This window comes from Carassius auratus, chromosome 8, assembly GCF_003368295.1.
Source record: "Carassius auratus strain Wakin chromosome 8, ASM336829v1, whole genome shotgun sequence".
Lineage (NCBI taxonomy): Eukaryota > Metazoa > Chordata > Actinopteri > Cypriniformes > Cyprinidae > Carassius > Carassius auratus.
Genome location: NC_039250.1, coordinates 27,191,643 through 27,480,000, shown reverse-complemented (window position 1 = coordinate 27,480,000; position 288,358 = coordinate 27,191,643). Strand labels below are relative to the sequence as shown.

At 37.4% G+C, this 288,358-nt stretch overlaps 4 protein-coding genes and 1 long non-coding RNA gene across 13 annotated transcripts in view; 1 reads left to right on the top strand and 4 right to left on the bottom strand.

Annotated features, from left to right (window-relative positions):
* Window positions 1-922, bottom strand: part of nppb (natriuretic peptide B) — a 1,286-nt gene extending 364 nt beyond the window's left edge. Inside the window, exons 1-2 of the mRNA XM_026268821.1 lie at window positions 618-922; window positions 1-131 (exon numbers count right to left, since the gene is read on the bottom strand). The exon at window positions 1-131 is cut by the window's left edge and continues 128 nt beyond it. Coding sequence (XP_026124606.1) covers window positions 1-131; window positions 618-734 — 248 coding nt within the window. The 5' untranslated portion in view covers window positions 735-922. The remainder of the gene's footprint in view (window positions 132-617) is intronic.
* Window positions 923-2,895: 1,973 nt separating this feature from the next.
* On the bottom strand, window positions 2,896-4,083 carry LOC113106796 (C-type natriuretic peptide 3-like). 2 transcript variants are annotated; one of them, XM_026268820.1, is made up of 2 exons: window positions 3,624-4,083; window positions 2,896-3,543 (listed from the first exon to the last, which is right to left on the bottom strand). In XM_026268820.1, the coding sequence occupies exons 1-2, from the start codon at window positions 3,708-3,710 to the stop codon at window positions 3,250-3,252; spliced, it is 381 nt and encodes a 126-aa protein (XP_026124605.1). In that variant the 5' UTR covers window positions 3,711-4,083; the 3' UTR covers window positions 2,896-3,249. The 2 variants fall into 2 exon arrangements, with proteins under 2 accessions (XP_026124605.1, XP_026124604.1); XM_026268819.1 differs by having other exon boundaries at window positions 2,896-3,546; window positions 3,624-4,079.
* A 21,398-nt stretch (window positions 4,084-25,481) lies between these two features.
* On the bottom strand, window positions 25,482-30,925 carry LOC113106852 (adenylate cyclase type 7; the record flags this gene model as incomplete). The annotated part of the gene is made up of 8 exons (XM_026268864.1): window positions 30,759-30,925; window positions 29,563-29,688; window positions 28,587-29,370; window positions 27,522-27,656; window positions 26,566-26,740; window positions 26,062-26,160; window positions 25,700-25,791; window positions 25,482-25,511 (listed from the first exon to the last, which is right to left on the bottom strand). Coding segments are annotated over exons 1-8 (1,608 nt in total), but the record flags the coding sequence as incomplete, so codon positions are not given.
* A 21,014-nt stretch (window positions 30,926-51,939) lies between these two features.
* Window positions 51,940-261,345, bottom strand: LOC113107828 (PR domain zinc finger protein 16-like). 8 transcript variants are annotated; one of them, XM_026270582.1, is made up of 17 exons: window positions 261,233-261,345; window positions 197,478-197,827; window positions 156,679-156,729; window positions 82,612-82,749; window positions 75,876-75,978; window positions 73,539-73,740; window positions 72,745-72,892; window positions 72,033-72,288; window positions 69,680-71,201; window positions 69,480-69,567; window positions 67,795-67,964; window positions 66,753-66,830; window positions 63,609-63,778; window positions 62,929-63,100; window positions 59,218-59,436; window positions 57,004-57,175; window positions 51,940-55,197 (listed from the first exon to the last, which is right to left on the bottom strand). In XM_026270582.1, the coding sequence occupies exons 1-17, from the start codon at window positions 261,267-261,269 to the stop codon at window positions 55,063-55,065; spliced, it is 4,011 nt and encodes a 1,336-aa protein (XP_026126367.1). In that variant the 5' UTR covers window positions 261,270-261,345; the 3' UTR covers window positions 51,940-55,062. The 8 variants fall into 8 exon arrangements, with proteins under 8 accessions (XP_026126367.1, XP_026126368.1, XP_026126369.1 ...); XM_026270583.1 differs by having other exon boundaries at window positions 69,692-71,201; XM_026270584.1 differs by having other exon boundaries at window positions 69,480-69,564; window positions 69,692-71,201.
* LOC113107829 (uncharacterized) lies at window positions 261,242-266,956 on the top strand. Its single transcript, XR_003292714.1, has 3 exons — window positions 261,242-261,346; window positions 261,469-264,232; window positions 266,672-266,956. It is a non-coding gene; the product is annotated as an uncharacterized LOC113107829 (long non-coding RNA).
* The last annotated feature ends 21,402 nt before the right edge of the window (window positions 266,957-288,358 follow it).

Here is a 288,358-nt window from a genome sequence, read left to right as displayed (position 1 = left end):
TCGCTCGTGTCAGTCTTGGGTTGAGGTTCAAAGCGCGTTTGTTCAGGATTATCCTCCTCTTCTTCCACTCTCATCAGTGTTTGTTCTTGAGAAGAAGCGGGAATGGACTCCTCCAGTCGCTGTAGAAGAAGCTATAAAGGGCCACATGTGGCTCATTAGTTTGCCCTGGGTGAGCATTAAGCAAGTTTTTCTGTCTCATTCCAACCCGATCAATAGCATGACTTTATGTTTCGATTTGGCATACTGTGTATATACGCAGAAACTGATCAAATTGCATATGGCACGCAATGGGTAGGATTAGCGTTGTCAAGCGTATCATATGCACGCCAGAGTCAATGTTTGCGTATCAATGCCAATATCATTTTTTTTTTTTTTTTTTTTTTTTTGACCCTGGAACAACATTTTAATCCAAAAATGTAGTCTTTACCATATCCCTGCACCTTAACCATTAGTATTCCCTAAAATCAGAGGAACTGATAGATGAATGACACTTTTGTACAAACACAAAACACTGACTGTAAGCCTAAACTTCACAGAAACTATAAACTGGTTCTTCACTGGTTAAACATGTCACACTTGGTCAAATCACGCATTATATCATGAGATGTTGGTCTTACCTTTAAGACATCCCTGTCCTCGGTGATTAAGGCTGTGTTTTGCAGCGGGAACGCGCTCATGAGCTGAACGCTGAAGAGCAAGAGAAGGCCGACTAGAAGAATGTCAATCGATTTCATGTTTCCTGATGTTTTAGCTGCTCCTCTGTCTCGTTTGTCGTTGTCTGTATAGGCCTGCTCTCTTAGGAGCCTCGAGCTCTTTTTCTACTTCAAAGTTTGACGCGCCAGTAATGTGAAGAATGACGGTGCATTCCGACACCTCAGTCTGATAAAGGGAGCTGTCGGAAATCAGTCCTTTAAAGCTTACAGACGAGTCCAAATGGGCCAGACAGAGACGGGAACACCTTAATGATTTGATTATACCCCTGTTCCCTGAAATCATTCACATCACGTGTCTAACATGGCACTTTAAAGCAAGTTACAGTAGGCTACATAGGTTTATCTAACTGAATAATAATTAACAATGCCACTGACAATGTTAGAGTGAGCGGTTTATAGGCTGAAAATATATTAAAACACATTAATAAGATTTAACTGTGAGCATAAATCAATGGTCTCAAGATCCAGTCACATTTTATTTTAATGTCCTTAATACTTATGCTAGTATGCTACCAATTAACTATTACTTTTGTCTTAATAAACCCATATTTTGCTGCTTATTAATAGTTAGTAAGGTACAGTAGGCTAGTTGTTAAGTTTAGATATGATTAGGGATGTAGATTGTCATGCAGAATGCACTTCATATAAGCACTAATAAACCATTAACTAATAAAACATTTGGACCATCTGTTGCTATGCTGACGTACTGTCAACTAGAGAGATCTAATTGAGAACTGAGACATCGGTAAACATGAAAGGAGGAAAGGGACCATGTTTGCGATATATGTTCCAAATATATTTGTATAATTTTAGAGTAATGATTTAGTTATAGAAAATGATTAGATGCAGGCTTCACTCTTTTAAAAAAAAATAAAGGTTCTTTACTGGCATCAGTGGTTTCGTGAACAACCTTTAACGTGATTGTAACATTTTCAATTGTGCAAAAGGTTCTTTATAGTGAAAAAAATTTAAAAAATAAAATAAAATAAAAAATACCCCGGTTATTCAAATATTCTTCCCAATAAGAGTAAAACAGCTCTTTTAAGACCTCCTCACTGAAAAGTTATTTGGGGAGTCCAAAACGGTCCCGTTTAAACCTTGTCTGTCTATGGATTACCTATACATCGCAGAGCTGATTTAAAGTGCTGGAATCACATTACTGATTTAATTTCTAGTTCATGGAGAAACAGGTCAACAGAGTTACGGTCAGTTTTTATTACGTATTAAGATGGCTTGCATTGTTAGTGGGAATTACCATACCTAGTTTAACAGTCCCAGTTACAGTCTTTTAATGATTGTTTTCATATAAATCAATAAATCTTAAGAACACAATGCCTGAATTATTTTGTCTTTATTGCGTATTCCCAATACCATTTTAGTGTATATATATATATATAGATTTTATTCATTTTTTTATTTATTTTGTGCTTAAATCGTCTGTTGCTTTACAAGTTGTTGTGTAGTCTCTCCAACACGTTCTCACTCCCAACTCGTGAAATATTTTCAATAATTTTTACTTTTACAAACCCGTTTAAATAATCGCATACGACTGGACATGACGCACAGAGCAAACATCGGAGAGCAGTGGGGTTCCCTACATGTTGAAATGACGCTGAAGGGACACCCAGTGCGCAAACCCTGACGCCACCGGGTCCATATGTGACGAGATTAGAGAGAGAACGTGTTAGAGCCTATTTACAAACACACTATGCTGGACTATATAACACCTAAGATTGAATAACAAAGGAAACCTTCATTAGAAAGTCTGAATCTGAATCTGAATAAAAGTTTCATTCGTCAAAAATTGACTTACATTATGTTAGCTCAGATAGAAATAGACCCTTTTTGCCATCTTGGCACTTTTGAACGATTGATTCGTGGTAAAAGTTAATACTAAAAACTCTAATGAAACTACTTACTTTTGCAAATAGCTAAACTATCTTTTAAATTATTATTATTATTATTGTGGTTGTTATTATTATTATTATTATTAATAATCCATTATCCATTTAAATGGAAAAAAAACTAAGATATGAACATATGCATCATGTTAATATATTAAATATGCATTCATTTACCTTGTAAGTTCATCGCCAAATTTACTCACTTTAGGTTTAAACAACATTGACACACATGTTATGCAAAATATTTATTTTGCAACAATATACATGATCTATAACACGATTGGATTTATAGAGGACAATACATAAATACATAATTAAATAAATAGATCCAACGGTACAAAGCAGCAGTCATGGAATCTTCAAATACAAACTATTAACATGTCAAAATTTTAAATAAATAATGACCAAAACATACAGCATCACCGGAACACAAATCTACTGTAAACCTTCAATCAACACTTTTCTTTTTTTCACTTTTTAATTTTTTTTTAGTGTGTCGAGTATTTCAAAGACCGAACCTGCAAGAAGTGACATGACATGAAGTAATAAGACATGACTTATTTTATTTCTAGTACGCGTTTGAGCAATGTTCCATGTTTATATTTGGCCAACATCTCCTAACATACCTCCACTTAACACCCGAGTCCGCTAAAAGACCCGATTCTTTCGAGTCTGACCCCAAAGCAGCTCCTCAGCCCGCCTTTCTTGAATCGACTCCAGGAGCGCTTGGAAGTGGACAGCAAGTCGCCTAGAAGACGCTCGATGGCGCTATCTTTTCCAGCCAGCGCTGAGTTGCGCGCATCTGATTCCCACATTTGCTCATCCAGCGCGCTCTTCTCGGATCTCGCATCTTTCTGCTCCATCACCGACTCCCCCGACTCCACAAACGGCGTGTTCACTTCTTCATCTAACAACTGCTTAAGACTCTGCTATAAAATATGCATACATGTATGATTAGTCGGATTCTAACAAACGTTTAAGAGTGAGCTAAGACTGAAAAACTCACCTGTAAACTGGTGACTGGTTTGGCACCGACCAAGTTTAAAAGTAGAAGTGATGACACGCAGAAAATAGAGATGTTGTTGGAGATCATCGTTGCTGAAGCTGGTGGTGGCTGTGCGCGGTTGCCTGGAATCTACGCTCGTACACAAGCACCGTGTCCAGGTGCGCGCTTTTATTTCGCCAGGAAAATCCCGCAAACCCTACGGGGAGGGCTCTTCATTTTCATCAGGATCGACCACCACAATGGTGACGTACAGGAGGCTCCTTCCAATTGTCAAAGCATTAGATGCCAAGTGCGCAGAACATCATGTGGTGTTATGTCATGGAGGTGCAGTCCATAGCCTCAGTGCACACTTACACTCGTCTCATCCCAGTGTTTTTTTATTTATTTATTTATTTTTAGAGAAAGCAATATCCAAATGAGTGTACAGCATTTTATCCAACCCTTTTTACATTTAATCTTACACACTTTGCTAAAGCAAGTTACCTTTGGATTAAGAAATATGTTTTTCTTTTTTCTTTTTTTTTTTTTATTAGTAAACTTTTAGCTATGATTTTTGATAAAGTGTGCAGCCTTATTTGTTTAGTATTTTACTTTCTGGGAAACTTTTGTTGATCTACACATCTCAGTTGGATTATTTTGAAGCAGGTCAGTTTCTGGCTGTTTTCTTGGTCTTAAAATGAGGCAAGAAGCTCTGACTAGCTAGAACCTCATTTTGACTTAAGAAGAGACGTTTCATTAACTATGAAAAACACTGCTTCCCCCAGGCAGCATACAAAGGTTTTGAGGGCAGCATATGTGTATCTTTCATGTACAAATGACATCCTACAGTCCTGCAATTTTTATTTTCCCCCCAAATTGTTTCATTTCTACAGACAAATACTCTTTGTAGTTGAATTTATTCTAGATCATTGGAAGTGACACGATGACACCTTGGAAGCCTGAGTTTCTGTAGGAGGTAAAGCCACTGTCTGTCAGTTCAGTTTGCTGGATTTCATGCTTAACTCAGTCTTGGTGAGTCTTCTCAAAAGAGATCCCTCACTTGTTTTCAAGGTGATTTTTATGTAGTGATGCAAAATTTTCTTTAAACACAAAGATGACCCAACAAAACAGAATAAATGTCTCTTCAGAAAGCTTCAAACAATAGAAAGAACCACAGAATCCAAGTTTTAAGCTGATGTTCTCATATGTATGACAGGCTTTGTGGCCACCTTTATTTGGTAAATGTTTGAAACACAGTGATATGCCAATCACAAAAATGTACAACACAAATCTCACTACTATGGAAATCAATCAATTTTTTCAGCCAATGAGAAAATGCTCTCTAATTTCCTCAAAAAGTGTAAACAACACCATGACTTTGTGGCTCTATCAAAACATTGTCTTTGATCCTGGGACTCGCATAGCAACATTGTCTCAGCCAATAGTGAGAGTTTGTTGTGAGACCATGCGACCAATGGCAGACCATTTGGGAAACCTGTTTGAAAACAAGCATTGTTTTCACATTTGATTTGGTGATTAGTGGCTCAGAAATGACACACTTCAGCTTTAACCCATCGTTGTCCCTCATTACGTTCACATTGTCTGCCGGCTGCGTTTATTATATTCTCTCATATTTCATTCAGGCAGCTCTTAACTTCAAGCACAGTTCACTGAGCACTGCACTTTCCCTGATGAGAAGCCAATGGGGCTAATTAAGATTTTAATGGCAGGCTGCACTGCAGTCTGTTCCAAATGTCATTTATTTGCTAAAAGAGATCATATTCACAATGTATAACAACTGTGTTACAAAGAAAATGATCAGAAAAAAAAGTTATTCAGTATTTAGAATTTATTTTATTTTTTCATACTTTTAAAAATGTCTAATTCAACATAAAACATTTCAACATCACAATTAGTCTTTAAAATGTTTACAGCCACTTATCATTAGACTTGCAGAGGGAAGGTTATCTTCCAGATGGCCTATGACCTGTTTTCCTAATAACTGCGCTAGATGCCGATGGCAGCTAAAATGCTAATCAGTCCCTATTTGCCTCCATACTGTGCTCCAGTGGAAAGCAAGCAAGAGATCATTAGTCAAGCCCGGGCCACCTGTCTTCCTCATGCTGAGTGGAAACCAGCCTCAGCCCTTTATTGGTTAGATAAAACCTCTTGTGATGTTCCAAACCTGAGTATAACCAGCAGCCATGTTAGAAGGAGGAGATGCATTCATCTTAAACTTTCTACCCCTCCCTCCCTTGATTTTGCCGCGAGTCTCAAATGTTTGAAGGCTTTAGCTGCTCACATACGGCATGTTTGACACCACTATTCACAAAAGCAGCTTAGCTAAAGAATCAAAACGAGTAAAAAATTAGTTTTTTTTTTTTTTTGAGACAAAGTTTCTTCTTTTTTTTGTTGTTGTTTCTCCTGTGAAGTATTATTAGTGGAGTTTGCTGGGAGCATTAATAGTTTTTTCATAGGGTTATTGATTTCAGCAAACTCCTAACATTTAATCTAGCTATTATTAATTTGCAACATGCTAAGAACATGAATGATGCAAGTTGTCATGTACAGATAGTACTTGTCATGGTGACCTGACCTAGGTTTTGAACCCTGGGGGATAATAAAACAGTATTATCAAATTCTGATAGATAGATCTCGAATCTCCCTTTTCTGTCCAAGATACTATAAAAGGTAGTATCCTTACAATTATATTCCTTATTAAAGAAAAATTGTATCTGTGAGGATTTACAGTCAGGATTTATACCATATCATAGTACTGAGACTGCTCTCCTTAGAGTTACACCTGCTCTTATTATCTGATCGTGGTTGCATCTCTCTGTTAGTGCTATTGGATCTTAGTGCTGCATTCGACACTATTGACCACAAAATTCTCTTGATAGACTAGAAAACTTTGCTGGCATCAATGGAAATGCAACATGGTTCAAATCATACTTATCTGATTGCCATCAATTCATAGCAGTGAATGAAAAGGTATCATATTGATCACAAGTGCAGTATTGAGTACCTCAAGGCTCAGTACTAGGGCCGTTACTTTTCACATTTTACATGTTACTCTTGGGAGATATGATCAGGACACACTGTTAGCTTTCACTGTTATGCTGATGATACTCAGCTCTATATTTCTTCGAGGCCTGGAGAAACGTACCAATTTGAAAAAAAATTTTGGAATGAATAGTCGATATAAAAACTTGGATGAGGAGCAATTTCCTACAGCTAAATTCTGAAAAAAAAAAAAAAAAAAAAAAAAAAAAAAGAGGTGTTAATTATAGGGTATAAAATATCTGCATGTAATAACCTAATGCTGTCTAAGATTTGATGGCTGTTCTGTCAATTCTTCGTCATCAGTTAGGTACCTAGGCGTGTTATTTGACAGAAATCTTTCCTTTGAAAGCCACATTTCATTTTTCCATCTCAAAAATATATCTAAATTATGACCTATGCTCTCAATGTGAAATGCAGATATGTTACTTCATGCGTTCATGAGCTCAATTTTAGATTATTGTAATGCTTTATTGGATGGTTGTTTTTCACACACTTAATAAATAAACTCCAGCTACTAGAGTTTAAAGTTTTTACTAGAACCAGGAAGTATGCTTTGGTATTATATGGATGGACCATATTAGCCTGGTTCTGTTAACACTGCACTGGCTCCCTATCAAACATCATATAGATTTTAAAATCTTGCTTATTACTAAGCAATTAAAGCCCTGAATTGTTTAGCACTTTGGTATTTGAACAAGCTCTATTTGCACTATTGCAACATGGATAACTACCACGTCCTCTGCGTTCTCAACACTCCTTTTTGATTACCTATAATATCAAAGAGGCAGATCCCTTTCCTATTTAGTACATAAACTCTAGAATAACCTACAAACCAGATTCCAAAAAAGTTGGGACACTGTACAAATTGTGAATAAAAAAGGAATGGAATAATTTACAAATCTCATAAACTTATATTTTATTCACAATAGAATATAGATAACATATCAAATGTTGAAAGTGAGACATTTTGAAATGTCATGCCAAATATTGGCTCATTTTGGATTTCATGAGAGCTACACATTCCAAGTTGGAAGAGGGTAGCAATAAGAGACAAGTTAAATCTACCAATTTGCAACTTATTAGGTAGATTAGCAACATGATTGGGTATAAAAAGAGCCTCTCAGAGTGGCAGTGTCTCTCAGAAGTCAAGATGGGCAGAGGATCACCAATTCCCCCAAGGCTGCGGTGAAAAATAGTGGAGCAATATCAGAAAGGAGTTTCTCAGAGAAAAATTGCAAAGAGTTTGAAGTTATCATCATCTACAGTGCATAAGAGCATATAAAGTTTGAAAGAATCTGGAAAAATCTCTGTGCGTAAGGGTTAAGGCCAGAAAACCATACTGGATGCCCATGATCTTCGGGCCCTTAGATGGCACTGCATCACATACAAGAATGCTACTGTAATGGAAATAACAACATAGGCTCAGGAATGATTCCAGAAAACATTATCGGTGAACACAATCCACCGTGCCATTCGCCATTGCCGGCTAAAACTCTATAGGTGAAAAAAGAATCCATATCTAAACATGATCCAGTAGTGTAGGCGTTTTCTCTGGACCAAGGCTCATTTAAAATGGACTGTGGCAAAGTGGAAAACTGTTCCATGGTCAGACGAATCAAAATTTGAATTTCTTTTTTGAAAACTGGGATGCCATGTCTTCTGGACTAAAGAGGACAAGGACAACCCAAGTTGTTATCAGCGCTCAGTTCAGAAGCCTGCATCTCTCATGGTATGGGGTTGCATGAGTGCATGTGGCATGGACAGCTTACACATCTGGAAAGACACCATCAATGCTGAAAGGTATATTCAAGTTCAAAATATGCTACCATCCAGATGTCGTCTCTTTCAGGGAAGACCTTGCATTTTCCAACATGACAATGCCAGACCACATACTGCATCAATTACAACATCATGGCTGCATAGAAGAAGGACCCGGGTACTGAAATGGAAATTTTTATATTACGTGATCCCGGGGAATCGAACCCCCAACATTGCGCTTGATAACAATGCAGCATTTACAATGATTTCTGTTCATATAGTTAATTATCACGTGTTGACGTGCTGATGGCCAGATATGGTGATGATACAAATGCGCCATAAAGCCAATAAATCACACTCTATTCCTATAGATGGCATTCATATCGATAGCTGTGATTACACAGTAATAACAAGATTATTTGCGTTTAAACAGATGGAAATCATGCAGATACAGTCAAATTCAACATAAAACACACTCACACATATGTGAAAACTGTTGAAAAAAACGGCGATCGCTAAGTTCCGCCTCCATCAGAATTTAAATAAACAATCTTCCTCTTATCTTTCACTTTTTTTGTGGATCATTTCATTCTGTTTGTGACACTGTATGCTACAAAACCATGTCATTTTTTTATTACCTAGACACAGTTTCTGAGCATGAGTTATTACATAACAGACACAAACAATACTGTCCCCGAGGAACTGAATCGTAAACAAATGAATTATCATCCATATTACGTTATTGCTTCCCTGGACTAAATGTGCTCCATGAGATTTCGTTCAGTGGACCCTTACCTTAACTAAACCAGGATTTTCAGCTGTGGATGTGTTTATGACTCGTTATTATGACGAATCTGGTATGTACTGTGTTTTCATTCTTCATGTTTTGATGTGTACTGCTTACACAAATTAAGCAAATACATTCTTTATAAGCTTTCCAAAACAGAGATTTGTCGTCAATGCTTGAGGCTTAAATCTTTATATAATGATATATAGTTTGTCAAGATTAACGGGAACCTGACTCGACTCTGGAAGGTCAACGGGAACCTGACTCGACTCTGGAAGGTCAACGGGAACCTGACTCGACTCTGGAGGGCCAATGGGAACCTGACCTGACTCTGGAGTATCAACGGGAACCTGACTCGACTCTGGAGGGTCAACGGGAACCTGACTCGACTCTGGAGGGTCAACTGTGGCTGTCATCTTGTGCAGAGGCACTGGACAAGCAGCCATTTTGTGCCATGACTCTGGACCGGCGTCCATCTTGGGCAGTGGTGCTGGGCCGGTGGCCACCTTGTGCTGTGGCGCTGGGCTAGCAGTCCTTCTGTTTGTAGACCCCGGTCTAGAATCGGCCATCCCACCAGGAGAGACAGGTGTGGCTGGGGTATTCCATGGAGACTGATGTTGTAGGTAGAACACAAACTCCCAGAAATTAAAAGCATCCAACTGGTCCATTTCCCTTTGAGGCACCGGGTCATCCAGACCGTTGTTGAAAATGTCCTTTAGGGCCACATCATTGTATCCCATACCATCCGCCAAGGTCCAGAACACATGTTCCCCTCTTGGCGGAGGGTGGTTAATCTTATAAATTTCGCCCTCTGCTCCACCATACTGGCTGGGGAATGGGAATGAAGTCCGACACTGCTGAATCTCAACATGATGGAGTCCTTCTGTTACGATCGGAACCCAGGGAAACACAGGAGACGAGAGATCCAAATGCAGTGTGGTTTTAATCGGTAATCCAAATCAGAATCCAACAAGCAGGGGTCAAAACCAGAAATCAATCCAAAACAACAACAGGGATAGGAACAGGAATAAGAACTGGAACAGGAAACTCGGAAGACGAGGAAACTCAGAAGGCAAGGAAACTGGGTGACGGAATGAAAGGACTCCATGAAGACAAACAGAAAAAGACCGGTTAAAATAGGCAGGGCAAAATGACTATCAAGTGAAGACACCTGAGTGCAATTAACAGGAGTGCAATTACTGTGATGAAGGGACAAAGCTTTGTGGGAATTATAGTGCCTACAGTGAGGTGCCTATGGGGAAGTGAGACCACTAGTGGACACCCAGGGAAACAGAGACCAGACAGCGTGACACTAATATTAGCGTAGATGCCATTCTTCTAATGATGAATGCAAGTACATAGGGTGTTATGGGATGCGTTGCCGGTTCCGATTTACCTAATTAATGCAGCCTAAAAAACCTTTAACGGATTTTGATATTAGAAGCATGTTAGTGTGTTATGTGTAAGCCAGGTTAAAGAGGAGGTCCTTTAATCTAGATTTAAACTGCAAGAGTGTGCCTGCTGAACAATTTAAGATAGGTTATTCCAGAGTTTTGGAGCTAAGTAGGGAAAGGATCTACCGCCCGCAGTTGATTTTGATTTTCAAGGTATTATCAAATTGCCAGAGTTTTGAGAATGCAGTGGACGTGGAGGACCTTAGTGCAATAAGAGCTCTTTCAAATATATATCTGATGTGCTAAACCATTCAGGGCTTTATAAGTAATAAGCACGATTTTAAAATCTATACGATGTTTGATAGGGAGCCAGTGCAGTGTGGACAGGACCGGGATAATATGGCCACACTTCCTTGTTCTAGTAATAACTCTTGCTGCTGCATTTCGGACTAGCTGTAGTTTGTTTATTAAGCATGCAGAACAACCACCAAATAAAGCATTACAATAATCTAAACTTGAGGTCATGAACGCATAAATTAACATTTCTGCATTTGACATAGGTCGTAATTTAGATATATTTTTAAGATACAGTTTTACAAATGCTAGAAATACGGCTTTCAAAGAAAATTGCTATCAAATAACACACCTAGGTTCCTAACTGATGACGAATAATTGACAGAGCAGCCATCAAGTCTTAGACAGCATTCTAGGTTATTATAAAAAGAGTTTTTAGGTCCTATAATTAACACCTCAGATTTTTTTCAGAATTTAGCTGTAAGAAATTACTCCTCATCCAGGTTTTTATATTGACTATGCATTCCATTAGTTTTTCAAAATGGTATGTTTCTCCGGGCCTCGAAGAAATATAGAGTTGAGTATCATCAGTATAACAGTGAGAGCTAACACCGTGCTTCCTGATGATATCTCCCAAGGGTAACATGTAAAGTGTGAAAATCAATGGCCCTAGTGCCTTGAGGTACTCCATACTGCACTTGTGATCGATATGATACCTCTTCATTCACTGCTACGAATTGATGGCGGTCAGATAAATACGATTTGAACCGTGCTAATACACTTCCATTAATACCAACTAAGTTTTCTAGTAAACACTGAAATGTATGGAAATGTATTTCAAGTTCTGTGAGTCTACTCCGAGTCTTTATGTATGGAAGGAACTTGGATTATCAGTCCATTTACTTTCAAGTTCATTAACACCTAACAATCGTACGTTTTACCTGGATTGTTGCCTCGTTCCCAGCATTCCTCCCACGTTCCGTAAATGACATCACAGTTTACCCGTTGTCCTGTGTTTGTCCAGCCCAGCGCATTGCAGACGACTGACAGCACTACATCATTAGCTACGGTGCTATTTTAGTAAAGATAAGACCAAGCTTGGACCCAAGTTGATAAATTTAGACTTGTCCTCTGCTATATTTAACTTCTCATGCAAATAGGACCAAAGTTTTGCTTGACAACATTATCAATTCAAAGCAAGCAGAAAACATATTTTCACCCTTCCCATTATCTGTTCAGACAGGATATTTAGTGTGGTTGCTGGGACATAGGGTATTATTGGGGTTGCCAGGTTTTTGCTTACTATGCCAAATCAAAAGAGTTCACCACATGTTTCTATAACATTTTCTAGTCCCACACTCTTAAAAAAATAAAGGTAATTTCTTGACAAGAAAGTTTTACATCCATGGATTCTTTCCATTTCACCAAATTGTTTAGTGAATAAAGTTTTTTTTTTTTAATGTGTAAAATGTTCTAAACACTAAAGGTTCTTTTAAGAACTGTATTCCAAAATGTTCTTTTCTGGAACTCAAAATGGTTCTTCTGTGAAAATATTATTTTGGAATCATTATTTATTACTCACGTCCTTCATTTAATGTACAGTTAGTGATAACCCACCTCTGTTTAAATCACATGATTTGAAGCAGAATCCACAAATGGTGAAGGAACAGGTTAAGTGCTGAATTCAAGTGCTTAGGTTTAAGCTGAGCAATACTAATAGTGAATTGTGCTTTAGAAACACAACAAACAAATCTGTAAGACACACATCCTATATCTCTCTCTTACCTTGCTTTAGCTTACTATAATGAATTCCAATGGGAACCAACTGTTTCCATTTTCACACAGACTACCACAGTAATGTGGGAAATATTCTGCCCTGGAGCTGGAACAAACATGTTACTTATTTGCCTTTAATGGGTAATAGTCTCTGAGCGTGTTTTGGAAAATTTCACCAAGGATAATAGAGATTCATTCACATAACAATACACTTTGTTTTAGTTTGACACTGTTTATTAGAGTAACATTCTTATTTGTTTTACCTCTTAGAATTTTTTTTTTTTTTTTATCATTTCAATTATTGTATGTAATTTAAAAAAAATGTGTATATTAATGGGCAAATGATGCTTAATTTAATTTAATTTAATTTAATTTAATTTAATTTAATTTAATTTAATTTAATTTAATTTAATTTAATTTAATTTAATTTACATTTTGTATTTTATTTAATTTTATTTAATGAAATGAAACTATGTAGGCTCACCACTTAAATCCACACTATGTAACTTTTCAATGTGTTATGTGTAAAAAATTTGCAAAATGTATATAATGTGCGAGGACATCATAAATTCATCTACCATAGAGCCTTTTGTCTTACCCCAAATCACTACGGTACATTTTTAATAAGTGCTTATATTTGGACTATTGTAGCCTGGTTGGTTCGTCACCGCTGCGAAGTAACACATACCTTCGTGAATTGCCCTAGACTTAAACTTGGAGAAGTAGCTCTGGTTAGAATGTTCTTCCGCGGGATGTGTGCAGTTTTGTTTACTAACTGCAAGAGCGCCAAAATTTACATAGTGTACCTTTAATGTCCAAAGTCCCAAAGCAAAACCAGAACTACAGCTGTAATTACCTTTATTTAAATACAGGATAAATTTAGATACAATTGGTCTTCAGTAAAAGATGTAGTAAAAGTAAGTTTCCTTTTTGTTTTCCTTTATATATATATATATATATATATATATATATATATATATATATATATATATATATATATATATATATATATATATATATATATATATATATATATATATATATATGTGTGTGTCACATTAGCTCTTCCAGACACAGATTCTATCCCAACGTGCTTCCATTAGCTGTCCTTTCAGCTTCATTGAACTGTTTTTGCTACAGTACTGACAGATATCAATGACTGTCTGTAGGGCTTGGGTTCCCTGCAGAGGCTGCTGTTGGCCAAACAACAAGAGAAAAAAAAAATTAAGCAGTTATAGCCAGGGTAAGAGATACATTGACATTTTTAAAGGTTGTTCTTTGGATGATTATATCTCAGGGACAGATGGGAGAAATTTAGCTGGTCTGAGACTGTTCTTTATTTTCTGTTTCACTCGTTACTCTTTTGCCTAGTTGATAACCAGCAGCTACATTATAGCCTTGTGTAATTAGTCTTATAATTAATTCTTTTTTTAATGAACAGATTTGAAGGATTTCATAAAGCAACACGCTGGTGGAACCCTAATCAACCACAGCTCCACTGTTATTCAGTGAATGTATGAGGTATGACTCCCTTTGAAAGCCAACCAAATACCCAAAAGCACTGGCTGTGCCATTCAGATCTGGAAAGCCACCGAATCTCATTAACACGAGTCAGAGTTGTAAGAAGTGATCTGCATATTTGCTTGTTGTGTTGTCAACTCACGCTGGAGCTGCCGGCTTTATCTGCACCACAGCACTGCCCTTTTTTGGGGAGGAATGTGTCAGGCCCCTCTGCAGCCACGACCCCCAGATACCTGTGAAAGCCAATGATATAAAGAACTAAATTATGGGCCATGGACTTAATATGAAATCTGATCCGAGGTTGTTTTTCTGACAGATCTGCATTTATCTGTCTGGTTTTGAATATCAGATATACTGGAAACATATAATATAATATTGTAGAAAAAAATGATCCCTCCTTTTAAACTTTTTAATTTTTATCAGGCCTAAATGTAAGATATTATATTGTATTATGTTGCCCATCTTTGACACCTTAGGACATGGTAATAATGACATGGTAAAAAAAAAAAAACAGTACAGACCAAAAGTTTGGAGACACCTTCTCATTCAAAGAGTTTTCTTTATTTTCATGACTATGAATGTAGAGTCACACTGAAGGCATCAAGGGCTATTTGAGCAAGAAGGAGAGTGATGGGGTGCTGCACCAGATGACCTGGCCTCCACAGTCACCGGACCTGAACCCAATCCAGATGGTTTAAGGATTATTTTAATTTTTATAATGGTATATTCCTACACTATAAATATTATGATAAGCAAGTCATGACAAGTTTTGATGTAATAAAATATTATAGAAATAATATATATATATATATATATATATATATATATATATATATATATATATATATATATATATATATATATATATATATATATATTAAATATATATCTTTTTTATATCCTTATATCTTTTTTATAAAACTAACTAAAGGTTGAAACTGGTGGATATGTATATATATATTTTATTTTATTTTTTATTTTTATTCTTTTTTTCTCAATGCATGCACTTTAAGACTGCTTTGGTTATGTTCTTAAAAAGTAGAGCAGTGCTTATAATCTTTCTGTAGCAGAACAATTAAATGGTTATGAGGTTATGGCCTATTGACCAACCAAAGATAAATGGCTAAAGTATAATTTGAAATAACTCCCCCAGTGGATCGAAGGTACACTCGGACAGATGACCTGATATTTACTAAAACGTTCTTTTGCTTCCAAAGCATTATTTGGACAGAGGTACTAAACAGCACCGTCTCTGAGCGGTTTCCATGGTGACACTGCTTCATATACCTAGAAAAAGGTTTCCTGGTTTATTGCACTGGTCTGAGTAGGGCTTAACTTTTTGTGCTCAGGCTGGTAACCAAACAGCACTGCAATGCCTGACTGTATATTACATACAAATAGTTACCAATGTGAAGTTCTACAAATGGGATTTACATTCAGTTGCCAAACTATATGTGCAGATTCCACACAGCATTCTTCAATGTTCCACCAGCGCTCACACGTCTTCATAACGTTAGCTCATAAGAGGCGATGCAGCTGCTCGGTGTAGGCTGTGGATCATAATGTGAGCGTGCAGGGGAGAGAAGAGGCTCTGTCTGCCATCTGAGAGGTGGCAGGTCTGCCCCCGTGACCAGCACATTATCTGCTGGAATGTGAGCCCAGTCATTTCTAATAATGATTCTTCCAGCTTCCACACCTCCAGACAAGTGAGTGTGGGTGACATGAGGCTGTCGAGGGAGGGAGCTTGAGATGCTTGTCAGCTTGACTTCCAAGCCCCTCGTTCACTGTAATGTGATGCTGAGGTTAAATGTGGAGCTGTGTAATAAGTGTTAATGCCTGACGTCAGTAACTAAGAGCGGGGAGCATTTGATGAATCCCTTCCCCTCTGTGCTGGTGAATAATCATTTCTTTTATCTGTAGACAACAAATATGTTTTACTAACCATCTCATTGGTGAGACGTGTGCTTAATTCTACTGAATGTGCACTTGTAGTGTACTTCAGATTTTGTTCTTGCAGATGATATTGAAATAATTAAATAATAGACCACTATAGAGTTTACTTTCATGACTTTCTTTCTTTAATGGCCCTTACACGTTTCTTAACACTTAAGTAGGCTTACTTAAATATAATAAATGTAAAGTGCATTTTACTGTACATCATTTTGTTTTAATATCCTTTTATTGTGCTTTAAATTTGTACACTTATTTTGATGTGTTGAACAGCATACTAAAGCACATGTAAAGTACTTGACTATAATTTTAAATGTAGGGTGTCATTTCATATTATATTTGAAGTTAGTATATTTTTAAATTAGGTAAATTGCAACTTCATCATGACTAATGTGTAATTACTAAAATACTACATACAAGTTTCAATAGAAATTATATTAAAATATAGATTAGTTTACGATAAATGCTTGTCCATACATTCATAAATGCATTATATTTTAAAGATAGATGAATTTTAAATATAAAGATGTACTGAAGTCCTACTTAAGTGGGTCAAAAAACTCTCTTATTCAACTAGTTGCATTTAATATAAATGTAAACTATAATACACTTATAAACTATAATACAGTATTATACATAAAGCCTTCATGTTTAATGCATTATACAGAGTTATTAAAGGGTGTAATGCATTACAATTATTCATAATGTGTGTTGCAATACATTATTTCTTGTCATAAACAATTATAACCAAATTTAAAATGCACAGTGTAACAATTCATTGATGAAGTGTTATAATGTAATAACTGTGGCTACAATTATTCATGAGATCATCCAAGGCAAAATGAATGCATTGAAATTACTTTTATAATACATTATACATAAAGGCTGGGTGTAACATGCAGTTAGGTGTCCAAAAGCATTACATTTAGTTCAAACTGAAATGAACACATTTTACATAAAGCTGACTTAAAAATGTGTGGTAGCCATTACTTTAATCTAAGATTATAAATCTAAGGCACTCATGGGTGATGGGGTTATGTGAAAACAACATATTTATTATTGTATTATTAAAAAGTTTACCATAATGTAAGGTCCACTTTTAAGACAGCAGTATGTACTATATACTATTTGGTATATATATATATATATATATATATATATATATATATATATATATATACCAAATATATACCAAATATATATATATATTGTATCCATTCTGACATAACATAACCAAAAGCAACATAAACACAATGCAATGTTTCCTTCCCTTACCGTCCTGTTTGTAACATATGTGTGTTCTTGTGCTATATAAAGTAGCAAACAGACTTCTTTCTCCAAAATGCATTTCACTCTCATTTTCAAGGTCTTGTCCTCAATATTGATTCAGTCCAAACTTATTAACTGTATAGTGCTTGAAATACTTGACAAACACCACGTTTGTGTGAAGAGTCAAGTGTAATGAAGAAGCAGGTTCAACTGGCTGCTTCATCTGCTGAAGTTTCCATATGGGGCTTTTCAATTAATCACCAAAGATTTGTATTTTTACAGTTGCGAATGAAATGCCAGCTAATGTAGTAACATGTTTGCCCATTCAAAAGCATAACAAACGTTTCCTGCTGTCGAGATGCAGCAGATCCAGACTGAGATTACGTAACACCGTGCCACTAGAGTACAGAAATAGAGTCCGAATGGTTGCTTGAGGAACGCACCTGTTGGCACATTTGCATTGCTTTCCGAGGTCTGGTGTTGACTGGATTGATCTGGTTAAGGATGAGAACATCAGTCACAACCATGAGCTCTCAGCGTCTGAGGCATTTTCTTCTTTGTTCTCCACTTGTTTATTTTATTTTTTCTTTTTCTCTTACAGAATCATATTTAATTGTCATGACAATTTCAGCTTCATTTTTTAAGTTATAGAAAATTCAACTTGGCAGAGTATACATTTGACTTGTAATCAAACTTATACTTAACAATTATAAACTACAGTTTTATTACCAGCTTGTTTTGTTTTTTCCAAGTGTAAATCAAAGTAAAAAAGTTAAAGCTTTCAAAATCGCTGTTTTAAATTGTAGTTCTATTTACAGTAAGCTACAGTCTACTAAGCTTCCAGTTAATTTTATATTTGATATTTTTATTAGGTATACTGTATTTCTGAGGTAAAACCTTTATGTATATTTGAAGCTTTAAAAAAAATGAATTAAAAAATTTGAAATGACTTGCATTTGAATTTGTTTTTTTTTTTTTTTTTTTTTTTTTTTTTTTGAGACGGGTTGGTCTGTTTTCTGAACAGAATACTTAACAGCATACTGCTATGTACTGTAAATAAATAAATAAATCTGAGAGACCATTAACTGCATATAGTTTATTTTTTATTTTTATTTTTTCTAAAATATTAATCACAGCTTAAATTACTTCTGGTTTATTTTCCACACTGGATGTGGCTGGTCAAAACTGCATTGCATTATGGGATATAGTATATATGTGCAGTATATTCTGCTCATTCTGAAAGGTGTGAAAGATACGAATGTCCTATTCACAGTGTGTTCGTGTGTGTGAAATATGGTATAATGTCTCCACCCAGTGGTCAGACACTTAATGAAACTGAGTCTGATGTTGGTTGCATTTGACTGATTAAAAACTGTTAAATTAAAGTCTAAAAGTGGAATAATTTATTTTATTTTTTTATTTTATTTTACATATTATATATGTTAAGCTTATAGACATACAGTCGTTCTTTGTACAGTTGAGATACATTTCACAAGCTGACCTCATAGTAAAATGTGTGAGTAATAAATAAATAATTCATATAGCATGAATTTAGATTGTTTTTTTCTTTGCTGTCTTGGCATTGCTTTTGCTTTGGGCCTTGTGTGTGTGTGTGTGTGTGTGTGTGTGTTTGTGTTTGTTATATATTGTACCTTGAGTGGCTTGTCTCTCAGCCAAAGTAATTACCTGCAACCTTCATTTAACTGGAACACAATAGCTCTGGGTGCAGGCCTTTGTCATTTAAAGTCTCCGAATAAGAGCTTTTCCGTCCCTAATCATTCATCATGTGCGCTGGATTTCTCTCTCATTATCTGCCACTTCTGCTAATGGAGATGATTTGCTCAGTGCTCTTTGAGGATCTGGCCGAGGACCGTCAGATACTATAGGCTCAAATTAAAGGGGAATCACCTCACGGCTGTAGGTTATTGTATTTCACCTACAGTTATTTCCAGCTGCAGTATAAAGCTGATACTGAGGCTCTGATTAGGACATTTTGCTCTGCAGAATTGAGTCATAGACCAATACGGGGCTTTCAGGGGCCTACTATCTACTGTAGATGGTGTATGGTGATGGCCACTATAATGCTGATAAAAATACATTCAGTTTAATGATAATTTCATTTCAATTTAAACTTTACATTTTAATTGCTGAAATGAACTTATTTCATCCAGTACTCATTCTAAATTCATAAAATAATATTTGTAAAATATATTAATTTTATAATTGATTGAGAATTTTTTCTTTTTAGAATGTTTATTAAAAAAAAAATTTTCTCACAGCAACAACACCTTATTTCTATATAGTTCCCTAATATAGAAAATGTAGAATTTAGTAAAATGCACAAATAAACTGACAGCTGTTTATTTGTAGTATTTGAAACCAGTTCAATTCACTTTAAATTGATGGCATTGTCAAAAAAAGAAAAAAACATTCCAAATATATACTGTACATATAAAGAAAAATCCATGAAAACAAAACAAAACATTATATGAAATTCTGTAAAATGGAAAAACTGGGGCAAGATAACAAAATGGCAAGGTTTCAAAGAAAGAAGAAGAAGAAAAAAAAAACTGAACAGTGGCAAAATTAAATGTATAACTATAACTGAAATAGAGTTGAGACGGGTCACTTTGAACATACTTGATAACTATCCTCACTTTACAAACAAAATATTGAAAGAAAAGCTCACCTAAACATTTAATAAATGATGTGAGGTTTCATAATAAGCAGCATTATTTTGACAGTAGGAGAAGGTGAAATATAATGGCAAATTGTAACAGCGAAACCACACAGATTTTTCCTCCAAACTGAAACATTTCAGTTTCAAAACATTTTTAAAAAATATCTGTGGTTTGTGGTTTGAAAACAAGTAGCTACAAATATGGCTACTAGTAAATGCCTAAAACAATACTTTTAGATAAACATATATTAAAATGTGTAATTTCCTTATTGATACACATGTATTAAAACAAGGAACATAAGGGGAAACATAAAATAAAGTATATTTGAAATAAACAATGAAGGGCCACATAGCACGCTGCAGCACTCCACACTCATACACCTTCATACGAAATCACTAAAAACATATTGTGCGCATTGTTTCGTTTTCTTGGCCAGTGCAGTTCAGCTGTGTGACACTGCTCCAGGAAGCAGAGAAGTTTTATCGTTGTGTTGGTCGTGTGGACGTTCCTCCGTCTCCTGCTCCCCCTGCAGTGCCCCCACCATCGATCCCAGTGTCCCGAAGCTGCTTGTGCAGTTCTCCACCTGTGCAGAAACGCACAGTGTGACCTCTGACCCCTCCAATCTGGGCAGGACATCAGGTTGAGAGGCTGGTGTGATACTGTCAGCTATACTCTGGACAGTGATGCTGGACTGAAAAATGTGGTGCAGATATGTTAATGTAAAGTCTAATCACAGTGCAGTTTCTGCAGTAAAGTAGAGATAAATGTAAATATGTATTATGAAGGGGAAGAAAAGTTGCATTGTGACCAAACCAGGCTTGATATAACAAATTTTTGACAAGCTACGCTCTTATAAGTAAAGGTTGAAATCTATGATTGCATGAGGATTGTCTCGCTTGCGTTATGTAATCCTCGTTCAAAGGAGATGTTACGTTGACACTGACATTAGGAGAGCCCCAAACACCTCTGAGCATTACAGGAAAATACCCAGTGACTAATGGTGAGTACAATTTGCATGGCAAGCCACTCCCCTTACATACGGGTGTATCAGATGGAGGCAGGGATGGACTGGGAGTATGTCCCTGGATTTTCTCCCAAATAGGCCCTCCACAACTACAAACAGTGGCTACTATCTCAAAACATTACAGCAATCAATGTATTGCATTTATGGCAAATAACATCAAAAGACCCAGGGTGACCCTGCCAACAAAAAAATAATAGAAACCTTCACAGATATTCTAATGATTTCCACTACAAAGACCATTACAAACATTACCAACCGTCAACTTGTTTCCATTAAAACCAGTAAATAATGGTTTCCAACAGAAGGTGACCAAGTAGAGGGGTCACTTCATCTACAGCGATATCATTGACTTGATTGCAAATTAAAACAGACACTATTTCAACTGAACAGAGATGACATCACTGAATTCAATGATGAACTGCCTTTAACTATCATTTTGCATTATTGAGACTCTGTTTTCCAAATGAATGTTGTTCAGTGCTTTGGCGCAATGTATTTTGTTTAAAGCACTATATAAATAAAGGTGATTGATAGAGACCAACAGGTCCATAACAGTTTTCATTAAAACCATACAATTTCCATTATAACCAGTAAAACCATTACAAATGATTTGATGTTTTTTTTTTTTCTTTTTTTTTCAGCAGGGGATTGAATAAATGTATTATTGTATGAATTTAAATACTTTAAATCTACATAAAAAGAGCAGAACGCAAAATGTATAATATGACAATGATGAACCAACCTGGAATCTAGAAACCTGAAACAACAGGATTCTTTATTTTGAGTATTCATATGTTTCTAAAGTACTCTAATGTACTCTCTCTCTCTCTACTGTGTGTGTGTGTGTGTGTGTCATGTTAATCAGATTAATCATATTATATGCTACTTCATTTACTTTATTTTCTAGCTCAATTGCTCTCAAATGTAACCCGCTGTAGAATCGTTGATGTCTCTTTATGATGAAAGGAGTATTCATGTCAGACAATGTGAAGTAATAAACAGCAGTGAACATTCGGACTAGGGATGTCCTGTGATTTTACTGTAGTGCTATAGGTCACATGCTCTGTAGTGTAATTGGCGGGCAAAGGTAACCTGATGTAACTTCACTTTTTTTTAGCAATCATATGGGGGGTCTCTCCTCAAACACCACCAGAGTGCAGCATCCAACTTTTTATAATGCAACGGGAGCTACAGTGCAACGGCACCAGTGCACTCACCACATCAGCTACAGGTGGAGAGGATATCGCAGATACCAGATATCGTAAGTGATTTAATATAAGCCAGATGTCGAGATAGGTGAGGACATGGATGCCCTTTTTCTCGTAGTAAAGACAAGGCACCTTCCATGACCTTTGTGAAGATGCGGAGAGACAGGGAGAGCCCAAAGAGGAGGACGTTGTACTGTCTTCTTGGGTTTAATAAAAAATGGGCTGTAAAACCCTGATTTCATCTCAGCTGGAGGGACAGGCTCTATCGCATTCTTTACCAAGAGGACTGCGATCTCTGTCTGTTACCAATGTAAAGAGGATGCCCCTAAACTTGGGAGGGCGTCTGGTGAATTCAATCGCATAGCCAAATAGAACTGTCCAAATGAGCCAGCGAGACGGGTTGAGGAGCACTGGCCAGGCCCCCAAACTCTGTGCAAGCGGCAAAACCAAGGATTATCTGAAACCTGCAACCTCCTGCATGTCAAAATATTATGTCGATATTGACAGCAAAGAAGCAGAGTGTCTGAAGCCAACACGTCTGGCCCATAGATGAAGGAAAATGCTCTTTTATTGGGAATGTGGATAGCGAGTGGCCAGCGGCAGAATGGTCATTCTTGGTGACTTTAAGGAGTGTCATGCTAAGGCAAGATGTGCTTAATGGCCTCGTCTGCTGGGCAAGGTCCTCTTCAGGTGTTTCCAAAGAAGCCCAGACTAGAAAACGGTGGCCTCGAGCAATCAAACTTTGTCAGCATCATGCATCTCTACCAGGTTCAGCCAGAGTTGGAGCTTATAGACTACCATGGTAGATATCACCTGCCCATGAGACTGAGCCATGACATTTGTCAGCTGTAGGAAGAAGTCAGTCACCAAGCTCTTCCAGAACTACCCTTGCATAGCATTTTCAGTGCCTTGGAATTGCCTCTGGAATGTACATATGCTTGATAGATTATACATATGCTTGATTTTGGCAGATGTGATATGCTTTGCTGCTGCTAAACAAAAAAGAAGGATTTGACTTAGTTAAAACACACGCACACACACACAATAAGGAAAAAATATTGTTTTAGAAAAATTTGAAAAGAGCCATAGCAGATAGTTAAAGGTGGAGCTGTAGAGGAGCAATGAAATAAATGGTTACATGAATTAGGAAATATGTCTGTGACAGAAGAACCATTGGGCTCTTGGATAGAGTTTCATGACTGAACTTAATACAGTTGAATGTGAATGGAGATTTCAAAACTGTGAGTGTTATATAGTGTCACAGAAATTAAAAGCAAATGATTAACATAATGTCTTTGCGGGTGTGACTGGTAAGGACAAAAATCTAGAATTACATTGCTACACATGGATTAGGACATTAGCAAACTCGGCGGCATCAGCTGCATCCATGTCAGCACGTCATGCTTGATGTAGTAATTTCACAGTAGGCATACACACAGGTTCGAAGACTCGTTCTCGCCCCCTACAGTGCAATTCGGTAAGGCATTTATCCGCACTAAAATATCAATCAAAGTTATCATAGCTCGCCTAGTATAGACCCAGCTCTCAACCCAACTTTTAGAATAGATTATCGGCTATATTTTTTTTAACCCCCGATAAGAGTCTCCCGTTAACGCAGCATGTTAACGCCGATAACGGCCCACCGCTAATATATATATGTATATATTACCGCCGACCATTGGGGGCTGAATTAAAATCCTAGAACCACCCCTGGTCAGCAAACCTCTTGGAAGTGGTTTTGGCACAGTGGGCAGGTGCTAAGTCCTGCTAGAAAAGAAAATCAGCATCTCCATAAAGCTTGACAGCAGATGGAAGCATAAAGTGCTCCAAAATCTCCTGGTAGACAGCTGCATTTATTTTGGACTTGATAAAACACAGTGGACCAACACCAGCAGACGTCACAGCTCTCCAAATCATCTCTGACAGCAGAAACCTCACGCTGGACTTCAAGCAGCTTGGATTCTGTGCCTCTCCAGTCTTCCTCCAGACTCCAGACCTTGATTTTCAAATGAAACGCAAAATTTACTTTTGTCTGAAAAGAGGACTTTGGACCAATGAGCAACAGTCCAAATTTTTTTTTCTCCTTAGCCCAGGTGAGATGCTTCTGATGTTGTTTCTGCTTCAGAAGTGGCTTGTTAAGCCTTTTTCCTGAAGACGTCGGAGTGTGGTGACTCTTGATGCACTGACTCCAGCTTCAGTCCACTCCATGTGAAGCTCTCCCAAGTGTTTGAACCGGCTTTGCTTGTCAGTATTCTCAAGCTTGAGGTCATCCCTGTTGCTTGTGCACATTTTCTTACCCAATTTATTCCTTCCAGTCAACTTTGCATTTGATACAGCAATCTGTGAACAGGCAGCCCTTTCAGTAATGACCTTCTGTTACTTACCCTCTTTGTAAGGGGGTCAGTGATTGTCTTCTGGACCATTGAAAAGTTAAAAAAGTGAAAAGTGAAAGTCGTGACATTTGCCAAGTATGGTGACCCATACTCGGAATTGGTGCTCTGCATTTAACCCATCCAAGTGCACACACACAGTGAGAAGTGAACACACCGTGAACACACACGCGGAGCAGTGGTCAGCTATAGATCCAGCGCCCGGGGAGCCATGGGTACTGAGAGTGGAAGAGAGCACTGTTCATTTGCTCCCTCTCGCCTACAACTCCTGACAGCACGAGACTCGAACCAGCGACCTTCTGGCTCTCAAATGTTTGATCTTTTATGAGCTGTAAGCTCAAAGCATCAAAAAAAAAAAAAAAAAAAAAAAAAAAAAAAAAAACCTTTTGAAATGTATAACTTTACGTGTAATGAATGTAGAATATATGAAAGTTTCACTTTATGAAATAAGTAAAAAAGAAAATAACTTTTTCTCAATCTTATTTCTAGATGAAATTATATACAGTATATGTATACATACAGTATAGTGAAAATAAAAGTCTTTACCACCAGTTGATGTTTCCTTGCTATTAAGTTCTTTTTAGAAAATCTCACTGACCACTTTGAACAGAAGTACGCGTTTCAAAAACAAGTAGTGGAAGTTGAACACTTACATTCTCCATGGACACGTTGCTCCCTACAGGGGCCTTTTTCTTTCGTGAGATATTGGGGTTCCAGTGACAAACCAAACTGTCATTCTGAACACTGTAGTTTTTGTGACCAATCAACCAGTAAGTGTCCATTTTTCCTTTTCCCTGAAAACCACAATAATGTCACATTAAGTTGTTGCATTTTTTATGAAATATGATGAAGACAAACCTTTTTCTTAATCTCCTGATGTCATAACTTCAACTCACGATGCAAGAACATACAGATAATCCAACAGGAACATGGTTGTGGTTTCAACGGCTTAGCATAGTACTTTTATAGATCTGATTCTCACCTTTACTTCAATCTCACCGCGTAACTGCAGTTCATACGCATTGTCCTTCATGAGTGCCAGGTATGTAGCAGAGCTTGCATGAACCTTCTGTGCTAAAGACCAGATCAAAGAAACGTTAATGTTCTCCTGTTATGCAAAAGCCACATTGGTGCCGAGGTGAAACTCAGACACTGATATTAGCTTAGCTGCATGCTAATGCTAAGCTCAGTTTATAACATACATGTATGAAAAAATAAGATGAGGTATCTATGGTGATGTTGTGAATGAAAATATTCATGACCTCTGCATTGGAGGAACAAAAAAGATCAAGATTAAAGATCAAGATTAAAGACGGCACATGTTAACCAGACAGATGAACGTACGCAGGCTAGTGGACTCCATCCGAGAGGCCGTATTAACTGTGTCTCCAAACAAACAGTACCGCGGCATCTTGTACCCAACAATGCCAGCTACACAAGGACCTTAAGAGGAATGAGACACATGAAAGACAACACTGTGAATTACTATAAACATATTTATATGTCATTTATCAATTATTTTCTTATTTATTATAAGTCATAGTGTTTATTACATTAATGCTAATTAATCATTAATAAAACATTGCCAACATTTTTAGAAAGGATGCATTATATCTGTAGCTAATGAACTGACAAATAAGATCAGGGACGTTAATTTGGAAAGCAAATATGGTTGATTTTTTTAAATTCATGTTGACTTTAAGTTACAGGTCATGTAACATAACAAAACTATTAATGTATTCATGTTTCAGTCCTTTTATGTGTGGCCCCTTTATTATTAATAAATCTTTTTTTTTTTTGTAAACACAGGATACACACACACACACACACACTCACACACACACAGACCTGTGTGTATTCCGGCTCGGAGCTGAAGGCGTTTGTTAGGCATGTGAGGTATTGGCACCTGTCTGACCGCAGCCACCAGATCCAGAGACATTTTAGCGATCTCATCTGCATGTCTGTCTCCGTTTCTCTCTGGCAGTCCACTGACCACCATGTATGCATCTCCTATAGTCTCCACCTGTTTCATTCAAACACAGAAGCTCAGTAAAGACAAACTGTACGTGTTTACATCTAGCTGTATAATTCTTCATTACAGTACATCAGCATCTTGTAAACTTACTTGCTGAAAAAAAAAAAGAAAAGAAAAAGAAGATGGTTTCCATTACTGTTAAACTGTTAAAACATTAAAGGCAAAAAAATAAAATAAAATAATAATAATAAAATAATTGATTTGTTGGTTTAAACAAGCCACCAATAGAATTAAATTTAAATTAAATTTAAAATTAAATTAAATGTATGCATTTAGCAGACGCTTTTATCCAAAGTGACTTACAGTCCATTCAGGCTATAAATTTTTACATATCATAATAAAAGGCGACCAATTACCAGAAGAGACCAATAGGTCCATTGCAGTTTCCATTAAAACCAATACAATTCCCATTATAACCTGTAAAAGTATCTACTGTCACTTCTGATTAATTTAATCCTTGCAGAATAAATAAGTATTAATTTCTTTTTAAAAATTTAAAAAATTTTCGTCCAAAATATTTATTTGGAATTTTTGTAATGCACCATTGCACCAATCAGTTATATATATATATATATAATTGTTACAATGTCACCATGAAATACTATTACTAATAAAAAGGTTTTTAAAAAGAATTAATGTAAAAATGTCTGGGGAAAAAATGTTCCTTTGAGCACTGTAAGCATAACCTTAGCATAAGCCAGATATGCTGTGATTATTTCCTGTATGGTTATTCATAGAGATATGTGTGATTGTCAGAGTATGTTGATACCTTGTAGACGTCATAGGAGTCGATGCGTGTGTCGAAGCACATGTAGAGGTTATTTAACATCTCAACAACTTGTAGTGGAGTGCAAGAGGCTGATATTGCAGTAAAACCCACAATGTCTGAGAAAAAAATAGTAACCTGAAAAAAAATATGTGTGTTAGTTACTTCCTAAACAACATTCAAAGAACACCAGAATATGTTTCACAGATTCCTACATTTTCTTGGCAATCTTCTTTGTAGTTTCATTGGCATTGCTAGGGGATAAAAAGAGACTGACCACTCCCTAAATGATATTCATCCACAGGTGAAACTCTGCTCAACTTCATAACAAACTGCAGGATTTGCAGCAGCATTTATTTTTAGATTGCATTAGGTACAAGTTTAATGCTAACCACTAGGGATTTATTCAAATCACTACCCCCTAAGTGCAAGAAATAATCAAAATAGTAAGTAATACGTGTAATAAACATGTAATAACCTGCTAATAATGTAAATCTGCTATGAATCTGTCGTAAGTTATGTTTATTGACCTAACACATACTTCAAAACATGGTAGCCTGCAGTTATTAGAGCTATTTCTACCTAATTTAATGCATACAAATGAGTTTGTTGTTATAAATTAATATATTCAGTGAATTGACTCAAATAAAACCAGTTATTTTAGATGTTACCGTTTTTTTTTTTTTTTCAGTGTAGATATTGTGCTGCTATTATGAAATGACTACTCGTTCTGCTACATATGTCTATTTCTTCAAAATATGTAGTTTCAAGTGCTGTAAATCTAAGGGGACAGGCTTCAGGTGCACAGATTGCTCTTACAGACATGTGTCATTTACCCCACTCCCTCATGAGCTGTTTTATCTCCTGATGAATATGGAATACCATAATTACAGGCAATTACTACAACAAAAAGAACAAACAGAATGGCAGCATGTGCGCTTTCCTGACACTGCCATCTTGCCAGCATCCCTAATGAATATGCTTGTATTTTCAGACTTGAGTTTGATTTGTTAAAAGGGAATGTTGGAAGATGATATATGCAGAAATAGAGAGCTTACAACCATGTACCTTCTCATAACTCTCAGCCTCTACGTGTTTCTGTTGGCGTAGCTGCTTGGCCACAGATTTGGGCAGCATCTGATGAAGGAGATCTTCTGCAAGACGTCGTTCTCTCTTCAGGTCTTCTGTCTTCTCCCTGAGGCTCTGAGCGTAGTCCTGGATCCATTCTGTCATTTGTTTGAAGGAGAGCAGCACTATGGGGTAAATGAGACAGGCGATGGCGAGCAGGCAGATCTTCAGACTGATGCTGGACGAGATGTCTCTGGATTTCAGTTTCAGAGCCCATCCAGCTCGGGTGTGAAAACATCTCAGCGTGTTCTTCAAGGCCAGCATCAACTCTGTGGATCCACTGGAAGTTGTGGCAGTAGAGAAGATTAAATATCTTATATTACTCCCGTTTAGCTCTAAATCAGTATTTTCCATCCAACAGTTATAGAGGTTTTCAGACATGTCTTTTATGACTGACATGAGTGCTGTTGCATGCCATATTTCATCTCTTTTCTTTTCACCTGTTATCCAGCGATAGTTCAACTCCTGGACAGTTAAAAGCAGTTTCAGAGCAAGGACATCTGTCCAGTCTGTGTTGTGTTTGAGGAAGCCAATATCAACATCTCTGACGCCCCATGTGTTTAATATCTTCTCAATTGCTAGAGTAAAAACTGTGGTTTCATTAGCATCCATTGACTCAGCTCTCCATGTAGCATTGAGAAACTCTTCAAGGTTGGATTGAAGATGCTCACAAAACTCAAGAAACTCAACATCACAGGGCTGACCCAAACTGTCCATATCAGTACTAGCACAACAACGGTTAACGGTGAGCATTACCAAGGACCAAGAGCTGGGAAACCTTTCTTGCTTGACATTATAAACTGTATTCTCCCTTGTTGAACTGAGGTTTCTTAATGTTTGGAGCTCCATCACGAGTCTGAGTGTAATGTTTGTCCTACATGATGTTAGCTCTTTAAGTGAAGCTTCAGTGGCTTGCCATTGAGCCAAAGATGAGTTGAAGTCCATGGTCACAGCAGAGAGAAGAGCCAGGAAAGAGATGACACAAGCCACCAGGATTCTGCGGACAGTACGGCTGCGACTGCCACAACTGAGTAAAGACAGCCTGTGAAAAGAGCACAAACAAAACTCAGTCATGTGTGGTGAGTATTTAAGAATTTTCTTCATGGTTGTGAAACCTCAGTGGAATATGTTTATATTTTGATGAACCACACCAAGTTCTTCAGTTTTGCATTTTAAATGTAACTTAGGTTTCTAATACTCAACCACAACTTGAAATAAAATTAAGCAGACAATTTGGAGTCCTGCTTGTTAATATGAGTTAACATTAGACACAACTTAAAACCAGAGCTGGGTGATGACTAAATTTGCCTCTGAATTTGGTGGGAAATTAGACCATGTTTGAAACTATCTTCAATCAATTCACAAACCTGCTGGAGTTTGGAAAACCCATGGGAAGCCCTTGTTTTATGTTCGATTTCTGGGTATGATTTGACTGAGCAGGTCAAATTGACCCTAATTGCCTTCAATGCAATTCCCTAAATCACATTATTAAAAACAAGAAGAATCAGGTATTTAAAGAAACATTTTTATATCGGTATTTGTCACACAGTGCAATAAATAAATAAATAAAATAAAAAGTATGATTTTTAAAAATGTGTTTAACCACATTTTTTTTAACCCCTTAAAGTAATCTTAAAGTAGGCTGGTCATTATACATGGGGTAACAGATTGTTAATATTGTGTTACTCATTTGTTCCTTTGTAGTTATTGATTAATGACGGAAAAGTATTCTAAAGTGTTACCATACATGGCTACATTACTTAAAATGAGCACGTTAGCAAGAGTACGTTACAGTTTTCATCATGTAACCTCAGTAATGGACACAATTTGTAAGAAAGCTCTGGTTAAAACGCATGATAATGAGTCATCATATAAATAATTCCCTTTGTTGCTTTAAATTCAGAGAGTATCAGATTAAAAAAAAAAAAAAAACTCGGCAGACTGTCACACCATATAAACAAATATTAAAGCCATTAAAAGGAAATATAAACATTAAACAAGTTTTCAGCATTTAGCGAAATGTCTGTTTGTTACTAAAAATATCATTATTGTTATTATTATTATTGTTATTATTATTATTATAAATAAATAAACACTGTAACTGTTTGTTACCTGCAAACGTCACATTCTGCTTGTTGCTCCTCTTTGTTTTGGGGTGAGGTCTTCTTTCGAGCTTTATGTCTCCGGCTGTTGATTTTAGTTAAAGTGTCTTTCAGAGAGGCCGATGACAGGGTCCCAGACGCGACACAATCCTTTTTCATGTACTCCAGCGATGACATGAGATTACCCTTCTAAGTCTCTTAATTAAGTGAATAGATTGAATATCATATCAAACTGTCTTCTTTACCCCAGGAATAAGCTCATCGTGTGTGTGTGTGTGTGTCTGTGTGTGTGTGTGTTTCTGCTTCTCTTTGATGTGCAGTTTGATGCAATATGTGACGTAGTTTTAATTGCAGGGTTAAAGAAAGATGGTTGCTACAGACACAGACTATTTGATTAATAAAATAATAATAATAATAATAATAATAATAATAATAATAATAATAATAATAATAATAATAATATAATAATAATAATAATAATAATAATAATAATAATAATAATAATAATAATAATAATAATAATAATTCTTGCTGACGTGTAGGGTACATTTCGTTTCTATAATGAACATTTAAATAATGTTATTCGTCTCTTTTATTCATCTTTGTTCACACTTTTTTCCCTCGCGCTCGTTACGAAATTATTCATCACTATTCGTTTAAATATCTGCAATATACCTATTTAAATAGCCTATCTATATCTATCTATCTATCTATCTATCTATCTATCTATCTATCTATCTATCTATCTATCTATCTATCTATCTATCTATCTATCTATCTATCTATCTATCTATCTATCTATCTATCTATCTATCTATCTATCTATCTGTTTTAAGTGTCGTGCATCTTTCTGGACTACAATCAAAGTCTATTATGTGTTAATGACATGTAGCGCTTAACTGCAAACGCGTAGTCTATAGTCCGATATATTAAACAGGGTATGCTATTCATATTAGTAAAAGTTTAACATTTATAGTTAGCAGATTTTATGGTTTAAGTAAATTACTTTTATTTTCTTAAGTAGGCTGAAATAGTCGCTTAACGAGGGCGACTTTTGCACCTGCAATATATTAGAATGAACTGGTTCTGGAAAATATTAATTCTCCTGTTCACTTGAATGGCCTTACTATAAATGTAAATACGAAAGAGAACAGGTTTTTATTGAAAACCGAAATTAAGTAGCCTAATATATTGATTCAATTGATTTCATCAACCAAGAGAATCCTTTAAGGCTAAGCACAAACATGAAAATAAATATAAATGAATAATTTATTAATTGTATTAAAATGCAATTTTATGCTTATTACACGTTATACCTTATTATTTATTTATTTTTTCTGTATATATTATATATTTATTTGCACTAAGAAAAGCAGTCTAAAGGCTACTTGCAGAACCTTTGACACAAACAAGAGTAACTTTAAAGGTTCTTAGACGTGAGCTCAATCAAAATCCAACAAGCTGAACGAGAAACTGTAAAAGTGAAAAATTCAGTATAGCGCCACCTAGTGACAGACAGCGCTCAGTGCAGACACCGATACTACATTACTATGCATGCTTTTAAATGATGTGCTTGGATTTCACACAAATCCATTCAAAACAGATTGAAATTTAATGACGATATTTTCCTCTTTTATCTCTTTAATTTAATTCAATATAAGTTTATTTGTGTACCGCTTTTTATGGTACAAATCATTGCAAAGCAACTTTACAGACAATTTAGTTTCTGCAATATTTAGTAGTAGCTTATAAGTGGTGAATTTTCTGGAAAAAAAAAAAAAAAAACACAAGACATAGTCAACAGCAATTATTATGTGATTGCATAGTAAGTAGCAATATTTGTTAGTTCTATGTTTCAGGGTTAGCATCATCTGAGGTCCTCTGATGGGTTGGCATCATCTCTTCTCAGGTGTTCTGGATCCAGACTGAATCTTGTGTAAATCCTAGTTACCATGGAATGTAAATCCAGAAACAAATAGAGACATATTTAGCGTAGCTGCTGTTCCAACCAAGTAAAATTAATTAGTTTAACCCAAGCGAAAGAATAAGAATGCACATTTGATCAGATACAACCACAATCACAAATTATGAGATGCATTATTTGAATGCTTGGCGAAAGAGATGCGTTCTTAATCTAGATTTAAACAGAGAGAGTGTGTCTGAACCTTAGGGAGCATGATGGATTGTAACGTAGTAGAAGGCTAGTTAGGTACGCATGAGCTAAACCATTTAGTGCCTTATAGGTAAGTAATGATAATTTGTTACTGATACGGAACTCAATTGGTAGCCAGTGCAGCTACTGTAAAATTGGGGTAATGTGATCATATTTTCTTGACCTGGTAAGGACTCTAGCTGCTGCATTTTGGACTACCTGTAGCTTGTTTATTGAAGAAGCAGGACAAGCACCTAGAAGTGCATTATAATAGTCCAGTCTAGAGGTCATGAATGCATGAACTAGCTTTTCTGCATCAGAAACAGGTAACATGTTTCATAGCATGGCAATGTTTCTAAGATGGAAGAATGCTGTTATTGTAACATGGGAAATATGGTCTTTCAAAAGACAAGTTGCTGTCTAATATAACACCCAGATTTTTGACTGTAGAGGAAGTAAAAGTACATCCATCTAGTTGCAAACTGTAGTCTACTGCATTCTGTGTACAGTTTTTTTTGTCCAATAAGTAATATCTCTGTCTTATCTGAATTTAATAGGAGAAAATTATTGGTCATCCAATCTTTTACATTTTTAACACACTCTGTTAGCTTAGATAATTTAGAAGTTTCATCTGGTCTCGTTGAGATATATAGTTGAATGTAATCAGCATAACAGTGGAAACTAACCCCATATGTTCTAATAATATTACCAAGGGGCAACATGTATACTGAAAATAGAAGAGGACCTAGGACAGATCATTGTGGCACTATTTATACCCATTTAAATAAACAAAATAATTAGCGAGTTAATAACGAGTTAATAATGTTGAGAAGTGGTTCATGTACATGTGTACATGTAACATCTCTTTCAGTAATTTAGTGGGTACAGGATCTAATAAACATGTTGTTGGTTTAGATACAGTGATACATTTATTTAGCTCATCCTGTGCGATGGATGGAACTGAAGTATTAGATGCTGTAGAATCTAAATTTGTTATTGTTATTTGTAATGTTATCTATTTTATCAGTGAAGAAATTCATAAAGTCATTACTATTAAATGTTGATGGACTATTTGAATCAGGAGGCGTCTGGTTATTTGTTAATCTAGCCACTGTGCTAACATGGCTGTAGCCAGGCTTTGAAAATGATTGAGGTCCAGGGGGTTTCCATAACAATCCCCTTATTATAGAATTGTGCTATAATAACCCCTATAGATACAACTAATTATATACACTAACACTTGAAAAAAGACAGAAATGTAGATGTTTTTGGAGGGATACTCATTTTTAACTCAATAAGTTAATCAGTGCCCAGAACTTTACTACGGAGGTGCACCATCCTGACATGGTCATCACCTCCACATGCAACAGCTCAGTCGACTACAAGTGCTAGAACAGTTTTCACTGGTCCATCACCTACCGTCACAGTACAGCCAACTTCTCCTGTCACTACAGTAACGCACGCACTCACACATTCACACAAGTTGGAGGAAGATCCAAAGTCAGGGATATATGAGTTTAAGAGAATGGAAATATGGAATCCCAAGTTTACAGAAATACGTTAAATTGCATAGACATGAACAACCATCAATCACTTAATTAACCCTCGCATTGAGTTCCTCAATGAGGTTAAAATTATATTAGATACACCAGTAAAGGTCACAGTCTGGAAGTTACTTGCGTCTCCTGTGAAAAGGGAGTCCCGTTGAAAGGGGTATCCCAATGTCGCTGATTGGCTGGAAGTTCAGTAGTCGCTGAAGTGACATCTTGGGAAGGCACATGGTGGGGCATTGGTAAAAGCTAGTAAAGCTAGGTACCAAAGCTAAACGTAGATATGACTAATAGCAGAAGCATAGCTAGAGACTAAAAAGCCAACATGACTAATAGCAGAAGCATAGCTAGAGACTAAAAGCAAGATTTTATGGTGTCCTGAGTATTTAAGCTGGCCTGTTGGCCACACCTCAAATGTTGTCTTGACCAATCAAATATTGTCTTGGCTCGGGGGTATCATAAATCATATGTTTATCTTACCAAGCATGTTGTCCGAATTTCTCCGCTCTTGCAGGGTCTAATTTTGGACATGATTCCTATAACACAAATATGATACATTTGACAAATAATTTATTGTGGGATACAGCCACACTACCACTTGTGACCAACAATATCTGAACATTACTGTAGACTGCTCTCACCCTATTCCAAACTCACACTATTAGGGTAGAGGTTGATGGCACTGTTATGCAACGCCTTTGCTCATACTACCAAATTCTGTCACCCTTAAAATCCCAAAGGAAGCAGTACTGGCATCCCTACGCAGCACTGAATGGAGACTTGCAAAAGACCCAAACCTGTCTGAGGCATAATGCACGGGGATAGAATAACTAGAAAAGGCTGGCTATGTGGCAGAAATCTCCCCTCAGGAAGCTGAGAATTCAGCTGAATCCTGGTACATTCCACACCATATGGTGAGACACAATGGCAAAAACAGGATTGTGTTTAACTGTTCTTTCCAGTATCAAGGTCAGTCATTAAATGAACACCTCATTCCTGGTCCCATACTTGGTCCATCTTTACTTGGAGTCTTGCTTCGGTTCAGGCAGCACTCAGTGGCCATAAGTGCAGATGTAAAAGGTATGTTTCACCAAGTGCACTTCCTGTGGAGAGACATGCATCGGACTGAGCAGCCAGAGATCTATGAGTGGCAGGTCTTGCCTTTTGGCACAAAGTGTAGTCCTTGTTGTGCTATATATGCACTGCAACGAGTAGCCCATGACAACAGTGAAACTGACCCCACTCTAGCTGAATCAGTCTTGCAATCATTCTATGTAGACAATTGTCTTCAGAGTGCACAATCAACAGAAAAAGCCAGAGCTCTTGTAGATGGCCTAAGGCAATTGCTGCTTACTGGAGGGATCAATCTTTGCCAGTGGGCCAGTAACAAACCTGAAGCAATTGAACACCTTCCAACAGAAGCAAGGACACAAAGCAGTGCGTTATGGTTATCCCAATAGAGCCCAGATCATCTGGAGGGCACACTTGGATTGCGATGGAACTGTCTCCGTGATTCTTTAGGATACAGACCTCACCAAGCAGAATGTCTCAAGCCAACTTTGAGAAATATCTACAAAGTATTAGCTTCACAGTATGACCCTCTTGGGTACATAATTCCATTTACCACCATGGCCAAGATACTTGTTCAAGACCTGTGGAAAATTCACCTAGGATGGGATGACCCCATTGAGTCTGACAGCCTAAAGAAGAGATGGCAAACTTGGGTACAGGAATTGCCCAATTTGGAACAACTAGAGCTTCCTATATGATATACTCCATTTCAAGGGCATGAGGAAACGTGCACCAGAGACCTGCACATCTTCTGTGATGTATGACCCGCTGGCCTTGCTGCAGCTGACTGTAGCAAAGTGTAGCTGTTTTTTCTCTAGAATATTTATCTTACTATAACTCTCTGTTGTTTAAAGTGATAAAATATTACTTAATTCACACCATATTTCTGATATTATTGTTCAGTCTTATCAGATTCATTTTGATCGTTCAATTTTATTTTATATCCGTGAGTGCAGTGCACCTGCATTGCGGTAGCACTTGTTAGCTTGTCATTAGCGCTTTCATTTGAACCTATCAGTGTTTTCTTTTCTACTCTCCTCTCTCTAGCTCCAATTGTTCACAAGTTTATCAAACAACTGTGGTAAGAATATTTTCATCAAGCATGGTGAGTAATGGCTTCTCCTGCTATTGTTATTTGCACCTCTTGCCACATGTACAGTTTATCTATCTCTGTTGCTGATGAAGGATTCACATGTGATAAATGCAGGGAAATAGTTTACTGGGAGCCAGAGTACCTGACATCTTGGCAAATTTAAAAGTGCTGGCTAATGTTAAACGTCAATACAGTAAGATTGTTATTCATGCCGGCGCTAATGATGTTCGAATTTGCCAGTCGGAGATCACTAAAAATAACATTAAAGAGGTGTGTGAACTTGCAAGCACGATGTCAGACACTGTAATTTGCTCTAGTCCCTTCCGTGCTTACCATGGTGATGAGATGCATAGCAGATTGTCATCACTCAATGGCTGGATGTCTAAGTGGTGCCCACAGAATAACATATGTTTCATAGACAATTGGACGAGCTTTTGGAGCAGACCTGACCTGTTGAAAAGAGATGGTCTTCATCCCTCCTGGGGTGGCGCCGCTATTCTCTCTAGAAATATGGCAAATAGTCTTAGAGTTTATACTTGACTAACTGGGGCTCAGGTCAGGAAGCAGACAAACTGGCTAAACTGACCGTCTGCTAGCTGCCTCACATTAACCTTCACGTTGCCTTCAGTTAATTCTCATAGAAAGCACATAGAAACTCTTTCACCTATATATCACACTTTAGAGACTGTGTCTGTTCCCCGAACTAGAAAATGCAAAAAACATCCAAACCAAGTTAAGAGTAACAATTTAATTGAGGTTCAACAAACAAAAAACAGATGCGATACAGATAAACAAATGATAAAGCTTGGCTTATTGAATATCAGATCCCTTTCTACGAAACACTTTTTGTAAATAATATCTGTTTGACAGAAACCTGGCTAAAACCTGATGATTACATTATTTTAAACGAGTCCACCCCCCAAGATTACTGTTATAAATATGAGCCGCGTCTAAAAGGGGGAGGTGTTGCTTCAATTTATAACAACTGTGATGGAAGGAGCACAAGACAGACACAGTGGGCGTGGTGTCAGGCCTCGGAGAAGCTTTTATTAACATAAAATAAAATAAAACAGGGGATAAAGGTGGCCAAAGGGGAATAGTGTCTAAAATAAACAGGGGATCTGGTGTCCTCGTCGTGCTGCGGGGTTTGTGTAGGTCGGGCAGTGTTAATGGAGGAAGGGTCCAGGTAAGGGGCGGAGTCCGGCGGCCCCACGCGCTCCCCTCTTTGGTCCGGGGCGCGAGGGGCGGTGGCTTCCTCTAGCGGCCGCATCACTCTCATTGGCCGCGGCGCTGGCAAGGGATGGACGGCCCGGCATCCTGGCTCGTCGGCCTTGTAAACGAGACCTGTCTCCCGAGGAGAGGCATGTTGGGCTTTTAAACAGCGCCGTTGATGAGGCTCCATTTCCTTCAGGTGTGCCCCATCACACGCCGCCAGCCCTGACTCGTCCAGCGCCCCTCCTCTCACACACCCACTCCAGTCGGAAGCCTGGTGAAGGGCGGTGATTTAGGACGGGGTGCCGGTGAGGAGGCAGCTGACTCGTCACATTTTCCCCCCCAAGCGACATCCCCGTCTTCAGGGCGCCGCCCACACGATCAATCAATCAATCACCTTTATTTATATAGTGCTTTAAACAAAATACATTGCGCCAAAGCACTGAACAACATTCATTTGGAAAACAGTGTCTCAATAATGCAAAATGATAGTTAAAGGCAGTTCATCATTGAATTCAGTTATGTCATCTCTGTTCAGTTGAAATAGTGTCTGTTTTTATTTGCAATCAAATCAATGATATCGCTGTAGATGAAGTGACCCCAACTAAGCAAGCCAGAGGCGACAGCGGCAAGGAACCGAAACTCCATCGGTGACAGAATGGAGAAAAAAACCTTGGGAGAAACCAGGCTCAGTTGGGGGGCCAGTTCTCCTCTGACCAGACGAAACCAGCAGTTCAATTCCAGGCTGCAGCAAAGTCAGATTGTGCAGAAGAATGATCTGTTTCCTGTGGTCTTGTCCTGGTGCTCCTCTGAGACAAGGTCTTTACAGGGGATCTGTATCTGGGGCTCTAGTTGTCCTGGTCTCCGCTGTCTTTCAGGGCAGTAGAGGTCCTTTCTAGGTGCTGATCCACCATCTGGTCTGGATACGTACTGGATCCGGGTGACTGCAGTGACCCTCTGATCTGGACACCGACTGGATCTGGTGGCCACGGTGACCTCGGAACAAGAGAGAAACAGACAAATATTAGCGTAGATGCCATTCTTCTAATGATGTAGAAAGTACGGTGTTATGTGAAGTGTTCCGGTTCCAGTTTACCTAATTAATGCAGCCTAAAAATCCTTTAACGGATTTGGATATTAAAAGCATATTAGTATGTTATGTGTATGCCAGGTTAAAGAAATGGGTCTTTAATCTAGATTTAAACTGCAAGAGTGTGTCTGCCTCCCGAACAATGTTAGGTAGGTTATTCCAGAGTTTAGGCGCCAAATAGGAAAAGGATCTGCCGCCCGCAGTTGATTTTGATATTCTAGGTATTATCAAATTGCCAGAGTTTTGAGAACGTAGCGGACGTAGAGGAGTATAATGTAAAAGGAGCTCATTCAAATACTGAGGTGCTAAACCATTCAGGGCTTTATAAGTAATAAGCAATATTTTAAAATCTATACGATGTTTGATAGGGAGCCAGTGTAGTGTGGACAGGACCGGGCTAATATGGTCATACTTCCTGGTTCTAGTAAGAACTCTTGCTGCTGCATTTTGGACTAGCTGTAGTTTGTTTACCAAGCGTGCAGAACAACCACCCAATAAAGCATTACAATAGTCTAACCTTGAAGTCATAAATGCATGGATTAACATTTCTGCATTTGACATTGAGAGCATAGGCCGTAATTTAGATATATTTTTGAGATGGAAAAATGCAGTTTTACAAATGCTAGAAACGTGGCTTTCTAAGGAAAGATTGCGATCAAATAGCACACCTAGGTTCCTAACTGATGACGAAGAATTGACAGAGCAACCATCAAGTCTTAGACAGTGTTCTAGGTTATTACAAGTAGAGTTTTTAGGCCCTATGATTAACACCTCTGTTTTTTCTGAATTTAGCAGTAAGAAATTACTCGTCATCCAATATTTTATATCGACTATGCATTCCATTAGTTTTTCAAATTGGTGTGTTTCACCGGGCTGCGAGGAAATATAGAGCTGCGTATCATCAGCATAACAGTGAAAGCTAACACCATGTTTCCTGATGATATCTCCCAAGGGTAACATATAAAGCGTGAAGAGTAGCGGCCCTAGAACTGAGCCTTGAGGTACTCCATACTGCACTTGTGATCGATATGATACATCTTCATTCACTGCTACGAACTGATGGCGGTCATATAAGTACGATTTAAACCATGCTAATGCACTTCCACTGATGCCAACAAAGTGTTCAAGTCTATGCAAAAGAATGTTGTGGTCAATTGTGTCAAACGCAGCACTAAGATCCAATAAAACTAATAGAGAGATACACCCACGATCAGATGATAAGAGCAGATCATTTGTAACTCTAAGGAGAGCAGTTTCAGTACTATGATACGGTCTAAATCCTGACTGGAAATCCTCACATATACCATTTTTCTCTAAGAAAGAATATAATTGTGAGGATAGGCCTACTATAGGTGTACTACACGAGAGTGCTACCATCCTCAACCAGTGGATGGGAATTCCTCTCCGGGCAGTCCTCCCTCTCGCAGCACAGGGACAGAGAAACCGGGTTTTAGTGACAGCCTCAACCAACCACAGGGTAAAATGACAATAACAGAGAAGTCACTTACCCCTTTTGTGGCTGGGAGGCTGTCCCCGGTTTTCCTCCATCCCAGTCCGGGTTCTCACAAACGTTTGGAAGCGAGAGGGAATGACGTCACCAGATGTTTCCCAACTGCGCTGTCTAGGCTCTGCCTTTCCCGCATTCTCCACCACTGTGACGTCACACCCACTGTGTCTGTCTTGTGCTCCTCCCATCACACAACGTATTCAGGATTTCTCAGAGGGCAGACTTCAAGTATAACTCGTTTGAAGTAATGGTGCTTCATATAACATTATCCAAATAAAAAAAATGTTAATGATAAATCCCCTGGGATGTTTGTACTGGCTACTGTATACAGGCCACCAGGGCACCATACAGACTTTATTAAAGAGTGTGGTGATTTTACATCCAAGTTAGTTCTGGCTGCAGATAATGTTTTAATTGTTGGTGATTTTAATATCCATGTTGATAATGAAAAAGATGCACTGGTATCTGCATTTATGGACATTCTGCAGTCTACTGGGATTAGACAACATGTTTCAGGACCTACTAATTTACTAGTCGAAATCATAGTCTAGATTTAATACCGTCACATGGAATTTATGTTGATAGTGTTGAAATTATGCAGCCAAGTGATGATATCTCAGATCATTATTTAGTTTTGTGCAAACTTCATATAGCCAAATTTTTTTATTCAACTTCTTGTAGACACATCACTTCTACCACAAAAGACTGCATTTTAAGTTATCTTCCTGATGTATCCGAATTCCTTAGTATATTCAAAACCTCAGAAGAAATTGATGATGTAACAGAAACTATGGACTCTCTCTTTTCTAACATTTCAAATACAGTTGCTCCTTTTCGCTTAAGGAAGGTTAAGGAAACCAGTCTGACACCATGGTACAATGAGCATACTCGCACCCTAAAGAGAGCAGCCCGAAAAATGGAGCGCAGCTGGAGGAAAACAAAACTAGAGGTATTTCGTGCATTAGCATGGTTTAAATCGTACTTATATGACCGTCATCAATTCGTAGCAGTGAATGAAGAGGTATCATCGATGACAAGTGCAGTATGGAGTACCTCAAGGCTCAGTACTAAGCCCACTACTCTTCACGCTTTATATGTAGGGATGTAACGATATTGACGATATTGCGCTATCGCGGTGGTAAACGTGTCTCGATATCGTCGTGGTTGGGTTACAATATTAAAAGGACAGGTCTCCGCCAAAAAGCAAGAGGACAAAACACAGTCCCGCGGAACAAATCATTGTTAACTAATAATTGTTAACATATACCATGACCCTTGCGCTGCGTCGTCACAGCAACCGTTGTTAAGCCAATAGGATTGCACGCTGTCCACACGCTCACAGCAAGCCAGCATGGCCGACAGCGATACTGGATGAAAACAACAAAACCGAAGTTGAGATTGTGCCAACTCCTGCAGCTTTTAAATCAGATGTCTGGAAACATTTTGGTTTCGCCGTGTCAAAAAATGCAAAAGGAGAGAATGTGGTGTACAGAAAATGGACTATGTGCAAGCACTGCCACAGTAAACTGCGATACAACACAGGAAACACAAAGCAACATGAGTCAGTTTGGGGATCACGAATCATTTGAATCAGTTCGGGAGTTCGTAGCAGGTTCGCGAATCATTTGAGTCAGTTCAGGAGTTCAAAGCGGGTTCGGGAATCATTTGAGTCAGTTTGGGGATCGCAAATCATTTGAATCAGTTTGGGAGTTCGGAGCGGGATCGCAAATCATTTGAATCCGTTCGGGAGTTCAAAGCGGGTTCGCGAATCATTTTAATCAGTTCGGGAGTTCGTAGTGGAAAAGAAAGTTTCTAAAGAAAAACTTGAACATTAGCTAAAGGATAGTTCAGTGTTTTTCTGAAGGCTTTTTGCCAGATTGTTAAGGATTTTATTTACTGTTTTTTTTTTCTTCTCCCTTGCAATGTAGATATTTTGATCTTTCTGATGAAAAACGTGAACATAAGCTAAATGATAGGTCAGTGTTTTTAAAAAAAAAAGTCTTTTTGACTATTTTATTTAAGTTTAAGTTATGTTCCTAAATACCAGTTTTAAAAGGCTGCTTTTATTTGCCTTGCACATTAAACCTGACTTAACTTGATCTTTGTTTGCACTTTAAGGGAATTCCCTATTGTTTACAATTGTTCTAGTTGCTTCTTAACTTGAACATTGCACAGAAGAATCAGTTAAGCAACCAAATATTACTATACAGAATATTGATGTTCCTGACTACAACTTGAACTTTAAAAGCACTATGTGATCAGCGTTTTATGTTGTCACGGATCCATAAATACAACAATAATTTACCTGTTGAATGGCAAAAGCAGAATAAATGTCAGTATTTTTTCGCTATTACCATCACAAACACTATCGTGAGCTATTTAACAATACCGTGAGCTTTTACACAATATCGCAATAAATATTGTACCGTGAGGTCAATATCGAAATTGTATCGTACCGTGAGATTTGGATATCGTTACATCCCTATTTATATGTTACCCTTGGGAGATATCATCAGGAAACATACTGTAGTGTTAGCTTTCACTGTTATGCTGATGATACTCAGCTCTATATTTCTTCGCTGCCCGGTGAAACACACCAATTTAAAAAACTAATGGAATGCATAGTCGATATAAAAAAACTGCATGACGAGTAATTTCTTACTGCTAAATTCTGAAAAAAAATGTAATAACGTAGAACGCTGTCTAAGACTTGATGGCTGCTCTGTCAATTCTTCGTCATCAGTTATGAACCTAGGTGTGATATTTGATAGCAATCTTTCCTTAGAAAGCCACGTTTCTAGTATTTGTAAAACTGCATTTTTCCATCTCAAAAATATATCTAAATTACGGCGTATGCTCTCAATGTCAAATGCAGAAATGTTAATCCATGCATTTATGACCTCAAGGTTAGATTATTGTAATGCTTTATTGGGTGGTTGTTCTGCACGCTTAGTAAACAAACTACAGTTAGTCCAAAATGCAGCAGCAAGAGTTCTTACTAGAGCAAGGAAGTATGACCATATTAGCCCAGTCCTGTCAACACTGCACTGGCTCCCATTCAAACATTGTATAGATTTTAAAATATTGCTCATTACTTATAAAGCCCTGAATGGTTTAGCACCTCAGTATTTGAATGAGGTCCTGTTACATTATAATACTCCTCGTCCGCTATGTTCTCAAAACTCTGGCAATTTGATAATACCTAGAATATCAAAATCAACTGCGGGCTGCAGATCCTTTTCCTATTTGGTGCCTAAACTCTGGAATAATCTACCTAACATTGTTCGGGAGGCAGACATACTCTGGCAATTTAAATCTAGATTAAAGACCCATCTATTTAACCTGGCTTACACATAACATACTAATGTGCTTTTAATATCCAAATCCGTTAAAGGATTTTTAGGCTGCATTAATTAGGTAAACAGGAACTGGTAACACTTCTGATAACACCCAATGTACTTGCTACATCATTAGAAGAATGGCATCTACGCAAATATTAGTCTGTTTCTCTCTTATTCCGAGGTCACCTTAGCCACCAGATCCAGTCTGTGTCCAGATCAGATGGTCACTGCAGTCACCCGGATCCAGTACGTATCCAGACCAGATGGTGGATCAGCACCTAGAAAGGACCTCTACTGCCCTGAAAGACAGCGGAGACCTGGACAACTGGAGCCCCAGATACAGATCCCCTGTAAAGACCTTATCTCAGAAGACAACCAGGTCAAGACCACAGGAAACAGATGATTCTTCTGCACAATCTGACTTGCTGCAGCCTGGAATTGAACTGCTGGTTTCGTCTGTTCAGAGGAGAACTGGCCCCCAACTGAGCCTGGTTTCTCCCAACGTTTTTCTCTCCATTCTGTCACCGATGGAGTTTCGGTTCCTTGCCACTGTCGCCTCTGGCTTGCTTAGTTGGGGTCACTTCATCTACAGCGATATCGTTGACTTGATTGCAAATAAATGCACAGACACTATTTAAAATTAACAGAGATGACATCACTGAATTCACTGATGAACTGTCATTTTGCATTATTGACAAACTGTTTCCTAATGAATGTTGTTCAGTTGCTTTGACGCAATGTATTTTGTATAAAGTGCTTATATAAATAAAGGTGACTTGACTTGACTTGATGCATCTGAAAGAGCATACAGTATGGCTCAGTATCATATCTACGCACAGAAGACAAGAATGGTCATATACACATTTCATTTAAGTTTGCTCGTTCACATGTAGCACCCAGGAAACAAATGTCCATGCCACAGCTTGAAATGAGTGCAGCACTTACTGGGGCGCAGATGGCCAAAGTCCTCCAAAGGGATCTTACAGTCACCATCAGGCAAGTTATCCTCTGGTCAGATTCTACAACGGTCCTTGACTGGCTAATCCTGAACCAGATATTGAATTAAAGAAATCCACACTCTGCCTGCACCAATGTATTGGTCTTGATGTCCAACTCCCAGATGCAAATAAGTTTAACACATGGAAGGACATTGTAAAGGCCACAGTGGTGAACCTACACGGGGCAGCTCAGCCTTTAACCCAGACAGATGAATCCTAGCATTATTTTGAAGCAGAGAGTCTCCTCCTCCAACAAGCCCAAAAAAATTCATTTCCAGAGGAGTTCAAGGCTCTCATCACACAGACCCTTACCATCCAATAGCCGATTAATGTCCCTGTCTCCTGAATATGATGAAGATGCTTGGCTAATTAGGGTCGGAGGGAAACTACATCATGCTGAACACATAGACCTTAATGCTCTACATCCCATAGTTCTTGACTCTCATCAACAAATAACCAAACTTGTATTATTCCTTATTGTGGTGGCCCAAGCCACACAGGATGACCAATTGGCAAGGAAGGGTAATACCTGCACCCAAGTTATGTTTTAGGCTCATAGGTTAAGTAATTTTTTGCAATAGCCACACCCCAAACAATTCATGATTTAGAAACATTGATAATATAGTTTATTTCAGTTATCATATAATAGTATTTTTCTTAGCAACGCACTGTTTAAATGGAGTGCACACATTTTCACATTGTAGGGCTATGTAAATATTTTCTGTTTATTAATCATTGTTTCTTTGTTACCATGTTGGAGAGAGCTCTGTCCTGGGGGGGAAGAAAGGTGTGACCAAGGGTTGAGGACTGTGACATCCTGTGACCTGCCAATTAAGCCATACCATGTGCTGCCATGTTGGAGTGGGGTTTGGGTTTAGTTTGTTGGCTTTGTGATTGTTTGTGCTTGTCTTCCATTTTTTATTTTCCCCTTTTTGTGTAAATTGGTTTGGTCAAGCCACTATATATGTTCCCTGGTGTCTCATTCTGTTAGGTGAGGTTGTTAAGTTCATATTCTGTTTTGTTGTATGCTGTTTTGAGTATAGTTATATTTTGTTGACCTCTTTTATAGGCCTAGTTGTTAATTTTTTGGTTACTATTGTTCAGTATTTTTTCGAGTGTAATAAAATCACCCATTTTCTAAAGAAACTTCTGTTTTCCTCATTGCTGGACTGTTTGGTCTGTGACACTTATCAAGGGATATGATGCCAATCTCCTTCAGCCTGGGCCAGAACGAGTAGTTGCAGAGCTCAGACGTCACTATTGGATTTTGAGAGGCAGAGCAGCTATCAAAACCCATCAACAATTGGCTTGCCCAACCCAAGATCCCTATGATGGCAGATCTCCCACCAGCTTGTCTTAGTCTTTACAAGCGCCCCTTCTATTCCACTGGAATGGACTGTTTTGGACGTTAAAATCGCTAAAATCGTAGACCTGTTTATGGTACATATTTAAATGATAAACACTTTGCCAAGCAATGCAGCTATTTAAATGCAACTTGAATAACTTTACCTAATATTTAAAACTTGTATTTACTGTCACTGCTGCTGTGTGTAATATTCATTTGTTTATGCTAGATGTAACAATTCAAGCATGCACAGATAATTCAAATAGACCTCGGTGACCTCATAGCTGGCTACGGCCATGTGTTCTAAATAAAAACCTTGGATTGTTTTGGTTATTTTCAATGAGTTCGTGGATATGCTCGACCCTGGCAGTTTTTAGGGCCTGTCTATAGCTGGACATACTGTTTTTCCATGCAATTCTAAAAACTTACAAGTTAGTTTTTCTCTATTTTTGTTCAAGACCACGAGTTTCTTTCTTGAGAGAGTAAGTATAACTGTTATACCATGGCACAGTACATTTTTCTCTAACCTTTTTCAATTTGATGGGGACAACAGCTTCTAATGTACTATAGAAAATAGTGTCCAAGTTGCTAGTCATTTCGTCTAGTTCATGTGTATTTATGGGTACAAATGGCAGTTGAGATAAATCAGGCAAGTTATTTGCTAATCTGTCTTTGGTGGCTGGAACAATAGTTCTGCCCAGATGGTAACGATGAGACATATAGTTAATATCAGTGATACGCAGCATGCAAGATACAAGGAAATTGTCTATAACATCATCACTTTGAGGTACGAAATCTATATCCGTAAAATTGATTCCATGCGATATAATTAATTCTATGATTAAAACGATGAGTGGCCTGAGTGACATTTTGTTTGACTCCAAAAGAGTTTATTAGGTCAGTAAACGCAAGTCCTAATGCACCATTTGTATTATCAAAGTGAATATTAAAATCTCAGACGATTAGCACTTTAATCTTTCTATTGAAGCTTGTATATCATGGATATGTTAGTCGTCACATCAAAATAGGTGTACTTTGAAGGAATAGTTCACCACAAAATGGAAATTCTGTCATTATTTACTCATTTACATCACTTAGGCTACTCATATTCAAATTCTTCTGTTGTATTCAGAAGAAAGAAACTCAAAGGCCACAGGATGAAACATCTTGAAGGTAAATAAATGATGACAATTTGGGTGAACTATACCTTTAAAGAATGGCAAAATATCATTAAAACAATAATTTAATGCACTTTAAACTAAATCTTTTAATCTGATGGTAATAAAAATTAAGTTTTTTTTGTGTTAAAACTTAGTCATGCAAGTATAAGTAGACTTTTATTATTTAATGTACAAGTAAGGGTTTTTAAAATCACAAAATTGAATGATATTAAAACAATTATAAAATTATAGTTTACAGTTACACACAGTCAACTGCGGAAGAACATTGTTTATATATATATATATATATATATATATATATATATATATATATATATATGGAAAGATGGAAAAAGATCATTTTGAGACACAAGGCCATTATTGAAGGCCATAATTTTATTTCTGAATTTCATATTTATAACTTATGCTGTTAGTTATGTATTATTTAATTAATGAATCTCATAAAATATATAAAACATTCCAAAGGAATTTCTTTGGGTTTCTGTTACTTGATTGATGTCATTATCTAGTTATTCTACATCACTGTCAAATTAATAAAATTGACAAAGAATTTTTGATTTAGTATTTTACATTAATGACACCCATTACAAGATAATTAAAATTATGTCAGACATACTTTATAAGTATTCTGCAAAAATCAGATGATATCTGGCATAAGTTAACCTCAAGGAGCTTCTTGCCCCATTTTCATGTCTTTGTTGGTTTCGTTTATTTATTTGATCGATATTATTAAGGGCTAAACTTATATGTAAATGTTACAATTCAGCAGTAAATTAAAAGCTCACTGTTCTTCATGCAGCCATTAGTAAACAACAGACTGCTCACCCGGAGGCTGCTTTTATTGTCGCGGGTGATTTTAATCACTGCAAATTAAAAACAGTACTCCCCAAATTTCACCAGCATGTTTCCTGCCACACCAGAGGAGACAAAACTTTGGATCATGTTTATACAAACATTAATGGAGCTTACATCGCGAGCCCCCTCCCCCACCTCGGACAATCTGATCACCTTTCTTTGTTTCTCACCCCTAAGTATTCACCCCTCATCAACCGTGTGAAGCCATCAGTAAGGACCATCAAAGTGTGGCCAACTGGAGCAGACTCTTTACTTCAAGACAGGTTTCAACACACTGACTGGAGTATGTTTGCTTCACAGGCTGCCTGTGGCTCTCACACGGACATTGATATCTACACCTCCTCTGTACTGGATCACATCAACTCCACCATTGACAGTGTAACAACAGAAAAACAGATAACAACATACCCTAATCAGAAGCCATGGATGAACAAGGAGGTTCGACTTCTGCTGAAAGCCCGCAACACTGCCTTCAGGTCAGACGACGCTCAGGCCTACAGTAAATCCAGGGCTAACCTGAAAAGGGGCATCAAAAAGGCAAAGTACTGCTACAAGCTGAAGGTAGAGGAACACTTTTCCAACTCTGACCCCCGATGCATGTGGCAGGGCATCCAGATCATCAGTGACTACAAGTCAAGCAACTCCACACCAACGGTCACGGAGGTCTCCTTTCTTAACGAGCTAAATGACTTTTATGCTCGCTTCAACAGCGACAGCAAGGAGAGGGCCACCAAAATATCATCCTCTTCAGACCACCAACCTCTCAAACTCACCTCCACAGATGTCCACACTGCACTGAGCCGGATCAACGCACGCAAGGCTGCTAGCCCTGATGGCATTCCTGGACGTGTGCTTAGGGCATGTGCAGAGCAGCTTGCAGGGGTCTTCACAGACATTTTCAACCTGTCCCTCACCCAAGCAACTGTGCCAACATGTTTTAAGTCCACATCCATTGTGCCAGTAATGAAACACTCCTCCCCAACGTGCCTCAATGACTATCGCCCCGTAGCTCTCACACCCATCATTATGAAGTGCTTCGAGCGACTGGTCCTAGCACATCTCAAAGACTGCCTCTCACCCACACTGGACCCACACCAATTTGCCTACCGCAGAAATAGGAGCACAGAGGATGCAGTATGCACAGTGCTGCACTCTGCACTCACACACCTGGACCATAACAACACGTATGTTAGGATGTTGTTTGTTGACTTCAGTTCAGCATTTAACACGTCATTCCCTCCAAGCTGACCACAAAACTTGGAGACCTGGACATTAACACCGCCCTAAGCAACTGGATTATGGACTTTCTGACCAACAGGTCTCAGCATGTTCGGTCAGGCCACACCCACTCCACCACCATCACACTTAACACTGGCGTACCACAGGGTTGTGTGCTGAGCCCATTCCTCTACTCCCTTTACACCCACGACTGCAAGCCTGTGCATGGATCCAACTCCATCATTAAGTTTGCAGATGACACCACGGTGATTGGCCTCATCACAGGCAACGATGAGACCGCCTACAGGGAAGAGAAACAGCACCTGGCCAAATGGTACGCTGACAATAACCTGCTCCTTAACACTAATAAGACCAAGGAGCTCATTGTGTACTTCAGGAAGAAGAAAGGAAGCACGCATGACCCCATCCACATTAACGGGATGGTTGTTGAACATGTCTCCTGTTCCTGGGAACAACCATCTCGGAGGAACTGTCCTGGGCCACAAACACCTCCAGCCTGGTCAAGAAGGCTCACCAGCGCCTTTTCTTCCTCAGGACACTGAAGAAGAACCAGCTGTCTTCAACCATCCTGGTGAACCTTTACCAGTGTGCGATTGAGAGCATCCTGACCAGTTGCATCACAGTCTGGTATGGGAACTGCTCAGTGGCTGACCGCAAGGCACTGCAGAGGGTGGTGAAAGCTGCCCAATGCATCACAGGGACACCACTTCCTACTCTTGAGGACATCCAGAGGAAACGCTGTCTACGTCGAGCTCGCAGCATTCTCAAGGACTCCTCTCACCCTGACCACGAACTGTTTAACCTCCTCCCCTCCGGGAGGCGTTTCAGGAGCCTCCGGACAAGGACCACAAGATTCAGGAACAGCTTTTCCCTAAAGCTGTCTCCTTGCTGAAATCTGCCCTCTGACACCCCTAAACACCCCCCACACCACACATAGACTCCTCCCCCTCTTCAACACTCTGATTTATTTATTTATTCACAACAAGCAAAAAACAGTAACTTATTACTTGCACTACTGCCTGTTCATCCAGGAACACTGTATAATCCATTTGCACACTGAAATATATTCTATGCACTTTACTGTCCATTGCAATACTGTAAATTATGTTCATAGTTCTGCCTATAGTGTACATACACTTTTACATAGCCCATCTGTATAGTATGTTCATAGTACACCTATCTGTATATCATGCTTATAGTATTTAATATCTGTAATTTATGTCCATAATACTTACCTTTATAGTTATTGTACATATTATAGACCTTTATTCTGTACTTACTGCTTATTGCACTTCTGGTTAGATGCTAACTGCATTACGTTGCCTTGTACCTACATGTGCAGTGACAATAAAGTTTAATCTAATCTAATCTAATCTAATCTAATCTAATCTAATCTAATCTTTAGGGGAGCAGGTTTATTTTATTTTATTTTATTTTATTGTATCACTCGTTTTTATCCAAAGCGACTTACAAATGAGGACAACAGAGGCAATCAATTGTAGTATTTAAATAACTAAAAACAGATCCAAAACTAAAAGCTAAAACTTTATAAATACTACCTATAAATATTTTTAAAATAAAGAAATTAGATAAAAATGACAAATGCATACAGCATTTCAAAACATTAAAAAAAAATAAATACAGCTAAAAACATTTAAAAAGAGCAAAGAACAATATAATAATGTATAATAATGATTCTAACATAATATTATTTAATTTCCATTTAGTTTGTTGAAGTATTAAAATAACTCAAATGAAATAAATTTAAAACTTAATAAAAACCTATACAGACATAAAAAATTCTAACATAATTTAACTAAAATTCAAATAAATAATAAATACAAATAATACAAATCAAACGACAGTATAGTTTATTAGTAATCCTAAAAATAACACTGCCAACCACACACAATAATATATATATATATATATATATATTATTTTTTTTATTTTTTTTTTTTATTGCAAAACACTAAATTAATTCAGATGGACACAGTTTCCTTATTTTCTCCACAACAAATGAGCAAACAAGCACAGAAACTGACAAGATACTTGTGATGAATTATTATTTTATTAAATTTTTAAAATTATCTTATTTTATTTTATTAAGATAATACATAGTTCAGTAAACCTTTACTTTTCTTGTGACTGATTTAATGTGTTAAAAAAAAAAAAAAAAATAAAAAAAAAAATTGAAAAGTAACAGTCCTAGTACTGAGCCTTGAGGTATGAATAATCCAATCATACAATATTGTCATACAATAATATGTATGAATTTACTTTTATTGAACTTTATTTTATTTACTTCCACACCAACACATCATTTTACAACCTTGGGGTTTAAGAATCAATATTAATTTGTTAAAATTAAGATATTAAGCAAGAAGTAACAAAAAAAAAAAAAAAAAAAAAAAAAAAAAAAACTACTTCAAAATTTTTATTGTTTGCCTAGATATCACCTCTGCAAATTTGGAACATTTCCACAAACAACTGGTACCCTCATTAACACATACACCTACAGTACATTATTCTAATGAATAAAAAAACAGCATTCATATAAAAAGCACACAGGTTTTTTTTTATTGCATATCAATTTCATGTATAAATTCTTCATAGCATTGGAAAGATTACATTTGGTTTACATATCTATTCTACAGAATTAACATCAGAATCATGTGTTTTCCATGAAATTGCTCTAAAGTACATCCTCAGTAATCACAAGCATCAAAAAGAACTTCAGAATTTTCTCAGTATTATTCTACAATCCTTAAATTTTGTCATTATTTCTCTCCCACAAGCATATTGTTCAGTTCAATAACCATCTGCCCATAGTATTTAAGGCAGTGACAGGACTTAAAGTCAAACCTACTAACCTAACCACATGTACAATAAGTGCATCTACAAGTTCATTTTTTTTTTCTTTTTAATTTAAGATACACATTTCACAAATGGACACCATTATGACCTCTAAAACACAAGTCATGCACAATATTTTTAATAAACATAACAGAAGCAATATACAACTCATATCCAAATGAAACAAGCACCATCTATTTTCAAACCCATGTTTAAAATGAATTTTCAGACATATCAATGTCTTTTTTTCTTTTTTGAAATACTATACACTTTTCTTTACTTTTTTTTTATAGAAACCACATTATCTATGGTTTTTGAAATGGTACGTTTGTTTGCAATGTAACAGTGGGCCAAGGATATCTTTTTTTTGACCATTTTCCATGATTTGAACAGTGTGGGTCAATTTCTTCGCCTACAGCGCTTGCTAAGTACAGTAGTATGTGACATGACTTCTCCATACTCGTAATCCCATTACATCCCCAGCAATCCTATGCATCAAACAGGCCTTTTACTCAAGGGTTTGAGTAAATTATATAGTGAGGAGATACAGAATGAAATAGGTAAGATTACACCGTGATAGTATAATGAAATACGACACTGCCTAAAGTTTTTACACAGCATTATCAAGCAGAAGGATTCCCCGTGAAAGGCCAGTCAAGTCCATGGTGCCTGGTTTGTGTTTGCAGTGGAAACACAATATTCCTTATGTTCAAAACCAACAAGTTCTTCTAACAACGCTTGAATTTATTTTCATGTTTTTATTTGAAAGCATCTGATAAAAACGCCTGTTTGACCAAAGAGTTAAAGTGCTTGTTAAAACCAGCCTTGCTTAGAAAATTTCATTAAAATCAGTATTAAGGTGTAAAAGAAAGTATGAACTAGCCAGACAGGGGTATGTGTTCGATTTAAGTGCTGATTTCAGAGAGTTATTAAACATCCAGAAAGATGTGAGGAGAGTAAGAGTTCCTGACCAAAAAGACATTCAATCCAGAGAAGGTAAGTCTGACTCCTAACCTACGTATTAAATCTACTCTACACATTCATGATATGCATTCAGCTGTTTATGATTCATTCGCTGGCTTCACAGTTCAGGAGTTAGAAGAGGACTCATGGATTTGGGCACCTCTCTATGCTCTTGTGAATGAATGAATGAATAAATTGCTTATGGTGTCTCTTATGGGATGCAAATATTAAGTACTTGAATAACATAGAATTAGATATGATATTTAGGACTGGCTGATGTATATGGCTCTTCCCAAACAAATTGGAACATTGAAAACATGCGATTTGAACCCAGAGATACACTGTCGACCCATTTCCTTTATGAAGATGCTTAAAATGTGTAACAATGTCAACATATAATGCCCCCTCTACTGAGTTACCTGATATTGTAGTCAAAAAGTGTTTTCTTAAATCACACAGTGCCTACTTTTTTAAATGGTTAAACTTATGCATCATAAAGCAGACTTCATGATTATGTGCTCATAATATAAACGCATTTTGTAACTCAGATTTTGGCAACTTGCTTCTTTACGAAGAGCTTGAACAATTCAGAATTTCCATGATATTTCAGTAATTTCATTCCTTCAAACAAGTGGGTATTTTTTTCTTCATTTTTCATTAATTAAAAAAAAAAAAAAAAAAAAAAAAAAACTAAATAAATAAAAAATAAACAATCATCAAAGTAAGTAGCAACAGCAGAAAAAAAAAAAAAATACCAACAGCGGAGGCGACCACTTGGGAAAATGATTGTCAAAAAAAAAAGAAAGAAAAGGGGCTTATTTGGCACACAACGCTCTCTGCTACCAATGGTTAACTTAGTTTGTACATCATACAACAATATTGTACAAATTTGGTCCTTCACTAAGAATTATATTAACATTTAAGCACAGATGGCTTAAAAAGAAACAATACTGTTTACTGAAGAACAATTCCCATAGAAAACACTCAATGCAAGAAAAAGACAAAAGTTTTCCAATTGCCCCACTGGAGAATAATTTAACTCTTAAAAAAAAAAAAAAAAATCCGTTGGGACTAAAGAGCTAAGATATTTACCATAACAACAATAATTACAATGACCGTGATGCGTGATTTATCGTATGATGATCCGGCTGGGGACGAGACAAGATCGGACAGCCCAACACAAATCTCAGAGGTTTCCCAGTGACTTCCAGCATTTGCTTTTTGAGACAGTGGCTTAGAAACGGCATTGAGCCTTCAGGGGAAAGTTAGCATGCTAGTTGTGGGCTAGACTTAAGTGCTTCTATTGCCATTGGAAATCAATGTTGATGTCTACCGTAATGATCTACTGTAAGACTTCGGCTGTGAGTTAATAGAAAAGGAAACCTTGGTACAGTGCTGTAGAAAATCAACGTGAGAATGGAATGCTGTGTTCAAATCTCCAGTTGAAGAAACACTCAACTACACTGTCCACTCAAGCCTTCTTGGGCTCCTCAGAGAAGACCCTCGAGAGCAGTCTCTATGAAATGCATGTCATTGAAAATGAGGTGGAGAGGTGATTTGAGAGTCATTCGAATGCATGGCTGCCTCTTGAATCAGCGGATGAGGAGGGAACTTCATTATAGTGGCTAGTTGCAGACAGGAAAGATGCTGTATGGCTGGGATTTGCTGATTTCCTTCACTGTTTTAAAACTCTCCCGTCTGTGTTTCACTCAACAGTACGTTCTCCTCCTTGCGCGCATAGTGGTGGTTCGTCTACTGTGGCATTGCTAGCCTTCACAAGCTCTTTTTGACGCATCTTCGTGTTGGTCTCTCGCCCTCTCCTCCTTTCTCCCTCCATCTCTCTTTTGTCTTGTTGGTGTTCTCAGATGTTGTTGAGGGGGTGAAAGGAGCTCGTCTCCGACGGCCCTCCTCCCATGTTGAGCCAGGCATCCAAGGAGTTCTGGGAGGATGAATGCAGATTGGTGTTCTCAGACAGAGAGAGCATCATTGCATAAGCCTGGATGGAGAAAAGGAGGACAGTTCAATCGCAAAGCCAAAACAATCATCATCTGTTATCAAGGGCTTGTGCACTTCAGAAGTTAGCATGTGCTGTACTCATAAATAGACAATTTATCAGTCATTATTTACTCTTTCCGCATCCGCATGCATGTTATTTTGAGCTCCTGAATGCTCAACAGAAAACAAGATAACAGCATTTGGATTCGGAAACAATGCACAATAAACTAGAAATTGAAATTATTTCATACATGAATTCAAAAGCTGACCTTTTCCTGTCAATGCACAATAATAAAAGGACCACCATTAACTGGTATGTAAGATACACACATAAGACATGTAACATGAGGACAGGATAAAGTTATAAAAGCAAGAAAATGAAATATAAAGATAAGTGTTAGTTATGTTAATGCCATTCAGTTAATGTTTTTTTTATTTATTTTATTTTTTTTTATCAATGTTGAACATTGAACATATTATTTCTAAAACAAAAGAAAAAAATGACAATGATTAGGAAGAGCAAAATCTGCATGTAGTTTCATTATAATCAACCCCCCCCCATTGCATATTTTACATCTACAATCTAAGTTTCAAAGATTTATATATATATATATATATATATATATATATATATATATATATATATATATATATATATATATATATATATATATATATATATATATATATATATATATATAAACACATTAAATATTAGTAGTCAATTTGAGTATAATACTAGCATATGCATATACTATAATGAATAACATATTTACTTGAAACATCCCTCATATTTCTAAATTAATATATTCATAATTAAGTATCACATTTGCATGTTTAAAGTACTCTGACATTGGTTAATGGTCATATCACATGCAATCAATTTAACTGAAATAATTTTATGATTTAATTACTTACTAGCTTTTCATTAATTCACAAACCCCAGTTTAAGAAACCTTGCTGCAATGAAAAGTTTAATTTTGCCAATAACAATGAGTGGGATATATTTTCTTTCTCTTTGTATTTTTATATCAACATGGTATAAAATTATCCTATTTAAATCAATGCGATAAATGAGTAAACTAAAAGAAATCAAAAAGTAGTCTGATCATCTAAAAGGTGTACCGTATTTTCCGGACTATAGGTCACACTTTTGTTCATAGTTTGGCTGGTCCTGCGACTTATAGTCAGGTGTGACTTATTTATCAAAATTAATTTGACATGGACCGAGAGAAATGAACCAAGAGGAAACATTACCGTCTCCAGCCGCCAGAGGGGGCTCTATGCTGCTCATTGCTCCTGTAGTCTACACTGAAAACATAGAGCGCCCTCTCGCGGCTACAGACGGTAATGTTTTCTCTTGGTTCTAAATAAATGCAACTTATAGTCCGGTGCGACTTATATATGTTTTTTTTCCTCATCATGACCTATTTTTGGACTGATGTGACTTATACTCAGGTGCAACTTATAGTCCGAAAAATACGGTAATTACAATACAATACTTACTACACTTTTTGTCCTAACCTAAAACCTAAATCTATTATTATTCATTATAGTGTACATATGCATTTATATATATATATATATATATATATATATATATATATATATATATATATATATATATATATATGCATATATAGTCTACCACAAAACCCCTGGTTGGGAAGCTCAAAAAAAAACATTTTTTTGTCCATATTCATAATATGCTCTTTGACTCTCTTTCTTTGTCTTGACTCTTGCATGACGGGGCAGATATGGGCTCATGGCGTGGTAGCAGCTCTCTGGAGCAGGTACGGTCACATACCTGTGTTTTAGCCTGCCTGAAAAGTGTTGCTTTCAGTGCCTCCGACTCTACCGAGGTGCTAAAAATGTCTTTAATGTCATAGGGCTCCTCGCCAGGCTTATGGAACTCCAGGCCTTTGGGGAAACCAGCCAGAGGTTCCAGATCTAATAGGCCTGCTTCCTCCTCAATACACCTGTACCGGGATAGGGAGGGGAGGGACCCTCAGTTAGCCCAACATCCGCAATCTAAATGTCGGAACTGGATGCATTTGAGGAGCATGCAGTGGATGAGATGGTGGCAGAACATGGAAATTATAAGTGGTCATCACACTAGTGGACGGAAGCACAAAACGAATGGACATTCAAGTACAAGAACTCTATCCATCTCTCTCTCCATGCAAAATTGAACGAGATGCTGGGGAAAACGGAATAAGCCTCCACTGCATTTGGATAAAACATCCCTTGAAATACCGATCATTGAAACATTCCAGCAGAAATTCTATTTAGGATGAGGACAGCGAAGGAGAGAACAGCAATGCAGTTTTTTTTAAAATCTATTGAATTGTATGGGTGCAAAACTGATTGTTTCCTTTGTTTTGGCAAGCCAGAGTTTCAATGATTAAGCAGACAGATGACTAGATGCTGATTAGTTGCGTTAGATTAAGATGACTGACAGACAATGAAGGATCACAGCAGCAAACATTGTGTGAAACAATGTCGATTCAACAACATTTGTGTTGATTTAGAACATGCAACATACAGTGAGCAGACACTCAGCATTCTGAGATTACCTGCTTTATCAAAGATATGTATAGTTATGCCTTCGGGAACAGGCTTATTTATTTTACTTTTTTTCTTCAATGTAAGTGCACCTGTGCAGCTCACTGGGTTTTGGAACGGATCTGTTGTGTTGAATGCCCATTGTACTTCTGATGTTATATACGACCAGTTTTATTCTCTACAAATTCTGATCTTAAATAAACACTCAACCAAAACTGAATCCAGTTCACTTTATAAAATGTAACTTTAATTATTCCAAACTTTTGGCTGACTTATAATCTTGTTAATTTTTTTTTTTTCTCTCATGCTCACAAATGCTGCATTAATTGAATCACAAATACAGCAAAAACTATATATATATATATATATATATATATATATATATATATATATATATATATATATATATATATATATAAAATACAGTTTTAAATAATGTGGTCAAACGATTAATCGCAATTAATCGCATCTAAAATAAAAGCTTTGTTTACATAATATTAGAGTGTGTACTGTGCATATTTATTTTGAATATATAAATACAAATACATGCATGTATATATTTAAGAAACATATGCCATGTATATATATTAAATATATTTTTATAATGTAAAATATAATAAATATGTTTTATGTTTTACTTTATGTGTGTGTATTTATATATACATAATAAATAAACTCATAAATAAACACATGCATACAACATGTAAACAAAAACGTTTATTTTGGATGCAATGAATGTTTTGACAGCACTCATTTTAATATATTTTACAGTTACATTATCCTTTAGAAATCATTGTAATATGCTGATTTGCTTCTCAAGACATTTATTATTATTATTATTTTTATTATCAGTGTTGCTGCATACTTTTGTGGAAATCATGATACTTTAGTATTTTGATGATGCATTTTGTATTGCATTTTGAGCTTTCACTAAATTTATTTGAGACAGAAATCTTCTGTATCATTGTAAATGCCTTTACTGTCTTTACTGGTTACTGATCAATTTCATGCAACCTTGTAGAACAAAATCTATCACCGGAATACCTTTTCATTATACATTACATTTTATATCAATTCTAAATAATATGAATAAATTAAAAGTTCTTTTAAATGGTAATAATTCATAATATTTTTGTTTTACTGTATTTTTGATTTAATAAATGCAGCCTTGAAAGCATAAGAGACCATTTTCAGCAACATATTTTTTATTATTTCAAATTTTTGATTAGTAGTGTACATACAGTTTATACACGTATTATTAAAAAGCCAGATTGCTAATTTAATTAATGATAAATACACTACTCATACAACTTTCTTAAAGTCAACATGAGATCAACATGAATGTTTCTGTTTATTGTTTTATTGCTTGATTATATTGGTTCTTCTTTCTTTTTTCTTTTTATTTTATTTCACGTTGCTGAAAAATGTATTGAAAAACATGATGTGTTTGGCTGACCTGCGCGTGTGTTCGTAAGACATCGGGAGAGCGGTCGGCTCCTCGTCCTCGTCGTAGGTGCCCTGCACCATAGTGGCGGGAGAGACCGTCTCGTCCTGTGACTTTTCTGTCAACGAGCCTTCCTCGTCTTCATCATCTCCCTCCATCTCCTCATCTTCCTCCAGTTTTGAGGTGGTGTGAGCGTGACTCTGAGGCTCCTCCTCCTCCGTCAACTCTGATCTGTAATGCAAACAGTCGTCATTTAGTTTTACATATGACCATTTTCATCATCATTTTGATGCTTTGAATTCAACAGGCTGATTTTACTACTGCACTTTTAACATCTCTATATGTAAACAACTTCTGTTAATACTGGAGAAGCTCTTTGCAAACAAAATGAGTAAAAATACCAATTTGAATACTTGGATTTTGAATACTAAAGATTTGCTGAAAGGTCACGGCAAAAATCTTTTTTCTTAATCAGCATTTTTGTTATGACAAATCACCCAATTAATATTATAATTGTTATTTTTGTAAAAAAAAATAAATAAATTTGTAAATGTAAATTTATCTCATTATAATGATCCTTAGAAGTTGCACTGAATGATTTTTTTTGCGGTGTAATTTCTGCATGAATTCCATAAACTGTGCAGGTGGATTGTTCATATGACTACATCATACTGTTTTATATACAACGAAAAATACTTTTCTCCCATGATGTGTCCCCTTTAAAATACTCTTCTTATTAGGTTTTTTTTTTTTTTTCTAAGGGAAACGATATCCATTGAAGAAGGAACACTCTTAAAAATAAAGATGCTTACAAGTTTCTTCACAGAGATGCCAAGTGAAGAACCATTTTTGGTTCCACAAAGAACCATTCAGTCCAAGGTTCTTCAAAGAACAATCTCTTTCTTACCTTTTTATAATCTGAAGAACCTTCTTTCGCCGCAAATAATCTTTTGTGAAACAGAAATGTTAAAGGTTCTTTAAGGAACCATTTAGACAAATGAGTTTCTCCCATGGCATTGTGAAGCACCTTTATTTTTAAGAGTGTAGGCTCCTGTTATCATCATCCCATCAGAGTTTCAACCAACTTTCAACAAACCTTTCACTTTTAATACCTTTATACCTAAATGTGGTTGCACATTTGAGAAATTCCTTTAGCAAATTTCGAATGGCCACTGGCGATTGAGTTTAATGTCCTTGGGCAATGGAGACAACTATGACATCTAACTACACCTCCCAAAATACCAGATAAAATAATAAGCTATTTTTACCCAGAGAGTCCATTGTGGTTATTCTCTCATCATAATCTGACTGCCAAATATCAGTGCTGCTATGCTGCTCTCTGGGTTGCCATCCATCATTTTGGACTGGGCAGTAATTCCCCTGCCTGGCCGGAGCTCGAAAACACAGATCCACGAATGACAAACCCACACCCATTTTGCAATTAATGACAGACGTGTCTTGCGAGCGTGGCGATGATGAATTGGCTAATTTCAGAGGAGCGGGACAGAGCGAGCTAGACAGGTCACGAGCAATCATCATGGTTTGTCTCACTGCCACCGGGTTCCAGAGAAAACGGCTGTTCTGCAAAGCAGCTATCAGCACCGCGCCGTTCCACTACCTCTCTTTTTCCAAATGTTTCAGCTTATGATGTCATTGCACGCACCCCTCCAAAGTCGCTTTCACTGCTGCGCTCTGAAACGAACTTCTATTGAGGCAGATGAATGTCAAGCGAGAGGAGGAGGGGGTTGTAAGGTGGGTGGTTAAGCTACGTGAGGTGTAGACTTACCAAAAACAAGAAGAACTGCTTGTTTCCCATTTTCCATCATGCTCAAATATCCCATAATCAAATTTGCCCTGGCCTGAGAGAAAGTCCATGCCACGTGGGAGACAGCAGCGCTCCTGCCACAGACCTGCGCTTTGTCTCTCAGTCTAAACATGTCAGAGCGCTGTTTGCGTTTGCTGCGAGGAAGGGGGGCTCCGTCAATGCAGCGCACAGATAAATGTCTCAGTCTGAGGGTCCCCTGATAGGGCGAAACCTGCAGCCCCCTACAGACTGACAGTCAAAATCAGTCAGAGAGACCAGACGCACGCACTCCGAAACACCGTTAACCCAGCTGCAGGGAAATCATGCTTCTCTATAGAGTGAAGTCTGGGAGAGCAGCTCTCATCTTTTCCAACTTTTTTCCATTCACGGAGGAAAAGAAAGGAATAGTACTTGAATTTCTCATTCATAGCTCATTAGATTTAACGAAGTTCTTCATTTAAGGATCAACTTCGTCTCCGATTTAAACATTCCTTGGGAGTAAAAAGTGTTGACGTGCAGTGTTTTTAGAGCACACATTTTCTCAGTTTGAGCATCAACTATGTGTTAAATGCTCCTCTGAAAATGCATTATACAGGAGAAATACGAATAAGATTCAATGAGACAATTGTTGTCGTCAGTGTTGGGGGAGTTACGTAATCAGATTACTTTTCTAGTAAAGTAATGCATTACTTTTAAAGTTACTTTTCCACAAGTTACTTGGTTTTCCCATTTATTCCCTGACATGTCTCCTGTCCTGTGTTGAGAGAAATCTGGAGTGAGATGCAAAGGTTCTTCCTCCAACGCTTTTGCTGTGAAGTGGGCTTTACAGTTGCCAAAAATATAAGTTTTGGATTTTTGTTAAAAATAAATAAGCAAGCCCAGCTTAGGTCACAAAGAGTAATGCAAAAGTAACAATACATTGCTTTCTATAAAAAGAAACGCAGTAAGTTACTAATCTCATTGCTTTATAGGAGAAACAAACGAGATATGACTTTTGTATTATTTCCTACAGAGTAAGAAAGACAGAAGAAGAAATTAGTTCCACCGTGAATGCAGACTGGATGCCCAAGAGTGACAGAGAGCAAGAGAGAAACGGGCAAACGTCATGAAATAAGACGCATGAGCGCATAGGGGAACGTCGCAGCTGCCTGTCCATTTGAAGCGAGTGTTTCTCAGACGCTGATTTGCAGGGAGACAAAACACAGCACTTATTTGAATTACAGATATTAAAATGCCAGGCCTGCTTGTACGAGTCAAGACAGGACTATTGATCCCAGATGGGAGTGTGAGGTTTCGGCCCTAGCCAGACCCTCCGAGCGACGAGGCTGAGGCATCGGGTCTCTGCTGGAGTGTGGAGGAACAGCTAAATTGAGGAGGACCAATTACGCGTCTAAACAAGAATGCATGTGTTCGGCCATGGATCTGTTCATACTGCATGCATTTGTCTGTGTGAATCACCTAAACCAAACTCTGAGCAACGTGAACCTGGCCACACACGGAAAGTCATGCATGCTAACGGTTCATGAATCTGGCAGTAATGAGCTTTTGTTTGGTGTTTTCATAAGCCGATGGAATGTGCTCCCTGATGTGTATCTGGCTGTGCTTAATGCAGAACAGAACTCAACAAGGTGAAATGACTCATTGAGATGTCCCGTCCTTCGGCTGACTGAAGGCGAAGCCTGTAATGGGTGCCGCCACACACACACACACACACACACACACACGCGCACGGCTGGCTGAGCAGTACCACAGTCCTCCACTAGAGGACAGACTGTAACTTCAGGACTGAGCATTTCTGACTCTGACAGGTTATGCTGTTTGTTGCCATAGCTTCAAAATAGATCCTGTGCATGTATGTGCTGTGTGTGTGTGTGTGTGTGTGTATGTGTGTGTGTGTGTGTGTGTGTGCGAGCTCGTACCTTTTCTCCGAGGAGCTACAGGCCTGGTTCAGCTCACTATTGGAGATGAAGTTCCTAATCTCTGAGAAATATGAGTCCTCCTTCTCATCCAAAAGTGCATGATTGTCAGACTCAGAGTTCGGTGAGGAAATATTTGTTCCTAAATTTGAGAGGATCCCAGACTGCTGACTCACTACAACAAATAAGTAGAAAAACATATAGGTTAATAAATTATTTACTAAACATATTAAACAAGAAAGAGTTAGGGAGATATCTAAACAAATCCAACTGTAGGTTATACGTTTTTTTTTTTTTTTTTTTTTTCATTTATTCACATTTTATATTTATTATGGTCACACTTTATCTTAAGGTTAAATTCTCACCATTAGCTTTGACTTTTGCCTCAAAAATATGCATGCTAATAAGCCACTAAATAGTCAGAATTGTTCCCTACTAAAGTATTAACTTTATTATTTAATAACATCTGCACATTTATTTATTTTAAGATATTTTTAGCATTAATAATTTTCAAGTAAATAAAAATATTACAGTCATGTGAAATGTAGGTCAAATGTGTAATTTATCTTAAGCAAGTAAATAAATAAATAAAGGCTTCTTAGAGTTGCGTTCCAAATGAAAACATATTTAAATGATTATAAATTATTTAAAATAAAAATAAAATAAAAAATTATATATTTTACCTGGAATATTCTCATGTTCATGTTTCTTTAAATGGCGGTCCAGATTGGTCTGTTGACCGAAGCAGCGATTGCAAAGGTGGCACTTGAAAGGCTTTTCCTTGTTGTGAATGTTACGAACATGTCGCTGGAGGTTGGAGGAGATGCTGAATGAACGGTCACAGTATTTGCATCTATGCGGGAGAAAAGCACAAGTCAAATCAATCTTATACGAGGTCTCTTCTGGGCCTAAACAATAATCAAAAGCTGTAAAATATCAGTGTGCAAACTGACAACATTTTGGGGCTTGTATGCATGCTTTAAACATTCAGAAAAATTGGCCATGAGCCACAGTTTTAGTATAATGAATCCTGTATTGTTCTGTCATAATGCTTGGCGACAATGACGTGTTTTGTGGGAAAAAGCACATATTTTGGAAGATTTAAAAGTGGAAGTTTTTTGAAAACTGTCTCCGTTTAAACACCCAATACAGGAATCTCTGAAAACCGGTACATCATGCATGTGTGTAGTACGTGTAGGTATGTAGACGTGCAGTACGTGATTTTACAGGCAAGCGCGAACAAACATACACAACAATGGCTGAATACATGGTACTGTTGTTGCAGCAAAGTGTGGATTTACTTCACGCATCATAAAAGACATATAATCAAAATTTCCCGACAGATAGTGTTTACTAACAATGAGACAGCGCCATCTACTGGCCTGCCAGACTTAATACATCATTTTTGGCCGTGTTTGCGGATATGTGTAAACGAGAATAGTTTGAAAATGTTGTCATGTATACTTGAAACTTTTAAAAAATGCAAGGGAAAAACTTTTCCATTTTTGCCTACATCCTTGTTGTGTAAACGTAGCCTAATTTAACTTTTTTATTTTTCACAGAAAGCTCTTATTTCAATTTTTGCATGAAAACAAACACCCCCTTGTGTCCTTTCATGACTCGTTGTTTTGTCATCATGATTTTCCTTCACGTAAGCCAAAGAAATGTTCTTTGTGGTTTTCTAAACAAGATAGATGATGAAATAAAGTACACTTCCCTGTTTTGATATTCCTCATTTTAATATATATATGATATGTCCTCAGTGTGTTAGCATGTCTCAACAGTCAGGTTCGGCTCTCTGTAGCTCACTTGTTCTCAATGTCAGATCAGCCAGAATAGGCAGGGGAACATCAATTTAATGTGCTGATAAACAAACATCACAGCGAGGCAGTGTCAGGAGTTCGCCGGACAGTGCCTCCTTTGTTGGGTGGCCGGCATAGCTTAGACTCCCTCGGTCGCTGCAAAGTTGACTTTCAGGGCTAATTGCTTTGGGAAAATCGCTCGTCATCAAGTGCTCAGAATCAAGATGCAGGCCCCTTTTTATGTTTCAGTTTATTTTGCGAGCAAATGTGTGTGCGCTTCTGCACGACCCCGATTTTCCAGACTTGGCACATCATGGTTCATAGAGAATGGTAAAACGCCAAGACAACGTTCCTTTTTTTTTTTTAAGTCAGTCTTTTCTACCCCCCATTTTGTTTATTTTCATTACTTGGTCTAGAGGGACTTTAAATTACTTCATCATCTTTGTTCTTTTTTTTCTCTGTTACAATGACTGTACATGAAGCGTTACAATCCGAATGGGGTCTTTCAATGGTCAGACCTAGTGGGCCAATTTCACTGCATAGAGTAGCTGATAGCATCTACAGCAGGCAAATAACCTTCTACAATGAAGCCTGAAGCCGGCCTACTCTGAAATTGGCCTGACTCGGCCCTTTTTTGCTGAAAGTAAGATGGGGAGATGCTGATGATGTCTGCTATTTGTTAGGGTAAATTGTTTCTAAATGAGCTAATCAGGGGTTTGTTGTGAAGGAGCCAAGCATGTAGCACTCATGTCCCACAGGAGGCTCTCTATCTCACTGAGTGTGTTCACAGGGCTCTATGGTAGATTTGTAGAACTCAAAGAGGGGTTTGATTCCGCCTGACCCTTTTTGTATGCTAAGAAAAACTAGTGCGAAACTGATATACATGTTACAGAACTACCAAATGTTTTTTTTACGATGAACGGTACGATGAAATAAACTACATTTGTAGAATGTGAGGTAAAATTCATGTCTGATGCACGTCACATTATATTATTATGGTCAAAGATTTGCTGAAATCCCTAACTCTGAAGCACCACTATTAAGAGTTTTTCCCTCGTAAATGACTGATTTCACTTAAATGTGTTCAGAAAGTGGACTGTTATGAAGACTTTGGCAGTAAAGGTGTTTCTGGTCTTACATCTTAGTCATGCCTGGGTCAAAATATCACTTAAAACTGAAAGCCCCTCGATTCCAAAGTGCCCTCATCACCCTCATAGAGGACTTTCCACAGCTGGTTAGAAGCCAAATCAATGATAATTAAGCCGTTCTGTAAACAGAGCATGGATGTCTCCAGGGTGCTATTACCAGCCAACATTGTCCAGAGCTTGCTCTACCTCCAAAACATCTGCGCAGACAGAATCAATCTTCTTTCTTTTTTGACTGCGCTGCCTCTAATGTCTCATGTCTTTCATTGTTTCTATGTTATATTTCTCAGAATCAGCAACGTTTACAGTATATAGCAAAGCAATATGCAAAGCATCTCATGTACTGATCGCATAACCTAAAAATTGTCAGTGTCAGTTTTTGTATCTACTTGTATATCGGTCTGGGAATATCAAGCATGAGTACAATCTATTTCTCATGTTTTTTTTTTTTTTTTTAAATCAGGTAAGATTCAAGTGGGAATAAACCTTTGGATTAAGAAGTTATGTGGAATGGTTGGATTTTCAGCTATATTGTTTGTGTTGGATGAATATCTGGCCCTGCACCAAAAGCTATGTAAAGTTACTTGAATGTATGCATATGTGATAAAAAAAAGTAAAGTTCTGTTCCCAAAACCTAAAACATAGCCACATTTCCAATACAAGTGCAATTCTAATTCTAATAATAATTAGCAAATCATTTGCGGTCTACTTTTTTATGCAGTAAATTATCATGTCATTAGCTTAGCAACATGCTAATGCCAAACTACTGCATTAAATTGTGAGGTAAATCTCAACGTACAAAGCTTGAGAATTTCAATATTGCATTAGTGTGTGTGTGTGTGTGTGTGTGAGAAAGAGTGAAGATCTAAGAGTGGCTTACCTGTAGGGTTGTTCTCCTGTGTGTGTTCGTAAGTGCCTTGTAAGATTAGCTGACCTGGGAAAGATTTTCCCACAGTACCTGCAAAGAATGAAAACTAGACTTTGATACAGTTGTCCAGCATCGTTACAACTCCCATATTCAGAGGGTTTTAACTCATTGTCTGGGCATTTTCAATGTCAGTTTTAGATGAATAATAAAGCAAAACCAGAGAATTGATAACTTTTTCTATGCATTTTATTTATTGGTTAAGGTCATCAGAAATTTTTGCACGTAAAAAAATTAATTCGACCTCACGTTATGTCAATCACATTTACACACTGCCTCCAAAATGTAACGTCCGTCATAAAAATATTCTGATCGGGTTCGATTTTTTCAATTTCAATCATCCGTAGCAAGCATTTTGTAAGGTGTTTTGACAGTTCACAGCCACCGTTCAAGCGAACGCCAAAGTCGCGCTAAATGGCGAATGTCAAATTCATCCATTCTGCTCGCAGCACAAACCACCATAAAGATCCTTGCACACAGAGTTCACAGAAATTGGTAGTCTTCTTTTTAATTTGTGGCTCTAGTATCACTGAAAAACATAGCATCAAACTGAGCCACTTGCATTAAGAACTAAACTCTGAATCGCCCTGAATCTGAGGGGGAACTCTCCTTCCTCTCTATATCTCAGTATTGGATGGACCCGATATTGCAACTCCTTTTCTCTTTTTAAAAAGCGAGAAGACAACAGAATCATCCTCACTGCTTGAAGACTCTATGTAATGCTGTTTTGTGAATTGTATCGCAACTGATTAATTAATACGCATCGGACTCAGTGTGCAATGTTTCTGTGCATGACAATTTTTGTTTAGATTTTGTATACGAAAAAAAAAAGCAGACAAACTTTTGGATTCAGTGTGTTAAGCAACCTTTAGGTGTGTATTAATGTGTTGATGTATAACTTTAAATACGATGATATGTTAGAAATTATTTAAATACAGCTGCAGATTTAAAGGAATCCTGTAAGGATGTTTTCTCTTGTTTCATGAGTGGCGCTCACCTGCAGGTGTATCGCTCCTTGCCTTTGCGTAAGATGGCATCGGAGAGAGAGGGAGGCGGGGAGCGGAAGTTAAAAAGGTGGTGTGAGGAGTGCTGGAGAGAATTGGGAGCATCCAGTTTCAGAGCGCTGAAGCTTTCCAATTTCTCAGTCATGTTTTCCATCGCAGACACCTGAGGAGAGAACATGAGGCGAGTTCAGAGAGGAATACTCTGTGTTTGATGCACAGCTCAGGGGCTCATTTAATCAGAAACTTCTCTTGAATTGATTTTGTGTGAGATTAGAAGCCATCTGGGAGTAAGAAACTTTTTTTTTTTTTTTGATTGTTTAGGGCAGATGCACAAAGAACAAAATAATAGAAGTGGTGAGGAACTCTGACAGAGATCCTAGGAGTTTGCATCATAACCAGACAGGATGGAAAGCTGGAGGAAGTTATATATCAGTAGGTCGAGTCTTGATTGTGCTGTTCAAGAGTGACCTCCCTAACCTATGGCACGTTGGCAGCCACTCGAGCAGCCCCTTGGGAGCCCCCGGCTCCTACTTTGTTCCCAACAAATCTCTGAGAGAAGCGTCTGAATGAGCCATTCACTTCCATGAGCGGTAACCATACAATGCAGTTTAAGATACCCCTCGCTGATAGTACTTCCCCTGCTGCATAACAAAGGGTTTGCTATGCAGGTCTATGGCCAAAAACAGCTTATATCCTTCCTAAATTTTGGATATGGAGAAACACAGAGACGGACAGTTTTATTTCTTATTATTATTTACACTTCTCAATATCACCTTGATTCTCTTAGTTTTTTAAGTCTAAAATATTACCAGGCAATGGTGCTAATCATAATGTGTATACCTTTAAATAACCATGGTCACATATTTGATCTTTCTTTTGCTTTAAGACAAATATATAGTCAACATAATATACATTTAAAAAATGACTCTAAAATAAACTGTATGAAGATGGATGGGTGGATGGATAGATAGATAGATCTTTATACCACTCGCAGAAGTCATAATAGAGACATTTGATTAAATAGGGGATTGCTCAAAGGAGAAAAGTAAAAAGCGATAAATTTGGGGGGAGGTAGGCCAGCATTGATGGAGGCCAGATTTACAGGTCAGATAAGACAGTTCCCAACAAGAGAGGCCATTCTATTACACACAAACACAGGAAGTCCCTGATCGACATGCAGACATTATCTAGGCAGCCAGAGCAAGAAAGAAATGCTAGGAAGTTATTAGCGGTGGGACTCAATGGACAACTACCCAGAGACAATGGTCTACTCCGAAAGTATGTGGCATAATTTGTTTCAATTCAAAAGGCCATTATTAATAATATTTTCTTTATTGTTGTCACCGTTCAAAGGTGGGAACGGTTTAAAATACTAACTCAAACAATGGGGGTTGTTTTTCTAAGCAAAAGATAAAGAATTTTGAATGCACAGCATGACAGAAAACAGGCAATACCTCTTTAGACATTATCCTCATGATGAAAATAATCTAATGAAAATAAATACCATCAGATGTCAGAAGTTTTTTAAACATCAAGGCTCCCCTTGAACCAAAACAAACCTGAGGTGGAGGACGCTGGGAATGTGCTTTCAGTGTCTTGCCATGCTCTGCTGTGCTTGAACAAAACGACAAGCACAACCTTTACCGATGTAAGTAAACAAAATGTATGTAAAGAATACCTGAGGATGGAAGAGTAGTGGTGCCGGCCTCAGGTATTTCTCCTTTAAAGCTCCTACTGGGTCTATTAGCTTCCTCTTCTCCACCCTGCTGGACAACAACACCAAGGGTTACGTACGAACGAAGGTTGGTTGTAAACCTACTGGGTACCAACACTTTTCCAATAACTTGTCTAATTTCAACATATCACAATAGGACCTACTTATTGAAATACCTGTAGATGGGGTCCATGAAGAATGGCGAGGGCTTGGCGTAGTGGAGCGATGGCTGCTGCTGGGGAGGAGGTGGCTGGGAAAGGGATGCTTGCGGCTGAGGCATCTGGGGCTGGTGCAAGTTCTGGGACTGGGTTAGTGCTGGGTGTTCATCTTTAGCTGCTTTGCAGTTTGCGCCATAGGCGTGATTCTTGCGCTGTTCGTGTGTGCCACCATTCTGGTTGGCTCGGCTTCGACTGCCTATGCTGAGGTCCAGAGGTTGTTCCTCGCCAGGGGCCAAGGGGGTATTGGATGGCAAGGCTGGTTTGCTGGGGGGAGGAGGAAGAGGTTTGACCTCCTTGGGTTTGGTGGTTAGGTCAAAGGGTGAATCCGCACCAGTTGCCGTAGGTATTTTCTGTATGTGCTCACGAGGGGATTTAGGCTCAGGTTTGAAGAACATGCCAGGATTGAGTGCTCTGTCTGTGAATGGGTACAAGGAATGTGCAAAGTTGGGCAGAAATTGGAAAGGGAACATGGAATGGTAGTTTAAGGAGCCCATCTTCTTCTCCTGCAAGCCCATGAAGCCTGGGCCAAAATACTTTTCTGCAATGGAGGCAATGGCTTTAATGGAGTCAGTGGTGGCCCCGGAGGGTGGAAGTGCTTGCTCCTCTGGCGGTGGGAAAAAGGAATGCTGGGAGGAGAGGAAAGGACGCTCGCAAGGGAGGTTCCCTGAACTAGAGACAGATACTGAACTGCTGCTCACTTCGTCCTGCTTGCTCTCCTGCACTGGTTTCCTCCTGCTCTTCTCCCGTTCGCTTTCCGCCTCACTCTCTAGATCTGAGCCAGACACCGTGCCAGTGGTGGTGTCTAGATCTGTGCCGCTAGACGTGTTAACATCTTCCAAGTCACTACCATCTGACATTTCATTCACCTTCACTTTATTCTTGTTGTCGTGGAACGACAAGTCCAGTTTGGACTCTCGATTATCCTCTGACTGGCTGCTGAGACAGCTCCCTACATTGCCATTGCTGTTGTTCATGGATGGGACGGCAGAAAGAGTCGGAGCATCAAAAGGGGTCAGCTTCCCATCTTGACTATTACTAATTGGGCTCTTGAGCAAAGGACTAGGAGGTAACAATGGCGGTCTAGGATATAGCGATGGGGGAAAGATCCCTGGGAAGCCATGGGAAAGGGCTGGGAATGCAGGGGGTGTTGGGGAAAAGGGCAAACCTGGATGATGCGGCCTGGATGGGAAGTAATCTCCGAAACCAAGTCCACTATGGTTCAAGCCAGGATGAGACTTGGACTTGCCTAAAATATGACTGGATGTCATAGGTATGCCCGGTGTAAATATGCCTCCGGGATTATAATGGTTCTTGCCCTCGCAAAATCGCCGATGCTTGTTGAGGGAGGAGGTAGTGCTGAACATTTGCCCGCAGTCTTTACACTTGATCTGGGTGCGGCAGTCAGCATGCATCCGTTTGTGACGGCACAGGTTAGAGAACTGGGTATACGATTTGTGACACACCTCACCTGGGAGAACACACATGACTGGTTAATTCTATTAACATACTGTTTTTATTTGGTGTTCATCCATTCAATAGCAGTGACAATCCGGCAGCTGATTAGATCAACCAATAAATTGTGCATGCTGTTTATTATGTTCAGAAAACATGGCACTGTCTACATCAGGGGGTAGCCAACCGTGCTCCTAGAGGGCTACCTTCCTGCAGAGTTGAACTCCCGCCCTAATCAGACACACGTGAAGCAACTAATCAAGGTGTTTGAATTATTTGAAAATTACAGGCAGGTGTGTTGGAGAAGGGCTGAAACTGAAGACTGCAGGAAGGTGAACCTCCAGAGGCATAGCTGAACTCTGCTCTGTTTGGAAGGTGAGATAAAAATGCTACACATGGCAATGATATATGGTACAATATGATCAATTAGCATATGAATAACTCGTTGATGAGATTCTTCATTAATAGTAGAGCCATTTCAGCTCATTTTGTACAAACACATGTACACCGTTACAGCATACATGGATTTGGACATTGGATGGTAACACACAGAACATTGTGAAGGCAAGCAAAAAGAAGATGGTGTGTTCTCTCAGTGTTGGTAAGAGGGCAGCTAAGACACTGCAGAGACATCTACCTCTAAACATTAAATCTGCCTTGGCAATATACAAGCCTAACCGGCCCTCAAAAGAAAAAGCATAGTTACAAAAAAATAAAATAAATAAAAACATCAGAAGAAGGGCAAAATGGAGTAATTAAGAGAGCGAAAAGAAAGCACTAAAGAAAAGTGCAACAAATGTAGAACAAAACAAAGAATGGCTCTAGAATTTCATTTAGTTTCTCTGACCTATAAAACAACAGCTGTCACAATCTTGGGGTGGAGCTAGCCGGGAGGTCTTTGGACACTGGTAATTGTATCTGAGGCTTAGACAAGACTGCTCAGACTTACAGATGAAAGGCTTGACACTGCTGTGTATGTGCTTGTGCTGCTTGAGGCCCGAGGAGGTGGCAAAGGTCTTGCCACACTCAGGGCAGGTGTGGGCTCGGGCACCGACGTGCTGAGAGCGGATGTGGCGCTGGAGGTTGCTGGGGTCTGTGAACACCTGAAGAACACACAGAAATATGACAACTTAGTGCAAATGTGTAAACATAGCATGGTGGAAAGGCAATTACTTGGAGATTAAAATTAATTGTAGTGTTATATTATTAAATTTGCAGTACATATAGTTGACATGAAACACTTTTGGAAAGTTGGCACGTCCTGTGGTGTAACATCCATCAAACAGTATTTTAAGCAAAATCTGGCTAATTCTCCTGATACTCCTTCTGCAGTTTTCATGACCTCATATTAATCAAGAGACTACATGATTGTTTGTACTTTTTAAAAATTCACGTGTCACACTGCAGGACATTTTAAAACAAACTCCTGAATGTAAAAGGTATTACATTTTCATCAGCTAAATATTTGTCCTGGGGCACTTTATGTTTCACCTTTCCACATGTATTCTGATTAATGCTTTTGAACATATAATTGGTTGCAGTAATTCACCATAACCTACCTTATCACAGTTTTCACACTCGAAGCGCTTGCCATTGTCATGTGACATCTGATGGCGAATGAGGTTGGATTTCCAGTTGAAAGCTTTGGGGCACTGGTCACACTTATACTCTCTCTCATCTGTGTGCACGATCATATGCTGCCCGAGACTAAGAATACATAAGAACACCATAAATATTTTCTGTGTGACCACGATGCAGGGCAGTGTTTCTACACTGCTCTGTTGTGGCAAGGCTATATACTGTGTCACAGGGGAAACAAAAAACAATGCTAAATGCAAATTGTATAATGCATCCTATAGCCATATACTATTAGAATACCAAAAAAAAAAAAGGCTGCACGACAACTTTTTTCAAAATCATCTGTCACTTTGTAGCCAAATTAGGCAGATGCCAAATGTGGGTTTCCTTTGCATTCTGCATCATGCTAATAATTTTTCATAATGTTTAACTATGTGGCTCATTGTAGTTTTAGCAAATTTCAATGTTTGATTGTAAAGGCATTTTTGTTTAGATAAACATATTTATCATGCATATGATTATTGTACACACACACATTTAACATACGCATGTGCAATAAACAATTCTGGTTCTCTGCTGAGTTTACTGGCACAATGTAAAATATGGGTCTTAAAGCAAAACCAGATCAAAACCAAGACAAATAAATATGAACAAACATAATATTTAAAAAAAAATGTTCATTGATTTTTGTTTCTTTTTCATTTAACTTTTAGTTTTCCATTATAACAGCTCGGCGGGTCATTAGAAGTTGTGCGTTGTGGTGGAGTGTGCTGACCTGTACTCGCTAGGGAAGATCTTTTCACAGTCCTTGCACTCGTGCACCGGCTCATCGCTGTCTTCGCGCTCCTGTTTGAAGTCTTCACTGAGCGAGTCAAAGATAGAGTTGCTGCTACTGCAGGAGTATTTCTGATGCCGCCGTAGCTCCAGCTTTGATGTGAAGAGCTCATCACAGTGTTCACAGCGGTACATCGGCTCATCTGTGGGGACGGCATCACACAGTTGCTCAACCGTAATAATTACAAGGTCATTTTCAATTATAAAAGATTCGGTCTTCAGAATAAGACATCAAATTGCATATGGACACTTTTTTTTTAAATGTCTGAATGGCATTAAATCGGATTACAAATTAAAGTGTGGCCACTTTAAAAAAGAAAACACACTTTTCCATCTTGAGATTTAATAAAAAGAGGTTTTAAATGATAAAACAATAGATATACTGTTCAAAATGAAAACAAAATATTTTGTCACTTTCTGGTTGTAAAATGTTAGTGGAGCATGTCCATAGTTAATGTGATGAATTGCACCTGCGGTTATTCTATAGGACACCTATGTGAACTGTGAGAAATGACTTCATACATCCACTAAAAATCACAGTAGAAACACAGCTGCTTTCAAATATGCATAACTTAAAAAAAAAATAAAAAAACATTTTGGTAGCAAGATTGTTTTTGTTGCGCATAAGCCAGCAATTGAGCATAAAGAAGAATCTGAAACAAATATTTTATAACAAATAAAAATATTTAAGATTAATATAAAAACTTGAAAACATATGAACATTAACCTAACAAGATTAAAGCTAAAATATGTCATTGTTTTTGACTTGCTTTAGACTGAAAAATCAGTCTTTGGAGTAATTGTTCAAATGACTAAAAATGTGGCTGTTTTATCCTTACTGATATTCTGACACAAAAGCCAAGTTCACAGATAACCTTAGAGTCATGTAATGGCAAGGAAACTCTAAGGTCTGATGCATTAGCTATCATCATCCTCAAATGAAACTCATTGATTTGCTCCATGCACTGCCCGGATCAGGCCAAGGCGGATGAGTTTCATTATTCTTTGACTCAGTGTTTTGAAAGCAAAGGCCATGAAATGCTTGCACCGGTGCTGTGTCATCTAGGATTACACCTTATATTCTGTTTTATTTCTCAATTCATTACCGTGACACATATTGACAGAACACACTCCACGGCAATGCTCATACTTCCCTCAAAATAAACGAGTATTTGGAATACAATGCCCTTGTGACCTCAAAGAGGCCTTCATGGGGAAAACCAAAGTCAAGAAAAAAGTTGCTGTGCTGCTTTTTTGAATTCGAGACATTATCTCTCCGTCCCATCGGTGGCACTAACGACAAAGACAGGAATGTTGGGAAAAACGAGTGGGAATGGGAAACTAATAGCTCTTGGAGAGACGTAGAAGAAACACAATTATGTGCAGTTTAGCGGCTAATCTGTGAGCATGGGTGAGGTCCCTCAGGACTCCTCCAGCTCCACTCCAAATTCCACCACCGATAAGCCACGGGACGGAGGTAGATGTAGAGAGCCCTCACTCTCAGCCTCTCGTCTGGCCGACTGTCTTCGCTGACCATGTTCATTCTACTCTGTTTCTTTTCTTTTGTTCTCTGAGTTGATCTGTCTGAGCGGAGCCTGGCTTGCATCTTTTGGCGTCCCTGTCTCCCTTTTCTCTCGGAGAGCTTTCTTCTTGGCTTTTTGGCAGGGAGATCTGAGACACATCTCTATCAGATAAAACCTTTTGCATGTGTTGGAGAGCGACTGCTGCGGTGTGACACACTTCAGTGCTTTTGCAATTTTCTAGTCTGTATCAACTACTCTGAGCTTCAGTTCCAAAATTACCAGATCACTTAGAAACAACAAAAGATTTGGAAGATTGCGAGTGATGTGTTTTAATAAGGAAACTACAAGTGACCGCTGATGCTTTTAAAGAATATGTTACAAATTATTTAGGAATTAAAAAGACAAAAGCACAGTGTACAGTATATTTTATATTATTATTTTGCATTATATATATATATATATATATATATATATATATATATATATATATATATATATATATATATATATATATACGAATCACACAAAAACTCAAATTTGCAGAAAAATCTATTTCATTCTTAAATTCGCAAATACTAGTTCATTTGCCTCTGGGTTGAAATGTACTTTAATATTTTCTTTATCGTCCGACCTAACAAGACGAAAAGCACAGGCCACATCTAGGCTGGCATCTTACTAGCTGCTGGCAGAGGTGAAGGAGTGTGGTCTGTGTGAGTTTGTTTAAAAGAGTGCCTAATGACTTGCATTAATCTCACCTTCCAGGTTCGGTGCCATTGAGCCCTCGGGGAAAACTCCGTCCTTCATGTAAACCAGTAACTCCTCCCCTATTTCAATATCTCTAATAGCTTTATAGTAGATCTGCAAAAAGAGAAGAAAAAACGTTTAGAATTTTAAAACCATACATGAAATGGCCTTACATTATTATTTATTATTATTATTGTTGTTGTTGTTGTTGTTGTTATCATCATCCGTGGTTTTCAGAGACGTGAAGCTTTATTTTGAACATAGAAAATGTAAAAGCAAAAATATTATTCTTATTTTTGTTGTAATACGGATTAAAAAAAATTATAAAAAACACACACACAGACACACAGCAAACAAATCACAATTAAACAGAAAATGCAATAATTATTAATCCCAAAGCGCCTGTTTCATTCGATCATTTGCTTACCGAAGGCCAGCAAGAAATACATGAAAACACACAAACAAACAAAATAAACGAGCGCATCACGTGCAATAAAAACACGTCAAATTAAAGACAACAATAATAAAGTAATATAAATAGAATGTGTATTTTTTTGTTAGATATATTAAACACAATATAGGCTAATCGTAATCCGATGTGTTTGATATGTCTTGATGTGTTTTTTGTTTTTAAATTTAATACATCAAATATTGTCTAACACACGCACGCAAACAAAGTGCTGGTTGTTTTTAAAATACAAAATAACAACTACTAATTAGTACTGTGTTACTGAGACATGCGACATTTTTACAATTCGGTGTATTTTAAATTATTTGACCAATGCAAGCGATTATCATTTTATTATCATTTTATCCGTTTCACGCGCATTCTAAATACCGTTTGTTTATATTATTCTCGCGGTGTAGATAGGTTTTTGTCGTTTATTTTAAAGCCTGATGATTTGCTGCAAAGTTTCCTCAATTAAAACACAATTAAAATCCTTCCAGAACGCATTGTGATGGCAAACCGCATATGTTATGTTCTTACATAGCCCAAATACAATCCAAAAAGCCTGCATTTGTTTTGAAAATGAATATATATATATATATATACTTTAAGCTAACGAAATCGACTTAAACAATAATCATAATAAAACAAAACGGAACAGTCGGCTTGAAAAGCTCTCGCGAGTAAAGCCGCGCGCTGCACGCGCAGTACCGCGCGCTCCCTCATGAGGGCGCTCAGCGCTAGGAGACAGCAGCAGGTCTGGGCCGCTCTCCGAAATCAAGACACACAGCTAAAAAGCTGCACAAACTTCATCTCAGAGCTCTAATGTTGTGACAGCTCCGATGTGTGTTACAAAAGTAGGCCAAGGCATCAAGAGTAACACAGCTATCATTATTCTTAACATTAACAATTGCATTTGCAGTTAAACGAAGGCAAGAGCGTTTCTGACCTTTTTCTTTTCCGAGAGTTGATAAAGTTGGGCTAGTTGCTGAGCGGTGGATCTCAAAGCCTCCAGTTGTAATAGCAGCTCTGGTCCCGTAGAGTTCAGCACGCAACCCATAGTATCATGACACTGCGCCACAGCAGCGCGAGACAGAGGAGCACGCGCGTCTTTGATGAGGTGAGTCGCGCTCATTAGTGATTCTCTCTGTCGGCCACTCCTCCTCTCTTATCTCCAACCAAAAGGACTGAACCCCTCCCCATGTCCTCTCCTCCTCTGACCACCGCGTGAATCTATTATTGATGGAAAATGTATCTTTGCCAGCTTATGAAAATCTACAAAAATTCACTGAACGCGAGCCACGCAGTTTTCCACGGGGCTTTAAACACAGACACCTGTTTTTACTCGCTGTCTTTTTCATGGAGCACATGTTTAAACGAATTGTGTTTGCGCTTCGAGGGACTAAAGTCGATATCTGACGCTGTCCGAGACACCTATCTGTCATATTCAGATTCATAAATGAGAGTTTATTAAAACCTAGATTGTGGGAAATTTATGTTACGTCTATTAAAAAGGATATTGAAATTATCCAATTATTATTTTATAGTAATATCAATGTTCTACATATGTCAACAGCAAACATTGTATATTACATCATATAGGCTATTATAATATTTTCATAGGCATAATTACAATTAATATAGGCTACTATTATTTATAATCGAATTATTATTTGTTTTATTAAGATCTAGTTGCTTCCCGTTTTAAAAATACTAACAAAATGTAAAGTTTGAATCGAGAGTTTGCTAATTATACATTGAGGAAATTGAACGAGTGATTACATTTCATCTGAAAATTATGATTTGTGCAACGGAGATCATGATCTAAGTGTAATGTTTCAAGGTTTGTTATTGACAGTTGTTTTTAGGTCAACTCAAATATTATACTGTAAAATAATCATTACAGAACAGAATCAGCAAATAAGCATATAAGTACAAATCCTTTCAATCGCTGGAATTGCATATTAAAACGTATTTACAGCACATTAATTTTTAAATAAATAAGTAAATACAATGCAGGTGCCAAACTCTTCATCTTTAATCACTAAGGAATCAATAACTTACATGATCTATTTCTGATTTGGATGTCAGATTGTGCTGTGGTCTTTGGCTAGTTCTCGTTTGCTCTGGGTGCGTGGAAATGCCTTCCTTTCACCCCTGAAGCAATCTATTATGATGGGGCTGAGCTGTCTCTACAGTAAATCTTTTCAGGATCTGACAGCACTGAGAGGGCCATCTTGACCCCCTCACAATGCTTTCAAGTGCTGGGGGGCGATGCATCATCCATCACTTAGGTGACAATTATCCCCTGTCTGTCACACACACGCACGCATCCATAGAAGTGCGAGCAGACACAGAGACTGATGGGAATATCCCAGAAAATGCTTTTATTTGGGTGCGCCTGTTTGTCTGACATTCAAAATGCACATCTAAGACAAGATCAGGACAAAGTCAATAAGAACAACTCTTTGATCAAATGCCAAAACCATATAAAAACTCAACTTCACGAGTAGACGTCAGGGATTTTTTACAAGTTCCTCTCTAGCAAACATGCATATACCTTAAATAGTGTTTTATCAGTCAGTGGCTAATAAGTAATTGAATGCATGAGTTTCAGTTTGTTTGTTATGAAAGTGTAACATACAGTACATTGCAGGGGTTTCTTTTTAAATATAAAATGAGTTACCATCATAATTATTGATAACAATCTCATAATTGATAACAATTTGAATTCTGACTGAAAGAAATTACTTCATAATCATGGGCAAATATATGTATACGTATAATGAAATGTATTTGCAAAAACAGATTCACACTCTTTTTTATGTTCATAATGTTTTTATTATGTTATCATGTTTTAATTGAGTTTTATTGTATTTTTAGTTCTTTGTCTACCTAATCAAAATAATCCAACAGTGTGTGTGTGTGTGTGTGTGTGTGTGTAGATTTGGATCATTCAAAAAATGTGATTCCTAATGAAATTTGACCTGTAATGTAGAATTAAATAAAGTATACAAAATGTGTGTGTGCATGTCCTCAGCCCTTCAGAAACAGACGGCTGTGGCATGGCAGATCTGGCTGTGCACTTCAGTTGCTCTGACAAACAGTTAAAGTGCATCTTGAGAGATGAGGGAGGGAGGTCAGAGGTCAACAGTCTTGCTGAATGGGCCGTGCCATTGTGCGAGAGCCAGAATACGTCCACCAGCTCTATGCCTATTGTCTCAGAGCGCATAGCCTGCTCTTAGTTTGGCCCAAAAACCGGATTACGCTTTCTCAGCGCAAGCAGATAACATCAGATCAGCGAATTACGTGCTCCGCGGCATTTCAAAAATATACTTTTACACAAGCGCACATAAGCCCAAACCGTTTGTAAGTTAATTTTGCACCCACTGCAATAACACAACAAAATAATCTTTTGTTAATGCAAAGCGTGGTAACAAACACCCTCGCCCTGCTAACTGCTATTTAGAAGCATTCACACCTCGAACGACAGCCGTAACATAAAACACACATTAAAACATAAGGCCAGAAACAGTGAAACGCAGCACTACACACTTGAGTCGTGTTTTCAGGGGCCCGAATGCCAACGATGAATGCGCAAACAAGTAAATAAATGATCCCGGTTGATTTTAAAAGGTTACAGGCACATCAGAATTTGCTGGGCGTGTGCATATTTCCATACGGCTCATGCATTGTGCATGCGCAAACAGAACAAAGTACAAAGTACAATGAATTATGCATTTTTGCATTGTGCCGCCGTTCTGAATAAATAATAGGCTGTTGTCCGTAAGACCGGCTAAAACGCGTACAGAAGATAAGAAAAGGGTAAGAAAGGAGTGAAAGAAAAAAAAAACGGTAGAAGAAGGGTGAAAGTAAATAGAAATGTATTTAGTTGGGGGGGGGGGGGATTTAGCAGGAGATATTATTCTCCTGTGGCCCCAGCGGTGGCCGCTCATTGAACTGAAACGACTTTAATGATTGGGTTGTGTAGTTGAAGTCAATTGGTGGTTGTCAGTCTGCGAGGTTGTCCCTCCTCTCCTCCTGTCCTCCTCTGTTTGTTAGGCTTGTGTTTTATGTGTCAGCCTCTAAAACTGCGGTGGCCACACTAGTTGCCCCCGTTAGCCTCGAGACAAAAGCTAAGACTTTGGCTTGTTCCACGAGTCAATCAGCTTGTTTTTAAGTGAGACAAACAGCTTAAATGTGGCACAATAATAACAAGGAAAGGGATCCACTTATGCATATAATCTAACCCCCCGAAATGGCACACTTATAGAAGCAATTCACCCAAAAATTACAATTCTGTCATTATTTACTCACCCTCATGGTGCTCCGACCCTTAAGACTGACTTTCTTCAGTGAAACCCAAAAAAAATTGCAGCAGAATGTCCTGACTTTGAAATCTCGTGTTCTTATTCAAATATATGGTGTGTTTTGTGTATTACAAATTGGTAACACGTTACGATAAGGTCCCATTAGTTAACAGTATTTCATGGATTAACATTATTTGGTAACATTTTTTTTTTTTTAAGATGTCTTTGTTACACATCTTACATGTACTTACTATTTATAACAATAAATTATACATAATTACGTGCAATGAACCCTAAGCCTAACACAAATCCTAACCCTAACCATAAAGGACATGTAGTTAATTAATATTACTCCATACATAAATGTATAATTAGACTTTTACAAGGACACCTTAAAATCAATTTTAATTGATTATTTAACTTAAACTACAAGGCTAGTTTAAAAAAAAATACTAATAATATTTTATTTAATAATGTAGTAAAGGTTAAGGGGAACTGAGATAAATAAATGCTTACTAAGAATTTATCATTCTTGTTTCATGTTAACTGATGTAGTTAACTAAAGGAAGTTATGGCAGACATTAGTCTTAGTTAGGCAAATGTTTGAGGAAAAATAACGTGAACCTTTATTTTGGATTGTCTGCAACTAAAACATTTCAGAAAAGAAACTCTCCAAGAACAATGTGTAAATAAATCGAGAGAATCTCAGAACATTTTGAACAAACATTCTATTAACATTTCTAAAGGAACGTTAAAGTAGACCTCGTTCTCACATGAAGCTAACACATGACTTTAGAAAATCTGAAGTATAGCGCACAACTGCTTTAGACAACATTTATTCACTTTTTTGGTCATTTCTGAAGCTTTGCAGTCTCTTTTATTTTGTATGGAAAGTTTCTAATGACAATACACTCCCAAAAATAAAGGTTCTTTGTTGGCATCAATGAAGAACCTTTAACATCCAAGGAACATTTTGATGGCACTTTTTTTTTTTTATTATTAAATTTCCTTTTCACTTCGAAAAACCATTGACTAAATGCTTGACCACAAATGTTATTCTATGGCATCATGAGGAAAGCAACTATTTGGAATTTAACTGACAGAATTTTGGGGTGAACTGTCCCTTTAAATAAGAAAGTGAGCAGAAGCTAGATAAGTCAACCACCAAGGACCCCTCAATCAGTTATATATCATATAAGCAAAAAATTACTACACGAGAGCTTCACGAGTTCATGAATCAGATCTAGACCGCCATCAACACAATTCCTCAACAAACAGTTCATCCTGTTATGAGATCCCCAGCTTTATGAGAGATCAGATATCTTATCTTAAAGACACAACTGCTCGTCCTTTCAAAGGAAGCAACTCATTGAAGACAGCGGATTACAAGATTCAGGAGTGTCCGAACTGGCTTTGTATACGTGACTCTTGTAAATGACTTCTGAGTCACTTCCACTGACAAAGGCAGGGAGCAGCCTTCATCAAACAATGGGCTGTTTTTATCTATTGTGTAAGCGGTGACATCTTGACATCTTCCTGACTGTAACATGTGCTCACTGTCTCTTCAAGTTTCTCACAGTTTGTCCGCTGACCTTCTCATAGTACTTTTCAAACCAGCTCCAGCTGATACTATACTGAAGCGCTGACATCCTATTATACTGCGCTTCAATAACAACTAGCAAAATAAGTATGATAAACTTTGCTCTCGCAATACAAATGAACAACCTGTGTACATTTTGTGACTGCAGTAAACACTCTGATGCAAGTGTAGAACTGATGCTTTCAGTGTAGGAGCACTGTAGTCGTTTACATCATGAACTGTTCCGGCATGTGGTCAATAAAAAGCATTTTAAATCTATTGTGACCCCAGATATGCCAGACACACTAGAATCTCAGCAGGGACAGTCAGAACAACAGATCGAGGGCGCAGGCGACCAATCAGAGAGCGAGAAGCACAGGAAAGGGAAGTGACAGAACAACGGAGCTCACCTGATCTTCGCTGATGTGGCATATGGCCAGGTTGTGCTCTTCATGGGACGGGGCAGTGCGCACGTATTTGAGCCAGCTCCCGCTGGCCTCCAGAGCCCCGTCCAGACAAAACTTCACGTTACCCATGTTGTCCATAACCTGGAGACAGAGAAGCACAATATAGGATGCTATTATAAAACATATCCACAGACAGTGACGCTGAACTTTGATGATAGAGATCAGAGATTTAAGATACATGCACAACTGATCAAAAGTAAAGAAATCATTAAGATTTTTTTATTTATTATTATTTAAATTACTTTTATTTAGTTTTTCAGCATTACTCCAGTCCTTAGTGTCACATGATCCTTCAGAAATCATTCTAATATGATTTGCTGAGCAATTATCCATTATTTTTAGTGCACATTTCAGATTTTTTGATGAATAAAAGCACCATTTATGATTTCTGAAGGATCATGTGACACTGAAGATTGGAGTACTGATGCTAAAAATGCAGCTTTGATCACAGCAATAAATAAATAAATAAATAAATAAATAATAATAATAATATATATATATATATATATATATATATATATATATATATATATATATATATATATATATATAACTATAACATATTTCACAATATGACTGTATTTTTCAAATGCAGCCTTAGTGAGCATAAGAGACTTCTTTCAAAAACATTATAAAATAAAATGAATAATTCAAAATCTTTGACTGGTAGGCACTTAATGTCACGAGATATGAAACGAAAAAGAAAAAGTTAATAGAGTGGGGGGCAGAGGAGCTGTATCAAACCGATCAACATTGTTATATACTGAAAGAGGGGATTTAAAGATTGAAGACGTCTTGAGTGCTGTGTGAAGTCTCAGAGACTCTCGTTGATTAACTTTGGTCAACCTGACACTGCTAGCGAAGTGTCTGGTTACTTGTCAAGGGAAACGGAGAGAGAGAGAGATGGAGGGACTGAGAGAGGCAAAGTGAGACAGGATGTCAGGAAATGACCGGAAGCAGAGAGTGGACGCTGCTCTCTCGTGAGATTTACGACGCTCTTTTCTTGATCTATTACCCAGCAGAAGTGAGAAATGCCACTGAAAACTGTGGAGTCTCGCTTTGAAAACAGAAACTCTGTGTAAATGTTTGAAATGTTGAAACCCAATATCAAGTGTGCTGTGAGCGATTAAGACAGAAATGAAATCTCCACACAAGTAGCGTGAATTCATGCTAATAAATCTGTCTGTGGGCTCATGTTAGACCTGAACTCCAGACTGATTATATTCCAGCACATTAACAGTCAAAGTTTAAACACATATAAAGATATAAATCAACTGAGTCGCAAAATATCACATCATCCCCCCAAAAAAAAGAGTGGATTGAAAAAGTTGATTATTTCATAGTAATTTCAAATCATGTTTTGTCAATTATTTTTGTGGTCATTATTATAAAATTGCATTGTTACGGTAGAATGTGTTTACAAGAAGTTTATGCAAACTTTCCAGTTAGGAATGCTTCTTTAAACTTTGATTGTGTCTGAAAATGAGTAATAAAAACTTTTATTTATTTGTCAAAAATGTTGCATGAAATAATGCACAACTGCTGCATTTATTTGTTTTAAATACAGTAAAAACAGCAATATTGTGAAATATGATTCTAATTTCAAATAAATTATGAAAGCTGTACGCATAATTATATTAACTGAAATTGTAAAAATTTACAAAACCTTGATCTATTCAAACGGATGAAACTTATTTGTTAAAACAATGCAATCTTTACATAGCTATCATGGGGAAGTACTGTAATATCTTATAATAAGATGTATTATGAGATTATGCATTATACTCCTACTAATGATGCTGATTTGTAATGCATTACATAAGTAGGCTTCGGTTACATTATCATTTCGATTTCTTGTAACGTAGTGAGAAACCACTATGAAGCATATGCCGAGAAATAACAATAGCAGTGTAAAAACAGCTCTTGTGAAGTGACTTTCTTTCAGCTATTTCAGAAGCGGCGTTGGCTGTGAGGGCACAACACACACGTGTGAAGATTATTACGACACGTTCACATCTACTGCGACCTCCCGGCTCGAACACAGAAAACTGAACAACACTTTAAGAATAATTCACCCATCTACATATTTCAAGGACCACAAGTGAAAATGTGTGAGGATGTCAATCAAGATAAATGAGTTGCAAAAAAATGTTCCCCCCAAAAATTTGCATTTTCATATATATAAATGAATTATATATATAATATATAAAAATAAGGCAAAAAATGCAATGGTTTTAAAGTAATTTTCCCCCTCATTTTATTCAATATTTTCCCCATTTCTTTGCATTGCACTCTATATATATATATATATGCAAAATCTATGTGTGTGTTTCTGTATGTTGTTGTGCAGCGCTGACATCATGTTTTAACGTCACACTCAGAAACACCGACGACCTGCGGACGCTCCTGATGATGTGATGCAAATATCCGGCTCTCATTGAAATCTAATGAAACGTTGCAGGGAACAATGCAGTGCACTGAACACAAGCTCATTCATTCACAAATACACACAAGTGCAAGCGCGCTCCTCTGTCTAAACAGACTGACTAAAGGTATCACTCGAGCTTGAGAAACGACCAGAAACAGATTACTCTGAAGAGGAGTGCAGCTGTCGGACAATGAAAAGCAGTAGAAACACGACCTATTTATTTATTATTAATAACAGCGCTACACTTATTATGGGATTTGAACAAACTATTAACCCTAAGTATTCAGCTTTGGCGTGTTGCTCGATCAAGCATTAATGCAATGCAACCAAACTAGATTTCTCCCATTCAGATCAACACGAGCATGCAGATTAGCCAAGATACGCTTAAGGTTTTCCCTCTTATCTCGCGCTCCCTTCTAAGTTTCAGGCCCATTTTCTCTCTCTTTCTCCGCTCTCCCAAAAGTTTGAAGGGTCAAATACCAGGGGGACGGCTCTGGAGTCTGCTTTGGGGTTAAGGAGCCCCTCAGTGCCGCTTTAAGAGCCCAATTACTCCCATCAGGTGTGAGGAACTGCCTTCGCAGAGGGGCTGATACAAACACACACACACACACCTGTGCCCCGGGAGTGTTTGTGTCACAAGGTGAAGAAGAAGTGTGCTAAACAGCTTGAGCCGAGCCGTATTTCTAAATTGTCGACTCCTCCATGGGCGTAAATGAGCACTATAACGTGATATCAGTCTTGTAGCTGAAGAAGAAGAACAGAAAGAGGGAAAGCGAGGTAAGGTTGGGAGAGTGAGGTGACCTCTGACCTCTATATGGAGCTAATCAGAGACTGAAAGGAGGAGGCCAGGACAAAGAAACTTAACTAAGCTGGTTTCAGACACACATACACACCCAGAATACACATACAGTTCTGTTGATTATAATGGGAGTGATTTCGTTTTGATGTCATTCTTTATAGTTGTTTATGGCTGCCAAGCAACGTTTCAACTAGCCGCATTATTATAAAAAAAAAAAAAAAACAGTTGTGTGGTCAAAGATGGGCGTATGTTTTATAGGGGTTAGAATGTTGCTCATCCGAACATATTTGGAATGAATAAACATGACAAAAATGGCATATTGTAAAGCTGCACTGCTTCATTCATCGGTTACATTTCAGCTTGTGTCCATCAAGTAAAAAAAAAATACAATAAAATAAAATAAAAAGCGATAGAAGTTGGAATGCTCCACCCAAAAAATGAAAATTCTGTAATCATTTAATTCTCTCCTCACAATAGAATATATTTTGAAGAACGTTGGGAATAATAATAATCATCATCTTAATAATAATCATAATCATAATAATGAACTATAAAAACATCTTGAAACTTTAAAAAATTTAAAATAATTTTTTAACTTAACTTTTTTTTCATGACATTTTTTTAATTTAATTTATTTTTAAATGTGTCACAGAAGAATGAAAGTCATACACCCATGCATGTGGGTGAGTAAGAGGATTACACACACACAGACACACACACACACACACACACACACACACACACACACACACACACACACACACACACATATATATATATATATATATATATATATATATATATATATATATTATAATTTTTAATGTAAAGCCCAGCCTTTCTTCTATAGCATTCTTCTTTCTTCTATCCATCTTAACTAGGTGCTAAATTTACTAAAATATCACTTTGTTGTTTATTTCCATTAAGTCATGTTGTGTGCAAATATGGCTTCTTTCTTTGCAGATGGGGCCTATTGAATATTGTGTCTATATTCAGCACTGTTTCCCTGTAATTAATTAGAAAAATAAATGTGTATTGATCACACTGGCAGCTATTCATCACATGATGGGGAAGATTGTTATTACCACTGATGATGCAGATGTGAGATGTAGTTCAACACATTTTGTCTTTCTAAAGTTCAGATTCATGTATCTGTACTGGACTGGTGAAGAGATGCTGTGCTATCCCTGCGAAGCACCACATATTGCAATAATTCATGAGGAATTGTGTGTTCAGCAGGTATTTTTGTGTGTTTGTTGTGTCACCTGATTTGCATAATTCATTTAGTAAATCAAGGGGAACACAATGCGATCAGTGGCTGAATTGATTCTTCCCTGTTTTACTGTGATTTCCTCCCTTCGAACAGAAGCCCGGCAGGATATATGATAAGACGGACCCTGAACTGACCACTTTTGTTTCTCACAAAGGAAAAAGAGGGAAATTCCCCTGCAAACTCTTTTAAAGCGGCAGCTGCACACACACACACACACACACACACACACATGCGCTCCACCTTTCCAGCGATCAGCTCCTCAAGCTGCATGACTGATGTAGTGCGCAAAGTGAACATCTCATAAAACGTCACCTGCAGTCAGGCCTACATGTACCTGTAACATGTCAATATTTTACAACGCCAGCAAACGCTATTTCTGCAGTCATATATAACTGGGGCCTGCAAGAGGCTGAGATGCTAAGTATTCATTCACACATTATTCATGGTGACAAAGGCCTGGAAACACGTCGTGGTGCTAAAGGAAAGTTGAAAAACTGTCAAAGCGGGTCAAAAAAGATTTGGGTGTGAGTGTTCGCAGGGTTTGTGTTTCATTGATTGGGTGTTGTGTGCTCTGGAGAGAATGAAAAACAGATTGTGCTTATCTCTCACCTGTGAGTGTATTTATGTGAAGCAGGGTGTGTGTGTGTGTGTGTGTGTGTGTGTGTGTGTGTGTGTGTGTGTGTGGATGAACTGCCCTGCTTTACCCTGAGCTGAAGGATTACTATTTTCAGATACAAGATTGATATGGAAGGACGACATTAGACTATTATAACTGTAACAACTGACCTGTTATTTGTGTGTGTGTGTGTGTAAAATGAGTGTTGTTTGGCAAACCAACCAAACCATGGGAAAATCACTGTAAACATTACTTTTCTAACATCTTAAAAAATAAATTATTATACAAAACAAATAAACAAAAACATTTTCAATAAAAATTACATATAAAACACTGATATATATATATATATATATATATATATATATATATATATATATATATATATATATATATATATATATATAATTTATTTATTTATTTATTTATTTTTTCACCATTTTATAAAAGTAATTTTTTTGGCCTAGAGGGTCAGAATGTTTATTTGTTGAAAGAAATATATGCTTTTATTCAGCAAAGATGCATTATATATATATATATATATATATATATATATATATATATATATATATATATATATATATATATATATATATATATATATATATATATATATAATGTTACAAAATATGGTTTCCTCAAAAACACTACTGTTTTCAACATTGATAATAATCATTATATTCAAACAGAAAACATTTATTTTCAATGGTAATAATATTTTAAATATCACTGTTTTTTCCTGCATTTTTGATCAAGTACATGCATAAATGACTTCTCATAAAGTCTTATTGAGCCCAAAATGTATGTATACCTACATGCATAATGAACAGTTCAACAATAATAAATAAGTTTAAATACTCTATACAACATTTACTCAAATAAACTAAGACATATTTCCATAATAATAATAAAAAAATGCTACTTTGCTTCTTCTTATATTATATTATTTTGTTTTTCACTGTAAGACTTTTTCCAATCAGGAATAGTAATGAACCATGGCATATTATTCTAATAGTAGATATATTATTATATCTAATAATTAATCATCCTAACTGTAGATGATATTGTACACATGTTGTTGCATTTTTAACCTGCTCTCCTGTTCTCTTCTACTCAACTCTGAGCTGATATCAGGCCTTGTGTGTGAGGCGTCTCAGGCGGTGCTGTCCTGATTCAGACGGGAGCGCTCGAGCAGAAACAGAGGACGCCTCATTGTGTAAAACAGGAAGACTTAGCTGACACCTCTGCAGAGAGCGGCCCGACACACACACACACACACACACACTCTCCTGCTCATATCCTGGGGAAGTGTGTGTGTGTGTGTGAGAGAGTGTGTGTATCTCTGAAGTTCGAAGAGGGGCAGGGAAAACGTCTCCGTTATTAAAAATACTACTGGTATTTTTGGGGGTTGTGTGCCATGTGTGATAAAACCTTCCGACAGTAAAAACATATTTATTATTATATATTATTATATTTCAAATAAATGTTCTCTTTAATTTTCTATTCAGTCAAAAAAAAAAAAAAAAAAAAAAAAAAAAAAAAGGATGTTTTAGTGTTTTAGAAAGTATTCAGAAAGTATATTCTTCTACATTGGTGATTCAAAATCATATTTTGTTACGTCAAAATTTGCTTATTAGAGTGATTTCTGAAGATCATGTGACACTGAAGACTGGAGTAATGATGCTGAAAATACAGCTTTGCAATCTGAGATATATATATATATATATATATATATATATATATATATATATATATATATATATATATATATATATATATATATATATATATATAAATAATATATATATATATATATATATATATATATATATATATAAAGCTGTTATATTGTATTGTGATAATATTTTAAAATACTACTGTTTTTACTGTATTTCTGATCAAATATCTGATCAGCCTTGGTGAACATAAGACTTTTTTAACGTTAATAAACCTACTGTTTCATATTTGATTAGCAATTTAGGTTTATTTGATTATCAGTATGTATATATTTATTTATATTTCCTTTAAGAAAAATCTAGTTAAAATGGGAGAAATTTGTTCATCATGTATTATTATATTGTATTATACTGAATATTTTGCCCCTACAATAAAATATAAAGAGCTTTGATCATAAAACTAAATATTCAAAATTAATCTAACTAAGACATATTCTAGGAGTTATTGTGTCCAGTATCCAATATAATTGTATAATATTTTATGCAGTATGTAAATAATTGTATGTAATATATTATTAGTATGTAAATTGTCCAATATACTGTTATAAGGCTCTCAATTACATTGTAAGATAATATAATATCATACTTTTTAGCCGTATACATATTAGCAACTGCAACGAATTTCACATTTATTTTGCTCAGTTTGGGCTTCTGAATAAATTTGCATTAGCTCCATATTCTCCCATAATACTAAATGAAGGATAAAATCCTGATGTTTCAAATATGAAATACAACAAAAACAGTATGGTTGTGCAGTATGTGTTTCCCAGAATGCTGAGCGCTATGCTGTTGTGTGATCTGATGTTTGAGTGTCTGCAGCTAGAGGGCAGTGCTCCTCTCACACACAAGAGTCTCCTCGCTGTAATTAACTGCTCTGCCTAGAGTTCATTACAGTCCCATCCTGGATCAGTTTCCCATAATCACATTCTATCACATAGTGATGCATTCATAATCACATAGATCTATCTATCTATCTATCTATCTATCTATCTATCTATCTATCTATCTATCTATCTATCTATCTATCTATCTATCTATCTATCTATCTATCTATCTATCTATCTATCTATCTATCTATTTATCGAACATTTTAACTGATGTAATGCGATGCAAATAGCAATTCTGATCCATCTTTAAATCCTCTTCCTCCCCATTTATAACTTTACAGCTGTTTTGAAACAATCTGTATTATATTGCTATATAAATAAAGTTGGCTTGTATTTAATTTAAATGTAATCTGACCAGTTACAGAACTGTTTTAGCATTATTTACTATTATTTTGAATTGTAACTTTTTAAAATTTTCAGTTTTTATCTTTTTATATTTTGATATAGCTTTAATTATATTTTTGTTTTATATTTAGTATATATATATATATATATATATATATATATATATATATATATATATATATATATATATATATTAGTACACAAACTGTATTTTATAATAAATAATTATAAAATTATAATATCAATAGTATACAAAAGTGTATGTTTTCTATATTTAACACAATCCCTGATTAACCATGAGCAATAAGACCAGGTGCATGTGTAAAAACACATATTTTGTCTTTAAAGTTCTGCCTGAGGCTAGATAATTTGCACTTTTCTGCCATTTCAGAGGGCAGTGGGTTATATTTATACATATGGCAGTTTCTTGAGATTATGGTGGCCCCTCCAGCCCTCGTCCAGACAGACAGACACATATACACACACTCATGTCCATTCATTATACCTTATCTAGCCAGGGCTAACCTGCAACCCTGACACAGGATATCCTGCTGCCTTCATTACAGTGCCAGAAGTCATTACTCCACGTCACACACACACACACTCACACAGACACACACACACCTCCTAACTCTTTCAAGCTGCCTCCAGCCCAGACACGCGCCACACACACCACTGGCGAAGCTAGCATCAAAGTGAACAGAGCAGTCTGTGCTGCCAGTGAGGTGAGACAGAACAACAGCCATCTCCAGACTGACAGACGCTATTAGAGAGCGAGTCTCACTCAGATACGCTTATCAAATCAAGATGTGTGTTTGTGTGTTTCCTGATGGACAAAGCATGTTTCTAGATGAAATATGTCACATTTGTGATGTATATTGGTTCCTGTGATTATCATGATGTGGAAAACACAGATGGAGTAGTGGAATAAGTCATAAAATTCACAGCATAACATGTGATGTCACAGAATTTAGATAATTTTGGATGAATAAATCAGCAGTAGGGCTCTTCTGTTAATCAAATAATGATATGGAATTGTGTTTGAGATTATTATAGCATTTTCAGCATTTTGTTTGATGAAATGTGTGTCATATCACATACACACAGAAACTCAAAGGTCTTCACGGCAACCTGTCAAAATAAAAGTTCAGCAGAACTTGAGAAATTGTGACACAAAAATATTACTATTGTACAGCTGAACATACTTCTCCAAGAAGTAATAATAATAATATTAAATAACAATATTAACAACTATTTTTGTAAGGAATATCACATAAAATTTCATTTGTGTTTAATTGTTAACAGTAAACCTGTTAAATAAATAAATACATTCGTTAATTACGTAATGGTTGTCATCGGAGTATATTTGAAAATAATATTTATGTTGTTTTGTGCCTTCATCTGATTGGCACCACATTTGAATTTGTATTCAATCAAACATAAATCAGAAATCAAATAAACATAAATTGTTAATCATATGGCAAGTCTCAAGATTTCATGGCTTCAATTATTAGACTTGCTTTTTTATTACATTTTATTATGTAATTTAATTCAACGTTAAAACGACAAAACAAAACAGAATTCGGATTAATAATAATAATAATAATAATAATAATAATAATAATAATAATAATAAATGCATGAATTAATAAATAAACAAACAGAGCAATTCAGAGGGACAGAAAGAGAAGAGAACCATTAACTATGTTTTATTAACTCTCTTGACGCTGATGGATGTGTGTCTAAATGTTTTTGTGTTGCCGCGTCTCTCCCATCCTTCTGCGCCTCTCTTTCCAAAATCAATCCCAGACATGTATCAGTAAAAGTCAGACTACTGCTCTTCAGTTTGAGCTCTGTGACTATCACAACGCCCGGTGAGTAATGACTTCACTTCACTGGCTCGGCCCAAAACATGTATGCAATAAGAGTGTTTGCAGCCAGAGCAATGCTGATCCAAACCCACACAGCCAGACAGCTTCTCTCGTGTAAATGCAATGTCATGGAAAGCCTAATACAACTTCCCTCCATCGAACAAGCCTATGCTATTCCTCCAGTGTGCCCAGCATTGTTTAAAGAGAGGTTTTCCAAACAGTTTTCATTTTGGAGAATAATTACAGTGAAAAAAATAATTATGTTTCCTCTATGTTATTTGAAAATGTATTTCAAGATAATTTTTTATACATTGGAGAATTGCAAAGCAAAAAAAAAAAAAAAAAAAAAACACACCAGGAACAACACCCCAATGAACTATAATACATAGTCTTGACACAGCACAAGGATGCTACAAATCAAATAAACAACACAACAAAAATAAACCCCAATGCAAAAATTTGCTAAAAAAAGGATGAAAGTATTTATAAAAACTGTACAACCAGAAGACTTCTGCAATGTATTAATTTGTTTGTTTGTTTACCTGCTTATTTAAAATACAAATATAAAAAATGGTGACAATATGTATATGTAAATACATTAAATTGAAAAAAAAATATTTACATTATATAATCAATGGAAGATATTAATACGTTTATTCAGCAAATATAAAAAAAATGTAAATAAATGAACAGTAGTGGATTTTATTTAATTCATCAGTTGTTTTCATCGCTTTCTGACATGTTAATTCTAATGTGTTTTCATCTTTTTAATTTATTTAATTCTGCTACAGTTTAATGCTAGAAACTCATGTGCTAAAGGTGTCCATTAAACACAAAATGTAGGAACACGGAACAACCAAACAAAATTACATACATGTACGGTATTCATATTGCTCATCTTAAATCATTAATCATTTATATTCAAAATATCCATGAGCAAAAAGGGCATGCATTCAGTTCTGTGTTGTTCTGGTTACACCTAACAACAGCATCTGGAGAACTGCGTCCTTCACACACACTAAAATGTTTGTGGTTTAATCAGGTGTTTGTAGATGGTGTGTGGGAAAGCCTGGGTGACGGGGGTACAGGGGTGCATCGACAGTCCGTCCTCTTCACACACACCCAACACCCCAGTGACTGGCTCAGTGTTTGGGCACGCAGGGCAAAACTTCCAGAATTTACTACCTGTTTCCTCCTGCGCTGTCATTACGGACCAACACACAACACAGATGTACCATTACGCACAATAATAAGAGCCATTACACACACACACACACACACACACACACACACACACACACACACACACACCTTTGTAAAGCTGCGAGGAGTCATAAAATTTATTAGGAAAACCCCCCATTCGGCCACTCAGCTGTGTGTGTGTGTGTGTGCATATGTGGGAATGTCGAGCTGCGGTTTGTGTTTCGCCGTCATAATTTCTGTGACTCCTCATCTCGCGAGGGCAGGCTCTGGTTAATTAAAAAGCGGGTGAGTCTGGCTGGCTGGCCGGACGCTCTCGTAAAACACATCTGGGGTAAGTTGGGCCGGCGCTTCATTGCCACTGTTGAGTGTGTGAGCGCTCTGATAGCCCCAGTGTCACTCTGAGAGTGAGACAGAAGCGTGATAGATTACAGACGTACGGTCCATGCACAGACACAACCAAAACACAGCTGCCACACACACACACACACACACACACACACACACACACACACACACACACACACTCGAAAGACTTTTACCAAAAATGCAAAAGCTGCAATAGTTACACATCTCCCATGTATACATGTAAGTAACACCCCAACCACATAACTGACTCTCATTAGAGTATCATAGACTCTAAGGTTAGGATAACGGTAGTACAGTAAGTCGACAAGTAGTTGCAAAGCTTCTTATGGTTCTGTTCTTGCATGATAATGTACATGGCAATGTTAATGTGTCTAGTCTTGGTGGAATGGATCTGCTTGCTGCCACCAGTGCATCTACATCAATGCTCCTGTGAGCATGTAAGAAATGCTGCTGCTGCACGTTTAACATACATTATATGAAATAACCCACATATACAGTGGTGGCCAAAATGATTAAAACATTAGTATTTTCACCATATTTCTATTTTTTGCTGTAGTAGTAAATATCAGTTTACATTTCGACATTCATTTAACATTCATTTAGCCATTAATTGTAATAATTCCAGTGAGATTTTTGTCTGACAGCAGCCAGTTTGTCTGGAATAACATGAAGAAACAGATCAAACGGAGACAGACTCACTCCAGAAGAACTGTGGCTTCAAGATGCTTCAAGAAAACGATCTGCAAAGCTACATAAGGATTTAGTTTGTCTAGATTGCTACAATTAATGGAAAAATGAATGTTTGGAAAGGTAAACTGATATTTCCTACTGACTAAAGCAAAATATAGAAATAGCTGACTTAAAAACATGTTTTAGCTGGTGAAAATACTAATGTTCTGATCATTTTGGCCACCACTGTGTAATTTAACATGAAGTCACACCATAGCAGACCCATACAGGTGGAGCTGGGGAGGTGGAGGGATTCTGAAAGTGGTACGGCGACTGCTACAGCAAACACTAGCCAAATATGTGAATGTTGAGCAGCAGTTCACTGGCTGCTGATGTGAAAGAACCAATCAGCTGTGCCATGTCAATGATGATGTCATTATGTTATAAAACGCCATCTAGAGTTTCATGACAAAGCTAAGTATAATCTGTATTATCAAAATAATGTGTTACCACTTCAAGTTATCAGTCGTGAGGTAAATAAAATGTAAAGGGGGTAAAAGATTTTGTAATGCTGAAGAATAGTGCTGCGGGAATGATGTATTTTTTAGTTAAAATCAGGAAGTCAGTTAGCAGTTTGGCACTTCCAGATCCCATGTTTTTTTTCCCATTATCTTAGTAACTGCTTAATGTGAGACTCACAACACAAGTGCTGCCCATCTAGACAGTCGACTTGGTTTAGGACCGGGACTTTAGAGAAGAGGTTGAGTGAAAAACAGTGGAGCGACAGCCGTAGGACTCATTTTCCTGTCTTGACCCATCCTCTTGATAGCACAGCGGCTGGTACATATTAAGGTTTGACAGCATAGGCCCCCATTAGACAGCCAGACAGATTCTGCTTACAGAAAAGTGGCCCATTATCGAAGAGACTCAGATGGAAATACAACACGAATGGGAGGAGGAGAAGAGAGGCACAGGACGGGCCCCTGAATGCTCATTTGGTCACTGTGGTCAACAGGCCCAACCATACGAACCTCCTCAAATACACGATTCTCAGTATCCTTCATGTCTGTTTTATTGAGAAATGCATTATGCGCTTAAGTTGAATACTTTTTAATAGTTAGTAGCCTGTAACATGCTTTCTCTGGATCATCTGCCAGCTTTTGTTAAAGCAGCGAGGCAGTTTTACGCAAAGAAAAAAAAAAAACCCTGGTGGTTTTGCAAAAAAAGATACATGTCAGACCGCACCTCCGTAATGAAACCCCCTGTATGTAATTTATGGGTCCTCGTTAAGGCCGGCTCGGGAATGGTACTATTGTATTATGCTTTCCTTATTTACTGGCCGGCTTTGGAAGTCCACGTTTAACAGCCAAGCTTTATGATATGTATTTAGGGCAATTAGGGAGGAGATATATCGACTCATTACGACAGAGCAGGTGCAGGGGGAGCGAGTGGCATGTGTATAAATGCCCCACGTGGGGATTGGAGGCCTGCTCCGACGCCACAGAGCGTGTCCTCTTGCCTTATGAAGTCCAGGGGGCCGTCGCAGGACCGAATCCACACCACAACGAGACCAAATCACCCTCGATTTCATTTCATGCCCGGTCCGGGCGCTGGATCTGTCATGCGTTTGGTGTTAAAGTCTATTTGGGATATTACAGGCTGAAAACCAGATCAATGCTTGTAAATGTCACGTTAAAACTTGACAGACAAAGAGAAATACGTGCAATGTAGTGCACATTAACAAGTATTTAAAAGCAAGTTCATGTCTTGAAAAGTTCAATCGGAATACAAAAAAATTTAAGAGCTTGTTTAAGCATCTAAGCCACACTATAATGTAAATTAAAAAGTACATTTAAAAGAAATCCTACAAAACAATGTATTCCAAATTATTAAAAGCAAGCAAACAAATAATATACTATATTATGGTTGAATTGTTGTCACATACCCTCATCATGTTTGCATGCAGTTATTATCTTGGAATTAAATTCAGTTATTTAGCATTTTTACTCCATTTTGATTCTGATCAAAGGTCAAGTTGAGTGAACTGCATTGTGGGATATCTGTTATTTTAGTACACACTATTATTCGTTTTGTTTATATTTTGAACTAGATGTTATTTTTAAATCTATTAAAAATCTATTATCTATTTTAATATTTGATAGTGTCTTTTATTATATTGTCTTTTAGCTAAAGTTTTATTACTGTAATTGCGCGTTTTAATACGCATAAATAGTTTTAATTAAGTTTTAGTTTATTTTTAGTTTATTTCATTATTTTAGTATTTTTTTAAATAGTTGATATTTTTATATATTTTAAAAGCTTTTAATTTTTTTACTTTCAATTATTGTTTAGTTTATGAAAAATAGTTTTTTTTATGGTTTTGGTTGTAATTTTGGCTAACACTAATACATCTGTGTTGGATCCAGTATTACAGTGTTGCACGTTACACTTGTCAGTGAATGTCATTGGGATATTTCATGCATACACAACATTTTTATATTATGCACAATTTCTATGTTGTAGTAATACGATCCGTATGGTAGCATGGAATCTTAAACATAACCTGTGAATTTCTTTCTCACTCTAAATGGAGCCTTTTTTCATTTGCATGCATCATCATAAGATCAGGCCCATTATAAAATGAGTACATATAGACTCTGATGGCGAAAGCACTAAACTAAATGACTCTTAACTGTGAGCTCACACTGACTTTGAATAATGAGGCTAATCATGGCCATGCCCCCCACGTGCCACGAAGGAAAATGTGCCACACATGGGGTAAAATGACACGGCTTCTCTAATTGTGTCCAAGGACTTTAGCAGAGATCTGTAGCCGGCTGGCTGTAGACGCGACCGGGAAACCACATCAGCCGACGCTCGTTGTGGCCTCTTCAACATTTTCACAACTGGATCTTGAAAAGAAATTCATACGGCAATTATGATAGCCAGAGCTTCACGGAGAGAATGTGATTATTATACAAATGACCAGAGCGCGGTTCACTTTAAACATCAAGAGCAATTGAACACGCAGAACTCAGAGCAATCAGGAAACCTCAGTGTTATTCAGATCAAGCTGATCGCTGCTTTCAGTGTCTTAAGATTTCACTTTTATGACTTTTGTTTGCTGTGTTTCAGTCTCTTTAAACAGTCTCAGTCTCTTCATTTAGATTGGTTTTAGAAAGCATTTTCAATAGATCTACTCTACAAAAACTAAATTTATTTACTGTATTCTTATAGGATAGAAAGATTGGGAAAAAGATAATTTCAGAAGTTCGTTTATTTACCAATGGGTTTATTCAAACAAAAGCACTGGGGACCATTAACATAGGGTCATTCACAAATATTATTTAGATTAAATAAAATAATAAATATAACACAACACACAACACTTTTCACATTTGCAATGGCGTTCATTTTATTTTAAAAGAGTGCTTCTAGAGCAATAAAAAGGTTATTTTATTTATTTTATTTTATTATTATTATTTTTTTTATTATTATTTATATGCCACATGCCAACACCTTAAAGAATTAATTAAAGCATTATTAAAAGCAAACATTCACTGAAAACATGCACACTTGACCCGTATTTATTGCAAACATTGGGATAAAATTTTGAAGCAGCCTTTAATAATAATAATAATAATAATAATAATAATAATAATAATAATAATAATACTACTACTACTAATAATAAAAACCTTTACTGAACTTCTTGGTAATGGACTTTCTATTACCTTCAGTGAGGAGACAGACTTTCTATGGCAAGCTATTGGATTTTTTTCCCCTTATGGTCACTTAAATCTGCAGATGTTTTGCAGGTGTGAGAGTAGTTCTCTTCCTAACTGTTGAGAAAATAAGGCCTGAAGCTTCCTCTGCCAAGTGTTCACTACTCAAAGCTTCCCAGATCTTCTTCATGCACTTAGTTCTTTAAACTGATACGGAAAGCGTTGATACTGAAAGCGTTGATACTGAAAGTGCTCTAAACGTTAAAGATGTCTATGTGTTATTCAAACATGTAAGCTCTTCTCATGTTCATATGTCCTGGCAATTCTGCAGTAAAAATGAGTTGTAGTAGAAATTGCTTTCTTTTGAAGAAGCTCTGACATCATTATGTTTATACATTATGTTTTCAAGATTGTTTATCGGTTCAACTTGCCTCATCCTATAATTGAAATCCCTGTTATTGTCAGAGGGACTCAACTGATGAAAAAGATGCATCGTTGCCAGCCTTGTCAATAAAATACTAATCAGAATGTGGCTCAGAATATTCCAATCAGTCACAGAACCTGTTGCATCATATGGCAGTGTGTGGTCCTCTCCTAAATCATGAATGACTTAAATCTGATTGAAGCCCTGCATGCGGAGATCTGTAAGAGTGTCCTCAGAGTACAGAGGAACACCGAACAATGCAGGCAGGGCAGAATTAGGCCAATACCCTCTTACTAATGTGCAACGAATTTTGCAAACACCTAAAAATGAGTGACCCCAACTAATAGTTTTAAAGCCCTTAAAAACCATGAAGTGAACCCTGAAAAAAGTCCCCTGATTCAGATGCTCCTGAAGCTAAAACAAGCATGACTAACAACAGTTAAAAACTCTGCCCAACCAAATTCTAAAAAAACACAAAAAGTGGGATTCCAACCTATTGGAACGAAACAACAGAAAAACAAAGTAAACTTGAATGTTAAATAGAGATTACACAGCTGCAGAATATCGGAGTGCAGTGAAAGGCTGTAAATGAGGAGATAAAGACTGAGTAATCGTTAAACAATAAAACACAACTTCAATATTCAATTATTTATATGTAAAACAAGATTGCATCTTACTAGCAGCAAGGTACATTGATGCCTGTCATAAAAAGAGGAAGGAGTGAGGATCAAATCTGATTTTACATACATGCATGCATTTATTTCTTTATTCAATTATTATTATTATTATTATTATTACTATTATTTTTTTAAACATACTGTATATGTTCTAGATTCAATGTGAACACTTTGGCAATACATTGTAACAATTGCTATTTTATTTTATTTTATTTTATTTTATTTTATTTTATTATGCCTAAACCCAGCTGGACTCAGAATTAAATCATTATTAAAAGCATTTGACCTATATGTATTACTAAATCCAGGCTAAACCTTTAAAGTAGCCCTTAAGAATGGAAAAGCCTTTACTGTACTTTTTATATAGCTAGGTAAAATTAATATTTTTTAATGCTTTTAAAACACAACTGAAGGTTTAGATTGCTCCAACCCATGTTTTCCTGCTAGAACTGAAAATGAAATCCTATAATTAGTGCATTTTAAGTGCTTTTATGCAAACTAACTTTCAAGCATTCAGTGTATCCACTTTATTTGATTATAACCCGTGATCTTGCTATTGTTAGCACCTTACTCCTCCAGTTGAGACAGAAACTCTCATTTATTTTGTGCTTTGTTTTAAAAATTACATCTTGATCCATTAAAACTGACTTAAAAAATAAAGTGGCATTTGATTCAGATTTGTTGACAGTGCAATAGCATTCCACCATACATTGTTCAGTAAATACCATAATGATATTGAATAAGAAGTTGCTGACTGTGGTTAGATTTATTTTCTTATCATTGACAGATGCATGACAGAGAGAGAGAGAGAGAGAGAGAGAGAGAGAGAGAGAGAGAGAGAGAGGTTCTTACTATTTCCTTAACTGGTCCTTAAATGAAAGCAGACAAAAAAATCTCCAATTCCAAACAAAAGTTTACAAGCGTACTCTGTGGCATACCTGCTCAAGATCAGACCGAATCTATACAATCAGCGGCCCAAATATTTCAAAGCCAGCGCAATTTCTCAAACTCACTTTGTAAATCTGAAGTGATATTGAGTAAACAGTTGAGTCAACGCTGGCAATCGCATCTGCCTGGGCCGGAGAAGTGTTCGATTACGCCTCGCTTGGAGTTGCAATGAGATGGAGGATTTTCAAACGCACCTCAGTGATGCTAATTCATTCAAGACGTTTACTTTTTTAATAACACGGTTAGCCTGCATGCTAGGCGTAGAAGTAGCCAGCTTGTTCTGTGCACCACCTGCTGAATAGAAACAAGAAAATCTGACTTTTTGTGTAAAGTAATTCAGTGTTACGTGATTCAATCATCCATGTCACAAGCCTTTTGTTATTTTAAATTATTCATACGCCTAGAAATCTTAGAAATGCATTTTTTATTTTTTTTTGGAATTTGTCCAGTAATGGGATTTACTGTTTGTCTGACTTATAGTTTATACTTTCTAAGCAAGTAAAAAGCATTTTAGTATGATGTAGAGTGCTCCCCCTCAGGTTGTGGTTCAATTGTCTTTTGCTATGAAATGTTTTATAAAGTAAATGCAAGAATAACTTGATATTTTTAGACATATTTCAAGATAAACACTAAGTGGATTTAAGCAATTTAGGATTACTTCCTTATCAATGTTTATTTATTTATTTATTTATTGTACGAAGTCATGTTAAATGTTTTGTGAGAACAATTTGAAGAATCTTTATTTGTTCGTCTCTCAAAAAGCATTGCACTGCATACCATTTTGCTTCCCACAATTAAAACTACAGAGCTTAAACACTAATAAAGATATTATTGGATATATAGTGTGAAAACAGAGACTTAAGTGCATTTTAAATATTCTGCTATAGTGTTATAAATACATCGTTATACAATTTTCCTGGCTTCGGACGTCTGTTTAAAATATAGGTGTTTTTTGTTTTTTGTTTTTTCTCAAATGTGAAAACTCAATATGAGCCATAAAAGCCAGATATATCAAGAAAAATTCTAAACAAAAACACACACAAACAAACATTTATATTTTATTTTGACTTTTTTTTTTAATATGTTTTATGTAAGGGTTACGGAGCCCCTAAAGAGACCTTTGCAAAAAAAATAAAAACACGAGAAATAGTCGCACGAGAAATAGTATTTTCGTCGAAATGCGTTTTAGATGTCACTCAGTGATTACATATCTGTGTCGAAATGCAAGAACAGAAACAATTTCTCTGTACCGAAGGCCAAGTTTAAAATAAATCTCAATTAATTAGTGTGCATAAATGTTTTTGCTTCCAGAAAGTGATGGCAGAGAGTGAACCGGAAACTGTAAGGCGTAAACTGTACATGCAGAAACTATGGCGTGCGCATGAGAAACTATTTTTTGTGAGCTCACAATATTTTCTCGTGAGCACGCAATAGTTTCTCGTGAGCACGCGATAGTTTCTGGTGAGCACGCAATAGTTTCTCGTGAGCACGCGATAGTTTCTGGTGAGCACGCAATAGTTTCTTGTGAGCACGCGATAGTTTCTGGTGAGCACGCAATAGTTTCTCGCGTGCACGCAATAGTTTCTCGTACGTACGCAATAGTTTCTCGTGCGAACGGGAAATTCTGTGTTTGTATTTTTTTGCAAAGGTCACTTTATGGGCTCCGTAAAGGGTTCAGTAAACTTTTACATAAAAAAAAGGTTTATTTCAAGATTAATGCAATGACTAAACCGTAGACCAAAACTTCTGACTGCCGCTCAGTGACCTCCAACAATGCGAGAGCAAACCGGAGGAGCTGGATCACACGAATGAACACAACCCTCAGAAATAAACGAAATCCAGAAACATTGGACCTCTTTGCTTTCTCACCGTGCCATTGGCCCTCTCCCGACACACTGGCCCAGCGGTGTAGCTCCTGATTGGAAAGTGCCTCTTTATGAAGACTTTAAACCATTGTTTAAAGTGGGACTCTTAATATTTCTCAGCTTGCTGGCGTGTCGTCAAGCCTCAGACAATAAAGCTATTGAGGTGAGCCGTACCTCTGAAGCGCTGGTTTTAGCACCTTCTCTGTTCTCGGTGCTTGGTTGCCGTACCATATATCATGCCGAGGAAAAGCTCTTCTGCCCTGATCTTGAGAAATGTTTACGGCTACCGTTGGCCTTAACCTCCAGGCCCTCTGGCCTCAAACTTAACCCTCACAAAAGACTTGCCCCCGTCCGCCCCCCAAGCCTATGATGGATTCTCAAAGAGCCTCGGCTGCTGAGGGGGCTGATATATCTGACAGCCCTTTTAATTAAGCCACACGTCTAATAAAGGAGGTGAGCCATTTGCTCATTGTTTAACACAGTATGGAGAACACACCAGTCAAGCCCCAGGACGTGCATTAATTCCCCTCTTGGGTTGGGAACGAGTAGGGGCGGCTTAATGTATGGACAGGCCTGACAGTAATGGCCAATGCTTGTGCATTAGGATGATTGCGAGGGCAAGGCGCTTTCAGACAAACCAATCCACCACGCAGAGATGCAACAGTCACATGATCTGGCTCTCAGGCCCATTAGAGACAGCGGGAGAGAAGGCTGGGTAATCAATGGGTGTGGGTGTGCGGGATGAAGGATGGGGGCAGAGGGCAGGAGTTTGTGAAGAATTCAAGCAATATTAATCTCTTTCTGTCTCGAGTCATATTCCTCTGGCTGAAGTGACACCTGATTGTCTCACAGGAACATTCAGAGCGCCTGCTATCACACGCTAGCATTGCCTTGTTATGTCATTTATAGGATGAAAGTTACATTCTACTGTAAATAGCCTATAAATATAAAGATATTTGAAATGCAAGTCCTAACGCATTAACCATGACGTTTGGTGTTGATTGTGATGAATTACACTTTTTAAAGCATCACCATGAATAGGTCCATATTATAATATGCATGGCTTAAAATCTCTGCGAGAACAAACAAATGGTTCGAAGGTATCTTTATTACATTGTTATGATTGCATTGTAATGCATTAATAATACATTTATAAGGGTTTTGTGTAATTGCTGAAATAAAATGTACACTTTACTCTTTAGATTAGGGATCTCTTTTCACTATTAAGTAGTTGCGCGTTAGCATTCATATTATGAGTATTTTGACTGTTTATCAGTACATTTATTATTTATTATAAAGCACATATTAATGCCTTATTCTGCATAACCATATTTTAGAGTCAATTAAACTAACCCCATACCTAAATGCAACACATACCACACTAGCATTTATTGTTATTATTATTATTATTTATTATTTTGGTAACACTTTAGTATAGGGTCCAATTCACACTAATAACTAGTTGCTGATTAGCATGTCTATTATTAACATATTGGCTGTTTATAAGTGCTTATAAAGTAGTGCATGACATCCATAATCCTACCCAATACCCTAAACTTAACAACTACCTTATAAACTATTAATAAACAGCAAATAAGGAGTTAATTGAGGCAAAAGTCATGGTTAATGGTTAGTTAATAGTGAGAATTGGATTTTTATTTTTCTGTAGGTATAAATCAAGCATGGGGATTGTTATTAGCGGTCTTAAAAATTGCTAACCTTTTTGACCATCTAATGTACTTTATAATATTTTATAATTAGAAAAATCCTTTAAACTAGCCTATCAAGGTGGACATTCTAGACTGGTGGCTAACAACAAATACAAAGTTAGTCCTAAATTTTGCAATATACTCAATCTCACAGTTCCGGATATGGATTGATACCGTGAATGCCTTATATTATATATATTTAGATTAAATAACCAAGATAGTTGCAAAAAAAGGACTTTTGCTGATATACTGAGACTTCCCTCCTGTTGGACCACCAGACCTTTAGAGAGTAACTAAACACCAGGGTGCTCTGGCACCTGCACTTAACACTTAGTGCGTCACATTGTCGTAAAGTATCGGCTAAATGATGAAGTAACACAACGTTTTATATTATCATGCTATTTAATAAACCATAAAATAATCTTTGCTTCTCCTCAGAGCGGTTTTCCGCTAAAGAGCTACTGATGAAAAAGCATTGTGTGTCGTTTTATTCCATAATTAACTCAGCGGGGAGACACAAGTTAGCCTCTGGTCATTGAGTCATTAAAACCACCCGTCTCTGATGACTCAACTAACGAACGAGCTGTGCATTTAGCCGGTTAGATAACGACGGTGTAAACTAGCAAACAGTGATGCGGAATAAAATTGAACCTGAAATTAAATTTAACAGCTTTTGGCATCTCTCTATGTTTCTATCTTCTATCCAATCCAGGTTTAACAGGGAAAAAGAGCCATTTATTAGAGCTCCAACTATACGTAAAGGTACCTGGCAGTAGGCTGAATGCTAATGGTGCGGGCTTGTTTGTTTTGTGTTGTTTTGTTCCCTGGCACAGCTGAGAACTGCAGTGTGTGTGTGTGTGTGTGTGTGTGTGCTTTGCTGACTGGACTGTTGCATTGTTTTGTGCTGTGAAAATAGACTGAACCTCCAGAGAGACGTGTAATGAAGCACCCGTAAGAGCTAATGTATCCACGTATGATGAGCTACAGTGCAGCAGATGCTTGAAACACACACAAACACAGACGCAGAAATAGCTGTAACCCATCTAACAGATCGATTGATTGATTGACTGACTGACTGATTGATTGATTGATTGGAGAAATGAGTGCTGACTTACTAAATAAATGAGAAAGAGGAGAGAGAGCGAGCAGGTTCGGGACCCCCAGCAGGCCTGTCTAAGATCAGAGTTCACAGGTTATCACTCAAGCTCTCAGTTCGACCTTATTACCTAATGAGACGGCATCAGCTACGATCTGACTCTTACAGCTGTTAGCACCCCACCTGAGCATGTGTGTGAATGTGAGCATACTTTACTGAATTCATCATCACAAAAGTGCTGTTTCAATAGGAATCTAAACACTTTTAAGAGGGCATGGCTTTATGACAGTATTTACACCAGTATTTTGCCTTACTGCAATATATGTCAGGATTGCTTTTCATTATTTACAAGTAAGAGTAAAGACGAGGTAAAACCTGTGGAATGATTTTAGGCATGGCACAATGCTTAGTTATTTACTGTTGCCAAGGAATGTCTCAATATTGCATTAATAAACAATTCAACTGATATATATAATACTGAATCTGGTTATACAGTATTTGTGCTTGCATTTTCTAATGCAGCATATTTCATAAGGTATGTGATGAACGTGTTAAATTAACCCTTTTATTAGGTTAAAAGCCTGGGTGTGATCCTTGTATTCAATACATTTCACACACACACAAATACATAAAAAAAAAAAAAGATATATATATATATATATATATATATATATATATATATATATATATATATATATATATATATATATATATATATATATATATATTTGTGCTTTCAAGCGTGCTTTTCCAAACTATAGAGCATGGTGCTAGCAATTACAGCATCAGGGGTTCATTTACCTGTGAACTGAACATGCATGAAATTATAAAAATGTACACATTCAATGCAGTGTAAGCTTCTTTGGATAAAAGCGTCTGCCAAATGCATAAATGGAAAATACTCCAAGAGGGTAGTTGAAAAACTGACATAATAAAAAGGAACATGAATTGCAATAGAAATTTGACATATTCCAAAACACAACAGAGTGTTGACACTTTGCAGGCATGTTCATGATAATGAAGTGTTAAAAAAAATAAAAAGTCACAACATTGCAAGAAAAGCACAACATCGAAATTGCAACATTAAATTAAACTTCATTTTACTACATATTCCCTGATATCACCTTGTCCATCTCTCTGGTTATGCCAAAATAAAAAATAAAAAATAAATAAAAACATGGATTGCAGGTTTATGTAGTTATCCACCTTTTGTGCATGTGTTTGTGTGTGTTTTTTTATACTTTGCAGTGTTTGTGAGTTGATTTTATGAGCATCTATGTTTGTTCAGTGCATATTCATGTGATAGGATAATTACATTCTCAAAACAAGGGCATGATTATTGCCCTATGGGTTCAGATTTGTGAACCCACTGCTAACGTCAGGCTGATGCGGAGGCGGGAAGTAAACAACTCAAGTCACACACACACCAAACTACATACTCCCACAGTGAAAACAATTCACCCGAGCAGCTAATTTGGACTAAACATGCTTCTATGCAAATGAGAGACACAAAGCAAGCTGATTAATGAATCACATAAAGCTCAAACACACACACACACACACACACACACACACACACACACACACACACACACACAGGTGACACGGGTACAACAGTGCTATGATAACGGCTCACACGGGGCTCATAACTAAACAAAACTAATTAAAAAAGCATAACAAGGGGATGAGTTATTACTGACAGCTGGCTATGTGTGTGTGGGGAACTTGACCCCTGCCTATCATCTGTTGTGTGAGCCGGTCCACACAGACACATTAGCTATTAGCCATTAGCGACACAAGGCTGTTACAAAAGGATCTAAATGCCAGCTCCCATTAAATTATGATATGGTAAACAAGAAACTTTTACGAACAATACCACTGAAACTTAATAGAACAAACACTAAAGAAATCCATCCGGTGCGGTAAACAATAAAGCGAGCGCTTATTCGAGTGGGACAGTGGCGGTACATTGATCCTCACAGCAGAGCGAGAGCAAAAAAGATCACCCCGCTAGGCTAAAACGCCTAGCTGTCTAATGGCAGCACGCCAGATTCATAGCCTAACAGCGTCTTCTCTAATAGTGTCTGTTTCAGTGTCCCGCTATCATCTGACTATTCATCTCGGGAGCCACATAACCCCGCTGCTCTTTACAAAACACACACGCGACCTTAGCACATTTGCACAAACAGATACACGCAGACAGCAAACACATCGCCGGCATCTGCTAACATTTACTTAATAATTTAACACCATGCCGCCGTCAATAACATTTTCATAAGAGAGAGGAGAGCCAGGTGGAGGATGGAGGCAGAGAAATAAAACAATTGTAGGATCGATGGTGCAAAAAATTGGTTTATTGAGTGTTCTATCTCACATTTCCCTGCAGACACGGACAAGAGAATGGAGCACACGCCGTCGAGAGAGACGGGGTAAAATAAATGAGATTATTGATGTTACACGTCAAAAATAATTGCTCAGATTTCTGCTCAGAGGAAAGAATAAGATGCTGATGGATTTGTTGATCCATGAAAAGGCTTCATTTCACAGGTGGGCCGAGGAGTCGGAACCTTTCACGTTTTTTTTTCTTTTGACCCCAGCAGGTACATGGGGTTCCTCAGTACCTCCGTCGGCTAAAATCTTTACTTCCTCAAATGGAATTTCACTGTAACGGAAATGAACGCATGGAGCCTAGGGACAGGGTAATGATTTGATTAAATAGCGGCTGTATTGTGATGTTCTGCGTTTTATTTATTAATTCAGTGTTTATAGTGTAATAGCGAGACATTGGTGTCAGTACACATCATGCATTCTATTTATGCACATGAATTAACCTGATCCCCAAGTTTAATTCAGCTAATTTGAGCTAATTAAACTGTGTTGCACAAGACAATATCATCCATATAAATTAACTGAGATAACATCATCTGTCTCGAAGTAAATGAACTGATAATCAGTGATGAATGAACAAATTATGTACGCTAAATAAAAGTCAGCAAATCATAATAAAATCATAAAACGCACAAGCAGTAAAAAAGAATAAGGCTTGAGAGGGCAAACTTTGGTTTCATGTGTCCGTGTTCTGCATTGAAAACAGTTCAGAAATGCAGGTATTTTTTGAGTTCCCACTGGTAAAACAATCTTTAGCAATCTTAAGCTTATGTTTAGTTAAACTGTCAACATGTTTGTAGGTAGCTAAATAATTAATGATAATAACACATAAGATATTTCAAGCCAACTCTTTAATTTCTTAAGAGTTCTGACATTGTATTCTGCCACACATTCAAAAACAAATTAGGTGCAATTGGAGTTTGGAGAGCCTTCACATCTCTGTTTGCGTACTTATTACCAGTATATTTATGGCTTAGTTGAACAAGTGCCTAAAATATCACACTTTCCCCCCCACCAACACCACTGTTTTTGTTTTCTGGGACGCTTTAAGAGAAACGAATCAGGCTTCGCACCAGCATAACTTTACAAAACTAACCTTAACACTTGCTTCACATGCCCGTCTAAAAGAAGGAAAGGGGAAGAAACAAAGTGGGCTTGTCAAAGGACATTTTGATGTTGCTTGTCTTTAAACTGTCGGCTCAGACTCTCTGATCATAGTGGGCAGCAGTAGTTTAGGGTAGTTGGACTACACCTCACTACTAAGTGTAGAGTATATCTGTGGGTGCCTGCCAGAGATGATGAACAATAGGTAGTGTCGGGCGATTGAAATTCACTCCGGCTTGTCCCCGCTCTGTCCTGAAAGCGATCTGGGCTGAGGGGGAAGATAGGCGCTGACCCACTGGCCTCAGCGCCTCCTCTGAGCTGGCCATTTGAGCGCCTGTTTGAATGAAAACGGGCCTACGTCACACACGGCACACACACAGCGGCCTCATCAGATAGCGTTCCTACAAGCTAAATGGCTCCAATGCTTGGCCACTGTGTGTGGCATCAATGGAAACTTTTCATTTTGCCGCCTTCAAATGCAGCGTCGGCAAGTGTCTCTTTTCCACATGTTATTATAATTATTTTTTTTTAACCCTGGCATTGAAACAGTTGCTAGCGAGAGAAAAACTCTTAGCCATTGCACTGAGAGTAAATAATTGTATGGAATCTATAACAATAACATGATTTTTTTTTTTTTTAATACAAAGAATTTGGAATCAGTCCAAATATAGAAAGAATTACCCCCAGTGACTAACAATTAGAAAGAGAACCACAGATATGTTATAGTCGTATTGTGTTTATGCCCAGCTTTTCATAGTTAAGGGTCTCTAACACAATAACAAGCAGTCGCTGAAAGAAAATCGCAAATGGTGAAGAGAAATTTGTGAGAACCTCCTGATAACCTCTATTACGCTGTAATAGAAAGCAAAACAAAGATAGCAGCGATAATTTACAAAGTCCGCAGCATGTAACACCCTTGCATGTCTCTCCATTTAGCTCTACACCGCAAATAGCCTTTGCAGCCGCCTTTGGAGCGGTTAGTAAGTGTGTGTGGCGAGGAGATAACTTTACGGGCCTCATCTCGATGGCCAAATGTTTCCAGGCCTCGTGTTCTGCTCCCGGGGGCACTTCCTAGCCCTCTCGGCTTACCCGTGAAGGGGGCACGGCGTAATCAGATCACAGTGGTCGACCATTGTCTCCCGTCGTGAATCTCATCTTTTCAAGCTGACCGTTTTACTATGGAATCTGTAAAATAATTCGGCCAGACCCACCTCTCGAGTCTGGGGTCAGTAAATAGCTGTCATCAAAGTGTCTCTGTGCGGTAATGCTGCACAGATGGGGATGAGCTTGTGCCGAATTTCGAGAGCGGATCTTTGCTTCTTTCAGTCTTTCTTTCTCACATAATATTTGTTGTAGAAATGTAGAAGAATTAAATTAGTTGTATTATTTTATTTATCAAGAAGAGACGGTATATGTTTAGTAGGTGCTTCTCTTTTATTCTTTAGTAAAGTAAGTATTTTGGCCAGTAGGGGTGCTAGGCTATCTGTCTTCAAGAGGAATCTGAACATAACAGGCGCAAACAGGCCGAATGCATTGATCTGTTTCACCTTGGGAGTGAAGATCAATGCTATTGATGTCCACCTGGAGTTTTTCTCCAGTTCATTTGTCATAATCACTCAATATGTCAGAACACTATGTTCACACGGAATTCGTTCACAGATGGTGAAGCTCCACATCAAAACCAGAGCGATTCTAACCTCTCTCACTCTGCGTCGCCTTTCCCATCTCTGTTTCCCTCTCGGTCTCTCTTGCACGGCCGTTATTGACATTTTACCTCTAACCTTCTCTTTTACACTAACTTTAATGCGGAGTCTGTTATCAGATGCGCTGAAGGTGTGGAGTTTCAGCTGCCCTCCTCCTCCTTTTCTCTACGTTATTCATCCCCTCTTCCTGTGCTCTGAAAGTCAAGCTTCCCTTTACAAAACCCCATGGTCTTATCTTCCTGACCCTCCTCCCTCTCTCTCTCAAGTCCTTCTCTCCAATCCCCCCTGGCAGTCAGTAGACCAGTGCCCCCCTCTCCCGGGACGAGCCATGGGCACAGGGGCACAGCACTCCACTGCTTCTGAGGAGTGGGATCACTGATCAAACTGCGGGGCCAGTCCCCCAAGGGATGCAGTATTTACTGCGGCACTGTTCCGACATGGCTGATAACACAGAGGGTGAAGCGCCGCCACATGCGCCGTAACGTACTGTATAGATCTGCTGCTCTCCCAGTCTTCGCCTGTGATTTCTGAAGGCCAAGAGCTTCATTTGGCCAGAAAGTAGACCTGGTAAAATCATCAGAACTGTGAGAATTAAAGTAACAACTGCAGCAACAGCATAAGTCTGCATGGCGAACACGAGTGGTCCCACAAGGTCATGTAAATAGTGCAATACAACACCTTGATTTCATTATGAAGTGAGATGAGCTAACTAGCTCCTGGAGAAAGTTTAATGAGGTAGGGAGAAGAAGAAATTGGTAGGTACTCAAACTTTCAAGTACCACAGGTCAACATGTAGAAAGAAATAAAGAAATCTAGCTTTACCAAGTCTTTGATTGTGTCAGCTGACTCTGTTAAAAAAAAATACAAAAATAATTCAGCAGATATAGGTATAGATACATCTTAATACAGCTCATGACCAACTAACGACCAGCTTAAACCAGATCAAACCAGCTACTTTGCTTCAAAACATACATAACCAGGGAGCTGTGCCAAAAATCTCCAAAAATATTTGAGAATTATGCTGTGGGAATCTGTCTTGCAATTCCAGTCCATAATTCCAGCATAGTACATTTCCACAAGAGCTGTACCATCCCACATTCAAGGATTATTTTTATTTATTTTATTTTTTATGGCACATAGCTACAGAAAAGCTACAGAATACACAAACCAGAGCATTATAAGCCCGGTACACACCAAGCCGCAATCGGCCATTTGCCATCATTGGGCCGATGGCTAAAAATGGTCAGGCTAGCTTGTTTGGTGTGTTCCACTCGTCAACTCTGGTCGGGCTCAAATCGGCAGCAGTTTGCCCGATTCAACATGTTGAATTGGTGTCAGGGACATCAGGGCTGTCAGCGAGAGTGAGAGCTCTGATTGGATGTTCAGCTTAGCGAACGAGTCAGTGCAGAGAATTAAAGCAAAAGTTATGAAAACAAGTATGTAAATGAAGGCGGTACAGACAGAAGACTGTTTAAATGTTACAGTACGTGATCTTTCCCAATCATTCTAATACGCAAATGTTTTCATAACAACATGAGACGCTTAAAATTATTTAAGTTATCAACATTACTGATATTCAAAAATGGTAAGCAAGTGCTGGTTTGTTTACATTTCCTATATCTGATTGTATCTCGTATATCTTTGTTTCGGTTTTTCCTTTTGAATAAAAAATATATACTAATAATAGTTGCTGATATAAACAGCTCTTTCCTCTCAGGGATGCGCAGAACGCATGTGTTAGTTTGCCGTCGGTTGTAGTCGTTGGGATGTGTACCAGTGCAGCTTTTTGGTCTGATGCTGCCGTCTTTAAGTAAAGAAGCTGCGTTTCGATAGGTATGAGGTTCTGGAATGGGACACAGGACAGAGCCACAAGCTGGGTGGGTGGTCAGATATCAGTCATCCTGGCTGGCTCAGAATTCAATATCGTTCTGTCTGCAGGACTCTTACATCGTCACCCCAGTGATAGAGATCACAGGCAAGGAAAGTAGTGGGGAAACACAGAGCTTTTAAAGAGGCCCCGAGCTCCTCTCTCTGGCCCCTCAGCCGAAGTCAAGAGGTGCCTCCCTGACTCTATAATGTCAATTTAATTTCATTTGAATTAATTGCAGTGAATATGTCAATAAGAGCACATCACTAATCCTTGTAGAGGAACCTTTTTGCCTATGCCTACAACTAAAACTTGTAATAGACTAGAGTTTTGGTGTTTGAGAAAGATGAAATGACTGGAGAGATACCTACACTAAGCTAGGAAAGAGGGGAAAGGTTCAATAACGAAATAGAAAGGCTGTCTTCTCCACTTTTTGAGGAGAGGATGTAGGCTGGAATTTATCCACCGGAGTGCAATTGCCTTTCCTTTTCCTTTTTTTTTTTTTTTCCCTGCGTGGCCTTTTGTCCGGGGGGTCTGCAGGTGCTCAAGAGGGCACAATATCCCCATATTCATATCCTGAATCTATTCTGATGCCAAAGCCCCGTCCCAGTGGACAACACCTGCTTCTTCGGGCGTCTCAGCCTCACACAATGCCTGTTGTTCTGGCCGGTACATTCTCATCCATCCCCACATAGCCAATAAATGTCGGAGACCAAGAAATGGCCTGAGACTAGAGTCCTTTCAAATTACACCCCCCTACCCAAACGGATAGAGCATCCTGTATCTTGGTTCCCATCGATGCAAAGTACCAGTGATACTGAAAGTGAAGTTAGATGCCAATTCAGCTTGGATATATATATAAAGCACTTTAAAGTTAATCAGTGGTTTCTCTCTTTTATTTGACCCTTGATCTGAAAATTTCCTAGAAGCATGATAATAAACTAGGCAAGAAATAACAATCCACTGACATCCTGAACTTATCCAGAGCTCTTCAATTGTAATCATAGGTTAATGCGGGTGGGAAGCGGTGTCCGCAGCCCATCTCGGCCGACAGTAATTGTGGTGATTTCATATGCTAACACAGAGCACTCCATCTTTGTGCTTCTCCATGGTGACGAGAGGTGTCAGATCAGGCGTGAGTGAGGTGGCTGGAGACGCCATTACCTATAAATAAGGTACAATTTGGTTGTCACAAGGTTGCCTATAATCTTGCCCCAGATCTGCAGCTTGGGCTGCCTGGCTAAGCTGCAGGGGCCACAGGCCAGGCCTCCGGTGAGAGAGAGGTTAGAATAGCTGGGGTGGGGGTTGAGAGCTAATTGAAAGCTGATTCCTGTCAGGAGCTCCTTTCTATGGGAGACAGAGGGGACATTGTGTCCCTCTGAGCTTGAGTGTGGCCTCAACTGCTGCCAGAAACCCACCTTTTTATCCATGAGACAAAACAGAGACCCCCTCCTCCCCTCTTCTCTCTCTGTTGGACCTCTCTGCTGGCCGATGAAAGGGGATATATTAGGAGGGTAATTCTGAGAGGGAGATAACTGCAGGACAGGATGAAAAATGCTGTCTATCTGCAGGATGAGGGACTCAGACCATGTCAAAACTACAACTTTAGGGCTCAACAGGCCTTGGCGAGCTTGCAGAGGATAGCCAGCATCTAATTGAGTTTCTTGGCCTCTCCTATTACTGGGCAGTTTAATGTACTGAGCACGAACCTTTTTAAATCTAATGTTGGAAATGTGGAGTCCATTTTGGAATAGGAAATGCATTGCTCTTTCCTGGTGACACAATTGAGTATGTCTCTTTAAGTATAAACTTGATGGATCACTTAAAATTCCTTAGCAGAAATAACGACTGCAGAGGAGACTTGTTGTTTCTTCTAAGCAGTGGGAGATTCAAAGGTCTCAGAAGATTCCAGTTTTATCTCCTGATTTACCTCATTTTCAATGGGTTGTTCCAATAAACATAAAACTATTCAATTGCAATGCAAATAATTTGGTGTAAGGTTAAGAACAGGGCTGGAATTGTAACAGTCTTATAGAGGTATGCTCCCGCAGATGGGTCATCTGCAGCATTTGGGGAAATTTCATGCAGCTGCAGTAAAGGGAGGATGAAATGACAGATTTACTCCCTTTTTAAACACCAAGGACAGCTTCCGTCTCGATGACGTCTCACTGTGATCTCTTTTATGACACATACACATTTATTATAACTGTGCATGTCATGATTCTGCCCTCGTGTCCTTGATTTTTCCTAGTCTTGAGGCAGGATCATGACAGACCCGTGTTTTGTGTACAAGCACATGGCCTTGCCTTTGGGCCATGTGCTTGTGTTGTCTCGTTCCCTTGCCCCGCCCCCCTTGTTATCCTAGTCGTGTCGTGATTGTCCTATCTGTAACACCTGTCGTGTCTTGATTAGTTCCCCTATTTAGATCTCCTAGTGTGCGTTGTCTTTCTTCGGTTCATTGTACCTCTGATGTGATTTGTGTACCTCTGTGATTTGTGTGTTCCTCACCTGTGATTGAGATATTGTATCCTGTATAACCGTGAGTGTTATTTGTAGTTAGTGTTCTCCTGTTTTGAGTCTTTGTTTATCTTGATTAATCAGTCCTGTTTAGTTATTGTTGTATCTGCCCTAGTCCTCGTTTTCCCCCTCGTGGGTTTTTATTTTCCCCTTTTTGTAAATAAACCTGTTTGTGTTGTAAATCCTGTCTGCACCTGAGTTCCTCCTTGCCAAGACCCTGACAGTGCATATTACACGTTGGACATATAACAATTTACAGGTAATTTTTTGGAATTTATATTAAAAAAAAAAAATCATAAAAATAAAAAAACATGCACTTTTTATGAAAATAACTTTCAAAAGAAAAGTGAAATGAGTGAATGTACACATACTCTCTGTCTTTCTCTCGCTCTCACACACACTCACACGCACATTAGTCATTATCAGTGGGAAGGGAGACACTCACAGAGATGTCTAGGTTAATCTGTAGAATACCATTTGAACAATGGGTGATTTTAGCTAAGTGCACTATAGCACTGAACAGCTTTTTCTTGACTGGGACACTGGTGCACTAGCACAGATAATGCGTCGGGATAGTGTGCACTTGATATGCTGCTAACATTAGGAATTCTCTATGCATTTAAAAGTAAATTGTATTTAAGACTTAAAGTGCATATATACACACCTGTATGTGTTTGTGTGTGTGTGTGTGTAACACAGGGGTTAGAGCGTAGTGGACAGCCAGACTGTAGCGCTGGCGTCACTGCCACTGAAGCCAATCAATGGCAAATCCCCAGCCAATTTACAACAGTGGAGGACGCGGGGCCTTACCACATAAAAATATTAGCTCATTGCTGCTTAAATCTGATACTGCAGTGACTACGTAGAGGCTGCTTGTAAAGCTCTGCTGTACTGAGGGAAAAAAAGTGCACCATAACTTCATTAGCTGATGCAGCGTATTTTACATGAGCATGATTTATGAATGGTGGCATGTCAGTTTTGTAGTGTGTCACGCACATATCGAGAAAATGTGGGAGGAGTGTAGGACAGAGTCCTAGTCCCCGTTAGTAAGACTTTCAAAGAATGTGGGAAATATCATAAATTTAGCAACAGTCCTAAATGTTGCATTTTAAATGTCTGACATTAGTGGAATAATAGTGCCTCTGCTGCAGTTAATTTTATGAAAGTAAAAAATAAATAATAATAAATAAAAATATTCATACAAAATACGTAATGCATAAAATATACTGTAAGTTCCTAATCTACATACAGTTTATGCAGTTACTTATTATACTTATCAGATACTAAATATCAGTCATTAACAATAAATGATAAAAGTACACATTATTCAGTATTTTTTTTTTTTTTACAGATTTGCACACACAAAATTGTACTTTATATTGATATCACAGTGTCATGGTACTCTCTTGTAAACTGTTGCATAAAGTCGTTATTTGATTCTCATAGCTTTATAAAAGTATGGTTAAACCATTAATGCCATATGGACTATTTTAACGATGCCTTTACTACGTTTCTGTGCCTTTACCGTGGTAGTACCCTTGCTGTCTATGGAGGGTCAGAAATTCCTCAAAAATATCAATTCATAAATAAGAATTCAGCTCTCGAATTTCATCCAAAATATCTCAATCTGTATTCCGAAGATGAACAGATTTCTTATGGGTTTAGAACCACATGAGGGGGTTGAGTAATAAATGAGAAAATAATTATTCTTTAGGTGAATTACCCCTTTAACTTTTCTTAGTCAGGCATTCCAATTTGTTGTAAAATGTCCTGGTTTGTGCAAGAGTCATAAAGGCCTCATGTGTGCTAGAGCTCCTAAGTTTCCTCCTAAAGGATGGTAGTATGGTCCTACAGAGAATCATAAGTGTAGATGTCTTTGAGTGTGTGAGAAAGGGTGGAGAATAGCCTCTACTCCCTCTGCATCTGAGCTCTGTGGCATATATTTGGACAACCGAATAAAATCAGGTAGAAAAACAAACCCTATTGGCCCTGATAATGTGTTTGGCTTAGAATAGAGCAAAGCACCACAGTGAGGTCAGCACATGTGTTCCTGTCTCACTTACTATCACCACATTCCTGAAGCACTTCCAATGCCATAGCATGCTAACAAATGACCTAATTAACAATATGTCACATCATTTTACTTTATCTATGGCATAAACTTTACCTTTGCACTTAAGCCACTTAACATGCAAAGGAGTTGATCGCAGCTTCAAGATTCTGCAGTTGTGACTTATTCTGAGCTGTAGATGCTCACTGAATTCACACAATGCACCCACACACCACCACAATACTGTATGAAGTCTCCAAAACAAAAGGAGAACAGGCAAATTTGGAAATAACGTGGAAAAGAAATGATGCAGTGTATTTTCCACAATCATGAAGCATGAAGCAGCAATTATTCGGTGTCCATTAGCTCTTGACTGTGGGGAGTGAAGGTCAAACGCAATAATTCTACTGGCATTTGTGTTCCCATAACTGGCTGATGAATCTAAATTAATATCACATCATAAACATCCTAAACAGAAGATTACAGTGAAATAAACAGAAACATACTACCACTACTACTAATTATTCTTCTTATTCCTCTACATTTTAAGTATTATGGGTATATTTCTATTCTATTCTATTCTATTCTATTCTATTCTATTCTATTCTATTCTATTCTATTCTAGTTAAAGGGATACTGTAGGTCACCAAAAATGAAAAATTAAAAAATCTAAAGTTTGGAAGAGCTAGGACATGTTTTCATATAACCCCAACTGTATTTGTCTAAAACAAGAAACCAATATACACCTGGGACGGCTTGAGAGTGAGAAAATCAAGGGGTAACTTTCATTTTTGGGTGAACTATCGCTTTAATTGCAACCGCATGCAAAAGAGCAATGATTTTATTGATGTATTTATTCATCCCACAGAAGAAAGTCACTTTATTACTTTTAATTAATTAATTATATATATATATATATATATATATATATATATATATATATATATATATATATATATATATATATATATATATATTTTTTTTTTTTTTTTTTATAAATACATTTTATTTTTATATTTCCACAACATAAATTATTCTAATCTAATCTAACAGTCTACTAATACTGTTATAAGAGTTATTGACATAGTTGCAGAGTTACTTATAGTTATTAGAATGTCTAAAGTGGACAACTGAAATAAAGTGTGACCTGAAAGCTATATTTCTTTGTACCAATGTAAGCAAGAATGATGCTAAATGTTTATTTAGCAGTAAACAGTTCCTTTAAGATGTGTAAGGAGATACACACACACATAGAGAGACAGAGAAAGTGAGAAATCCCCTTCTCTGAGACAGAGCGAGGTCTTTATCTGTGTGGTCCAGCTCGCCTTTCTGCAAGTCCTCTGCCACTCAATGCTGCCTCTTGTTCTCCGTCCGGTGGATAAAAGCGTGCATGAAGTCCGATATGCTCCCATGAGATGTCATTTAAAGCCATTGTCGGACACACAGTGTCATTTCAGCGTGTAACCTCCATCTTTCTATGATTCCCTCCATCACGGCCCTTCTCGATTGCATCTTGTCGCTTATTTCCTAGACTGACACTGCATCTACCCTAAAGAACAGCTGTATTTTTAGAAGAAATCTGCAGCAGCAGACTTGAAACGGGTAACGGTGTGTGCCGTGAGAACGTCATTGCATTACAGAGAAGGTTTGAACTGGTTTGTGGTAGTTCTAGAACTGATCTAGGATCAAGTTGATCTAGGGTTCGGCTGAATGGGTCAATCTGACTCACGAACAGTGTGAGTCTTCTGCAGGACATCCTAAGTAGAAGCTCTGAACCTTTCGATTGTGTGTTATTCCTGTTGTGATAAAACACTGTCTGTGAAAACAGGACACGTCGCGGCACCTATCGGCTTTCATCTCGTCTGCATTAATGATGTCAAGACATGTTTTGAAAGCAACTAAGCCTCCCGCAATTCCATTCAAAGAAAATACACAGTCCCGAATAGTGTCGATTTTAAAACATGCCGAGAACAGAGGTTCATTTATTTTCACTTGGGGCTCCTCCACCGTGTGTGTGTGTGTTTGTCTTGTGGCATGGCTGTCTGTGTGTGTGTGTGCGCATAATCCCCGTCATGTCCATTGCAGGTTATCTTTCAGGATTTGCGAGGGCTTCACAACACACAGGATTTCTGGACACAAAGAATGTGTCTGGGGCCGCTGAAGACAAATAACTCAGAAAAGCGCTGCTCATGTGGTAAGGAGGTTTTCATAGATTTAAAACATGCTGAGTGAACAGAGAGAAAAGAAAAGAATTTAACACTCTTTCCCTCTGAAACTGAATCTTGAGGAGGAACTTTCCCTCCTCTCTCTCTCTCTCTCTATCCATCCATCCATCCATCCATCCATCCATTGACAAACAACAACAACATCAAAAACACAATCAAGGTTATGGTGTGCTTGTTTTCAGCTCTTTCCCTCAAGTTTGCTGACACAATTTTCCAAAGCTTCAGAATTGTCTTAGCATTACGCTATTTTCCAGCACTATGGAAACCTGGCCTGTGGAAATCCCACAGCCCGACATGCCACAGCACCTGTTTCAGACAGGAAATGTAAGACCTCCCAAAAACACATTTCAACTTTTGCTAATAGTGTCAGAAGGACTCAGACAGAACCAGTGGAAAGGTGAATGTGTAGCCCAGCAGAAAGCAGACAGACGGACACAGAGAGAGAGAGAGCTTGCACTTTTCCAGAGGTAGTCTGGAATGTTTCGGCCAGCCACTCAACTTCCTCTCTGTGTTAAATGTGTGTCAGACACTGGCACCTGCTGCTGCTGCCTGGACCTCTCCTCTACGTTGTTTCATTAAGAAATAAATCATTACAATTAGTTGCTAAAGCGATAATCGAGATTTAAGCATTTAAATTTCCATTCATTTAGATTAGACAGTTTTATGTGACCCTGGAGCACTGGGGTACATTTGTAGCAATAGCCAAAAATACATTGGGTCAAAATTATTTTTTCTTTTATGTCAAAAATCGTTAGGATATTAAGGAAAGATCATGTTCAATAAAGATATTTAGTAAATATCCTACTGTAAATATATAAAAACTTAATTTTTGATTAGTAATATGCATTGCCAAAGATTTTATTTGGACAACGTTATAGGCGATTTTCTCAATATTTAGATTTTATTTATTTTTTCACCCTCAGATGCCAGCTTTTCAAAAAGCTGTATATCAGCCAAATATTGTCCTATCCTAACAAAACTTACATCAATAATAATAATAATAATAATAATAATAATAATAATAATAATAATAATAATAATAAAAATAATTAAATAGATAATAATAAAATTAAAAATTTGAAAACTAGTTTTGTGGTCTATGGTCACATATTAATAAACATAAATTGATAAAACACACACACACACACACACACACACACACACACACACACATATATATATATATATATATATATATATATATATATATATATATATGTGTGTGTGTGTGTGTGTGTGTGTGTGTGTGTGTGTGTGTGTGTGTGTGTGTGTGTGTGTGTGTGTGTGTGTGTGTGTGTTTTATCAATTATATATATATCAAGTCAGTCAAGTAAGTCAACAGTCAAACAGCTAGCGATATTTTAATAACCATTTTTTTAACCGAATATATGTAATTATTTTCACACTGAACAAATTCTAAGCTGTCTGAAAAAATGCATTTTGAAAAAACAATTATTTATTTAGTTAGTTAGTTAGTTAGTTAGTTAGTTAGTTACTTAGTTAGCGTGGAAATACCCGTTACCTGTTTCTTACCTATTTTATTATCTGTTATTGACAAATATGAGGTCTATTACTGTTTAATTCAAATGGGTGTAAATTGTATGTGCAAAACAAATATCTTATTTTTTCCCCCTAGATATTATTGACAAACAAACAAACAAATAAACTGAAAAATAAATAGAGATGTATAGGGGTGACTATAAAAAATACAAAACACAATGTGTAGCTTTAAGTCAGTAATAACCTGCCATGATGTTTTAGTAAAGTTTAGTCCAATTATAAGCTTTACTGTACATAATCTATATTGATGGTCATTTAAAATGGGTTACTCTTCCCAGATTCTTTCAAAATGTCTCATTTGTTTTGAGATTTGTGATCCCAAAGAGGCTCAGACTGACAGACGGGCGGCCTCCTGCTGCGACCGGCCTCTGCCCCACGCATGACAAAATAGTTTCTAGGTGAGATCCTGAGCCTCTGTGTTAAAAAACAGTTGTGCGCTCACGTTCGAGCAGGGAGACCGTGTTAAAGGGAAAGGTTTGGTAAACATGCCAGAAAAAACAGAGCAAGTGTTTTCCTTGGCTGCCTGGTCAGGACGACACAGCAGTGCTGCGATGACACAGATGTGTGTTGTGTTTTTCTTTTTTAAAGAATAACGGAGGAGCGAACATAAGTGAGAGACTGATAGAGTTGGAGGGAACGGGCCCCGCTGCAGCGGCGGCGGCCCCTGTCAGCACTCGGGGACCGCATCCAGACTGAATACATTACAAGTGTTCCTGCTGTAAGATTATATTTGGATTCTCTAGGCTCTCTTCCAATTATTACTGGCACTTAATACTTTTCACACCATTCACAGATCCCCTTACCCCACCTCCCTCCGGTTTGCACCAGTTTTGGCTTAGAGCAGCACTTTTCAGCAGAAGAAGAGAGAGACGGATAAAAAAAAAGCCCTGCTCAAGCTGCAAGGAGAAAGAGCTGGATGTATTCACCGGGATCCAGTATAGAAAAGCTATTAGTGGTGAAAAGATCAAAGCTGATGAGGCAAATGAACTAAATGATCATGAACACTATGGGTTGTAATCATAAAGACTTATTTGACTCTTGTTCAGATAAAGTGTGCAATTTTTGTGCCACTATTATAAATGAATGGAACTGCAATATAAATGATGCGAATGAGGCTTCATGTCGATTTTAACAAGTCCTGTCCGTTTCAAATTCTTTTAGTACTTTGTTGGAAGCAAAAATCTGAATACATTGATCTACTTGTGGTTCATTAAGAAGATTCAGTGAGTGAGTCGTTAGACCAATTCAAACTAATGATTCATCATTAGAGACTGATTTGTGAGAATTTTTCCCCAAATGGAACTTTTCATATCGACTTTAACAACTGCCATCCTTTTACGAATTTTTACGAACACTTGAGGTTCAGTAGTTTTGAATGATTTAGTGAATGAGTCGTTGAACCTATTCAATAACTCATCTTTAGAGACTGATTTGTGAATATTTTTGCCCAAATGGAACTGCAAAATGAATAACAAATTACTTTCAATACTAATTGTAACCATTTCTGTCACCTTGTGATTATTTTAGTACTTTTTTAGCACATTTGATTCACTTGAGATTCAGTGAGTTAAAAACGGCTTTGATTGATTCGGTGAGTGAGTGAGTCAATAGACCGATTCAAACCATTAACTCTCCATTAGAGACTTATCGAATGTAACTGCATAATCATTTTTACTTTAAATTTACTTTACTTTTTTATAAGCAAATCAACTCTTGATCTATTTGGTTCAGTTACAATCCAGTGAATTAGTCAATGAGTGAGTGAGTGAGTGAGTCATTAGATCAATTAAAACCAATAACTCATGAGTTTGATTCTACTTTGTGAGTCATTTTGAAACGAACAATGACTCACAAATGTCTCATATGGCTTGGTTCTATAAAAAAGTAATAACAGATCTTTAAAATCAAATTTGGTTTTAGTTTAATTAGTTGCTGTTCTTCAACCCTAATCTTGTTTCAATTAAAATATAAAACCATGTTTTAGTGTGCTGTGTGTATAAGACAAAAGGAGGTTATAAAAGAGTGAGATGGAGACAAAACTGTAAGCAAACGTCCAAGTGGAGGGAATGACAGGTAGCAACAAAGCAGGGATTGTTTAAGGCTCTTCTGGTTTCCATTAGTGAGTTGAGGTGATAGACTAAGATTGAGCAGAATACAGGCCTCTTTCTAACTCCAACCCTCACCTCCTCCCCGTCTTCCTGTAGATAGCTACATCTTTTTCCTTATCCCAATATTTCTTTTGCTCAGATGGCTACAGAAACTGAGATGAGAAAATGTCTTATTTTCCTCGGCCAATCATACTCTTAGTGTTCCTGCAGGTCAGAGGTAGTACGACAGATAGAGCAAGGAGACTTCCCTCCAGGGTTTGGTGGTCAACACTGACATGCTATCATTCGTAAAGACTGTATTGATTTATCGCACAACACAGCCTCCTCAAAGACATATCCTCTCACACACACACACATGAGAAAAAAAATAGAGTACACAAACCACTTTCTTTGCATACTGCTCCCAGTAACTCTGATTTTGAATTTGAAAAATAAATATAGTGATATTTTAATATGTTAATTTTACATCCATCTCAGGCTTCTGCCCGCAGGCAGCTGGAGAGCTGGAAGTCTATAACCGACTTCCTTTGGAGAGTCAGGGGTGAGCGAGCTCGGGCTTTTGGAGTGTGTTAACGCATAAATTCAGCACTCATCTGCACAACATCCCACAAAGTGTAATACAACACAGAAAATGGTGCCATAAGAACTTAAACTTAAGCATAATTAAAGTATACAGTATCTATATAAGTATGTGTGTGTGTGTGCTCTCTGTCTCGAATAATTTTTATTAGGAACTACTTTCAATTTTAATGTTAGATTTTTTTTTATAGATACATTGTTAGAATGTTCTAACAATGTTAGAAATCTAACCAGCGAAACTGATTTTCTTTCTGCCATTTTTGCATACTGACATATGATTAATCTTCTTTCTTGTACCTACTTGTATGCAGTGCTGTCAAATGATTAATCGCGATTAATCGCATACAAAATTTAAGTTTTTGTTTACATAATATATGTGTGTGTGATGTGTATATTTATTATGTATAAATAAATATACACACATGCATTTATATAAGATAAGATAAATTAAGATAAATATGTGATGTTTATATATTAAATATAATTTATATGAATATAAATATATACATGTAAATACTATATATGTCTTCATATTCACATATTTACATTATTTTTATTTTTATTTTTATTTTTATTTATCCTTTATTTAACCAGTTAAAACTCATTGAGATTAAAAACTATTTTACAAGAGAGACCTGGCCAAGATGCAGCATGAAAAAATAAATAAATAAATAAAAAATATAACCATAAGGAACAGTTTCCAACATATAAAAAACCCACATCAAATACACACACACACACACACACACACACACGCACACACACACACACACACACACACACACACACACACACACACACACACACACAAGGCTTAACAAACTCTATGAACAATTACACTGACCAATGTTCAGCTGCTCCACATTCTTCAGAGTTGAAACAAACTGTCTATAAGAAATAAAGGTAGTCATTTTCAATGATTTCTGAAGAAGGTTCCAGGCAGAAGCTGCTGCAAACATAAAGGCTTTTTTCCCTAATTCTGTTTTGTACCAACAAGTGTACTACATCATTTGAACGTTATCCATAATGGCCCTGATTACTTGTTAAAAGGACACTCAAATAAATAGGAGCTAGTCCAAGAAGTGCCTTGTAAATTAAACATAGCCAGTGAGTGTACTTTCTTGCATAAAGAGAGGGCCATTTTGCTTTATAATAAAGGATGATGTGTCCTATAACCACAACCAGTGAAAAAACTTAATGCACAATGATACACAACATCCAGTTTCTTCAAACATTGGGCAGAAGCATTCATATATATCAGATCACCATAATCTAATATGGTAAAAAAATCACCAGGTGTCCTCCAGCGCGAATGGATAAGCATGATTTTGATCTGTAGAGATAGCCAAGCTTTATCTTAAGCTTAGAAACCAGATTGCTAACATGGGTTCAGAAACATAGTTTAAAATCAATGATTACACCCAAATATTTATAACTGTTAACTTATTCAGTCAATTTCATTTCCTTCAAAAGTTGAGATGTTTGAAGAAGAAACTGGAAGTTGTCTTAAGTTTGTGAATGCCATTATTTTTGACTTTTGTACATTTAAGACCAGCTTAAGCTGTTTTAAACGGTTCTAAACAGTATTAAATTCAGACTGTAAAAGTTCAAGGGCTTGTGCAGAAGATGATGCAGTACAGTAAATAACAGTGTCATCATCATAAAAGTGATTCATAGCATTCGATGGATTTTCACAAAGTTTGTTTATATAAATTGAAAATAATATGGGCCCTAATACCGAGCCTTGAGGAACCCCCTTGGAAATAGGCAAAAATGAAGACACAGAACCAGCCATCCGAAAACTTTGGGTTCTACCTGACAAATAATTTGCAAACCAATCTACCGAACGCTTAGACAAGCCAGTGCTCACTAGACTGTTCACAAGAATGCTGTGATCAACTGTATCAAAAGCCTTCGAAAGATCTATAAACAATGCAGCACATATTTTCCTATTATCCAATGCCCCAGCAATATCATTTATCACCTTCAATGCTGCAGATATGGCGCTATGTTGTTTCCTAAACCCTAGTAAATACAAAATAAATATACACAGTGCACACACATATATTTTGTAAACAAAAACTTTTATTTTAGATGTGAATAATTTTTATTTGGATCCTATTAATTACATTCGATTTAATAGGCAAAATCAAGTCTAAAGCTTTTTTTTTTTAGCTTAAACGCTAACACTATTTTTAATACCTTGCATGCACTTCTATTTCCTATAGGAAACACAAATCGAGTTTAATCTACAGATCTCTTGGTAGCATAGTATTTTAATGCTGTAAATATTCTCGAAAGCAGTGATATATCAGAAAGCAGACTCCTCAAGACAAACAAATCTCTCCGCAACCCGCTCACACCTGCCTAAAAAACTCATTCGGAAGAAACAACAACATCATTTTCCCGCTGTGCTCCGGGGCTCGCTCCCTGGTGACCGCCGGTTCACGCCCTTGTGTACCTTGCAGCTTCCTCAGCTGTGAGAAAATAATGGAATTATATTTACTAGCAACGCATCAAAGTTCAGTGGGCTGATGAGCTGGCTTACTGCCTCCGGCACTACAGTCTTTCCCATTACCGCCATGTCCTGTTTCATAGATGGATGGATCTCGACAGAGGCATCCATGCGACATTCAACCACATATTATTACTGGAATCAATGTCCATGTCCGCAAAGATTTATGATTCCGAGGTGTACGGCTTTATGATGTAAATGGAACGTGGTTTGATGCCACATGATGCTTTTGCATTTCAAGCTGATCTCGAAAAAAAGGTTTGAAAATAACAAAGAATTCCATCGGGGAGATGTCTGCAAAACTATTTTTATATTGTTTTTTTTTATTTATTTATTTAGCTGCGTTTAATGAAAACACATTCTTTCAGCAGTACCGCAGAGAGATGAGCCCCTCTGGAACTGAAAGATGTGCTTTTCCAGTGACGCTGGACATTTCGGAGATGAATCCTGGTGAATGCTTGTGTCACCGATGTGGGTGGGGGTGCTATGACAGCCCTTTTCAGCACCCTCACAAACAGTTTTAGAGTCGTGCGGCACAGAAGAGTACCACTGTGCCTGTCTAGCTCTCTACCAATGGGAGTGCCATATAGTGTCAGTCTTAAAATAAAAAAAACAAAACGTATGTTTTATGTGAAATACCATTTCAGTCTTTCGACTGCAAAATTGAATGCTTAATTCAATGTGTTACTTGTGGAATCAAAAGTTCAAAAGTAAAAACTGTTTCAAAGTAAAACGTAAACCAATTTCTTTCAGTAATAATAATAATAATTATTATTATTATTACAAACACAACTGCTTTTTTGGGGTTATTTTATGAATGAGAAATTGTAACATAGCATAAGATTTTTATTTTATTTTAAGTCTTTTTTATTCTAATTACATCCACACTATAGCATGAATATTTTGACGGCAAAAATATCCAAATGATTTTAAATCAGAAAACTGTAAATAAATAAATAAATAAATAATCATAGAAATATATGTGCCATTTCATGTTTTTTTTTTTATGTATTTTAATATTATTATTATTATTATTCTTTTTATTCAAATGATTATTATTATTTTATAATAGGTCCAAAAGAAAACATTCAATGTCCTTGTACTGTTAATAACCCAGAAGCCAACATGTTGATCTGAAGATTTTTTTTTATTAAACAAATAACCATAAACCACCCAGGAACCCTGTACAGATTATAGTTTACTTATCATAAGAACCAATGCCTTTTCTTTTCTTTTTCTTTTTTTTTTTTTATGAATAACCTTATTATTAGAAATATATTATAGTAGACCAGAGGTAACCTTATGAGAAACCGTCTTCATCCATCAAGTCATAGAAACTTTGTTGTGAGTGTACAAAGTGTGTTTCAGTTTCACCTGAAATCTCAACTCTCCCCACAAATCAGAGCCCTAAATATACACATTCAGTTCTGTTATTATGACAATGTAAAACGCTGAAAGGTTTCTGTTTTGGGTCAGGAGATTATTAGTTCAGTATAAAAACAATATGATTCAATGTTTGTGTGTGTGTGTGTGTGTGTGTGTGTGTGTGTGTGTGTGTGTATGTGTGTGTGAGATGGTGACTCTTCACAGCTGGTGGAGTCAGGGAAGCGCTGGGAGCGTCGCCCACCCCTCATAAACTCACAAAGACACTTAATAAGCCCCCTGACGAGTGATGCTTATGGATTTCTGCGCTGCTAATTTCCGTAACTATCACTGTTTGAAAGATAGCCCTGAGGATTTGGGGAGCAGAATGGCCCTTGTCTTAGCCAAACACAAGAGCGGTATTATGCTATAAAAAAAAAAAAAACCCTCTCCTTGTACCGTCCCTTTCCTTCTGCTAATCTATCTTGCTTCGATGCTGCAATGTTATTCGAAACCATTATATCATAACCATCAGCTATCTAAATATCGTGTGAAACATCTCATGAGCATAACAATCCATTTACATACCACTGAAAGATAAGAAGAACGAACTTTGAGAACATAATCTCCTGCAATTGTCTAGTCCACTACCTGAGAAAATGAAACCATTCGAGTTGGCTGTGAAATATGTGATAAAGATGTTTTGTTATCCTATTGAGTCGCTTTCTTCAGGCCATTGCTCTAAAATCCCTTATATATTACATAGTAAAGACACACACAGGCTACAGTACATGATCTTCAACAGCTGAGCGAGACGAAGGAGATCAGGACATCGTGGTAAAACCATCGCAACACACACTCCTTATGAAATGGCTCTTCTCTGAGCCCAAGTAAATCATGTGGAGGATCACTGGCCTTTTTAATGGGAATCATGAAGCCATGGCTTGAACTGATTAGCATTGTTCTGTACGAGCTGTTGGTAAATGAAGTCAAAGCGAGTACATGTCAAACTGGAAGTTGGGTCTGCTTTGGACCGCTGTGACCAAGATCACGTCTTTATGAATTCAGCTGCACAGCGCACATGCTCTTAACTTGTTCATCACACTGGGAAGTAACCGAGTAGCGATGTTACTATACTCATTAATTATTTGCATAAGTAATGTGATAGTTACTGAGAGCCTTGATCATGACATACAGTACAGGGATATGATATATAATGAATATAATATATTTCTTATGATTCTGTTTATCATTATGTTGTCATTATGAAATGTATAATAGACTTAATGATTTATCAAGTGCATTTAGTGAAAATGCATTAAATCAGATGGAGCAAGAAATTTGTCTGGGTTTGACGATGGTTGGATTATGTTTTCTTAGCAATTTTGGCGCACAGACAACCACGTAGTCAAAATGATGGCAAAATTGACCTAAAACACTGTATGATGCATGCAAGGCCAGTGGTTGGCGATGTCACTTTTTAAAGAAATAATATGCGAACACGCAATAAAACTTTGCACAATAACAGTGCATATAAATTAGTTAGAAACAGTGTTGTGCAAATAAACGGTTAATAAATGTATTTGTAAAAATACACTCAACAGGAGATAAACGTTGCAAGGCCAGATGAACTGCATGTGAACATGACCCTCCAATCACTGGACCACTGCGTCGAGTTGCTACAAATAATTTCCTAAAGGTTTATATTTATCTCTCCATTCTTGATGTCACACAAAAGTCATGTAACCAATGTTTTTTTTTTTTTTTTTTGTGGCGTACCTAAAGCAGGAGCTGCACACAAGACTCGTTTCAGTTCCTCAAAAGCTACTCTAGTCTCAAGAGTCCAGTCCACTGGTTGCTGAGGCCTCAGACTCCTTCAACAAACTGTTCAGAGGATGTGTTTTCTTTGCATAGTTTTCAACCCAACCACAACTTTAGGTAGTCCCAAAAATATACTCATGTCGATTTTATTTTATTTTTTACTTCTTGTATATTTATTATTATTATTATTATTATTATTGTTTATTTATTTTTTGTTCTATGTATGTGTTTTTGTATTGTACTATGGATCCCTCTGGGTCTGGAAATAAAGTTTATTATTATTATTTAAGCATTTGATAAGTATTGTTTTCTCCCTACATGTTATATGCTCTATAACCTTATGAAAATTAATAACCACAGATTTACTACAAATGGTCAGTCTATGGTTAGTTTAGCAAAATCATGATTAATTTGTGGTTATTATCATTTAACTTCAGTAACAATTGTATATTTTTATTTTTTTTAAATTTATAGTAAAACCATGGTTAATTTTCAATAATGGCCCGTTCAAACCAAGAACGATTAAATATATAACGATAACTATACATATAAACTATATTAGTAATATTACCGTCCACACCAGCGAACAATATCATCTCTTTATTCAAAGTGCACGTGCATCTGCCGCTTTAAATTTTTGAGCTCGTTATAACAGGATGGATTCTGATTGGCTGTCAATCTTTTTATTATTCATCAGCTGGAAAGAAATTTGTTCTGGAAGTGATTCCAACGATATATTGTTTCTCTGTGCCTTTATCGTTATAGTTGTGGTGTGGACTCTGCTGTTCTGTACTGAGAATGATTTTTAGAACTATATCTTAATCGTTATCTTTAACGGGGCTTAAATCTTACTTCAGTTGACTTGATTACATATGCTGACTGTAGTCCAAAAATCTGATAGACTATTTTTCTAAAATGCAAGATTTTCCGTGCGATACCAGCATTGCTTTGAGAAGTGTATTTGACTTAATAGACTGTGGATATTACAATGCAAATGAACACGTAAGATGACAAACACTCCAAATTGGTCCTAATATTATTTTAAACCACATCTCCCATTCAGATGAGGAAACACCATGATGTTTGCGGGTTTTGATGAACTTGAGCCAGACTGTTTACCTGGAGTTGTTCAAACAACATTCATTTCTAGTGACTTTACACGCTCCTCCATGGGAGGCTAACATTTCTGATCAATCTTCCCTGATCAATGTTCCCTGGCTTGCTTGATGAATGGATTTGTCATGTTTAGTGTTGTATGTCTGGTCTCTCCAGTGCCAGAGATGCCAGAGTACCTGGGCCAACGCTGCGGCAGCTGCCAACTTTCTGTCAGTCAGGAATGTAATTAGTAAGAATTAAGCTGCTCCGAGCTAAAGAAAGGGGTCAGCCAGAGCTGGGAAGGTCGAGGCGGGTCATTACCGAGCATTTTCTTCTCAGCCGGGGTGAAAAGGTGTCATGTTTACGTAGCACTGTGACTACCTGTGACTTTCATTCTCTCTTCTCCTCCCCTTTAGTCACTCCAGTCTTAAATAGCACTGACTTTTAAAACCATCTGACACATTGTTTGGTAGTATCTTTTTTTATAATAAATGTCTGTTTGCAAGTAGTAATTTAAATTTCCTTTCCAATTTGCCATTTTTGCTCTTTCCTTCTTGTTTACAGATTTGACACGTTCCTAACAAATGTTCATGATTTTATTGAACCTGATTCATTAGTGTGGATTATTTAGAGGGGAACGAAAATGTATGATAACTAAAAACCTTGATCACATAGCAAGTTTTCAGCATTCAGGCTACAGTTGCAAAATCCACTGTGGTTTGCAAGGTTTATGCAATTGCATTTTCAATAGTTGATTTTTTTTTTTTTTTATCCAATAGTATATCGAACTTGCACCTCATACAAAAAAAAAAAAAAAAAAAAAAAACATATCCCAAATCTCAACTCCTTGATTGTTTATATCATTGCAAAATATTAACTATATTGTCACTAAGCTCTTGACAATTTACTAAACAGACCTGACGGAAAACAGGACGTTTGTGTTAGTCTGCTGTCAAAATAAAAGTAATGCCACTGTCAATTTAAATGTCCCACTTCTGATACTAACTGGAGAAACAGAAAAAAAAAAAAAAATCAACCAAAGTAGACACTAAAAAAATGCCAAATATTAGCCGATATATTGGTCTTGAAGTTAAAGTTGCACAAATGTCCAATATACAAGGAAAAACTAAATTATAACTATTAAACGCCAAGGACATGGGTTTTATTGCCCTTATTGGGCCAACTCTACAAATAATAACCGTTTTGGTATAGCAGCAAATCTTGGCGGTTAATTATTAAGTAACAGGAAGTGAGGTAACCTACTTAGCACCTTGTCTTATATCTGCAAGACCAGAAAGGGGAAGTGCAATTCTTGTTTATGTCATTGCAAAATATAAACTATATATATATATATATATATATATATATATATATATATATATATATATATATATATATATATATATATATATATATATATATAAACTATATATATATATATATATATATATATATATATATATCCAGCTCTTGATAATGTTAATGACATAATTAATGAAGATGGAGAATGGGATGCTTCTGTGCATCTGCAGTCAAAATAAAAGTCTTGACATTGTCAATATAAAAGTCCCACTTCTGACACTTACTGGGTAAATAAAACAACTAAACAAATAATAATAATAATAATAATAATAATAATAATAATAATAATAATAATAATAATGATAATAACTTATCAACAACTTAAAATAACTTATAAATGATAATAACTTATAAACAAACAGCCAATTCAATGCCAGTCAACAGATGGTAACACAAAATTAATTATAACTATTCAACGCCAAGGTTATGGGTTTAATTGGGCCAACTCTACCAAAAACACCAGCTTTGCTAGACGCAACAAATTCCAGGAGTGGTTATGAAGTCACAGGAAGTGAGGTAACCTACTAAAGTAGTTACTCTTATATCCCCAAGTCCAAAAAAGGAGAAATTAAGGTGCTTCTTTGACCTCTGGGTTACGGTCTGAGAAAGTAGGATACTGGGTAACTCCAGATCCTGGTAATTACCTCTGTCCAGCACAGTCACACAGACATGAAGTCTGCAATGAGCGACACAACTTTATCAGAGGCCAGAGAACAGACTCCACATGTCTCAGTTTCCTCGCTGCAGCTGGGCTTTTATTGCGTCTATGCGGAGGGGATTTCCCGCACGGAGCGGTGAGCTGTCAGATGCGCTCGACTTCAGCAGCAGTGGCACGGCCCAGAACTACCTAAACATTTTCTCAGTGGCATCAGAACGCCTCAATGACCTAACAAGGGATTTACAGCAACACCATAAGTGAAACGAATGCCAGTTATTTCCCTCCATTGTGTCATCCTACTTTTTCACAAATTATGAGATTGATCGTCTCAGATTGCCCAGTCCTCTTGCATTTCACTTAAGTGCCGCTTTTATGGTCTCGCTGAGGGCTCGGACACAGAGCGCGTTCTTAAATGTGTGTGGCTTCTATAAGGGGAGCAGTTATATAAAAGGCAGGAAGAATGATAGAGCAGAGTTGTGGGGATGTGCACAAACACATGATGAAGGAGGTGATGTAAAGATGAGACGCGAAAGACCGCAGGGGGAAGAAGAATGAAGAGAAGTAATGGAGCGACTTTAAGAGCAGATAAAGTCATTGTGAAACTCCACTAGACAACGCATACAAATGATGGGTTAAGGCTAATCGGATGCATATGGTGAATGATGTAGAGATGTCCCAGTCACCTAATTGCATTCAGACAGCACTCTATTGCAGATTTAGGAATGCCAGCTGTAATCGACATGCTGTGCTGATAACACCTTCCTTTCAGCACCAGGTTCCTATCGGCTCTTCTCAGACAGTGCGACGTGTCAAGAACGCGTCCAAGTCCCATTTCATTACAAAATCAAATGAAAAATTTAAGAAATTCTATTTTGCCTAAGCATTTTGTTTTTGTATTATAAAATTATTTTTATGACACCAGCATATTTTCTCCATTTTTTAAATTATTTTTATCATTCTCATTCTCATTTTCATCACAGCATTTTTGTTTTTCTTATTATTGAAACCATTTAATCTAATTAAAACTAAATAAAAATTATTAAACCAATAGCAATTAAATTAAAGGCAGTACAGCAAATATTACTATTAAACATCACAACTATCTGTGAAATGAGTCGGGCATGTTCTTGACATATTTTGACAAACTTCAAACTTCTCAAAATTATTATTATTATTATTATTATTATTATTATTATTTTCATTTACTTATTTATTATACAATAAATAAAATAAAAAGGATTAACAACATATGATTAAAATAATAGTCTCATATATTTTCAGAAGATAACTGAAGATATTATCAGAAGATAAACGTTAACTGAAATAATAAAAATAAGAATTAATGTAAGCTAGTTTTCAAGACAACTTTTTTGTGTAGTTTAAAACGAATAAATACAAATTTATAAATAATACTTTTAAAATGTATTTTAATGTAAATATAAAAAACATAACAAATACACAATAAATTACTCATATTAAAATTTTCAAGTGAAAACTGAAAATATAAAAATTTAATTAAAACTATTAACAAAAACCTTAAACATCCATGTAACCTTTCAAATGCTGAAAAGTTCCTTCAGATTGGTTATTTTAGGAACGGTTCACTGAAAGATTCTCTGAAAAAAATAAAAGGTTATTCTGTGGCATCACTGCAAACACACCCATTTAAACCTTTATTTTAAGAGTGTATGAGTTATAATAAAAACAGCAAGTCATGATTTGTAAACCTAACTTGCCTCTGGCTATTGGGCTGAGGTACGCCTGTGCTCTAGCACACATCTGCTGAAGAGTGACCCGTCCCGTCCGGCCCCCCTCACACACACCCTGCCAGTGTTTCATTAAAGGATGGGTGTAGAGATGGTTCTGCTCTTTAATGAGCACTACAGGATTGGATCCAGACCCGCCAAGCTGCCAGAAACAGGATGGGTGTCAGCCGCCTTCTACTGTTCATAAAACAAGGGGCGCGCAGACGCACACGCTCAACCGCACACATGTGGGACTCGATTTCCTTTGGCGAGGTAATGGGCGACCCATCTCCTCAATGAAGATATATCCTTCATCAGAATGATGCTGGACCTTTAAGACACGGGCCGCTATACGAGCCCACTGGCTCTCACATCTGGCTCTCATCAGTGGCAGACATCAGTTTTTTTGAGTGAGGGGATTTGGGAGGGGAAGTTGGGATGGAGGGGGGTGCATCGGCATTGAGTTGATTCAATTACTCGCACCACTGTGAGGTAACGGCACCTCAAGGGAAGAGAGAAAAGGAAACGCATCACTGCCCTTACACTGCACTACCAGGAAGCCAGATTATTAGCATAAAGTCTGCTGACTTTATCACTTTGGCCAAAAAAAAAAAAAAATCCAATAATTGGCTCCCACATTTCACACCTCCACCAAAAAGATGACATTTACATTTTAATAGTGTTGGACTGATGAAGGTAAAGGGTCAAACAAATATGTGTGGAGATCGGATTTCATTTCTCATGTCCCAGCCCGAGGTAAACTCACCTTTAACGGCTTGATGACTTCTTTCTGTTCTTTTGTTGGAAAGAGTTGTGAATTGTTTGGCAGATGTTCATAATCATTTTCTAAACTAACAACACTTTCATGCACACTTAAACGCCTAATGCATACAAAAAAAAAAGCTGTACGAAAGGTTCATAACAGAAAAAAGGCACTTCCCTTTCAGGGATGGGTGTAATATAGGGTGACATTTATCATCTTGAGGAAATATCCAGGTAGATGTGTGCGTTTCAGAAACATTAAAAACAAATAGTAATATATAAAAGCCACACAATGCCAAACACATAGACACCAAGTTTCCCAGTACATAATAATAATAATTAAAAAAGAAAAACTTTTCTAAGTTTTCTAAATTACAGATTTGAGATCAACTTCAGATCCGGGTCATGGCACCAGATTTATATATGTGAAATTATGAGAATGTGACGGTTCTGTCAGTGGGCTTACAGCTTACTTACCTGTGTCTGATTTCCATCTATCACTCTATCAGTGTCCCGGCAGCTGCAGGGGCTGCTGGGATATGCAGATACATATCTAACACATATGTATCAGTTCATTTAACACTGCCGTCTGCTACCGTTCCCTCAGAAAGCACATGTACTGTAAATCTCAGTAATATCTGGCAGGCTCATCGCAGCATTCTCACATATCTAATTTTACTGGTGTCTGAATGAGTTACACGTGTTGGAGTGGCTGCACCAACATCGTGCTAGTATAAATAATGCATTCCTGTGTCAGATGCAAACATGCAGCCCAATGCAACAATTCCCTAGTCACTGACTCCATGTGTGTGTGCATGTGTGTGTGTGTGTGTGTGTGTGTGTGTGTGTGTTCTCTCCTTCCAGACCACAAACCAAATGACTCTGCCTGCAGTTTGAATTGGAATCAATTCACTAGTTTGCAGACGAACGTTATTGTGGTTAAGGGGTTAACAAAACCTTCAATGACCCCCTGCTCAAAACTGCCTCGTACTCTTCCTCCTTCCCCAAACTAAAAAGAACCATCTTGAGTTAACCACAAATTTGGACTGCAGCACACAGAGCTTCGACATCACAACGATGTCGTGAACAAGTGTCCCTGTTTCGAGATATTAGGTACAACAAACACAGGTAAAGTATGTGGAGAACGCAGGGAGTCCGAAGCAACTTTTGTAGATGTGCGGTCGAGGAAAGAGATGGCTAAATAAAGCGGATTTGGCAGGGACAATGTGTGCCGCAGAGAAACAGTGAAATATCAACGGTATGTTGTCGAAGCGAGAGCTGATAAAAGAGAGGTTCTTTTAGGCGAGGGGGAAGAAATTCACATGGCTTTCTCACGCCTCTCAATCTCCCTCATGCTGAAACAGACCTGCATCTCGCAATATAATACTACTCGTGCACAGACAGAGACAGAGAAAAAAAATCCAGCAACGATTTAAACTCTCAATTTCCTCTTTCGTTTGAGAGCATTTGTAACCTTCACTTATAGAGGCTGAGCATGAAGGTATCAGTGCAACCAGTCATTCCTCCACAGCGTTTTAGACATAAATCTCTGCTTCGACTGTCACAAGGAATTAAATGCCAAAAAAAAAAAAACACACCTATAAAAAAAAAAAATACTATAATAATAATAAAATAAAAAAATATGAGACTAAATGTTGTAAATTTATAATAATAATGTAAAATAATTAAATGAATATGAGTGATAATATTCATGAAATTAGTCCTTGGATTTTACAGATTAGTATTTCATAAAAAAAAAAAAAAAAAAAAAAAAAAAAAAGAAAGAAAATTGTCAAACATTTATTTATTTATTTATTTATTTATTTTTTTAATTGTTGAATTTAGGTAAAATAATGAAAATTAAATCAATACAAATTATGTTAATTATTTAGAGTGATAATATATATATATATATATATATATATATATATATATATATATATATATATATATATATATATATATATATATATATATTTGTAATAGAATGTACACAAAGTATTACATACATTTTCTGAATATGATTTCATTTTATTAAAATAATAAATATTAAACCAACAAAAAGAAGGACCATATGGGAGATAAGTTGTCCTTGCATTGTTTATAGTGTAATATAATTTTGTGGAGAAAGTAAGCATTCCTACTTCTGCCAATAATGCTCTACTGCTATTATTTGTAGAATACTAGCATAACATGATGAGAAGAAGAGCATGTGTTGAAGTGAGCGCAGGCTGTGAGGCAGCTTCACTGAGATCAGAAAGTGTTGAATGGGAGCTAAGGGGGGCTAATTTGTAAGAGCCACATTCACTGTATCGTTTTCAGGGCGCAGCGGGGGAAAGCCAAACATTCAGCAGTTGTCTAAACAGATTTTGAGCGTAACACTGCTCAGACATGCAAGTTTTATCCAAAACATCCTCTGTTACTTCTCTGTCATTGTTCTAGAGAGCGTTCGCTGGCCTGTTGTAGCTGTTTGTTTTGGTATCTGAATTTGTTGGGATACTGTAAGTCCATTACAGACGTTCAGCAGGAAAATATGATACATGGCACCGGTACACAGTCCATACAACACAGCAGAACAACAGAGGGGAATGGAGAAGTGCTTTGTTTACTTGCACTGCAGAACTGCGTATCTGGTTTTTATGGCACATTGCTTTAGTATAGTGCTGGTTTTATGCTGTGTAAGGCGTAGTGGTTCAGTCCCCGTGACCAGTACAGCACACACACTGGGCTTTGGCAACAGAGGGCGCCTGTGCACAGCAGGATTTCCTGCAGAAGAGCTGCTGCCTTTCACAACACACACACAATTTTAGAATCCCAAAATTCTAAACATGAAGTCCCACAACTCAATGAAATTCACAAATAAACCCAAATGAACATTCGAGTGTAAGGACCTTAGGTCGGGGCGCCATACCTGTGTTCAGTCGAGCCGTGAGACACGAGTAGCATGTTTGAAAGTGATGTAATAACAAGAATGCAAGTAAACAGAGTGAACGAGGAGTTAGGGTTTCCTCTGTGACGTTTGTTTATACTGTTGTTGCTGTCTAAGGCAAAGTAAACTGTAAAGGGGGGCTTGGGACGAGAACTTCGCCTTCCCCATCTTGCCTTGTCATGCCTTATCATAATACACAAACTAATTGTAGCCTCCTGCGATTGTTTGAAACACGGCCACTCCGCTTTCCTTTTTTCTCAGTGAGCGAGGAAGCCGTAAAAAAAAAAAAAAAAAAAACAATATGCAGCTCTGGAGGAGAGTCGACAGGAGGGAGGTCCCAGTCCCTTTCAGCACGTCTCCGTAGCAACACAAACAGACCTTTCCTCCCGGTGAGACCACAGGAAGTGGAGAGAGAATGGCCCCGAGTGCTGGGAGCGCACCGATTCTTCAGCACATGTCGACCCGCTGGGTCCTGACCCCACACCCCACACCCCACAGATTCACTATATATCCCATGCCTTTTTAGAAACACTAGTGCTACAATGTTGTCTGTTTGTTGTTGAACACTGTTTAGGAAAAAGCTGGGAAAGACACATGTATTGCCGTACATGTAATTTCTTGAATTATTATTATTTTTTTTTTATGAAAAATTGCCAAATGTCAGAAAGTTATCAATATACTTTCCGAAATAGATTCACGACTGAATGTTGTTTCCCATTTTCTCCTCCAATCACGATTCAAATTAGATTAAAATTAAACCAGAATAGCAAGCTAGATAGCATGCATAATACTGCAAGACATGGGGGTTAAAATGTCCCATGCTCAATTGCACCTTATATTATTTAATGTTTTGCTAAAAACAAAACAAGCTAAAACTAAGCAAACAAAAACCAAATAAAACAAAACAAAAATAATCAAAACAAAACAAAACAAAATAAAAATAATCAAAACAAAACAAAACAAAGGCATTCAAAACAAACAATATAAAAAAAAAACAAGAAGAACAACAACAACAACAAAGCAAACAAAAACTAAATAAAACAAACCAAAGAGAATCAAAACCAAAACAAAACAAAACAAAACAAAACAAAACAAAGAAACAATGATTCATAACAAACCCCAAAACAAACAATATCACTGAAATGTGTTTCCCTGTTTCTCCTACCAGTTTAAATGATTTGTTCAGACTTGTTTGCTGAATATACATTTGTATGAAATACTGCAGATACAGATACATTTTCCAAATTTAATTACCAAAATATATTTTTTAAGACACAATTTGTCATGCTAAAATTTCACGCTAGGTATTCTTTAAATGTAATTTTTATTTATTGATTGAAACAATGTTGTTTCCTGGTTTAAATAATTAGTGTAGACTAGCACACTGAATAGAGTTGGAGCAACATCTCTATGACTTCAAGCAATATTACGTAAGGCATTTTATGGCATGTTCTTCCCCTGACACCACTGTTGAGCTCTTCAGAGCGCTCATATGAGGAATGGGACTCAATAGGCAGGTCATCCAGGATAACCCCCATATCCTGATTGCTCATATAACATGCCCTCTGCTACTAAACAAGGAAACGGCAGCCGAGTCAGTGCTCAGAGTCTCCTGACTGGTAAACAGCCATTCATTTTCACACATCTGCTTTTTAAAACATTTGGAAGTCCACTGGAATATCACTTTTAATTGTTCTTTTACAGTATATCGTAACTAGAAACGTACAGAGACTCTGACACTAAACAGCTGTTTATCTACAGTAGCTGCTGAGAACAGTACACCACCACTCAAAAGTTTGGGGTTGGCTTGATTTTGAAGTTCTTATGCTCACCAAGGATGTATTTATTGGATCAAAAATACACTGGAATTATAATAATATAAGATCTCATTAGTCTCCAGCTGAAGAGCAACGGCTATGTTTGACTAGGTTTGCTGACCAGGTCAATGGAGGAACTTTTGCCTTGACTAAGTGTGCATGCCCTGGAAGATTCATGTGTTCCTGTGACGACAGTGTCTAAATAACCACAAAATGCCAAAGATCAAGCAGAAGAGAGGGAAATAAGTCCATGAATATCTCTTTTGCCATCCCTACTGCACCATGTGCAATAAAACACAACCGATTAGGTGAGCATTGGCAGTCTTTAACTCTCAGGACACCCTCGAAAAGCTCAGAAAACTGCTTTCTTCTCCAATATCTTCTTTCTGCACACACTTTCATGTCCCTCCCCTTCACATGGGCCATTGTCTACCAATGCTTTGAGAAGCCCTCTCTTCCCTGACTGCTGCCCTTCCCTACAGCTCTGTTTGGATTGAACATTGTGTCTTTGTGAGCGCGCGTGTGTGTGTGTGTGTAAGTAATAGACGTCTGTTAAATGTTTTATTATCATGACCTCTCTGTGTGTGGATATCACATTAGAGCCATCATTCATCTTCTGTCCCATTCAGTCAATACTGCTTTAAGGGCTGAATCGTTTGCTGGAATGAGGCATGGAAGTATCACTGAAGGACTTCCTGCTGAAGAACAGCAGCACCTGCATTAGCATTTGAACACACAGTCAGACACATTTATGAAATAGTTCACCTCATGTCGTCCCAAACCTACTTTCCTAAAAGTACTGGTTTGTTGGCATCTATGCATCTGAGAATGTTTTTCCGGTGCACAAAAGGTGCATTAAATTGAAAAAAAAGAAGAAAATATTATATATGTTCTTCACACTATGGGAAAAAAAAGATAATGTGCGTTCTTCATGCTATGAGAAAAAATAAAATAAAATACAATAAATAAAACTAAATAAAAAAAGTTTACTTTAAGGTACTCGGGGAAGCCTGAAATGGTTCTTCTTCCATGGTTCTTCTATTTTTTTTATTTTTATTTTTTATAAAATAAAATAATATATATATATATATATATATATATATATATATAATACAAAATAAAATAAAAAAATAAAAATAAGATACAATAAAATAGAAAAATAAATAAAATAAAAATAAAATAAAATAAAATAAAATAAAACTATTTAATCATTTGAGCCCATTTTGATGAATACTAAAAGGTACAATCAGATGTTTTTATGTTTTAAACAACATACATAATGATGTTAACAATGTTATTATGAGCAGAAAATTAAGTTAATAATTAATTTAAAAGTTTTAGTCATCTTTCTTTGCCATCTAAAAATATGCATGTATATATATATATCATTAATATCATTACTATACATATATATATATATATATTTTTAAACAGCATGGTTTACTATAAAATGCTTCTAACATGATGATTTATGGTGCTAAATGATACATGATTAAAAAAAAAAGGTCTTGTCAGAAATCTGGTGTTTGTAGGAATTCAGATGTGTTTAATTTTGCTGTGGAACATTTTGTACATAATAACACCAAAAACCTGTAAGGACTTTTCTTGCTTCAGTGATACATTAAATGATTTTGCCCAAACGAACCCCGCTGTACGAGAGGTGAGTACACACTCATACGCTTCACCGCTGGCCCGCACAGTTTATGGGGTATGAGAGCGGGCCCCGGGGCAGATCTGATGTCCAAGTGTGGGACACTTTGATGAATAGCCAGTTTATTGTGCTGTCAAGCTCTGCGTGTCTGTTGGGAAATTGCGGCGGCCGGGACAACCCAGCTGATTGCCAAACCTGCGGCCTTGCTGATGATCAATCAACCTGATTGGCTATGGCAAATATGCTTACCAATAGAGAAGAGAAAAATAGATTACAGCACCGCACGGGGGTCTGGAGAGGGGGGTCGGGGTCAAACAAATGAAACATGAATGAATGAGAGAGGTCAGAGTATCCTGACAGAGGAAAGAATGGCTAATATCTCACTCCAGCACAAACACACAGACATATATACAGCAGGTTTGTGAGCAAGCAACAACAAATGTGCAAAACATCTGATCAGTGGGTTTGAGAACGGCCTGCCCTCTTTGGATGGAGTTAATATGTGTTTGGCAGTTGTTTTGATCAATGTGTTTGACACAGAGGTCGCCTTTAATACACTTTCATCTGGTGTCCAGCCGAGCGCATCTTGCTTTGGCACGGCCGACATGATGTGCACACTATCAAACTGGCCTTTAATAGCCATTCCCTCTTCATTTTCTCCAGCCGTGGGGGACAGGAAGGGAAGAATGGCTCATTTTTTATCACTAACTACATTGTCTGCGAAGACGCTTACGATGGTTTTCAAAAGATCGCCACGCATGCAAAAGGAGCAAGTTGTCACCCCGTTTATTTCAGCGACTATTTCTCAGGAAAAGTGTGGGTTTTTTTTGGTATAGATTTTTGAAAGTTACATTTTTAAACAGAAGCACACTTTGAGGTCTTTGCTACAAAACAAAACAAAAATATCGAAATGTAGTTAGTTGTCAACATAAAGGTAAGCTATAAAAACACTGTATTGAACAAAATGCATAAATATACATCATTTAAAGCATGTGAATATCCCCACAGTTATCAAAATTATATAGCAGTTGAAACTTTTAATTACAAAATTAGGATCAGTGGACTTTATATTTTATTTTTCCTCACTTGTGCTCATCACAGCTGATCAAACATGCAATAAAATATTTTTAGCATTATTCCTCCAGTTTTCAGTGTCACATGATACCTCAGAACTGTATAAATCTATTAATAATATGCTTATATATATATATATATATATATATATTACAATATTATAAATATATTCACTGTCACTTTGATTTAATGAATCCTTGCAAAAAAAAAAAAATAAATAAAATAAAACAAAAAGACAACAGTAACAATTTCTTTAAATTATGAAGTATTAATTTTTACTTGTAGATGAAATAGTAGGGTAATTTTATTCCTGTTATGCAAAGCTAAATTACTCCACTCTTCAGTGGAATTAATATATATGACCAATAGTATATGAGTATTAATTTCATATTAAGAAAAAAAAAAAAAAAAAAAAACTTGTGAGAGGTAGTTTATCTTATACAGAAGATATTTTGATGATTTCATTATTCCAATTTAAGACAGTAAAAAAAATAAAAATAATAAATAAATAAATAAAAAAAAAAAAACTAGAAAACATCAAATCACTTGTAACTGGACTTGGTTTGATGCATGCAAGTGTGACTGACCGTGAAATAAACCGAATAACGTTTCACAATGTTAAATACCTATCATAGGCAATGGGCTACAAATAAAGAGAAAATGATCATTAAACCAACTTCTGGAAGCGAGCCGTCCTTCCTCCAGCCCCCGCTCTCTCTCTCTCTCTCTCTCTCTCTCTCTCTGAAGTTGAGAGCAAAGATATATAATTTCTCCAAACACAAGAGATGGAATCAAAGTCCATTTCTCCATTCTCTCCCCCGTCTCTGCCGTCAATCAGCTCACAGTGAGCGACGCGTGGAAGTGGCGGGCCGAGGAAGCCATGCGGTGCATCCCTGGAGCTTTATATATTCCTGGAAAAGATGCAGGCGCCGCACGGCCCTCATTAACAACGATCCACCCCGACCTCTCAGGCAGGTGCTACTGTAATTAACTATTGTTTGACTATCAAAAAGTCGGCCGCTGATTAAATGCACTATAAATGCAGAGGAGCACTTTCTGGGCCGCCGTAATTTCAGAGGCAGCGTGCGCACGCTGGGACCCTTTCAGCTCGGCCCCTGCCTCCAGCGCGAGCTAAGAGCCTGTTGCCAGCGGTAATCAAAACTCACATGTACAGAAAAGCTTCCCGCGCTTCGGCTCAAGCAGCGCGCCTTCCATTACAAACGTGTTACTTTATGAAATCCGCCCAAAAACGCGCCTTCTCCAGGCAATTGAATGGCATCTCTTTAGTGATTAGAGCTGCAGTAATGGGCACCCCTGCTATTAGGGCTCTAAGTCCATTTTATTGCTAATTCATTTATGTGCTGGTTCAGAAAATACTTGACGCAAATCACCTGCTAAGAAGTCATGTTTGTCAAGCCGCCGTGGCCATTATGGGCGAGATCTTAAATCAAATCCTGTGTAATGACAAAAGGGAACGGGTGGTAAAGCGCCTTATGAGGGTCTGATAACTCAGAGAAAGCATTATTGTGATCAAAGATGAAAATTTACCAACTAATCATCTTTTCTTGTAAATGAAGGCACTTTTACTGAGGTGTGGGTTTAGGCAGAAAATTGTGTGCTTTGAGAAACTGTGTCAAACACACTGGAAATGCACTGCAAAAATCAGCTTATTCATATTTCTGTCATGTTTTCCAGGACAGATATCAAAACACTCTTAAATCAAGACACATTTCCTTCAGAAGCAAAGCGACTTAAAGGGACAGCTCATCCAAACATGGAAATCCTGTCAATATTTGCAAATTGTTTTAAACCTGAACGAGTTTCGTTCATCGACTGAACACAGGAGAAGATATTTTGAAGAATGTTGGGAATCAAACAGCCGCTGATCCTTGATGATGTTTATTTATTTCATTTTAAATTTTTTATTAAATTAAATTAAATTAAATTAAATTAAATTAAATTTTATTTTATTTTATTTTATTTTATTTTATTTTATTTTATTAAGTCAGTGGGGACCAGCAACTATTTGCTTACCAGTGTTCTTCAGAATGTTTACTTTTGTGTTCACATCTTGAGTAAATGATGACAGAAATTATGACTTTGTGTGTGTGTGTGTGTGTGAACAATCCCTTTGAGATAATAAAAAGAAACAAACTGATATATATATATATATATATATATATATATATATATATATATATATATATATATATATATATATTTTTTTTTTTTTTATTATTATTATTTTTTTTTTTGCAATGTGCATTTACAGACACAGACAAAGAACAAACAAACAAAAAACACTGCATTTTACATTAATTTCTCTTTTGCTAAAAATGTGCAGGCACATGTAAAAGGTCTCCTTTACACACTCGCACACAGAAGGATAGAGCAGGAAGGCCTTACAGGTGGAATTGCTGGAGCGCTTCTATCAAAATAAATGGCGGTGCTTTGTCTGTATTGTGAATTATTGCACCGGGGTCTTTGTGATTTCCTGACTAATGTTCTGCATCGCATCATGTAATAGCACATTTTATATGATAATGCCTGCATTAAGGGAGAATTTGCATTTTTTCCATCTGCTTGTGTTCTGTGTCCGGTCTTTATAATTCGATTCATTTATTTGTTCTACAGACAGAGAGGAAATCAAATAATATTTGTTACTTCTATACTTATTAAGTAGAACATGATGCCAAGGACTTAAGCGAGTCTGAAAAGCCTTCATGCTCTTTATTCTCTTTTGATCATCGCGGTGTATAATGTGAAAGGGCTGTTTCACAGACTGAAGGGATTATTGGGGATGAAGTGAAAGGCAGGAGACGGGTGTATTGTCCCGAGCATCTCTCCCCCCACTGCCCCCTGCTTCGGCTAATCATTGTTTCTCAATCAGATAATTCCAGTGTAATTAACACGACACTCTCTCCCCTCCTCACTTTAATGGCTTAATTAGGGGTGACAGCCTAACAACCTTGTTTACTCAATTGCTTTTCCTCTTTAATTATCCTAATGACTGGCGGATATTCAGACCGTCCTGTTCCTCTGCGTGGCTTTATTTAATGAAGCCTGCTGTTTGTGACACTAGACGATCTGTGTTTGTGGTGATGAAGGCCTTTCGCACCCTGAGAGTCACGAGGTTATGTGTAACCCACGCTGATCATTATGTCCTAATTAACAAAAAGGCTGCAACTGTTCATTTGCATAAATGAATGTTTCCATCCTAGAGGCAAAACAAACTGGGCTTGATTTCTTTAAATAAAATGTTTTAGCTGGGTCATAACACAAAACGCAACTCACACAAGTGGCAAATTGTGTGCATGATTTACTATTTTGTTGCATTGATTTATAAAATGTGTGCATTATTTAGCAAATCGAGGAAACACATTTGCAAATCTAGAGTATTAAATAGTAATCGTGTGCATGTTTTAGTACATCGAGGAAACAAATTTGTAAATCGTGCGAAGAACTTATTTTTTCTTGCATGTCATGTGCAGGGCTCCATAATATATATATATATATATATATATATATATATATATATATATATATATATATATATATATATATATATATATATATATTAGCTCTGTCAAATCATTAATTACATTTTATATGTGTACTGCATATAATTATTATTTTTATATAAATACAACTACATGCATGTATATATTTAAGGAAAATGTGTTATGTTTATATATTAAATATATTTATATATATATTATAAATTATAAGAATATTAATATATAAATGTATAAACATAAATATTTTCATAATATATATTGTATGTTTGTGTTATATATATATATATATAAATACATAATATAAACAGTAGACATACATACAAAATATAAACAAAAACTTTTCTTTCGGATGCAATTAATCATGATCATAATTCATCTTTTATTATATTATATTTTATTTTATTATATTATATATTTTCAATGTTTTCTATTATTTTTTCTATCTCTGTTTTTATTTTCTATTTCTAGTTCTGTCTCACTAAATATACTTTTTTCCCCTTCTTTATTAGCAATTATATAAAAAAATAAAAATGCATTGTACAAAAACTGCTAAATATGGCTGACAATTTATCTCTCTATTCACTCTATTTACACTCTTAAAATAAAGCTTCTGTTTTTTATGCATTGATTTGTTTGTTTGTTGCAATTCCATAAAACGCTTTTGCGTTCTCCAAATGACCTTTTAATGAACATTTCCTTTTCTGTTATCATTATTACTAATGTGAAGAACATTTGAATAATCTAAATTACCATTTTTAATTAGAAAGAAACTGTATTAAGAAGAAGAGAGAGGAAAAAAAATATTAATATACTTAATTTGATTTATATACTGAGGCATTAATGTTTAATTGAAGCTAATGTTAATACTAACTGAAGTTAATGTCTCTTTTTTAATAACTTTACACAATGTTTTATTATGTTTTTCAACAATCTTTACATTTCAATACGGCTGCATTCATTTTACATATATATATTGAATTTGATATTTGTTGAAATTTTTCTGCAAAACAATGTTCTAAGTTGCACATTAAAGATTAGATGGAGGCTTAATTATGTGCTAATATTTATAAAAAAATTACTATGATGTTAAAATGATGTTAATTTGAGAGGATGAAACAAGGAGCTAGTCAAAGACACAAAGGCTGATGTTGGATTAAATCAGCAGCTCTCTTATGGAAACACACTGTTAGCATCAGCTCACACCCAGGCCTTCTCTGCAGGATTCTGGCGAGGTTGTCCCGGGACGCCCGACACTTTCTACATGTATAATTAATGATAAATCTCCAAAGCCTAAGCGCTTGATCGATGGATGGAAAATGGATGTCCCGCGCACCTATTGTTTCAGGGCTCAGGATTAGCTGGAGTTATTTAACAGTTCATTTGAGCGGCTCTGCGGTGCCAGGCGGGACCAGAGAGCTCGCGGTGGGGTAATGCGCCATAATAAAGATTAAACCCTCAAAGCCCAAATGCTGAGGAGGGGACTGAATCCCTGTTTTATTAACACATCTGAACTACGAAAGCTTTAAACCTCCCCATGTTCTTACTGACTAATGCCATCCACAGCGCCTTTGTTTTTCTGCTGCTTTATTTCCCTGAACAAGGAGCGCTTTTGTTCCGTAACTGGATTTTTACAGATTTCTGGGAAAGCAGGAGCACAAAATGTGACAAGCTCCATGCCATGGAATCAAATTGTTCTACTGATGTGGTCAAATTCGTATGGTCAAGGTTATGAGAGAATGAATTTTAACAAAAAATTATTAACTAATGATCAACAGGATTTTAAGACCAGTTACTTCTTCTATTCCAAAAAATGTGCTTCTATAAAGTAGCACTTTTACAAAATGCTTCAGTTAATAATTTATTACCTTGTTTCCATCCAATTTAACCCATATATTATTTGTTTTGTTGATATTAATTGATGCATATCACTGTAAAACAAATAAATAAAATACAAGTAAAAAAAAAAAACACCCACTTCAACCTTAAAACATAGGTTTAGTTGCTGCCTTAAAGAGTTGATTTGCAATAACATGTAAAAAAAAAAAAACATAAAAAAAGAAAAAAAGAAAACTGCTAATTTACTGCTAATTTGATGTGCTTAATCATTTATATTATTATTATAATTATTATTATTATATATATTATTATCATTATTATCATTGTTGTTAAAATAGTAATTTGTGATTTATAATTTAACCCTGAATAACCATTTTTAAACAGTTAAGTGCCATTGTGGCTTTAATGGCTCTCTCTGTGTGTGTGTGTGTGTGTGTGCGTGTCTGTGTGTGTGTGTGTGTGTGTGTGTGTGTGTGTGTGAAGTCTGGCTCATTGATAACAGAGAACCTGTGAAGAATCAAGGGCTCGGGCTGCGAGTGACCCTGAATCGTTCCCACTACTACACGATCTCTCCCATGTGTGCCACAGATGGAGTCATGTTAACATCCACCCGCACATCCACACACATCTGGATCCCTCTAGATCAACACTCGGCTTCAAGAGGGGTTTATCTGCTCATGGGTGCGGTCCAACGAAACAGACACATCGCACGGCTCGCCACACTAATGGAAAACACCACTAATACACACAGCTCCTCCTGACAACAATTACACATTTCTGTCAACAATCTCCCCGTCAACAACCATCTGAAGATGCAACATCAGATCTTAATAATATGTCATATTATAAGTAAAATGCTATTAAGGGTTAATAATTTTAGTTATGGGCTATTAAGGATTCATAGAGAGTTCCATGATGTATTAACAATTCTGAAATCTATACAAAAAAATTACGATCGAAATAGCTCTGCACTACAAAAATGGCGATCCAAATGACATTGCATTATTTTCCTTGAGGATCCATCGGGTGTGTAATCATTCTTCAGTTCTGTTTGCCATCATTTCAGAGTAAAGAGAAGATCAATAGCACCGTAACCCTCATTACCAAATATAAGTGACATCCTCATAATTATTATTTCTTTGCAAATATAACTACAGTAGAAAGCCTTGGCAGATTCTTCAGCAAACAAAAGGTTTGTGAGAGCGCGTGATCAGCGCTGGGGTCCGGCCTCCGCGGTGCACTCTCGGGTCAGCCGTCCCGAACGCTAGCGCCGTAGCATTTATCACATGATCTCCTAAACAAACCAGGGATTTGGGCTCTTTTCTGAGGTGACAGGCGCCACAAAAGGATGAGAAACGAGCTGTTTGTGAACTTCAGCTGGATCTGCTTTTGAAAGGGATTTTGCAAGACGGTGGAGTGGTGAGCATGCTAGCGACAACACAATTCACAGAGATAAGAGTGATTCAAAAACACCATTTATCAAGGAGTACTGACACGGCTAAGGAAAGAGGTCAGTTAAGCAGAATGACATCAGAAACCAGCTAAAGCTGGCCATGGGATTGCAGGTCTGAAACATTTCTAGCGTGCCAAAATTAGATTCAGACAGCAGCTTTTATACAGTATATGCTATCAATACATTACATACTCAGACAGAAATACACTGGGATTCAAAAGCAGTGAGCCAAATCACACTGAAACTGCTCATGAATACAGCCTGCTAGCATGGAGGATTCAATCAATAAAGTGACATTTTAGGGAGGGAATGAGGGAGAAGCATGCATATTAGTAACATATTAGCTGTTTATTAGTACTTATAAACATCCCTAACCCTACCCAATACCTAAACTTAATAACTACCTTACTATTAATAAACAGCAAATTAGAAGTTTATTGAGGCACACGTTTGCTAATAGTGAGAATTGGACCTTAAAGTATAAAGTGTGAGCACTGTTGGTAACTTTACACATATGTCAACATATAACTAACCCTAACTCACTAATACTCCAATAAGAGTTAGTTGACATGTGGTTGCAAAGATACTGATAGTCAGAAGAATGTCTAAAGTGAAAACTGTGAAAAACAGTGAATAACCTGTCGAGAAACTGAGCAATAACGTTTTCCTAGCAGGCCTAAAACCTTCCCCTGACCTCTGCTGTCTCTGGTAGACCCATTTCTTTTCGACTGGATGAAGTGATCCAGATTTGGTGATTTGGTGTGTCCAGGAACGAGGCGGTGTGCTTTCACATGACCTCCAGACGAGTGGCTCTCTCTGTGTCAGACTGGCAGAGTCTCTCTCCTGGGCATTCAGGCATTCCTCTGTTTATCATTCGCTCTCATTCGCTTTCTTCTCATTACATTACGAGAGTTAAATGTGCTGCAAAAGCCATTTTATGTAAAGAAAATAAGAGTGTTATGCATATACGTATGTCCATATATACTGCAATATTTGAAGCCTGTAAGATTTTAAAGCCTGTGAATTTTTTTATGGAAGTCTCTTATGCTCACCAAGGCTGCAATATTTATTTTTCTTTCTTTCTTTCTTTCTTTCTTTCTTTCTTTCTTTCTTTCTTTCTTTCTTTCGATAGTATATTGATAGTGAAATGGTGATATTGTGTAATTCTGTTACAAATTAAAATGAGCATTTTCTGTTTTAATATATGAAAAATTCCTGTGATTCATTGATCCAGTCTTCAGTGTCACACGATCCTTCAGAAATCATTCTTATATACTGATTTGGAGCTTGAGAAATATTCCGTATTATCAGTGTGGACATTTAGTTGTGGTGCTTAATATTTTTGCAAAAATAAATCTGGTCACACTTTATTTTAGGGTCCAATTCTCACTATTAACTAACCATTAACTATGTCTTTTGCCTCAATTAACCCCTTATTTGCTGCTTATTAATAGTTTATAAGGTAGTTGTTAAGTTTAGGGTATTGAGTAGGATTATGGATGTCATGCATTATATGAACTTCATAAGCACTAATAAACAGCCAATATCTAACCACGAGTTATAAGTGAGAATTGGACCCTATACTAAAGTGTTACCATAAATCTTGAATTATTTGATGACAGAAAGTCCAAAAGAAGAGTATTTATTTGAGAAAGGGTTTTATTTTATTTCATTTATTTATTTTTTCGTAACACTTTAGACTAGGGAACACATATTCACTATTAATGAAGAGTTTTCTCTCAATAAACACCTTATTTGCAGTTGTAGTTGTTGTAGTAATTATGTTATGGTTTTAGGGTTAAGGGATCTGGGATATTGTCATGCATTAATATGTGATTTATAAACAGCCAATATGCCAGTAATGTGTATGCTAATAATCAACTACTTAAAAAGGTTAAAGTGTCTTTATTCATAACCTATAAATTTATTTTATTAAGTTTGACAACCACAAAGAGTCACAATGATTTTCTAAACCAGTATCAATCGTTTGAACCAAACAAAATCCGTTTTATTTTGCTTGCAAACTGTGCATTGTGCTATCTCTCTTTAAAATAAATGCCACTTGCTTTGCTATTTTGTGACATTTCAGGAGTTTAGTGTTCAAATAGTTTTGGGGCCACTGCGCACATAGCTGCGCTCCAGACATGGGCCTGGGGACACAGCTGTCCCCGCTCTGAGACAGCAAAAACAAATGCATCCCTCGTACAGAAAGAGCACGAGAGGGTCCCAGACCACCATTACCGCGAGGGCACCCCAACCGTCCCAAACCTATAACGCCTTTAGAAAGGGTTTCCCAGCTCAGACTTCATTCACACAACTGAATTAATGAACACCCACTCCGAGAAATAGAAGAGGACTTTGAGTAAAGACAAAGCGAGCCACTTTATCCTGTCTTTGTTCGCAGACAGTCGAGGAAAGTTCCCTTCAGACATCATAGAGAGAAAACAGAGTGATGGTGTTTTAAATAGTTAATATACTGCTCATTCAGCAGTCCTCTATTTGCTCTGCGTCCCTCTTCACTCGCTCCCACTTGAATTCCAGCACAGCCGAGCGGAGCTGCGCCGTCACAGACCGGCTTCTGTCCACAATGGACCGTTCCTTCCTCAATCACTGATCTCGCTCTTTCACAATCTCTCTCTCTCTCACACACACACACATTTTACTTTTCACACTGTATCCGAGCGTCTAGTCCTGCGGACGTTGGGAAGATCAGGGATAATGACAGCATTCTGCTCTGGAAAGGACAGTTCCCACAGATGTGGTAGAAAGAGACATTTGTTTCTGTTCTTGTCAAAGTGGAGAGATACTATGACAGGAGAGGCCTTTGGGAATAAGAGGCCAGATAAAAAATGTCTCGTATCCGCCCTCACAAACAACCTTCACATATTTCGGGGGGGTTTATGTACGTGTATCTATGCGTGTGTGCGCTCTGAGAAGACGAAGAGCCAGGCTAAAGACAATGTTTGTATCTTTTCATTCGTTTGACTCGTGACGCAGGAATAGGCCTTTTGATAGCATCCATGTCATGCTGTCTGATAATTATTATTATAAAATCAATCCTACGATTAGAGAGAGAGAGAGAGAGAGAGAGAGAGAGGAGAGTAATGTACAGTAATGCTCTATTATTGGAAGTCTGGAAGATGACACCTCAAAATGTAAAAGGTTTTAGCACTTTATTACTTTATCACTTTATCAACAAAAAATCAACTTACCATTTTGTTTCAAAAGTTATCTTTGAGGGACAAATGAAAATATTCTTAATTAGATCTGAGAGATTTGAGAAGTTTGACACTTCAGATTGTCCATAAAGACACTGTAAAAGAAATCCAAATTAATGGTTTAATCCAAGTCACTTTTTTGTTAATGAGAAACAAATTTAATATAGGCTTTCATTGACATATAAACACTGGTTAACACACATAGCCTACATACAGCATGTCAAAAATGATCAAAAGTCAAGTGTATTTGACAGACGTGACCCAATTCGTTTGTTTGTATGCATCAAGCAAGACTTGAATTAAACCACTCAATTAATATGGATTAGCTTACGTTTATGATTTCTTCATGTTCTTTACGAAGCATCAACATTTTGGGGGACTGGACTGAAAAAAAAAAATCTCTCGGGTTTCATTAAAGTGCCCCTATTATGGATTTTTGAAAATGACCTTTCATGCAGTGTGTAACACAGCTCTAAGTGAATGAAAACAATCTCAAAAGTTTGAAATCTGAAAGTGCGCCGTGTATTAGGTTATTGTCTCTCAAAAGAAACAGTCGACTCTGAATAATTTTAACGAGTTGCTTTTAAAACGAATCCCAAGCATTTTATGTTGATGTCAACCTGAAACATTAGCATATTACCTGCCCACTTGTTGTTTTTTCATATTGGTCTAAATCCAAATGCAAATTCATTCTTTGCCACTAGGAGCAGTAAAAACAGTGGAGGGGTTTGGAAAAATTTGGGAGTAGTTGAGCAAATAAGGTAAAAATAAATGCATATTATAAGCACTGTTGGGAACGTTCCTTTAAAAAAGTAATTAGTTATAGTTACTCACTACTTGTTCCAAAAAGTAACTGAGTTAGTAACTGAATTACTCTATAATAAAAGTAACTCGTCACCAGGGAAAGTAACTATTTGCGTTACTGTAAAAAAAAAAAAAAAAGACGAAAAAAATTGCTATACAGTATGTGAAATATATATATTTTTTTTTAAGCAGTTTTCACAAGTCATTTAAAATGAGTAGAACAGACAGGTGTTTGTACATAACGTTCAATATTTATTGCACGTCAACAGACAGCAAGAGTTTTATCCTGCACCTCCAAGTATTATCTTTGTAAGAAAAGTGTTTTTGGCCACTAGCTTTGTAGATGCGGGTGCCTTTGCCATATATTATCCCAAAACCTAAATATGAACCTTTCATAACCCATAATAGGGGCGCTTTAAAGATATCTTCATTTGTGTTTCAAAGATGAACTAAAGTCTAAAGCACTGCTTTCTTAAAACCTACAGTTTTTACGCATACGCAATGTTCGTGAACAAATATCGCAAATAGCATAGAACAGCTATTTAAGTTCTGTAATTGTTTCGTGAAATGCTAATTCAGTTAGAAACAAATTGACTTGAATAACATATATTATTTGGGAATTGATTGGATTGGGAGTTGGCTGGAATGGAGAGGTTGAAAAAAAAATTTCATCACTATTGCATTTCGACGATACTGAATTTTTGAGCTGAGCAGCTATCACACCTGAATAAGTATCTAAACAATCATACACGGCCAAATCGATCGTTCTCCTCAAATAAGAGAAAGTATCTTTCTAAACAACATGCCACTTCAACAAGCACCCACACAGAAAGAAAGATCGTCAGTCAGGGGCCATTAAAACGTAACCGAGCCAGGGGTCGAGAAGGGATATTATCATTAAGTCTTCTCATAGTCATGCTAAAAACCACAAATATTATTTCTACACAGCCCTCCTCCCCTTGTAGTGACAGAAAAGGCTAAACGTCTTCAATTTCGCCGTGTTTTTAGACCGTCTAGCGCTGGAGTGCATGAGAAAGCTTTCTGTTTTAATTGAACAGGCATGTTCCAGCGTGGAAATTGCTTTCCCTCGAAAGAGCTCCTGAAGTGACAGTTACAAAAGTGTCGTTAAAAGCGTTCAGACGCAAAACTAGTTGTGTGCTCAAATCGCTTAGATTTGTGTTTGCGCTCGTAAAACATTTAACGTGCTTTGAAATCTGGTTATGAAGGGTAATTTTGCGATTGTCATCCAGATCAGGCTTGTAAAACGACGCGTGATTAGCTTGTCAAATTCTCTTAATGCTTTTTCATGAAAAAGCAAAAACTCTCCGTTACTTTCCCATCGGTCTCACCGTATATGTGTGTGTTTGTGTGTGTGTGTGTGAATGTATTGGGTGGTCAGGACCCCTCTGCATTCTTCAGAGCGATCTGCTGCCCTTGGGGCTGCCTGGCCTGGCGTATAATTGCCCTCCGCTACAGATAGTTACCAGCCTTCCCTGTCCCTCTCCTCTTCTCTTCTTCCCCCTGTTTATTCTCTCTGATTTCAGGCTCCTTTGGGTCATCATTCATCAATGGGGCCCCCCAACCCCTGAGGACTCAACCAGGAGGCCCCTGTTACTACGCCTCCATAACCAGAGGCCATTTCTGATGGAGGAGCATTATACGAGGGAACAAGAGAGCATGAAAATGCAACACGAGGCAGGGGGTGAATGGTGGTGATTATTATATCCAGATAATAATTTCAAACAAATTATCATGATAATCAATCAATCGTCACATTTGAGGCGACTCGCCTCAGGGCCGCGCGATGCCTCTCCTGACCTGTAATGTATTTGGGGGCATAATCAGATGCAATAAATTGTCAGGGTTGCTTGAGATTATATTTTTACAGGAGCAGATTTGCCTGGTTCAGTTAAGATAACATTCATTTTCCCTGCGGACAGACCCCCTTTAACTGATGTTAACGGGTACAGCAACTCTCCTTTCACCTTTTCATGAAAAGAAGAAGAAGAAAAAAGTGGTGCAATGTGCCACATGGCATGGGTGAGAGCATTTTTCTTTAATCTACCTTAAAAAATATAACATACTTTTTTTTTTTCGTAAAAAAATAAACTAATTTAAGCATAATGATGATGATCATGATGATAATAATAATAATAATTATAATAATAATTATAAATAATTACATAGTTGAAAATGTGAAGAAAAAGATTGCATTTCAAAATATACATTTATTTATTTATTTATGTGCCAAGAAGAAGAAGCTAAACTTGAAAGATTTTTTATATTAATTAAATATTCTACAACTATATATTAAATTAATTAAAAAATTCATCAAATTAAATTCACAATCATACAAAAAACTTATTAAATTCAAATAAAGAGTAAACTTTAATATTTCATAGAACTTTTTGAAAACAAAATGTCAAAATATGCGTGAAATAACATTTTACCATCACTCAGCATAACATATATTTATTTAAAAATGAAACAACATACTTATTCAAATATATAAAAGTGATTACTTAAAATGTTATTATATTTAAAATGTCTAAAAACTGTAAATAAGCTGACTAATGGATAAAACCTAGTGGTTTGAAGGATAGTGGCAATAGATCAACATATATATATCCACCATAATACAACATATATACTGTATATCCAGCAACATAATTCCAGATTTATAGCATATATGATATTGCAATAACAGATTTTTTCGTTTTTGGCCAACATTTCAATATTGGTGCTTTTACTGACCGAAATTATTATGATTGTACTATCAGACCTTTATCACTCTTAGATATAAACAGTGCAAGTGAAAATAACACTGCATTTTTAAAGTCTATGAAAGATGGGTCGCAGCAGGGGCCACAAAAGCACCGAAACCGTCTCAGAGAGCCTGTCAAAAGAGCCATTCATCTCATTCCCATTAAAACATCAGCCGCCTGTTTTACCTACATTTACAAAGCCAAATGTTTTCAGATCCAGCCAGACCATGCAAGCACAATGCCGGAGGCGATCTGTTACAAATACTATTACAACGCATTGATTTTCTATAATTAATCTCTGTGTACTATCATTGTCAGTTGACTGTAAGCTAACGTGTCACACACATGCACAGTTTTGGTGGATTACATCTAAAAGAACTCAGATCAACTGTGTGCGTGTGTGTGTGTATGTGCGTGTGTGTGTGTGTGTGTGTGTGTGTGTGAGGGTCGGCTCTGGACAGATATGGACAGACTCAGATAGGCATCTCCAAGTGTTTGTGTTGTGAAGGAGGGATAAAGGGTTGAAAGCAAAGGATCAATAAACGAAAGAAGCTCTTTTTCTTGTCTTTGTCTGTCTGCTGGGATTCGACTTAAGAAATCTTTCAGCTCTCCTAATAACAACGGGTTTTCTGTCTGACACAGACACAGGGTGGGGTGCGAGAAAACTGATTGATGATGTTGTAGATTATCTGGCGCAGATGTTTTCATTACATAACCTCAGGGCTGATTCTGCCCTCTCTCTCTCACACACACACACACATACCTGTAGATAGATAGATAGATAGATAGATAGATAGATAGATAGATAGATAGATAGATAGATAGATAGATAGATAGATAGATAGATAGATAGATAGATAGATAGACTGACATAAAGAGAATCCTACCTTCTTAATACAGCTGTCTTGAGACGATGTTTCATGATCATTCAGCATTTGCTGTGAATACAAAAACAACAAAACAATGATTATCTGAAAGACAGTCACAAGACAAAAAGTCCAGTCTTCATACATTCAAACAAAACAGTACTTGCATTTCATTTCATTAGTGGTATCTGAACTGTAAAAGAGTTAATTTCATCCTGCTGATGTCAGACTGCTTTGACACATTGAGGTAATCGCTGGTATACTGTAAATGCTCTTCATGGACATTCAGTTCAGTGTGAGCCGGAATATTCTAAAGACTAGCGGAGATTGCATCGAGCTTTGAGAGGTGTGGAGAAGTGAGCATTAAATGGCTAGTGAGTGATGAGTCTGTCGTCTGAATGTGCGCCCCCCCGCCGGGCCATCGCCACAGCAGTGCAGGTTAAACCATCTCCTGCCATCAGCTTCATCACTGACTGATGGGAGCAGGACTTTATAAATATATACATTTAAGCTTGACAGTCGGAGGAGATGTGGCATTAGAAGCCTTCAGGGATATTTATCTGAGAAAGCACCCAGTGTCACTCGTATGAGAAGCCAGCTTGTTCCAGGTTTGGAGATAATGGGAGCTCGTATGAATCTCAGCGGCTCATTCAGAGCAGAACAGGAAGAGGCTGTGCTCTTGGGCCTTATGAAGGTTTGACACTGAATCTGTTTGCCGTCTCATCCTCTGAATGGAGGATGTGTGAGCCTGTGCAAAGTTTGCAGGATGCTGATGTTGTGTTGGATTGAACATGACATTTTAGATAGGCTTTATCACACACACACACACACACACACACACACACACACACACTGAATCAGAGTACTGTGAGAGTAATATTTTAAATAGGAGTAGACAGAAGGACTGTTGTGAAGTTTACAGTAGTATCATCTCATGCTTTTTCTGTAAAAAGTGTGCCATTTTTGGTTTAATATCTATATGTCATGGTTAAAAGTTATTAAAAAAAATGCTTGTCTGCTAAAATAAAGGTTTTCTACAGTTTTCAACAGAAAGTATCCATACACACATGCAAGCATGCATACATACATATATACATACATACTAGGGTGCATTACAGTATAGTATGACACTTCCTGCCATTGAGGCCCTGTCCACACAAACAGGGTTAACGCAGCTTTTTCTGTGCGGTTTGGCCATTCGTCCGCATGCAAATGCAGCACCAGGTCCCTGAAACCGAATATTTTTGAAAACGCCTGTCAGGGTGAGGATTTTCAAAATCTGTGGTTGCAGCGTTATCGTGTAGACAGCGAAACCATAGTTTTTGGCTTTTGGCGTCAGAGCCTGCGCTGTTATCACCAGGTAGCAAGGAAGTCGACCGGAAGTTGAAGTCGGCCGCGTGCCGCCATCTTGTAGCAGAACTTCACTTGCGTTAGCATCCCATTGACCTCCCATTCATTTTGGCATCACTTTGACAGCGAATAACTTTACATCTGAGGCATTTAAAGACTTCATTTGTCCATTATTGATTTCTAAAGATACTCGACAATGTATAAAGGCCTCCATTACCTTCTATGTTACATTATGGCCCCGTATAAACAGTTTTTGTAAAAATAGGCTAACGATTGCATCATAACCACGCGACTCTGTCGCATTACCGTACAGTCAGGAGGAGAAGCTCGCAGGGAATTAACTTAATATGGCGTACTGGCGTTACATTTTAAAATACTATACAAAATAATTAATCAGAATACTTACTCCTGCTTACTCACGACAAACCCGCTCAAGCTCGCCGTCTCTGCAAGATTAACGATGGCAGTTTGCACGCACAGCTACTAGAAGATTTACATCTGTCAGACAGGTTGCTGACGTCATCAAGCTTCGTTTGAGTCTGTGCGTCAGAAACGGAAGTGCTAAAAAACGCTAAAAATGGGCTTCACTTGTCTCAATTGAGTTCCAATGGGGTCGCTGTGTCCATTTCTTTTACTGTCTATGGTTATCACTGTCTACTGGAAACTTTTGCAGGCTTCTGATTGGCCAAAATGGCTTTACAGTTGAGATTATATCGCCACCTGTTGGTCTGGCGTGCTCTTGACAGTGCTTCATAGCGTGCGTTTGCGTTTTCATGTGGACGGAGATTTTTTGATATTTTATTACAAGGTATAGCTTACATTTTCAGCTCTGTTAACATGATTATATATGGTAAATATTTGATTACTGGGAGAAAACAGATTGATGATCTGGTTCAAGTGTGATGCCCTTGAGCACAATGCTAGCGATGGCAAAAAAACCGTACGACTGTCAGGCCTTTTACTCCCAATCTGGTTCTTTTCTGAACACAGAAACTCTCTGTAATATAAAGTAAAATCTTGATTTTGCATGTTCCATCTGTAAGTGAATGAGGTGGATGTGATTGCAAAGGTGATAGAGTGAGTCACCGAGGTGGAAAAGCAAACAGAATAAGTGACTCTTTTACAGAATCCCCTCTACAGTCCGCACCGCCTTTATCGGGGTTTGATTGACAGCTCTGCAGACTGCCCAAAAACTGTGGTTCTCTAAATTAGGCTGTCAATGTATCCAAGCCGCCCGAGTGGAAGCAATTACATCACAAATACTCAAACAAGTCTACTTAAACTACTTACATCCATAATTCAATCCTGCAGCTATGTCAGAGCAGCACGTTTCCAAAACAACCTTACGCTTCTGCTGTGTTCACATGACACATTTTAAACAAGAAGCCCAACCCAGTATCTACATATTCCTCATTTATTTATTTATTATGTTTTTTTTTCATTCATGTCTTTCATTTTCTGCACCGCAGCATGTGAAAGCAATAAACTCACTCATATGCACGAGCACATACCAGTGTGTGCAATCACATGAATTCATCAGCCCACGCAAAGCACACACACACACACACACACACACACACAGACTTATGAGTGTGTGTAGTATAATTACTTGGCAGTTTGCTGGCAGACCAATGCTGTACTGTACATTTGTTCTAAGGAAGCGGATAATAGAGTTTTTCCTTTTATAGTTCTAAAGTGTTAAAAATTTAGAATTCAGAGGAAATTAATAATGTAACTAAAACAATAATAATAATAAAAAACGATCCAAAAGTTCTAAAACAAACCCAAACCTACGTCAAACACACACTGAAATAACTGCATATTCAACTTTTATTGTCAGATGTGTGTGTATTGGAAATATATGAGCACAGGTCAATGCAGTATATGTGCACAGAAAATAAGTGTGCACAGAAAGTAAATAAATAAATAAATACATTTGCCAATGAAAAAAAATAAACAATAAACAATAAACCTCTGAAATTAGTTACAGTAAATCTGACAAAACCCTTCTGAGAAAATCCTGATCTGCAGAATAATATAAATCAATAGATAAATAAATATCAGATTTAGCTAATAACACACATACACACACACACCAAAATAATAATAATAATAATAATAATTTAGTTTATTATTTTAGTGCTTTTATTAGTTTTATATTCTAATAGTCTATCATATATGTCCTAAATGAAAAATGTGTGTGTGTGTGTGATTATGTACACATGCTTCAGCACTCAGCCATATAAATGACTTACAGTCACGTGTATGTCTGTGTGCGTCAAGCAAATAAATAATGTATTAATTAGAGGGTTGGAAAAAATGATTTGCCACAAGTGCTGGTGTGATTTATGACACGTCAGAATCATTTTAACTTTTCTCCCCCTTTTTTTCTTCTTCTTTGGCGACAGGACAATTTGTGCCACAGATAGAGAGGCGTGAGAGTGAGAACGCTTTTCCCAAACAGACGTAAAATGCACAATTGGCGCTCTCACAAGCTTCCCTGTTTGCTTACACAAGTTTGTCAGGGTTTCTTATGTAAATGAAAAGCGCTGTGAAGCTCTAGTGATTAGCGTGTCTCGCTGACAGTGCTCGAAAGTGTCCGAAAACAGAGGCACTATGGAGGAGAACTGTAAAAATAAATACGAGCAGGCCGTGCTTGATGAAAGCGCAACCACCTGTGCTGATTCAACGCGAGCGAATTAGCACCAGAGAGTAAGTGTGTGCTGTTATTACCGTTATAAGCCCACCTTTGTTAGCAGGCACCATCAGGACTTCTTCTTCTCAACCTCAGCCCTATTTATACTGACACACAGACTGAACAAAAGAAAACAAGCTCGCTGCAACATTTTCCAGCACAGCTGCCCTAATAGACATACGACGGACAAGGAAAACAGTGCTTCGCCTCACAGACTGGATTTCCATGCGCTTTGTGTGACACCCAAAGCACCAGTTTGAAGACGGCCTGGATCAACAATGCATCGTTGTCAAAAGCTAATTGGACTTCGCTGTAATTGCAATTAGAGATCCTCGGCGGGCAATGAGGCAGTTTGTCTCCCAGCTTGACGTTGGGGGTATGGAGTAAAGCAAGCACATTTTAAGGGCTTTGCAGTGGGAAAATTTCAGAGAGCGTTGCCAAAAACAATTCCCCTCAAGTCTGGATTCTGTGAGGCAATATAGCAGTGCGGCCAATAGATGGTTATGGATGTCGAAAGCCGCAAGTTTCCAAAAAGAACCAGCAGAGACCAACCTCAAGGCCTTTTGAACCGAGTGAGTGACATCCTGTTGGCTCAGCCCACCACACCGAGAAAGCCACAGAGTGAAGGTTTTGCCTCACAGTTATTGAGAGAGCTCGCTCGTTTTGGTGAGCGTGTAGAATTTAGATATGTAAATGCATGATTGTTATTGGTCTTGTCAATTAATGCGGAAGCGGCCGTCGTCGCTCAGTTTGCGGCGGATGAAAACCTGCATTTGAGATTAGACTGCAGTGGTTGAAGAATTGTATTTTTTTGCATTCTGGACCTCATTGTTCCAGTCTGAAGCAGAACAAAACCATGATGTCAAACATAATAAAGCCGATTAATTACTGAGACCGTGCATGTGTATCTAAATCACTCTGTTCAAGGCTGTCTGGTCTCCTAAATGCAACCCTCACTTGAGAAAAGTATATGATATCATGATGCTTCCTGCATGTTACTCACATTTTCAAATTGATTTGTCTAAAAGTTGGCTCTTAAAACATTTAATTTCTCTGAAACATGACTATAGATCTGGCAATGTTTTATTATGTTAGTTGTTTCACATATCACGACAGTTCGTAAATATATTTTCAGTGAGAGGCACTGAGAGGTTAATTCTCTACCTGGTTTGAAAATACCATACCACAAACACTGAACTCGAGCCTAAACCTAACCTACAGTGTTAGCTAAAGAACATGTTAAATAAAATGCCATTTCCATTGCTGTTTTAGCTTGCTTTTAAAGTCTTTGGGCTCTTTTGACTCATACAAGAGCACTCTGCATTGCAAGTGCAATGCTGTACAAGGTGTGCTACCGAGCAAGTTTACTATGTTAGAAAAGTCAGCTGGTTATCTGATGCACACATTAAAATGTACTTACATTGAGATGAATGTATTGTGAACATACATGCATTTATATTTTTTAAAATACATCTGTAAATAATATCTGTACTTTCTGTACACGTATAATTACACTGTTTACACCGTAAACCAACCATTCAGCCTACCCAAACAACCAAACCATTTCCTAATCCCATATCCCACCTCAGTATCAGCAAAAGTGTTTTGCAATATAATATGAGCACAATAAATACATTGCACTTAATTTTTGATGGAAGTACTTAGTAGTTAAGGTGACTTAATACAAAGTGGGACCAAGTTGTGGGTCCACTAGTGTTCATTTCAGCTAGAAACTCCAGTGAAATGTAGATATAGGTCGATTTTTAGACCACAGCCCTGCGTAGAACATCCAGTTTGGAAAATCTATGGACGGATTCATAAGAAGTTTTTGGAGTTTTGCAAAAATGTCCGTAAGAGGCATTTTTTTCTTTTTTTCTTTTTTTTAAGTGGGTTTCCTAAATGTTTCCCAAAAACACAAAGCTCCAAGATTGGCAAGTGTTTGTAATGACTCGTGCTCCATCGGTTGCATGTGAATCAAAGCGTGGCACAAGATTGCATGTCAGTTAGCATTTAACTTTTACAGAACAGACTGGGCCAAACATTATTCTGGGCCTTAACCAAAAGATATCCACATGGGCCTATGTTTTCACTGCACGAACCATTTTTCATCAAGGAGTTGTCATCGAAAAACTCTAAAGAAATAAAAACACTTGGGCTGTAAATACCAGGAAGCCAGCAACAATCTGATAAACCATATATCACGGGTTTAATAAGCTCATGGCTTGCAGTTTTTTTCTTATTTTTTTTGTTGTTGTTGGCCAAGGCAAACATTAAAAGCGCACTGATAGTGAACGCTCCACCGTGGGTAATTAAAAATAATCGCTCCCAGCTTAGCATTGTTTGATTCTCTATTATACCCTTATCAACATCTCCTGTCCTGTCAGTGCATGTGAGAAAGACACGGCGGGCGGTGAAACGGATGACTAAAGGAATGTCAAATTCCCATTGTGCGAGCACAAAGGTGAGAAGGGAGAGAGCCACAGAAAGTGAGTTTGTTTAACACTTATCACACGGCTAGAGCTAACAGGAGCGCTGGCGTTTGGGACGCGATGCGGTGGGTGCGGAGAGAGATAGAGGGTGGAACACAATGACAGATTTAAAGAACAAACACTCCAGACTTTTGTGTGGAAGGTCACGCTAACCTTTCATAAGTGATATGTATGTTTTTGGCACTGGGACTGTTGTTTGTCCAGCCTATATGAATGTGTGATACGAGTATATGAATGTGTGATACGACAGAAATAACTGAAGAACACACGAACAACCAAAGAGATAAATGTTTCTGAATCATGTAGAGGACGCAACAGTATATACCCTAGTGGTGATCTAGAAGTCTCGTGTCACTTATGATGTGGACTTAATTTACTGTTGCATTATTAATTCCTTTTTTCTTTTTTTTTTAATAAAAAGCTTTTATTTCAAGCACTGACTTTCAGAAACAACAACAACAAAATGTATCTGTGTAATATATATATATATATATACACACACACACATGCACACACATAAAACCCTAATGCTTGCTATATTCTTGATGACATTATTCATTTGCTCCTTCAGTGCAGCTCATATTGATAGAGCGATATAGATAACTGATGGTGTAGACAGAGTTTATTGACAAGTCATTTGGGAAGATAATAATCAGGGAGGAGTAAAGGACACCACTGACTGCTGATTCCTCTAAACGGCCTTCCATTCGCATAACAGCAATGACAGCAAGACATTCAAAATATGTTCGAAGAAATCAAATGATATGTCTATTTGATTACTGCTGCGTCAAAGGTGACGATTCTCAAAAGCATTTGACATGCATGCACAATTTTTAGCATTGCTATGCACCTCGAGAATATGTAATTTTATAAATGCGTTTATTTATGTCGTTGCCAGCATTATGATTGAGTGTCTGAGAAGCGATACTGCTTCGTCAATACGTGCAGAATGTAAATATTGAGGATCTATCAATATTGTGCCGAGTCAGACTGGGCAATGTGCTTCTGGATGAAAGTGCTTCTCTGGTGTCTGTGGAAGATCAATAGCGGCTCTTAATTCAAAGCAGGAGTATAAAAATGCATATAGAAACATACTTGCATGATGAGATTATTCATCATGTGCAGTCTGAAGGCGAGCCCGAGGGAAATCGCCACATGATGACAGACATAATGAAGGGAAAATACCATTCCATTTACCCCTCTAAAATAAATGCCCTCTAAATATTTGCTGCATATTCATGTTGGAGCTTCGAAGAAGAAAAATAATATGAAGTGAGACGTCATCTGAGATGTCTGGAGGAGCACGGTGCGGTTGCATTAGCTCAGCGCTCAGGAGAACAAGTTTTCCAGTCTTCTGTTTAAGTTTCACTCTTCCAGAGTTTGACATATGGATGGAGGAAAAGGAGAGAGGTTAGGAGAAGTCACTCTGACATCCGGACTGCGGCTCTCCAAATATGAATGCGGAGGGCAGGCTGAGTCCTGCCAAACATTAAAGTCAAAAGTCTCTTGTGAGTTGCATAAGTGCATATATATGTGGGTCGAGGGGCACAAACACCGGCTTTCTTCGCTTTGGGGTTGATGCTGGGGTCAGTGGCGTCTGACACCCTCTGGCCCAGAGAAATGCTAAATAAGTCACTGATGGGATTTCTTTCCTAGATAAATAAATGTCTGATGTGTGTTGGCTGGTCGCGCCTGCTCATGTTAGAGCTGATGTCAGAATAAGAGCTGAGCTCACCTTTGAATAACGCAAACATGCTTGCTTAAACGCTATAATAAATATTTCCATATTTACCCATAGTTTGAACTGTGGATTTTATTTTATTTTATTTTATTTTATTTTATTTTATTTTATTTTATTTTATTTTATTTTATTTTATTTTATTTTTTTCAGTGTAAGTCCAATTTTAATAATAATAATAATAATAATAATAATAATAATAATAATAATAATAATACATTTGAAATGGTTTATTGTACTTGAAATTACTTATTTTAATCATAATCAAAGCCATTTGGGTGGAGAAAATATTAAATAAATATTATAAATATTATATTAACCAATTCTATCACAGTGTTATTTTGGTATTATTTTTTATGTCATTTTAATACTTATTAATATTTATTTATTAGTATTTTCATATTTCCTATGAGTTCATATTTCACTAGATTAATCTAATGTTAATATTTTATTTCAGTATTTAAATTGTATATTTATTTATATTTTATTTCATCTCTATTTCAATTATTTTCAGTTGTTTAGCCATAACACTTCACAATAAGGTTCCATTTGTGAACATTAATTTACTATATTAGTTAACATAAACGAACAATGAAAAATACTTCTGAAGTATTTATCTTGCTTAAGGTTGATTTCATCATTTACTAAAAGATTATTAAAATCAAAAGTTGTATCAATTAATGTTAATTATAATTGACATGAGCTAAAATGAACAAAAAATTTACAGCTGTGTTTAATAAGTAATAATTAATAAATACTGTAGCAATGTATTGCTCATTGGTAGTTAATGTAATGCAATAATTATAGCTAACAAACAGAAACGTATTGTTAAGTTTTAGCATTGGTTTTAATAACACTGAGCAAAACACATTTTAGTCCCATCCATCTTTGTGTGTGTGTGTGTGTGTGTGTGTGTTTTCATAATGATGAAATGAATTCCCGCCCAACACTATTTCCAATCAAATATTACCTGTTGTTTTAGGAAACATGTCACATTACAGAAGTTAAATGTGATGTTTTGTGTTGTCTAAGTATTCTTTTGCATAGTGTTTTTACTGGTGATAGCACATTAAAAGACAAAGGACAAGAAGAATGATGTTTGAGTGAGAAACGTGGGTGTGGGGATCACTAAATCTGTCTCATCATAATCACAGCGAATCATTCCGCCAATCAAAACACAGATTTTATGAGGCAGCCGTTTGTGTCTAAACACACACATGCTAACCACTCCGCTCTGTGGACTCTCCATTACATGCCACATATTTGGACAATCTAATTCATTGCTACCACTGGTGGGTCATATACTATGCAGTTCTGTGCAGCAAATGGAAACCAACATTTTCCAAAGAGACAGTGAATCTTTTTACGACTTTGCAACATGTATTTATGGACGTGTGATAGAATTATGACGACATGATCATTTTTGGCTGCACTTCGTTCTCTTGATGAAAACAAGCCAGCTTCAAGATGTGCTGTAAAAGCAGGAGGGTGATGAAGTGGAGTTTGGCATGTCTGTAGCGTAGCGTGATGTGACCTTCCCTTGAAGTTAAAGTCAGTTGGTAAAGGGAACACTTCATGAAGTCTGAAGTCTTTTGTGCAGATTTAATGGTTTTACAGTTTAACAGTTTCGGTTGACTTTATGGTTGATGATCAAAACTTGAGACAATTTTTTAGGAGCTTCTTTAAACCTTTAGAAATCTAGCATGTAGGCTATTCTACTTAGTGTTTAATGGTATTGCAAACTTGCTTTAAAAGAGAGACTACAACATTACTGCCTTTTTTGGACAAATTTTGGACAGGTTCAGTAAAAAAAATAAAAAAAAATAAATAAATAAATAAATAACCATAAACTATCAAAGATAAATAAATGAATAAATAAATAAAATCCAGGAGCTTAAACAAATACACTAATCAAAACTGAATTATTTAATTTATGTTTCTTAAAATCAAATAATAATAATAATAATAATAATAATAATTATTATTATTATTATTATTATTATTATTATTATTATTATTATTATTATTATAAATTGTACTACATTTAAATATTAAAGAGTTTTTTATTTTTATTTTATTTTTTACCCTCAATTCGTAAATAATATACAAAGAAAAATTACAATTTTGGTTGGGATAGTGCATTATTGCATTTTTATTATTTCCCCCTTTTTGTAATTTAATATATGGAGAAAAAAAGAAACCTACGAATGGGATAATGCTTTTTCTTTCTTTCTTTCTTTCTTTCTTTCTTTCTTTCTTTCTTTCTTTCTTTCTTTCTTTCTTTCTTTCTTTCTTTCTTTCTTTCTTTCTTTCTTTCTTTCTTTCCCAATATATAAAGTGCAATGTGCATGTTCATTTCCTTGCAATGGCCAATTATAAAAACACTGAGTTCATTTAATATCTAACGTATCTGCTGTGAAAGTCAAAGTTTCATTATTCATAAGAGAACAGCGTAATAAACAAAACAAGTCTCAACTCGTTATCAACCCAGGCATCAAGAACTGCTTTTGCCCATCAGTTGGAGCTGAGTGGAAAACAATTACCCCTGATGATAATTGAAGCAATGCTTGAATGAGTAAATTCACCAAGAATAACACGACTCTAACAATTATAATTGCAGGATAAGAATTTGTATCATTTTAGCTCTCCACGCTCAGGCAACACAAAACACGGCTGTGCGCGTCAAATGAACTGTAGCTAGAGAACCGTTTACCCTCCTGGCTTGAGAGGCGTCCAAATCAGATTAGTCGTCGCATTGACCACTAAAAAATTCAAAGAGTGAAATCTAAGGCTGCGGCCAAGAGATACCGTCTGGAGATACAGGGGAGGGATCACAAACAAGATATTTCCTCTACCAGTGTGGTTGATGAGGGACAAAGTTCACACAGGCAGTGTTGTATTCATCCACTGCCAGCGATCCCAGTCGAGTGAAACATTTCAGTAATTTTGGACTGCTAGATGGAATGGAAAGCCTTAATCTGAAGAAACAACCCTGGCGTACAGTGACATAAAAAAACAATGAATGTTTGCAGATTGGAATGCCATTACCTTCAGCACTTTTTCCAAATTTAAACTTACTGATGCAGCACCATTGTCTCGACCAATGGTTTGAGTTGGAGGCGGGACTACCTGTTTGCCAAGCCAATGACAGACAAATAGTATGTTCAGGAAGTCTCTTTGAAAACAATCACATTTTTGTGCAATTCTGTTTGGTGACACTAGTGGCCCAGATATTACACTTTTTATTTTACAGTAAGTGGTCACACTATATTTTAAGGTCCAATTATTTCTAACAAACTATTGACTATAACTTTTGCCTCAATAAACTCCTTGTTTGCTGATTATTAATAGTTAGCGATGTAGTTGTTAAGTTTAGGCATTGGATAGGACTATACATGTAGAATATGGCCATGTAGAATATGTGATTTATAAGCAATAATAATAATTGTAATGCATTTTTAATATACAGCCAATGTGTTAATAATGTGTTAATAATAGGCATCCTAATAAGCAACTACTGTAGCTAACAGTGAGAATGGTTCCCCATTTTTGTGGGGTGTTTTGTCACATTGCCTTCGAAGGTATACACAATATAATTATGAATAAGTAGTCTGAATGAAAAAAGTAGTTTTATCCACTTGATTCTGTAAATGAGCTAATGGTCATCAGAGAATTGATGACTTTATATACTGTAAATGCAATAGTAGTACGGATGGATGTATTAATTTTCCCAGCTTGCCAACTCTTCTTTCCCACAAAGACTCCAGTCTATTTATCCTCTCTTTCTAGAGATAGCAACATTTATCACTCTAGCCGCCTGTCCCCGAGTCCACCAGATCAACCCATCACCACCACAATAAATGTCAACCAGCGATGATTGATGTAGCTAATGAAATTGATTAGTCTGTTCCCGCACATTGCAATCCCATGATTCACAGCGCGCTGTTTACTTTAACCACAAAGATTAGTTGAAAGATGAGATGTCTGAGGCGTATCGCGTGATGTTGGGAACATCCTTGGACACTCTTTATGACTGGCCTTGACTCGCTCTCCTTTTTCCCCTGCTGAAAAATCAATACGGAAGAGTGCTAAAGGACAGCGTTTAGGGATCGCTTCAAAAGTCTAGTCAATTTGTTTAGTTTTTTTTTTTTTTTTCTAGAAAAGATAGTTATGCCTTCTTGGAAGAGAAGAAACTTTCTTGTAAATTTCACAACTTTTTACTATTATTAGGAATAGTGTTTATACAGTTTAGGGATCATAACGGAAGAAAAAGAAAACTTGACCTTATGCTAGGATAATATTAATCATCAATAAACATTGCTGCAGCGTCATCATTGCCATTACTTCAAAGAGCACGTCTACTCCCTAATATGGAGAGGACGACTTTCCTAATCTGACATCTGCTCTAATGACAGGTGTCGTCTGCCGCCGCGTCTCTGAGCGTGAACTTCGGCTCATCGCAAATGATTTTATTAGCCGCTAGATAACACAAAACAGCCCTATCAGCCCCTGAGCAAGGTGATTACTGGTTTATCTGCCGGGGACAAACTCTCAGAGGAATATTAAAAATATCTAAGATGACTTGACACCCAGCAAGAGGCGGATCTAATTACCGAACCCCCCTCCGAGACCATGATTGCCTTTTTTCTAATATGGGTGATAATATTAAGTTGTTACTATGGACGCTGTTAGCGAGAATCTCAACAGCCCCGGACACCTCGGCTTGACCTATGGTTTATAATGGTCTCGTCATCATTTATGTTCAATGATCATTTTATGAGGGTACAAACCATCTTAAGTCATATCAAGTCACCTTTATTTATATAGTTTTTTTAACAATACATATTTTTGACAAAGCTACTTATTAAAGGTCCCGTTCTTCATGTTCCCATGTTTTAAACTTTAGTTAGTGTGTAATGTTGTTGTTGTTAGAGTATTAATGATAACTGTAAAATTCTAAAGCTCAAAGTTCAATGCCAAGCGAGATATTTGATTTAACAGAATTCGCCTACAATGAACGACCCGCTTGGACTACATCCCTCTAGTTCCTGCAGTAATGACGTCACTAGAACAGTTTTTGACTAACCTCCGCCGACATGAATTCACAAAAAGGGGACGTGGTCTTATTGCGCTCCGACGGAGAAGAGGAAGAGCTGTGTTTGTGTTTGTCGCCATGTCGTCGAAACGCTGTTATTTTCATCTCGGAGTCCAATCAGCTTTGTTAAATTATAATGCACATGTAAAACTATGTGCAGCACATTTAGCTGAGGACAGCTTTCTCAATCTCAATCAGTTTAATCCCAGATTCGCTCAAAGATTATTCTTGAAAGATGGAGCAATTCCTTCTTTGTCCGGAGAAGGTTGTTTATGGACCAAGTGTATTTTCTTATTTAAGTTGGTGCGTTTAACAGTTTCTGTAACTTATTGCTGTTTAGCTTTGTTAACTAGATGTTAGGGCTGTGCAAAAAAAACGAATGCGATTTTCATGCGCATCTCGTCATTAAAAATGCTCCTTTGATTATAAGCACATCTCCAGCACACGCTCCTGCCCGATTGCTTCTCAAAACTAGACCAATCGCATTTCCAGGAGGGCAGCACACGCTCAGCTGCTGTCGAATCACAACACAGGAACCGCTGGCCCAATCAGAACTCTTTACGTATTTCTGAAGGAGGGACTTTATAGAACTGTAAACACACTGTGAACACAATCAAAGCTTCAAAAAAGTGTGAAAAATGGGACCTTTAAGTATTAAATAGGAGAATAGTGTCAATAGTAAACAATAAATTTTCAGTCACATGCAGTTTATCATTGAATTCAATTATGTCATCATCTAGCTCAGTTCAATTTAAATAGTATCTGTGCAATCAAGTCAACGATATTGCTGGATATTAAATGTCCCCAACTAAGCAAGCCAGAGGCGACAGCGGCAAGGAACCGAAACTCCATCGGTGACAGAATGGAGAAAAAACCTTGGGAGAAACCAGGCTCAGTTGGGGGGTCAGTTCTCCTCTGACCAGACAAAACCAGCAGTTCAATTCCAGGCTACAGCAAAATCAGATTGTGCAGAGGACTCATTTGCACTTTACTGGAATTTTCCGTTAGTTATGTAAGTAGATTAATCAGCAGGAAAATTGTTTGCAAAAGCAACTCAGGCCATTTTTTCTCTCTCTCACTGTTTTTAAATCTACACCCACACTGAAGCAAAACATCAAAAAAGAGAGAGGAATGAAAATTAGGGCTATGAAAAGGAAAAGGCAACACGTTTCGCATGGCTTGCTAAGCCATGTTGCTTCATGGGCCCTAAGCTTTTATGGATGTGGCCGGTGGCGGGATGCTGCGAGCTGGCAGTGCTGAGTGAGAACTCATCCGTACCTGGTATGAGAAAACACAGATCTCACCATGGCCTTGAGTAAGTAACGATGACATGCTCTTGTGGCGAGCATTAGACTTTACGGTGTGATTCGTGAAATAACAAGCGAGGAGAACAGCTAAGGTCTTCTGCCAAATGAGCAGTGTTTCTTTTTCAGTGTTAATGTTGGACCAGGCTAAAGTAGGGGTGGGGCTGACATGTCAAAGCTTCAGACCCCTCTAATGTGTCATGGTGGCGCATAGCTGTTGTTAAGAGTGTTATCGCTGTCGACTATCTAGAGATAAGTGCTGTAGTGCTGATGGGAGAGACAGAGGAATCTGCCTCTGCTCAATGCCAGGGCAGGGCTGGGGGGAGCGAGGCAGCGGTGTGGCCACTAATGTTGTTTGGGTTTGCATCCAGACAGGAATTCTGGTTTATCAGGGCCCTGGGACCTACCAGAGTAGCCCATCCCCTCAAAGTGTCCATTATAGGAGCGATATGGCATGAGCTCAGTGTTTCCCATGGAAGTGGCCTCACAATGTTGAGTGACATTTGGTCTCTCTCTCTTTAACTCACATAAATATACTCTCTCTCTCTTGCTATTTTTTTTTTTTTCTCCGAACTTTTTGCATAAGCATCTGCTCATTGGTAAAAATGTGTACTGTAGATATCCAAATAGCTTCTTCAGAGAATACACCTAGCTAGTGTTGTTCTGTACTTCATTATACAACACTATATACAGTATGTGCTGTGTAGTAGTTAATTAAAAGAAGTGGTACTAATAACTTAACAACAAAGTGGCAGCACTGTAACAGAAACTTAGCTAAACAGCTGATTATGAGTATAGTTTGTACTGTAGAAAAACTCTTTCTTTCTAAATAAAATGACTGATTGCTAATAACTTAAATACAGTTTGCACTAGGATGGCAGTAGCTAGACAGCCTGACATTGCTGCAAATGTTTTTGAGTCATTTGGTTCATATTTTAGTTAGTAGCTTGTGGTGTAGTTCACTTCTTTAAATGGTAGTTTACCTACGGAGTAAATATATAATAGCTTATCTAATAAATAGCTTGTAGCTTACCAGAGCACACTATCTTTAAAAAAACAATTTCTTTCTATCTAAAAGTAGTGACACAAAAAAGGGTAAGCAAAGATGGCACCAGCCCAACAACGGGTGAGTCAAACAATGCATTATTTTGTGTATTTCAGCCAAATAGTGAAGCGCCATAAAATAACACTTTGTTTTATGTACATTATAAATCTGATTAAATGACAAGTACAAAAAAAGTATATTTGTTTTATCCAAACTAACCATGACTGCTGCACTTGTAGATTTATTTATTTGTGTGTGTGTGGGGGGGTGGGGGTGCGGGGATGGGGTTATTGAATACCATTTGTATAACCACAGTTCTATCATGAAAACTCTCTGAGTATTTGCACGAATAGCAAATACAATAACTTGTAGTAGATCTATACAGGTGGAGCTGGGGAGGTGGAGGGCTTCAGGGGAACACTGAAAGTGTGCTGCAGACTGCTCTAGTGAATGCTAACCAGGCATTTAAATGTAGATCAGGAAGCTAATTGGCTGCAGATACATCATGAACCAATCAGCTTGCGTCCATTAGTTTAACACTATATGTTGAATATCACCAGTTTGGGTTAAGGATCCATCAGCCTGCACCATATAGAGTTTCCTGACGAAGCACTGCATTTTAACTCCAAACACCATGATAATGTTTAGTGTAGCATGGTTAATTTGTGGTTACCATTGTTTATTTTTATATATTTTTTTTAAACCATAGTTAATTTTCATAAGGGTTAAAGGGTAGCTGTAAGTTAGCTAAATTACAGGGTACCTACTAAGTTGACTACTGTGTGATTATGAGTAGCTTAACATTTTTTATCAGGGCTTAAATGAATCTTGTCTGTTAATGCATATGCTTCACCAACTTATTGTTCAAAAACTATCAGGTTGTATTGAAGCTGTGGACAGTTTACTGTCATTATCATATATGTTGTGGCTGTTGCTGGCAAATTTAATACTGCTATATGCTGTTCTTTGTTCTATCCAAGAACAACACTCTGTCCACATGTCTGCCAGCCAAGGCTAACAAGTCACAGTGATCTCCTGTGCTCTACAGCCCCCCGAGGAGCCCTGGGACTCTGAGGCAGCTCCAGACAGACAATACACATGTTGTTACTATATGCTGCTTTTGCACAGAAGAGACAGTTGGGTCTTGCGATGTGCCCGCTTGGCCTGACCCTCTTTAGAGTCGCTGGGTGTCTTTTGGGGGTATGTTCAATGCTGTGAGCCACTGTCAAATGCCGCCTTTCATGGAACTGACATGCTGAAGATTAAGACATCAAGGCCTGTCTGCCAGCAGGAAATTCACAATTCCTCTTGGGTTAATTGGAAATCCAAATGTTTTGAGGTGGAAGACAGTGGGCCAATGCAGCATATCAAGATGATGCATATCCATATCAAAATGATCTCTGAAATGCAAAGGTAGAAAAGCATACTTGAAAGCCTTTTAACCAAACTAGTTATTTTATACTCGCATTTAGTATCAGTAAAAAATGCACTCTCCCAGCCACACACACAAATAATCACATCAGACCTCATGCTGGCTTGAAGCAGCCCACTAAAAGCCAATGAATAGCTTAGTTCTCAAGTATACAATGTCGAAACACTACGAATTGATTTCTTCTCCCTTTCTTCTACGTAATTGGCATCGTTAAGGATTTTTTCATCCCCTTTTGGTCCATTTTTGAAAATGAATAATGCGACAAGCCCCAGATCCAACTTTTCCGCCATGCTGTTTATTTATCTACCCCCCCCCCCCCCCTTCTTCGTCTTACGACACTTTGCATGAAAAGTGGCCACAGAATAGCGGTGACAGCCATGTCTAATATCTCTTTCTGCCAATTTTGGCTTCTTTCCCCTCCTCCGCACTTGATGTCTTTATATTCTCCTGAGAGTGCAGTGGGAATGAAAGGACTAGGCCTAGCCGCTGACCTCCGCGGGAGGAGAGTATTAAAAGACGGGAGCGAGAGAGAGGGCGAAGGATGGCGAGAGAGATAAAGAGAGGGAGAAGTCTTTCCTGCTGAGAGCCAGCTATCTGGGCTGGCAGGCTAAAGCTGGCCTTCAGACGCCTTTTGTCAAACGGGTTGAGAAGAAGAGAGCCTCCTCTTCACTGGAGCTGAGACAATGCTGGGTTTGTCATCCCTGAGGAGTCTCCCGGTGAGAAGGAGAAGAGCTCGTCGTGGTCAGGGGTAGCCTTTGGGCCTTGCAGATGTTGAAATAGGGATGATTTATTAGGCCCGGTGTCCTCGGTGGCACTTGGCCACCGTCCCAGACAAGAGCGCGAGAAGAAGACAACAGGGGAGATCAGCGGGCCACTGTGGATCAGAGACATCTTAATACCGTGTATGGGCATTGGGAAATTTGCTCTGCGACCGTCATGGTATTTTTGCCCTCTTTTCACTGAGAAAATAACTCAAGATTAAGCCAAAAGCGCAGAGAGGAGGGTCCTCACAAAGATCTCTTTCTATCTCTCGCCTTTCTTCGAAAAAATGTATCTTTATTGGTGGCGCTGCTTGTCCTTTATAAGTAATAAGCAATCATTTAAAAAATATACGTAGTAACAAAATGGCTACATTTATATCAACACCACATGACAGCATATTTTCTTTTTATAGATTCTTTGGAAGTAAAAGAAATAGACAATTTTCACTCTTTGATCACGTATGGTAGAACATTGTTGCTCTGGGTTAAAGGGTTCAGTCAAACTCAGTATATATGAGTAATCACATTGTAAAAACAACACCTTCAAAATCAGTACCAAATATTTTTGCTTTCTTTAGCAAAAACCACTAATGTTCACGTTTGAAGTCAGACAGCTTGAAGAAAGCCAACCGAAAATAGGTGGCACTGCTGAGAAAACAACAAATACAAAAAAAACGTCTTAACCACCAGCTACTACTACCAGCATTTTTTTCTACATCTTACTGTTGAACCCAACAGCCTTGCTCGTTCTCCCAAAGAAACCACTTCTCAAGCACCTCTAGCAGAAGCGAATGGCTTTTAATCTCAGCTGTTGTTTGTCCAGTTTACGCCAGGCATTCTTAATAGACCTCAGAGGGTTAGTTAAAGAGCGAAAGTTTAGACAGATTTCATCAAGTCGGTGGAGAAGATTGATTGGCAATGTAATTTGCCCCCACCCCAATGTCCAGCCGGTAAGTGCCTAGAGGAACTGTATGTGTGTAAAAGTGAGAGTGCACAGATGAAAAGACTGATTGCTTCTCGGTGTCAGGGACAGAGGTCCATTGGTGAACAGTCACAGAATGCGGCATGTGACCGGCTGGAGTAACAGGGCTGACGGGACCCGGAGGGGGGGTCATCAGTCATCTGGGTCGCACGCTCTTGTGCTGTCTCTCACGTCTGTCATCTTCCTATGCTCGCATTTTGACAGAGACATGCATAATAACACCAACATCGACTGACACCTACAGCTGCAGACAAACGTGAACTCAGCCAGACACAGCCTTTTTAAATTCAGGATCCCGTGTTTCCCGTATCAAACCCCGTTCAGAAGCAGGATCGTGAGCGAGGAGCTAAAGGGCTTATTTTTGACGGACAGGACACTGTGACAGCACGCAGAAAGGGCGGGAAGGTAGATGGAGAGAAAGAGAAACGGGCAGGTTTGCTGGCCCAAATTATTTTCCGTTTGGCTCATTCAAACCACCGACGGTGTCTGCTCAGATCTTTGCACTCTGTTGTCTGTCAAAACTTTCTGCATCAGCATAAAACCTTTCAAAAATGTTTGAGTTTTCTCCCACTAGACATGATTAAATGCTTTTTTCCCAGGGTGGTAAAAAAAAAAGTGCTGTCTTTGTATAAAAAGTGGCAGCTCCATCCGGGAGCTACAGCAAAGGTTAATGACAAACAACGGACAATGAACACAGGACAAAGAGTGGCATACACGTCGCCTCTCTCTCTATGTTTTCCTCTCTCTCTTTCTCTCTCTCTCTCTCTTCCTCCTCTTTTTTCTCATCCTCTCAATAGCTGTTTTTCATTTCAGTAAATGGGTCATTTTATGAAACCGGTGCCTTTTCAAGTTCCATGAGAAGATTTTTTTTTTTTTTTTTTTTTTTTTTTTAAGTGCATTATATTTTTATAAAAAACATTCCATAAGGCAAATAATTTGTTTAAGACATCTAAAACCAAATACTAATACATTATGCAAATCTAATTAAGGTAACAGGGTTGATTGTATCAGGAATGGAAATTTAACAGATTAATTTGATTTCTTTAATTTGAAGTATTGTGCTCAAGATTGTGAAAAAATTATATTCTTTCTTTATATATATTTTTTTCATTCTAAAATCTATATCTAAAATCAAGGTAACAGGGTTGAAATTTTATACGATAATATGATAGTATGATCGAGCGATAGATAGATCTATCTATCTATCTAAAAAAAAAAAAAAATGTCATGGCCAAGAATTTAAATAAAAATGGTGCATTTAGTTTCACACACATATATATTTATGTATATATATATATATATATATATATATATATATATATATATATATATATATATATATATATATATATATATATATATATATAAAGAAGGAATCTTCTTTAACCACTGAACAAATGAATGAACGAATGAACAATCGAACGGTCAAACGAAAGAATGAATGAATAAATTAATTAATAAATAGTTTCTGAATTAAAAAATATTTATTTAATGCTTTTCATTGTTAAAGGTTTTGTTGTTGTTGTTGTTTTTACACATACAACAAACAAATGGCAACTGTAGACTGACCTAAATGTATTTTTGAAAATGGCCGTCTCTTCCCATACACTAGCAGAAAATGAACAGAGAGACAGATAGAGAGAGCACTGAGGGGAGGGAACAAGAGAGAGAGAGAGATGCAGAAATGCCTCCTCTTCTTTCTTTCTCAGTCTCATCCCTTTCATGTTGGACTCTTGGCCGTTTCTTTGCCCATGTGAATCAGAACAATGAGATGTATGAGCGTCTGAGGGGGCAGCGCACAGAATACTGGCCTTGTCCTCCAGATGAAGCTTGACGTTGATTAATGAGAGTGCGGACATGGGCAGAATGTTGAGGAAGGCTCCGGAAGACCTCAGGGGTGTAAAGAGAGGAAGAGGGTATGGGCGGTGACGAAAAACACGGGCTGCCTCAGGAGGGGAGAGGTGAGGGGCCACGGCCTGGACACAACTCACCACTAACAGACACATAAGACACTTTTACTCACGGACAAATGTCCCTCAAGAGTAAAACAGTGAAACAAGTGAGTAACTATCCTCATGTGATGGTATTCTGAACACAAAACTCAGGTCAAGAAAGTAATAAAACTAAAGGAATATGACTTTGCTTTAAGCCCCGCTGGTATAGATGGGTATAGTTTCATGACAAACTCCTCTTCAAAGAACAGAAGGTTTTCAACCAACTCACAGAGACTATAATCTGAAGCTAAATATAACAGCACCTTTGCATCCTGTCCTTTTATTCTCTGAGACACAGCAATACTGGCAACATTCGTAGTGTAAAGATTTCAGTCATCACGCTAGCTTTTGTTCACACGAAGTTTCAGAATTACACGAAATGCTACAAGCAAGCAACACCGAAAACAACATGTTTTACTTCCTAAAAACAGAGACAGCTAAATTATTAAACACTTTTAATAATATGTTCTACTTTTCAAAGTTGTAGTTCACTGCACACACACAATGAAAAACGTAAATGCCAGGACATTATGTATACATTGTGGGGACATTCTGATTGAACTCTAAGACACAATGCAATAAAGTGTAATAAAAAATCAAATCAAATAAAAAAAGGTGCAATACTTGTAAAAACAAAAACATAAATAGGTACAAAAAGCATTCCTTCATATTAACACAGTACATTGTGCCCTATCTTTTTCAGATTTTTATTAGAGTATATTATTTAGTATTCTGACAAAGATATATTCTACACAAAATATGAACGAATGTAGCATAGTGAAATAAAATTATTTTCCAACAACTTTTTTTTTCTTAAATGTTTGAGACGTTTTGAACTTCAGAACTAATATTACATATAGTAAAATCTTAAAGTTAAAATAAGACATTCACTTTGATTAAAACTACTGAAGTTCTAAGTTCATTCCTTCTTTAGCTGCATGTAAGATGCCAAAGCCATCATTTTAAAGCCGTTCCCTCCTCCTGAAAACCTGTTCTCCAGAGCTCTCTCTCTCTCTCTCTCTCTCTGTCTCCCTCTCTCTCTCTCTCTCTCTCTCCAGTCCTGCGCCGTGCAGCTCCATTGTCTCAACTTTCATCTGTAGGTAAGCACCTCGCTAAAGCCCCAGCCACTTCAAAACACGTGACAATAGCCAGATTTCCTCCCAATTTGCTTGTGTAGAAAGAGCCCAGAAGCTTTTCAGGGGGACCTGAATAGTCTGGCTAATTCAAGCACAATCCAGGCCTGACCCCCCATTTCCCTTTTACTTCTCAGACCCTATTTAGGTGCCCCTGACTTTCCTAATTCAAGAACAATCCCTGCTGCTTTTCATAAGCCTGTGTTTCACTGAAAATATGTGAGTGTGTGTCTGTATGTGTGTGTGTGTGTGTTGTGTGCGTGTGTGAGCTAGAGATCATAGAGCAGTGCTTCTCAACTGGCAGGCTGGACTCTAGGTCTACTCTTATAGCAGCAAAAGAATAACAGTTACTTTTTTTATTATGCTGAATGGCAAAGAATAAAATTAAACTGAATGTAAAATCGTGCATAGCTAAAATAGGATGCGTATTAGAATTTTCAATCTGTTGAGTTCAAATAACAAATTTGCATGTCATTCCATGATGTCATTCTTAACTTTGAGCTGTGCTTAGTTAAACAAATTAACTGCTGTAAAATAATAATAATAATAATAATAATAATAATAATAATAAAATTAATTACATTTGATATATTCAATTTCTAAGCATTTTTTAAGGATTTGGAAAAAGTTGTCAATGCTTTTATTACTTATATAAATATACTAATATAATATTCATGATTTTAAAGAAAGACAGCATTTCTGATGTAATATTTTTGTTTGTTTTATATTAGGTCCAAGATTATTTTCAATTTATGTCATGCATTTAAAGTCAGTGTTTCAATCTGTCTCCTGTCAGAACCAGATGCCAACATGGACAGGTTGCAAGACGTGCCCTCATCCTCCAAAAAACATGAAGTGAATAAACTTACAAAATATGATCTAGACATTACGTACGCTAACTTGCAGTGATCACGATTTATTTTATGCTAATTATTGGCTGCTGAAAGCATAAAACGATCAGATTTCAAGAGTTATTTCAAAACCAATACTTACTTTTGACTCAATGCAGCATTTCAAGAACAATATTGGTACATTGTGCAAAAGTCTAGATCTTCAAGCACAATAGCTGATAACCACTTTTTTGTTGCAGATGGAGAAAGAAGGAAAGGTACAAGTGTGTGTGTGTGTGTGTGTGTGTGTGTGTGTGTGTGTCTGTGTGTGTGCATGTCTGCTTTCTAATTACAGCTTGCTCAATCTATTTTCTCAGGTATTTGTATATCTCTTTTTCTCTCTCTCTCTGACACTTCATTGTGACCCTAATCAACCTCCCCAGAGCAGATTTCCTCCTTATGTGTGTTAATATGCTCCTCTGTAGGGCCTCTCCAGCACTTCTCACTTCCCAGGCCGCCGTATTGTTATTAAAGCAATCAAGGCCTTTCTTCGCTAGGTTAAGTGCTAAGAGTTCATAGGGAAACAGATTTGAATTGCGCTTCAAACAGTTGGTAAGCCTTGCTCCCGGGAAAAAAGACAATTTGAAGAAATCCAGACCACAAGCGATGCCACAATGTCAGAGCAAGAGTAGCAGCGTGCGGGACAGAATCGCAGTTTTTTTGTCGATGTCGTTTTTCAGGGGTTGGTTTTTACTAGGAAACCACAAAGCCTTTAAATGCAGGTCAGAGGACGTGGTATTGAGTTCTGTTAAACAGCCAGAAGCAGATGGAGAGACCCAGACAAACCCAGAGAACTACATGACAGGGTGAGATATTAAAGACACCAGCACGTTTTCAAGAGACTACTAAAGTAATGTGGTGTTTGTTCAAACCCCCTTGAGATTTTTATTTAATGTGATCTTCCTCAGACTCTGTGCTCTGAAAGGTTGCCAGATTGAGAACAAGCAACAGGAATGAGCGCAACTGACAGTGAAAGTTGTTTTATACATTTTATATTATCTCTGGTAATACGGGTTTTAGATGGTTCATAAGGCTTTTTAGGTTGGATAAAGTCTGTGATCTCAAACCCAATTCATTCGCTGGCCTCCATGGCTGTAGTATGCTGTTATATGTTTTTCATCATCTGGCAACCCAGGGCAATCCTATTGGTTAAATTGGCTGTGGGCGGAGCCACACAGACCAAACAAAAACAGACATTCCGAAATGGAAAACAAATTTCAAAGTAGAATAATTATATGGCTATAGAATTGTTTTCCAGTTACTTATCATGGTATTTTATGCTTTAGTAAAATATAAAAATGTTATAAGTATGACAACGTTCCTGTGAAAAAAAAAAAAAAAAAAACAACAACAACAAGAAAGTGTTTCTGTAGCTCAATTGGTAGAGCATTGTGCTATCAAGCGCAAGGTTGGGGGTTCGATTCCCCGGGAACACATGATAGGTGAAAATTGATAGCCTGAATGCACTGTAATTCGCGTCTGCTAAATGCAATAATTTAAATTTAAAAGTAACATCCCCTAACACTGAAAAGCAGAGAAAGTGCATTGAGGAAAGAAAAAGCAGATTGTTGCTATTGTTGCTCATGTTGCTTGCCGGCCATGAGAAGATCAGCTTTCTGCGAGAGGATTCAGGAGCCGTGCATGGCCGCCCTGCGCGGGATACAGTGACCGGACGGAAGACTGAGAGGGTTTTATCTTGAAATGTGATGGCCGTGGCAGAGGAGACTATGAAAGGTGTGCTATGACTGTCCAACAAGCATGCAACCGTAGATTCTTAAGAACTTCACCAGGGCGTCACAAGAAACCTATAGCGTTTCACCAAATCCTTCCCATCCACACCAGCGGCCAAATTATACAATGGCTTTCAAGGGGAGTCAGTCTAATTAGAACAATATGATTGTGTAATCATCAGGCAGCAGTCTCATAGGTTGGAAATTATGAACAAGATTGAGGTAATATCCCATTTGTTTCTCCAAGCAAGAAATGAAATAAATGGGGGGGAAATACATTTCATCGTATAATACATAATACATACAAGTCGTCATAGTTGGGTAACTGGATGAATTTGCATTATCAGAGAAAAAAAAAAATCAAAAACGAAAAAGTAACAGCATTCAGAGAGAAGTTACTGTGGCTCTCTCAGTCATTGTATTAAAAACACCCTCACAAATGTGTTAACATTTTTACTAATTCAATATCCAAGGAACATAACACACAATTTTGTGTTACAATGTCAATGAAAAAAAAAAGAGAATATAAAAAAGCTAGATTTACAATGTTTATAACATTATTGCAGTGTGTGATCAGAGTAACTCTACGAAAAAAAGGTACAACAGTACTTTTTTCAAAAGCTCCTAAAATGTACCATTTAGATATAATATGTACACTTTAAGTGCTAATGTGTAACCTTAAGGTACTTATATGCACCATAAACGTGCAGATAAGGTACAAAGGTGTGTATTTTGAAAAGGTACCAGCAGTGTTGGGGAAACTTACTTTTAAATGTAATGCAATACAATCATACATTATTCCATACAAAAGTAACTAATTTAATTACTCAGCTACTTTTTATGGAAAGTAATGCATTGCATAACTTTTGTTTCTTTTTGTCACCTTGGCTTATTTATTTATTTATTTATTTATTATAACAAAAAATACAAATTAAATTTTAAAGTAATGCAATACTTCACTAGTTACTATTTAAACAGTAATCTGATTATGTAACTCCAGTACCACTCCAGTGACAGCTTTTGTACCTTTTGTAAAAAAAAAAAAAAATTATGTTCTATGCAACATGTAGATTGTGTTTTGCATATATTTTAGGATGCATTTAATCAAATATAACTTGAATTGTTTTCAAAACCAAACTAGCGTACATGTGCTCGACCTGTAACTAGTGTCTGAAATGCAGTCAGGTTTGTGGTTATGTTAGAACAGAGATAGGTAGAGTTATCTGTCCGTAGCAGTGAAAGGCTATACTCTACCTACACACTGACCTCCCTGTCCCGCTCTGGGCCACGGGGCATATTAAGTGCCTGTCGTAAACAGACTTGATTTCCTGATCTACTATCACATGGAGTCAAAACAATCCGTCTACAGCTGCTGGGCTGATTGTTTATGGAGGGAATCCGTCGTCTTTGAATAAATCAGAGCTTCCCTAACTGAATTTACTTTATTTATGTTTTTATTTTTTATTCTTATTCATTTATCTTATTCATTCATTTTTTTATTTTTTTATTTTATGTTTTGGCTGTATTTTGAAAAACACACTGAAGTGTGTAGTTTTTTTAGGAAATGGCTGTAAAGTGTAATAAAAAAGTGTACTAGTAATTTGTTCTACATTTTTCTTTTTCCCTAAAGTGTTACGTATCTCCCCGTACACACATATTTAATAAATTTTTACCATACAAATGTTTTAAATATATCAAATAAATATTTAAAAAGTAGGGCATAATGTATTGTATTAATAAGAAGGAATTATTTTTTAAATATATATTGTTATTATTATACATAATACGTATTATACATTATTTTTATTGTACTTTATATTATTGTTATTATAATTTTTAATTGATTATTATAACTTTTACTTGACCACCTGCTTCACACACTACGTACACCGACTACACTGAAAAAAAGGCAGAATGAAAGAAAGCAAGCGCAGGGCCACCGTTGAGCCGAAATCCTCTCTCAGGACCGTCATGTGAAGAATTCTCCCTCTCCCTCCTGTTCAGCCTCTCTTCTTCTGGGTTTTTTAATAAAGCTGTTTGCTTGTCAGCTCTTTTGAGGCACGGACCCCCAGCCATGTGAAAAGTTAATCCCTGTGTGTCTGCGAGCAGACTCCATCTCCCTGGGAACCCCCTCGCTCAGGCAGACTCAAGGACGACCCTGACAAGCCGGGCCTGACCAGCCACTTGAGGCTGGGCCTCTCTCAACCACTTCTCCTCTATTCCTCTTTTCAGGCAGCTTTTGACGGGACAGCCTGACAGACAGTTGGATTTTGGATTTACATCTTCAAGTGCTAATCAAGTTGAAAGATGACAGTGGAGAAAAAGAGATCTTTTAATGTGCCCCTCCATCCCAGCTTCCACCCTATTCTTATCTTCCCCGAGATGCCACTGTGCTCAGGAGACTTCAGGACTCACGCCAGTGATAAACGAGAATGAGCTATGAGAGTTAAAGATGGAGACAGACATGTACTTGCAAGGGCATAAACTGGTTCCAATAACTTGATCCAATAGATTTTACCATTTGATTTATATTCTTAGCTAGTGCTTTCCTATTAAAGTGGATAAAACCGGGACGAGACGCTAAGAATTCAAATCACATGTGAAATACAAGTCCCAAAAGCTGAAGAAAACATGTAAGCTAAAACCTGATTTAACCCAAAAATAAAGAAAATTATTATTATTATTACAATTATTATATAAAAAAAAAAAATCATAATAATAAATAAATAAAATAAAAAATAAAAAATAATAAAATAATAAAATAAAATAAAATAGTTATGTTTTAAAATAAAATGACTTATTTTTAGGGATTACTAATATATATATATATATATATATATATATATATATATATATATATATATATATATATATATATATATATATATATATATATATATATATATATGAGATATATACTGAGATCCTCCTCTGAAAGATTCCCGTGATACTTGCTGTCTAGAACAAACCACTGAGATTTCTCTTTCCTATGGGGAAGGTCATTTGCTCTGTACCGCATGCGATTATGAAGAGACTCAAAGCAGCTCATTATGAAGAGAGATGTGTTTTACTGACTAGCGTGGAAGAACGCAGCCAGGGGCAGCCAGCCATCTAAATCCTCTCTTTCTCCTTCCCCCTCTCCCTCCCTCTCTCTCTCATTCCCTCCTGTTCATCCCCGTCTTACGCTCTCCCAGGCTTGAAAGCAGCAGAAATTAGTTTTGAGGGAAACAAGTGCGATTGGGTCTGTATAGGTCAAGACGGACTTTGTTCCGTCTGAGGGTTTATCTAAACTACAGCTGTGTTGGACAATGGGCCAGGGGTGGCTGACAGAAACCCAAGCTGTGAGGGCTAAATTACTGCACTGATAAGACTGAATTAGACGCTATGAAGTCCAAGAGCTCAAGAGACACTGAAGAGGAGAGGAGAGACTCGCTCAATGACACAGAGAAAGATAAAACTTCACAGAGAAGTCTGAGCAGCAGCCTTGCACCACTTTCAACATGACATAAAGCGACCTTTATACCACACAAATTGGGCTCCTCACATTAAGCAACTGAAAAACTTTAGTCTATTCTCTATTCTAAAGAGTTTTTGATTAGCATATTGTTAGCATGTTAGCATGTTAATAAGCTAACCCTGCAGCGGAGGTTTTCTTCCCATCCACAACTTTTACGTTTTGTCCCACTCTCATCTGTAAATCGTTGTAAGTAGCAATATACATGGATTTCCAATCCCATTCCAGTAAGATTATGTCTCGTATAGTGTCATCAGATATTTCCAATTCCAATATCCACACCTCACTTTGATGCATTTGTAACATCAGGCAAAAGGAACATGCTTTTTCTTCCTTTAGCTTATAAAAATGATGTGGGAACATTGTTTCATAATGTAATTTTTTTTTTTAAACGTCCAGTTTTCTTCTTGTGATTATAACATTGTTTAAAGCTTCACCGAATATATAATGTCATTTATTTTTAAGGAAAATATTTTAAGGCCCCATCAAAACAGAGATACGTTTAGCTATATAAACATATATTTTGTGTCCTCTCCAGCAGAGGGTAGTACACTATGAGAACACAATGGCCTTAGAAACATCAGCATTGCTCATATCACACCTTTCTTACTGCTCGATGACTTTTGATATCTGCTAAAGAACACTCCGTGCTGTTAAGCATGATGCCATGTTACATTCTCAGTGACGTTGCATCTTGTTGCCCACCTTGTTTTATGAGTGCATTATCACAGATTTAGCCTTGAGCCACAAGACACAGCTTGGATCTGGATTAGTAATATTCTAGAAATATAAATCCTCACCCTCGTGTTGTTCCAGAATTGAATTCATCTTTGAAACAGTTTTCAAGAAAGAAAGAAAGAAAGATAGAAAAATAAATATTATTGTGATCCAATTAGCAAACGGGATTCGTAATGACTCGGGCCCTCCAAGCACTAGAGATCTGACACACACTGATATTTTCCCGACAAATGAGGTGTCGTTTTACTGAATTAGTGCAATAAAGAAACTCAACAATTATGTTTTACAAAGAAATGAGTCCAAATATTTAATATGAAAACGGATTTGACAATTATTCTCAAAGCAGACATTAAGAAAACATGACGGGTGACTTGTTTTAGTGTGACATAACATACATGCATGACATCACTGGACTTGGACTCGCGGCCATCTTTAAATAGGCTCTTTAGAAAAGCAAGTGGTGTCATTGATGGAAATAAGTGTGAAAAATGTGTCCCACGGAGGAGGAGGACAGATTTACAGGGATGGGTTAAGCTGCCGAGAGACACAAGCACAGAAACAGTCATTATTCCTACGACTCAACCGCAACTTGACACACGGTTGGGTTTCAAGAAAAGACGAGAGCGCTGGTGAGTGGGCCAAGTCTCCTTTCCAGGATAATGACAAATTTAACATTTCTGCACAGTGAAACAGAATGTCGTCATTGTCTTTGGGTTCCTAAATGGCTGTTATTTCACATCGTCGTCTTGAGGAAAGAATAACACTCAAACATCAGTCTTTTCTGAAGAGAGACACACACATTATGGCACACCTGGGGCGCTTGAGTGTTGCTCTAACTATGACAAAGAGCTTGAACTTTGAGTGACTTAAGAGTTGTTTATTTCCACACCGTTATTATGCTGGTCTGGTTATGAATTTATTGTATTTTTTATTGCCATCATGGTTGGTAATCAAAACAGTATTGTGTGTCTATTTTTGGATTTAATGATCTGAAAACATTCAAGGCCAACGAAAAGAGGATGGTGACCAGGATGAAATCTACTCCTCCTTTTTTTTCCACTAAAGAATTGGTTGACTTTAAGTATGTAGACTTTCCATATACATTTTAAATCAAATGGCAGTGCAAGATGAGCTTTATAATTTATTCTGTGACATACGCTTGTATTTATGTACAGTGTGTCATATAAAATAAAAGCAGTTGGCAACATTCAGGAAACAGAGCTCCATTTGTTTTTTATAGAATGCTTAAAAAATTGCATTAACTCTTAAGCCCCAAAACATGTAACCCATGTTCATATAACAGGGCTGAAAGGTCATTGTGTGAAAAAAAAAAAAAAAACAGTCATGTTCAAGTTTACTTCCAACTTCATGACATGTAACCCCAAATCATTTTTGAATGTAACAGGGCTGAATGGTCATTACAAGAGAGAATAAAAACAGATTTACTTCCAACTTTATACAATTTAACCGCGAAACATTTTGAATGTGACGGGGCTGAATTGTTACTGCAGTAAAAATTGTTTTTTTTTAACGCATTTATTTTCAACCCCATAACATGTATTCCTTAAACATTTTGGATGTAAAACAGCTGAATGGTCAATGCAAGAAAAAAAAAAAAAAGATTTACTTCCAACTTCATGACATTTAACCCCAAAACATTCTGAATGTAACAGGGCTGAATTGTTACTGTGTTAAAAATAGCTTTTTAATGCATTTATTTTCAACCCCATAACATGTAATCCTAAAACATTTTGAATGTAACATCTCTGAATGGTCATTGCAAGAAAAAAATAATAAATACTTCCAGCTTCATGACATTTAACCCCAAAACATTCTGAATGTGACAGGACTGAATGGTTATTGTGGTACAAATAGCTTTTTTAAAGCATTTATTCTCAACCCCAAAATGTGTACAAAATGTAACAGGGTGAATGATAATTGTGAAAAAAATACATACATATATAAAAGAAAATAATAAAGAAAAAAAGAAAAGAAAACGTAATGTTTTAAGTTATTTTGAGCCGTTATTGGATATTCATTTTATTTTATTTTTTTATTATTTAAAGTATTTAAGTATTTAAAATGTTGTAGGTTTGATTGGTTTACATGGCACAAAACATGTTATGAAAGAGAATGCAATGTCAGATGGTGTCTATTCAAATGATAAATAACATTAATTCCAAATTTACTGTGACAGGGTTGAAATAATGTAGAACTTTAAAGTGATTTTAGAAAATACGATGAGCTTCAGCATTAACCTTTTCGAATTAAATAAATGAAAACATATTTATACTATAAATATTTTCATCTACAAAAGACCCATTTTTGACAATGACCCCAGTGTCAAAAGCACACATCAGTTATTTAGTACAAGCTATAACGAACTGTAGGAGCCATTGATCTTAGCTTCTGTAAAGAAAACACCAAGTTGTTGCAAACACTGACTTGAATGTGAATTTGATTAACTTCAGCGCGAAGAGACAAATATTACAGCAAAGAGACAAATACACACTTCCAATGTAAAAATATCTGTGTAATTAGCAATGTAAACATCCCAGACAAACGTGATCATTCAGTGTAGTGGAGAGAGAAGGCAGTGTCTGGAGCGGCCTCGGGGCACAAGAGACCGTGATGGGCCTATTCATCAACACACGCATGAATGATGGGTTTTCACTGCACGCACAACTCACGGGCCTCCAGTAACCTGCTCTTACCCAGATGGAAACAGAGGTTAAGGGAATGTTTGATTAATTTCGCTGGGCGATCCACCTGGTACTTGGTTGGGAAACTTGCATGTATCACAAATCAGTGTAAATAACGCATACAGAACAGTGATCGCCCACTTTTCAGTTTAATACTTAGGGTCATGAGTTGGTTCAAATAAAGTATGAGCAATATTAATTGAGTTGTTTGCATTAGCAAACACCACTAATAATGCTAAGCAAGATGGAGAGCAGGAAAAGATGAGAAAACCGAATTAAAGACCTTGTAATCGCCCGGCTGCATGAACAATTTCCATTAAAGCGCAAGATTAATTAACAGCTGGGGTAATTGGTTATGAACAAATGATAAGGCATCAATGCACTAATAAATCTTGACATTTAATTTGCTGCCCGCTTCCCCCGCTATCAATTACTGTGTTCCTGGGAATAATTGACAATGTTTCGGTAAGACGTAAGGAAGGCGGGCATCTTTCAAAGCTCCTAAAATGCTCCTTTGGTGTAGACGCAGCAACATGGACCATATGTTTAATATTAGGTGTAATCTGTCCTACTCAAGTGCGCTGAAAACTGGGAAAATTGGATTAAATTGGCTAATGGCATGTTTAAAACCTCCATAAAATGAATGTGAGTGGAAGGTATTACAGTGTTTTTGACTTGCACCGTCTCTTTGTGCATAAACAAAGGCTGGCTCTCAGTGGTGCAAAACTAATGTGCTGGTCAACAGAGATCTCAAAGACCACAGGAGACATATTGATTTATGCCATGTGGGTCAGAAAGTGAGAATATTTGCACAAAATATGATCCCGGGCATTATAGTTTGAAAATCGATGAATTAAGTAAAAACTTGATGTGATATATGGAAACAATTAAAAAAACTACTACTAATAATAATTATATATATATATATATATATATATATATATATATATATATATATATATATATATATATATATATATATATATATATATATGTGTGTGTGTGTGTGTGTGTGTGTGTGTGTGTGTGCGCGCACTGTTTCCTAAAAAATATAATAATAATAATAATAATAATAATAATAATAATAATTATTATTATTATTATTATTATTATTATTATTATAGTATTGATAAATATGAAAAGGAAGTAGAAATTATGGGAACATATTTTATTTATTTAACTAAAATATCACTATAATACTATTGATATGTAAAGTATTTAAATACAGTAATAATCACATTTTATTTCATCATTATTATTATTATTATTATTATTATTATTATTATTATTGTTGTTGTTGTTGTTATTATTGTTGTTACCATTATTATTATTATTATTATTATTATTATTATTATTATTATTATTATTATTATTATTATTATAAATGCACGTTATAACTAACTCTTAGCACTTGGACATATGGAGTTCATGTGGAGCAGCATTTACTATAAACCGATATCACAGTGCATCATATCAGATTGCATATTTCTATAATTATATCATGCTAACACATATCGCGTTTTCAGGCATTGTTAGAATTAATAAAAATAAAAAAGTCACCAGCCAGCTGGCGAGTAAAAAGGTTTAATTCACTCACTTATTTGGGGAAGGGTTAATTTTAGGCCCTGATTCCACAGAAGAAAATCATACAGGTTTGGAACAACATGAAGTTGAGTTAACAATTGAAATCACTTGTACGGTAAGTATCTTTTATTTTTCATATAATTTTGATTCATATCAGTGCAGTGTAATGCAATGCTTTCTTAAAAAAAAGAATAAAAAATTTTTTTTCATTAATATTATGTCAATTAAAAATAATGTTATAGGCCTATTGTTGTTGTTAGGTGTGAAATGGACTTACATAAAATATAAAATTATTAAATTTTTTCTGTGGCTGTCACATGGCATTTATCTCAGGTGCTCAATCCCCAAAAAATATGTTGTTCTCATAAGCAAAGTTTGCCTTGAGATGAATGGGAACGACTTGGTTTTAAACTCTGTGAGAATGACTCACATCACCCATGTGCTGCATCTCTTTAAACGGCCGTCTAATTGTCAGTCATTCTCAGTCTTTCCAAAAACCATTAGCATTGTTCACCTTTATGGCAACCTCTCTGTACGTCCTTCACAAGATCTTTAACAATGTGAGCAGACAAGTTGTAACTGTTTCGATGGAGTATCTCCACAAATGCTTAGTGGCTCAGCCATTCAGCACAAAGGCTGGCAAACAGAGAGGTGAAAGGCAGGGTCAGGACAGATAGCGCCGAGGCGTGGCGCTCAGATCGAGAGGGATGTTAGCGCAAGGACAAACAAAGTCAACCACGGCCAGGAAAGCTGCCTGTCAGAGGCGGATCAGGAAACAAAGGCATTCCAGCAAAAATATGAGGATCAACCATGGAGAATCAAACATCTGTCACGTAGACTGAAAGCGCAAAGCGAACACTTCCAGCAGCAGGTATCGCTAAGTCAACAGCACGGCAAATATGAGAAAATGGCGAGGATGAATAATGCTGATATGGAAAAGTACCTTGTGTCATGAAGGCAAATAGAGAGTTTGCACTGCAACAAAGTCATCCCTAGGTCAAAGCCTTTGAAGTTTTCCAAGAGGTGGAGAAAAGAGGACGAGTGCCATCCAGATGAACACAGATCCCAGCCGTGGTCTGGACATCCACAGGTCATGCCAAACTCAGTCAGAAGTTAAGGGTGTAAAATCAATAGAGCTTATTCATTACATACACTAACATCTTTCAGTCCAATCAGTAACAGATTTCACTTTTTCTTTTTTTATATATGAGGGCCTTGTTAAAACTGTACTAGACACATATTTATCTTGCTTTTTTAAAGTTTGCTATTTTATAAGGAATAGTTCAACCAAAATGGTTCACTGTAGCCATTGTCTTACACACACACACACACATATACACATATATATATATATATATATATATATATATATATATATATATATATATATATATATATATATATATATATATGTATTACACTATTGAAGTCAAAGACTACCATTAACTGTTTGTCTACGAACAGTCTTTAAAATGTCTTCTTTTGAGTTTATCAGAAAGAAGAAAGAAAAAAAAGGTTTGTAACAACTGTGGTTGAGTAAAAGAGTTTTCTTTTTATTTTCTTCTTCTTCTTCTTCTTCTTCTTCTTCTTCTTCTTCTTCTTCTTCTTCTTCTTTTATAACTATGGTAATTTATGCAAATAATGAAACACACAAGTTCGATATGTGTGTAAACAATCAAGTTTAACTTTTATTTTTATTTTTTTTAATAAACATAAATTGTATACATTTTATTTCTACCAGTATGATTTTCAATCATGCTATGCTTTTGTTAAACTATGCAAAAATTCAGAAAATATTATTCTTGTATGAAATTTAGTCTATCTAATATAAAATAAACTATTGCTAATACAATTTATGTTTTTGTTTGTTTTATTATTTACTTACATACTTATATATAATCTATTTTTAGTTTTCGTGAATTTTGAGATACTTTTGATAGGTAAAAAAAAAAAAAAAAAAAAAGAGGTGGATTTAAAAAAATGCATTCAAATGCATTCAGTCCAGTCTTCACGGTTTGGCACATGTGCTTCTTAGCACAGCTTATAACTGGATTGTTCAGTTTCACTCAAGCATGGCAGAATCCAGTGATTCTCACAGCAGGTTTCTGTTGCATGTTGATTTAACAAAAAATAAAAAAAAAGAGAGACTCTTCCATTTTCATAACATTCGTAAACCTCTGCCAGTGTTGATCAGGACACAAGGGACGGGTACAGAAAGCTTACACTAAATGACAGTAAAGAAGATTGGTGAGGTCACACAGGGGTTAACATGGACTCCACCACACCCGCTGACACTGGCAGGGCATGGCATGTGTACACATCATTTATCTGGCTTTTAAAGAAATGCCATCGCAAGCTTTCTCCTTCCCTGATTCACTCATACATTGACTCTTTTGTTTCACGGTTGAATAAAGAGTCTCCTTATATGTTTGCTGTTGAAATAAAGGTCTATCAGTGTCATCATCCACATAAACTATCCAATGCTAAACAATATTCACTGAGACTGCATTTTATTGACATGGAAATATCAGCAAAGCAAGACTGACACAAAAGACTATTCAGAAAGTTATAGCCAATTAATACAATTTTTATACCAATCATTATGGCAAGAAATGCCAGAAGTGTGTTTACCATAATTAATTATCACTGCTCTAGTGGAAGTCTAACTAAATATTTGAATTGTATTCGAACTGGTATTTCATCTCTGTGAGCATTCAAATATGACACTGTAAGATATTTTATGTCAGGTTAGTTATTAGAACAAATTATGTTTTATATTACTGATATCAAATCACGTTTATGCATTTTTATTTTTGTGCTACGCATAGTGGTTACAAATGAAACATATATATATATATATACGTTTTTGGTCAATAGAATAAAATAATAAATATATAAACAACTTAAACATAAAACACAAATTAAAATTATAAATGTTGCAGCTAACTGAAATGAAATAAGTTTAAGTACTAAAAAAAAATATTAATACTATACAAATATTACAAAAAAAAAATGGGGGGTGAACTATGCCTTTAAAAATCTGTTAAATATATTTCTACTTCACATTTAAACTCATTGTCATTTCTTTCTTTCTTTCTTGTGTTGACATTCCCCGTCAGTAATTGTCTCAGGGAAGATGGATAGTTTAGAAACACACACACATGTCCTGTGTACACTCTCTCTCTCCTCTAGTCTTGTCTGGCAGTAGACACACACACACACACACACACACACACAGGCTCGGTGACAGCGGTCCCCTATTGAAGTAATCTGACAGCATCTCACGTTGGATTGCCAGCGTCCCGCTTCACGTTCTGTAGTGTTCGGCACTTCCGGCAGTACCCCAGCTAGTGCCATCACACCATCCACCCTCTAAACCCCCAGAGTCCCGCTCAGAAACAGATCTGATTGAAAGCGTCTGTGTCCGAGGTCACTGTTCTAATATGTTGTGATAAAGGGAATCATAATGGCTTTTAAATAGACGGGCTCTGTCTCTTGTTCCTGAGCAGTACTTTGTGTAGAGAGAGAGTGTCTCTGGGAGTGAAGCCCTGGGGCTAAGCATCGCAGAGATTGAGCTGTCCGTCTCGCTGAAATGAGTCTGAGTTAACACCTCTTCAGTTGAGACAGGACAGCCTGGGGGACACAGACAGCAGAGCACTTCCTGTTCACTTGAAGCAGCCAGCGAATGCTCTCCGACATCGGCTCTGTCTGAAAATCTTATGGCAAAATCATGACTGTGACATTGCATGTAGGGAGACAGGCAATACCAGAATGCTTTGCCATGAGCTTAGAGGACAATAATCCCTCGAAATGCCAGGTGAGGAGAGAGAAATGTGTTGACTGTGTCATGTTGAAATAAAACACACCAGTTTTTCTGGTTTCGCTGTTTGACCAGCCCCTGCCGAAAAAGAGTGGGAAATTAACTATACTGTTCAGTGTGGTGTACATTATCGACATTAGATTAAATTGCAGTTAAGTGTCTGAAAACATACTATTTAGTGCACACTTAAGTGTCTGTGTCTCTATTTCGCTTTTGCATAAATAACTCTTCCTATATATAACACACACACACACACACACACACACACACACACATAAGAAAGTAATAAATAAAATTAATTCAAAATAAAAAAATAAAAACACTGGCTGGGATTTTTTTTTTAATTGTCAATAAGATTAAAAATAAATAAATATATTAACCTAATATATGTGTGTGTTATATACAGTTTTTTTTTGTTGCTGACTTAACTTATATAAATGCTGATGCTAAACACTCACATGATGAGCTGTATTAGTGTGGTGTGTGTGTGTGTGTGTGTGTGGTTGCTGCCTGTGTAAATCATTTCAAATCGTTCACTTATTTGAGGTTCATTTTCATGTGTAGACAGTCAAAAACAAGGCAGCTCACTAGATTTTTTGGAATAGAACTACAATGAAGTCCGCAATAAACCTTAAAGCTACTAATTCTGGCATCTAAGGTCTCGTGTGTGCGTATTTTGATCCCTTGCAGCCTAAAATATGGAAAAGTCATGACTGAACCACAGACGGAAACCCAGAGGATGACATTGGTTATGGCATATGCATGTTTAGCAGTCATGAGAAACCGTGTGAGCTCTGAGCATCATCCAAACACTCGGTGGATATCTGTCTGTGTTTGGCCCGTTGTGGCCGCTCTGTAATCCCGCTCTATTAGCACCTCCGACTCTCTTTGCTCTTAGCTGCTCTCTCTCTCTCACTTCTGTGTATTTGTCTAACGGTTGAGGCGGTGTGGTGACGTAGCTCCACGGGGAGCGCGGCGATGGCTATCTATGTCTGGCTGTTATGACTATCCTTAATAAGAGCCCTAAAACCATGGCGAACCGGGCAGACAAGATGCGGCTTAGACGTTTTCCTTTATTTTTCCACATTTTGTAACAGATGTTTTCTGGGCCTGAGGTTTCTGAGGGAGGGGAATTGATTGTTTTTAGTAAAAAAAAAAAAAAAAAAAATATGCAATAAGATGTAACATTACAGATGTGAGCAAAACAATTGCCACGTGACAGTTCATTTTAATGATGTGTTTGTACATGACGATCAGCACAGACAAAGGCTGCAGACAGCGCACCTTGTTTGTTATCTTTATTTCATAAGTGCACAAAGGTTTTTTTGTTATTATATCTGTATCCAAAAAAAAAAACTAGACCCTTTACAGATTCGATTGATGTATTGCTCTTATCTGTACGATTAAAACTGAGAGTGTAATTTAAGTTCTTTTCGGGGTAATCAGGAGAAAATGATTTAAAACGCATATATGCGTTAATCGACTCGAAAGGGTTAAAGGTGAAGTGTGTGGTTTCTGCAGAGTTAGCAGCAACAAACAGAAATGCAGAAATGTTTCCTAAACTTTCCCCCTGCCTTTGATTGGCTGGACAAACAGATAGCCCCGCCCAAAAGTCACGCAATTGGTTGTCGTCGTGTGAGGAATCACAAACAAACTAAACAATGTTTTAAAACTGCCACAGAGTAACTGTTTAAACAGTAAGATTTATTTATTTTAATTTATTTATTTTGTCAAATTATAGTTGTCTGCATACTAAGCTAGGATTGGATAAAGCATTTTAAACAGAAAAATAACGTTTAATATTCACTATAATATATATAAAAATAAATAAATAATGCAATTAAACAAAACGTCCTAAAATTAAGGCGACCCGCTCTCATCTGCTTTCCGGCAGCTGCTAACAAGTATCAGTTTTATAGATGGTTTGTCACAGATGGTCCAACAGATGTCTCTCTGGTCTTTAGCAAGTTTGTGTGTGTGTGTGTGTGTGTGTGTGTGTGTGTGTGTGTGTGTGTGTGTGTGTGTGTGTGTGTGTGTGTGTGTGCGAGCAAGTACCCATAGATGTGCTCCTTGTCAATCGTTACGCTGTCAACCAGGGCCTTGAGTGTACTCTTTATAAAACATAAAGCCAAAGTACTTGAGCGTGTAAATCAGGGCTGAAATCTGAGCATTGTGTCAGGCAGACAGAGACAGAAGAGAGAGAAGAGAGAGAGAGAGAGAGAGAGAGAGAGATAAGCTTTCTCTTGAGATCGGATTCTGATGAGCATCATTAGTGGCAAATCCAACCCAAAGCAGCAAGACAGCTAAAATGCCTTTTCTAGGGAATAAAACTAGGCACGTCGAAAGCAGAAATATGAATTTCTTGAGGGGAAAAATGCCTTCTGAAAGCATTACGTGTAGCTGATGGCTTTGCACAGATTATTGCATGTTTCAGTGGCTATTTTTGTAATGCTAATGTACTGCATACTACCAAGTAATAAAAAAGAAAGTTAACAAATACTGTATGTTTAATTCAGCAATTGCTGTCCAGTTATTATCTCAATGGAATGCTTTTATTTTTTTCAAACAAGTTTGTTTGCTTGTTCTTTTGTCTTCATATTTTTGCAGGGATATCAAAAAATCTTACAAATTAATATGATTTCCCAGTTCATTCATTGCAATAAAAATAAAAAGTCAAATCCATTGCACAATGGGAAACAATTGTACATCATAATCTTCTTTTGATATCTGACTTTTTCTGCACTGATTTTAGTCACAAAAAAAATAAATAAAATAAAATAAATAAATCATGCTTTTAAAATTGTGAAATCTAACAATACTGGATTTTAATGCTTGCTGAAAGCATACAAATGTTCAAAATGTTTAGAAATCAATTCTTATGGGTGGCCCTCCTCTCACTCAAGCCCAGTGAGTAGGATGTAATATACAGGACCTCAGTGGGCCCCTCCATCACAGGGCCCAGGACAACGTTTCTGCTTGCCCCTGCTCATATGTAATTCTAAATGAGTGTAATGGTATATATCAGTGGAGTGGAGTACAGCGAGAGAGAGAGAGAGAGAGAGAGAGAGAGAGAGAGAGAGCGGCTCACGTCTGATCAGTCATGTGGGGGGAATCAGCATGTGCCCTAATGAGCTTACCCAAGCAGCTTCAATATCCTCCGATGTCATGTTGAAATGAAAATTAATAGTTCAATATGGCTCCACGCAAATGCCACGCGTCTCCCATAACCCGTATCATGTGGCGTGACCAAATGAGTGTATTCTAATAGATGTAGGCAGAGGAGAAAAGCTGATATCTTCAGTAATCAGGGTTTTGAAAATTACCATTAAATGAAATTCAGGAATGGATGGAAAAGAAAAGGGGGAGATGAGGAAAAAAAAGAAAAACAAACCCACAGACATGGAATGAACATCTTTACCCCATAATGTGCTCATGTCTTTCCCACAGGCCGCAGGGTTGGCTTACCCACACGCACTACTCAAATCGGCCCTTGGATCTTTGAGGTCCCGGTTCATCTTCAGAGTCTAAACTATGGTTCTGTCTCAAATGGCGCACTTGACCCTTGCAGACCTCCTACGAGTCCACACTTTGGTGAACTAATGTTGCTTGGACGTAATGTTCTTGGGTCCTAGAGCACTTACAAGTCAGCCAAACCAGCATGGACATACTTAAAAGGAGACCTCGAGACTGCATGGCCACTTCAAGTGAGTCATTTGGGACCCGGCCTAAAGTGAGTTCTCTCAAATTCAAACTGAATTTCAAACTTCCGGATAAAGCTAATAAAAATCAACATTTAAAATGCACGCCACCTCATCTCCACGTACCTCCCATCCATAAGTGGTGTCTTTCACCGTGGTGTTCAGCAGTTCGTTGTATGGTCCGAAGCGTTCTCCCATGTCGATTTTGACTTTGGCCCAGATTCCTAGGCCAGCCCCTGGAACGGACGACTCACGGAGCTCCAGGTCGGCAGGGATGGGAATATCATCGGGAATGTAGACGGGCACCTCGTAGGGTGAGCCCTCTTTTGGAGTGAAGTCCTCATTGCAGGGCTGAGGGGACATGGGCCCCACCGCAATGGGGGACATGATGCTGTCTTCTGTCTCCTCTTCTGCGCTCTCGCCTGTCACGAGATTGGGCTCTGTGTCGTACATGCTGTCTACTGCCTCACTGTCATCTGAAAGAGAATGTGGAGACAATTGCAATATGTTAGCAGAATAAAGAGATACAATGCAAATGTTCTTTAGCTTAATTTCTCCAGCTATTTAATTGGCTGAAAGTACAAGGGATGGTTGCAGCAAAAAAATAAATAAAAAAAATAATAAAAATCATCATGTCATTCCAAAACCATTTGATCAAAATCAAAAGTAGAATTTTTGAAGAATATACATGTAGCTCTTTTCTGTGTAATGACAGTCCATAGTTTTATTATTTCCATAGTCCATGTTTTTAGGACTCAAAATGACTACAAATAGCACCATAAACCTGAAAAACACACTATATATTTCATATAAAATGCATCCACTGCTTCTGTTTTTAGAGCTTAAAAGACACAACCCCACAAATTGTTAGGACAATATGAAGATTATTTAAAAGTCCTTTTTGTGTTCCATAGGGAAAAAAAAAATATAAAATGTAATGCAATGCAATACTATTTATAAGATAAAATACTATAATTTAATTTAATTTAATTTAATAAAATGATTGGCTGTCAATGTTTTTATTTTTCATCAACTGGAAAAAAATCATTTTGAAATTGATTTGTGTCATTACTGTTATAATTGTGGTGTAGACTTTTTGGATAATTCATCATCATCATGTGAAGGGCCTTAGTTTGTATGATAGAATATTCTGGTTGTTTGCTAGGGCATTGATAAGTGAGTGTCTTGAGTCTAAAGAGTCAACCCCCTGGTCTCTATGATGTTCTGGTCTCAAGTTGGGTTGGCAAAAATCATGAGACAGATCACTTAGAAAACTAATAGCAGACCTTTTCAACCAAACATAGCTATCATTTGTATTTATGACACAAACGGAGCGATATATTTATGTGCCAAAGTTTAATCCTTAGGTTTATGGATTGTTCAAATGACTAACCGTAAGTATGATCAAAATAAGTATCATTCCATGTGGATATTAAACCAGCAACCGTTCTGTCACAAGTCCAGATTCTTAACCACTTCGACCAACAAGAGACCACTGACATCACCGAGCAATTGCAGCGAGCTTGAGCGATTCAAACCAAACCATTCATTTTTCTATTGCTGGTTACTCACTGATCTGTGAATACGAAAACCAGAAAACAGATGCTCATGAAGGATTCATGGTTAGTTAGACGTTTTGTGACTTCAACAGGCCGCTGCAGGGAAGATGCCATCTATTTCATAGATCTGTCTGATCAATTTACAAATAATGGCAGCAAATGACCCTGTGGCCTGATGCCACGACAGCATCTCTGTTTATTGTCACTCTTAGCTCGACAGCATAATTACGGTACTTATCATTCACGATTGAAAAAGGGACAACTCGGCTAAAAATAGGTTCTGTTTCTATGCATTGTTTTTAAATGCATCACAAAGCACAAATGCCATGCAATCCCTTTGATATCATAAGAACGACGTCCAAACTTGGAGATCCAAACTGACCCATCTCCAAACTCGTCCGGACGCATCTCACCTGAAACGATGTTCTTAAATTTCTTCTGCGGGTCTCAAAAACGCCTTTGAGCGGTCTCCAAGATGACGACTCTACAAGTACGCATGGATGGACTCACTGTAATTTGTAGCAGCACCGCTGCAGTTTGCTATCCAAACACAGGACCGGCAATCAGTCTAACTAGGCCGCAATTACACCAGGAGTGCTCCCAATCAAGCAGACACGGCCCCCTGCATGTGCTGCCAACAACACAAGTTTATGACTCCAAACTGTGTTCTCTCACGTTCAGACACTGTTTACTTATAAGCAACAGCAAAGCCATGCATAAGTGTAAATTGTAGTTACTGCTAAGTTGGCTTTAATGATAAACAAAACGTTATGTGATTTTTGTGTTCAGAATGTCAAACATTACATTAAAAATACAAGCGAAACAAACGTTTATAAGTATTTGTTTTACGGTTTAATTGTGTCGTTTAATCGAAGTCCTCTGAAGAGACACAATCACTTTATATGACGAACCTATTTAATTTAGGCTTTTATTTTGGTAACACCATTTACTAACACACAAATATGTTGAACAGAAGCTCAGAAGTACTTGCTCAAAGCCTGAGAACCAGCAATTAACTCAGGAACATGTGGCCCAGTAGTAGCTTCCCCTTTTCACAGATCAGTTAAAGTTTTACAACCAGTGCCTAGCTGGTGCTGGTCGCAAGAATCAAAAGTGCTTTTAAACCATTAAAACGTTCTCATTTTTGGCATATGACCCGAGTAAATTTTCAACAGCCATAGAAAGGGTAGGAAAATCTATTAAATACTCCCTTTAAAAAACCCTGTAGTGTATGAACAGATAGTTACCCTGAAAAGTGAATTAAACGATATTAATGAACAAAACATCAGAACCGTCAGAATAGAAAGCCGTTTACATTTTTACAAACACAAATCTAACTTATAAAGTGTTGCTTAGGACACAAGAGGAGACTTCTGAGGGCATTTCCAGATCTGTAGATTATTTTTCTTTGTTCCGAAGCAGGGATTTCAGTTGTTACAGGAGCTTCTGAAATGTTCACATCATTGCAAGATCTAAATATATTCTTACAGAATTACAGTTGTTACAAATTTACATTGTTATAATACAGTCAGTGTTTGGAATAACGCCGTTTAAAAGAACTGCTTTAGGTAACAGCGTTATTTTTTTCAGTAACGGGGTAATCTAACTAATTAACTATGTAATCCGAACGCACCCCTGGCTCACACAGCGAGTGAGGAGGTGGGTTTATAACGAGATAATCGATTATGATTGGCTAAGGCAGAGTCATGTGTTTCATGGTAACCAATCAGAGCCAATGTTTTTACACACACGCGCCAGCGGTGCCTAACACACACACAATCGCACACACACAAACACAACAGCTAAAGATTCGCAGCAGCAGCAGAGATGGCGAGTCAGGAGCAATCTGATGAAAAGATGGTATTTTCAAGGTGGAGATATAAGCGCTACTTCAAATTCATTGTGGTCAAAGGCAAGAACGTGTGACACACGCACATATATAAAGCTAGTGGCAGAAAAACACTTTTCTTACAAAGATAATACTTGGAAGTGCAGGATAAAACTCTTGCTGTCGGTTGACGTGCAACAAATATCGAAAGTTATGTACGAACACCTGTCTGTTCTACTAATTTCAACTGACTTGTGAAAACTGTAACCGTAACGCAAATAGTTACTTTCCCTGGTAACAAGTTACTTTTATTATAGAGTAATTCAGTTACTAACTCAGTTACTTTTTGGAACAAGTAGTGAGTAACTATAACTAATTACTTTTTTAAAGTAACGTTCCCAACAGTGAATACAGTAATACTATACTGTTGCATTTACATATGCCTGAATGAGCTGAGAAAAAATGGAGAATCTGCACTAGAACAAACGCTCCAAATGAGCTAGGTGTGAAAACGTCCTTAATCTCAAACGGCTTCCCTGCAGACCATTCAATTTATGTAACCTCCAGGACACAGAACGTGCAAAAATAAAAGAGTGTGAGAAGGGTTTACCAGGTTTACGTGGTCTCTTCCGGCCTAAGTGAGCTGTTTGTGGTAAGAATTAGCTGCAATGTGAACCAGACTTTATGCCACTAGTCGAAGTGTGGACAGAATAAAGAAGCTCTGACATGCTTTGGATGTTGGATCGTGACACTCCCGGAAGTGAAGTGCCTGCTTCTGAACGTCTGTTTGCTCTGGCTCTCATACTGAACTGTTTATCCTGATTACATCAGGCCGTCATCATTAATTCGCACCTTGGGGGTCCTTGTCTCCTCTGAGCTGCGGCCACAATGAATCGCTTGTTCAGCTTTGTTATTCCACTGGAAACTACTGTGCAGCCGGCTCGCAGACACGAAGGCATCAGATTTATTTGATAAACTGTAAAAGTGTCACTGGGGCCAGTATTAATTGCAAGCAGCTATAGAGCGGATGAGAGACACTGCCGTGCTCTGTGCTCCTCTTCCTCAAGAGCTGATCTGTGCTATAGGCCAGCAGTCTCAGGCTTGTGACCTACAGTACATACATTTTCACTGGCATTTCAACACACCCGAGTGAATCTGTGCATGAGAAGTATTTCATCATCAATAAACTCCTTAATATGGCTTCAATCTTTAGCCCAGGTTGAACATTCATTGCCATTTACATTCACCGTTCACCAGAGACCTAGTTAGTGATGTTTGCTAAGACAATGATCATTATTAATATTGTTTGTGCTTCTGATATACTCAGAAAAATACTCATGCTTAATATTTAGCTTAGGTGCATGACTCAAATAGCAAAGGCTGTTATTCATTTAAAGACATATATGCACTGCATGTTTCAGAGTGAAGTGCAACACTGTGTCCTTTTACATAAGATGGCTCAAGATCATGTGTTTTCAGTGTCTCAGAATGACTTGGTTTGCATTAAATGCTGCTTCGTACAAACTCATCTCTTCTGGTGACTTAAAACATGTATGTGCCAACTTCCAAAATTTGTCATGCAAAATGCTTTCAATTAGTTGTCATCAAAAGTTTTTAAGAGCTCCTTGCCCTTTTCCATCAAGATAAATGCTTTATGATTTCATGTCTGAAAACTATTAAAATAAGGCATATACATTAGACATTTTACAGTTGTACGATAAAAAAAAAAAAAAAAAAAAAAAAAAAATATATATATATATATATATATATATATATATATATATATATATTCTAAAATATTTTAAGTGAAATATTACAATATTGTTTTATTTTTTATTTTTTAAGATTTAATCAACTTTAAATAATAATAATAATAATAATAATAATAATAATAATAATAATAATTATTATTATTATTATTATTATTATTATTATTATTATTGTTATTGTGGTTGTTGTTGTTGTTGTTGTTTAAATGTCATATTAATATATAATCACCAAAACTGGACAATTTATGCAGCAATACAAAAAAGCACAACAAACATGTATTTGTTTATTTACATAATTTGCAAATTTGCAATTTGCAAAGCTATTAGCAACCACCCAGCAATGATTTGTATCGACTCAGAACGCATTAACAGCAAATATAGCAAAGATCGGGCGACCATTTAAAGTGCCAGAGCATTGTAGGGAAAAGTGGGTAAGTTGTGGTTCTTTTTTCCACCTTTAAAAAGTACAAATCTATTTGGGCTTGCATATTTTACTGTTCAGAGACTTCAGAGTAAAAAAAAAAAACACAGACTTGTAGGACTAGGAGATAAAACAAGCACATGTTGTGATTTTCCAAATAAGGGAAAATGCTTCACGCTTTCACTGAATGAAAAAATTAAAATAAAAAAATGGCCCTGGCCAGTCCGAAAAGTTTTGTTATCATCAGTATCAAAAAACTGTTCCACTTTGCATCCATCCAGTTTTGATGATTTTCTCTTTGATTTTCTACACTTCACAAGACTAAAATGAAACATGTATAAATATGGGAAGATGTGAGCGCATATTTTCATTGATCCATGAACATGCTGAAAGAGGGTAAAGCAAAAAATGTCTAGAGCATTACAAAATGTGCTTTCCAGAAACATGCTCTGTTTCCCCTCATAAAAGCAGCAGGGAACATTTCCAAGTAACACGTTAAGTAGCACTTTTGTTTCTTCAAAAGGTCAGTGTCATGGGGAACATTACGACAAGAGGAGATCCCTCATACTCACTCTGGTACGTACTGTAAGCCCACTAATACACCTTTACACGTCCCGTTCAATACTCTCTCTCACACACACACATGCACACAGTAACAGTGTCAGTGTGTATACACTCTGCAGGCCGGTGCAAACTCAATATGTGTGTGTGCTCTGTCCAGCGGCTGAAGAGAAGTGACCTCGAGCACCTCGGCTGTTTGAACAGTCAATACACTGGCACACTTCAGCAGCTTCATCTCACAGAAAAGAAAGGAATATGTGAGCCGTGAGCTCACTGTATCACGCTGACACATTTCCAGCATATATCATCAACCACTACAGCCTCTGAGAGCCGGAGAAATGTTATGCTCTCGGATTTTATCCAGTAAGCATAACCAAAAATGACACTTTTTTTTTTTTTTTTTTTTTTTTTTAGATTTGATAATATTAATACATTATTATTACATAGCACTATTATATTTTATTATTATTAATTGATTACATATTTTTTTATTCTGATTATTTTTTTACGCATTTTATTAGGCCATTCAATTCATTTATGATGCTAACATATAGTATCACAATATTTTTGTAAGTTATCAGCCAAAATAATATACATGCCAGAAATGAAAGGAAACCCCTTATGAGTTATGGACCAAAACCAAGGGGTTGTACAATAATATTCAGTGTGCTACCAAGCAAAAAGATTTCTTACACCTTTAGCATTTAATTGATGCACATAATTAGAAGGCTTAAATCCCCACACCTGGTTTTACAAAGCCTAATCAGTTACCAAAATCATATTAGGGCCTGCGGGAATCTGGCTGAACGTGTGTGTGTGTTTGTGTGTGTGTGTGTGTGTGTGTGTGTGTGTGTGTGTGTCAGCCGTTCCTGATTGTGATTCTAGTCTGCTGTGCTCCCCGGGGAGCAGCGCGAGGCCTTGAGCAGACATTTATTAACACGACAGATTAATAGCACCAGGGAAAAGACATTTTCACAAACATGATAAATATTAATAATAATCAATACTAACTTACATTTGCCAAATTGAGTTGCAAACATCACCCATGGGGGGCAAGAGAGAGGCAAATAGAGAAAGAGAGAGGATGCGGGAAAAGGCTAGGGTTTGCTAATAAGTGCCAGAAGGTCTCAGACGTCTGGATAATGACAGAACAGCATATGCTCCATCTCCTCCACAAACACTCGCTCCTCTATATCACGGACATTACACCTGACCACAGCCACCGTAAGCATTCATTTTAAACCCCTGATAGCAATAAATAATAACATGTTTAGGATATAAGCCAGTTTGCATTCAAAGCAGTTTTATTCCAGTGGGGAGAATTCACTAAAGCAAAGCAAGATTATTTGCAAAGAGTTGGATAAGCAATATCTACTTCAATATCAGGAATTATGAAAATTGAATTACCAAACGATTCATGTCTGTGAATTTTAGATTATGAATCAACAACTATATCAGCAGAATACTGTACATGAGTATGAAACAACAGCATGAAACTGTAGGATGTGCTTTCTAGATTCATCTCTGTGTCTGTCCAACCAAGAAATAACGTCTGAGTTTGGGTGTAATATACAGCTTCATTTAGTGACTTACAGAAGAGAGAAAGAGAGAAATGCATTAATTTTTATTAAGAGGGCAAGCCATGGGTTGGGCTTGCGATGGTATCTGAGTTGGGGGAAATGATTTTCACCTCTGGCTCGGAGAGCACTCTGCACCTATACATCACCCGATTACTCCTGGACCGGCCCCGCTCTTATTCATTAGCCAGTGAATTAACGACAATCCAGCATGCTATTAATCACACTGACAAAAGTGTTAGCATGCCACTGACCTGCTGGCACACGGGGACGTGAGCAAAGGAGAGAGAGAGAGAGAAAGAGAGAGAGAGAGAGAGAGAGGGGAGGGGGTTGCAAAGATACAGTAGAAGAAACTGGCAAACAACAGTGAGAAAAAAAAAACTTAAAAAAAAACAGAGCAAATACAAAGAGTACAGAATGAAACTGCTGCTGTGAGCTCCCATTACTTCAATTTGCTCTCTTTATCATCAATGTCAAAGTCCTTAAAACGTTATAAAATATATAAATCATACTAATTTTATTTTATCACAGTAACACAATTGAGTAAACATCCAGTAGATGGAATTTTATACCAGTTCACTGCTTTGGTTTGAGTGGATGTTGTCATATTTGATCATATCCTGGTGCTTCAATTTTTTATAAAAAAAAACTAAATGTATTAAGAAGAATTACATGTATTGCTTAATTGTTTTCCTGTTTCAACCAAAGCATGTTTTCCTGGGAATACTGTTACTGCTGAAAACAAAAGCCATTTCCTTAATGACATTATTCTCCAGGAAGTGATGTCATTGTTGGCGGGAAATCGACAGTATAAAGGCTGGAGGGTAAGTTTTAAATTTGTCTGCTTCAAATTACTTTCATGGAAATAAAATGTCAAAAAGTGAATGAAAGAATGCTTCATGGCCATTCAGTGTCCCATTCAAACAGATATATTTCTGTACAAAAATAAACAATATTAAATGAATATTACATTTTTATTTATTAAAATTGTATTGTTGACAAATTAGTAAAACCAAGTGGTTTGAAGATATAAAATGACAATTAATTAGTTTTATTAGCATTTTTTTTTTCCTTCTCCACAGGACAAACTGTAATGCAAGCATAATAAAATAAAATAAATAAATCATCATATGAAATAAATAAGAACATTAATAAATTAATGACAAATTAATTGGCACCCTATAGTTTTAATTAGATTGCAACAAATTGCTCCCTCATTTTAGGCTAAATAATGTCCACAGTTTAACAAAAAAATGCACTTATTGTACTTACTGTAGCAGATTAGTAATGAGTCAACAATTTACTAAAATTAAGGAACAAATAAATAAGTCAGTGGATTTTATTCATTTACTTACTTATTTTATGTTTTAAATTATGGCCACAATATATATATATCCTGCTCTTAATTTCCAAATCATTTTAATATAACTTCCTTAAATGATTTTCTTAAAATGACTAGAGCAAAACATTTTGCAGAACAAAATGAGCCATCTCTGAAAAAGAGGAGCTCAAAAAAGACATTTGACAGCAGAGATACTGGTGTACATGAGACATCACACCGGATCAGAACACTGACATACTGTTACAGAGCACCTGCTCTTCTCATGTGTGCGGACTCGGGCGAGCAGGTCAAGTGAATTAGCCGGGGTCGTTCAATAAGCCAGCCGCAGCACTGGGCCGTCTAATCACGCCGTTCTGCCTCATTGACCCGCCAGGAGAGAGCTAAAGGGGCCAGACTGAGCTCTCAATACAGGAGCTCCAGCACCATCCACACACAGCAGTTTCTGCATGCAGTGACCGCATAACTGCTGCCAACATGTGGAGTATACAACAGAACACGCCGCACAAAATACTGTTTCCCACAATGCAATGCACTGGCATGAGTTAACTGGAAGTATCATTAGCCTCAAATTGACATCTCTTTCCTCCTTTTTTTTTTCTATGTTCAGAATGGAATTCTATTATACTGCATATTTCAACAGACAATATAAATAATTGTGAAATTACATAATGATAGGTCATATATACAGTCTTAAGTTCAACTAAACAAATTTGATCGAAATTTAAATGATTATTTTCATATTATTGTAAATAGTACGCAATTAAGCATTTAAAAACATTACATTCAGTACACTAACGTCTAAGTATGTTATTGTAAAGTATATAATTTTCTTCCTTGAGGAGCACTGGAGTAAAGTATGCTAATGTCTACTTCTTCTTCACAAGGGACTTCATGTGACAGTGATGCAGAATACTGTTTCAAATCTCTATTAGTGCATGTTGCATTTATTTTCAAGTCGCACTAGACACGGCACACTAAACTTTCTAGGGAACAGTATGCCAGTACTCAGCCGGAACATAGCCACCGTCTTACCTGACATTCATAAATCACAGCCTCAGCTGAGAATGACATTTATAGAGAAATGACCACTGCATGATACGGCGAGTATGAGAAATGTCACACAGAGGTATAACACGCTCCTTGAGAGATAAGAGCCAGGCTTTCTTCATTACACTGCCTATATGGCTGATAAATGACACAGAGACTCTTACTGAAACACAGTCAAATCTCTTCGCAAAGTGAAAACTCTTGAACTATTTTTATTTGATGTGCATTACGTAAAACTTCAGGTTCAATTAGACCGTTTTAAAAAAGTGCATTTATTTGGTTCTGTTGTGAGCAAGGGTCAATCTACTTATGTTCAAGCCTACTTAAACATAAGCCAGGAGAACTTCCCCCGATGTCAGACCTCACTAACGTAAATATGATCCTCTATGACTGATGAAGACCTGCGTGGTCAGTCCGGTCGCTTAGTCCCCCTCGAGAGTGATGAAACACACAACACATCACATCAGAGGACAATTTGCTCAAGCGGTTTTATCCTCGTAATGAAAGCTTCACTCGAGAAATGAAGCAGTTGAAAGAAGTACTGTCTCTTCAAGTGATTGCAGTGGAGAGTTTTGAGCAGCAGGAATTTAAATGAAGTTCCAGAAAGCTTTGTGTTAATGTTTTGACATAATGTCTGTCTGAAGAGGCAAAAGAGGCAGTGAGGGAGGGAAAATAATGGGTAGAATATAAATAATAATAATAATAATAATAATAATAATAATAATAATAATAATAATAATAATAATAATAATAAATTATTTGAATAAACTATTATTATTATTATTATTATTATTATTATTATTATTATTATTATTATTATTATTATTATTATTATTATTAACATTACCATTAACAGTAGTAGTAGTAGCAGTAATTTACATACTATAAATGGAAATGTGGTTAAACTATGACAAAAGAACAAAAAACCTGACAGGGGAATTTCTCATAAACACACAGACACAAACACTAATCAATAAATCTATCAATTCTCTCTCATTTTTACTATTTTTCACGCGGAGCAGAAAAACAGGTCTGAAGAGGAAGTGCCGTGGGAAGGAAGCAGGAAAACAGATGTGGCAGTAAAGTAAATGGTAACAAGTGCAATGAAGAACAATGCGGCCGGTTCTCCTGCAGAACAGAGCTGAGAACCTGCTCAGGCCACAATCACTCACAGCACAATGCCATATACATGCCTGACAAACAATGGGCTCAGCTCTAAGAATTCTGGGAAAAGGGGCCTGATCTGCTTCTCCGATGGCTGGCCAGACCAACGGGGGACCTACACCAGTAACTGCTGGAGACGGCATGCTGCCACTCCATAGCTGAAGGTCAATTCAACATCTCAACCTTAATTATTTCATTAAAAACACATGCACTTTTTATGCACTACTAAAGACACCAAATAGGTATGACAAATAATTACTGTTTTCCGACAAGTCTCATACACTCACCCTTATACTCATGCGATTGGCTGATGCAAATTAAGTTATGTCCAACTAATTTGGGACCTCAAAAAAATCTTGTGGTTCTGTTTGCTCCTCCTAGTGGCCTAGAAATCACACCAAAACTGAGCTTTCAACATCATTTGCTATATGTCAAATTTGCTTATTACACGGTATTCTAAACTCTATGACAGTGATTGGTCAATGGTGGCTTTCTGTGCTCAAATATTTGTGCATGATGAGACTAAACTGCATTAAACTGTATAAGTGTTTAAGGTGAGAGTTTTTACTACAAAACGATACTTTATGAAATAAAGGTCAGTTGATTAACTGCATTACTGAGAATTGTTTTGTTGGTTTAGACTGAACTCTTCAATATGTACTCACTGCACATAAATTAGTTCTTGTTTTCTTTGTTTATATATATAGTAATTAAGAGCTTGTTTAACAAGAAAGCCAGCTTTGAAGTATGGTTTATGCTTACATAACTGTAGACACCTGTAAATATATCATGTATATAAGCTACACTTCAACACAACACAATGGGAAAGTACATTTTGAGTCACAGTAGAGTTTCTATGGTACTTTCAAGTCTAAAAATGCATCATCGAATCTACATAAACCTCATAAAAATCATACAAATCAGAATATGCTTATACTGTCTACCTACACTTCTGTTTATGATAATTACAGTAGGTTCACAGGTGGACCTTCATACTGTTTTATTTATTTATTTATTTATTTTTATAGTATGTTTTCATACAAATAATTGACATTTTGCAAACATTAACTCTCACCATCTAGATGCATTTCCATGTCCCAGAATCACATTTTTTAAAGAGTGTTTTGTTTAAAGTCGACTGAGGCCAGGCCTCTTGGTAAGCTACAGTAACTAGGACGGCCTCTTTATAATACACTCCACTATGTCCTAAATGCTTAATGATGCAACGTGTTCCTTCACTTAATTAAAATTCAGCAGAGCATGTGACTTCATTAGCAGCAGCGGGCTGGTTTTCGCTCACATAAATAACGCCTCGTACCTGAGACCGCGCTACACGTGCGGTGGTACAGAGGTGGGACGTGGTGAGCGCTCGGAGAATGAATGGTAATTTGGATGTTTAAAGCGCCAGTGAATTGCAGCGAATTCCAGATAATTGGCTGGTAATTAGGGGGGTCATCAGGTCGATTTGGGAACAAATGGCACCCTTTAACAGAGGTGGTCTCGGAGGTAATCTGAGCTGACCCCTCTGCTTTGTCTCTGTTATCTCTGCCTCTGCTCACCGCGTGACATCCTAAATAAGGTGTCCCTCTCTGGGGAAGAAGTGGCGCAGAGCAACTATTTGTCATGCGTCAGACAGTGGCGCTCAGAGCTCTTTGCCGCTCCCCACGGTACCCCACAAATTTTGTTTCAATGCTCCGACTAGACATCCCATTGCTGGGGGAAGCACAGGAGGTCAGAGTGGACGCTGGCTGAATAAATATCCCACCGCTCTCCTGAGATCCAGCAGGTAGCTCGCTCCGTGCCTCCGGGCCATGCAGAAGACGAGCAAAGAAAGTAACACAAGAGCCAGATGTGCGCAGACTCCACAACCTTTACTGCCGCAAAGTGCTTTCTCCGCACACAACCCAGCCATTAACCTCAGCCAGAGGCATCAACAGCGCTGCGCCTGTCTCTCGAGTGCCTCCTCGCTGAGCATGTTCCAGTTTGGAGTCAAAAAACAGTGATCATGTCTGAATCATGTGGCAGTTTTTAGCCCACTTGCTAAGTATGGCAGTGAGGTTTAAAATAGACCAGCAGAAGTAACCCAGAATTGCGTGAAACAGCCAATAATGGTTAACGGCAGAGTGCTGTTGTACTGAATATCAACACAACTGTAACATACTATTGTCTATTTTTGATCCACTTCATCCAGAATATATATGTTATTAAAAACCATCCTGATATGTCATTTTAATAAGTTGTGTATTAGATTAATGAAATGGACTCTATTTCTGGTTGCGTGTAACTATGAATATCTTCTGTCCTTTTATTGTGTTGGCCTTCCTGAATATTTTGTGTAACTGGCATGTGACGATTGAACTGATTCCTATTTGATATATTCCTTCCTAACTAATCAGCTTGTTTAGTCTTTGGTGAAATGATTAGAGGTTTCAGACAGTGACTACTGTCACAGATGAGAGAGTGGAGACAAGGAGGAAAACTCAGTGACCTAAGCAAGATACTGTACATTAAAAACTTTAATGTATTATGAAATGCTGACCTTTGGGGCATCAGCAAATATTGCATTGAACTGCATTGCATAGTGTTGATTAGTGTAGTGTCGTGAATGATTATATATATATATATATATATATATATATATATATATATATAAGTGTGTGTGTGTGTGTGTGTGTGTGTGTGTGTGTGTATATGTGTGTAATTATATAGTGTAATGTATCAATAATATATAATGTATCAAGATGTTATATGTTTAAACTATTTAAAAAATATATATATACAATATTCTGAATTTTCTGGTGTTGAAGTAAAAAGTGATCATTTTTGACAAAATATTGACCATTATGTTAGATCATGCATGTATATTAGATGATTTATTTTAAAATGTATGAGTTGTCTCATTCAAATGGTAGTTTTAATGACTTTTATCTTATTAATTTATAGTCTAACTGACAAAGGGCGAAATTCAAATTTAATTTCAGTCAGATCCATTCATAATAAAGACCACAGTGTTATCCAACGGTTGTCCGATGCATCTAAAAATACAAGACCTCTGTGTGACTCGTATTTCCTTAAACAGGAAAAAAACAAAATTACAAAGGATGCAATGCACAACACAAAGAAAAAAAAAAGGTCTGAATACAGAGCTGTGTGGGACACCATGCATAAATACACAGGAAAGGGAGATTTCAATGACACAACTTCTCTTGTTCGTGTGACAATACATAAGAGTTTTCTGCTTGTACGTGATGAGCATTGAGGCGAGGAGCCTGTAGCGACTGGAGGGTGAAAAAAGAAGGCAAATGAGCGTATGTACCAGCTGAGAGAGACAGGAACGAGAGAGAGACAGATCAAAGGCTATGTCCAAATTTGCTACTTCCCTTCAGATAATGTGTGACACAATTAGACGGGCCTGACAATTTCCATTACGCCTGATCAAATATTTATCATGCTTTAGAGATGATGTCGTACCCCCGGCTCTCACCCGTCTCATTTGCATAACAAATGGGAGAGACACTTAACAAATAAGTGAAATAGGGAGTAACGAGAGGACGGAAGAACGAGGGAGAGAGACTGTGAGAAAGAGAGGGGACATGGAGGTGTCAGAGTTACAGTCAGCCTCCCTCCATTTGATTTGCAAATGGCCAGCCTCTGTCATCAATTCAGGGCGCGGGGCAGAGTTATCAGCATGACGAGAGGGGCCGAAGGAGAGGACAGCTCCCCGATGCTACCTTACAGCACTATTAATCATCCAGCAGTGGGAGAAACGCAGCCAAATTGGGCTCATCAGTCTCTATATTAAACAGGAATCAAGGTACAAGGACAGGAGGGGAGGGCTGTGGAAATGGACTGAAGGAACAGCCTCTACCTTATCGCTCTTTTCTGTCCATTTTTTTATTTATTTTTTTATTTTGTTGAGAATTGCACAGCCAAAGTTGTGTTTTATAAGCAATGTGATCAGAGAACCATTATATAGTGAGTACGGGTATTAGTGATAATCAGTATTAGTGCTTTGTAGATATGGGATTAACCAATATTTATTTTGTCCAATATTAGTATTTATTACTATTATTGCATCAGTCACAATGTTGTTTTTGTATCATTAATATACTATTACATTTTTACATATTTTGTTTAAATAAATAAGAAACAATGTTTTATTTTTATATTTCCTATCATGATTTTCATTTTAAGTGAAAGATTTAGATTTATTTTTTAAGTTTTAGTTTCTAATAGTAGTTTTAATATTAGTAGTTGTAATAGTTGTAGTTTTAGTATATTTAGCACTTCAACTTAAACTAAACGAAAATGGATATTATTTTTTATGAGAACATTTTATTATATTGTATTATAATTTTATTATTATTATTATTATTATTATTATTATTATTGTTAGTTTTTGATAAATATAGTAAACAGTCCGTATTGAATGTATTGAGGTCCACCATTATATTGGATAGTGGCCATGACAAAACGATTGTGTTAATGGATTTTTATTTATTTATTTGCTGCATTGTATAGTGGACATTGTTTTGGATAATATATTAGTTTTGGATTTTTAATTGTTGGGGGAAATAAGCAAAATGAAAAGTGAAACAAAAAAGTCTTCCTGTAGCTCAAGTGGTAGAGTATTGCGTTAGCAAGCGCAGGGTTGGGGGTTCGAATCCCAGGGAACACATGTTAGGAGAAAATTGTTAGCTTGAATGCAATGTAAGTCACTTTGGATAAAAGCGTTTGCTAAATGCATAAAGAAATAGTACAGATATATTACTTTTTTTAGGCACGCACTTCTGACCTTTTAGTTGTATTTTTATATTCTTTTTTAAGTCCAAATTTGGTCTTCAAATCAATAGGATTGCAGAAGCACGATACAATATGGGCCAATATTACAGTTTTCTTCTTGTAATATTCACTTGGTTTATAAAGAAAATTGGATTGTCTGATATTGGATATTAAACAGAACTTATATACAGTTTCTTCTAATTTAGAGTTCTGTTATCACCCATCATCGTCCACAACACACATATAGTTATTTGCCATTTAGCAAGAAGCTCTATACTGGCGCTCAGCCACACATGTGATATTGTGCAGGTTTAGAGATAAGGTTGCTACGCATGACATATGAAAGGAAAAGGATGTTGTTGTTTTACTGTTCGAAGTGATGGAGTGTAGCCTTCGGGGCAAACTCTGCCTTTCTGAAGCCCCACTCCAGCCCCAGACATCAGAGCTCAACAGAAAATGAGCCGAATGAGTAGTGGAGAGGAGGTTAAAGGTGAGTCGAATGGAGGGAGAGGAGGACAGACCTAACAAGACGATGAAGAATGACTAACTCCGCTTAGATTGAACAGGCCCACACGACACAATATGAATGACCCTCCAATGCATGTGACAAGCAGCCACCGACAGAGATAAACACAGCAAGTGTGTGGGAGGAACAGAGAGAAACAGAGCCGGAAAACAAATGTCATTCCGTTTCCCTCTTAAATATTGATTTTACTGTCATAGAAGGAAAAATGGAAGATGTCCTTGAACTATAAATCACTGTACTGTGTAATTATATGTTATACCATTGAGATCAAATGACATAAAAGACAAGCTGGAGTGCTGAATTTGATAATTTATATGTAATAATAATGATATTGTGTCCTTACAAAACTTTCAATCCTAACAAACTCTCAAACAGCAGCTACAACAAATGTTGCCTGTCCCACAAACTCACTCCTTATCCAAAATTAAGCATTAAAAAAACTTACCAAATGCAGACATGGTCTACGATTGTGTTCGAAAGCTCTTCCAGTTTTCAAAAACCCTGGCTACCAATTAACAGAGCCTAAGATAGTTGCTGTCACACACACACACACACACACACACACACACACAGAGTCTGGGATAGGGTGTATAAGGCTGGTGAAGAGGCTGTCCGCTGGGGTGATGCTGCTAACGTGAAAGAATGTGCAGCAGATAGCAGAGGTGCAGGAACTCGACGCGCTGAAGGAAAGGACACTTCAGAGGTCAGGCACACAGAGGGCCCAGAGTCAAGCTGGGACCCTGAGACCTGAGTGCCTGACTGGCCCTGGAAGATGATCTTCAGCTCTAACTTCATTTAACTGTTGATAGCTCCAACATTTCAGGATTTTTAGACAATAATATTTTAAAATAGAAATAAATAAGTGGATAAAAAAGATTTGCATGCACTGGATATATATATATATATCAAGGCTGATTCAGTTCAACAATACATTTTTCTGAAATAAATTCAGTTCATAGATTTTACCACAAAAAAGCATTTTTTTACATTACTTACAAAACTTTTATGTTCAGTGTTTACATTTATCAAAAAAGCAGCTTCACATTAAAATAACAGTAATAATGTTGTCAAATGTTTAGCAATTTTGACAATTTTAATTTCTATAGAAGAAAACTGTGACGTTACTCAGATCAGTTTAGTTCAATGTTGTTTCAAGTCAAGATAACGGTCAATGTTGCATCAATTATGATTTGAAATATGTTTAATTCATCATAGTTAATTTTCGTACAAACTTGATTTATTCATTTGAGCTATAAACTCAAAAATGCTATTACTGAATATTGTCTTTTAAACCCCAGATTGTATAAAATAAAATAAAATAAAATAAAATAAAATAAAATAATTGTGCCTTGTATGGTAAGATCTAAATTAGCTGGTGAAGTATTAAGCCTCAATTTAAATATGTCTACATCTGACTGCACTAGTTAATTAAGGTTACAGCTGTGTTACACTTTCTACAGAGTAGAAACAACAAATGGTCATGTGTAAGGGCTAAAACTTGAAAACTTCACGATGACCTGCACACACACTTGTGTGTATGTGTGTGTGTGTGTGTTTCTGCGGTGGGCTGGCAGTGTGGCTCTGTCCCCTGCACCTTTTTGGCCTGGCACACATGAGGTGACTTTGTGGGAGATCCAGGCGTAGACAGCATTCCTTTGATTGGATGATACCGGGACTAAAGCTCTTCCATATGACACCCCTCACATGGCTGCTGTGTCTAGCCACCCTCTATCTCACTCACTGTGTGTGTGTGTGTGTGTGTGTGTGTGAGGGTTGCACAGGCACAACGAGGGGTTTGTGATGACAGAAGCCAGGCCTCGTTACACACCAAAGCATCTGTGTGTCTTTATCTGTCTCCGCTCGCCCACCGCAGAGTGAAAGAGATTGACGTGAGGCCACAATGAGGCTTTCTGAGTTCATCGATTATTACATTCGCACAGAGATATCACATTCTCCAGCCGTCTGACCTGATGAAAAGCCATTTGTTGGGATTTCTCGCTCCATTTCAGGATCTTTGTATGTGTTGTGAGTGAGGGCAAATATTAATATATGAGAAACACTTTACAACAAGGTTCCATTTGATAATATTTGTTAACTACATTAGTTAACATGAACTGGAGAACCGTTAAACGTTTGGAATAATTAAGATTGTTTAATGAATGGTTCTATAATTAATGTTCAAAACAGCTGCATTTTTTTTTCTTCTAATGTTATAATTGTTCTTACTGTCCATTTAATTTGTCGATTTAATGCATCCTTTAAAAAAAGAAAAAAAAAAAGAAAGATTTTCTTGTGAAAATCAAAAAATGATGTGACTTCATGCACAAATGAGTTTCTGGTCTCCCTTTACTCCTCTTGCGTCACTCGCCTCCTCTCGCTACCGCCGTGACCTCCTGGGTGGGCCGAACAGCCCCTTCCCTGGTCCTTATATGTTTTCAAGTGCTGTGCTGGTAGGTTGGAGTCTAATCCCTGTCTAATTCCCGGAGCTGATTGGGTTTACAGGGGCAGGGATCAGCAGTGTTGCCGGGTCCCGCACACAGCGACTCGGAGCCAGGCCCCTGCCCGGCACTGCCCGGCCCCTCTGCGGGAACAAAAGAGCCCCTGTTTGCTCACCCCTCGCACTCAAGAGGCTTAGGGACATTTTTCTCATTTTTGAACAGCTAATATCTTGCAAAAGTTGTCTAATCTCTTTAAGTTAAAGTTGAGCTTTTGTAAAAGCCCATGCTAGCTGTGCTTATGACTTGACTGTTATCCAGCAGCATTTAATTAGGTCAGGTTGGGCCTCCAATGTGCACAACACACAGAGGATTGTGGGTATGCAAATGCATCATCGCTTTCTGAACTCCAACATCCAGCATGGTCGGACCAACTGATTACATGACATACAAATCATTTTTTGAGGACACTCCACAACAACAACCTGCATTAACATCCAAACTGATTCAAACAACAAAACGATGAATGATTCAAAGTGGAATTCTGAGAAAATGTGTGGAATTTCTAAAGTTTGGGCTTCAGTATGCACTTTCGATAAAAAAAAATAAAAAAAAATAAAAAAATAAAATACATGAATGAACAATACAATAAATAGCCACATCTCCAGTCAGTGCCTCATGATCCTTTATAAATCATTGTAAAACGTTGATTTGAAACTTCAAAATACTGTATATATCTATATATAAATAATATTATAAAATATTAAGATAATATACAACATTCTGCACATATTCTGCAGAGTAAGGCATTAAGATGTGCTTTATAAGCATACTAATACGCAACTATTTGATAGTGAGAATTGTTCCCTAAAAATTATAAATTTTTTACTTGCTCATTTATGGATGTATAATTTCAACCTAGCCAAAAAGTCACTTTTTATTAATTCACATCCTTGCTAAGTAAAAGTATTATACATATATATGGATGATGCATGATGCATGGATGACATATATATATATATATATATATATATATATATATATATATATATATATATATATATATATATATATATATATATATATATATATATATAAATGCATCCATGCATCATGGATCATCCAATCAAACGCTCATAAACTGAAAAAAAAAAAATAATACTTCAGAATGACCATGGCACTCTAGTGAATTAAAAAGCTATTATTATCAAAAGGTTTCTTGCAAGAAATCTAAAAACTCTGATGATGAACGCTCCCATTCACTCCAGGAAGCCAGTCTGCAGTATGTTTCTAATGGACACTGTCCAGGTGAAACTTCATCACCATTACACACCAACCAACTCTAGCACTTCCATACAAGTTATAAAAGCCTGACTAATCACATAATTACACACAATACAAGCTTGAATGGAGAGGGGAAGCACATGACATCGGCATGAACTGAGATGGGAACACTTGAATTACAGTTTTCTGCTCTTCTTATTTACCTTTGTAATGGGATCAAGACACAAGACACCACTTTCGACAATAGCCTGTGCGTTCTGTGCAAGTACATACTAATTCTCCTTTCCCCCCTCTCTTTGGAGTTTGGGTTACAGGAAGTTAACCTGAGCCGTGCTCCGCCTCTCAGAGCCGTCAAGCTGTAAAGAAGATGGGGCGTTGAACACCTGGACGTGCTTTGAGAGACAAGGTCAACGAGACACTAAACGATGACGATACCGCGCAAACTCTGGAACCTGGTGAGGCTGTGACCTTTATGCCGATGCTCGAAGCCTTGACAGAGTTATGCTTTGAGCTGCCATTGTTTGCCCAATGTGGTGTCTGTTTTGACAAGCCTGTCTAATAAAATATATGGAGAGCTTAAAGCGCTCCACTGGCAAAGATACTTCATCAGCCGCTTAAATCCACGAGAGAGTTCATAAAAAAGTCACAAGCAAAGATTTACAGAATTACACGCTAATCTTCTGTATGCCACACATTGGCACAAACCTCATGACGCATGTGTTGAACAATTCAAACTATTCTAATGAAAGTCAACAAGCTGTGGCCAAGCAACTGAAGGAAATGTTACATTTGAATGAGCTGAAGATGTGTTTTGGGTATTGCAATTACTGATGCTTTGCAAGATCCAGTTCAGGACAAAACCAAGGCCCAGACTCAAAGAAAGACCAAGTCCAAGAATGAAGTTGTGATTTGTGAATGTTAAATTGTAAAAATTTGAATATACTGGTACATTTACTACAGTCAAGTTAAGAGCTTATTTTCAATGTTTTCAACTATCCAAAACCAAATTTGTTGGGTCAAGAAAGGACACCATTGTTAACCAAACTATATAGAAACTATTGCTTAATGTACCTAACTATCACTTTACTGTACTGGAAGTAGATTTTTTAGGATTGTTTGAAAAATGTCTGCAAGCAAAATAATCTCTTCTTACTAAAGATTCTTGAGTTGAGCCGAAAGTGTCTTTGGACAATAAATGGTCATTTTGTGTAAATTTGTTTGTGATTCATACAGAAAAAGCATGCAACTTATATAAATATAAATAAATAAATAACTAAAGAAAGAAAGAATGAAAGTCCACCCATAAATATAATCCAATCATGCAAACACACATGAATCACATCATACAAATTAATCGTACATTCATTAAAATTCATGCAAATTCATGAAATTTCCCCACAATTTAGCCAAAACAAGCATTGAAAACACTGCTAGAATGCACTAATTGTTTACAAATTAGGGTTGCACTTTATTTTACAGTACGTGTACGTTCATGTGTTTATAGTGTACTCACAGTGTATTTATCTAAGAAAGTTCTGGTAACACAAGGTAACTACATGGGGTAGGGTTAGGTTTAGGGGTAGGTTCAGGGTTAGTACCTAGTTATTACATAGTTATTGTAATTACTATAATAAGTACATAGTATGTACATGAGGAACAGGACTGTAAAATAAAGTGCTACCGAAATTAGAGTTGTTGACATATGGTGAGTCTATAGAGGTATTAAATTAATGTTATCGATTAGAACAACAATTTTTCCAAATTCGATGAGCAACATTTATACTGAGATCTCTGATAGTTCTATTTCTGACTGGAATCCTGACAAATCTGAGCACAAACTGAGACACTGTTGAGATCTGAAACTCTAGAAGAGACACGTATGAGATTATCGGGTTCTTTTTCCCAAGAAAAAACAAAATGTCTTTGAAAGTTTTCGTGTGCTTTCAATCTGTTGGAAACTCAATCGACATTAAAGAGATCTTATTTGTGCCTGTTCTTTCCTTATGGCTTCTTACAAGCTCCTCACACCGCATCCGTCCATCCATCCATCCATCCACGCTGCCCTGCCGCCCACCACCCCTCATCCCCATCTCTCTCTCCCTCCCTGCGGACACAGATGTGCCAGAGCTGGTGAGTTGTGAGCCGGGTGCGTTGGCACAGAGCGAGAGCTACAAAGAGCGTCTGATTGGAAGCAGCGGGTGAGGACCTTTAACGAGAGCCAGTGAATAGAGGACAGCAGCGGCCTGGACCGCCTCCGCTCTCTACACTTCTTCACACACCCAGCTGCCTCTCTCCATCAAAAGCCACACACAACAGGCATCCATCTTCTTGCCAGCTTTACCTTGGAATCACACACACATATACACGAGGTCTGCACTTAACAAATCTTGGCTTTGAACACCGCCATGCACATTGGCACGGTCTTTATCCGCTAGTGCGCATCCAATTCCACTTAAATCATCCCATCATTTCATTCCGTAATGGAAAACAAACCAGTGTGTTTTAGATACCTGCCTGTTTACTGCTCCGTCAACCCTAATGTGGCACAAAACGACACTATAGAGCTGTCCGGTTCAGGGCACCGACACATATTTCACTACTGACATTTCAGACTTGTGGAGCCAAAGGCCTTTTAGCAGAATGACCTTTGGTATTGATCTGGACCCTCTGCATCCATCTGAGCCTCACGCTGGGCGGAGAGGCTGATTTCCATCAGAGGTGGAGGAGAGAAGTTGAATGTAGAGGTGAGATAGATGCACTTCGGAGAAACGGAGCAACATTTGGAGAATGTCAGAGGCTGCAGTGTTATCATAACACCTGCGATTGACACAAACGTGATACAAATTGTCAATTTTGGACTCTATCTGCTTATTGAAAAAAGGTAGAAATGGAGACAGCTTCCCTAAAGCTTATTATTACATCGTACTGCAGTTATTACATTGTAATTACATTGTTATAAATGACGCAAAACATTTGGTGATAAAATTTAAACATAATCTGCAATTTGGTAGAATAATTCCTGTAATGGTTTATATTTAACACAATCCCTGGATTTGTTGTTAACTGAGCGACTGTATAAAGGTTAAGTCAAAACAATAAATAACAATGATCTAATAAAGAGGTGATAATAATGTTTGGAGTAATTCGGGAAATGTGCATGAGCTCCTTAAATAATGATCCAAACGAAGCAATGATATCATTCCGCTCTGCTTCAAAAATAATCACTTGCTATTCTATTAATAGCAGCCAACTTTCTTGACTTGGGAATTTGGCACGCATTCCCAGACATTCCCTGTCTTCTGCCTCATGGTTTGGACTAGAAAAAAAAAAAAAGAAAAAAAAAACATTCTGCCACTTCTGTGATGATACATAAAAAGTATTCTGGCTATTTTAAACTCATTTGTGCCATGCTAATGTATCAAAATCCTGCCAGGAAAATCAGCAGTACTCCCAGCACCACTCTCGCTCTCCTCAACAATGCAGAAAATGAAGATGCTGGTGTCTTCTGAACACTGTTTAGCATCTTAATTACCAATGCTGATGAACGACCCTAATGATGAGGGGTTAATTGGCAGCTCCCGCTCATCAAGACAACAACAAACAATTTGAGATCGGCACTTAGTGTCCGCGTGCTAAATTACAGACGTCGCACAGAGATCAATGTCCAATCAGACAACAGACAAGCCTTTTGAAGGCCTCAAAGCACCATCAAGCTCTCCACTCTCATTCAGCTGTAATTAAGGCCTGTTAATTACCACAAAAGCCAATTCACATACATCCACACAACATTCTCTGACTCAAAACACAAACACAACATTTAGAACACAATGGACCTGTTTCTTCTCTGTATGTTTTGAGAGAAGGACTGACTGTGTGCCTTCATGTGTTTCATTGTATTGATTTGTTTAGATGTTCTTACTCTTGAGAAGCCTTTTAAGCAAAGGGGGCTAACACTAACAGAAACCTGTTAATGTTAGGTTTAAAATATGATATTTGTAGTAAATTTAGCAAAGGTTTCAACAACATTTATGATATGCTATGCCATTTATCAACCTAAACCAATCATTCCATGTCATAAAAATGATTAAATGTTTATTTGATACTTACTAAACTAGTCATAAAGATCTAAGTTGGTCCCTCTTTGTGATAAAATTTCTTGTTTTAAGGTTTTTTTATCATATAACAACAAAATTGCTCCAAGTATGCTATTTAAAGCACAGTGACATTAACAAAAGATTCTAATATTCTAATAATAAAATTGAAACTTTATTTTAAGGTGTCCTTGTATACATTTAAGTACTGAGTAATATTTATCAATAACATGTACTTACTATATGGTTAGGGTTTGGCTTAGGGGTACTTGCATATAATTATGCATAATTTATTGTTATTAAAATATGAAGTACTTGTAACGTGTAAACAATACACCTTAAGATTAAGCATTACCTTCAAACTTCTATGCATTTTAATCAGTTAAACAAATGACTTTTTTTATTTCAACCTTTTTATTAAAACTGTTCCTTCAATCTCAAGGTTATATCACAAGACTTTTTTTTTTTTACAAAAAAAAAAAAAATCTATTTCAGTTGATAAGAGAATTCTAATCAACTCGTATGAAATGCACAATAATTGTTATTATTTTTATTTTTATTATTAAATCATATCGATCCACACTGTTAATAATATTTTTTTATTAAGTTGGCAATAAAACAATATTGGAGCATGTTTACAACAAAATGCAATTTCATTTTTAATTCAATGTTACTTGCTGTTTCATTAAAAAGGCTGAAAGCCGTAACATTTGTCATATCGTTTTATTTAATTTAAATATATTTCAAAGTGCAGGAGTTTTGTATATGTTTGTAATTGTAAAATGTACAAGCAATTTCTGAGTGAAAAATCTTTTTACAGCATTTTATTTGTTTTCAGTGCATTGCATAACCTGTTGAATTTTAGCAATGTATAATTAGTATTAATGCAAACTGTGATACATTTAAAAGCCAGGAAGGGTAAGTGTATACCAACCTACATGGCATGTTGTAAAGCAAGGGTCAGTTATTGACTATCTCTCCAGGCCTTCGGTATTGGTATTGACTCCTATCGGCTCTCACTAATTGTGTTTAAATGCTGGGTAATCGGCACTCTATTGTCGGTTTCCAAATTAGAAATCAACTCTTACAGGCTAACACAATTACCGCCCTCGCTGTTTCACATTCAAGGGGCCTTCTAAGCGATATAAATATCCTCTGTCAGTGGCTCAGGGAAAGTTTGTCTTTTCTTGCTCCCACTTAAAGCAAACACAGTGAAGACTAAATCTAACGGACCTCGGAAGCTAGTCCATCGCTACTCATTCTTTCTGTGAATAAAACACAATAATGTGGTTTGGCCGCAGCAGTCTACTTCAAAGTGTGCTATTGATTAAAAGAAAATCCCATACTTTTACTGAAGGACAGACCCAAGCATATAATAGAGACTTAGGGGTGCAATGTTTTGACTCAAGCCAGTAAGCAAACACCTAGCAACTGCATAGCAGCATAGTTGAGTAAACACACTTGCTTTAGAGTATGCACAAAAACAGACAAGAGTTCAGGCCATGTGCTTTCATATGCAATATATTGAGGGCCGTTTTTAATATTCCTGTAAAGACTAAGACTTCTGTCAGTCTCGTATCACTTTCATCTTTCAAACTTTCCACCGATCAACTGTTTGGAAGACAGAGACTAGTGTTTTAACAGTGCAGAGACTCGATCCAGAACAAGGCGGCCTCACAGAGCTCAGAGGAAGATCTCGCCCGCTTTTCATAAGAGACTGTTTCCTTTCCATTGATTCCATCTGACGACAGTATCTGAAGGTGCACTGTTGCCAGTGAACTTCCTTTAAAAACTCCCTCATGGTGTGTCTTGGCCTGAGTAAATACCTGTATTGTACCTTGTTCTTTTTTACACAAGATCACTGCTGTTTGCATTTAAAAAACGCTCTAATAACACGTTATTTTCACTGACTTCTGTTGATTTGAGCAAAGTTGTCAGCTAACAGTCGAGTGAACACACATACAGAGATCCACTGCCACATATCAGAGTTTATATGCTGGTCAACTACGAAAATTGAAGGAAAGTTATGTTCTGTTTATATTTGTCAAATTACATAATTTTCCGTTTTGAAATGCTTCAATATAATTGTTAATGATTTAACACATTCAAAGTATTATCAACCCAATCTCACGACCAATTCGTAAATTTTTCACAAGGTGGCTTATTCGTACGAATTCGCACGACCACACTCGTACAAATTCATATGATTGTTGCCAAATCGTACGTATTTTACGAGTTGCACAATTTGTATGAATTTGAACGCATGACCTACACATAACCCCGCCCCTAAACCTAACCGTCACTGGGGTCGTATAAAATCGTACAAGTGAGGTCGTCCAAATTCGTACGAATAAGCCACCTCGTAAAATAATTACGAATTGGTCGTGAGATAGCGTTGGTATTATTGCATACTGCATTATCAAGTAATCACACATTGCATTTTGCTTTAACAATTGCGCAGCTCTATTGAATGATGTAGTTACTTTATAAATAAAATAATATATTTTATTCTAAGTAAATTTGTATGAATCAAGCATAGTGTTTGAACGTGAGTCAGACTTTTGCCAAACTATCCATTTTATAACATGAATGTTGCTGGGTTGCTAGGTAATGAGGTCACAATGCATTTTCACTCGGCGTTTCATTAGAATGCAATAAGGGCTTTAAAAAGAGCATGAATCTCTCATTTATCAGAGCTGGCGGAGGCCAGCCAATTGGACGCAGGATATCAGCGCTTAAGTGTTATCCAAACAAAATACGAAATCTCTGGATCCTTTTCGTGTTAAAGTCTAATTTGCAGTTTTCTCCTCCACGCAGGCTGACTGCACTCCAGCCAACAGGCCTTGCCACTTTAACAGCCTGCAAGAAAGGAGGAGAAAGAAAGGGTGCTGGGTGAAAGAGGGTGGAAAGGGGATGAAAAAGGGAGGCTGGAAAACAATAAGGCAGTTTTCCTCCACAGCCTGAACAAACATGGATCCTCCTTTCCCCCCGTTTTACCTTCTCCTCAAACACAAAAGGCATTAAGGTATTATGTGGTAATGTTTTTGGAAGTGTATGATAGCAGAGAGCTAGAGACAGGCGGCCCCTTAAACGCTGGTAAAACTGCACATGGCAACCATTAGCGCGAGACCCTTGGTAATGCTTCTGAGACGGCCCGAGAGCGGCCTGTGTGTGTGGTGTTTGGACCCTGTGTCAAGAGGTCCGTGGGGGCATGGTGTTCACACACTCCTCCATCCCGGTGGATGACAGTCGGACGGCTGAGGATGTGATGACAGTGTGTGGAAAGTAATTTGTTTGGACGTTGCTTCAGGCTAAAGCATTGATTTAACAAGGAACAATGAGGAGCATCATTTCACAACATCTCTCGGCGCTCAACTCCCTGAAACACACGCCTCAGAAATTGTTTTCACCTCAAATCCCCACTGTTTAAGACTAAAATATGTTGAAAAACAAACAATATCAAGACAGAAGCACATTAATGAATATTTAGCTGGGTCAAGCTGTTGTTCAGCTGGTTTTGCGAGTAAACGTCATTGTCATTTTTGGTAACACTTTATTATAGTGACCAATTCTCACTATTAACTTGTTGCTTACTAACTAATCGATTATTAACATATTGGCTGTTAATTAGCACTAATAAAGCACATATAAGCAGCAAATCAGGAGTTTACTGGGGCAAAAATTTGAGCAAAAATTGACCCTTAAAATAAAATGTGACCATATTTTTCAGCTAGGCTTTTGGATTCTGGTGTCTTGTTCATTTTGTATTCCTGTGTTGTTATTTATTTATTATTTTGCAAGTGTGTCACAGCTGATACCAAAGTAATCTGTGTAATCGGTTTTTATTTATTTATTTATTTATTTTTGAATGGTATAATTTGCAGTTACAATTGTGCACTTAAAAGTTGTAATTATACTAAACAAATAATAATAATAATGATAATAATTGAAAAGTACAGTAAGTGGTTGCAATCAATTTATTTGACTAACTTTCAACATTATTATGATTATTTTATTTAAATGTAGCTAACATAAATAGTTTATAACCACTTACCTTAAAAAAAAAAAAAAAAGGTGTAACCATTTTTAGCGCTGCGGTTTTGACACAAATTTCATGATTTCATTCGCTTCTCATTCACCAGCTTGTGATTTGATTCAATTCAATATCGATTATTTTGGATATATATCAGGGACACATGCCAAATTTTCCCAAGGAAAAAAATCTGTTAACTAATGTTGTAAAATATACATGATGAGAGTCAGTTGGTACTATAATACTGAAGGTTAAAACTAACAGATATTTTAGGCTATACAACTGCTTTAATTAGACTGTATGCAGTTACCCAGCCAGATGTCAAAACCTAATCAAACCTATTTATGTGAATTACCAATATTTTTCAACTAAATGTTATTCTATGAACACTATTTATGTAAAATTGGCAGTTATTAATAGAACTAATATAAATTCACAATACACATTGTTTCAAAGCAGCTTTACAGAAAATGTATGTTTTTACGTTAAATTTAAGAGTAATCTGCAATTGCATGTGAAATAATTATTTTACAATTATTAATGTAAAAAATAGTATGATTTTCTTTCAAACAAATAAAAGTCCAAAAACAACAACAAAACAAAACAAAAAAAACCTTCAAATATGCAAGCTCCCGTCATATGACTATGCCAGGTCAGCTGACTATTTATTCAAACATCAAGCAAAATTAGAGCTAAAATATGCAGTCCGTTAAGAAACAAAGGCACATTGTGCAATGCAACCAGTCTTCCTCTTTTTGGTTTGCAGTCTCTCTCTCTCTCACACACACACACACACACCTGAATGCCTCAGGTGAGCTTCTGCACTGAGGCAAGCAGTACACAGACCACACACCAGCACGGCTCTGCTAACACAGCCCTCCTACAAGTAAACACCACATCAAAACAACAGTGACTTTCCACTCTCATCCCTACGTGGTATAATTGGTAAAACGTGTTGGCCATTAAAACTTGCTGACATCACATTGCAAGGAACCAAGCTTCTGAACGCTAACCAGGCCAGATATCTCCTGTTCAGCTTCACGCCGAACAATGAGATGCCTTATCAGAGCAATGTAAACCAAATCCAAATGTCAAACATGATATAAACAAAGAACAACTCAAAAAAGTGTTCGCACATGCTAAAATTGTTACTTGTACTGTATAAGTCATGCCAGTCCCTCTCTTAGAATCAGTGCACAAGCTTTTCAAAATCAATTAAATGATGCAAAATGAAAACAGGGAATAAACAGGGTCAATTCTGATGCCATGTTGACTTTAAGTTTTGCATGCATTGTTTGTTTATGTACAATATATCTAGGCGGGTGTGTAAAAATTGTATACTTCTATAACTATATACCAAGTTAAGCAGTATATACTGAAATTTCAGCTGATTGAATTTTGTATAGTTTAAAAATGTAAACTACATTATCAACAAACAATATAAAAAAAAAGTTACATACAGTACATCCTACTTTATCGAGGTGGCTAATTTCGAATGAATTTGAACGATTAGTGCTAAATCGTACGTATTTTATGAGTTGCACAATTCATATGAATTTGTACGAATGACCTAACCCCGCCTCTAAATCTACCCATCACTGGAGTCTAGACAAATCTTACAAAATTTTACGAGTGAGGCCGAACTAATTCGTACGAATTAGCCACATCATAAAATACGTACAAATTGGTCATTGGATGGCGTCGACTTTACCTGTGTACAATATATATTATGTCTTGCACAATATAATGTGATATATATGTGTAACACTGTAAACATTCGCAGTCACGGGAAGAAGGAGGCGGGACATTTAAATAAAACTTTAAAATAAACATAAAAAAAGTGACAACCCCTCGCGGAGTATTGCCGCGCACAAACAGAACCAAACCACAAAATAAAATCCTGGTCCTGGCCTGGTCCTCTTTCGTCCTTTACCGTCGTTACTCCCCCTTTTATCCTTCTGGAGCTCCTCCGTGGGACTCGAGACCGGTGTCGCTCATTTTCAATTACTCCACCCGTCCCACTCATCATAATATGCTATATAGCAAATCCTGGCTGTGTGATTGTTTACAATCAAAACTAAAATAACAACAACAAAATAAAAAGTATTGCAAAAAAGCCACATAAATCAGTTTATATTGTACAGCAAATCTAAACTATTTGAATTTATGTTTTTATTTATTTTCAAAATGTAACCTATATAATTATCTTTTTAACTTAATATACATACATACATACAGTATACTACATAGCAAGATTGAATACTTGTATCGTCGCAAAATATGACCTATATTATCACTCATCTCTAATTTCCTAAATGAGACAATAAGGAATAAAGATATCATGATAATATTAATAATGAAGCCATGATTTTCTGTATAGTCTCTTTGAAAGAAGATGTGCTTTGAAATTTAACACTAATAAGAACTGTTTTGTGAATTCACTTGTACCCCCAACCGCACACAAACACGCACACAGTTTCCTGAGTCTATTTAGCTCACTTTAGAGGGCAAGCAGGAGAAACGTGAGGTTTAGTTTCAGAATGAATTCTAATTAAAACATGGTTAAGTTCACTCTCAGAGTTCCATTACAGGCCTGCATTGGAGATTCAGTCTTCAGTCACTGTGCTGCTGCCATTAACACCTGCTTCTGTTCCAATTAGCCTCCGCAATAAAGACAAATGATCTGAGGGGGCCCAATTAATTCACTTCTGTCAAACACTCTGTATCCAAGCTCTATCAGTGTACTCACAACACACACACACACACACACACACAAGGGGATCGTCAAGTGAAAACACTCGTTTGGCCAAGTGGGACAAAAAAATAACCTATGCTTATAACCTATACATCTTTATTTTCCTCCTAATTCACTCCATCCATTCTCCAATTCGCTTATCCTCTGTAGTATTGTGGGTTCCTCTTAAATAATAATTTAATTTTGTGTAAATACATTTGTTCTAAATGTATAATTCATCTCTTTCTGTAATTAAAAAAGAAAAAAAAGTAGGTTTTCCATGTCTAAGCACCACAATTAATGGTCAACAAAAACACACACTATATATATATATATATATATATATATATATATATATATATATATATATATATATATATATATATATATATACAGGCAGATTTTGGGCTTTTTAAAATAGTATGAGTGTTATCCACAATCTTTAAACTAAATGGTGGTATATCACATATATCAGCTATGTCTGTAAGATATTGTAATCAAAAATCCATTTCAAACAAGCACTAGTCACGAAACGGTTTCCAGTTCCTTTGAGTGTTTTTGTGTGTTGATATGCAGTTTCTAGGGTGCAACTCTGAGTTTATAAAAAAAAAAAAAAGTTTAATAAATTACTGACACTACAGCCTTTTGCTTCTGGAAGGTATATTAACAGGCCATGCTACCTAGCAAAAGCTTGGCCTCCTGAAGGACTAACCCAACGTTTAAGCAATAGTAATAGTGGTGCTTGCCTAAGCAATCTCAACTGATAAACTACTAAACATCTGAATTAATATAATTATCACCTGTCAACTCCATCTAAATGATCAATGCAACAGAAGTAAACAAAGCAGTCTACATTTCAGCACAAAGTAAATGTCTTTAACCGAGATGAATGTTCAATCGCTCACAGAGATGAAATGAGATTCACTTGAATTTTTACTGCTGTAGATGTGAGAACATTTGGTTGGAAATCACTGGCACTGGCTGAATGCTTTTACGGACACTGTCTGTTTCAGTTCTCATATGGATCTTTATGAACCATGTGTAAAAGCTGTATAAACGTCTTGTGGATTACTCATAAAGTTTCTTTTCTATGAATAGAGCAACAAAAGATCAGGGTCAGAAGTTCCTTGAGGCCTTGAGCAGCATTTAAGGTCTTTATTTTTAAAGCAGGATATTACATTGAATGTTGATGTCAACGACTACAATTTCGAATTTTATATAAATTCAAATGCATTCTTGAGTATTATTCAACACGAATGTATCACTTCATGTTCAAAACGCCTTGTTTATGTCAACATTCTAAATTATAACGACTATAGAAATGTAAAAGATAACAATGTAGTTTGTGTAGGTTGCCATAGTGCAAACAAGTCATAATTTATAGTTTCTGCAACGCTGGTATGAAGTCTTCTTCTGCACAAAGACGACATCATCTTTTGATCTTGCTTGAGTTCTTTTTGTTCACACAGGTCTCATCATTTATCACACACCACTGTCTTCTTCTGTTTGTTTAGCTGTTATTTGCTCTACCTGTGTTTACCACCACCTAACTGGGAGCAAACACAACAAAAGATCATCTCCATGATCTCCACACATCTCCCCACCCTGAGCTCGAGAAGGTAGGCCATTCTTACAGGTGTCAGCATGTCAGCGGAGATGCGTTAAATCTGCATTTGTGAAAATGAAAAAAAAAAAAGAAATCCACTGCTAAGTCCGTACTGATTACTGTTGCACAAGAGCGCTCTAAGCTCTTTGTTTTTTTCAAAGCAGAGGTCAGCTCAATGTGAGAGGTTTTTTTTGGGCGACTAATTTTGCTTTGAGTGGATAATGTGTGTCCTTGGGTCGATAAAATGAGATGCACCTTTTGCTTATCTCTCAGCTTTTCCCAGCCAAAGAAACACGTGACTTTTCCCCCACACATCTGATCAAAGATTGACAAAGGCAGGTTTGTTTAGTTTTAACCAACAGATAGATGTGAAAATCACCCTCACGGTTGGCGTATCAATTTAATTAATGCATAATTCTATAGACATAAGAAGCTCAACAGACCTTTGTCAGGCTGGCAGCCATATTTAACTCAACATAAATGAGGCTTCAGAAAATACACTGTTGCACGTTTATATCCACACAAGGCATTTTAAGAAAGCAATGGAGAAAATGGTCAACTCATAGAGAAAGCAATGGAATAAAAAGATGTTGAAATTTAAAGGACCCACTTTATATTAAGTGGCCTTAACTACTATGTACTTACATTTCAATTAATAATTTAGTACAATGTACTTATTGTGTACATACATGTTTTTACATTGTACTTATATTTAAAAAAACTACATGTAATTACATCTGTATTTCATTTCTGTAATTACATTTATAATGACACTGTTGACCCATACTTTACACCTTAACCCACCCTTAAACTTACCCATACCTCCAACCCTCTCCCTAACCTTACCCCTATCCCACCTCAATAGCAGCAAAAGTGTTTTACAATACAATATGAACACAATAAGTACATTGCACTTATTTTTTTTATGTAAGTACATAGTAGTTAAGGCCACCTAATATAAAGTATATACAATAAAAGAAAAGAAAAAAAATTGATTGAAATGATATTTTCTTGTGAAATCAAAAATCTCTCGTTCATTTACAACTTTGAACAATCCTTTTTTACAACGTAATGAAAAGATGTAAACAAAATCGCATCAATTTTAAAATGCATTTAAAATCTGCGAAGTTAATTCTTTGAAAAATAAAGAGTGGCTTTTTTCCCCTCTTGAATTAAGCGATACAAGGTGGGATCACCTGCTTGGTTTGTAATCACGTCTTCCAGGCAATCTTTAAAAGCGGTTTTGTTTTTGAGCATTAGCGAACCTGGTGGGATAACTAACCTTTGGACATGTCAACCTCTTTGTGAGGGCAAGAATTGAGAGGACCCGAGTGAAGCCAATTTAAGCGGGATCTCCCCCGCAGATACTCGGCAGAACCCTGCACGGCTTTTTTGATTAACTCTTTTCTATTAACTTCCCGGGCCGATAAGATCTTAATCAGAGCCCTCAAATTATCCGCCTTGACATTTATCAAGTCGAATCATCGTGTTCTCAGAGCAGCCCGTCCGTCCACGGACGCCTATTCTTTTCCAGCACTTTGAATGGAAGTTAATTTGGAGTGCATGATTTATCTCGCCGGGACTAACCGCGACGAGGCGACCACCTTTATTTTGTTTTTCAAAGGGAGCGCATTATTGCGGGGCTGTCCGGTGATTGCATTCAGCAGGGGAGGGTGAATGGAGAATCGGCGTGTCGCCGGGGCCGTGTCGCCGGGGGCTTTTCAGAGCGCACTGAAAGAACAGATTAGGCGTCTGACCGCGGGGATGACGGACGGACAGCCGTTATACGTGCTGACAATAGTGTGAATACCTGACGGGATCAGGGTTGCTGTGACTAGTCCTGTTATCCCAATTCTCCCACTTTTCACTCTTTTTCTTCTCATCCTAACAGGACAAAACCATTCCAGTTGAGTTAACACTTCCTCCGTTGCGAAGAGGGATATCACACGCCAGGTTGATTCGTTCTTTGAGGCGTAGGATATGTTGAACGGCACATTATAATCTAAAACATCGGAGGTAGTTGCTTTATATAATATGATGTGTGTAGTGAGGGTGAGAGTCAGTGAGTGCGTAAACTGATCTCCCTTGTATCATCAAGACAGTTGACAGTTGTAATGTTGTTGAAGGCCAAAGTTACTCACAGCTGCTAGCGTTCTCACACACACACACACACACACACACACACACACACACACACACAGACACACTGGCAGTAATTTTCTGCATATCACAAAGCATAATGTACCTAACAACATGAACGCAAGTCAATATATCACACAAATACATCAAATTTGGTGCTTAGTGTTCATGCTAAAGGCTGTTTAAGAATGTGCTAAGCCTTACTGAGACTTCTCTGAGAAGCTAGAAGGTTAGCGCTGGAATCTTGGGCTCAGACCGCTCATTGTCTACATGGCTCTAATCACTGTCATAAGGAAGGGATTGGACTGGAGTGCTCCTGCGACTTACCAGAGCCCATAATATGTGTATCCAACCCACAACAGTCAGAGGATGAACTGTACAAAAATAATACTAATTAAATAAAAAATGGGGCTAGGTGTGTTGTTCTTTCCGGGTTTAACTAAGAATGATCATTTGTAGATCCGCAGTTGACTTCTGAGGTGCTCAGATATCCCTTACTCTGTCCAAAATATCATAAATATTTCATATTTATTAGAAAAAGAATAGTGGCATCAGGTTGTGAGTAAAACCACACGGAGAATGATCTGAAATTGCAACACCATTAAATTCAGAAACTTCTACAAATACCCATCCCTTTCACGTTTCTATGTTTGATAATGCATTGCACCCTACTTAAATATATTTTATTGCATTTTTTTCTGGCCATATTTTGCATCGGTCTAATTATCAGCAAAGCTCTTTAATGAAGCCTAATCATATAGACTACTCTGGATTCGATTACACAATAACAGACAATGTCAACATTTAGAAGCAGTGCTAAGAATCAGTTTGGGTTGTTGCCATTTGTTTCAAAGCTCAATTGAATGGTGAACTTTTTTGGTGTCAGTCTACACCATTCATATAAGTCTCAAATGGCCTCCTGAATGTTGATCTGGAACTAGTCAAGACCGAAACAGATCTTAGTTTTTAAGGTATCAGTGGTTTTTATCTATTCAGTAATAATATAGCTGGGGTGGCAGGTCAAGTGGTTCTGATTCAGGCTGCTTTTAAGCGATCTGTTTGAGAAACACTCTTTCTTTCAAGCACAACACCCAAGTAGATGTCTTTTTAGGAAGGATCAACTCTTTTAAGAATCAGATGACCCTACAAATTGAGTGAAAAACTGAGGGCATGACCCTTATTATCTTTAAGATGTCTCCAACTTAAAAGAAAAAGAACAAGAATGAGTAAAGATATTAAAAGAAAACTTTTTTGTATTTTTTTCTTGGTATTTTAGCAAGTATCATCTCAAGAACAAGTTTATGACCAGGACATAAAATGCATGTTATACTGGGTTGAGAATTTCAGCCTGAAGTTCCCTTTTTTTTTTTTTGCTTGTCCTAGTGGTCAGTGGAAAGTCGAAAGAGTGTTGAGGTAGCGCCTAAAAACATGGCAAGGACACAGTTCACACATCTGCAAGCATTTAGTGAGATGGATTTGAGTATTCTGTCCTGTGTTCCTCCACTGCTCCTCTGACATCCTTGGGAAAGAGAGGCATATGAGGGCAGACATTTGCCAAAGGGGCTTCAATACCTCATGGAGGAAGAATTTCCTCTGACGAAGCTGGGGTTACCTGTCCTGACTTAGAAATAATCCTGTTAAATAAAAGTCAATTCACCAAATAAGGAGTAACCTCAAATATCTGGATTAAACCACCCACATCAGAAAAGACAGAGGTCGTCTTGTTGCTATCAGATGTCATATGAAGCAACAAACTAAACATACACCCACACATGGAGATGTTATTGTAGCCAGTGCACTGAGAAGTTTGGGTATTTTGACAGAGCGTGGTTACTGTATTTTGTTCTACATAGCAAAATCGTGCAGATTTGAAAGAAAAAAAAACTATTGTTAAACAAGTTTCTATGATGCCAAAGGAGAATAGTTTAGGCTTTAAAGAACCTCCTCTTTTGGTGAATGATAATTAGAATGCTGATCGATCTGAAGAATCTTTCACTTCACATTGGTGGCTATACTTCTATCCAGATATTTGCAAATAAAGTACCATTTCCATTCAGCAAGATGAAGAGGACAACTTCCTGTTAAACTGGCACCAAATATCACCAAGAATAGGGTGATTTTCTGCAGTAGGAGAAGCCACGATGGGTCTTTTTTTTAATTCTCATATAAAAACCTACTTGTGCCTCTGAGATGAAATGCAATAAACATGGTCATGTTATCCTGATGTGAATTCCTGCTGTTTGGGAATGCAATTTTGTAAGACAGTTTTGGGAGGTAATTATACCCAACCACTTTGCTGACAGACTTTGACTTAGGCATTTCAGAATGACCACAACAACATTTCAATTGCTGTGCAACAGATCGGTCCACTGTTTACTCCAGTTTTACTCTCACATTGCGCAAAGTCACATGAGTTTTTTGATGTCCATCGAGGAATTAAATGTGAGTGCATTCTTTTTTATTTTGCCATTTTATTTTGCCTTGTTTTGGTCCTCGAGTCGGGATTTGAACTCAGTACACCTGTAAAGCTACATAGCTGTATGTTGCAAAAGGCTATCGACGCTGATGTACGTGTTTTTAATGCACATTTTTAGAATTTGGGCACATTTTGGCATTTCCATTCAGCTGTTTTTATGCAATATCCCAAAATGCATAACAAGTAACTTCTTTGTCTCCAAAGAACTATACCATAAATTCAACTCAAGAATCCTATGTGGTTCCTCCTGCCAAACCCAAGATGCTGCGGAGAACTGCTATTTTCAAGAGAGACCTAATGAATAGTGAATACGTTTCCATGGCTTTAGAGCACAAGCTCCTCGTGGAGCCCCGGTCATAGCTGAATAAGGTCAGTCAAACATCACCTTGACAGATCCTTCTACCCTCAGGCCCCAACACCCAAACAAATCAGCCCGCTCCTTTTGTATCCTCCTGGTGTAGCTTCCGCTCACCACAAAACAACAGAGCCAGCATCCGCTCTAGAGGATGCCATGACTGGGCAACAATGGCCTAGTTGCCTCATTGTGATAATTCTTCCCTCCACCCCCTCCTCCACCATCTCTGTTTCGTGCTAATTAATTTAATCCTGTAAGCAGGTGTAAGCCTTGCTTGTTAAGGAGCCAAGTCCAGACGGGCCAAAGATGGCGAGAGCGCGGCCCCAGGACTGTGAAAGAAGGGAATTAAAAGAGGGCATAAACAACAACAGCGAGTTGCAAAAACGGCAAGCGGAAAATCCTGTTTAGGGAGCAGACAGCGGGTGGTAAAGAATAGACTCTCTCTCTGCTCCGTGTGCTCCCTTGTTTTGTTCCTATATGGATCATCAATATCTATCTTTACTCTCCTCCTTCAGCAAACAGAAAGGACTTGGTGAAAAACGGGACACCCACTTTCTCTATTCAGAGAGGTGCAGTGTCCACAGAAGTGCCTTTTTCTGTGTCTCTTTCGCTTTCTTTCTTTCTTTCACCGCTTTTACAAGGTCTGTTTTAAATGCACGTAGAACATGAAGATCCTTCCAGGGCCCTGGTGTGAGGGATCAGTTTTTGGCAGGGCAGCCCACTGGAGAGCAGATAAAGGGCCAGTGAGAAGGAGCCGAATTTGGCGAGGGCGTTTGCTGGAGGACAGATAAAGTGATGCGGCCATGGGCTTTTCATATGCTGCCACCGCTTTGCAAGCCAATGGTGCCATAGATAGATCTCTTTTCCGGCGTGTGACGTGCGTCCAAATGCCGCTTGGCATCGGAGAGGGAAGGGGTTGGGGGAATCAGAAGAAGGAACGACTGTTGCTCGCTTTCAAAGGCCAAGGGACAGTCAATCAACCTCCCCTCCCGAGGCTATCGTGATCCCGGTCTGCCCAAATGCACATCCTCTTTCAAGTCCCCGAGCTCCACAACACCCTGATTTGCTCTTTGCCCATTGCTCCTTATTTATTTTTTTCTTCGTAAGGTGTCAGCAACACAAGTTCACCAAATACATTCCTTTGGGCTTGTAGCGCAACAAGCTATTGAGCAGAGATAAGCCTCTTTTCGAGGCGAAAGAGAATTTAATTCAGGTTTGAGTGACAGCAGGAAGATTTATCCCCTCGTCGGACAATGCCGTCTTTTCGGGACTTTAATCTCCTCCAGACAATGGGCTGTTTTTCGCCCCTCATCCTGGGCTTTTCCCACGATGCGCGCTGATTAGCTCTGGCCGATTGGACACTGGCCATTATCTCTTGTTTTCTGTGAATCGTCTGCATTTGTGCGGAGCATGGAAATGGAGGCGAGGATGGGAAAAGAGAGAGAGAGCAAGCAAATGAGAGAGAAAGAGAGGATGAGACGAGAGAAGAAAAAAGTTTTGTGTGCCAAGTTCATTCACTGCTCGGGATGTTCGTATGCCGGAGCACGTCAGGAGACGCTATCGCAGCCGGAGACGAAGGAAGGCAAAGGAAGCGAAGAGAGGGAAGAATGACAGATGATGACAACACGCACAACAGAGAACATCAGATGGACCTGCAAGACACCATAATTAGCACCTGAAAGACAACATAAAAATAAAAACCCGACCGTACTTGTATTCTTAATAAATGGAATTAATCAAAACACTATTCTAAAAAAAAAAAAAAAAAAAAAATTGGTAATACTTTAGTATAGCAACCAATTCTCACTGTTAACTAGTTGCTTATTAGCATGCCTGTTATTAACTTGCTATTGACTGTTTATAAAGCACATATTCTGCATGGCCATATTCTACATCCTTAATCCTACCCAATACCTACACTTAATAATTACTTTACTTTTAATAAGCAGCAAATTAGGAGTTTACTGAGGCAAAAGTCATAGTTAATGGTTTGTTAATATCTAGAATTGTACCTTTAAATAAACTGTGACCAAACTATCTTATCTAGAATTACTTTTCTTTAATACTGACTGTGAAGTCGGGGAAAAATATTAACCAATAATGCAGCATTACAACTTAAAAGATCCAGAATTTCCAACTTCCTACTTCAATAAGTGCAATAGCATGCAGAGTTAGGACTTAGCCACACATGTTCAAGTCACAAGCAATTCTCAGGTCCTCACCTTCAAGTCTCAAGTTAAGTCGCAAGTCGCAATGCACCCAAAATAATAATGTGGTCATGTCCAATATCACAGTGTGGCAAATTCAGCATATAGCAAATCTCATTTTATTGATCTAGTCAAGTTCTAAGGGTTTATGTCCAAGAAACGGTTTTCAGGTATTCTCTTAAAACGTGTGTCATATTTGGTATGGCATATTTTTCAGTGCTTGTGCAGCACAGGGCCATTGCTGGTCATATGGGAGCCCTAAGTAGAACAGAATTATGGTGTCCCCTTCCCTCCCTGTATTTTATTAATACAATTGTCTGACTGATTTTATAGTCTCAAGCATTCAGAAATCACACAAAATAAAATTAAGCAATTTTATTACGATAACCATGGATAATTTTGGTAAGGTTTGTGATGTCCACATGTTTTTGTTGAATATATTAAAGAGGCTTTAGCATTTCTATAGCAAAAAGGTGGACAAAAATAAAAAATTAATTGGATACTTGAATTATATGTTTGGGCAATATTAAACAATTATTTGATTGTCATGTAAATGTAACAATCATAACATGCATTTTTTATATTTATATTTATATATATATATATATATATATATATATATATATATATATATATATATATATATATATATATATATGATCATATTAATATTTTTATTTATGTATATGTACATGTATATGTATGTTCATATTAATATAAAAAACAGTTTTGTTCGTTGTTGTTGTTGTGTTTCAGATGTTTATTTTATGTATTTAATTTTAAATTAAAATATCCTTACTCCATGTCCCATTCCGTGTGTCACAAAAATGAAAAAATATATACATTTTTGCTACTTCCGTCACATTGCAGCATTACAATTTGCAGAGATGTAGGTGCATGATGTCACACGAACATGACAGAGTCCAGTGCTGTGAAGTGTGAACAAAGTAAATGGCAAATATTCAATTTTAATGCATCTATGAGTCGAAGTTCCTCGATAATGAAACCAGTTTCTCAAACATTTGCAAAGACAGGTGTGTAAACTACAGTAAATGATCCTCTCTGTTGATAATCGTACACCTGCAGAACAATTGCATAGCATCATTCATCACCTGCAGTTTGGTTGGCAAGTTCCTTCCTTTAGCAACCAAATGACTGCAATGCTAAAAAGAAGCATTGACATTTCGTGTCTTTATAGGTCATCTTCCAAGAGCTGGGCAACAGAATTTATACATATTCTGAAATCTCACAAAATCATTCTAGTTTAAACAACTCAATTGGCCAAACTTTACAAGAGATCTTGTTTCATGATGTCTCGAAGGGTACACCAGACATGTATTGGTCTGCTCTGAGGAAGTGAGGTCTCTATCATGCCGTTTGGTGGGCAGCAATCATCAGTGCTAATAAGCATTTCAAGGTTAACCAAACCCACCAAACAAAATTAAACTGTTCTATTTATGTTATGATTTATCTCAGCCTGGGCCTGACCAAGAATATATATCATTACTCTTCACATAATAACTCCACATTAACTGCTTCACCAATCTGTAGGAATATATACATAATCAATTTGGAAAAAAGCCTGGTCCCAACCATTGACTGATATTGATCAGAGAGCAGCTGAATAAGTGAATGCATAGATTTAGCTATTTATCTTTACCCCAAAGGGATGAAGTGTTTAGATGCAAACGCGGAGCGATCAACTTAAAAACAAACAAACGTGATGAGATACAGACTTAACATTTCAACACACAAAAACGTCTCATTTTCTCAGGCGAAGACATGCACATGCGACAGAGTTGCACACTCTCGTTGCAAAATCAAATCAGAGTAAACTTCTCCTCCTCTATTTCTTTCTTTTGTTTGTTAATTCCCAAAAAATTAGACTCACAAATCTTCACTTCTCGGACAGGCCATTTCCTGGTCCTTCACAACGTCCGCAAAACCCAAGCCACATGATGTGCCGTCTTCCCAGAGAAGATTGAAGGAAAATAAATATTCCTATAATTACAGAAGAGAAAAAGACGTGGGCAGATGTCTAACATGACAAACCCCAGATGGATATCGCAGTCGGAGCTGAGTATAACTCCCAACCGCGTGCCTGCGAAGAGCTCTGCTGCTCCGGAGCATCATGGGCACTTTGTGTATGTTGAGATGCTTTTGTGGGGCACGTTCTAGAAAAAGAGGCGACTTCATGTAATTTGGTAAAATAAATATTTGCCTCGGCACTTGGCAGCAATATCTCTACTGGGTCTTTTCCCGTTCAAAATTGCTCAGAGAAAGCTGCATTGTACATTCGGATTTGTGACGCTGGTTGAATATGTTTTGCAAAGGTATTCCAAAGGACGCTGAACAAGTTTAAAACCCAGGCTAAATTTGCAACTTCAAAAGCAATATCTCCTGAATTCCTTACTGGAAACACAATCCCTGAATGCATTGCAATGAAGTAATGAAGTTCTTCATTAAAGATTTTTTTTTTTAGAATAAACATAATTTATTAGATGCAACAATGCTAAACAATCAATTTAAATTGTGAGCATCAAGTGAGCATGTGTATATTTTTCAAAATTTCCCATTTAAGAAGTTTCACTTCATTTAGTTTGTTCCCTTAAAAGGTACTCTATGTGGGCAGATAGGTTGGAACGGAGTCATGGGTGACATGATATCCACATCAGTAAAGACTTTTTCTCTGCGCATGCTGGTGTTTCTAGCTACAGTGCATTGAAGAATTTGCCGGTTGCATGTTTCATGCTCTCGAACAGGAAATGACGGGTCATTGTTCCTGTAGAAAATCCTCTCCTTCATTCATACCTGCTCATATCCTTCAGATCTATTCAGCTGCCGGACTCACAAAATGTCTTCTGTGAGAAAGGGTCAGGAACCCATTAAACACCAGCTTTGATAACAATGACCCCCAGCCATGCTGAGTCCCCACTTCCTCCACCTGCCCTTGTGCTGCTGTCTATACCCCTCATTCCAGCCATCCATTTTCCTGGTGTCTCATGAGGTTTAAAATTTGCAAAGTGTTTCAATATTTGTTACGACAAAATTCAGTCACATTTTATTTTATTAAGGACAAATTAACTAGCATAGTGGGTTTTTATTAAAGTACAGATTAATGTGTTATTATGCATTATCATATTTTCAGATCCCTTAATCCTACCCAATACCTAAACTTAATAACCAGCTAATTAGGGATTCATTGAGGCAAAAGTTGCATTTATAATTAATAGTGAGAATTGAACCATAAATGAAATGTGGCTTCAAAAGATTTAATTCTAATTAAACAAATTAATTAAATACATTCCAGTTTCAATCATAATCAGTACTGTGTATTTACTCCTACAATATAAAAGTCCTTCATAGGTCCAGCAAGGAACAGTCGTCATCAAGAAGCATTTTTCACTCTTGATAGGAGTATATCATTGATATACCAATTGTGGTTTCTTCATATTATTGTTTTTTTATTATTATTATTTAAAGCACCAGGTGCCAATAAAGTGAAGAATAATATTTATTTGTAACTTATTTCTTGATTTCTTTGTGATTTCATCACTTTAAAAATAATATTTTGGCCTGAATGATTTTGACTAGGTGAATCTCACAAAATCTGTTAACATGTCTCTGTAATATTTCAGCACAAAATCAAAACAAATAAATAAGAAATTATGGCTTTATTACTTTATTAAGGTGCCCTTATTACAGTGTAATAACAGAGTTAAGTACTGAGTAATATGTTCTTACTACTGACTTAAGTGACAATTGTCACATTTAAGCCTACATTTTACTTTCTGCATGAACAATCCGGACGCGTAGGAGACAGCGTGGACGTGGACTACTTGTTTTTATACTACCGAAAGTGTACGCTGATGGTCTGCTCCGTAACAAACATCTAAACAAAGAGTTGCCCAGAATTATTGCACATCTGGCTGTCTTTATATTGTTTTATTGATGTATTGTACAGGTTCGAGTAGCAACAGGCTTCTTCACACAGCCTGCACATGTGCAATGGTGTTTTTGAAGCCTACTGACTGTGCGTACTTGTCCGCGTGGTCACAAAAATTGGGAGGCATGCGGTCTTCCGCTCAGAGCCTCCGTGCATATTCTCCGATGATGATTTTTACACCACGCCTACTATAGCAGACCCTATTGACTCGCAGACGAGGAAAGTATAAAGCGGGCTTGATGGTCTTTTTTGTTTTCCCTGTGTTCCTGCCTCCTGTTATAGGGCTCCAGCTGTAGAGGCCTGGCTGGGGGCTCAGAGGATGCTCCGTCATGGCCTCCTGAAATGCCTGCTTCGCCAGAAGTCCCCTACCTGTTGGATGTTGTGAAGCACGAGGACGCGCCTTCTGGGAGGGAGAAATAATGTCACGCTTATGGTATCTTTTTTGTGTGTGTGTGTGTGTTCCTGCCTGCTGTTTCCTTATGCCCATATTTGGTAGTTCCTGTTTTCCTGTTTTATTAAGTTGCTTTTGTCTCAGCTGTGTTCTATAAGTTATACTCATCACCCCTCATTATCTGCCTATTTGAGTTCTTGCCTGTTCGATTCTCCCTTGTCCGGAATTGTACGTCAACCCCTCGTTTCACATGTGAGTTCCTGCCTATGTGTTCTGTATCTGGTGAAATGATATTGAATGTTAATACTGTTAGTCTCCGCGCTCCTTAATCTCCTCATTCTGTGTATATAAAGAGAGAGAGAGAGAGAGAGAGAGAACTGCCATTGACACACACACACACTGCACTCTTCCCCCTATAATGGTCTTTTTTTCCACTATGTTTGACAACATCCTTTTTTTTGTTTTGTTTCATAACCATCTATGAGATCAGACTCTTTTAGCTGCACTAGTCATCTCTCTGGTGCGCAAAGCACATTTTTATCAGACTGACTCTTTCTGTGGCACTGCTCCCCTTTTGGCCTCTCCATCTGAACCAGTCTAGGTCTTAACATGCTGTGCCCATCTTTCCCAGCTATAAAAACAGGCCTTGCTGAAGATGCTTGGAGGATGTGGTTATTATTGCATAGAGGTCCAGGCCAGTTTCTGTAAATGATGCTCCAAACTTAGCCAAAACGGAATGACTCGGGCTTCTTCTCATCATTTCTCATTTGTGCAGTGCATGAGTCAGCCCTAGTGATATTATTTGTTCCAGAGCAAACACACACTCCATCTCATTCTCCCTAAGTCTGTCCGTTTTACTCTCTCTTGCTTTCTTTCTGTCTGTCTCACTGCTCTCCTTCTCTCAGCACAATACCCGCCTTGAAAAGCAGTGATTTCAGGCCAGCCCAAGAGTAAGTAATTCAAAAAACATGCTCATAATTTGCTATGACATGTTTCATTTCTGAACTCAGATCAGATAGCATCTGTATTCTGGGCGTCCTGCAGACAGAAAAGTGGGGATATTTGGGCAAGCTGGAAATTAGTTTTGCATGCTCCAGAAAGGTATTGTGCCTGGATGCTATCGATTTGTTTATTCTTTCGTTTGCGTCTACAGAGCTCAAATGAGCCATAATCCCTCATATGGATGTCAATGTGAAAACGATCTAGCGGCTCATTAAAAAAAAAAAAGCGCCTGAAAAAAGCAAACGACAGATGCGGTAGTGGGGCACGGTTAGGCTGAGTCTGTCCCTTCTGCTGGACAAGAGCTTTCTGAACTAACAAGATGTTCAGAAGACATGAATAAACAATGTTGTGTCAAACGGGGTCAGTCACGTTCAAAATCTACATTTCAGCACCAGCGTGTTGCCAACACAAGCCACAAATATGAGGATTTTCCCTGAAAAGTCAGGCTGAGGGGAAAGAAAGCGCTTGGAGAAACAGATATAATGAGGGTGAGATGTGGGTTTAAGAGCTGGCCAGATACCTGCTGAGCTTTAATTTGGGTGAGAGTTGAACGAGAAGAAAGACCAAGGCGCTAGTTACACACACACAGACACACACACACACACACATTTGTTTCTGTGAACTGTGGGGACTTTCCATAGAATTCAATTACTTATTACTGACCAAATTATATTTTCTATCCCCTATCCCCTACCCCTTACAGAAAACCTGTTTGCATTATTAAACTTTCAGATAAACATAATTTGCTATTTGTTATATTTTGTTTGCCTCGCGATCCCCACAATGTCAGAAATTTTAATTCTTTTTAAATCTTTTTAAAATTTTTAAATCTTAACAATAATAAATACAAACCATTATAATACATGTATTTATTTATTTACTTACTTATTTAAAAATGTGCTAATTATTTTCTTCTTTACAAAACTTTACACACAAATCCAATAATTGCACACAAAAATGGAAAATACCTCAAATCTCTGGCAAAACGAAGTACTGCATTCAAAATATTACAAACACATCTCTAACACCTTTGCCATAAAATGTATTACTGTTAGATTTTTGTGTTACAGAGAAATGTGTGTTTTGTTTTGCAAAAGTGTTTTAAGAAACTGAAAACTGAGTCAAAGGCCAATAATTAGTGTATGGTTTTGCAGAGTTGATGTGTACTTCTGCCTTTTGAGTGTCAGCTTTCAGAAATTGTGTGACAAGTAAAGATTTAGTAAGTAAAGAGAGTTGAAAAAAACTGTAATAAGAACCCTATTAATGTACCATTAATAATTAATAACAATTAAGCACCAAATCATCATATTAAAATGATTTCTGAAGGATTGTGTGTCACTGAAGACTGAATTAATGTCTAAAAGTGCTGAGTGCTGAAAATTCAGTATTACCAGCACATAAATAAATTATATTTTAAAATATGTTAAAATGTAAATAGTTAAAGTTCATAATATTACTGTTTTACTTTAGTTTTGCAGCCTGTGACGATCATTCAAAAACATAAAAAAAAAAAAAAATCTAAATTATTCCAAACTTTTGACCCATAGTGTATATTTAGTTATTTTATTTTTATTACAGACTGGGAAAAATGCCATTTGTAGAATTTACTGTTTATAGTATTTATGAACACATTTCTCCTTTGGGAACATTCTCAAAAAGGTTTTGTCAGATTTGGCTTACTTCTGGGGACATTATGCAGCTTTTTTGTCCCTAAAGTATGGCTAGGTCACAAACACACTCTCACACACTAGGGAAATATCTCTCTGCCCTTCAGTTGCCTTCCAGCACCTTTAGTAAGGCCCATTACCTCTGTACCCCCTCCCCAATGTCCCTAAAGCCCGTCTCATCACCTCAAGCCAAAAAACTAAAGTGACCCCTCAACCACAAACAACAAAGCACCTCTTAAAGGACAGTGTCAAACTATAACACGCAGGACACACATGAAGTTAAACCAGTGTGTGTTGGCTACTACAGAATTTGCTTCTACTTCACACTTTTATGAATGTTCACATTTTTTATTCATTTGACAGCACTGTGAAAGTCAGCCCTACAAAGTCTCCAAAAACAATCCTGTTCTCCACAAAGACATGCTAGCATAAAGCAAGCTGTTTCTTCCACAGGCACAGAAAGACAGATGCGATCAAGCAATTAGGAAAATCCTCCTTTCAAAGCTATCTGTGAGCTGAGAAACTCCCAAAAACAAACCCTGGAAAAAAGGGCATTCCACAGAGCCCCAGAGAATGCCCTCACAAATCAACAGCGGTAAACGGGTGATAATTGCTCTCCTTGCTTCAACAGCTGTACAAGCTGATGTGCTCACGGGAGGAAGAATAGCCCCATTCAGACAGACTCCCTGTCCCGTTCGCAACCGCTTTTCCTTCTCCCGAAGAAACAGCCTCAGCCAGCCCATACAATTGTTCCTTAATAATTTATTGTCTTTAAAACAGGGATGAAACAATTAAATTTTTTCAGAAATGAAACTGAAAATTCTGAGTATCTGACGATTCCGATATGATCCGATACAAGATTTTTCCGATATGATCCGATACTTTTTTCAGTGACTTTAAATGTCTATAATTCTGTGTGTTGACCTGAACTGTGTTTCCCTAAACCATCATAAGCTAAAGTTGAATGTAGAACCATTGTCTCCAATGAAGCTATGATCAACTTAGGCTTACGATGCTTTTGAAAAATGCACGCCTGATCATCACTCTTTTGTGTGTTAAACACAATCTGCTAAGTTTAGACAACTTAATTTTAATGGAAAATAACAAATGAAAATTTGTTAAATAATAAGCAATGACAAAAACACTATTACTAAACTAGGTTAATGGATAATTCAGGAGTTACTCTAGGAAAATCATGATTGCAGAATAATTAAATAAAATATAAACAATTAGTGAAAAAAATTATTAAGTGGAGAACAAATAAAAGTTAAAAGGGTCATATGATGCGCTTTCAAGATTTCCTTTCTCTTTGCAGTGTCACAAGCTGATTATGCATGGATAAGATCCCTGAAGTTGCAAAGACTAAAGTCTCAAATCCAAAGAGATGTTCTTTATCAAAATTAAGACTCTGTCACGTGCCCCCTAAAATGGCTCGTTCAAACATGCCCCCACATCTCTACGTTGCTATGTGGAAATATTTGTGTAATGCCGCCCAAATGTTCACACAAAGAAAGAAGCTCATTGCTCTTTTTGTTGTTTTTGATTGCTTCCACTGCCTTCATCTGTAAGTCGCTTTGGATAAAAGTTAAATGAATAAATGTAAATGTAAAATGTAAAAGCACTTTAAACTGAAATGATGTCTCCTTATCTCTGTTCTCTCACTCAAAAAGAGCGTGTTAGCAGTGTGTTGGAAGTCAAGGAACTTTCCAGAGGTCATGTAATTCAAGACCACTGGCCTGGGGCTTGTGTCCCAGGTCAAATGCAAGTGTGGCAAAATTGGATTTGTCTTTACCTGCCTCTTCACTCCAATGAAAAGGATAATTAACAATGTCTGGCTGTTTGAAACAATAGTCCTCTATTGCAACAGATAAGGAGCTCTGGCTTGAGGCGACAGAGAAAGTTTCTCCACTTCAAAGCGGACACTGGACGCTATCGGACACCGGCCTGATTGAAAATCCAATTTAAGGCAGGGTGCGTACAATCGAAGACCTGAAACAAAACCAGTTGTGACCCCCCAGATCTGATTAGTTCAAAAAGTCTGTCAAGACAATGAGGAACTCGAAGCATGACCTTCTTCAATTGAAAACGGACTTGAGATCTGAGAACGACCCAACTTTGTAATTGAATCAAGCTTTGTGGATGCCGCAAAACATTCGGGGGAGGGGAAAGACGTTTGGCATAAATCTCATTATTGGTACTTCATGAAAGGACCTGGCACAAACGGTCGTTCGGATGGTGGACGGTTTCTGGACAAAAGTGTGAGATGAGGCTGAAAGGTAATGTGAGATATCTCTCAGTTTAGTGCAAAGGAAACAACTTACAAATACTTAAATTATCCTGATGACAGTTAACATTTTGCAGTTGTGGCCCACCAGTAGAGCGATGAGCTCATATGTGTGAGCACTCAAATTCTATCATACCCGAGAGGCGCTTGGGAAAATAAACCCCACTACTGCGTACAAACCCGTGGAGGGACAGGAGGGGCCATATAAAGCCCAGGTGCTCGGTAAAACAATATTCTAAATTTCGGTTTTATACCCTTGCAGTAAAAAACATGTTCCAGAGTATCTCTTTTATTAACATTTGAAATGTTTTATCCAGTGCTTTCATTTTTGATTCCAAACAGATTATTTAGTTGGACCTGAACATCAAACAGAATTTTTGAAAAGATACCAACCGTCTTAATTTTAAACACATTCAAATTGTTTTCTGACATGAGGATTCTTTGTTTTGTTACAGTAGGTCCATGCTTGCTTTTTCTCAGATAATTGCTATATATATATATTTCGCTCTTTATTTCTTTATTCCCACTCATTTTCATATTTATCTCTTTTTGTGCTCACATAAACCCCTCGAAATTTTGAAACCAGGTATTTCACAACCCCTTCATGAAAATTGCCTTTTACTGGTATTCACTGTAATTGTTTCCCAAAGGCTTAAATTATCCAAAAATGGAAATTCTGTCATCATTTACTCACCCTCATGTTGTTCAAAATCTGTATGACTGTATGGAACATTGTCTCAAGTAGATATTTTAAGAAATGTCCCAGTGGTTTTCATCCATATGGTGGAAGATAATGGTAACCAAACTGTTAGGACACCAAGATTCTTCAAAATATGTCATTTTGTGTTTGACAGAAGAAACCAAATTATGCTGTTTTAGATAAAAGTGATGAGAGAGTGCACAGTGCCCTTTTAACTATAGTAAAATCATTGTAAAACACTGTTTTTAATGGTTTGTCTATTTTATAAAACTGCAGCGTATAGAATACTATGCATTAATGTTTAGAATTAATTATAAATAATTATTCAGCCAGATAATACAGTTTGTCATGCCAACTATAAGGACGTATGGCTTAATTAACATAGAGTGTTTTGTCACAGATGTGCATTTTTCTGCATTTTAAACTGGTTCTGAAAATGGCTCATCCAATCAAAATTAAGAGTCGGATTAACACTCAGTCAATCCATTTCACTGATAAACACACACTCTTTAAAGATATACTTGTGCTCACATCCTAACACACCGTTGACCTCTAGCAGCAGGACTCTAGTGTGTTTGTAGCCATAGCCTCTTCACCCCTGATCGGGACCAGGCCGTGGAAAATTTGATCACATTAGCCACATGTTGCTTCTAATATCATTTCAATAAAAAGGACGCTGCCCTTGTAGACATAAAGCAGCCACGTAAAGTTCACTGGCCGTTGCTGCTAGCCGTGGAGAGAGCCATGGGGGTCTGCTGCTAATTTCCCGCCACAAGCTATGTAATCTATGGCAGAGATTAGGGTAAAGCAGTTATTCTTGACTATTTTATTAAGAGGTGCTTTAGGCACTGGAAGAGGGGCTTTATTGCTTTTCAAACGGCGTGCCATACAATACAAGACAAACATTTGCTGTTATTTCAGCAAACTCGAGTCAGATGTGGCGGCTCTTTTTTTCAGGAGGAACTTGGCATCAAAGCAAAGTCTCTTAAAACAAAAATCTTCCCTTCTGCACAGGTCTCGCCCTGAACTGTGTCCGGTAGATAAATAGGGAGGTGTCAAAAGAACAGGCAGGAGTCCCACACCTAGTTTTAATTAAAAGAGAGAGTGCTGACATGCACAGGGGGAGGGATGTTCCCATTCACAACAGTTACCGTTTCAGCACGTTTATGTGCGCGTGTGCCTTTCCTGGCCTATAGCAAAAAACACTTCAGGAGTCTCGAACTGACAGAAACGAGTTTATTTATTGTCATTCTTGTCATTGCAGTCAAGTGTAAGATTGTAAGTCAAGTGTTTTTTTTTATAAATAAAGAAATAGAACAATGACAGACTTTAAATAGCATACATTAATATATATATATATATATATATATATATATATATATATATATATATATATATATATATATATATATATATATATATATTATTTTTATTTTTATTTTTTTATTATTTTTTTACCTGTTATTTAAATTAGGGTTTTATGTTATATCTCATGCTGTTATATTAAAGTCAATTGTATTATTTTATTAACATGTTTGGTGCATTTTGTGTTTGTGGAAAAGCTACTTATGAATAACTTTGATTCATCACGTGGCTATCTCTTTATCGCCTGTGTTTTTAATTTTATTTTTATTATGTTATACTGGTAAAACACAAATTTCGCTATATTATTTAATGGTTAAACTGCCACCAGCGCTCATTCCTGTTCCTTTTCTCATCTGCTTTTCAACAAGAGCAGTTTGTCAAGGTCAGAAAGCCATTAATACATTATTAATTTTTAATTATTTGTTTGTTTTTATTACCATGAGTTAAGTTCTGTAAATAAAAAAAATAGAAAAAAATATTAATTAATAAATACATTTCTGGCAAACACAACTTCCGATTGTTTATTTTTTGTGTGTGTTTTTTTTTTTTTTTTTTTTTTTTTTTTTTTTACAGTGTTTTACTAGAGGTCTTGGTTTGAGGTAAAGGTCATCAAGTCTCATCATCTATGACTCATCATTTAAAATTTAACAGCAGTCACGGCTGTCTGAAATGCAATAATCAAAAAATCTGACCCATCAAAGACCAAACCAAAACCTGGTTTAAATCTTTTTTATATTGTTTTTCTGTGTAACTAACTCCGTAGCAGGAATATTAGCCAGATCTTCTGTAGTTGAACTTGATCCCCATGCTGTAACTGTAGTAAGTAGCAAGAGCAACCGGTGTGCTCTAAAACAACCTAAACCGGTGACCTTTGACCTCCTGACATTCCAAATATGCTATTCAAACACCAAAGAATAATAAACAAATCCAGGGTAATAAACCCCAGGTGGGGTATAGGTGCAGTAAGGGGACAGAGCAATGCCAATCCAAAAGCAGTGACAATACGCAACATCAAAATATAACAGTAAATAAAGAAATATTTTCAGCCGTCAGCAGCATTTAAAATTCCCGCTGGCTTCTCTCATGACGCCGTGTTGCACTGAATTTCACAATAGCTGAGGAAATGAATCATATAATTGGCTAGAAAAGCAAGAGTCAGTTTAAATGCGATCAAAAGTCTGTGTTTCTCAGGAGACGTAACAGAAAACATTTGTAAGGCTGTCCGGAGCTCATCTGACTGCTGCTGCGGACGGCCAACACCAGATACACTGAAACTGGAGTGCTTTGTATAGATATTGTGCCTGCTATTGTGTACATAAGTGTACATTGTGTGTATATATATACAATTATTTTCTCACGCATTATTTGCTTGAAATCCGAGTCATGGCCGTACTGCCTGTTTACATCATTCCCTCCGCAAAGCCGAAACAGTTGCCAGAGTTGTCACAACAACAAAATGTGCAGCGAGACGTGTGTGGAATTCCCTAAAAACCTCTAAAGCCAGAAAATGATTTCAATAATGCCAACATGAGGAACTTCAATTTGACTGACAGGCCGTCCTCGGGAAGAAAAGGCATTTGTTTCGAATAACTTATTTCCAATTAAAGCTTTAATTGACATCTTCAGAAACCTCAGAGACATTTGTGAATGGTCAGCTTAGGAGAGGACAAAAAAACCACACAGGCTGGTATTCTAACCGCTCATAAAACACTACTCCGAAACCGGATCTTCACTTTATGCGAGCTGAAGGATGTGGGTAGAGTCGACGGTGGAGAAAAAGAGTCAGAGAGAGAGAAAAAAGCAAATATCACAAGTCACAAAGTAGACTTGTGTGAGTTAAGCGCTGCCCTCTGCACCCCTCCAAACGCTCTAAATCACACAAATCCACTGAGATGCCCAGAGAAAAGGGCTCATTCAGGACAAAAAGCAGCCAAAATGTTTTTTTATTTTTTTATTTTGGTATGGTTTCATCCTCACTCACTACTGCAAATTATAAGCCTTATTCAAAAACATATTTGGGGGTGGGGGGGATTGAAAATGGTCTAAAAAATCAAACTACAATATTAAACTGTTCACTTACAGTCACAGACTTATATAAAAAAATGGCAAGCATAAAATAAATAAAGTCTGAAACCAAGAGAACAATGATAGACAGAGCAAGATGACTATGGTATACGATAAAAAAAAAAAAAAAAAAAATATATATATATATATATATATATATATATATATATATATATATATATATATATATATATATATATATATATATATATTGCTCTGTCTATCATTGTTCTCTTGATTTCAGATTTTATTCTTTTTATATTTGCCATTTTTTAATGACAGTCTGTGACTACGATAATAATAAAAAAAAATAATAATATATATATATATATATATATATATATATATATATATATATATATATATATATATATATATAGTTTCATAATATAATATAATATTTATTTTACTTATATATTTATATATAGCAAACAAGATTATATATAACAAACTAACGTTCTGCTGTACATATGTGTTACTGTAAGCCTTGGTTTGGGATAACAGTCATCAAGTTTAACTATTTAGAGAATCTAAACTTAGGCTAAGCTTAGGAGTTAAAAAATGTTAACTAAAATATAATTGCTTAATTTTGGTTCATAAATTATGGTTCCTACTCTGTGGAGAAAATGATAGGAATTGTACATAAAGTTTCGAACTGAACGAGGTCAGATCGAAAGGGTCAAAAGTTGCTTAAATATTTGTTTGAAGAGGCAGGTGCACTTCCTCCTGGAGCTGGTGTGCTCCTCCTCGACTCGGGCCGGGCCTCTGCAGAGCGTCCGAGCGCTGTGTGTCTTTGTGAGGGGGAGTTAATGATTATCTCCCGGCCGGACGAGGACTGTGGCACGCTGCCAGTACAGTGCAGCAACGTCCTCCTTCCCTTAGTAGACACTTCTAATCTGGTCAAAGCCTCTCCCCTGAGACCGTCCCATGATAATGTCATAGACACAGAGGCTATAATAGAGCAATTTGTTTACCTTCCGAAGCCTTGATCTCTCTCAAGCCCGCTCTATCTCTCTTGCTCTTTCACTGGAGCTCTGCGCTGCTGGAGTGGGATGAGAACATATCGATCGGTGCTCGGGTTTCAATAGAGCACCGCAAATTAAACGCAATGGAAAACAAATTTGTTTCGGGATTGTCACTCTGTTGTTGAGCTTAAACGTCCCAACTGAGATCCACTTAAGGGAATAGTTAACCCCGAAATGAGAAATCTTTCATGACTTACTCAGCCTTAGGTTCAGTCAAACATGTAGGAATTCATGTGTGATTTGAAACATTATTTCCTTAAAAAAAAAAAAAAAACGTCCCTATACTGCCATGTAATTTCTCTGCCATCCTATAAATATAAAATTCCAAATAGATAGATAGATAGATAGATAGATAGATAGATAGATAGATAGATAGATAGATAGATAGATAGATAGATAGATAGATAGATAGATAGATAGATAGATAGATAGATAGATAGATAGATAGATAAACAGGCCCAACTGAAGTCATGTGATCCACGGCAAATCAAAACAGGTCTACCGTGTCTACTAGCGGCAACGCTAACTGACTAGCCCCTACATCTACAGTCTGAACAGCAATGGACTTGATACAGACTCGCACCAACTCTCTTCAATCCCATCAACACCGTCGCCCCCACCAGCGCTCATTCCTGTTCCTGCTCTCATCTGCTTTTCAACAAGAGCAGTTTGTCAGGGTCAGAAAGCAATTCAAAACCTCTATTAATGAGTGAGAGAGAGAGAGAAAAGTGTGGTCCGAGCAGGAGGAGGAGGAGGAGGAGGAGGAGGAGGCGAGGGGTGGGGTGCCTGCCATCAAAGCCGGCCAGAAAAGAAGGCCAGGTGGTTGTGGGAATCTCGGCTCTTTTAGCAGAGATGGAATCTTCAGCGTAATTAACAGGCTGGAATCGGGGCCTTCTGAAGCCAGGAGGACAACCCCTCGGAGGGGACAATTTGCACTTGTGCAAGAGCCGCTGAGGGACGGGGAGAAAGGAGAGGAAAAGGGAAACTATGGCATCTTTTATCGCCGAGACAAAGCGCCGCATCCTTTCAAAGGCCTGTGCTGGAGCTTCCAGAGCAGAGAAATAAAGAAGAAGAAAAACACAAGAGAGAGAAGGGGGTCGGAGCTGAAGAAGTGGACAGCAGTCGGAAAAGGGGCACCGGTGCCAACATGCGCTTCACAGAGAGAAAAGGGCCGGGGGAAGTAGCCCAGAGGGTGCGGGGGCCCGACATGTGGCCAACTTGTAGACCCTCCCAGAATTCAACAGCTCCTCTCGTTCACATTATTGCACAGAACCAGCAACAGGCCTCTAAACGGACCTAAAGGGGAGGCATGCACGCGTTTCCACGCCGCCTAATAGATCTGCCATAAAAATTGATTATTAACACATATTACAGTTTTTTCAACGGCTTAAACACATTTTCAAAACTTTAAACACAAATCCGAGAATTGCACACACAAAATGCAAAATGCCTCACATTTCTTGCAAAAAGAAGCACTACGTTTAAAATATCACAAACACTAAAGCAAACTTTTGCAAATGCCTTTGCCATAATATTAATTCCTGTTAGATTTGTGTGCGTTACATAGAGAATTGAGTTCTGCTGTTTGAGTGCCAGCTTTCAGAAAGTGTGTAACAAGTAAAGATTTTGTGTAAGCAGTTGAAAAAAAAAAAGTAAAAACTGAAGCAAGCTTGACTGTGGCACAGATACAGATACTGAGGTAAAGAACAGGCTCACCTAAGATCTCCACCCCTTCATTCATTCAGTTCAGAGAGTTCACTGAAATGATCCAGGTCCAAAAATATTAAAACAATACACTGATTCTTCTTTTATGTTTCAGTATACAAAATAATATGATCATATTGAGTTCCTGGTTTATTAGTGGTTTTTAGTTTGGTATTTAAAGCTTCAAAAGTAAACAAATTTAGATTATGAGTAGCATATAGCTTCATAAAGCACAGTTCCTAAACTCACAGTCTGACAAAAAGCCATGTTCAGGTTTCCATTTGGTTTGGGATGCGTCAGACTGCAGTGTCAGATGGCAGACGGAGGCGGTGAAATATCCAGGGGTCAGATGCACGGCTGATAACGGCCCCTAGCCTGACTGCCGGAGATGGGGCGTCTGCCCAGCACAAAATGCCATTTGTTGTCCATCACTCAGACACTGCGAGTTTAGCGCCGGCGCTGCGCTGAAAGGCACATTCACACAAGCTCACACACTGGATGTTTTTGCAATTCAATATTTTCACACACAGCCTCATCATTACGCTGGAACCGGAGCCTCGCTGGAGAGAGCCTGCGCTTTCACGGACAGGCAAATCGCAGTTCGAGATTGAAGTTAATAGCCCATCTTGAAATGTTTTGCTGACTCCCTAAAAACCCCTTCTCAGCATTTCACTAACAATCTGACGAGGGCTTGAGTTTTTTCTTTTCTTCTTTTGACCGAAGGGAAAGCACCCATATGCCACACACTTTAAATCTAGCAGCCTATTGAAAGGTGACAGTAAAGATGAGATTGTGCAAATATCCTCTCAAAATGCATCTCAACTAAACCGCATATTAAGAAAAAATACGTAAGAAAAAAAATAAATAATTGTGTCATGTATAAAAGAGTTTTAGTACAATTTATTGAACAATCATTTATTTTAGGATCATTTACTAAATGAAGATTAATCACTCTTTAACGTACATAAAGTTTCACCTGTAAAAAGAAAAAAAGATCAAATGCTGTTCTTCGATTTTGATGATCATTTATTGAATGTCAGTTTATTTTAGGATGGTTTATTGAATGAGCATGAAACTTACATGACTTGCAAGAAAGAGGCCAGATAAGTTGGTGTGTGTGTGTGTGTGTGTGTGTGTGTGTGTGCCAGTAATGATTTGTTTAGGATGTCGGCCTTAAAGTGGTTGAAGAAAATGGCGGCAGCTTGAGGTTTTATATATTTTTCCAGTAAGCCACACAGTAGTTAATGAAATTTAACACACCAATAGTGCCGCCTCATAATCAGCGTGCCAACACTCTCGGTTTTTTATGAAAACAAATTGCTGCCAGGGAGATGGACTAATTGTGTTGCGACGCAGAGCAAAGAGAAACAACCGTTCATCTAATTAAGCCAATTTTCAGGGACAAAAAAAATAGTTGAAGGGGCAGTAGGCAAGAGCATTCATCTGGGACACGCCGCACGATCCCACCCCTCACTCACGGACAAAGAAAAGTTAAGCATTAAGCAAATATAGGCTGAGAAAGTCACTGGATAATGACGGTTCAATTACGGTGGATCCCAGCATACCGCATCGTCCAATTATGAGAAATGATGATGGGCTAACCGAGGGCTTGGGCAACATCAAAGCAAATCTAAGCACTCTATATCTCTAAAGCAGAAAAAGACTCTACAACTGCCATTACAGCACGTCATAATGAGACAGAACTGCCCATCTTCCCCCGTAATGACAAAAGATGGAGGACAGAAGATGAGTTCAAAAGATAAATGTGGAGGCCGGGCCCTTTGAAAATGCGCTCGCTGGGAAAGTTGAAAGTGAGCGGCGAGCAGTAATGCTCGGCTCGAGTGGCCCACCGGGGAATGACATCCACTCTCTTATCGCCAAAGGATGCAACATCAAGGTCTGGCCGAACAGCCCACGGTAGCTGTGCTGATGCATGGGAACTTCAGCGGGGAGTTACGTGTGTGTACAGCGGGGTGAATGCCACCAGCCTAGCCTGCTTGGATATATAGGAAACGTGTTCGCTTCCAGGGAAGAATTATGTTGTGCATTGCCACAAGGGATTTAAAAAAAGGTGAAATTTCCCCTCCGAATTCTGAAAACAAATTCCTGCGGATGTTAATTTTATTGTATGTAAATAGACCCCCAATTATTATCATCCGCCATGTTGTTTTTATAAAACGAACTAACACAGCAGTGAGAAATTCTTCGACTTCGAGCTCAGCGTTTGCTGAATGTGGATCTCCCATCACGATATTAATTTGGCTCGCTGTTGAAACGTGGCACAGCTGGTTGCCTCGAAATGTTGGATGGAAACTTCCCTGGCGCTCCTTTCTGGGCAGGAGTTACGACACCAAGACATTTTACGGCCTAAAATTAGCAACCCTGAACACATGATGCAGGGTTAATTATTTCTCACAGTGCTTCCCGGTGGGTGTAGGAAGCTGTTTTTCCTTGTACAGTATCGACCAACTCCAGCAACACAGCTTTCTGAACTCATAATGCTGAAGAAGTTTCAGTGTGTGTTTTTAGCCAGGAGTACTGCAGAGCTGAGACCAGTGCTTCTTTGCACATATACGAGAGAGTACTGTGTGTTAAGCAATGGATGCTGATTCTGAATCAGCATTTATTTAATGCTTACTTCAGAAAAGGTTATTCTTAGAATGCCTTAATCATTGTTTGGGTTCATGTTGTTGAAAACACATGCAGAAAGTGTTTTTTTTTTGACAGATGCCACTGACTTGACTGACTTGCCGTTGATATATATATATATATATATATATATATATATATATATATATATATACACACACTGTCATTTTCAAAAAACATATATAACAGAAATTTTAGAGTGCATTATTGTTGCTTAAAATGAATAACTTTCAATATGACATTGTTTGACACACCACTGTGTCAAGAAACAACACAAAAAAATTTATATAACCCAGTTATCTGGGTCAAAATAAACAATATTTGTCCAGCATTGGGTTGCCAAATAACCCAGCATTTTTATACTGTACATTGGCTGTACACATGAATGAATTAATGAATTTGGTTAAATTTAAAAATATATATATTATAATAAATTTTGTATATTTTACATGCATTTAGATGCATTGTATATTTAATATCATTTTAGCAATTATTTTAAAATATATTAATTGCAAACAGACCAAATTTTGTGTCTCGATACAAAAACTCAAATATATGCAAATATTTTCACCAATTTAATTATTCAAAATAAATGACTGCTTTAGCATTCAGTGGCTGCTATAAGGCAACACTCTTAGCAAGAAAGAATAATGGGCTACACTTCACTCAAACACCTTAAAAACAGCAGAGCGTTTGCTTCTACGGCCAAGGAGTTGCAGACAGCCTGGGCTGTAACATGATAAGCACGTCTCTCTCGCAGACATGGCTTTAACAGTTCTGTAATGGCTGTCTTTCCCCGCTCTGCTCCACAGCATGCTGCTCTTATGCATCCACTTTTTCTTAAGAAAAATCATGAAAAAAGTGCATTATGCTGGGAGGAAACGCAGAAAGACACTAAAGTTTTTTTAATGTATGCACATGACTGCCAAAGCATGGTCAGAAAAGTGACTTTTCCTACAATTGGGTGAACGAAAAAGGAAAGAGAGAGAAAAAAAGGTGTGCGGTTCCAGTGCGGCAGAGAACAGCTGAAACAGTGTTTGGACACACGCGGAAAAGGCCCTCCCATGAGCGAGTCACTGTGATGTCATAAAGAGGTGCCACAAGCGAACAACAACAGCGCAGTACAGTGCAAAAAAAAAAAAAAAAGACTAAGCAGAATGAATGACGTGTGACAAATGTGAGCAAGGTTGAGTTCGAGCTGCCTCGCTTTTGGGAAGCACAAGCCGATTGGGCTCAGGTGGGCAGGGGCTCGCTCTCGATGGGAAACTGTGCCAGCTCTGCCTGCGCTCCATAAGCCACCCATCAACCTTTCCTCTTGCTCAAGATTGGGGTTAACTAAGCAGGCCGGCTGGTCAAAGGCTGCCCTACAGGCTCCCGTTGAGGACGAATGTGTGTACGCATGCATTCTGTGTGCAGCTTTACGTGCCAGGATTATAACATTATCAAATACAAATTCAGACTGGTTTCATTATGGTTAATGTCAGTCAGTCAGTGTTGAAACAAAGACATGCTAGCCTGTGTGTGTGTGTGTTGTGTTGTGTGTCATGCATTGCACACGCAATCATTAAATGATTTTCTCAGTTCTTCCTACGGCTTTTAACAAGAGCTTCTTATCAAAGACAAACTTACATCTCATAGATTATGTGTGAGGACTTCTACGTCTCTAATGGATCACGCACCATTAGTCTGTACACCAGCTCTCATGTGTGAAAGCATATTGTGCACATACACATTCTGCGTGAAGCTAATGTCAGCCATTTTGCCAGTAAAAGCCCAGTTTTGAGTGCTGACAGGCTGTGTCTTCCATAGTTGCTTTACAGTGTTATGGCTTGATTTTATTACTTGTGTCAAAACAACATAAGCTGAACAAGACCCTTTTGATTTGTTATCCATTGCTATTTTATTTCTATGTGCAACTCTCTCTCTCTCTCTCTCTCTCTTCAAAGACAGCATCATAATGTGAACAGGGAAAATTAAAGCCCACATTCAAGTGCAAGAGACAAAGAAATTGCCCTGAAATAAAGAACCTGAGAATAATAATGTACACAGGGGTTTAAAACACAGGTTTCAAATCTGTACATAAATAAACACCATCGTGCAAAAATGCAAGACATCTCTGTTGCAGTTTATATCTGTCACTTCACTGTGAATTCAAATTAATAATTCTCAGTGTTTGTCAGTGACGTCATTAACTGAATGTATACGTTGTCACGCAGCGCATACTCTGGAAACCAGAAAAAAATGTCCTTCGACACGGGTTTTTTTATTTTTATTTTTGTTTTATTTATTTTTTTGTGCCTCATTTCAGTCCATTTTTGTTTAGCCACTCAACCCCAACTGGTTTCAACATAATTAATTATTTCCAATAATATTACAAATATAAAACCTACATTTCACGCTCCTTTTTTCACCCCTTAGAATTACACTTTTACATTCAAAATATGACTATGCTACTAAAATTGCAAAACGGTTACTAATGGTTAAAATAAACCTACAGATAGAGAGAAAGAGAGAGAGTGAGAGAGAGAGAGAGAGAGAGAGAGAGAGAGAGAGAGAGAGGAGGGAGGCTGTGTTAGGCGAACACACGCTTACCTGGCGCCAGAACAAACCGCTTTCTCTCCGAAACTCAACTTAAACTTTAAATCTTATGATAGTATATTAAAGACAGAGCTTTAACTAAGTGACTCGATGGTTATAAATAAGCCACAAAATATTAGTTTTCAATCAGAAAGCATTAAACCCTCATCGAGAAACGAATAAATGGCCTAACATTATGAATCCGGCTCCTGTAACCTGCGTTCAGGGCCACAGCAGAAGAGCCAGCCGACTGGAAGACGACATTAAAATCTTATAATATTGTCTAATTAAACACAATTATAGTTATGAATGCTTTGAGGTAAGAAAAATAATTAAAAGTAGTGACCGACTGTGCCTCATAATAATAATAAATAAATAAAAAGTTAGGATATTTAAGACGCTTCTCGGACATACCTGAAATTTCTTTGGTAGGTTAATTACGAAACGGCAAACTGTTGAGCGAAGAGAATTATAATAATAAAAATATAAATAATAATAATAATTATTATTATTATACATTTGAAAATTGTGTATATTGTATAATTTGCATTTTAAAAATAGCTTCACATATTTTAAGAAGAATATAAGAAAAAACATAACATTTATAATTTTAAAGAATCATTTTAGTAATGTTTTTTTTCTAAAATAATAATAATAATAATCATAATAATACACCAATTGTTCTAGCATCTGTATACGCTCTCCATCATTTAAATTCAAATGAATTCAGCTCAATATGAAACAGTTTATTAAATCTCCATGCATTCGTGAGCAACTGAATTTATTGTGAACACGGGAACCCGTGGACTTTAATAAACACCTGAACTCAAAGATATCGGAGACAGATTGAATGCAGGCATAAAGTAAATATGTCAAATATAAATCTGGGATAGCAGAGCATTGTGTTGTTCAAAACAATTAGATGAAACCATTTATAGGCTACGTGAAATAAATAAAAGTAGAGAATAGGCTACATAAGTTGTTTTTAATGAGCGCTTGTGTTTTAAGAATTGCGAGCAGGCCTTTCACACTCTCCAACACAATAAATGCCTTTACATGTAAATAAAAGAAAGTCTGATGTATATGCTTTGGACATTCGCGAGAGCTGTCGTGCGTGTCTCTGTAATGACCTCCAACACAAAACTGAATTTATATTGACTGACCAACAACAAAAAGACGAAAAACGACAGTCTGACCTGTTAATAGCGATTCTCGCAAGTCATGGCGAGCTACAGAAGATCTGAGGTGTGCTTGAGAAAATATCGAGGCCCACTTTTCTGTCTCAAAACAAACTGAGTAGGCTGTGCGTTCTCCCGGCAATTTGAATCAACAGGTCACGGGCCCACGCGTGATTTAATGCATATCTTCAGATAGCTACTAAAATGACTTGATATTTTATACGTGTTGCATCTAACATAAAGCCAATGAAACACATAGGTTGAGCATTATGAATACTGTGCACTGTTCCATCGGTTTCACACACCTCTAGTTTAAGCTATCTTCAGCTAAAAAAAAATGTAATTAATTTGGATAAATCATTTTCTTCTGGAAGCAGATATTAAAACATCCTAAAGCTCGATATTTACTTACGTTATTTACGTTACAATTGCCCGTAAATTGGCTACTTAAAATGGTTAGGCTGTGTAGCAATTTAATACATAACAATAAAAAAAGAAGCCTTTTCTAATGAATCGCACGAGCGATGACTGTGCCCACACTGCTGTGAATAATCGCATGCAAAAGTTTCACGGACACTTAATATAAGAAAATAGTTGGAGTGCAAAATCCTACCTACAACAAACAAGTCGGAATACAAATGAAAGGCAAACAAACAAACAATAAACAAACACATCATGCAGAGTCCAGGGGAGATTTACACACTTTCCCTCGCCTTCGAAAGAGTCCAGAAAATAGCAGACTCTATTTCCTTCAATAGACGCGTATGCATTATTGATTTGCCATTCGCAGACCGAGCCGCAACAGACCCCAGAGAACAACTGCAAGCTCCTAATTTAAGATTATCGGAAGAATTGTCCATTTTGCGTGATATTCCTTCTTCTGTGGCATTCAGCGGACAGACAGAAAGCTCTGGAGAGCTCCACACTCTCTCTGTGCGTCCTGGGGTCCATGAGCAGTGCTACAGCGCCCACTATTTCAACAAGCAGGAATATGATTTCACAAGACCTGGAACCACTCAATAAAAAAAGTTACTATCCCTTTCGACAACTCTTCGCTAACTTTCCTGCAACAATTCTCTACGGTTTCTCGACTTCGCTAAAACAAGAGAGTGCAACAACGCGGCGTGGAAACGCGCTCCTGACCGTCTCAGCCCAAGCACCATCACATCTACAAGAAACTTCTGAACAAGCACACCACGGCAGCATCTGGTCTAAAGGCTGGACGCGCGGATCACGGAGAGTTTGGGCGATTTCGATGCATTTGAGAGCTGAAAAACACACGCACCGGACAAAGACGCGCTCTCAGCAGGAACTGATCAATGAAAATGACACTTTAGTGATGTGCGCGAGGGTTCAAAGCACCGGGAGCGAAAGAAGCGCAAGAAGGACCTACTTTTGGCCAGTTTTCTCGCCCTCGCCTTGGATCTCATCTTGTCGGCTTGTAGATTCCTCGCGTCCTCCTTGAGCTCAGAAGCAGCAGCAGCGCTATCTTCATCTCACGAGCATTGTCAGTTTGGACACCTTCGCACATGCGCACAGGCCATTCAATCTGACACCCTCGTCAGGGCCAAAAAACTTTCCAATGTATTCATCATCATCACTTTTTTTGTCCTATCGTGTCTCCTTTAGATCACTTATCTCTTTCCCTCCTCCTCCTCTCGCTCCGCAACATCTCGGATCTCCCCCCACCTCCCCTTCTTGAGCACTTGAGGAGGAAGAAGTGCTATTTTCCAGGGACCTGCGGAATCCGGCACGACGCTGGACACTGGATCCTGGATGGGGTCAAGGTCGCAGCCCTCGAACGCAAGGTGATCACGAACATTTCATACACCCGAGCAATGAGCGACGATTTTAACGCGCGAAAACCTACTGTTAAAAAAGAAAAAAAGAAAAAAAAAGTGCAATTGGGCAAAGCGTATTCCTTTGCTAAATAAATTATCATTATTAATAATAATATTATATAATTATTACTCAGGTCGGTCACACCTAGAAAATCAAATTAAATGGATGTTCTCCTGGGCATATCACTTTTACTGTTAACTGTTATTGCCTATTTTATAGTAAAATTATATGTAGCCAACATGATGTGAGCACACTGGCGAGTGCCTTATATTTATATATAGCAGAACTATTAACATTATTAATTTAGGCGAGCTCTATAAATGGGTAAAAGGTGTGTTCAGTTTCAGTGTTACTATTGAGAGCCACCAGACGGCCAGGAGCTCCCGCGTGCGTGCATGTGTGTGAGAGAGCTAGTGTGTGTGTGTGTGTGTGTGTGTGTGTGTGTGTGTGAGGAGAAAAGAGTAGAAATAGGCTACTGTATGTATGCGTGCACGCGTGGGATCCGCAACGAGAACGTATGCATATAAACGCTCTTGAAGCAATGCACTTTAGCTCTTTTTTGGGTCTTTGGTCTAGATTAGGTTTTGTAAATTCGTGGCAGTTTATGTGCAGGTAAAGCAAGCATGGAAAGGCAAGGCAACCGATTCGCTCATGTAAGTATGACTCTGCTGAATTATTTGTTAGGTAGCCTATACGTGTTACAAAGTGTATTATAGACTGCTGTACATCTAAAATACAGTCCTGTTTGCATGTGCACAATCATCGCATTTTAATGGGCACTGTAAGACTGTAGGCGTGCTGTCAGAATCAAGCCTCAGCAGTGCAATAGCAGGCTCAACATCTGCATTATTTTCTGCATTTGGCATGTAATATCGGTCCTGTAGGACACATTAAAAACAACGAGTTAATATGATGCGGAAAGATACTGTCCGAATTTAGAAAGATAGCGTTGCTTTGCTAACACAACTAGGAAATGTGCATTTGCATTGTTTTGATTTTTTGTTTGATTAAAAACTAAATAATGCATGCTGCTGTAATGCAATTGCAGATCATCATTATTATTATGATTTCTGTCTTTGTTTTTGTTTTTTGTTTTTTGGAATTCACAGTACGAGTTTTAGATGAAGGATATTAACGCTTGTTATTTATAATTTCTTTTTGCAATCAGATGACCAGTCTGCAATAAAACGGACTTCATTTTGTCACCAGATCCCATGGGAGCACACGGGCTCATGCAGGTGTCTTTCAAGACATTTAAAGCAGCCATTAACAGTAATGCATACCCTCTAACACTGAGGGCTGTCAATCTTTTTTCGTTGAAATCATTCCCGGCCGATGCGCAATTCAATGTTAGCTAATCACTTCTGCTTTTATGAAGATTAGATTGAAGTAGACCGAGCTGTTGGTGTATTAAAAACAATAAATATGATTATAAACTCGTGCACATAAACATATTGTGAGATATTTTTAAATCCACTCTTTGTTCTCAAATAAATGCAACAGGCCGTATGGAGCACGTAACCACAGGTTTATGCGCGTAATTATCTTCTCTGAGAGTGAGAGGCTGGATTGCCGCCTTTTAAATTTTGTGCAAACAAACCCCGGAGCCTATTTCATTCATAAACGAAATAATTCGCACTTTATTTGGCACATCTGATTTTTGCTCATTAAAGAGGTTCAGATGGATTAACAGGGCAAAATGCTTGAAACATTGAAACGTACAGATACTGTACCTGCCGTTACCCGCTTTGAAGGAAGAAGTGATCTTGTTACTAAGCCTCCCGCTGACAAAAGACATTTATTGGTTTATTGACTGACTCCATATTACACGTTTAATCGGTAAAACCTTCTCTTATCAAGACACATCCAATAGATATAAACATATAAGGTCGTTAAACTGAATACGTAAAATAGATAGAAAAAATTCTGAGTTTATTTCATTGTGAAAATTAAGACAGCGAAAGCTTTTTATTAGTTACGCTTAAATAATATTTCACCACAACATTTACAGGGTAGGCCTGGCCTATAGCATATATTAAAATGGTGACATTTTTAAATTAATATAGCCCTATTTAAAAAATAAAAAAAAAACATCTGTTGAACAAAACAACGTGCCAGTTTTTGTTTTAAGTGATAGCTTGCAATTTCTCCAATCCTCATAAAGCAATTCAAATTAAAATGTCTCTCACGCACTGGGCTGTACTTTTCTTTTTCTTTTCTTTTCTTTTTTTTCACAAGGAGCAACACCTTTGTTCAGGCATTTAACTGTAATTAAACTTGTAAAGAAAAGTGTTGCTCCTCATCACTAGCTCATTGGGGAATAGTTTTCTGCGTCATTTAAACGTCTGTCTTTTTACGAGCTCCTGGAAACGTGATGGCTATGTAACCACGCATTTGGACTATTTTCTTTCCAGATTGTTGCCATTTTCCTGTGGTTAAGCACAGGAAGGGAGGGATGCTGGCCCGGAAGAGAGGTGTTCTGCAAACCAGGCCCCAGTAACATCCACGGAGTTTTTGGTCCTCTCAATTAATCAGGGAAAGAATTGAAGAGGTTTGTCAATAGAGTATCAAATCAGTCACAAGCCTAAATAAATCATTGTAATTTTAAACGGATTAAACCATGATATGACGTTGTAAGTGGATTTTTAATAAACTTACCAAGTCAAATAAAATGTATTCAGGCACCACTGTCTCATTGTCACGGTGTTCGGTTCAATGCATTCTTCAAAATGTGAAGTGTTTTTATACTGTTATATTTCGGGATACAATTATAAAAAGAGCTAGGCTATTCAAAAAAATAAAAAATAAAAATAAAAAAAAGAAAGAAAGTTAATATGTATGTATGTATGTATGTATGTATTTATTTATTTACTTACTTACGTGGTGACTTTTGATAACAAGCTGCAAAAATGTAAACCGTCATTAATCGCCAGACTGTTTTGTACCATTACTATATTAAATATTTATTTATTTATTTATTTATTTAATTTTTTAGCAAAATGCACTAGATTAATTAGACGAATTTACTCAATTAATGGGGTAAAAAAACCGCCAGCTGTAAAAAAAAAAAGAAAAAAAAAGAAAAGAAAAAAAAAACAGTAAATAAAAGAAGGTGTGACTGTGCACTGTTATGTTCAGAACATATTGAAAAAAGGAAAAAGGAAAAAATACAAAATGATTGATAATAATAATAATAATAATAATAATAATAATAATAATAATGAACTGCTTAGAAATAAAACTGATTAGATGGAATTAGATGGATAAGAGCCATATCTCTGTTGCTATTGCTATACGTTCGTTGAAAGCAAGTGAAACCAAATCTTTATTCATGGTAGGAAAGGGCTCGGCTTATGTGTTACGCACTGATAGGATCTCACCACACTCCATATGTGAAATGATATCCACGCAGCAGTGGCCACAGTCAGAAAACACGGGGGGAAAGCCCACTTGTTGCGACATCTACGGCTGTGCTCTGATCTCTACATGCTAATACAGTGGATGTAATGGCAAAGTAAACACTGCTTCGTGATGACGGGGCTTCAGGCAACTTCTCTCTCTCTGTGTTTCTCTGCATTACACACGAGCAGCACACACGGTCCCACAGTGTGTGTGTGTGTGTGTGTGTGTGCGAGTGTGAGAGAGGGGGGAAAAGGGAAATCAGAAAATTGGCAAAGGTAGGCCTACTCAATGGCTGTAGTAACAAAACAATATCAATGAAGGCAAAAGTGGTGGTTGCCGTAAACACTTTGAGAATGGAGAGGTGAGGCAGAGTAATTGAAAACCAAAATGCATATGTTAGAACACTTGCAAAAGCTGTTTTACAGATTGCGCCTGAAATCAAATTTAAGTGGGTCTACATAACTGACTATTAAATATATCGCCTAATACATATATAGCATGAAGTATTATGGTAGGCTGCTACATTCCGTCGGATTGGTGGCACGCCTTTGCTCTTATAACGAAAGGCGCTCGTGCTCTGTCTACCACAGCTAATGAAAGCGCGAGAGCAACTACAGTTAAGTTCCCTGGGTAATTATTAGCCATTAATTGGGTTCAAGACCTTGAGAGTGTATGGGAAATAGGAAATCTGACCACTAATCCTAGACAGAGTTTTTTTTTTTTTTTTTTCCCTCTGTTGTCCCTCGTTCAAAGCGAAGGACACAGGCGCCATGGGCTACTTAATGAACACTTATGACCCACAAACACGATAATATAACCAAGGCATAACTTCAAATAAATGACCTCAACATCACAACGCAATATATGCATACAAACAAATTACACATGCACGATTGCCTACGATATAAAACACATGATCTAGCCTACTTATAAAACATAAACTACATACTCAACACCTACATCACAAACTAATCCACGCATGACCTAGAAATACAACATAACACACACACCTAAAAATGACCTAATGCACTAAATTATTGTCAGTTTAAAAAAATGTAACTACTGAACATTATTCAAAATGTACATTTTAATATGCATATTTTTAATCAGTGCTTAGCAGCATATATATCTGTGAACATCAACATTTGATTTTGCGCCACAGTGATCAAAATAATAATTTTCTAGTCTGTCTTCCCCGTCAGACTATTATTTTTTTTTGTGTGTGTGTGTGTTTAGCAAATATAAATATTTAATTGATTGCGTGTGTGTGTGTGTGTGTGTGTGTGTGTGTGTGTGTGTGTATATGTGTGTGTAATAAGAGTGTCTTAAATTTAACAACAACATGGCAGCTGTAAAGGAGAGCACAACCCCCTTCAATGATACATGTATAAGTCATAAGTCTTGAATAAGCGGCATATGGCATGATACATTTATACTGCAATGATTCGTCCGTTTTCATTACGCATCTTCATAGCCGCTTGTGAATAATTGCGCTGGAGGAAATTGCGTTAAGTGCTTTTTCTGTCAAAATCTCGTCTCGGAAAGGTAAATTTCGTTGTTGTCGTTGTTATTGTTGTCATCTCTGCAGATGAAAAGAGACGGAGTCCGGAGACTTCACGGGAACGCGCATGTGAGGATCGCCCGAGGCGAGCAGAGAAAATTACCCCGCGCAGAAACGACCCTAATATGATGTGATCAATCACTCTGTCCGGGGAACACCACACTCTCTTTACATCACTAATATGTGCTCATATCGGCAAACTGCAAGATGATCAAATCATCAGTTTTCTGATTGTCTTATAGCAGGCGTGAATTCTCAAAATAGGAAATCATACATGATTTGTACAACAACAATTGGAAACAAAAAATATAATAAAATAAATAGATGCTTTATTTGTATTTGTTTTATTTCAATTCAATATATCAATAACAAAATAAACGATTTAAAAAAAAAATCATCATCATTTTCATCTAATCTAATCTAAATTTATTAATAATGATAATATCTTAATAATAATAATAATAATAATAACACACCTTCTGATTAGTAGCCTAAACGTTTTAATTTTATTCTTAACGTGTAAATGCTAAAGTAAAGCCTAAAACAAAGATCCCAAAAAAATATTTTTGACCATAACTCTAATTATGAATTCATTGTACTTTCTGCTAAAACCGTTTTATTATTATTATTATTATTATTATTATTATTATTATTATTATTATTATTATTATTATTATTATTATCAAATTTATAATCTGTTAGAAATGAAAATACGTGGAGGTTTTATATTAGTTAAACAAAATCAGTCAAATTGAATTGTTTCGATTCTTGGGCAAACTCTTAAATTAGGCTTTGCTGGTACTCTTAGTATTATGATCTTTGTTTAGGCGTCATTATTTCTTAATATGCATATCAACATTAATTATCAGGAGACGTGCGTAATAGCTAGCTATAGTTTTGCATGCTATTTGAAAATGGTAATAATAAAAACAAATAAAGATGTTCATGAGTGGCACAGAGAGGCACAGCAATTGTGCTATCCGGCAAATTTCAATATTCCCCAAGTATAATAACACATGTTATTCTGATGACAAGGTCTAAATGAAAAGGTTAATTAATCATTTATTACATTTAAGAGCTGTGTTCAATAACATTTTGTTTTTGCTCAATAGTACACACGGGGTAAATGGCTCGAGGGCATCAGCAGAAGTCTCGGATCCGAATCGGACGAGAGGGAATAAAGCGCGCGTGTCAATGGTGCGTGACGGGACACGTGATCTTTGAAACACAACTTACACAGCCTGATCGATTGAACACATTCTGCCATGATTTGGCGATTCCGAGTCATATGTGCCACTCTAGCAGAAGATAAGAAACACATCTACACAATCCAAGTCTTTTTGAATAAAGTCTTGGAGTATATAGCCTTTGTAGCCAGCAACAGAAATTTAACGTAACAACAGTTTTACTTTTCACAATTAGGTTTAATTACATAGCCTATATGTAATTATTTAATATGTTCTTGCAACCCTTCCAAACCCTTCACAGACAATACCTTTATTTATATAGCTAGGCAAAACACCTGTACATTATTATAGCCTATTTATAACATAACAAGACTTGGCAGAGGGGGTTGTTGAAGCGTCTGAATATCTGAAGTATGAATGGCAACATTAATTCATTTAAACACTAACCAAAAATCAAAGTCCCCCTAATGAATTCATGGCTCAGGCTGAGTGTTGACTTTGACTTGCAGATGGGACTCCACGAGTGGCTCATAAATGGAAGAGAGCAGGTTTCGGTGAAAGACCTCTCAGTGTTGCCCTCCTCTTTTTCATCAGCCCTTCCTGGAGTGACTGTGCATAGTTTCCTTTTGATTAGGACCATCTCCTCACCAGACGTCCCGGCAAAATCAACACATTTGTGTTTTTGCATACATGGAGGCCTGAGAGTCACGACAGGAGCTAAAACACCATTAGGTCAAGCATGTAAAGACATGGGATAGATTAGAAAAAGGTGAACATTTGTGAACTGGTGACTCCAATAGGGTTATTTAGATAAACAAAAATACAATTTTCAGTCACATTTTAGTATGCGCCTTATAAGCAGCCAATATATGCATGCTAATAAGTAACTAGTAAATACTGAGAGTTGGAGAATTGGTCCCTAAACTAAAGTGTTCTCAATGCTATTTTCTTTCTTTCTTTTTTTTCACATTTTATTGCTGAAATAGCAACAAACTGAAGACTAAAGCAGCTTGCAGCCGTTGAAGAGCATTCACAGCAGAGGAACGCGTACACACGTGCTCGTGAGGGAACGTCATGACAGTTGACAAATATGTAACGAACACAAAGAATACCAAACCAATGCAAATGCTAGAGAGACATGCCCTCGAACACACTAGCACAAAGACACTAACAGACACCTGCACCGAAACACACACACACACACTCTCTCTCTCAGTAGTAAATCGCTCTTATTGTCCCTCATTTAAACTGAGGACTGCCTCGTGTTGCTTATGCACTGCTGGGATTCAGACTTGAGCTGGGCTGCTTATTTACCTGTTTATGAGTTTTATTAGGCAGTCGATCTGAAGCAGTGTGCGTGTGACAGCAAGATTAATCAGCCGGCTGCTCCGGCCAAACTACACATCACAACACACATGCAAACACCTCACTCTCTGCCGCTCATTTCCTCTAAAGGGCAGAGATAGATAGATTTCTACTGCTCTGAGGAGCATGCAACCCGAAGGCAGGATATGTATGGGGTTTCAGTTTGCTCAAAATGACCAGATATATTGATTTAGTTTAAGATGGTCACACTTTATTTCAAGGTCCAATTCTCGCCATCAACAAACCATTAACTACGACTTTGCCCACTTGTAATTTGCTGCTTATTAATAGTTAGTAAGGTAGTTGTTAAGTTTAGACATTTAGGGATGTAGAATATGCTCATTGATAATATATGCTTTATGATAAGGCTAATATGATAATAATAGGCGTGTTCACAAGCAACTAGTTAATAGGGAGGATTGTTTCCTATACTAAGGTGTTGCCTTTAAGATTTTAAAATGCATTTTAACTAAAAAGAACAATAGAAAGGAAATGTGCAATGCACATTTTCAGTATTTAATGGAGTTGTACAAAGGTGCTCCAAAGTTAGGATTTTAGAAATGAAATGCACTAAAGAGGGAGTTCGGCAATCATAGTTCATTTCCCAATGCATAATGAACTGGACAACTGAGTGGGAGGTTTGCTTCCAATCTATGTGATGAAGCTCGAATATCTCACTTTACGAATTCATCTTCAGAATACGACGCAGTTTGTACACGTTAACATCGTCCATTTCCAGGAACGCTCAACGTTTTTGCCAAATATCAGCTTTTGTATTGTACTGCTTTGATTTGCTGCGTTCTGAAGCAGCTCTTTGAAGCAGTGTTTGGACACTGTGCTCCATGCATAAACATGTCAGAATATCACTGCATTAGATAACAAAATACCAAACCCAGGCACATTTATTTCGACGAAAGCAAACAAAGCATTTCACAAAAAGACATTTGTTGGGTTTGAAATGATAAAACAGTAGATAGACTGATCAAAAAGAAGACAGAAACTATTTGGACTCTTTCTGGTTGTCAAACACGATCATAGTTCATGTGATGAACTACACTTGCGGTTACTCGCCGAGGACACTGAAAGTCACTGGTAAACCAGCTGATTAAAATTCATTGCAAAAAAAAAAAAAGTGGAGCTCTGGTTGTGTTATTTTTAAATGCATTGTTTAATTGTGTTTTTTAAGTGCTCAGATGCTTTTTGGGGGCCACTGTGCTTTTAGGTATTTTTGGTTTCAAAGGTGCACGGCGGTGTGCAGGGACTGCTGTTAGTGTCTAAAGACTGCCCTCCTGTGTTCCTCACACAAAGTGATTCAGCTGGTCCCACCACTAACTCTACCAGTCCAGCACTTCTTCTCCTCTCCCTTCATTCCCTATCCCTCCAATTATGAAGAACATGCATCCAGAATCAGCATTACCGTGAACTGATCCTCAAATGACAACAATCTCCAGATGTGAGCTGTGAACAATCTGTTTTGTAAAGAATAGTGTTGGGTTCTGGAAAAGAACATGTTTTACCTCTACATTTGTCAGATTGGGGTTCAGTTTATATCCACCTAAATAACATAAAGAAGGAAGGCCAATCAATTTCAGTTACAAACATGAGCGTTATGCTGTAACTCAACACAAAGAGGAATGAACAGGTTAAAACTGCAAATGAACATTATACAGAAAAGGAACATGACTTCATGTTGTAGATTTAAAATCACCATAAAGAATCAACAGAATGTGTTACACTGAACGTGCGTTACAAAAATGTGTTTTAGGCTTTCTTCCACCATGCTCAAGCAAAGGAAGGCACGCAAACCGTGAATTAATTTGCGTGCATGTCTCGCGGTCTGTCACCGGTGGCTCACAGAGTAATACTGTAGAGGAATGTTGCATCTACACGTGAAAACGAGGCTGCCATGGCCCTGGATGGTGTAAATCTCCACAATTCATGTCCTACCTTCCACAAGCTTGTGAACTCGCCAGCGCTTTCCTCAAAAGCATGGCTTTAAGAACAAGTCGTCTTGGCTATTCTGTGACAAATGCGGCCTGGAGATATGACTAGTTTTGCCGGTGCAGTTTCGCTTTTTCTTAAAGATACACTAGCCTTTGCTCATAAAATAGAGCTGCTGATGTAAAAAAAAATGAAAACGCGTTCAAAGCGTTAAACGCAGATGGTCGACAGTCGGTGTGTGAGGGACAGAGAGAGAGCCAAAAGAGAAAAAAAAACAAAGAGTGTGAGGGGAAAAAATGAAGTGTGAACAAAGAATAAATCTTTCTGCAAATAGCCTACATTTATGTACTTTTTCTCCACTTTTCCAGGATCGAGTTATGCTTTGCTTTAATTAAAATGTATATTTCTCTCCGAGAATGCGGCATGTTGACGGGGCGACCACGAGGAAGCTGATGCCAACCTGTCAGGCCTTTACTTAGCCTCGACTCGATCCGTGCGAACGACACCACTGCCATTAATCAACATTCATGACACCTTTCCTCTCCTATATTTCCAATTTATTCACAGTTCTTCTCTCTGAGGGACTAGATTTGTCCAAAGGGTGGCCGAGAGAGTGAATCTCTTCAGTCTTAAATCAACAACACCTTCCAAAACCAACTCAGGCTCTTTGGAAACATCTCTGCCTACCTATAAGAACATTTGGCTGCAAGTTACAGCTGCAATTCACAATAGAGACAGTAAAACGGCAATAACTTATATTTATTTTTAACATAAATTACAATTGTGGGCAGATTATCGAACGAAAACTCATTTTCGCGCGTTTTTTCCCCGTTTATAGTAGGCCTAGCCTAAATATAGGCTAGCTACTTTAAAAGTACATGATTTGTTAAACTTATACATTTGAACGTTTTCATTACATATGAACATCCAGCTTGTTCAAAGCCTTGTGAAAAGAATGGACAAATGTATGGGTGTGCTTTCTTACTTGAACCGCTTTGTTTAGGTTTAGAGTCGGGTTTAGTGTAAGGGTAGCCTACATTATTTTTTAACGCTATAGACACCCACCGGACATTTCTTTTCTGAATTGCCACTATGCCTGCATGAATCAACATAATCAAATGTTGGGGCAGTCATGTGTATCTGGAGAAAATTGAACCCGCTTTGCGAAAGAAGCAACTTAATATAATTTTGTCTCCACAACTAACCCTGCTAAAACCTGATAATAATAATAATATAATAATGTAATAATACTAATAATACTAATACTACTACTACTACTACTACTACTACTAATAATAATAATAATAATAATAATAATAATTCACCCCTTATAATGTTACAATTTGAAACAGTGGTGACTTTAATAAAAGGATTTTAACTTTCTTTCTTTTTTCTTCGTCTTTTTTTTTTTCAAGAAAGACTGCACAACTGGACCACACATGGAGAAGGCTAAACTCTAATGTGTGCAATGTCAAGGCTTTGCTCACTGAAGCTTCCAAATCTGAGCCTGGCCTGTGCTGTCGGGAGCGCGGGATTGTGGGTAGTAGGGGCAGCTCTGTGCCCGGTCAGCCCTGCCGGACACACGTTTGAGTGAGCAGACACAGGGCAGCGTCTGTGCGTCCAGACCAGGGACTATGCTTTTTTCCCCAAGAGCTCTAAACTCTTGTTGACAGACGAATCTTCGACTCCCTTCTCAGAGTCTCTCCCTCTCTCTCTCTCTCTCTCTCTCTCTCTCTCTCTCTCTCTCTCTCTCTCTCTCTCTCTTTTAAAAGTTCTGTTCTGTTCCCCTTAAATTTATTTTTTGGCTTTGGTGTATGTGTGTTTCCTCTGTTATTTTTCTACACTGAAATCTTGTTACCAAGCTGCAGGATCAAAATCTTCAACCTTCCGACTTACACTATTACCTTCTTCCTCTCTTCCCACCTCTGATCTCTTTCTTTCTCCCCCCTTCATCCCACTCCTGAAAGAGCATCTCTGGCCACACAATGAGGGCTGAAGGGGGGGAGAGGAGGAATTCGGCGGCCTGGGACTGCACCTGGATGCCCAGAAAGGCCGGTCCTGCTGTGAGGAGCTATTGTTCGGCATGTCAAGGCTCCCTGTTCTAATGTCCCTGTATATCATCATTGTGATTATGTCAGATGACTGGGGTGGCCCCTGCACCATGGAAGGCTTAAATGTGGACCCCGAGTCCCACTGGATGAAATCTTAGCACTTAACCCCAGCTATGAGCATTGTGTACCTCGGGAGGGGTTTTCTCTTTCCTCCTCTCTTTGCTCTCTCTCCCCATTTTTTCACCTTCTCCTATTCTTTTAAAAGGCTTTACTCGCTTGACCATTCATTCTGTCTTTTACAGCTTTTCTTTGTTATTTTTTGCCTCGGTTCAGTGTGGGACAGGAAACTCAAAAGCACCTGTCTCCTCAGCTTCCACATTTTGTTAAAGGGCAGTGCAAAGGTCACGCTATCAGGTCAAAATGCTGTTTTCTTTTACAAACATTTCACAAAATGTAAAATGAAAAGAGGCTAAATATATCTGAATGTGTCTTTACAGTTCACAGTTTAGTGTGTAGTGTGCATGTGTGAAATTGTGAAGTTGCTGTAAAAATTAAAGTAGTCATCTTGTTTTAGTCATATTAAATAAGATTTTTTGCAGTGTATCAATATAATAACATCCATGTACTTTACATAATTAGATTAATTCCCTATTTAAGAATTTTGTTTTAATAACGGCTGTATATTGACTGTTTTAATTTCTCTGCATGTGAAAGCATCTCTTTTGCTCTTACTCCAGAACTCTTGTCCCTTGTGTCTCTGATTTGATTTCCCAAGACTTAGCGTGAGACAGCCCAAATTCATCATGACACCGCCTCCAGTGCACTTACTGAAAGAAAACATGCTTGCATTATTAAATAAGGAATGTGTCTTATAGTCATTCTTCCAAAGTTGCACTTCCTATAATGTAAGAATGATCACCTTGTCTGAAGTATAATATATTTGATATGCCTATAACTCAACAACATCAACGTGTTTAGTCGGGGGCTACTAAGCAATGCCTATTTTCTGGTTCAAAATAAGTTACAGTAGTCATGTTATCATAAAATTACACTTAAAATGTTTGATCACAGTTTCCAAGTTTTTACACATGATTGCAACTTAACAATAATAACAGAAAAATTCTAATTGTGTCATTGTTTTTAAAGATGCCTGTACGTGCACATGTTTTTGTTAATAGTATAATGTTTCATTTTGCTAATATGAACATTGTAAAAAATTATTTAGAAGCTCTACTCTACAGTCTTCTGTCTGCGTTATGTTTAATGAGACTATAGACTATAAGACTAGCAAGAGTAAGTGTGTAAACTTTTGACTGACAGTGTATGTCCATACAGAATAGTAATGTCATTAACGAGATTTACATGTGTGTGAAATGGACACTGTGATGTAAAGTAGTTGCCGATATAAACTCATGAAATTCGTTTTTCAGCAGCAGCACAATAAAAACGTCCTGTCGTGTCAAAGGTGAGTGGGCAGGTCTGGGAGGTGAGCGGCTGCAGCGGGTCTGTGACGTGAGGCTCGCAGATTTACTGAGTGTGAACAGTGTCGAGGTATTTCGGAGACTTAATGAAGCCTCAAGGGAGGCGTAGCCATGCTATATGAAATGCTTAATCCCATGGGCTTGTGTCCATTTCAAAATATAGCACTGCTTTTTTTTTTTCTTTTTTTTTCACGCTTCATGTGTTCAGTAAATATCCATGAGATCAATGAAAACCTACTTGCTCTTATATTCACAGACAGGGTTTCCATACTTGCACCAAGAAAAAGGTGATAAAAATCACTTTGCATTGAATAAAATTAGAGTGCTTGTTGGAAACATATGAGGAACAAGTGTGCTAACCATGAAACCACAGCTCTAACTTGCTTATTTTAATGCTTTCCAGGTCTGATATTCTCACAAAAAAAAAAAAAGAAAAAAAAAAAAAAAAAAAAAAAAAAAAAAAAAAAATATATATATATATATATATATATATATATATATATATATATATATATATATATATAAGATAAATTATTACTACCAATCGCATTGATAAAAGCCCTTATTCAGCAGTTCTTAAACACTTAATCCTGATGTGTGCAACCGGATAACACAAAATAAATTAGCTATGAAAACAATTTACTTTGTGGCCAACTACTGTATTCATTACAGTGTAATTACATATGTATTACTATGTAATACACATGAACTGCATGTTATTAATATGCAATCATTTTATGAAGCTGCATATACTTAGATATTGTTGTTCTGGTTGCTATTGTAATCAATTACAGTCATATGTAATGTGTGCACCACATGTAACATATGACACTGAAAAGTAAACCGTTCTTTCCCTTCCCAACAATGATGGGGCAACGATGAACTTTGCTAAATAATTTTATGTGCAGACATTTCCGAGAAAGACTATGTCACTGCTTTAAGTTTTTCCAGTAACAGAGATTTCCCTCGTCAGTCCTCGTATGTGCAATATAACCATATGTTGTCACACTGCAAACTATTTTCCTGGTCTATGTGTAACCACTATGAATTTTCTTGTCCACTCTCTCACTTGGCTTTTGAAAAACATATCCTGCCTACTCAATTGACTTAAAACAGAATATGCTTTGTATTGAAGCCTTTATAGAAGACTTTGAGTATTATTATAGCATGGCTATTAAAATAAGAAAACATTATTTTCACATTAAGCTTTTGTAGCCTTTAATAAAACTGTCAGGTTTTAATAAGACCAGAGACCACAGAATTCAGTCGTCAAAACTGAATATGATAGATTTGGTAGATACTGGTAAAATAAAATAAAATAAAATGATGTTCAGCTTCAAATCTGTATCTGATTACAATACATTTTCTTTAAAAAATAATAACAATATTGTCTTTTTTTTTTCTTCTTTCACATTTCAGCATTGGAGTTGTGAATCTGCTCTATCTTTGCGCTTCACAGCTGATGTGGCAATTGTGTTAATCATTTTAAAGACCTATCTTTCACTTTGGACAGTGTTTAATAAGTAGGTTTACTGTCACATTTCGTGACCAACATGGCCTTACATGTAAAAAGCTTTTAGGATTATCTTAATGCACACATATTAGTTCACTAATCTTTAGAAAATAGGAGAACTGTGATGGCAAAATCAACAGTATTACTGACATATGGTACTTAAGAGATGGTATAGACCTCATTAACACTCGTTGACTGACATTCACGCAACACATTAGCTCAATAATGAACAAATTCACTATCAGAGATGCAGGACGTCCATCGCGAAGGGCTGCCGTATTTTCTGAAGTCAAACAATGTTAATGCACCCATTAGAATGACAGCGTTGAGACTTTCCACATTGGTTGGCACAGTTTTAGTATTTGAAACAGGTTTTCCACAATGTTTGCACTGTTTCAGGATTTGCTCTTGTCCAGGGAACAAATGCATTTCTTCCGTGGAAACAAAAAGCAAATGTGTTAATATCTTCCTTTCTGGATTGGCACAACAGTAGCAGCGGCCATTAGCAGGCCATCTTTGGCGGTTTCTGGGGGCTTTTCTATATTTCCATCACTTCAAACGCTCAGTCTGTTTGCACGAACATAATGAAGCCTGCATCAGTTTCGGGCTTTGATCCTGAGAAACAAGGAACAAAGTTAGTTAATAGATCAGTGCATTTGCATTTCATTTCCAAGTAGCCCAGTCCCAAGAACTGACACACAACATATTCAAACAAACATAGAGAAACCAAAAAATACATATATAAGCTAACTTACAACCAGAGAAACCACTGTGACCTGCTGACGACCTGTCCATGGAAATTTTCACCCACTCAACCTTACATATATTCAAATATACAGCATTACAAACAGACAGCGAAGAAAGATCAGAAATTAAGCCACTGTACAGCATTAGATTTTGCAATTATAAATGAATAAAACAAAATACAGGCTTATTCGCTAAACAAAATTCAACAACCATTTTCTGAAATATGACTTAAATAATGGTCTTTCACATCAAAGATATACTGCAAAAAGTAGCAACCTGTAATGGTTATCTCAAATAGTTATTTCTACCTGATCATTTCCATAAAAAATTGTATAAATTAGGTATTTAGGTTGATTAAATGATTTAAAATAATACATTTTACTTGGATAAAACTGGGTTAATGTAGAGGTTACCAATTGTAGGTTCCTGCTGTTTGTGTTGCCCATTACAGTAGATTCAAAACAACATTATTTACATGATAAAAAAAGATTTGCATTGACAAGCAATATGCTCTTTTTACATTATACATGCGTATATATGCGGTAGAGTCTGACGCCACTGGTGAAAACGTTTCTCTGCTCTTCTCAATTCTAAACATAACAGTGAGTGAAATTATGGCCAGCGTGTAAATGCTGCAAATGTTGTTTTTCCATATTGTACAGCACTTTGGATCACTTTATGTGTTTTAAATGTGCTTTCTAAATAAATGTTGCCATGAAAAGTTGCATTTCAAAATGTTTTAGTATTTGGTGTGTTGCTTGTTTAGCTTTAAATAGAAGAACCCAAGTTCCTGTTGTCCGACATGGTGAGAAAATGTTCCAAAAAAGCACAATACAAAGCAAGAAAAAAGATCAGTCTCATAAAGCTGCTTCTTTGAATAGTGCTGGAATCTTAAATACGGTCGTTCCTCTTTATTTCACACTACTCTCCCAGGTTTAAATGAGATTTTGAGGTCCCAGACTTCTGCTTTAGTGTTTGTGTTGGTTTTTTTCTTATGGTAAGATTTAACTCGTAGCTGGGTTTGGTCATGCTGGGGTTGTGCCTATAACATACATGGTCGTGGTGGGGGTTTACAACCTCCCTGTTTAAAGCGAGCCCAAAACTCCACAATTGTACTATACACGAGAGTCACCAGGGGGAGTAGAGTTGAGATTTATACATTACTGTTTAACTTTTAACATCCTCATACTCCAGCCAAACTAAACCAGACTCACTTGAGAAAGTGTATTTTCCCTGTTTACAAGTCTCTGTATTTCTGGTGTTGAAGAGTTATAAGAGCTCTGTAGATAAACAATAGAAATGTTACTGAAGAGAATCTAGTGACATAAGCATTTTATATTCAAATTAATCAATTACCCCCCCCCCCCATTTTTTTTTTTTTTTTTTTTTTTTTTTTTTTTTTTGTGTGTGTATCATAGATTGCTTTGTTGCTGAAAAATAGCCTGCATTTTAATCTGTTTGAAAGTGAACATTTTGTAAACACTATTTGAGCATTTAAACCCGATTGAAAAAAAAAAAAAAAAAAAAAAAAAAATTATGAAAAAAATGGAAACCCAATTGGTCAATGGTGTGTGTGTTGGGGGCGGAGCAATCTGTTTGTTGACCAATAGAAGTCAGGGGGAGTGGCACAGAAAGTATATGCTACAAGCACATACTCACATTTTCTTTTTCAAAACACTGCATCCTAAAAAGTCTTGCAATAATAGGCTTGAGTATTTGCTTGAGTACAAACACTAATCGTTAAATATTACTGAATGTATTTATGGATAACATTACAGTTTCAGTAGCATGTGTGAATCCGCTTGAAAGAAGAAAAAAAAACTGAAGTTCAGCTAAAATGAGATGGAAACAGAAAACCATTTTTTGATAATAATAATTAAAAAAAAAATCATAATAAATAAGTCACTGTATTGCATCATCAGAACAATTCTGTGTATTACTCCAACAGGTCCAAAGCTCTGTCATCTGTTTGTGTAAGATGGGAGCCCCATTGATCACTGATATGGCAAACCAAAGTTGCTTCATATACATTAACCATTACATTTCCCACAAGCCATTAGCTTAATCATTATTTCACTCATGGAACATTAAATAGCATAAAACAAACATTTAACCACTGATTACATTACAGCAGAAAGTCGCATTGTTGCATTGCATTCATTTGCGTCATCTAGTTTAAAAGAATGTGCTTCGATTCTAGTGTTTACATGTGCCTTCTGATCACATCTATTTACTTGCTATCTGTCTGGAAATCTTTGGACTGATTTCTCCAAAAGAAAGATGTTTAGAGCAAGGGAAACTCCTTGCCTTGAGTTCAGGAACCACCACAGACTTCGACTAACATAATAAATACACAAACTGTAAGATATATGACATTACAATCGTTCTTCAGACACCTTCTGCAAGTCTCTCCGACCGCTGATCCTCGGCTATGTTTGTGTTCATTCCACTATTGGTTGCATTAAGTTTCATAATTCTGAGACTGGCAGGCCAGACGCTGTTTTCTGAAATTGGGCAAGGCCACATAAGAAACTGGAAACATAAAACATTGCTTATGCGTCTGGCTCTGTGCTTCAGTTTGCTTAGTCTTATGAACGCAGCTCAAACATCTGTAACCCAGTAACCTAAATATACTCTTCTGTGGTGAGAAATAACAGCTTATGGGTAGTATTTGCTTGCCAAAAGCATGTAGCTCAAAACAGTGGCTGAAGCCTGCAGCGGGCAATAGGCTTGAACTTCATTTTTCATAAGATGTTGTCATACAGGATTGTGCAGGGACTGCTGCATGTTTCAGACAGAGATGAATCAGATCCAGCTGATTTTACCCATGACTGTTTGTTTCTTCGATATCATTTCTGGTACTTGTTAACGGCATGTGGCTCAATTTAAAGCAATAGTTGCAATGTGTGTATGGCCAAAAGCTTGAAAATAATGTCTCATCTAAAGTTCTAAGCTTTTCACAAGTCATCACTAAAATACAGCAGCAGTGCATGTTCCTTTATACAGTGCTTTGGTCTGTTTGTGAGTGAGGCTGTGAGGATAGAAAAGGTGAGGAATTGGAGTTTGCACATGAAGGTCTGAAGATGATGAGAGAAATAGAGCGATCTTTGCGTGCATTTCATTAATTGACTGCAGAGGGTCGGTCATACTCTGACATCTGCTGCTGATTTTTCTGATAATAAATAAGGTTTGTTTCCTCGCTGGCTCTATTTTACTGTGCTTTCATTTTCTCTTTCTCTGGCCCTTTCTCTGGTTCCCCTTTTTTTGTCTTTTAGGGGACATGGGTCATTTTAAAGTCTTTGTTTCTGCTAGATAAACATATATACAGTTATATATATATATATATATATATATATATATATATATATACTGTATATGTGTGTGTGTGTGTGTGTGTGTGTGTGTGTGTGTGTGTGTGTTTAAAAATATAATAATAACCTATGTATTTCTTTTAGTAAAATTTTAATCCCATTTAGATTATATAAATATATGATGACAAAACAATAATTTGAGAGAAACTTTGCATTGTGCAAATAGGAAAGGTTTTAGATAGAGGTTACATGCCTTAAAGTGATACTCCTCCCCAAAATTAAAATGTCGTCATTAACCACTCACCCCCATGTCGTTCCAAACCCATAAAAGCTTCGTACGTCTTCAGAACACAATTTATGGTATTTTGGATGAAAACCGGGAGCCTTGTGACTGTCCCATAGACTGTCATGGTCTGTAAAAGTATGAAAAGCATCTCAGAATAGTCAATCTCTGCAAACAGTAGAAAACAACACAATTACTCCTGTCCCTACAGACGAAGAGACGGTTTTGGCCATCCTTGGGACCTGCAATGGAGGTATAGATGTGCATCAACCAGGCCTTCCTTCAAAGTTCAGGCCTCCTGCCTGGCCCTTCATCATCAGGCCCTTTCCACCCTGGGCCTCGAACATCAGGCTTCCTATTTTCAGAGAGCTATAAGAAGAAACAATGCTTTAAATTCAGTTGTCAGCTTCACTGCATTATTATGCTGTGTAGCTATGTCTCTATTCACACACAAACACATTTGTAGAGAGTATTATAGATTCTAATTCTGTAAAAACAACAAAATCACTCACTTATTCATACATTTTTGTTACTTTATTTATTTACATTTAAAATAAAATAATACATTAATAAAAATACTGTGATTTGAGTGTTAACACTTAATATAAGTGAAAACCTCTAACACACTGTTTTACCAATATTGTAATATGAGACATATGTATTTTGCAATGTTTTTACAAAGATAACTCACTTGACAAACTCACCGTTTTTCTTCGCACAAACGAAACAATGGCTGCGTTCTAATCGGCATGATTAATGCTTTCAGAGGGCACTTCTTTGGAACTATGGTTTCGGGAAACAACCGAATCGTTGAACTACGTTGGTAACTACGGAACTTGCGACCATAGTTGGCTAATGATGCTTTTGGAAACCTCACCCCAGACTAGAACAAACATAGGGGTGCTAATGAGGGACAGACAGGTGAGGATGCTTTACAAGACACAGGTGAAATAACTAATCAAAGAGAGACCGAAACTGGGTCATTGAACACATGAGGAATGAAAACACAACAAAAGTCCACTGGGATGGGACTTTAATAAAATTGTTTACCTGTTTTTATCTTTCTGATTGCTGGACTATTAATCCAGCAGTTTTTGTGACTTTCCCGTCTGTGTGGTCTGTTCTCATGCGTTCATCAGAGCGGATCCAGTAGTTTCCACTGAGAGGTGTCATGTAGGACATTTACATCTCATTCTTCACAGGGCCAACACATTCACAGATGTAAAAAGCACCACATCTAGCTGCCCTCAAATATGAATATCTGCACATGTAGAGAGAAATCTTTGAAAATATATGACCTAGGTTGGTGTATCATTAAAGTATATGGAGCGTAACCCACACTGTGCATACAGTTCATGCCAACTTTACTGCACATTTATTACATGCTGAAGAAGTAACACCAGCTTTTCTTTTCTTCTTCTTTTTTTACACCAGTGGACAGAGGCCCAGGTGGAGCATTGACGCAAGCAAATCAGGGATGCAGGAAAATGTCTCTCTCCTATGAATTTCTTTTTTTTGTTCTTCTTCTTCTTCTCATCACAGATGAACATAACCTCTACTGTGGTTGGAAACTCACACTGAAACAGATCCATATAAAACAGGCTTTTCTTTCTCTGTCTTGCAACATTTGAAAGGTCCTCCATGAAAGCAAAGCCATGACTGTATAAAATATATACACAAACAATTTTTTTTCTTCTTCAATAAGTCATATAGGTCAACAAATTTTTTCACAGCTGACTATTATTTATTATTATTTATAAAAAAAAAATGTTGACAGAGAAAACAGAACTGCAGAACAGCTACTGTAGCCTTTACTGTAGCTTTTATTTATTTGTATTTTGTTGCGACAAAGGTGTACAAACAGTAGAAGAGAAGAGAGGTCTCTAGACTCTTGTGAGAAATGACATATGTTACAAAAGAAATGACACAAAAAATACAAATGAGGTGTATTTTACCATAAATGCTTGTATGTAAATATGAACCATATTTCAATGACAATAGGAGATATTATGAGAACATTTTATTTTAAGGACCAATTTTCACTGTTTACTAGTTGTTGTTATACTTTATTTTAAGGTATCCTTGTTACAGTGTAATTATACATTTATGTACAGAGTAATATTAGTTATTATACGATTAGGATCAAGGCTTAGCTTAGGGTTACTTGCATGTAATTATGCATAATTTATTGTTATTGTAACAAGAACACTTTTTAAATAAAGTGTTACCCTATAGTTGCTTATTAGCATGCATATTATTAGCAAATTGTCTGTTTATACTTATACTGTAATACACATATTAATATTTTATTCTGCATGATCAATGCACTCCATACCGAAACCTAACAACTACCTCACTAAATATTAATAGGCAGCAGTTTATTGAGGCAAAAGTCTTAGTAGTTAATAATGAGAATTGGTCCCCAAACTAAAGTGTAACTGTTATTAGAAAATTACATTAAAGAACTTAAACACACACACACACACACACACACACACAAAAGGCACTTGTTAATTAAACTAATAACATGCAATATCAGTTTAAAATGTAATACCGTTTAATTAAATAATAAATTTTAAACACATTTAAGTACATCTCTTAAATAGATAATTTCCGTAATAAGTAAATGTTTCTTATTTTCTTTCTCAGAAGCAATATGTTTTAATCATATCATTATATCATAATAAAGTAAATATTTAGAGATTTATCCCAGTGTAATTTCATGCCCTATTGCATTGTAATTGCATCACTGCAAATACGATGACATTTTTGGTTACTGTTTATTTCAATTAAGATGTCCTTGTTACAGTGAAATTATAAACTACATTATTAACTACATGTACTTACTATATTGTTAAGGTTAGGATTAGGGTTACTTGCATATAATTATGCATAATTAAGTGTTATATTATAATAGTTAGTACACTTGTGTAACAAGGTGTCAGTGTTGTGGACTTGTGTTTTACTGCTGTCTTAGTTCCTTTTTCCCTTATTTGGTAATGTTTCCTGTTCCTGTCACATTGCTTGTTGGATTAAATTCTAGTTTAAGTATTCTCCTATGTCTTCTCTGTCCTCCCAGAGTAAATTGGGACAGAACAGCTGACCGTGACAGTAAACAGCACCCCTTCAACCTGTGTTTGTTTTATTTGAATTTGAATTAAAAAATTGAATTTTAAATTTAATTTTTTTTTCTTTTTTTTTCGTTTCTCCCTGTCCAAATAGAGGAACAAGCAAGGTTGATTTCTGTGGCTCATAAGATCCATGACCCGATAATCTATGTGAGGACGTTTAAGCCAGTCACCCTCATCATCTCCCTTGATGGAGAGACCCTCTTGACACTGTTCCGGCTTGGGATAACGAACCATCTGCTAATGGAGGTCCCAGACACCACCAACCTCGACTGGAAGGAGGTAGTCTGTGTCTGGAGAGCCTCCGATCCCGATCCAGAACCCCTGTGCCGGCAGTTCCACAGTCAAGCTTGACAGCCACAGTTCACTCAAGCCAGCCAGCCATTCCTCAGTCAAGACCGCTGTCCGCAACTTACTCAACCCCGCTGGCCGCACTGATGTCAAGCCTGCTGTCTGCACTGACACCAGCAATGCCAAAGTCAAGCCATCAGCCGAAAAGGAGAAACATGAGGAGAAAAAGGCTGTCGGCTCCAGCCCCAGAGGTCAGTGAAGGCTCCTGTACCCAAGTTTATCCCAGTGAGGACTCCTCTACCCAAGTTTAGCCCTGTGAGGGCTCCTGTCCCAGAGTTTAGCCCAGTGAGGGCTCCAGTCCCTGTGTTTAGCCCAGTGAGGTCTCCTCTACCCAAGTTTAGCCCAGTGAGGTCTCCTGAACTCGAGTTTAGACCAGTGAGGTCTCCTCTACCCAATTTTAGCCCTTTGAGGGCTCCTGTCCCTGAGTTTAGCCCAGTGAGGGCTCCAGTCCATGAGTTTAGCCCAGTGAGGTCTCCTCTACCCAAGTTTAGCCCTGTGAGGGCTCCTGTTCCCGAGTTTAGTCCAGAGAGGGCTCCAGTTACTGAGTTTAGACCAGTGAGGTCTCCTGTCCTCGAGTTTAGCCCAGTGAGGTCTCCTCTACCCAAGTTTGGCCCTGTGAGGGCTCCTGTTCCCAAGTTTAGTCCAGAGAGGGCTCCTGTCACTGAGTTTAGTCCAGTGAGGGCTTCTGTCCCCAAGTTTAGCCCAGTGAGGTCTCCTGAACTCGAGTTTAGACCAGTGAGGTCTCCTCTACCCAAGTTTAGCCCAGTGAGGTCTCCTGAACTCGAGTTTAGACCAGTGAGGTCTCCTCTACCCAATTTTAGCCCAGTGAGGACTCCTGTCCCTGAGTTTAGCCCAGTGAGGGCTCCAGTCCATGAGTTTAGCCCAGTGAGGTCTCAACTACCCAAGTTTAGCCCTGTGAGGGCTCCTGTTCCCGAGTTTAGTCCAGAGAGGGCTCCAGTTACTGAGTTTAGACCAGTGAGGTCTCCTGTCCCCGAGTTTAGCCCAGTGAGGTCTCCTCTACCAAAGTTTAGCCCGGTGAGGACTCCTGAACTCTAGTTTAGACCAGTGAGGTCTTCTCTACCCAATTTTAGCCGTTTGAGGGCTCCTGTCCCCGATGTTAGCCAAAGAGAGCTCCATTCCCCAAGTCAAGCTCAGGGAGGGTCACTGCTCCCAAGTTAGGCCTATGGATGGCCTCAAAAGAGGCCAAGCCACTGAGACCGTCCAACCATGGCCTTCTGCATTCCCTGTTCCACCATGGCTCCCCAAGATCCCTGTTCCTCAGTGATCTCCTTAACTCTGTGTTCCTTGCTCCGCCATGCCCTCCTGAACTGTCATGGCTCCTGGGACTGCCTGTCCTGCCATAGCACCCTGTGCTCCCGGATCCACCATGGAGGCATCCAATGTCTCTTTCCTGCACCAGCCTCCAGGTTACCCATCTGTGGGACACGCTTTCCAGGAGGGGGGTGTAATGTCAGTGTGGTGGACTTGTGTTTCCTTGTTTTACTCCTGTCTTAGTTCCCTTTTCCTTTTTTGGTCATGTTATCTGTTCCTGTCCACAATATTATATATTTGGTTCCAGCTGTGTTTTCCCTCATGTCATCATGTTCATTGTTTCCAGGTGTTCCCTTTTTACTTTCCTTGTCTACTCAAGCCCTGTGTTTCCCTGTGTCTAGCATCATCTGTTAATTGTCATCCAAAGTCCAAAGTGCTTGTGTCCCATTGCTTGTTGGATTAAATTCTAATCAAAGTATTCTCTTGCATCTCCTCGTACCTCCCAGAGTGATTGTGACAAGTAAAATAAAGTGTTTCTATTTTTTTTTTTACTCATATAACATGTACAATAAATAAATAATTATTTAAAGAAAGAAAGAAAGAAAGAAAGAAAGAAAGAAAGAAAGACACATTTTATGTGTTGTAAGTAATTACAAAATATTGCACATTTCCATGTTTTTTAAGGATATTTTTTGCTTTCATTTTAAATGTTGCATTCATTTGGCCCTTCTGTTGATAAATTAATATTTCAAAGTATAAATATTTACTCTCTTAGCTGGTATGAGCTCATAAAATTTGCACAAATTATCATTATAAAAAAAAATATCTAAATAAATAAAATAAAAACAAAGCAACCAAATGCGAGTCAAACCAGGGCAGGTTAGCCATCTCTTTAAATATACAGCTGGGGTTAAAAACTCCACAATTTAGTGGTCTTGGTTTTGATGCAATATAAAATAAAATAAAGCTGCACACACACACACACACACACACACACACACATACACAAACCCTTAACACGAATGGCTTATTTTTCCAGGAAGAACGGAAGAAAATATCCTGCACATCATTTTAGACACAGAGCTGACTGTGAAAATGGTTATCAGGTTAACCACAAGTAATAATGGCATTTCTAGCGCCCACTCTTCAGTGGGGCTCAAAGCTCAGACTAAGCCCCAGCCAGCGTCAAAACCCCCAACCACAGATCTTCCACTCAGCTCCCTGGGAAAGCTAGCTTCCTTCCCCATGTGTTTTTGCCATCAGCCTTGTGCTAGGCTAGCGCTGTAGCGTTTATCTGTGTCTATAACACTTAGCATTCGGTTCTGGTCACACCTCTTCGCACAGGGAGAGGCCGTAAAGCCGCAGAGAGAGGAAAGAAGCATGCACGGTGCTCACTGAAGACTCACATTACCCCGCCACCGCGTCATTCAATCCTGCAACTGTAAATTTTACATAAAGCGTGTGAAATCACAGATGCCTGTGCCACAATGGGGTCGTAAAACCTAATTTGTTCTGTAACTCATGACTTATTTCTCATTGACAACAAACACTAATGCATTCAAGAGATATTGCTCCATTAACTGGTTTAGAAGTTGGTTTAAAGATTGAAATATGCTATTAGATCGCTCTTATTTAGCACTGATCATCCACAAACATTCACTTTTGACAAGAAACATTAAACTGGTGCCCAAGAGGATTTGGACCACTAAGTCTCACTTAAAAATGCATGAATGTCTGGGTTTTGCAAACCTTGTGAGAATGCAGTGTGCTCAGTTGTATTGGAAGGACACTTGTAGTATACTAGGAATTTTATTTAAACATATATTTTTTTTAAAAAGAATAAAACTTAAAATGACTTTAGATGTAAAAACCTGATTTAATTTTTCTTTCAAATGAGCATTTTTATCAGGCTCCTGTGTAAATAGCATTGATTTTTTTAAATAAGGCATTCAGAAACTGGATAATAACCTTGTCTTTGTAAACAAGCTAAATTAACCTTAAGATGGACTTAATTGGGTCATATAACACTCTTAAATTCAAACTATAATATAAATTTTATTTAATTGAAAATAACATGCAAATAATAATAAAAACAAATAATAACATGGAAGAGAATGGCTGCCCTCAACTGTTTGGTTTCCAACATTCTTCAGAATATCTGCTTTTGTGTTCAACTATCAGTTTAAGTGTAGGGTTAAGGTAAGTTAGGGTTTGGATCTTATAGATAGAGAGAGAGAGAGAGAGAGAGAGAGAGAGAGAGAGAGACTTTAGCGTGTTTAGTTAATGTGATGAACTTCATTATATACCCATGAGAACTTGAGGAGAACTGACTTCATACGTCCAAAAACACAAAATGAATAAAGAGTCAACGTTAAAAATCTCTGAAAAGCTACGTTAGCTCTGAAACCTAAATACTGATAATGGATAACGTCCATCTGGAGATATGAAACAAAATTAGGTTCATATTTATAAGCACTGCATGAAGGTCGTCCTTGTCTTATGTGAAGTATTACTCATTACTCATTTACTCTATGTTTACACTACTCTGTGTTCACAAATGCCAGTAAATGACAGGGGCCTGTACAGTCCTGACCCAAGAAACAACAAAAGCGAAACAGGCTCTTTTCTAAACAGCTGCGTGTCCTCAGATGCAAAGCCAGTCATACTGCTGTCTGTATTGGACAAGGTCAACAATAAGATCTGATGTAGGGAACAGATTTCATGATGCAGGTGAAGGATCTGACCCACACATAAAAAAAAACATAACAGTTAGCATATGTGTTTGAAAAATTAACAAAACACTGGATTTTGGAAACAAATTCAACTAGTTTTAAAGCTCAGAATGGATCCTTCTGGGAGTTTTCCGCCTCCTTTTCATTTAGTGAAGTAAATTTCTCGTGCACCCGTAGGAGTGTAGGAGGGACATTAAGAGTCTCACTTGTAAACTGAGCTGCTGAGTTTAATTGATCTGAAAGAATTTAATGTGGCGTAGTGAATCGGTGCCGGCAGTGCCAGATTTATCTGCTGGCCTCGATGATAACATAATAGTGTAGAGCTTTGGTGGAGGTTATTTCATTATAGCCA

What these genes read in the sequence shown, in the direction of transcription:
- LOC113106796 (XM_026268819.1), bottom strand. Translation starts at nt 3,710, where the DNA reads ATGATCTCCAACAACATCTCTATTTTCTGCGTGTCATCACTTCTACTT. An exon ending in AACCAGTCACCAGTTTACAG is followed by an intron (nt 3,547 to 3,623) that starts GTGAGTTTTTCA and finishes CATATTTTATAG; the next exon opens with CAGAGTCTTAAGCAGTTGTT.
- LOC113107828 (XM_026270582.1), bottom strand. Translation starts at nt 261,269, where the DNA reads ATGAGATCCAAGGCGAGGGCGAGAAAACTGGCCAAAA. An exon ending in ATCTACAGGTATTTCAATAA is followed by an intron (nt 69,568 to 69,679) that starts GTAGGTCCTATT and finishes GTTGTTGTCCAG; the next exon opens with CAGGGTGGAGAAGAGGAAGC. An exon ending in TCAGGCAGGCTAAAACACAG is followed by an intron (nt 55,198 to 57,003) that starts GTATGTGACCGT and finishes TTCTCCATCCAG; the next exon opens with GCTTATGCAATGATGCTCTC.